The 288358-nt window shown below is 45.4% G+C and overlaps 2 protein-coding genes and 2 pseudogenes across 7 annotated transcripts; 3 read left to right on the plus strand and 1 right to left on the minus strand.

The window, feature by feature from the left end:
- The first annotated feature begins 38769 nt into the window (after positions 1–38769).
- Positions 38770–75248, plus strand: ALDH1A3 (aldehyde dehydrogenase 1 family member A3). Of its 2 annotated transcripts, XM_027083234.1 has the most exons (13): positions 38791–39499; positions 45047–45151; positions 47291–47431; positions 52103–52232; positions 52556–52617; positions 54718–54846; positions 56452–56565; positions 59013–59115; positions 60699–60883; positions 65502–65666; positions 67060–67217; positions 67994–68068; positions 73383–75248. In XM_027083234.1, exons 1-13 carry the CDS (start codon positions 39401–39403, stop codon positions 73453–73455), a joined length of 1539 nt encoding a protein of 512 aa, XP_026939035.1. In that variant the 5' UTR covers positions 38791–39400; the 3' UTR covers positions 73456–75248. The 2 variants fall into 2 exon arrangements, with proteins under 2 accessions (XP_026939036.1, XP_026939035.1); XM_027083235.1 differs by lacking the exons at positions 59013–59115; positions 60699–60883; positions 65502–65666; ... (1 more) ...; positions 67994–68068; positions 73383–75248 and adding an exon at positions 56913–57116 and having other exon boundaries at positions 38770–39499.
- Positions 75249–78444: 3196 nt separating this feature from the next.
- On the plus strand, positions 78445–201529 carry LRRK1 (leucine rich repeat kinase 1). 5 transcript variants are annotated; one of them, XM_027083237.1, is made up of 34 exons: positions 78445–78701; positions 83578–83828; positions 125985–126148; positions 128645–128816; positions 133219–133398; positions 133818–133966; positions 152361–152587; positions 153661–153788; positions 153880–154043; positions 154879–155016; positions 156178–156290; positions 157327–157403; positions 162787–162916; positions 163558–163670; positions 164100–164314; positions 166311–166475; positions 166982–167154; positions 168257–168377; positions 168635–168794; positions 169185–169461; positions 172615–172786; positions 175117–175301; positions 176323–176462; positions 178176–178425; positions 180870–181036; positions 183720–183917; positions 184892–185169; positions 186777–186971; positions 187752–187903; positions 192386–192503; positions 193751–193867; positions 196974–197824; positions 198211–198312; positions 200187–201529. In XM_027083237.1, the coding sequence occupies exons 2-34, from the start codon at positions 83729–83731 to the stop codon at positions 200362–200364; spliced, it is 6069 nt and encodes a 2022-aa protein (XP_026939038.1). In that variant the 5' UTR covers positions 78445–78701; positions 83578–83728; the 3' UTR covers positions 200365–201529. The 5 variants fall into 5 exon arrangements, 4 of the variants coding, with proteins under 4 accessions (XP_026939038.1, XP_026939037.1, XP_026939039.1 ...); XM_027083236.1 differs by lacking the exon at positions 78445–78701 and adding an exon at positions 78708–78981; XM_027083238.1 differs by lacking the exon at positions 78445–78701 and adding an exon at positions 78708–78981 and having other exon boundaries at positions 175138–175301.
- LOC113607596 (60S ribosomal protein L39-like) lies at positions 96601–110292 on the minus strand (annotated as a pseudogene).
- Positions 201530–212847: 11318 nt separating the features above from the next.
- On the plus strand, positions 212848–216116 carry LOC113607630 (polyadenylate-binding protein 2 pseudogene; annotated as a pseudogene).
- Positions 216117–288358: the final 72242 nt, after the last annotated feature.

Here is a 288358-nt window from a genome sequence, read left to right on the forward strand (position 1 = left end):
CCTTGCCTCTCATTAAAGTAATCGTTTGCACCTCCTTGTTGCTCCAGGTCACTGTCTCCTGAGATTTTTCAACCACAGGAAATATTATGCTGAACATATAATTTCTTGTGTGAAAGTTTACAAATGTCTTTCTTGTTTTTATTACTAAAGAAGCAGAGCCCATGTTTCTTAATTACGTATTAAAGAAAAAAATCCCATCTCCTTGGCATGCTCTGAAATATTTCTGTTATAAAAGATCATTTTCCATAATGACACTTTAAGATCAAAGTAGTTATGGCAAGGATTTCACAAATGGGAGTCCCTGAACTTGCTCCTAAACACTGCCAGGCTCAGAGTGAGGCCGATTAGGTAGGTTTAGTGCCTAACGAAAATTTGATTGGATGAGTTTGAGATGTTTACCTCCCTGGCATTAATTGTAAAGTTAATATAAGGTAAAAAAGTTTACCATATTTACCGTTTTTCAAGGGCCTACATCCAAGAAAACTGGTGGCAACCTCTGGTTGAATCTTTCTAAGGAGCATTTTTTAGCTTTGATCTATTTATTCAGTAAATAAAAAATGACCTTCAAGTAAACTAAACAGTTGAAAACATAAATTGTCTGTGAAATGAGATTTTACTTTTAAAAATAGGGCTTCCCTGGCGGCGCAGTGGTTGAGAGTCTGCCTGCCGATGCAGGGGACACGGGTTCGTGCCCCGGTCCGGGAAGATCCCACATGCCGCGGAGCTGCTGGGCCCGTGAGCCATGGCCGCTGAGCCTGCGCGTCCGGAGCCTGTGCTCTGCAACGGGAGAGGCCACAACAGTGAGAGACCCGCATACCGCAAAATAATAATAATAATAATAATAATGTCACACTCTAAAGCTTAGATTCCACTTCATAAATATGGGAAACAAAATAATGTAGTTTCAATGAGACAAAATAAAGAATAACAGGTCATAAAAATTAGCATTCATAACAAGAAAAAATAGCCTAAAATCCTCTAATTATATCAGTTTGATTTGCTAAAAGCAGATCAGGTTGGAAGGAGGGCCTTCATGAGAGAGAATTGCAGGTAGATAATAAGAAGACTGTATTTTCTGCTCCAGACATTGTTTCACTCCATTCTGAATCCTCAGACTCTCTGCCTGACTCTGAGAAAGGATATATTGCCACTTTGGGGGGAAGAGACTCTTAAAAAGCTATAGGAAGGCCTTAGTAATCATGGCTATGTCTTCCTTATGACACTCCCACAATCACTGGTTATATGATCTGGGCTTTTATCTCATTTCCAATTTAGGTGAATTAGTTGCTGAGAGCCCTCAGTTTCCTCATGTGTAAAATGGGAATAAAAATGCCTATATTATAGAGTTGTTGTGAGGACTAAAGCCTTTAGTCCTCATGTAAAGCCACATGTAAATCCTTTAGCAAAGAATGCCTTGACATAGGGTGAAGATTCAACAAAATTTAGCTAGTATCATTGTCATGGTTATTATTTGATGGATGATACCTTGAGATCATTCGAATTGGGAAATGCTGTATTGTTTCCTGAGCTGATGGTTGACCTAATCAGTGACAATACCAATACGTCCTCATTCTCTTTCTCTCTCTCTCATACACACACACACCACCCACACACCCCACATACAACTGATTTTAATTATAAGCTATTAAGCATTAGAATGCCTGGTTGCTTTCTGGCTCTAAATTATAAAATAATAATTACTATTACTACATGGCACTGAAGTCAAGTACTGGTGGAATTTATAAGGGACATGAGCAAGCTGCCCTGAAATCCATATACAGCTGTTTTTGTTCTAAATAAAAGAAGCTGTGGAAAGAGAAACAAAAAGACATAAAAGGCAAAGTACAAGGGAGAAATAGCAGGTAATGTACTCTATCCCCTACTTTGAGCTGACCAACGCAGGGGACCCAGGCCACTCCCACCAGCTGGCAGCAGAAGGAAGGCCTGGTTCACAGGGGCAACTTAGAACCTTAATGGAAAACACCCCTCAGCCCCATTGGAACTGTAGCCTGCTGTAGCTGATAGCATGTAATACAAAACACATTTGTCATTTTTCTTTATACCTAAATAAATAAATACCCAGGAGGAAGGGGAAGCTCACTACATATTTGGATTTGGTGACGTGTCTTGAGCAAGAATGCACACCCAAGGGCTGGCACAGAAGATGTGGACAGTAATCAGCCAAATGAAACAACCAGAAAAGACCCACCACATTGGGACAGGGTGGAAAATGGTAAATGGTGCAGGCAATGGAACCAAATGAATCCCTTGAGAATTATATCATTTTCATCAGATTGAGTCATTGTGGGAAGATTTGGGGGAGCAAGTCAAAATCCATTACTTACGGAAGCACTCAGGGCTAAAGTCACAGATTTATAGGTTGTGTGCGAATACTAATAAAACCCACGTTGTGTTTTACATGCCACGATTCTGAATGATTTGAAGTAATGCCTTGTCTTGGAGACACACCTCAGATTGTGAAACTGTTGGAGATGCTCTTGACCTCTGCAGTGGCACGTGGGAAAGATAAGGGATGGAGTGTGACCACTCTGAAGCCCAAGGAGTAGAGTGGGGAGTATTGCCCATCTGGTCGAGATAAAGTTATCTGTTCTGAGGTTGTTGGCTAGATTGTCAATTTTCCTAGTGAGAAATAGAGCTGAAAGTGATGTTAATGATATAAGTAATGTTGTGCTGCATTGTACCAAAGATATTATGTCTGCCAGGGACTCCAAGAGCATCCTAGCTTAGCAGTGGAGACTGGAGTCACTTGGCTCCCTAAGATATGAAATACACAGACTTTGGAGCATATTTATGTCTTTTATATCTTATATGTCTCTAACATTGCAATTTTTTTTCTAACTCCTCATTGAACCTAAACTTCTAAACCTATACAACTTCTCAAAATGACATGATCTAATTGTGTATTTTCTTTCATTTAACTGAAATCTCAATCCTGGTAAATTGTGAAAGTAAAGTTAAATTAGTTAAAAAACAAAACGGGAATTGAAATCCTGAAAGTGTGGGGAGACATGGCAGAAATGAAGAGTTTTGTTCTATCTGCTTTTGATTTATCATGAACATTCAAGGCCAAACAATATTCATAGAGAAAAAGTTAACAGTGTTACTCATCTATAAGGACAGATAAATATTTTTCACAAATAAATGTAATCAGTCTTACAAGTGCTTTTTTTAAAAGCAACAAATTTCTGGTCCAAAATGAAATAGAAAACAGGACTGCAGAATATTAGAAAAAAAAATAATGAATATATGTTACAAAAACTATATGATATAGCTAAAGCAATACTCTGAGGAAATTTCATAGCCTTAAGTACTTAAATTAATAGTATTTGCACTCAGAAATTAGGGAGAAAGCAATAAAATACATTTGAGGATATTACAGTGAGAGAAATAGTAAAAATAAAAGATGAAAAAGTAAAACACAGTAGAACTTCCAGAAAAGTCCAAGAGCTCTTCCCTCCCCTGCCCCAGTAAAATAAACAATTAACTAAATGAAGGAAAAAAACACAAAAAGAAAGAAAAATATGGAAGTGAGAAAATTCTTAGTGACAAAGGAAAAATTTTAAATAATGATTACCCTGCTCAGTTCTACAAAAATAAAGTGGAAATCTATATGATTTTCTTAAAAAATATAAATTGGTAAAACTAGAAATCAAAAGAGATAGAAATAGAAACAAAAAATGATTTGCATGGTAGAAATGTTTAAAGTTATCAAAAAGGTACTTTCCCGAAAACACCCAGTCCAGTTGGTATCATAGATAAATTCTACCAAATATCCAAAGTACAAATACCTTCAGTGCTCTTTAAACTGCACTAGATTGTAAAAAAGAATGAAGGTTTCCAAATTACTTATTATTTCAGAATTTTTATTTTGATTTTAGATTAATTTTTAGATTTACGGAAGAGTTGCAAAGATAGTTCAGAGTTCCCACACATCCTTCTCCTAGCTTCACCTAACGTTAATGTCTTATATAACCTGAATACATTTGTCAAAACTAATAAATTAACACTGGCATAAAACTATTAACTAAACTACAGACTTTGTTTGGATTTCACCAGTTTTTTCACTAATGGCCTTTTTCTATTCCAGTATCCAAACCAAGATACTGTGTTGTAATTAGCAAATTATTTTTATGAGGCAAAAAAATTATATAGTGATCACAAAATTTGACAAGGCCTCCTAAAGGAAAGATATTAGATTTTGTTAGTGAGATTAATCTCACTAAGAAAAGCTCCAAAAGGTCTGAATAATCCAGCTGTGCTTTAGAAGAAAAATGCAACACAGCCAACTGGAGCTCATTACAAGATGTGAGACTGTTCCAACTTAGATAATCTATTAATATAGCACAGAATAGGTCAAAGAAGAAAAAGTAAATTAATTTATCCATAGTTTCAGAAAAGGCATTTATTAATTTCAACATAATTCATAATCTAACATTTTTATAAGATAGAAACAGGCACTCACCTTGATTTTACACACACACATGCACAACAACATTTTGCTTAATGAGAAAACATTAAAAGTTTTTCCATTGATGACAGGAAAGAGACAAGGGTGCTCACAATTCCTATGATTATGTAAAATTGTACTAGAATTACTAGCCAATGTAATTAGATAAGAGAAACAAAATGCATAAAAATTAGGAAGAAAGTAAATTTTTCATTATTTGCAGATGACAGAATAGTATGCCTCAAGCACATACACACACACACACACACACAAGAATCAACTGAAAAACTATTAAGAGAATTTTATAAGATGGCTGGTGACAAAATTATACAAAAATCAGTAGCTTTTTTATGTGCAAGCAACAACTCATTAGAAAATATAACGTAAGTAAAGAGTTATAATAAACAGAGAGAGAGAATATCTGGGACAGATATTCCGTCCCAGATATTCTGTCCCAATAAGAATGTACAGGTCCTATATTAAGAATCTTTAAATGATACCAATGGACATAAGAAAGACTTTAAAATGGGATAAACTGCCTTATTATTGGGTAGAAAAAATGTTGTAAAGATGGTAATTTCCCTAAATTAATGTGATTGCAATAAAAATACTAAAAGGATCTCCTTTTTTAAAAATTACACAAGGGGGCTTCCCTGGTGGCGCAGTGGTTGAGAGTCCACCTGCCGATGCAGGGGACACGGGTTCGTGCCCCGGTCCGGGAAGATCCCACATGCCGCGGAGCGGCTGGGCCCGTGAGCCATGGCCGCTGGGCCAGCACGTCCGGAGCCTGTGCTCCGCAACGAGAGAGGCCACGACAGTGAGAGGCCCACATAACGCAAAAAAAAAAAAAAAAAATTACACAAGGTAGTGCTAAATTCACACAGAAAAAAAAATAGACATTTGATCAGTTCCAGAAAAACTGTTAAAACTCAAGAGCAATGAGAGGATCGGCCCACCACATGTTAAAATATTACAAAGCTGTAGTTTGGTTTTTGTGTACAAATAGATCAAAAGATCAAGGGGACTGTGTAATGAGTACAGAAACAGGCCAAATGCATATGGGAATTTGGTATATGATCAAAATTACATTTCAAATCAGAAGGTTAAAAAGGTCAATGATTCAAAAATGGAGTTTGGGCATCAGGGTAGCAATCTGCAAAGGATGATATGGAGATTTTTACCTCATTTTATTTAACCAAAATCTTCTTGATGGATGAAAAATTTAAACACATACAAAAGATAAAACTACCAAAATATTAGAATAAAACTCAGGAACATTTTAAAGAAATACCCTTGGATGAATAGATAAAGAAAATGTGGTATATACATATAATGGAATACTATGTTGCTAATGAACATGTTTAAAATTTCAGTTATGCAAGATGAATAAGTTCTAGAGACCCACTCTACAACATTGTGCCTGTAGATAACAATATGATATTGTGCACCTAAAAATCTGTTAAGAGCGTAGATCTCATGTTAAGTGTTCTTACCACAATATAAAAAAAAACTAAAAAAAAATATAGTGTAACATAAAAATAAAAAATAAAGCAATTGTTATATATAATAAATAAACAAATATCCTTGAGTGTTTTTGAAAGCCCTTTCTACACAAGACATAATATCCTGACATAATAAGAGTTATGAATCTGACCACACAATTCTGTTTAGGAAAAATTATCATAAACAGAATCAAAAAAAATGACAACCTAGAGGGAAATATTTGTCACAGATAAGATAGAAAAAGGGCTGATTTCCATAATATGCCATGATCTGTTGAGATTCAATAAGAAATTGAACCTTTTTCCATGTAAAAAGGAATATCCAATAAATAACTGCCTAACCTTAATCATAATTAAATAAACTTCATTTGATCTAAAAGTATAAAACTTTTACCTTTCAAATTGGCAATTATAAAAGAGTTTAGTTGTGCACGCTGTGGTGAAGTAGGACTGTCCTTCACCAGCTGTGATAGGTGTAACTTCTTGGGAGGTAAACTTCACACTATCTGCACTTTGACTCAGTTGATGTAGGATTTTATCCATCATTACACTCATAGAGGTGTGCAAGCACAGGCACACACAGAAGAAGATTCTTGGCTACAATGTTTGATCCAAACAACCTAAATGGTCATCAACTAGGAGACTGGTTAAGTAAATTATGGTACATCCTGACAATGGAATATTACAGTTGTATAAATGAATGAGGAAATACAACTCTATCTTTATAAAGGAAAGAAAAAGTAAAACTAAATGAGATATTACTTAGAGATTATTACGTATGGAGTAAAATGATTTTTATAAATTAAGAAACTGTGCAAGATTTAGATAGGATCTGGTTCTAAGCTGTGTTTGTGGGTTCAAGGGTCTAGGTTTTATTACTGTGCTTAATACCGCATACTCCTCATATATTCTATTGTATCTGTCAAGTATTATGTAATAATACCTGTTTTTAAGGAAAGAGGTGGCTCCAGGCAACAACATAGGCAGTAGTCACACACAGGTTCTGGGGTCAGAATGCTGGGTTGGCCCTTCAGACTGGTGGCCTTGGGCAAGTCATGCCTTCGTTTCCACATATGTAAAATCGGCTTAAGTAATTTTACCCACCTCATAATATTGTTGAGAGGATTAAAAGTATATGTACAAGCAACGAGCTGGTATCCTGCCATTAGTGCAGTGGAGGAATAACCTGCAAAATACACGGAGAAGTGCAAAGAGCAGGAGGCAGATGTGAGTGAGTGGGCACTCCCTTTGGTATAGAAGGTTGGGGAGGACCACGCTTTGTGAATTCCTAGAATATTTACACTCACATCTGGAGAGAACTCAAATGGGAATTTAGGATGTAGGTAGACTTGCCTTTCATTGTATAGTTTGACATTTTTTCCCCCCATGTGTATGAACTCCCTTTTTAATTAAACAAATAAATCTAGTATTAAGCCAGTAATAAGCTGAAAGCTTTCCTGCCCTGGCGAGGAGGAATTCCACATGCCCACAGCCTTTCTCTCTGCCCACTGATGCTTAAGCTATCAATAATTGGAGAGCTTGATGTCATGCCAGTTCCTGGTGGTGTTGACAGGCTCCAGCTCAAAAGTCCCTTTATTAGATCTTGTCCCTCAATAAAGCTTGCAAATTACTCTGATCTTAGTAGACAAAGCCATTGCTCATTCTCTGAATCTCTGAGCATCCTACACAATAACGTAAGAATTGGCGAAAATTACCCAAGATAAAGTGTCCTTTAGAACATCAAAGTCCCTGATTTCCAGGCTATAGGCTGCAGGTATGCGACAGGCCTGACAGGCCAGATGGACGGCAGAGATAAAGCAAAAAGTGAAATTCTCCGGTCAGAGAGCCTGCGTTGGATTTGGTGCTAGGTTTTCTGTGTAGAGGATTAATGTTATCCTTAGAGGCGTGAGCACACATTGCTTTTACCTTCAAAACCAGGTAATGAGCAGCAGATAACAATCAGAGAAGGAAGCCTTTAAACCCTCTGTGAGCTGCAAAGCTTTTCTCCTGCTGGGTTTGTTTAATTCTGGACCAGGTCATCTCAAACTGTGTGCACATATTTCCCATGTTTTGGCTCAATTCCTTGTTTCTAACTTTATTTATGATTTGGGCATATTTCCCTCAGTACCATCCTCATTGTGCTTTCAGGAGCAATGGCAGCCTTGCCTGTGGCATGGAAGATGGTGTCTGGCAAACTTACCACTTTACTCAGTCAACATAAACACTGTACATAAATACAGCCAAGATGGAAGCTTGTATACATTCCCCAAACTACGTACACACCCGATCTGAAACCAGCAACACGAGTTAGAAGTTTAGATATTCCCTCCGAGGAGAACATTGGTATCTTACAACTCACAGAGAAGTTGCTTAGCTCCAGTTGTCTTCCTGGAAAGGAAATATTTCACCATATAACAAAAAGAAATATGAAACTTTTTGTATTTAACAGCTGGACTATTGGCTTTACTCTGACTATTCCAGCATCAAGAGTTCTGTTCATAAAAATAAGCTCAAGTCACTGAATTGGAACGTGATCTCGTTTATGTAGATTATGAGAAACTAACAAGAAAGAGGTTGGTAATATGGAAATAGTAACAGAAGGTTCTGGTATAAAGTCAGAAGTAAAAAAAATTTTTTAGTTGAATTCAAAGTAATCTTGATGTAAGTATAATTTGTAAACATCATTGACCCACAATAGCCCTGGGACAATATTTTCAAGGAAAGCAGAAAATAACTCAAATAATTCCAGTGCTATGATCTCTGGCTGAGGAAATTTAGTAATTTATAGAATTTATTGTTTAGATAAATGCTTCTTGAACCTGGAAACAACATGCACGTGGCTTGATCTGTGGGGAAATGCTGTGAAATAGAGTGGACATCAAGCTGAGGTCTGTCTCTTGCAGAACACAGCTGTGTTGGAAAAGCATAAGGCATGGCGAATAAAATAGATCCCCAAAGAACGGAATCCAAACTTGCATGTTCAGTTGGGAGCTGCCTCTTTGAGAGGCTGGACACCCACTTCCATGATGGAGTTTTAGAACATTCTTGGAAATGCTATTTAATAAGCCTCCCTCAAAAAAGTGGTCTCATTACTTTTCTTAGGATAGCAAAATGATTTTAAAATAAAAAATGGCATTACCTACAGTGATTATTTTTTCACCAGATCTGAATGATTTTAGAACTGTTTTCACCCTTAAAAACAAAGATTTTTCATCCCAGAGGAAAATCAAAATCCTGCACCACCTGCCCTGAGCTCTTTGGTCATGTTGTAGACAGGGCTGGATCTCTGGAGCAGAGCGTTGTCCACGGAAGAGCCCACTTCTCCCAGGACGATGCTGGCTACTTGTGGAAGAGCAGTGTTTTTGAAGCATGGCCTTGTGGCCTCAGTTGATAACTGTGTAGTATGTGGTTCGCACTCTGAACGGCGTGCTCCTCTGGTGTCACGTCTGTGGAATTTGACTTACTGAAGGGCCAAACAGCCTTCGAATCGACAAGACCCAAACCACACTTAGCCATTGTCCCCAGATCATTTAGGACTACTTTCCCAAGGTCATAGGGAGTCACTTCAGAGGATTCCATCTACTGACCAAGACTTGCCCTTGAAGGAGCTCAGGTCACAGGTGCCAGACTCCAGCAGCTCAGAGGCCTTCTGGCATCATCAGAATAGGAGAGAGAGAGAGGTATGAAGGACCAAAAGACAGCTGATCATGACCTTGTGCACCACAACCCTCTCAAGGAGCAGAAGCCTGGACACACCAAAGCCCTCGATGATGTATTTCAGAAAGACAGCAGGACATCAGGAATTATAAGACTGCTCTGGCTTTTGGTTCATAGTTAGGTTCAGTTCAAGACCCTAATCAGAATAACTTCTTATTTACCTAAGGTATCTTAATCCAATGCATAAACAACAAAATGACATATTTTCAACTGAGAAGTCACTCACTTTCCTGAAGTAACCTTACCCAGAAATAGCTTCTTTCTTTCTATCACCCCCAAGAATTGACAGTTCGGAATGCTTTACAATGTCTTCTGATGTGGTTAAAGCATGTGTACATTTGGGATTTTAAACTTATTTTGAAAATGTGAAGAGAATGGGTGTCCTTGTGCACGTGGGCAGTGTCGGGGGGAGGGCATTGGGCAGGGCAGGAACCCATCAAGCGACTGGTTCTGCTTTGTGAGTGGTTATCATTATGATACTTTATAACTAAACAATGTTTCATACCATCTGTTGTGCATATTAATATATTTTTCAAATGAGAATAAAGGGGAAAATAAACATCTTCAATTGCTCTAAAACAAAAACTGTGGTGTGTGTAAATACATAATATATACAGTGGAAAATTATTCAGCCATAAAAAAGAAAGAAATCCTGCTATTTGCAACAACATGGATAGACCTTGAGGGAATTATGCTAAATGAAGCAAGTCAGAGAGAGAAAGACAAAGACTTATGATCTCACTGATGTGTGGAATCTAAAAACAAACAAACAAAAAACCTGTACTCATAGATACAGAGAAAAGATTGGTGGTTGCCAGAGGCAGAGGGTGGGGTGGGCAAAATGGATGAAGGTGGTCAAAAGGTACAAACTTCCAGTAATAAAATAAATAAGACCTGGGGATATAATGTACAGCACAGTGACTATAGTTAAAAATACTGTATTGCATGTTTGAAAATGGATAAGAGAGTCAATCTTAAAAGCTCTCATCATAAGAAAAACAGTTTGTAACTGTGTGTGATAAATGTTACAAAAATACAATTTTTTAAAATTTTAAATAAAAGAAAAGCTGTTATTTATTGAGTCCACACTCACCAGGTACATGATCACCAACACCATCCCTGCACTGCACAGGCAGGTGCTATTCTCCCATTGCACAGATGTGGAAACTGAGGCTTGGGCCAAACAGCCCATCCAGCTGAGAAAAGTCCAAGCTGGGACTGAGGCTCAGTCCTGTCTGATCCAAAGCTGGCATGCTTGTTACCCCTTGTGCCCCCTTTGGGTGGACCAAGTATTGGAAAAACAGGCTCACTCATGAACAGTCAGTGACATGGCCCTGACTTTCTTTGTCTTTGTTTTTATGTTCCTTGTTGCTGGATATTTTAAAAAGTAAATAACTCCTAATGCATGCCTTAAACTAAACTGAATTGTGAACCAAACCTGGGATATTAGTCAGACAGCATGTAATATTTTATAATTCTGATACATATCACTAAGTTACTTTCTCAGAATTACAGGATCAATTCCCAGTGCCACCAGTAGCAACCGCACAAGCAATACCAGTTTTATTACAACCTTGGGAACCTAAGTGAGCCCCTTCCAGATAACACTCACTGATTTTCATGATCATTAAAATATTTAAAATGTTATACTGGGACAAAGTGAGAGAGTAGCATTGACATATATATACTACCAAATGTAAAATAGATAGCTAGTGGGAAACTGCTCCATAGCACAGGGAGATCAGCTCAGTGCTTTGTGATGACCTAGAGGGGTGGGATAGGGAGGGTGGGAGGGAGGCTCAAGAGGGAAGGGAAATGAAGATATATGTATACATATAGCTGAATCACTTTGTTGTACAGCAGAAAGTTCACAACATTGTAAAGCAGTTATACTCCAATAAAGATGTAAGAAAAAATGTTATATATTTTCTGAAATGATTACAGTGGAAAACAATAAAACATCAAAAGAAATATAAAACAGAATTCACATATTATTCTGTTTATAGAATTTTAGAGCTCAAAAAGACCTTAGGAGGAGAGGAAAGCAGGAGACACTTCACCCTCATCCTTTATTTAGTACGTGAAAAATCTGAGACTCATTTGCCTGAAGTTACAAATCAGGTCAGTAACAAAACAGATGGACAAACCAACTGAGGCCTGCTGGGCTTTTGATGAGAAGTCCAGAGCAAACAAGAGACTCCACCTCCTTCTCCTCAGGCAAAAGCCCCAGAACGAGTAGGCCACTGCCTTTGAAAGGGAAGTCTGAACATTTCCCAGTGATTTCTGATGACTTGGATCAGTGTTAAAGGGCATTTCAAAAGCTACCGCAGAGAGTCTCTCAGTCCCACGGGGCAATGTATTCCAGACCTCTACCCACTTGGATCTCACCGTTTCTCCTTCCTCCTCCACCCTCTTACTTTTTGTTTTTAATAGGACCTTGGAACTAGCTCATTAGGTCAGATCTAAGTCATTTAAAGAACGACTTTCAAGTTGTACCTTTTAAGGAAAATGACTCTTGGTCTCCAGCCTCTATCTGTCATTACACGCTCATGCATCTCAGGGAAATTAGCAACTTGATTCTTCCCCCGGCTGTCATTTAAAATAAAAACATTCTTATTTGCCATTCAAGAAAAAGTACAGTAAACCTAGCACAGGTGGATAAGGGTAATGAAACACAATTAATTGTATTCAGCAGGCTTTCAGTATCATATTTACCTGCATGTTTCTCAGTGGTGTAACTTGGGTATGATAAGTATTGGCAACTGGCAACAGTGCTGCCCATGCAACATGCATGTGGCTGTGCAGTCTGTATGTGATGAAGGGAGCAAGGTGTCTCACAAAATGACCTCAGCATCCCCAGAGCTACCCACACTGTCCCTTTGCTAGATATACAGAACCAGCATGTGGTATCCGTTCAACACAGAGCCTTCAATGAACCCCGCTGTGTATGTATTGAGGTCTCTTCACAGAGGTGGTTGGAAAGGCACCTACATCTTCTGATAATTGATCTCCTCTGGCTAAATACATGTTTTTCCAAACCCCATATTCACCCATGCTTACTGTGTGCCAGGCACTGTCCTAAGCACTTTGCTGATATTAAAATGTAGTGAGTCCTCTCAACAAAGCTACAGGAAGATTCTGCCACTCTTCCCAGATGAGGAAGCCAAGGCACAAAGAGGGAGGATGGTTGTTGCAGATGAAAAGAGACTAGGAAGACACAGTGTGTCTTCTTAGATGATATTACAGTATCACAGGTGCTAGAATTATGATATCTCAGTATTGTTCATTCTCTCAGGGGTGACTGCTGTGTTGTGTCATGCAGGGGAAAGTCCTTAGTCTCTAGGAAACGCATGCTGAGGTCTTCAGGAGTAAAGGATCATGATGCCTGCAACTTAATTTCAAATGGTTTACAAGGGCACGCAGGATACAGAGATAAAGCAGATATGGCAAATGCTCACAGTCACAGGATCTAGGTGGGGAGTGCACAGTTATTCATTGTATTGCTCTTTCACCTTTTCTGTGTGTTAAAATTTTTCATAATTTAAGTTGGAAAAAAAATGGATCTGATTATACTTATTTTGGAGTGTGCTGACTAAAAAGAGACCCATAACCAAAACTTAGAACATAACACTTTAGGGGCAGAAGGAAACTGAGACAGCCTATCATTTTAAAGATGAAGGAAGTAAACATATTTAATAGTTATTAAAATATAGTATTATAAATATTCCCATTAAGTGTTTATTTATACTTTTAATGGTTTTCACAATTTTAATAAAGTTGGAAAAAATTAAAATGTAAAGTATCTAAATATTTTACTAATTATTTTTAAATGTTTATTAATTTTAATAAGTTAATAATATTGATAGATAATTACACAGTACAAATATAAATGATTGGCGTACTCAGCCCACATTACAAATCAAAGTAGAGAAAGAAATGTCTGGGACTTTACCAAAAGTATAAGTGGGACAGACCAACTTGAGTTTAGTTTGAAACAACTCTAGGAGAGGAAAGGCAAAAGATATTAAAACCTAGGAAAAAGGGGTGGAGAGAGGGTGGCATGTGATGATTTTACTGAGTACTTCTACTTTATTTATACCATTCAGACAACACCTGCTACAATATGTATCTGGGAAGCCGGGTCCAACACGAATGGGCCAAGGCACATCTCAGCTGTCATCAGCCAGGTGTCCAGACGACAACTTTGTGACCTGACAAATGTGCTTTGGCTGGACCAGTGCTGTATGTATAGGCGTCCAGCATGGAGAGCGTTCACCTGGGGGACCAGGGTGGAGGTGGGAGACTGGGAACATGGAACTGAAAGTTGTCAATAACTCAAAGTGCCCACATTTGTGGTTTCCATCCTCTTCCCAAACCCTTATGTATGCAACCCTTAACCCCAACGTCCTCTCCCAGCCCCCAAATTGCTGACTGCGGGTCACCAGGAAGGCCCACTGCTCATCAGTCCTGGTCCCCCAACAAATGGACTCAAGAGAATGAGAAACAAAGACATAATCATTAGAACTGTGATTTTACCACAATACCCGTCACCCAGATATTTTAAACGTCTCCAGATGTTGTCCCAGTTCTGCATCTGAGAAATTAGCCATGGGCACCTCTTGGAATTGGGAGCAAGAGTGAATCAGGGCTTGTAGAGCTGCTCCAGAAAGATTCTCAATCCTTCAGCATTTTGCTGCCTGGCCCTGGACTCTTTAAGAGGCTTAAGTAAATGCATCAGCAGATCTGAGCACCAATAAACACCTTAATAACTTTCACATTACATGTACGTGTTTCTTAATGCTCTTGATTTTAGATAAAATATGTTCCAGTAAATTCTAATATTTTAAGCCCTTCATATATGTAAGTCTACATTATGAATTAATGTAGTAGTACTTTAAATAAAAATTCCTGGAAAGGCATGAATTAATACAATATGTTTAGGAAAACCTGAGGTATTATTTCAACTCATCTTGGGTACTTTATAAAATTATGTTCCACAGGTACCAAATACTATAGCACCCTCGACAAATTTGTAGCAAGTGACTTTTGACACTCTTAAATGTTGACTTAGTTCTGTTACATAATGCTATTTGTTCGGGCTTTAGAGCTACACATTAGCAATTACTAGAAAGACTAAATCACAAGGAATAATATAACACACTTTGGGGTGTTATACTTAGAGAAATGCTAGCAAAACTTCCATGGTGACCCTGACCTCAGAGGTGGCTGGGGAACTGGCAGCCTATCATGTGAGGTTCTGCTCAGAGGACTGAACACTGACCCCACTGAATGCTGCATTAATGAGCTGGGATCTTCCCCCCAGCTCCCTGCTTTGAGTTTTCCCAGTTACTACATGAATCAAATTACGGGCACCTCTGCTGGGTTTCCTGTGAAATAACAGATCTTACTGTAACCAAATATTACCATCTCGGAAAAACTTTATGCAACTAGCGAGGACACTTCATTCTCAGGCAACAGAGAAAAGCTTCTTTGTTTTGAGATTGAACACCTGGAACACGTTATCCAGGGGGGCCTCCCTGGGCCCACAGTGGAGAGGGGGCTCCCAGGACCCAGTCACACCCCTGCCTGTGGAGGGCCGGCCCGCCCAAAGCTCCGTGTGGCCCAGTTTCATCCGGCTTTGCGGTTAGCTGTAGCCACATGGCAGAGGGAACCCTGCATCTACATGGAAGGGCCACACTGGTGAGGACCACAGACCTGCGAGGCAGCGTTCCATGGGACAGAGGAGAAAGGGCTAAGGGTTCAGGGATGGGAGGCTGGGAACCAAATCTCCTGCCCCCAGACCGCTCTCACCCTCCTGAAGCATTTAACAGATAAGAATGCTGGCTGTGTGTCTGAGAGAGCAGGCAGACACTTGGCATGGCATCAATCAGGGTGTGCAGCTGTGGAGGGCTTCCCCTGGTAACCAATGAAACCCAGTGTTTCCACATTTGCTTCAAAACATTGACTTTCTGTAAGAAAACCTGTGTTGCTTTTTTTATCTTCACACCATGGCAGATCCAGCCGTCACAGGAAGGAATCTAACTTGGGACATTTTGGAGGCGTAAGTTAAGGCTGGCATGTAGGGGTCAGGATGTGGCACCACGGCCTCACCCCTCCTTGTTGAGAGAACAGAAGGCTCCTCAGTGTGGAGAGCCAGGGGCCATCCTAAGGCAAATCCCGTCCAAACACCAGTGTAACTTTTTGAAGATAATATTCCATCTTTGTTCACATCTTTTAGCCTTATCGTAATGAAATATAAGGTCTTTGCTGGAGGGGACACTCATCTTTGGGCCCCTCACTTACGATGCCCAGATGGAGTATATAGTAGTCACCCCATGTTACTGGAACTAGTCTTCCCAAACCCTCCTGTGTACAGTAGTGCCCTGAGATGCAGATTCTGAGTCAGTAATGGAGTCAGGCCTGACGCAGCACTTTCCTAACAAGCTCCCAGGAGATGCTGCGGCTGCTGGTTCAGGCCACACTAAGTTAAAAAGGGATGTCCTAATGACAGTTACTTGCCTACAGAGCAGGCGATTTCCCACATTCAGTGAAATTCCTATCTTTGACTCTGAGTATCTAAGATAGTTGTATGAACATAGCTTTTTTTCACCCCAGCGAAAAACAACAATAATGTCTGTGTTCTTATTCTTGTGTCATTAGCTCAATTATTTACATGTGAATATGAAGAATAAATCTAAGCAGCTCATCAGCACTTTAGATGAGGAACTGAGGAAACAAACTTGAGGAATGCACACTTTTTTACAGAAAGGTGGGAACTGCATGACCACTGAGCTACTGCAAATAGCAATGATCATTTTAAATAAATTTTTTTTTATTAAATAAATTTTAATAAAAACCATTAACTTCTGCTAAAGACTCAGAAATAGGGGTGCTTGTCTTTCTGCTGTGTTTTGAGAGGGACAGAAAACCAGGTAAAGCCACTCTTAAGACTCTATCCTTTGCACAAAAGTGATTGGGAGTCTACACCTCATTGACCCTTTAAAAGTGTGTTCCTTTACTTCTTAACTGTTGATAGAGGGTTCTATTGGTTTGCAGATTATTTCCTCAAAATGGTGGGAGTACTATTAATTATTTCCAGCCCAGTGTTCTGTTTCCAGAGACCTGGTGTGCTTCTACTCATCTAAGCTGAGCTCTCTAGCAAGATGCAAGTCAGCTGCTTCATCTCATTTTAAAGCAAGTTTAATTTACTTGATTAAAAGTATGCCTATGTTCAACGCGTCTCCAAAGGGTCAGGGAGAGACATTCATGAAGACTTTCCCTTTGAAATAAAATATACAGATTTTGTTTCCCAGCGTTTTCACGTCGATCTTCCTTGCTTTCTTAGTTTTCATGTAGTATCCAGTATCACAGAGGTTGGCAGCAGACCGACAGGGAAATACTTCTGATGGGGGCCCATTCTCTGGGCTTGTAGGCGTAACATATATTTTACAAGAACAATGAGAAATCAGTGGGATTCACTTTTCACTGTTCCCCATGGAAGAAATTCTCTCTGCAGCAGAAGTGGGGGTGGTGGGTCAATGGTTGTGATATAAAGCCCTCAGCAGAAAGACAAGCACCCCTATTTCTGGGAATTTTCTGTCACTACAATCTCTTTCACAATGTTCCTTTGCCTAGATTGTTCACACAAACCATAAAAATTCGTGAAGAAAAAGGAGCCCTACTGACCAGAATTCTTTACACAATTTTTTTTAAATGGAGTGTTTTCTATTTATTTGTATGTTTATATCTTTTGGAGGAAAATATGTGACGTATATTATTTTTACCATGATGTGCAGAAATTCCTTAAGCAAATATGTGATTAGGCATTTTAAAATATAAGATGTATTTATATATAGCTTACACCCACACATTTATTTTTATTTAGCCAAAAGATTGAAACTGCACTTTCTTGCTCCTTTCTTTGGTTTCCTGTTAAAATATATAATTATGCAGATTTTTAATGTACCTAATAGCCCTGAGGAGACTAAGTAGTGATCTTTTTGAAACTAAAAATATTGGTAGGAAGTGGTTCTCTTCTTTTTTTCCCCAAATTCAATAGCTCAGCTATTCGTTTCCTGTTTCCAACAGCCAAGGTAATTAGACCATAATGAGAACTTTTTGCTTGGAGGATGACATCTGAAAGTTGAAACTATTTGCTGCACAAACCTTGACACAGAGGGAGGGGGCAGGGCTCATCTCGTCAGAGGGAGAAAGTTCTGCTACTAGAATGTCACTCCCCTCAGATTATTTCTTCCTGAAAAGACTCTAAAATCCAGGAGGTAAAGTGACACTATACTGTTTTTTATGGAATGATCAATTCTTCATTGTAGAGGAAACATTTCTAAAAGTTCCAGAAAGAGTCAGAACATGCAGGAAACCTGGTTACCACTTGAACTATCTTTCTTTCTAGGCAGAGCACACATACAATGACATGCACACGTCTGAAAGGTATACCTTGATGAATTTTTCACCTGGGTATATATCTGTGTAACCACCACTGAGATAAAAAATTACATTTCCCACGCCTGAAGGCTCTTAACCTCTTCCTGTCATCACCCCACCCAAGAGAGCCCCCATCCTGATTTCTATCCTCCAGAATGGTTTTGCCTGTCCCTGGATTTCACGTAAATGGAGCCATGCAGTATACATCTTTCTGTCTGACCTCTTTCTCTCAAGGTTATGTGTCTGATCTGTCCACATTGCCCTGGCTAGTTGGGCTCTGGTATCTTCACTATAGTGTAATTTTCCTTTGTGTGCATATACCACCCTTTGTCTGTTCTACCTTTTATGGATGTTTGTGTATGTCCCAGTTCTTAGGAAGAAAGCTGTTGCGAACATTCTCCTCTACATTTGTGGGTGATGTGAACACTTTGGTTCATGTCTTTGGGTGAACGTAAGCACTTGTTTTCCTTGGGTAAGAGTGGAATTCCGGGGGCATCCAGTATGTGCAGCTTTGGTAGATTCTGCCACACCACTTTCCGATGAGGTTATATCAACCAGCCCTGCCACCAGGAGCCCATTGAACACTTTTTGAACATCAATAATGGGTGCAATCTCACCATTGAACACAAAGTCTCAACTGCTCCCAAAAGGAGTCACTGTGTTTGGGCAACAGGAGAGGGAGGAAAAAATAATTCAAAAACTGAAAACTACTCCCAGGGAAGCAACTGTACCCAGGTTCACAGGCTCTGTCCAGGGTCTGACAGTGTACCATTTCCCACCCACTCTGGTCAGGGAGGGCGGGCCAGCAGCGCTGCCTGGGCAGCTCACATCCTTAGGGCTTTTGGCCGTGTGTGTGGCCGGGGCTCTCCCGGGACAAACAAGGCTTTCTGGGGTCAGGCTGCCTCTAGCACTGTCCAGCCCAGTTCATGGCCTTGAAGACTGACACTTGTGTGACTTGCCTACTTAATCCAATGAGTCACCTGAGCCTTTCTCATTTAGGCCAAATTCCATATGCTCTCTTTTTCCAAAAATCTTTCTAATTATTGACCAAAAAGTAAATAGTGGGACTTCTTAAGGAAGTCTGCCACCCTCACAGCCAGCAGTCCCCCAACTCACAGTGGCCCTGCTGCCCTTTCTGGGTCCTGCCTGCCCTAGGGACAACACCACATCCTCTCCACTTTACTCAGACCCTCGTGGGGCCCAGAAAGAGGCCTTTGGGCTCTGGGCTGTAACTAAGCCAGAATCCCAAGGGAGATAGGAACCCAAAACGTCACTCCTAAGCAATTTTAGAAATAAAGGAGACAGAGATTGATACAAGACAATTGTCCTTACTGGCAACTTTTCTGAACAGCCACCATGATGTCTTTTTTAAAACTTAATATACCTGCTGCTCTCTCTCCAAATTGAGAATTCTCCACCAACATCTGTGTGGGTTGCCAAAGAGTGAATCTGGTAGCCCTCTGACTGTCAGTGGCCAGACCCTCTGGGTTAAGGCACCTTGGCCACCTCACATCCCGCTTCCATCACTCCATTTGCCTAATTCCTCCTAGGTTTCCCCTAGAGCTTCTGCTCCTTCCTCTAGACTCTAGTTTGGTTGGTTGAAATCTCTGCTGGGAGTTTCACATGGGCCAGGATGTTCATCAGGCCCTTGGCCTTGAAAGTTTCATTTGTAACTCAAAGGGTTGGGTGCATAGTGGTTCATAGTTTTGTGGTAGCATAAGGTTGGACCCCAGGCCCTGGAAACTTATGTGCTTAGTATATGCTTAGTTAGTGAGGGAGCCCAGCTGTCTGTTCACCTCTGCACAAAGGGGCATCTTTGGCTGCTTAGGCTGAGATCCCTGACTCCAACAGTCCACCCACCTGTGGCAGAGTTGAGCTGGGTTAAGCATGAGAAAAAGTTAGGGAGACTTCATGGGCTTAAGTATTTCCCTTCTTTTGTTCTTTTTCCCTTTCAGCAGGAGACTGTTTTGAAAGGTATGCCCTGCTCTCCTCTCACCCTCCTCCTGTTGACCAACAGGGACTGATGGAGAGTCCCAGCTACAAGTGAAGAGGGTTGCACTGAGGCCAAATGGACTCTCAGCCCTGCAGATTGGTCCCAGAATCTGACAGTTAGCTGGGGAGCTCATGCAGGTGAAGGGATATTAAGCCATGACCCCAGATTCTTGGATACTCCTCCCTTTAAGAGGCAATGCTTAATTCCCCTCCACTTAAGTGTGGGCCAGACTTAATGTCTCCATTTTCACAAATAGAAGAAAGCAGAAGTGATGGTGTGTGACCCCAAGACTACGTCCTAAAAGGCATTGTAATTTCTTGCTTGTTTCTTTTTTTTTTCTTTCTCTCTCTCTCCTCTCTCTCCTTCTCTCTTCCTCTCTCTCTTTCTCTCTTGGATCACTAGCTTTGGGGAAAACCAGCTGCCATGTCATGAATATTCTTGGGAAGCCCAGTAGAAAGACCCACACGGTAAGGAACCAAGGCCTCCTGCCAACAGCTATGTGAGGTGCCAAGTTGGTAGCAAACTGTCCAGCCCAGTCAAGCTTTCAGATGATGCAGGCCCAGTCAACATTTTGACTGCATCCTCAAGAGAGACCCTGATCCAGCATCATCCAGTTAAGCTGTTCCCAGACTCCTGAATAAGAAAATAAATACTTATTGTTTTAAGCCACTAAGTTTGGGGGTGATTTGTTACACAGCAATAGATAACTAAAACAGAAGGGCTTTAGTACTAATAACCAAATATTTCTGGTTCTACCTTCTAATAGCAGGAGGACATATCTTTCCTCTGTGGAAGTTTTAGATATGGATATATAACTTTCTTTGGCTTGTGAAATGTGAGCAAGACTGATGGGGGTCACCTCACTGAGGGCACTTCAAGAGCCAACACACTGTCACCATCTTTCTCCCTCTACCAAACCAATCATCAGTGTTTCCAATAAGGGAACAATGCTTCATCAGCTTAGGGCCCAGAGTGGGGGTGATGTGTCACAGAGCTCCTAGCCAACTGACCATGGATATGTAACAGAAGAAGAAATAGGTCTTTGTGAGTTTTAAGTTATTTATTGGGTATTTGTTACTGCATCATGACTAGAACTATACTAACTAAAATAAGCAAGGCTACACAGGAACAGGAATCCTCCATCCCCCCACCTCCATCTCTTACCTCTCTTTGGGCAGGAGAAAGCCAACATCTCCATCAAGGTCAGCAGAATTTCACCCTTAACATGGGATCCCACCATCCACACAGGGAACAGCACTTCCTCATGGTTCAGGAGTGGGTTGGGAGGTTGGGTACTGTTGCCGTGGCTCTTGTTGTTTAGAAGCCAGTGGATAGGAAAAGCTTGCATGTGAGTTAGAGGAGTTTAAGGTGTTAAGGGCCCATGTGATCCAGTTCTGAAAGTCACAAAGTCAACGCTGATTGATCCTTTGCTTTCTTTTCCAGAACCATAAAGAATTTGGGGAAAATTACTGTCTGGCCACCCAGAAAACAAAGGCCAGTTAGGGTTTGTTTTATTTTCTCTTCTTAGCAGACCAACCCCCAGTTCCCCAAGGAGCCAGTGTGGTTTGGAGCTTCCTCTGTGCCTGCCTGTTCAGCTCTTCTCCACAGACCCCCTGCCCGGCCCCTCCCAACCCCCTCAACTGCCCTTCTCTCCTTCCCCAAAGCCCCTGCTCCTTCCCCCAGTCCTCAGGCTCCAGCCTCCTCGTTAGGAAGTGTTAGAAAGTTGCTGGAGTGAGAAATGAGCCTGTGAAAGCTCGTCCTAATTAAACTTCGACAAGGAGAGTGACAAGAGGCGACGGGGAGGAAACGGGTGCCACCGGGGTCTCAACCCAGGCCCAAACTGGGGAGGCCTTTGTCCTGCAGAACAAAAGCTGCTGTTTGCATGTGTTAAACCCCATCAAACCTCATCAGACCCAGGTGCAAAAACCCATATCCCGAATGCCATCCAGGCTTATGCCACCTTCTCCAGCACTGCCGGGGCCCCAGTCATCATTCCTAATCAGGACAGGGCCCCACATCAAAGCTGCACCCCCTCCACAGACAGCTTCTTCTCCAAGATTCATTGTTGTTACAACTTCCTACACTCAGCCCTGGCCTGACAAATTAGGGCACAGAGCCCCACCGTGGCATGGCTGGTCCCTGCTGGCGTTGTTAATGAGGTAGAAAGGGCGGGTTTGTCCTAGCCTGGGACTAACATAATCACATAAAGCTGTTGCTTTGGAACAGACTGAGCTGCCCCCGAGTCAATTTCCCTGAAAGCGAAGCAGAGCAGAGCTTCCTGGGAGAAAACACAATGCTGCCTATTGTCTCTGTCGCTTCCTCTCCACCCTCCCAGCACTGAAGCATCTCCTCTACTCGGAGCCACAGCCCTGTGCACAAGCTGTTTGTGGACGTCCCGCCGCGGTTTCCAAAACCCCGTGAGAAGCAGTTTCTGGCCACAGTCATTGTTTCCAGACTGGCCAAGCCAGCTGGGGGGGGAGAAGCCAGGCCCAGGGAGACTGTCTTCCCGGCCCTGGGAAGAGGCCAGGCTTGCAACACAGCACCCTAGCATCTTAGGGAGAACTAGATGCACCTCCATATCTGGGCAGCACCAGGGTGGGGCAAGGACCAGGAAGAGGCTCCCAAGAGGCCGGGTCCCTGGCTGAGGACAGAGTGTGGATCATCTAGCAAGTCCTCAGAACCATGCTGGGCCCCTGACGACGAGCTTCCTGCCAGGACCGGGCAGCCATCTGGCCTCTGCCAACCTAAGCACCTCCTCCTAACCATTGCCCAGTCCTAAGGGTGAGGGCCATTCCCCAGAAGTGGTTGAGGTTGGGAGGAAGTTCCCGTCACCCTCACCAGCTGTCCTCAAATTCATCTCTGCCACCAGTCATGTGGTCTGAAGAACCTAGTTGGGGAGAAGAGGGGAGTGGGCTGGGAAGCCCACTCGGAGGGACCAGTGAGACAGGGGGGGAACCTGGGCAGGAGGCTGGATGGCACGATGGAGCCACGTCTTCCCAGCTATGTATTCTTGCTGCATTCACTAGGTCACCAAAGAACCCTGGAAGGCCACAAATATTCTAGGTTGGTTAAGACGTGAGCCCTCTCTTACTAGTCGGGGAGAGCAACACGTGAATGACCAAATACACACAACCCAAGGCGGGGTTTACTGAGGGTTGTTTCAAAGGTTCAAGAGGTGTCCTGAATGAGGAGGAAATAGAAAGGTTTGGTCAGGAGAGAGGAAGCCTTCCTGAGAGGGGCTGTCCTCACTCAGCCTCGATGGGTGAGTGGAATCTTGCAGAGGGAATGGAGCAGAGGTGAGGTGACAGCTTTGCAAAAGCATTGCTTACGAAAGGGGAAAAAGCATGTGTTCTCTTCCCAGCCCTGGGTTAGCCTGTCTCTCCAACCTAGTCCTTGGCATCCATGGAAAACTGATACTTTTCTAATCTGCAGCTGGCCTACCATGTCTTCCCACCTCCCCCTTTGCAGTGTGGTATGTGTGGTGGGTACTCGAGGATACTCACTGATCCTGATGATGAAGCCATAGCACCGGGCCCCTGGAAACCCAAAGGGCCCACTTATGCAGATCACTCTTGGACGCTGGCAAGAGTGAAATCACTTGATAGGTATTTTGTCGTGTGTTTCTTTTTAACTATATAAAAAAAGGGTGGCTGTGCAAAACCCAACCCAAGAATATCTTGGCTCAGGCTCAACTAGATGAAACTTTAAAAAATGATTTAATGTTATGTTAGACTGTTGCATATTAAAGCAATGCAATGCCTTCTAAGAGATGAGAATCAGATCCTGGTAGTGATGACTCTGGTGAGTTTAAAGAGTTATATAGCTCACTTCTCAAAGGAGCAACAATAAACAGTTCACCCAATGTGTACAGTGGCCTGGACCTCTCATGATAGTATGAAATACCCTTTTATTCCCAGATTATGATGCTACCACCTTCTATTTCCCTTTCTGAGCCTCACATTTCCAAACAGCAACAACGTGAGGGACAGGAATCTCCTGGGAGAAGGGAGTATTCAGGCCCGCGTCAGCTGTAGAGCAGGGCTATGTGATCACAAAATCAAATCGCTTCCCAGTAAATGCCAGTTTCCAATGGCTCTCTGGCCAGGGTTGCCAGGGGTCTGTGTTGGGTATGGTGCATCTTGAGCTGTACAGCTGTGGAGACCTCTCTGTACAGAGGCATTCATGGAAAATGATTGGGCAGTCAGCCCACAGCAGATGTGATGGGAAATCAAGCCCAAGGAGCCAGGATGCAGCCTGGGAGGGGACACAAGGAACTGGGAAGCCTCACAAGGTAACCACAGGCGGAAACCCAAAAAATGAAGATATTTTCACCAGTTCCAGAAAATGGGGCTAACTTAAAATGCAGCTCCTTTCCTTGAAGTGGGCTTGGCAGGTCCAGTTGTTGAAAGGCAAAAAAAAAAAAAAAAAAAAAAAACCAACATGTTTTCCATTTGTCTGGCTTGCATATCTAGCTGAGTTCTCTCCAGACCCCCTCACATGCTGAATTGATGTGTAGGATCAGAACAAAAGGAATTTAGAGTAGGCCTTGCTATAGGGCCCAGAGCGCAGGAAGTTGTAATTGTAAAATATTGCTTCATGCATTTATGATACAAAATCAGCAAACAGTGCGGTGCCAAGTCCTCTCAGAAGTTACCGAAAGTCTTACAGCTGTAGCTTCTCTGGCCACTGCTTTAGAGGGTCACATGTGCCCCTTGCCCTCAGAGGCCACCTGAGGGTGAAGAAGAGGGAGGCAAAGGTCCATCTCCCCTAACTTTGCGAGTTCCTCTTTGTCCATCACGTTCCAGGGCCTCAGCTCTTCACTGTCCCTCAGCCTGCCAGTGTGTTCTGTAGAGTGGAAACTCGTTCATACCCAAGTGTGAAAGTGGACTCCAGCTTTTTTGGATGGAGGGGAAGGCTCATATTTTTACAGGTCTTAAGCTAAAGTAAGCTCCTGCTAGGCAGATGAGGGAACTATATTTAGGGACAAAAGGTCCATATTGGACTCCTGTGAGTTCCTGAAGGCTCCTTGAGATTTCTTACCTCTGAACTTTATGCAAAGGTTGCTTCTGCAAAGCTTTCTCCCTAATGAACTCATCCTTTCTTTCTGTTCAAAAATGTCACTTCCCCAGGATGGAACTTCTGTGATTAGGAAGTGGTCCCTGTGGCAGAAGCTGCTAGTTGCCAACCAATACCTATAACTTTTTCTTCTTGACTAACAGACCCTTATATTGTTGGGGGCAACAATGGGCCCAGCAAAAAAATTACATTTCCCAGGTTTCAGACATCTGTGGCCAAGGAGATGTAAACATCTTTTGGAGAGGGGTGGTGCGTCAGATAAAGTTCTTCAAAAGAGGGATAGTTAAACCTGAAGGTAGGCTTTCTGCTTTGCCTTTTCCCCTTGGAATGTAGTCATGATGGTTGGAGCTCCAGCAGGCCTCTTGGGACCAACTTGAGGATGGAATGTACAAGCTAAGATGGCTGAGCTGAAGGAAAGACAGAAGACGTCAGGCTTTCTGGTGATTGAGTGTGGAGCTACCTCACCAGCTCTTGACTTCCCATCTCTGCATTTCTTTTATGTGAAAATAAACCTTTATTTTCTTTAAGTCCCCATGGTTTCCAGTCTCTGTCACCAGCAGCTAAACTAAACTTAACTATGTCCTCCTCTTTCTGCACTTCCCCATACTGCTATTCACACTTGCAATGTCTCATTCTGAGTCTGACTTCTCCCTGGTCTGTAAGAGCTATGAGATCACCAGTGTATCTGTTTTTTTCACCTCTGGAGCCTCATCGCCTGGCTTGGAGTCTGGCACATAGTAGCAGCCCTATAAATATTTGTTAAATGAGAGGCCCCTGAAATATGGCTCTGCCTTTGGATAGGCACACTGGGAGCCCCTTTCTATAGAGTTAATCAAACTTCCAGAATATCAGGATTCAAGGCCCATGAGAGGTGAGTGTTTAGACTAATTAGGTCTCAGAAGAGGGAAAACCACCTATTTATATTTATTTATAACAATAAAATGGCTATTTTTGAGCACCTGCTATATGCTAGGCACTATATTGGGACTTAACAAAAAATCTTTCCAATCCTCACAGTGGATACTGTGTAGATAGCTAGCATTTCTTACTTTAGTATATGCCCCAGGTCTTGTGATCTATTGCTACATAATAAACTGCCCCAAAACTCAGTGACTTAAAATAATAGGCATTTTATAATTTCTCATGATTCTAAGTACTGTCTGGACCTCAGCTAGAAGGTCCTTCTGCTGGTCTAGTTTGGTGTCTCTCATGTAGCTACAGTCAGAAGTTGGCTGGGTCTGGTCATCCAAGATGGCAGCTAGGGCTGATTGTTCAAGATGGTGACAGGTTTGGACATCCAAAATGGCTTTACCCACTTGTCTGGAGCTTTAGCAGGGATAAATGGAAGGCAGTCGGGACATTAGGATGACTGGTCTTGTCTCTTTCGTCTCAGGGCCTCTCTGTCTCTCTGTAGTCTCTCTACATGGTCTCTCTGAAGGATATCTGGACTTTTCACATGGCAGCTCAGGCCCCCAAAAGGGCAGAAGCAGAAGTTGCAAGACCTTACTTAAGACTGTAGTTAAACCAGAGGCAGGAAGAGCCCAGAGTTAGCATGGGAGGGACCACTCATGGACGTGAACCCCAGGAGGACCATTCATGGGAGCCATATTTGGGGATTAGCTGCCCCTGCCACACCCCATGAGTAGGTGTGACAATCTGTATGTTATAGGTGAGGTGGCTTAGGTTGAAAGGGGTGAGGGGGCTTGCCCAGGCCCCACACCGTTGAGGGTGGGAATGGAACCCAAGGCAACCTGCCTCCACAGCCTGCCCTCTTCTTCACTTGGTCTCTCATACAAAGGGGTGTTCCTGAAGGCACATGTGAGGCCAAAGCACACACTGTCAAGCGTTGCATGCATGGGGTTGAGGACAGCTCTCTCCTCCATGTTTTAGATCTGTCATTTACAGCAGTGAGGAGGCTCTGGGAAAAATTTGCCAAGATGAAAGGTGACTTGATGGAAGGCTCACACACAGAGGGACAGGGTCACCCACACCACCCCACACCCATAGCCATTGGCTCCCTCTGTCTACTCCATCCCATTCTATTAAGATTTCTGCCTGTGCGTCATTATCGCAGGTGAAAACATATTCTCACACGCACATTACCTGCCTCACCCGCCTCACCCGCCTCACCCTCTCCCTCCTCAGCCAGGAATTTCCCAGTGGGATCTCTGCAGGTGCAACAGGAACCAGGGGCAGCAACTCACATGCTCGAAGGGTGAGGTGCTCAGAAGGGGGGAGATGGAAGCACGACTCCAAGGCTGGAAGGAGCCCCAGAAGCAAGGTCCCCACAGAGCTTGAGGGTTTCCTGCATCGATTTTGCACAAATGTGTTTTTGGACACTCAGTTCCCAGGGAAGAGTAGGCCAGGCCCCCTGGCCTCAGAGCTCAGCCTTCAGGGTAGGGTAGGAGAAAGAATGTAATCAGAGTTATGGCTTAATGAAATGAACCGTGATGACCGTAAACAGACGTTTGGGATTCGGTTTGTTATTTTGTACAAGGCATTACCTTTTGACGGTGTCTGGTGTTAGAGTCAAGCTTCAAACATTTTCACGTCACCAACAAAAAGACAGTGATGCCATTGTTACACTGTACTTTTCCACCTTAAAATGGGATTGGCTTTGTGGGTTGGGAAAGTTACCAAAAATAAGTTCTTTCAATCACAGAGGTTAACACAAAGGAAGTTGCTCCATCATTTGAAAGATGAGAGACTGTAGGTAAGTAAGTGCTGTTACAGACAAAGGTATGCCAGGTCACCTTTACTCAAGCTTTTGTTATGTTTAATGCCCATAAGAGACAATAAACCCAGTACAACTGGAGGAGAAAAAGTAAGTTTGTCTATTAGTCCCTATATACTGGGTAGAGCTGAAATAGCAGTATGTGATTGCTCATAGCTACATGCTATGTTTTTTTTGTTGGTTTTTTTGTTGGGTTTTTTTTGGTTGCGTTGGGTCTTCATTGCTGCTCACGGGCTTTCTCTAGTTGCGTCGAGTAGGGGCTACTCTTCATTGTGGTGCACAGGCTTCTCACTGCAGTGGCTTCTCTTGCTGCAGAGCATGGGCTCTAGGTGCGTGGGCTTCAGTAGTTGTGGTGCACGGGCTTAGTTGCTTCACAGCATGTGGGATCTTCCCGGACCAGGGCTCGAACCCGTGTCCCCTGCATTGGCAGGTGGATTCTTAACCACTGCGCCACCAGGGAAGTCCTACATGCTATGTTTTAAGAAAAGCAGTAACTAAAGAATGTTTTCCCTCTTGAGAACCAACACCCTAAACAGTATGCCCAACGTGGGTGTGCCAAGCATTCTGACAACGCAGCTTCCTAAGTGCCAGTTCAGGGTGGAGGAGACAGATTGGGGGTGAGGTGCCTCTCTCTCTCCTTTGGAAGGAGGTTCTGCTCTAAGTTGGTGACCTTTATTTTGTGTCCCAACACATAGGCCAGATACCACCAATAATGCCCAAATCAGGCCTTTTTTCAGCACTTCCAGACTCTGCAGCCATTCGAGGACTCCCTGAGGAGTTGCCTATCTTTAAAGCACACACTAGAATGCCTTACGAGGGAGATGCTGGGGGCCAGGCAGAAGTGGAGGGTCCAAAGGATGACGGTGCCAGGCAATACATTGGGCCACAGCTCACCAGCCCCTTGGCCCCAGTGTAATGCACACAAGCCTCACGCAGACTTGAAAGTTGAGACTCTCTGGTATCTTTGGTAGAATTGAGCTGATGCTGCCTGCTCTTATCTTACCTAAGTGGGGTGACAATAAAAAGGCCCAAGTATGTGATCTTTGATTTCTTTCTTTACAAAAGCTTTCCCTATACTCAGGAGTACCATCTCTTGCCTCTCCAGAATGGCATAATATCTTGAATTGATAAGTAATTATGCTGCCTGGACATATTTTCCCAACTAAATTACAAACTCCTTGAGAGCAAAAGCCATATCCTATTTTTCTGTAGTCATGAAGCCCAGCTCATATAATGCTTTAACAAAGTGTCAAACCTTTTGGCTTAGCAGAAGTCCATTTTGCTCAGGATTGCCTTACTACTTTTTTTTTCTTTCTGGTACGCGGGCCTCTCACTGTTGTGGCCTCTCCCGTTGCAGAGCACAGGCTCCGGACGCGCAGGCTCAGCGGCCATGGCTCACGGGCCCAGCCGCTCCGCGGCATGCGGGATCCTCCCAGACCGGGGCACAAATCCGTGTCCCCTGCATCGGCAGGCGGACTCTCAACCACTGAGCCACCAGGGAAGCCCTGCCTTACTACTTTTTAAAAGATACAAATCAAGAGGGTGCTTGGGCATTTATGCCTGGGGATCATGGATTTCCACATGGTGCAGAAGAAAACATCCTGGACTGGGAATCAGCTAGCTCTATGACTATGGACAAAGGCTACCCCTCCAAGTCCAGAGTTGATTTGCCTGTGAAATAAAGAAATAGGTTTTGGAGATCTGTATGGCCTCTCCCAGGTCTACTACATCAGCTAACCATTGATAATGTTATTTCATCAATTAATGTCCCAGGAATGGATGGGAAGACAAGCAGAATTTGTTTGTATTACTCCAACCCAAAGCCTCATTTTAATTTGTTCTAGAAAGAGAACTAGTCCTGATACATTCACTGCAGACCTACTAATAAACTACCCAACTCACAGTTGATGAATATGCCAAATATATAAATGGCCATTTGCATTTTGAATATTTTGGGGCCCCTTGCGACATCTGGTACCAAACTGTCCTGGGTCCACAACACTACTTGGTGGCTGGTGTGGGGATCTCTACAGTTGTGCACTTAGGTTCTGGAAGCAGGGTTCCAGACAATAAACCAACAATTTGAAAAGTATGAGAAGTGCTATAAAGACAGTAGAATTGGGTGCTGTGAGAGAAGGATGGGGACACTGTTTTAGACGGGTTATTTGGGGAGGCCTTTCTTATGAGGCAGCATTTGAAATAAGACTCTTATGACAGAAGAGGTCCAGAAAGACGCAAGTGCAATCACGAAGGCCCTGAGGTGGAGACATGATGACCATGTTTTCAGAACTGAAAGATACCCTGCACAGCCAGCGCCTGGCAAGTACACAGCATGGTGTGGACGTGGCGTAGAGCAGGAGGGCGTCACAAGCAGCCTTGCAGGGTGGGAGGAGTTGCTTCATTGTGGGAGGGCTTAGAGTCAGAGAGGAGAGGGCATGGTCCTGCTATGCTGTGTTCCTTCTGTGTCTTGTGCAGTCAGTTCTACTTTAGACAGTGTTTCTTCCTAGTTCAGCCTTTGCTTGGGTATCTCCAAGCAAAGGCTGGATTAGGAAAAGTTCTCTTCCCTTAATCAACCTTCCTTTCCATCCCATTGGGAGCAAAAAGACCCTGACCTTCGTCAGTGAATGCCCTGTGGCATTGGAGAACCGCTCCTTGAGGAGATGAAGGGTGACCACATGCCTAGCCTGACCAGGCACCCTCACCTGGAGAGGCCCATTTCCAGAACAGCCCAGTAACACCAGGTCATCTACACAGCTGTGTGCTACTGAACTGTCCCATTTCACAGAGTAGGAAGCTGAATTTTAGAGGCCTGCCCCAGGTCACACAGCCAGCAACTGCTGGAGCCAGGATGCCCGAGAATATTTACTTCACCTAAGTCCATAATAAAATATGGAAGCAATGCATCGACTCAACATTCAGTGATTTTTTTTTGGCACCTCCCCTATGTTGGCCACTTGGCTTGGCAATAGTGGAGAGACTAGACAGTGTCCCTTTCTTCACAGAGCTCAGTTTAATAAAGAAGACCAATACTGAATCAGTGACTACACAAATAGATGCTTAATTATAATTCTCTATACACAAAATCATATGTTTATTATAATGTAGCTACCCCCTTAGTTGGAATATGTACAATGCCTAGAGCTGATGCTCTTACGAAGAAGCTGGAGGCCCACTGCCATCTCCATGCTCTGGCCTCCCACCACCTGCTTCGACCATCCACTGCCACACTTGCTCCTTGGATGTCACCACTTCAGCCATTCTGGGCAAACACCTTGTTGTAACCTGCTGTCCCCGGGAAGGGAGTCTCATGTCCCAGTGTGGGCCTCTGGGTGTAGTAATATCCATCCAAGCGCCTCCAATGGGCACAAGGCCTAACCACCAAAGTGCCCTAAAAGTCCCCCTACCTTCCCCAAGTCTGTATTTCTTCCTGTTAAAACCTGCCATCCTCAAGCCCCTGAATTCAAGATGGATATAAAGAGCAATTTGTATTCCATGTAATGAAAATATAATCTCTTCATAGTATTGTCCTGGTATTTCTGGGCTTTGATCTTGTAAAACTGTATTGATTTAAATTCTTCAAAGCCATTCCCTTGGGGGCAGCTGTAGGAGCCTCTGAAGAATTTTCTTGGAATTTCCTTGGGCTCATAGTGAAACGTAAAGTCATCTTCAATCTGAAAAGTAACAACTAGAAAGAGAAGAAGGACTTATTTCAGCCATCCTGACAAGGTGGGCTTCAGGTTGGGGATGCAGGGGGCACTTTTCACAAGATGGTGCCTGGTGTCCCTCTCCTGCCATGATGTGCATGTGAAACTCCTGGGGCTCCAGTTAACATGCAGATTCTTTCTCTGTAGGTCTAGGGCAGGGCCTGAGAGTCTGCATTTCTAAAAAGCTCCCAGAAGATGGTGATGCTGCCAACCTAGAAGGGTACTTTCTAAGATACTTGTCAGTAGCTTGTTAGTGGTGCAGAATCCTGAACCCCACCTCAGACTGATGAATGGAGTCTGAATTTTAACAACATCCCAGGGGATTCCTGTGCACCATACAATGTGACAAGGCTGATTTCTAGGGCTTCCCTGCATGCTGTGCCCATAGCAGACATAGCTAATCTATCACCACTCTGATGATGAGTTGAGATGCTTCTTTGCACAGTGCCACAAGTGCCCTACTCATGCCTGACAGTCAGCCTGGGAAAGAAACCTTATGGCTGATCTGGACTAGTAAGATTAAGAAGAGTCAGCCCTCATAAGTGGCTAATGAAACAGGAGAGAGAAACAAGTCAGAGCAAAGTCTGGCTTGCAGAAGCCCCCAAACCAAAAAGATTTCTAAAAGGAGCCCAGGAAGTGTCTGCAAAGATGAGATGAAGCATAAATATATGTGAAGGGGAATGTTTCACGGGGAGTAGGTCTAGAGTCAGCCAGAGAAGGGTCTCTGAGGTCTGGACCTGCTGAAAGCCACTTGTGGCATTGATCAGGGAGAAAACCAGGAAGAAGGTTCTAGAAGGGTTGAAAAGCTGCCCACCCACCTGGGAGTTGCTTGGCCAGGGTTGAAGGAAGGGGCTGGGGTCTGTCTCCCCAGCAGGAGAGTCTCAGGGGGCATAAATGGGGCATCCCCTACACAGCAGGCAGAGACCAGCCGTGTCACATCATGATCTCATTTAGGTCTCTCGACCTGTGATGGAGGTCCCACCATCCCCTTCTGACAGGTGAGGAAACAGTCCCAGAAGTTTTGAATAAAGAGGTTAGAAAATGCTTTAGTGGGAATCTGACCCAGTCTGTATGCTTACAAGGCCCATCTCCTAGGCTCATACATGTTTATCCTTTAGCATTAAAAAATCTATTTCCTGCAGTCTCTTGGCAAATTTCCATTAGAGAGTCCTTGGCTGTCTTGACTGTGTGAGGGACAGGGAGGGAGGAGGATTGGGTGGGTACCCAGGTGGGAGTGATGGTTGGGAGCTGAGGGCAGGCAGGACAGGGCTCTGTCAGATGAATGATGAGTTGGGCAGCAGTGATGTCTTCGTGTCTGTTTCACTGCAAGTGTGCTTGGTGTGTCACACCTGCTCTCTCGTTTAACCCCACGACCCCCTATCTGGGAAGGAACCATGACTCCCATTTTCAGAAGAGGCAGTAGAGGCCTGAAAAGCTCAGGTGCCGGGTCTGAGTACTCCCTGGGCAAAGAATCACACCCACATGTGTCTGGTCTCAAAAGGCAGGAACACTTATAGGCTCAATAAGAAGTGAGTGGGCTTTTGTGGGCTAGCCTGTACACTAATCTCCAGTTCTAGCATTGTGTCTATGATACAATTGAAGTTTGAGGCACTCTAATGTCAACACCATTTCTTTGTAAGTTGGGAAAGTCCTATTTCTCACAGTGGAAAAAACTTCACTGGCAACTTCCTACTTAGCTTGGTCCCATCTAGTGGCCAACTGGAAGAGTGCAATGGAATCATTGGACATTGCTAGCAGGTGCAAAGACTGGCACTTCCTGGGATAAAAGATGGGCTGAAATTCATAATAATTGAAGTGTCCATGGAATTTATAAGATGCACATTTAAAACATGTGAAATCTATAATTCAAGTTTTGTTCTTAATGTTTAAGCTTATTAACTATTGCTGGTAGAAAATACACCTTATCCAATCCATCGTCTTTTAACTGATAAACTGTATTTGATGATAATATGATATGACATACAATTAATATAAATAATAGAATTAATAGAATATAAATAATATATATAATATAATACAAGCCCAGTGCTTGCAGACCTGCTTAATAATGAAAAACATAAATTTGAAAATGCTACAGGTCACTAATTAATCTAATCCCCTGAGGGTGGGATGGATGTTTTTGGATCACCATACTGCCATATCAAAAAACAAAAAACCAGATAAAAGTATACATAAATAGCCTTCCCATCTGTCATACCTAAACATATGCTAAGACATGATGTACTTTCTAGAGACTTTCTAATCACAGGGGAACCTCAAGAGCTCTGCCTGAGCAACTCTTACACCACAAACACAAGTGCAGGAGAATCCCCAGGTCATCTCATGAGAACACAGATTTTAACAACCTCTCCCACCCTTTCTCTACTGCAGGATTCAAGTAATGGCAAAAATCCAAAGGAAGATTCTTTGGTAATTGATGCTTCTTTATAGGGATTCCTGGCTGAAAGGCAGGAGGAAAATCTTGTCACTGTGAGGTTAGGATGGATGAGACCAGGAGTGATTCGCCAAACTAACACACTCAAATTAGTTTTCAGACATTTTGGGTTTGGCAAACTGTATCTTGCTAAGCCCCCTTTCCCGACATTTTTATACCCCTGTGGATTTCAAGGAAAATTTAATATGTATGTTTCGGATTCAATTCGGCTTAACTCAGCACAATTGTTTAGTGAGAGCCACTTTGTGTCCAAGAATTTTCCAGAACCCTTTTATAAGCCCCTTAAACAACTTTCCTTCTAACCAGGAAGTGTGTTTTGTCAGAAGTAAATTGAACTCAAACGCCCAAATAATTCAAATTTGGTTCAGAACTCAGAATCCCTGAATTTTTAAGAGGGTTGGAAAGTTTACAAACAAATCTTCATGTCACTGAGGAAGTCCGGTGGCGGTACTAAGATGTGTAGAGTATTACAAGTGAGATGCAGTGATTACATGTGGTGACATTTTATTTGCTTTAAAGCCAAAAGTCTGACTTCTTGCTGCCTGGATCAAGTGCTGGCCTGGTCAAGCAGCTTCCAGGTCTGGGTGGCCCAGGACCCGTGCAGTCCCATCAGCTTTCTGAGTGCTGGTACCTTCCTCAGCAGGCTGGAGAGTGAAGCCACAACAGCTAACACCCACGGGCACCATAGAAAGGTGGGCTACCTGCCCAGCCCCATGAGGGCCTTTGCAACAAAAGGTCTCTCTTCCATAGATAGGACCTCACCATCCAATTTAGGCAGTTAAATCTGTAGATGAATCAATGAGCTAGCTTCATTTATTCTATCCCAGGGTTAGTTTTGTCTTTTCAAAAAATTTTACTGTAAACCTGAGCACAGAATGTTCAGAGCATTTGATTAAAGCCAAAAAAGTACAGATGGTGATAAGACTTTTTTTAAACGTGCTGCTCTTTCTATACAAACATGACATAATTATTCCAGTTGAGTTTAGAAGTTTGTTTTTCTAGTCATGGTGTTGGGGCATGGTTTAAATAGCCAGCTGTGTCACTTAGTAATGAGGTTCAGCCACATGTAGCAGAAAGCCCAAATAGCAAGCTTAAATAAGACAGGGATTTACACTTTGCTCACATGTAAGAAATCCAAGAAAGGAAATCCAGGGCATAAAGCCTAGTTCCAGGGTCATCAAGGACTTGGGCTCTTCCTGTGTGCCTGCTTCAACCTCCTTATCATAAAACTTCCATTCTCAGCATTGCTTTATGGTCACAAGACGGCTGATGGAGGCCCAGCCCTTATGTCTATGTTCCAGGCAGCAGGAAGAAAGAAGAGCCTCTCAGCTGACTCAGTCCCATGTAACGAGCTTCTTTAGAAGCCCAAACCAAAGACTTTGGCTTATATCTAATTAACAACTACTGTCTACCAGAGAGGCTGGAAAATATGTTTTATCAAAGCACATTGCTGCCTTCAATAATATAAAGTTCTACCAGCAAGAAAAAAGTGAAGAACTGGGTGGTCAACCAGTTGTCTCTACCTTACCTGCCATGCTCTCTCCTGCCCTTTTCATAACTCTTAATCACAGCAGTTATTGGTAGAAGGTGGACCAGGAGAAAATCCTGGGAGCCATGAACTGTCAGGCTGAGTGTGTGAGACCTAATCAAGGCCAGATCCACAAAGATTCTGAGGTGTCTTCTTTGCTTTTAGGTACTTAGTTCTCTGCCTCTGCCTGGACTAAAACTGATTTACCCCAGATCAATATTGTGTGTGGAAGATCTTCCCTCAAGGCCAGAAAGGACTAGAGGGGCTGGAGGGGTTGGGTGTCAGCTGGCTCATCTTCCTCAGGCCTGGGCGTTCCTGCCTCTGGTGTCATCACTGATGAAATCTTGCAGGAAAGCAGATGTGTTTACATGTTCCCTGAGGAGAGAATAATGTAGTAGTATGGGGGTCTTAAGTTACAGGGAGCCTGAAAGGCAAGTAGTCCCCTACTCAAGTCAAGTTTGGGCAACATTGAACAATACACACGAAACGTGGCATCCACTCCATTGACACCAATTGGGAGGTGCTCGCAGTAAAGTCTTTCCTCACCCCGTCAGCCCAGTTTTTAGCCAAGCAAACTGAGGTGAGGTCACCTGCACTGAAGGGCCACACGTTTCCCTTCTTTAGAGAACCGCCTTCACCCAAGGAGCCTGGCTTTCCATGAAAGGCTCCCACACGCCCAGGTCCTGGAGGCTGACGTTGACTCCTGGGTGCTGGGTAAGGTGAGTGGCCTGTGGGAGGCAGCTCTGTGGGAGGCAGCTCTGCAGCTGGCCACCTGCTCTGGAGCAGGCCTCTGGGAACCCCTAGTAAGGCTTAGGTACCAGACTGGAAATGAGGTAAAACAAAAAGGAGTTCCATTATTATCATTCTCCTTATCATTATGAATTACATTTGCTACAGACCTCAATATCTCCTACAAGGTTTATGCATTTAAAAATGAATTAGGTTGAGATTTTGGAGGGGGTGGAATATCTAACTTAAATTTTATCTCAGTCTTTTATCTCATCTTTATTCATGATTATTTTTATTAAATGTTCATCAAACTAGTAAGCCCTCAGCATGAGATGTCCTGGACTTATATAATTTGAGATGCCAAGAAGCCAAGCAGCAGACAGCAGTAGCACCACCACAGAGTTGAATACAAAATACAAATGCTATTTTTACAATGAAATTAGCTGAGTGACTACTGCTTGACCAGGGAAGTTGGTGGAAGCCAGAGAGAAGCCAGGGAGACTTGCTAACTTCCCAGAAGAAAGCCTACTAAGAGGAATCAATCTCAAGGAAGAATAGAAAAATGTATACAGCACTTTACAGCTTATAAATCACCATTTTCTTACTTTAGCTTCCCTAAACACTATAAAGTGAGATTATTTTATGGAAAAAGAAACCAAAGCTCAGAGTGAAGTGTACAACCGAAGGGCACACAGCTGGAATCCAGGTCAGGGATGTGGTCAGAAGGGTTGGGCCTCTAAAGCCTTAGATGTTCAGACAATCCCCCTGCCGCCCAGACATCCAATGGCTGTTAATGGGAGAAAACAGTCCTTCCTCCTTTCCTGGCACCTATAGTCACCACCTCTGAGGCTGGTACCTAAGGGTTTGATTTTTATACAAGGCACACCTGGAGGGATGCTGCTATCATTTTGCACCTATACGTTTGCTGTGCTCTCTGCTGCCCCAGTGACATGGGGCCACAATAGACAGGTGCTGCCCTTGGTGAAAGAAGGGTGCAGAGGAAGGTAAGAGAAATCCCTCCTCCACACCCTGCACCATCCACCCACACTGTCTGGCCTTGGTTCCTCCACTGCAGGTGATGTCTGGTACAAGTATCTGCATGCCTCTGTTTACTTACCCGTAAAATGGGGAGAAGAGCATCTTGCTTTCATCCCTCCTACTGAGTGGCAAGACGGGAGCAGAGGTAGCCTGCTGGTCTGAACAAATCTCGAGCCAGGCCCATCCTCCTAACCTGCTCTCTGGGAGCCGCCTCCTATGGCTGAGTACCCCACTCTGATCCCAGGTTCCCAAGATCATGTGGGTGGATGTCAACAGGAGGAGCCACAGGTGAGGTTGTTGGCCCCCAAGGCCAACTGCTGCTGGTCAGGAGGGTCTGCCTCCAGACCCTGCAGGCCCTGCTGGGCCCATGCACCCAGACGCTGGGGCTCAACATCCAGGTAGAGGCCCTGGCATGAGACATCTGCCCACATGTTTCCAAGAGGCCTGAGTGGGGGCCACAGGGCCAGCCAGGCAAGACAGGGAGCCCAGGGACTTGCAGGAGCAGCTAAGGAAAGAGACAGCATTGTTCTGGGACTCATCAGTGTCAGTAAACCTGGCATCAAGAACAGACTCACTGATGTCGGTCAGCCCCGGGGGACCCATTATCCCCTTTCCCTGCTTCACCTGTGCATTCTAAGCCACAACAGCATAGGACCCTTACATTCCCAGAAGGCAGGTGGTCTGATGACAGGTTTGCAAAAGTTTAAAAGCTTATTTAAAAGCTTACTTATCCAGGACACTCAGCAGCATTGCAGTGAGGAAGGAGAGAGAGCATAGAGATGGACACTGAGAGCCCCAAAACAAACAGAAGGAGCCTCAGGACAGTAAGGAGTGTCCACATTGCTTGGCACTTGAGATCACTCACAGAAGGAAATGGACTGAGGGGTTGAGGGTTCTGGGGATTAAACCACTGCTTTTGTCCTCCAGTTGATGCCCCACATCATCGTTCCAGAAACCTGAGGGATAACATACATGAGAAGCCGCTTCCATGTCTCAGATAGGACCTGGAGCAAGTTCCTGGCTTTGGTGTAACGTTTGAGAGGAGCTGGACGTGCTTCCTTGGCAAGTTGAGCAACCTACGCGATAAGCGCTTCAACACTTAAAGCTGCAAAGATCTCACGTGCTTTCTCTTTTGTTTATTATTTTTTAAAAAAATAAGGTATAATGTATGCCTTAAAAAAAAAAATCAGAACAATTGCATCCCAGGGCCTCGGGCTGGAGCCCCGCTGTGAGCCTGTGAAGGTCAGGGGCCTGGCCGCGCTGGGACGCCACAGCACGGGGAAGGAAGGGCCAAAGGCTTTTCCTTAGCCTTCTGCCCCTCGGCGTGTGACGCCCAGGGCCGGGGGAGATTCCACGCCCGCTTGCCCGCAGTCCCGGCACGGGCCGAATGGGGCGCGGCGGACGTCGGTCCTGCAAGCCCGGCCCCGGCGTCTGGACTCTAGGCCGAGGCACGTGGGCAGCGACGCGGGGCCTCCCCGCGGGGTCCCCGACCCCGGACGCGGCGCAAGGCCCTCAGCGGGCGGGCGGGAGGGCGCGCCTTCCCGGAGCGCGGGGCGCGGACCGAAGTTGGGCGAGTGCACGGAGCGTCAGCGGGCCGGGGGCGGCAGGTGCCGCGGGCGGACTTGCCAGCCAGCGCAGCAGCCCCGCGCCCCCGATTCCTGCCCCGGCCCGCTGCCCGAGTCCTGGGACTTCCGGGGCCCGGCGGCGTTTCGGGAGCTCCTCCAAGGGCAGCCTCCCGGGCGGGGAGCGCGCGGCGCGGTGGCCGGGCGAGGGGTGGCCGGGATCCCGCAGGGGCGGCGGGCGGGGTGGGGTGAGGCGGGCCGGCCCCCTCCCCTCCCGCCAGCCCTCCCTTCCTCTAGTCCTGCAGCCAATTAGACAGCCCCCTCGGGCGGGAGGCGTGGGGCGCTCCATAAAGCGGCGCGGAGCTGTCACCCCGCGAGTAGGCTGCGCACCGCCCAGGCCGGAGCAGGCGCTGAAGACTCGGGCGCTTCGGACCCGGGAGCGTGGAGGAGCCATGGCCACCACCAACGGGGCCGTGGAGAACGGGCAGCCGGATAGGAAGTCTCCCACCCTGCCGCGCCCCGTGCGCAACCTGGAGGTCAAGTTCACCAAGGTGAGACGGGCTCGCGTCCCACCCGACGGCCGCCTGGCTCCGCGCTGGGCTGCCCGGCCACGGTGGCGGGGACCAGGGGTCAGCAGGCCAGGAGCCCCGCTGCTCCGCTCCGAGAGTGCGGGAAGCTGGGGCGGCGCGCCCTCAGCTGAATTCGCCCGGCGCTCCTGTGACTCGAGCCTCTCCGCTCAGCCGAGCCCTCCCGAAGCAGCGTTCAGCACTGGGCATGCCGGGCGGGAGTCCACCGCGCACCCCAAAAGGGACTCCAAGATTCGCACCCCCAGACGGGCTCTCGGGCGCGAAAACCGGGCGAGGGAGGCTCTGCAGCGGCCGCGCAGTGCCAGGCTGAAGCCCGGTGCGGCCCCGACGTGCCCCTGCAGGGCCCGCTTTGAAGGCGAGCGGTGGTGCGCCGTGACTTGGGCGCGGTGGTCTTCCCGCAGACCCTGCGGCGTAGTTTCCGGGGCTGAAGGGGTCGAGCTTCGAGAAGGTCAGAGGGTCCCTGCAAACACCAAGAGCCGACCTGAGAGGTCAGGCTGCCTCGGGAAGTGTCCGGAAACGTCAGCGGGAGCAAGCGGAGAGAAGTTGGGCACCTCCTGTGCTTAGCTCTTACCAGCTTACCAGTAGAACGAGGGCTAGTAGGAAGGTGCTCACTGATGAGACTGTCCCGGAGCCCAGAGACCTTGGTCTTGGCAGATCATGGTCTCAGATCTGGGCCTGGGAAACCGCGGGTGGCAGGGCCCCATTGCGCCGCGGAGTCCCGAGGCTCGCTGTCCTTTTTGCACTGTGGGCTAGGAGGCTGGAGCACCGGCAAGGCGGTGAGAACACCTGCCTAGGGCAGAAAGGAAGATGGCGAGGCCTGGAGCCCGGGCTGAGCAGGGCTGGGAGCTCTGTTGCCAGCAGGGAGCGTGTCCCCTCCGGTGGGAAGACACCCCGAGGCTGTTTGGAGGCCGTTGGGCTGGCTCTGGGGGCACTTCAGGGGTGCAGGCCAAGAGCCACAGTTGGCTTCATTTTGCCCAAGTTTGTCTCCTTTTATTTTTGCATCTTATCCATTGCCCCCAACTCCAGCTGACATAGCACTTAGAAAATTCCTCCATCAATTTTACTTTCACAAGTAGCAATTATGTCTCTCAAATAGTTTTAATCAAGCAGAGAAAGTTGTGGGCCACTATGTGTGGCCTTCAGATTTTGATCTCTTGGCGCTTATTGTCGACTGGACCTCTGATCACATGACATTAAAATTAACTGTTTCCAGAGGGCTCTGTAACCAACAGAGACACTTCGATGGAGATTATTTTTAATGTAATTTCCTAAGTAGTATCAGCTTCAAAGTGCAAATTCCAACTCATATTCTGGGAACAGTGAAAATAGTACCTAAATTTTTTTAGCCCCTATCACTCGTGGTGGTCACCTGTTGGTGGTGGTAGTAGCGTTTTGTTTTATTGGATTTTAAAAAACAGTATAGAAACCAGAAAATACATATATTATTTTCCTATTCCTTTTTACATTTTTTTAGTGCTATCAGAGCAATGGAGCCACATATGGAAAGTTACCTCTCTGTCTGCAGTTCTTTCTGCCCCTTCACAAGTGTAAATGCAGCCTTTAAGTAGAGAGGTGGATTTTAGCACATTCACAGAGTGACCGGTGTTTGTTGTCCTGCTGGTTGCCCCCTCTTCTTAGTGGAACAGAACGGGTTGTGACTAAGGCTGAGGGAAGGGCATGAGATGGAGGGGGCTGGAGAGCCAGGATCCTTAGTGGCTCCTAGGCAATGATGACTGCGGCAGCCTGACAGTAGGCTGCTGTACCTTCCTTTCATCTGGAGGGCAAGGCCTCTGTCTCTCTGTCCTTGCTCCAGGCCCATCTCTACAGAGGCCTCCTCCTAGCAGTTGTGGGGTTGGGGCAGCCTGTGTGGTTGTGACTGAGGGTGGGGAGCCCAGGCAAGCAATGCTTAGGGAGCCCCTGGCTGCAGAGGCAGCCCACAGGGCTGAGGAAAGAAGCGGGAGAAACAGAACTACAGTATCGAGGCCCCCCGAGGCCCCCCGAGGCCCCCGAGGCCCCCTGGCTGTGGAGTGTGTGAGCAGTAACAGTCTGTTATTTTTCAAACCTGACTCATGGTGCTTCTTGTTAATGGAGGACAAGCTGGAAATGGTGGGTCTGAGCCCCAGCCTTGGGGGACCATTTCCCAGGGTAAGTCCAGACTCCAGAAGGACGAAATTCCTTTGTTCTCGTGTTTTAACACTGGGCTCTGCTCTGTGATTTTGGTGAGGGGGGGTCCCCCCCAAAACCCCCACATAGGTCTCAGAGGGTAGCAGCCCCTTTCACTTCATAGGGCCCCTTCTTTTCCTTCCAGTAGCAGAAATTCTTTTTTAAGATTTTCTGGCTCATTAAAACACTGGTTTTTATGATCTCTTTAATGAAAAATAAAATTCACTCAGATTTCCTTTTCGGAAAATATGCTCCTTTTGAGTATAGCTGAGGTCCAATGGAAGCTTCTGTAAGTGGCGTCAGCAGAACTCACTTGTGTGACCACCACCTTCGCCTCTTCTGGGGCATCCGTATCTTGACAATAGCTGTGGTTTTCCAGCTCAGTTTGGATGGTATACCATTCCATTCCTTCAAAATGTGAGTCCCATCCACTCAATGTAACATAATTTTATTCCTCTATAAGTTTTGTTTCATACCAATTCACAAGTCAAGGGGAACAGTTTTTTTCTAGACCCATTTTCCTGTTTTGGGGTTCAAAACAATACAGCCAGCATAATTGGTAGGCCACACTTACCCCTTCCTCATTTGTGTTTTTGTTTTCTTTTATTGGAGAGAAAAAGCAACAGTAGAAACCACTTACAAAATTACTTACTAATGTAGTATAAAGAAAAAATTTTTGCTAAATTAGAAACATTGTGATGGGAAAATATGAGTAGAGTTGAGCCGTCTGAATTTTTTTTAAGTTGCTGGTTAGAAAGGACTATGGATCAATGTCATGAACGACCAAGTAATTTTTTTTTTTTTTTTGGAGGAGCATGCTTGGAGATGAAGTATAACAGACATCTGATCATTGCAATCTGTTTTTATCCCCTTATTTATATTCTCTTCTACCACCTTCTCATTTTCCCTCCTCCTTGGAATTGATACCAGGAAGGTCCTAGAATCAGCAGTTTTCACTGACAGTCTCTATTATCTAACCCACGAAATTTCATCTTCCGACAAATGGGCCTCTCTTCCTGGCTGCACTTTCCTCCCCACGCTAACTTAACTCCTCTTCTCTACTTATTAATTTCTCACTGTTACCGAGTGATTGCTTGCTGGATGGCAAAAGTGAACTCTTGGATTTGGTTTCAGCTGGAAGAATAAACCTGTAATTGTAGCCTGGCCTTTTCCGCGCGCTTCCCTGGGGGCCTGGCCTCACGTTGAAGGCACTGAGCTTCCAGAAGTCAGATGGGCACATCCCACGGTCGAGGGTCACTCTCAGCTCTGGACCCCACACAGGGAGGCAGGGGCCCTCTGCCCACCTGCCCAGCCAGAGCTGGCCTTCTGTGCATTGTCCCCACTGCAGTCAAATTTCCCTGCTTTCCAGGGAGAGTTATCAAAACAGTGCACCAGTGGCTTCCCAGAGCGGGCTTCCTTCCCTGTGAGCTTAGGATTTTTTACAGGACAGCCCAGGACAGAGAACATAGTCAGGTTGCACACTGGATGAGTTGGCTCCCCTCTAATCCATCCTCACTGGGGAGTCAAGTATTCCGAATGAATGAAATTCACAGTCATTGAAATTAATCCTTGTAGTGATGCAATCCTCCCTTTAAATGACTCAAAGATATGCATATAGATATAGAGATAGAATAAATGCGTATAGAGATGTGCATATAAACATATGCATATAGATATAGAGATGGAATCTGATGAGCTAATTCTGTACTTAGAAATTATTGATGGCATTTTACTTGATGGAAATGCTTCTAAAGCATATCAGTCATGTTTGCGACTGGGGTCTCTCTGATGCCACGATGGGCTCTGATGACAAAGGTGTCCCAAGCTGGTACAGCAGGAGATTGCCTGTCCTCTCACTGGGTAGCCAGGACCTCCATTCTGTCAGAACATGTTTTATGTATTATCTGTTACCTCTGTTCCTAGTTCTTTCCCAAAAGCCGGCTCTTTTAATGCTTTTTTAAGGCAGTTAGAACTTAGGGTAAACTAAGAGTAAATAGTACACACATTTCAGTGCATGGACTTGTGAATTCTTTTTAGTTTGCTCATGATGTCTTTTTCTTTTTAATGTCTCTATTCTCGGCTGTGTTCTAGATAACTGAGTCTCTGAACTAAGTGATTTTTGTGAGTTAATTCTTTGGTTCTGGATATAAGCCGTTATTTGCTACATATGTTAATATAACCAGAACATTTCCTAACACAGATATTTATCTTTGTATTCCAATACTGGCTTTTATTAAGCCCAACATGAAAATAGACATTTTAAAGGGAATGGGGGAGGGGGGCTGATGTGCATTAATGAGGGCTAAAGGGTTATAGTAAGATCCTTGTATAATGCCAGTTCCTTGGTGATCTGGCTGGGGCTTGCAGCAGGAAAGAGGGAGAAGGTAGTGCTCACTGCTGACATACTCTTCAGGGACAGGTGGATTTCTTGGCACCATATATATATACACATATATATATGTGTGTGTATATATATATATATATATATATATATATATACACACACACACACACACACACACATATATATATGCATGTTTAATCTTCCCCTGAACTTGCTGAGTGTGTAAAATTCAACTTATACCCTTTATGTAACTAACCCTGCTATTTCTCTGTGAATCCATCTTATTGTTTAAAAAAAGAGAGAGAGAGCTTCCCTGGTGGCACAGTGGTTGAGAGTCCGCCTAACGATGCAGGGGACACGGATTCGTGCCCCGGTTCGGGAAGATCCCACGTGCCGCGGAGCAGCTGGGCCCCGTGAGCCATGGCCGCTCAGCCGGCACGTCCGGAGCCTGTGCTCCGCAACGGGAGAGGCCACAACAGTGAGAGGCCCGCGTACCGGAAAAAAAAAAAAGAGAGAGAATATTTTACTTTTTTTTTGCGGTACGCGGGCCTCTCACCGTTTTGGCCTCTCCCGCTGCGGAGCACAGGCTCCGGACGCGCAGGCCCAGCGGCCATGGCTCACAGGCTCAGCCACTCCGCAGCACGTGGGATCTTCCCGGACCGGGGCACGAACCCGTGTCTCCCGCATCGGCAGGCGGACTCTCAACCACTGCGCCACCAGGGAAGCCGAGAGAATATTTTAGAAAAAAATTCTAAATTAGTTTTATTGTGACAAAATGTAGTTCTCTGAAAATGTATTAAAAGTCAGGAGACTTGGATTCTAATTCTGAGTGTGCTCCCGGTTGGGCATGTGGCTCCATCCCCCTTCCAGGTCCTACCTATAAAAAAGGCAGACAGGTAGGTTGGAGGGACAGAAGGAAAAGACGTTACCTAAGGTCCTCAGTATGTTGGAATTATATGATTTTGATTTAAGCCTAATGCATTACAACTTCCTTTCCTGGTTAGATATTCATCAACAATGAATGGAACGAATCCAAGAGTGGAAAAAAGTTTGCCACATATAACCCTTCAACTCTAGAGAAAATATGTGAAGTGGAAGAAGGAGATAAGGTGGGTGCCCCCCCTCCAGTAATTCAATTACAGATCACTAGAGGAAAAGGAAACGCTTCAGCTGAGTTATAAGGCAGAACTGGCCCACACTGAGGTTGGACCTAAGCGAGCTGCTTCTCAGACACTTGGCCCAGAATGGGATCAATTAGGGACGATGTGCTGCAGAGTCACTCTCCTTTGATAGATGTTTCTCCATCTACGAGGATGACCTCAGCTATCCTTTTCACGTGGCTTAAGGAAAGGTTTTTATCAACTGTTTGATACTGGTGGCATTAAATAATCTTTCCAGAAAGCATTTCCGGCTGTTGTGTTTCACCAAATGCAGCATTCTGGCAGGAGACACTTTAAAAAAAAAAAAGACTTGAAGGAAGAACGACTTGCTAAGTCATGCAGAAGTAATAATGTCATGCAACTGCCAGATTTCTTTTCTACCAGAAACTTAAATTATCTTGTAAAGCTATAGTCTATAACCGTATTTGATAGTGCAGGGTATATTTTATAAGCTATATTATATGTATACATTATATATTATATATATTATTATATATAAAGCTAAGGGACTTCTGGAGGTGTCCTTGATACATTTCAAACCATAAAGTATCTTTTGAATGTGTATCATTGGGGGAAGGGTTGAAGGTACTGCTTTTGTAAGGAGCGAAGGGAAACGTAACCCTCTCCTCAACCACTAGAGTACTCATCTGATGTTCTTAAGTGTGTAGGTAATGTTGAATGTGAACAGGATGAATGACACATGTGTAAAATAGGCTTGAATTTGATCCTACTAGTGATGGTTTTGTGATAGGTATGCAATGCAGAGTGTTTCCACCTATACATACCCTCCCATGTGCAGCGCCCCATGCTAAGCTCTGTTTACAAAGATACTAGCACTGAGGAGCTCGTGTGAAGATGTGAAGGTGTAGGGGTGGAGCATGATGCAGAGCAGGACTCCCAGGTGCAGTATACAGGTATCAGGGAGGAGAGTAAGATCCCTGCCCCTGGCTCTGGCTCGTCCCATGGTCCCAGTGACTGTTCCAAGCACCAGAAGACAGAGGCTGCCCTGTTCCTGCATCTGGAGAGGTCCTGGCCTCCACCCCAGAGCCTGGGACAAGGAATTCAAAGACCTAATATCTCCCTTGCCAAAGCTTCTGCTCACCTCCAAGCCCACTTTGGAGACACAGAATCTTGGTGGAGTGTCCCTCTTGACTGGTGCCAGGTGTCCACTGCTGGCTGCACCTCCCTAAGGAAGAGAGGCTCAGAGGGACCTGGGGGGTGAGCCCCTGCCCATCAGCAACCAGAGCCTCAAACCCCATTTTCCTGAACATAAGAATGGGTGTCAGGGAATTCCCTGACTGTCCAGTGGTTAGGACTAGGCGCTTCCACTGCAGGGAAGCTGGGTCTGATTCCTGGTTGGGGAACTAAGATCCTGCATGCCTCGTGGCATGGCCAAAAAAATAACAATAAATAAAAATTTAAAAAGAATGGGTGTCATTACTCTAAACAGCTCTCATTCTTTCCCAGTAAAGAAGAAGTTTTGATTGTAATTCTTCTATCAGTGCATAGATGATCCAGTTCTTTTTCTATAAAATCATCACAGTTCTGCCCTCAGAGTGTAGGTGAAGTGAGGCTAAAGGGAGAAAAAGTCCCTGATCCTCCCCATCTAGGGACTTTTTCAGTGTGGTCAGTTCTGAGATCCAGAGGAGGACTCGTACCCCCGTTCTTGCTATTGGACTGCAGTCCTCAGCTGGAGTAAAATGCCAAGACAGACATTTCCCACCTAATTGGTGAGCTGTGGGAGTGTGTTTGTATCCACACTGAGATAGCAAGTAGATGATCTTTTCCTACTTTGGTCACCAAGAAAAATAATTAAGGTCAGTGGTTTTATGACTATTTTAAATGCTTTGCATAATCAGAAGGAAAGTTAATCTTTGGCCATTGTAGAAAACTTGAAAGACTTAAGATATAAAGAAGGAAAAAAACACTTGAAAGCCCCCAGCCATTAAAGTGATTGGAAACCTAGCTTTTGCTCTGAGCCGCCTGCCGCCCCTCCTTCCTCTGCAGCGGGCGGAGACTCTGCTGTTCTCTGACAGCTGAGCCCTCAGCAAAAGGTGACACACTCTCTCTATTGTTTCGGCCGTGCAGCTCGACGTAGACAAGGCCGTGGAGGCTGCACAAGCCGCCTTCCAGAGAGGCTCGCCGTGGCGCCGGCTGGATGCCCTAAGCCGCGGCCGGCTGCTGCACCAACTGGCGGATCTCATGGAGAGGGACCGCGCCGTCCTGGCCGTGAGTACATGCACACAGGGGAGGCGTGGGGCCAGCCAGCCTCCCCGAGGGCCCACCCCCCTCAGAGTGTGGGAGAAAGGACCTAGGGTGTTGTTTTGTGTGGCGGTGTTTTGGTCCTTTGAGGTGTGGCTTTCCGGCCATAGGCAGGCATCTATGCTATTGGACGCATACTTTTTGTTTTGAAGTCGGACTTTTGTCCCTTGCAGCTCATCTTCTTGGCCTGGAGGAAGTTCAGCTCCATTAGTGGTTCCCAGACTTGAGATGTTCACAGACAGCTAGGCTGGGCTGGGCTGTATCCTGGACCCACCTGCACAGTTATGAACTTAACTTGTTTTCTTACGTGAACTCCCTTTTAAAGTGAAATTTAACCTCATCCTAAGTGACAGTATCCATGAAATTACAGGTTTAATGTGGTGGTGTATTTTTTCTAATACTTATTAAAATAAATGCTACCACTTGACATAGAAAAAGTGTCCCCATATAGCTTAAAAATCACCCCTATTTCACCCCTGAAATGGGCAGTGGTGAGTGTGTGTGGAGTGATGGTGAGGGCAGGATAACCTAGCTATAGGAAACCTCAGAGTATGAAAGACCTAGGTTCAAACCCCAGCTCTGCCACTTACTAGCTGTGTGACTTTGGACAAGTTGCTTAACCTCCCTGAGCATATGTTTCTTCATGGACAATATCACAAATAATGATATCTGAGTCTTGTGAGAACGATCCATTTAAAATCCTTAGCAGTCCCTGTCATGCAGTAAGCACTAAATAGATGATAGCTATTATTAGTAATGCTATCTCAGGCTTCCCTGGTGGCGCAGTGGTTGAAAGTCCGCCTGCTGATGCAGGGGACACGGGTTCGTGCACCGGTCGGGGAAGATCCCACATGCCGCGAAGCGGCTAGGCCCGTGAGCCATGGCCGCTGAGCCTGTGCATCCGGAGCGTGTGCTCTGCAACGGGAGAGGCCACAACAGTGAGAGGCCCACGTACCGCAAAAAAAAAAAAATATATATATATATATAATGCTATCTGAAGACCCAGGTTCTAACCTCAGCTACTTGTTCTCCTGGCCAGCAAATTTCTAGCACCTTAGTTCCCCAGCTGCAAAACGGGGATCTTTATTCATCCCACTGCATGAGGTTGGCCTGCTCTCATGAGATGGGCTATGAAGACATTTAGGAGTTGTAAGTACAGAATTGAACGAGATCCTCAGACCTTCTTTTGGTCTTGCGGTGGGTGCTTGATTAGAGGAAATCTTGGGGCCTCCTTGTGCCTTGAGGTCCTTTGCAGCCTGCACACACAGCCCTCATATGGCTCAGACTCCTGTGTAAAACTTGCCCCAGACCTGGAGGCCCAGCTGGTAGGAAAGGAAATCTCCTTTTTGGTCTCTGATTTGGAAAAATGGTTTTTTCCTTTCTTGATCTGATGCTGGGAATGAGTAGTCAAGTGGACACCTGCATGGAGGTCAGTCAGTGCCAGCTAGGACTCTGAAATTGCTCTTGACCCTGAGTGTGTGTCTTGGGGTGGAGGGTGGAGAAACTACATTTCGGGTGCTCCTCTGGGGTGCGTTGCCCTGAGGGTGCATCCACACAGAGAGAACTGCACCTTCCTTCCGCCCTCCCCAGCTGGCCAGCCTGAACCCGGGTGAGAAGAGCTCCCTCCCAGGGTCAGCGTCTCTCTCCGTAGAGCCTCTGGTTTCTTCCTGCAATGAAAGCCAGTCTCAACTCTCAAGCTGCCAAACTGGCTTCTTCAAAAACATTTCTGTTTTCACCCAGCATGAGCTCATCGGTCTGCAATGTCCGTGAGGACTAATAGCAGGCGGGAGAGGATGTGCCTGGGCACCCTCCCCACCCTGTCCTCAAGTGTCAGTATCATCTTGGGGAGCAGTGGCTTCAAGGCCACCTTTACCTTCAGCCCTCCTGGCTGTCCTGGCAAGACTGGTGTTAAAGCACATAGAGCAAGTCCCCTCTGCCATCTGACCTCACTGCCCACAAGAAATAAGTTCCAGTTCTTCGCCACATTGTGAAAGGGACAAGAGAATGACTGGCAAATACAGTTTTTAAAACCCAGACCACATCACGGGAAAGCACACCCTTGATGGGGTTTTCCTGCATTCTCCCGCACAAAGTGCCGCTTTCCATCATGTTCTCTTGCCAGTTTGGTGGCTTTGACAGAGCTGGGCAGTTACTTTGTGTTCAGTGTTTGGAGACCATGTGGCAGATCCAGCAGCCTCAGCTCTCTTCCCTCACTAAAGCACCTGCACCCAGACTCTGGCACTTCGGGCGCTCATCTTGGGAGCCTCGAAATAGGGGCTGTCCCTGTTTGCTGTCTTCTCAAGCAGAGCCCCACTTCTGAGCCCCTCATTTAAGCCTTGGCACTGGGGCATCTGAGGCATGTCCCACAGCACTTTTCCTTCATTCTTTAGTATCTGAGGGTTACCATGTGTTAATTTTTCAAAAGGCATATTTTTCTCCTAAAATGTTAAAAGAAATAAACTTAGAAGCAGCTGTGGTTCCCACATGGTCCAGACACAATAATTGTGTAGAAGTCCCAATGAGTAGCTAACACTTGATCTCTCAGATTCAGGCCTGTGTACTCACCTGCGAATCTTTTTTGATTTTTATTTTTTTAAAGAACTTCCTTTCTAAACCTGTTGTGACCCAGTTTTGCTTGGACAAATTCCATAACACCAACCTGGCAAATTCCTGTTGTCATTCCAGTAAACAAACGTGACTAAGTTAATAATAAAAAACAGTCAATGCTTGTTGAATGCTCATCAGGTACCAGGCTTATTGTGGGCACTTGACCTGTAGTATTTATTATCCTATTTGGAGAATGCTGAGGCCCAGAGAGTTTAGGTAATCTGTCCTAGTTTATCCAGCCAGAGAGGGTAAGCCAGGGCTGGATGTGGGCAGTAGCTCCAGGCCTCGCACGTCCCCACAAAGCTCTGTCCCAGTCTCCTGCCTTTCTCTCCCATCCCAGAAAAGGGCCAAGAGTAAACTCCCCGTTCCACTGACAGACATGTGGATGCTGTATGGAACAGCTGGGCCCTGGAGAATTTTGGCATTATTTGCAATTGTTGGGTTTCCCCTGGGAAAATGCAAGTTCCAGCTTAGCATGTAAATCACTAGGAGCCAAAGGTACAGTGTACTGGCTGTCACACTGTCCTGACTCGGTCCCTGAGCAGCATCTGCCAGGGGTGAGACACACCGGAGACCCAGACCAACCCTGTCATCTCTAGCAACACACAGCCCTGTCTCCTTGCTGTCCCCAGCTGAGGATTGTGGAGCACCTGTCTGGCCCTAAAAGGGAAAATGACAACAATAGTCAGAGCTGTTAATTATCATCATTTGAGCAGTGGACAGTGCTGTTAGTGCTTTATGTATAGGACAGTGCTGTTAGTGCTTTATGAGGTAGGTGCCATTACTGTTATTGTTGTTGTTTTGCAGATGAGGAAACTGAGGTAGGGAGAGATTCAGGGACTTGCCAAGGCCACTCAACTAGGAAAGTGGTTGCCTCCTGTTCAGAGAATTCTTGGTTCATTCCTGAAGCAAAGATAGAGTAGCCCCAGCCATTCATGCGGCCATCCTACATCCTTTCCAGATGCAAATGTACAGGGGCAGCAGCCTAAAAAGCAGTCACTGCCCTTACTGAAAGTCAGATGCCCCAGATTCAGTGCCAGCCATGCCGCCTACCCTCTGGATAACACAGATGAGTTTCTGGGCTCTGTTAGCCCCTGTGTCTGCACCTTGAAGTGGGAGCAGAGCCATCCATCTCGGAAATGAGGCATATGCGAGTGCACACGGAGAGGCCTCTCTTCCTTTGTAAATCATTCTCTCAGCCCAGTGACTCTAAAATGAGAATCCTGCCCGGGGCTATGTGTCAGGGTGGCCACTTCCTGCAGCCATGGATGACGGGAGGTTTCAGTGCTGGGCTCAACTGGGGCCGCTTGTCTGAGGGACAAAGGGGTTCTCTTCAGCCCAGCTGGAAACAGAAAAGAATCCCTGCCATTGAGTGGCTGTGCGCTCGCCTGAGGAGTCGCCCCTCACCACCAAAGGCCAGTCTGCTCCCTTCCCACCACGCAGCGCATCCGGCTGGCAGCCCAGTGCGGGAGGAGCTTGGAGTGCATCTTTGTGCTGGTGGCACGACCCCTCTGGGCTCCGTCACTCTTTCCACAGCTGTGCTGGTCAGCAGGGCCAAGAAGAAGGAACCTGCGTCCCCCTTTCTCTTTTGTTAGAGGAGCCGGCCCCTCCCCAGCCACCCCCTCAAGTCCTTGAACCTTCTGAGAGCTCCCCGGAGCGCACAAACCCATGTGTCCAGGTCCCACTGCTGGGGCAACAACACTCCAGACAGATGACAGAAGACCAACACTGAGGCGTATTCCTTCCCAGCGAGGCTCCAAACCAGCCTTGTACCCTCTGTCCTTCATGGGGACCCGTGCCTGTGCTCTGGCCAACCCTCCAGGCTGAGGTGTTTTGAAAGAAAAGCAGTCCTTGACAGCCTGGGACAGGTCTTATCTTAAATGAGGTATCTTGCTTTCTGATGAGTCCCATGGCTGTGAGGTACTGAGAGCAATGTTCTAGGACTCTGCTCTCTCTCCCTGCCCTGTCTTTAACAACCTGACGGTTAAAAGGAAAACTGTGTCTTAAAAATATTTTGTCTTATTATTGCAGACCCTGGAAACGATGGACACAGGGAAGCCGTTCCTTCACGCCTTTTTCATCGACCTGGAGGGCTGTATCAAAACCCTTCGATACTTTGCAGGGTGGGCAGACAAAATACAGGGCAGGACCATCCCCACAGGTGAGCCAACTCAGGACTCTCAGCCTCGTCCGGGGTCTCTTAGGGGTTCTGTCTTCTCACTCCTCTAGCTAGCCTCTTCAGAGCACCCCCGGGTCTTTTCCCCAGAGCATCCTTCCCACACCCAAAAAGGAAATGGCACTGTGTCAATCCTTCCTCTAAGGAATTTTACTTTTGAAATTGAGTTAAAAATCGCTGCATTATGGAAGAGATAGGACTTAGAGCTGACACTTGGTGGGCTTCTGGGTTTCTTTCTTGTCTTTTTACTCCTTAAGATCCTTAACCTAGTTTCATGCGAGCACGTTCTCTGTTAATCTCTTTTCCAGATGACAATGTTGTGTGTTTCACCAGGCACGAGCCCATAGGTGTGTGTGGGGCCATCACTCCTGTAAGTATGGCAACTTCTCTAGATAGATCTGTATAGATCCCACCCCATTCCCCTGTGGCCTTTGGAACCAATTTCTAGTGGGTTTTGATTCGATTGCACTGGTATTAATTGAGCATTTGCTCTGTGGCATGGAGCTTGGTGCTTGAGGGTCATCAAGATGGATCAGACCCCATGCCTGCTCTCAAGGGGCTGATTCCAGGAGTGCAACAGGAGACACATGGATTCAAACCAAAGGGGTCAGGGATGGCCAGCTCCCCTCGGGCAGTGGTCTCTCAGCTGGGCCTTGAGGATAAGAAGGAGTTGTTCAACAGGAAAAAGGGGTTTCTGAGCAGTAGGAATGGCCTGAGTGAGGGTGTGGAAGTGTCTGGACTACTTGTAGGGCAGTAAAGATAGCTGGTGAGGTCAGAGCTTAGGTGGGGACAAAGTGAGGAAGAGGAAGAGCAGCCAGCAGGTGGTGCTGGCTCAGCATCCAGTATGCCTTGCTTCCCAGGGCCCAGGACTTTATTCACTGGGCCGTGGAGAGTCTGGCAGGCGCTGGGGATGCTATGATGCTGCCATCTATTGGAGGAAACACCAGGCCACTGCACCAGCGGGGGAGGCGGGCGGCAGTGTGAAGAGGGTTGGAGAAGGGCTCTGCAGGGGCCAAGCAGACGTGTCCTTCAGCCACCAGTCTTGAGAGCCGGGAAATAGTCAGGCCAAATGTGCTCTTGCCTATCAAGTTGGGAGGGATCACCTAAAGATGGGTGTAGAGTGAGAAAAGAAGAGGGCCTGGGGCCAATCCCACAGACCACCAGGGAATCCCATGGAGAAGTCTGAGCAGCCAGAGTCAGGGGCCTCCCAGGGACGTAATACATTTCCAGAAAGAGACTGTAGTCAGTGGGGTCATCTCCTATGTAGGAATTCAAAAAGACAGAAACACAGCTGTTAGATGTGCTTCCCAAGAGAGGCATCGGGGGAGTTGGGGCTAATGGAAAGGGAGCTGGGCACGTGGGGATGGCCCTTCCAGAAGCTGCAGTGAGAGAGAAGGGAGCTGCTAGAAGAGGCAGAGGCCAGGAGAAGATGCAGATTTGCTTGTAGGTGAGGAGAACTGATGGCATTTATGTGCTAAGGAGTGGGGATCCAGAAGAAGAGGGGATCCCGATCACTATTGGGGGAACCCTAAGACAATACCTGCTGTCATTAGCCAACCACACAGGCCCCTGGGAAATGGGATGTTATATTTGTTGTCTAGTTGTAGGAATTCCAGACAGAGCTGGGGGGAGAAATCCAGCTAGCCATTGGTCAGCCCTGCAGGGGGGACGTCACTGGAGTATAAGGAGCCAAACGGACTGTTTGGGGGGTCGGAGGTGAGGCACGGCTAGAATCAAGCTAACTGCGCTCTTGGAGATGCTCGGTTTCATCTCGTCTCATCAAAGATGTTACTTAGGCAAGCTGTGTAGTGGAGGAAACAAGCCTAGGCATGAATCCTGGCCTTCGTCTGAGGCACAGTTCCTCCGTGCCTCAGTTTCCTCTTCTGTCAACAGGAGCGGTAATATGACTGCCCAACGCAGGTGTGTGGGGATCAAATGAGTTCAGATTTTGGAACCGCACCTGGCACACAGTGGACACTCAGTGGGCGAGAGTGCTTGTCAGGCCTGATGTCACAGCAATTTCGATATCCCTGCCTCTGGGGTGAAAGGATGACAAGAAAGCATTTCCCAAGGTGTATTTCACCAAACACCCATTCGGTGGGGGTTAGTATGTGTTCTGTAAAGAGAGAAAGAGATCCTGTGGCGTTTGCATTTAGGAGAGGCGGGGCTAATTTCTGTGGGACTTTTCGGAGATGTTAACATGCTGATGGCATTGTAAACCTCCAAGAGGAGAAGGTAGTACACCTATAGCAGAATCCTCTTTGCAGTGACCACCTATTAGCATCTCCCAGAATGCAGTTTAGGAGGCGCCAGGCAGGAATGCAGTTCTGATCATCGCATACTCCTACGTTACCTCCTATACCCCAAATCTAAACCATGCAAAGCAAGTGCTCCATGGAGGCATCGCAGGGCCTCCAGGACAGTGTAGTAGTGGATCTGGGCCCCCCAACCACTCTGTGTTCTGCTGCAGTGGAACTTCCCTCTGCTGATGCTGGTGTGGAAGCTGGCACCCGCTCTCTGCTGTGGGAACACTGTGGTCGTGAAGCCAGCGGAGCAGACTCCCCTCACGGCCCTCTATCTCGGCTCTTTGATCAAAGAGGTAAGATATCCAAAGAGAAAATATTCTGTGTCCTCAATTACATTGCCACTCCCAGGAACCAGGCCACCGTCACAAGATGAGTCTGCCCCATGGAGCTGTGCTGTGCTTGCCAGCGCCGGCCGGCTCCTGGCCGAGTGGGAAGGGAATGCCTCCTGGGTTTCACTTGGCAGCCGCTCATTCCCTCTCCTGCTTGCGGTCACTGAGATAGAAGAGACTCCATTCCTCCCACTGATCCTAATGAGAATGATTTACTCTTATTATGAGCTCAAACCCATGGTTTATGACCAAATATTTTGTCTAGAGAATTTACAGGAGGGTTACTTGGGAGGCAGGTTCTTTGGGCCCTGCACATGTGGTGTACAAAATGGTCCATTCTTCTTGTGGGTGGGTGATCTCGCCAGCTCCCCCTGGAGGGGCTACTGCTGAGCCCTGAGCCTCCTCACCAATGCTCTGCTCTCGGGTGACCGTCCTCTTCGTGGCAGCCACCGCGTAAGGAAATGGACAGCCCAAAGGGACACCTCCTTCCAGACACACCTGGCAATGTGTTTCAGTCATTTTGTCCCCAACTCGTATGTTGCAAAGAGTTTTAAAAAGAAACTCGAAGAAAAGAGGGATAGGAAGTAAGATCCATTCATTCCACTTCTCAGCTGGGCTAATACGACAGGAAAGCAAGACCTTTATTACTTAGATGTAAGGCTGCAGAGCCAATAATTGACCAATTTCCCACTTTCCTTTGACCCGTGATGTAGGACCTTATGACATCGTAGTAATCAGACTTACAGATTCTAAAGTCACAACTGTTTCAAAAAGCGTTTAGGAAAACTAAAGACTCAAGCACGATGTTGTAAAATCTTGCCTTACTAAAATAATGTGTTTTAATGAAGACACTGGCATCCCCCAGGGGTTCAGCATGCCCCAGTGGTTCAGCATCCCCCACCTGTTCATTTGTGGTGCTCTTGGTTAATAAAGAGGACCCAGCATATGAGGAGCACCAAGCATGAATGTGAAAGAAAAGTCGCTCCCTACCTTCAGGATGTGCTGGCTCTCGGCGTGACCCAGGTTCAACAGCAGGGATTCTGAGGGAGTGAGACCATATTGCCATTTGGAACATTAATGGGGCAGATTTTAAAAATGAAAGCTGAAGCCCAGGAAGGGTATTTTGCAGGTACCTCCGAGTTGGGGACTGTGACCAAGGTGTCCCTTCTCCCCCCAACACACAGACAAACACACACACACACAGACACACAGAGACAGACCCATATAGACACAAACATAGACACACACAGAGACAGACCCATGCAGACACACACACAGAGACAGACCCATGCAGACACACACACACACACACACACACACACACACACACAGAATGGTGCTCTGCTATGAAATGGCCACTGCCGTTTTGCTCAGAAGCCCTTTGGGGTAGGCAGGGCCGCCCAGAAGGAGGGTGTGTGCCTTGCCTTGGCCCCACCCGCACACTGGCTGACTGGGTCTGGTCTTGGGGTGGCGATAGGAACCGGGCCCAAGCTTCCAGGTGAGGGTGCTGCTCTGCTCAGGGACCTCACCCAACCTCCTCTTCTGAACACCATCTCAATTTCCTCCCAGGTGGGATTCCCTCCGGGCGTGGTGAACATCGTGCCAGGATTTGGGCCCACGGTGGGAGCAGCAATTTCTTCTCACCCTCAGATCAACAAGATAGCCTTCACTGGGTCCACAGAGGTAACCCTCCTCGCCGACTATGGGGGACAGTGGCTGTCGCTGAGAATTCTCTGTTTAGAGGCTAAACTATGATGACCCCATTTTAGTACATATTTGTGCTAAAAAAAAATAGTACTTTTTTTTAACAATCAGTTAAAAAAAAAAGTTACTGGTCCAGTTTCCAAACTAAATAAATATCTAATTCATTTACTCAGAAGCCTCAGAAGAAAATATTCATAGATAAGATAAAATAAAAATTGAAATATCCATAGGATAAACAGCATAATCAAGGTTAAAAAATAAGCCTAAGGTGACTGGCAATATTGTAGTATTGATCGTACATTTGAAAGTGTAAACTTTTGTTTCAGAAATTCCATTTTGAAGCAACTACTATTCTCATGAGCATTCAAGGACATACTTCCAAGTATATTGTATCCATCCTATATGACGTTTTACAGCCATTACAATAAGGAAAGCTGTCCATGATCTATTGCTGAAGCACAAAAAAAAAGTAAATTGTAGGGCTTCCCTGGTGGTGCAGTGGTTGAGAGTCCACCTGCCGATGCAGGGGACACAGGTTCGTGCCCTGGTCCGGGAAGATCCCACATGCCGCAGAGTGGCTGGGCCCGTGAGCCATGGCCGCTGAGCCTGCGTGTCCGGAGCCTGTGCTCCACAACGGGAGAGGCCACAACAGTGAGAGACCCGCGTACCAGAAAAAAAAAGTAAACTGTAAGAAAGTATATACTATATATATGTATATACCATTAGTAAAAGGGTGTGTGTAGAGAAATAGAAATTACCTGGAAGGACTCCCCCCAAAAATTCTTACTGTGGCCTCCTCTGGGGCAGGTCCTGGGGCATTAACAGAGTGAGGGAAGATAAAAACTTTCCCCTTTAATTTACACACATCTATATGTGGGAATTATTTCTAATGAGAAAGTACTTCTTCTGTACTTAAAAAAATAAATGGATAAAATTTCCCCAGCAGTAAGTGCTCCCATCTCCCTCCTAGTTTAGTCCAGCCAGAGGCCCAAGACCCAATCCTATGGCTGCTGGACAATAGCTGGAAGACAGGGGACTGAGGGGGACGGAGGGGCAGAGAGGGTCCTGCCCCCCAGCGGCTCCTATGTCTTCCCAGTCTTCTCACCCAACAGCAGAAGCATCACTGCCCCTGCCCCTGCCCTTGCCCAGCTTCTCTCTCTAGGCGACTGCAGGGCTACCCATGGGTCCAGCCGGGTGGGGCTGTCACCAGGCAGCCAGCCTCCTGCACAAGAAGGTGGCTTCTATGACCCCATGGATTGCTCAACTGACAGGCATCTCCCTAAGAGGGGTGCTTCCCACCGAGGCCCCCAGCTGTGCCTCAGCCTCACAAGAGATCGCAGGCCCACAGCAGGCTGGTTTGCTTCAGGTACTCTCCCTGGAGACAGTCCTTATCACCTGGATCAGGCCATCCACACCTCCTTCAGGCCATCACCCAGGAGCTGGCCGAGTTTTAAAATGCACTCTCGGGGACTTCCCTGGCAGTCCAGTGGTTAAGACTTCACCTTCCACTGCAGGGGGGGCGGGTTTGATCCCTGGTCAGGGGGCTAAGATCCCACGTGCCTCGCAGCCAAAAAACCAAAATATAAAACAGAAGCAATATTGTAACAAATTCAATAAAGACTTTAAAAATGGTCCACATCAAAAAAAAAAAAAAACATTAAAAAAAAATGCACTCTCACCTTAGTTTTGAGGAAATAGCCTCAGCCCTGAAAGAGCCTAGCTCTGCCTCCTGCTGGCTATACGGCACTAGGCCCCTGTGTGCACACTGGTCTCTAAGAGTCTCCCAACTCAGAAGTTGGTGGCACCCGGCCCAAGACAAGTCACTGCTGTGTGCTGGGCCAAGCCCACCTCTAGCAGTGCAGGGGATGGTAGGTACATGCGGGAGGTTGGACATCACAGTTTGTTGAGTGGTCCTCCCGTTACTTCATAGGAAAGCAATTCTCTCCCTACCCGCTGGGGGCCCTCAGTCTTAGGGTGTGTTTCCCATCCTAAAGGTTAACTCCCCTATTTCCCTAATTCTCAGAGGTTCCCTCAGATTATACCAAAGGACCACACAGACCGACCTCCCCTTGGTCCCTTGAGCTGGACCAGCCTGATGCTGGGAGGGACAGGCACCAGGACAGGTAACAGCCAGCTCCACCACTAGCCAGCTGTGTGGCCGTGGGCAAGTCACTGAGCCTTCAAAGGCTCTCCGTCCACCCCAGTACGTGGAGCAACTCAGATCCGGGATTCCAGCCATGTCTGATCCGAGAGGAAATGCTGGGAGAGGCCAGGGGAGTGAGGGGGCAGCATCAAGGCCCAGGGTGCCTGGGTAGGGAGGCCGCAGCCCAGGCCATGCCACACTCATGCCTCCAGGCTTGTCCAGAATGTGTGGGCCACATCCAGCTGTGTCCGAGGCTTAATGTGGTCTGGTTTTTATCCTGAAGGTTGGAAAGCTGGTTAAAGAAGCCGCCTCCCATAGCAACCTGAAGAGGGTGACACTGGAGCTTGGTGGGAAAAACCCCTGCATCGTGTGTGCTGATGCCGACCGTGAGTCCCTCTCCTTCCGGGCATTGCTGGGGCTTTATGGGACCCGTAAATCTCTCCCCACTTCCTTGCCCAAATCAGAACCAATTGAGAAAGACAAGCACACACACAATGGGGATGTTTCTCCACCTCGGGTTATCCCTCCATAAATAATAGGCAGATGGAGATCCAAACGCCAGCTTTACTGCTGGTAGAAAGCTGCGTTGGAGGAGGACATGTTTCCTGTGGTAGCCAGAGAGGCCGCCTGTTTCTGCCCTTCATGAGTTTGCCTTCCCCGTCCTTGCAGAGCTGGGGCCGTGACAAGTGGACTGGGGTTCTTCTCCAGAGCCCCCTGTGTCGGGGGAGAGGGGGAAGGCCAAGAGGAGGAGGAGAAGGGCATGTGCTCCCCCCACAAGCATTCATCATTCTACCCTCCAAGTCGGTACTTCCTATGATGCTTTCAGGCTCTCGAAGACTTGAGATATTTCTTCCTTCTTTGTCTCAGATCTGACAAAACAGAGGCCAGTGGCAGGTGACCCTTAAAGATATCCTGCTGGCCTAGGTGCTGTCTCTCCCTTCACTACCTCTTCCCTGGGAAAGCCACCCTGCCCAGCAGCTTGGGGGCAGTTTGTGTCTCATGACATAATATTAAAATAGACACTCTTCTTGGTTGTCATGTCCAGAAGAGGGAAGGAAGGGCCACATCAGACATTCATCGACCTGCTGACATGGTCCGCTGCCAGATTTTTGGTGTGACTTCCCAAGTACACTAAAACACCTTTGCCTTAAAGAACAGCCTCCCCCACCTGCCCACTGGTGCCAGGAATTCCTTTCATGGAGTACAAAGCCTTCCACTCCACACTCAGATAAGTTTGGAATTGCAAATATCCCTGAGAAAAATGATCCTAGCACAATTTCTCGCCAAGGTGTAAATAACTGGTTTCAGTTCTACTCCTTGAAGCTGGCTTTCAATGGGAGAGGACTGGGTGAGGAAACAAGCCCCAAGGAAAGAAAGGGAGGCTGGGTGTGAAGGTGGACTGCTCATTTTTGCCTGGTTTGGTGCTCCCTGATGGAAGCCTCATCAGTGTTGCTAGTGGTCTCTGGAGCCACACGGAACAGTACTGGGTATTGCCCCACTGTGACCCACATTTGGAGTTCCAAAGAGCCGGACTCCTGTTTTGCATTCTTGTGCCTCCATATCTGGGTGCCCCTTCTGCTCACCCCCTCAGCTCACCCTCTTTCCCTCCCAATGAGGAAAACTACAGCTGAAACACAGGACTCCTGTCTGAGGGTTGGTTTGATAAGGGTCATGTGAGCAAGTGAGGTCATGGGCAAGTGAAGTGAGGATGTGACAAGTCTCTGTGCTCATTAGTGCAGTAAAGACACTAAGTCCTGCAGTCAGGGGACCTATTTAACCCCAAACTCCATGGATCGAAAAATCCCCTTTCCCATGCTCTCTGTTTGGGAAGTGCTGAGCAAAATTAATTTCTGAAACGTAGCCATCCCGGGGCCTGTTTTCTCATGTGGGCAATTAGAGTTGCAGCTGTCGCCAGTCCGGCCTTAACAACTTAATCGCTTCCTCTTCCCTCGCCGCCCCCTCTCTCCAGTGGACTTGGCAGTGGAGTGCGCCCATCAGGGAGTGTTCTTCAACCAAGGCCAGTGCTGCACGGCCGCCTCCAGGGTATTTGTGGAGGAGCAGGTCTATGATGAGTTTGTCAGGCGGAGCGTGGAGTTCGCCAAGAAACGGCCCATTGGAGACCCCTTCGACATCAGGACCGAACAGGGGCCCCAGGTAACCTACTGACGTATCAGATCTTGAGGTGCACGTCTGGGGGCTGAACCAGGCAGGCCTCTGGCCCTGGCCCTGTACAGCTCTGGTGCTCTGTGACTCCAGGGGACTCCCTTACTCACTTGCCCAGCCACTTGAGGCTTTTGTTCAGACGCTGATCAACAGTTCACTCCCATCAGGTCTTGGTAGTGTTATGAAATGGGGGTGTACACACAGAGCTCTGCTCTTTGCAGCAGATAATGCTGAGCTCTAGGCCTTGGTGGAAGGGAGGCATTCCCGGTTCATAAGTCCATGTGACTGCACCCTCCAGCCAAAGGACCAACCCTTCTCTGAGCCACCAGGGTCCCCAGGAGAGAGCCTCAGGCAGAGGCTGTCTTGCCTGGCTGGGCTCCCTGCAGAAGCGAGTTGTAACCCTGGCTAAAATGCAGCAGAGTACAGGTGGAGGCAGCAGCTGGAGCCAGAGGCCTCAGCCTGGAGGCCCTTGAGCTCATGTGCATTATAGGACAAAGTGACCATCAGAAACCAAAGAATCCCACTGGAAAGGGCTCGGAGGATGGGGATACATCTCCAGGCAGTAGGAACACATCTCTGGAGACCTGGTTTTTGAAGCTAACGACAGGATGAAAATGATCATAACCACGAGGTTTAATAACCTCTTTAAGAGGGCAGGTCCTGTATCACTTTCTTACTAAGTATGCAGTGCGGCAGATGGATAAATATTTAAAAGAGGGCAGCCTGACCATCCCATGCATTATTAAAATGGAGTTCAACAGCAGCCTACTTTGCTTGTAGCCAAAGTCCTGCTCCAGCCAGGAAATTTCAAATCACATGTCAGGACTCACCCAATTTGTGTCTGTTCCGGGAGCTGGCTACTTACCCACTGCGTTGGCACCACGTGTTTCCACGGGAAGCCATGGATCTGAGGGCAAGTTTGGCTCTGTGATTTTGTGAAAGCCACAAGCTCCTTCCAAACCTCAGTTTCCTCATCTGGAAAATAGTGTAATTGATGAATATTATGAACATTTCAAGGCACTTAATACGTTTTTATTTTTTAAGGGGGGGCATTAAATGGCAGGCCCCCTGATCTAAGTGGCAGCAAATGTCTGTGCATGACTTCAAGCCACATCAGTTAGGTCTTGCTTAACCATCTTGGCTGGGGATAGGGGAGGGCCATGTGGAAAAGGTGTGTTTCTGGCTATAGTGCCCACCCCTGCCTTGCCCCATCCCACATGCTCTGTGGCTCTGGAGCCACGTGACCCTGGTGGAGAGAAACATCTCCACTTGTGGCCAGCACTCCGCATCCTGTCAGGCCTCAACCCCAAACCCAGCAGCCAGTGACACAAAGTTGTCCATCGGCCTTGGTTGGATTTCAGGTATGAATACAGACATGGCCACAAGTCATTATCAAATCTGCTGTGATTGTAAAGCTAACCCAGAATCCGTGGGAAATATGTGAGCTGATCCCATTCTAAGGAATCCCTTTTACCCCATCATTATTCATAAGTCTCTTTCCAAGGCTTCAGGCTTGACTTTTGAAGCCAGATATAGAAATCTCTTCCAAAACAGCACAGTGGTGTTGATTTCATCAGTGCTTTTGATGCTGCTGCTGAAAGTCCTTTTGAAAACTCACTTAAGCCATCTAACCTCAGCATATTATTTTAGGATGTTGTTGGGGTTTTTTTTTCTGCCAAAGTGCTTTTTCATCTACATTAATAAGGCTTTACTCCAAGAGGATTTACAGCTGTCTAAATAGTTCTGTCTGTCTCATGCCTGTAAAACAGCTAGCTGACCAGATAGGTGTCCACTGCAGGCAGCCAGAACACTCCAGAATTATTCAGGTTTGTTTGGCAACTGAGCAAAGATATGCACAGACTCACACAGGCCACCTGGTGGGGGGCGGGGTCCTGCATCCTCTCTGTCCTCTCCTCTCCGGCAGAGCCACTCACAGCCTTGGCCGTCTGCAGGACCCTGTTTCTCCGTCTTTGGTGCTGTGCCCTGGTGCAGCCTTCACTTCCCAGCAGGTTCTTCTCTCGCACTGTGAGGCACCAGCTGACATTCATGGAGGATTATTAGATTTAAACAACACATTCACACGGACTTGCCAGGAAGAGTTGAGTCTGGACGGTAGAGTTTCCATGGGGCCCTCCGCTTTCTTCAGGACAGACAGTCTTGGAGGCAGAACATGGTCAGTGGCCGCTGAGGGTCTGTAGTTTGATGAAGCCCCACAAGCCTCTTGGTCTCCAAGGAGGAGGAGAGAGCAATCCTGGCACTTTTAACCCAAGACTTGGTTAAGACTTCCCAGAGAGAAGTTGAGGGAACCTTGAGATATTATGAGATATGCTGCAGTTTGAGTTACTTTTTAGGTGGCAGTACTTAACACACGGTCAAAACCCAAAAGACATATAAAGGTCAGTAGTGAAAAAGTTTCCTTCATAGGCATGGTTTTTACCCTTCCATCCATGGGTATCCTGTGTTCTTAGTTCTTAGAAGAAAATTCTCCAGAATTTCTGTATATACAAGCAAAACTGAGTATGTATACAAGAATGTAATATGAATTCTGGTTTCCCTTGTTTTTACTCAAAATATCTATACACAGTACTGTTTTGCACCTTGATTTTTGTCCCCTAACAAGAAACATGAAGAGCTTTCCATATCATACCAAACCATGGGAACCTGCCTTGTTCTTTTTTATATGTACATAGACTTCCACTGTATGAATCCAACAGAATTCAAGTAACATGTACTGATGAGTATGTGGGTGTGTGCGGTCACGCACGGTGCCACAGAGTATGTCATTCCACACATACACAAGGAAATCCACAGGAGGGATTGCCCAAGTGGGACTGCTGAGTGAGAGCACATTTATGATTTCTACAAGCATTGCCAAATTACCTTCCAAAAACATGAACCAACTTACTTACGTTCCTGCCAACCTTGTATGAGCTTGCCTGTTTCTCCAGCCTTACTAACAGAATATGTATGGAGTTTTGCCCATCTGATAGTTAAAAATGATATCTCATTTGTTTTTAATGTATATATATCTCTTATAATGAGTAAGGTAGAACATCTTATCATGTTTAAAGGCCATTTGTATTTACTTTTCTATCAACTGTGCAAGTGCTTTGCATATTTTTCTCTTGTACTGCTGATCATTTTTTTGTCACTTCTAAGAATTCTTTACATACTAGAGAGAATTCTTTACATACTAGCGCTATTTCTATGATATGACTTGTCAATTTTTTCCAGTTTGTTGTTTTGCCCTTTGACTTTGCTTATGCTGTTTTTGCCTTCTTTTTTTTTTTACGTTCTCAAATTTATTAATCTTTTCTTTTGGCTTCTGGATTTCAAGCCATAGAAAGGCCATCAGCACTCCAAACTTATGGAGGCATTCTCCCACATGAGAGAATTTGAAAACTTTTTATTACTTCATCTTTTGTGATTAAGTCTTTGATCTACCTGGAATCTGTCTTGGTACAGAGTGTGAGGTATGGATCCAACTTGGTGTTTTAACACTGGGTCCACGTTTCATAAGATGACTGGTCAAGGGGCTTGCATGGTTTGTGCCCACCCTTCCAAGAAAGCCAGCCTACTCCTCAGGGACAGACAGTCATCCAAATGCACCATTGGGTTTGCTTATTTTTTTATTCAAATTTGCTTAAATTAAACCACTTTTTTATCTGAAAGTCACAGCTATAGCAAACCTATCTAACAAAGCTCTGTCTCTCCCAGCCAGAGGGAGGGGATTTGCAACAGGGTCAGGGTCAAGAACAGGGTTCCCACGGATTTGGGAAGAGGGATCATTTTTGGTGGGAAGAGCACTTCCCCCCTTGAGTCTCCCAGAGAGGTGCCCTTTGCCAGCCGGTCGAATACAACATCCACAAGCTGGGTGTTAGGCTGGTGGTACAGGGTACACCCCAGCCCAGGAGACCCCTAAACAAGGTGACAGAAGATGGAGCCCTTCTGATGAGCTGGCTCCCCATCAACCAGGAGCAGCCCCTCTACCTCACCTTGAGCCTCTACTCTGTGTCCAGGGGTGATGAGTAAGGTGGTCAGATTTACTTCTCACTTCTCTGCACTCTGGATGGAGAATTCCAATAACTGTTGGTGCCCTAGGAGCAGGGTGCAGGGTGGCCAGTTAGAATACATGGCACCCAGTTCAAATAAACAGTGAATACATTTTTAGTGTAAGTGTTTCCCAAGTATTGTTTGGGATATGCTTATACTTTAAAAATCATTCATTGCTTTTTAGGAATTCAAATTTAATTGGGCATCCTGTGGTTTTATTTGCTAAATCTGGCAACCCTAGAAGGACGGAAGAGTTAGAACAAAGAATTTGACTACTTCAGATCTTGTTTCACCCACAGATTTGCTTAACAGCATGGAGGGTGTATGAATAAACCTACACCTGGAGAAGATGAGAAAAGCCCATCTCTCCCCTGCTCCAAAGAGCCCAGATTTGTGCATCGGAGGAATATTTGCATACAGGGAACATCTGGTACATCAATTTTTTCTTGGCCAAAACATGATGGGTAGGACAGTGATCACATAGGAGGCCGTTGGACACATAAGTTGGTAGTCACCTCCCAGAAGGAAGCCGGGCTTACCTCTCACTGTTTTACAGATTGACCAGAAGCAGTTCAACAAAATCCTCGATCTGATTGAGAGTGGAAAGAAGGAGGGAGCCAAGCTGGAATATGGGGGCTCGGCCATGGAAGACAGGGGGCTCTTCATCAAACCCACTGTCTTCTCAGAAGTTACCGACACCATGCGGATCGCCAAAGAGGAGGTACTGGGGCTGCAGGAAAAACCATGTCCTGTGGGGCCCTGTGCTGAGCTGGGGCCCAGGGGGGTGGGGAAGGGGGCTGGGCCTTTCAAACCTGAGTCTTCTCCAGGGCCCAGGGATCCCAGAAATCTTTGTGAAGGGACTGTTTTCCTTTTTCCTGTGGCCTTTCCCCTCTCCTTAGGGGTCCTTTGGGAAGCCGTCCTGCTCCTGGGACCCCTGAGCCCTGTGTAGAGTTTGTCCTAGCCCCCAGTTCCACCCATTGCTCATTGTCTCCGGGGAACAACAATCCCTCTTCTGTCTTCTAACATGTCCTCAGGTTAGCCTAGGGTGGAGGGCCATTGCAACCTGTGCATTTTGTCAGGAATTGAGCCATGGATTCAGGGCCCAAAGCTGCCTTCAGTTCCCCCAGACCGAACTTAAATGACAAGTGTTCATTCCAAAAACATGTCCTGGCTAGAAGTCTCTTTGAAGTTTTCCATCATGGGCATCCTTAGAAATGGTGGAAATTAAGATGACCCCCAATAAGAGTGTAATTCTAACTGTGTCTTTCAGTGCCACTGTTAAGCTAGTAACAACTGGTTCCCACCTGAGTCCCAGGTGCTTGGACCCCGGAATGTGGCCTTTTGGGGCACATGAAAGAGTGAATCATTGCCTAAGTCTTCCCGGTTCGAGCCTTTTATACACTTTCTCCTTGAGATTTTTATGCGTTACTAACTGTACCCTGATGGCATGAGACTCAGCTCTTTAAACCTCTCTATGACAAGCTCTGTGGGAACCAGGGCAGGTATTTCAGCAGGCTGACCCTGTCCTGCTGGGCTATGGTGCTGAACATTGAATCAGTTACAAGCTCCTTTCAAAATCACCTTTAAATGTTCAGCCTGTAGCTCTTTCCTTTCCTTTGCGATGTTGTAGATGGTGAGGAACACTGCCTCATTCCCTCCCCTGGGAGTTATTAGGGAAACATTTTAGGTCATCTTCATTGATAGAAAATGCAGCACCAAGAGACCAGGGCCTGCAGTCTGTGCCTGCAAACACCCTTCACGATAACTTTCCAAGAATGACTTCCAAGGTTTTGTCTTCAGTGCATCCCAGCATGCAGGGGCTCCTCCAAAGCTTGAAGCTGGGGCTTCTAGAAGCCCTGACCACATTGAGAGAGCTTCGACCCAACGTATTATTTTGGTTGTTATTTTTTATTTTTGTTTAATTCAGTCTTTCCCTTGGGATTTCAACCATCACACAGCTAAAAAGATGTTTGGACTCTCTCCTTCAGTTATCCTCTTCATGCGTGTGAGCACTGTGGGTGTTTGAAAAAAGCATAAACGAAGGAAGTGCCTGCTCAGGGCATACATGCTTCATTCCAGCAGGTTCTCACTGCCATTCTTCCAATTAATCATAGATTTTTGGACCGGTGCAGCCAATACTGAAGTTCAAAAATATCGAAGAAGTGATAAAAAGAGCAAATAGCCTTGAATACGGACTAACAGCAGCTGTGTTCACAAAAAACCTCGACAAAGCACTGAAGCTGGCTTCCGCATTAGAGTCTGGAACTGTCTGGTGAGTAGAGCATGAGTGCTCGGCCCCCCTGAGCTGCCGGCCAGCTGGCTTCCTTACCCTTCTGTTAACAAAGAGCTTTTAGTTTTATATTATGTGCCAAGCACTGTCTAAGCACTTTGCTCCATCCTCATGACCACCTTCTGAGAGGGGCACTGTTATCGCCCCCATTTCACAGATGAGGAAATCAAGAGACAGAGAGACTGTGTGACTTGCCCAGGGTCACACAGCTAGTATGTGGCAGAGCAGAGCTCAGGACCAACTGTCCAGCTCTGATGCCCATGCTCTTGACCGCCGTGTTGGGCCACCCCTTATTTTTTATTCTAATTCTAAGAGCAGCACATGCTCTTGTGCAAAGTATGGATGAAAGTTCCTGTTTCACCAATAATTCTGCTGATTACACTATCCCCATTTTAAAGATAATATTAGAAGATAAATATGAATTGGAGGCCAAGAAGCAGGAGAACTTTGAGGTCAGGCCTGTCTCATTTCAGAGCTAATTCTTATTCCCTTCGCCATAATTTTCCTCTCCCTTTTTCTCCCTTTGTCATTCCCTTCCTATCCCAGTGAGAAGCTTTATACTTCAGAATATTCAAATTTTAGTTTCTGGTGGTAAGAGCAAGAAGGCAGAGATCAAAAACACTGTTTTCATGATTAAAACCTTGACAAAAAGTCTCCTTTAGGTGACGCTCTACACCAAGTGCCTAGTAGCTGCAACACCTGAGGTCCAGCTGGGTCCTCTCCTGGTGACCCTGAACTTCTCTTTATTCTCTCTCCAGGATCAACTGCTACAATGCCATCTACGCACAGGCTCCATTTGGTGGCTTTAAAATGTCGGGGAATGGCAGAGAACTGTAAGTGTTTCTGTCACTCCATGCCTGTCAGCAGGGCCGATAAAAGATACACTAGGTCCGCAGTGTATGGTGAATGGTGGCCCACCCTCCAGTCCACTGAGCTCTCCCCTGTGCTGTGCTTTCCCCCTGGGCTGGGCCGTGTCCCCCATCTTCTCTCCCCTTCCTGCCCTTCCCTACCCTTATCCTCACGCCACCCCAGGACCGACCCCCAGCCTCAGCATATGTGTCCTCCCCAGCACCCATCCCATGTGGAGATGTTCAGTAGGTACTTGACCTAGGCTCACTGCAGGACAGGGCAGAGCTGGGAAGTGCACTTTCCACCAGACGCAGGATGTCATTACTCACTCAAACCCTGGCCCTCGGCAGGGAGGATGGGCTGTCTCCCAGGTCAGGCTGTGGCCCTTCTGCCCATAAGTAAGTTCCCAGGGACAGAGCGTGGGTGACTCTGGCTCCTCCTCAGTACCTTTTCAGAGGGATACTGCAACATGCTGGACCTCCGAGCCTCTGTCAAACCCACCGCACACTCCTTCATGGTGCCCTTCTGTCTTGCCCTTTGGGAGATTGTGCTCCATAGACCTAGACTAATGGATGGATCTTCTGTGTCTGGCCCAAGATAAAAGGCCCAGGCCTAGAGCTGGATGGAGTGTTCTGGGGGTGGGCACGCTGTGGTTTCCAGCCAGATGCTGCCTTCTCTCCCACATCTTTCTTGGTGGTCGTTGGGGTTTTATTAGCCTTTGTGGACAAATAGCTTGTAGGATCAATCTTCCCAGGGAAACCATCTGTGACAACACACAGGGTCATTCCTGGAACATCTCAAAGGACTCTGAGCTCTTCCTCTTATTTAAACAGTTTGTATTATTTATATACAGATGCATCACTTCGTACTTATTTGTACATCTTCCAGTAGGAGCACTCAAATGCTTCCCCTTGGCTTGGGCCTTAGTGGGGCCTTTGGGCAGCTACCCTTCCAGATTCTTAATCAAGATGTATGAAGGAATGAACGGGGCTGGCTTCCATCCCTGAGCAAATGCTCTTGACCAGTCTCCAGGGAATTGGGGGCCCTTCCCCCTTCTCAGTCCTTCTTTCTCATTCATCCTGACTCGTGGCAATACAGCAGAGCTATCTGAACATCTGAGTAGAGTGTGTCCATTTGTGTCCCCCTAATTCCTAAAATTGGTTTGACCTTCCAGAGCCTCAGTAAATTCTTGGCCATGAAGACCCTTTACAGAAACCTTGTTCCCTCTGTTGAATGGCTTGTTTGTGTTGTGTTCTGTGAGCCTCTGTTCATTACCTCTTCACACTCACCTGTCCATCAGGGACATGAGACCTGGGCTGGGATTACCTGCATCACCTCTAGGGCCCACCAATAGCACTGGCCACAGCTGACATTTGCTGAGCACAGACTCTGCCGACCTCTATCTGAGAGCCTTGCACATGTTAAGGCATGCCGTCCTTACAACAGTCCCTGGGATAATCTGAGTCCATTCAGGCTGCTGGGACAGAATACAGTAGACTGGGTGGCTTAAACAACAAACATTTATTTCTCCACTTCTGGAGGCTCAATATCCAGGTGTCTGTTGAGGACCCTCTTCCTGGTTCACAGGCAGCCGTGTTCTCTCTGTGTCCCGAAGAAAGTGTTCTCTGGGGTCTCCTTTATAAGGACACTAATCTCATTCTTGAGGGCTCCACCCTCTTGACCTAATCACCTCCTAGAGGCCTCACCTCCTAATTTCTTCACATTAAGGATTAGGGCTTCAACATTTGAATTTCAGGGGGACACACATGTTCAGTCTACTGCAGGTAGGTACTACTGCTACCCCTGTTTTTGGATGAGGAAACTCAGGGATGCCAGAGAGGTCCTGTGCCTTACCCAGGTCACACTACCAGTAAGTGACAGAGTTGGGATTGAACTCTTAAACCCACCACACCACAGGGCCTTGCTCAGCAGGGGTCACCTCTGTGAGCCACCTGGGATGAAGCCAGCCAGGGTACACAGAGTCATTTGTCTCCTCGCTCTGCTGCTTCAACCAGTCAGGTTGTGACAGCTGGGGGACCCAGAACCCCACAAGGCCTTCCTCACAGAGGCCAGGCACAGCCTCCTCCCACAGCAAGAACTTCAGTCCCCAAAGCAGATGTCCTTGGATGCAGTAAGGGTGTGTGGGGCCCACCTGACTTCTAGGCAACTGACTCACACCCACTATTACTGCTTTTCTCACCTGCATCTCCCTCCCCATCCCCGGTGGCACCGCCTGCCCGCTGCAGAACAGGGCAGGGGAGTATCCGCTGCACTCAGTCCGTGTGTCATCCTGCCGGTTAGCCAAAATTGGGACTTTTGTCTGTTTTTTCGACCCTTGGCATATATTTTCCCAAAGCTTTTGATAAAGTACTTTAACATAATTCACAAGGAGACTGGAAGCTGGCTTGAAAACAAATTTCCGTTTTCAGTTGTCTCTAATTAATGTCTTCACGTTGCAGTGAGTTCCCCTTTTTTATGCTGGAGCACTATGCGGTGGATTCCATGGTTTTCCCCATCCCCGGCCGCCTGGGTGGGACTGGCTATCTGCCGCCCACCCACCGGCCCCTCTGGGATCTCTCCCTGTACAGGTCTTGGGATGAAGCCTGCAATTTCTCTTCCTCCTGGACACTTTTCTTAGTTCTTTGTTTTGCTTTGCAATATAGTAACAAAAAAAAATGCACACTGTAGAGACACGTGGGAAGTCAAGGTCTCCCTCCCCTGACCTCAATCCCATTTGTTAGAGGTAACCACTGTCCCATCATCCATTTTATTCATTTTGTTCACTTGTTCATTTGTTCACTGGCATATATTTACTGAGCACCTTTGATGCCCCAGGCACATGCTAGGCTCTGAGCACACAGTAGTGAACTCTATAAACAGCAGTGCCAATGCCCCCAACATTCTGGTGAGGTCCAATGGGAGAAAGGCTGAGCTTATGGATGAGTGAGCGCCAAGGCGGTCACAACTGGGTGAGAAACCATTTAGGAAGGGCCACAGGGGGTCAAATAAGAATGACAAGAACTTGAACTAGGGCAGTGACTGCAGGAATAAAAAGAATGAGGTGATTCATGCACTTAATCTTACAGGAGTGATTTCATATTGGACTTACTAGTTATGTGCTAATTCAGCATGATTTTATCACTTGGTTTGCTTTTCTTTCTTTATGCAGTTGAGAAATCATTAACTGCGTTGAATTTTTACAGTACAATACGATGTGCTCATTTTTAAAGGTTATTGTACATTTTCTATACATACAATGGATGTAAACATGTGTTTTTTTTCTGTTTTCAAATGACTTGGGAGGAAAATACTTTTTGCTCTTAAGAATGGGTTTTGGATATCCTAACCTTCTTTTTATTGGTGGTTTCCTATGATGGACTTTTGAGTTATTTCCAAGGGGTTTTGCTGCTACAGACCATGCTGATGTTCTTCCTTGCGCATAAATCTTTATGCACTTGTGGGGAATTGTTCTCAGAATAAATTCCCAAAATTGGGTAATCCAGCACATGAAAAATGGGCTCCCACTCTTTTGGTTTGCATTCCTTTAATTGTAAGGGGTTGAGCACCTTATTAACACTTATTGGTAATCTTTATTTTTCTTCTGCAAACTGACTATTCATGTCGTTTGTTGATTTTTCCATTTGTTTTTTTAAATTGGTTTGTAAGAGCTTTTTGTGTATTAAGGAAAACAGCACTCCGTTTCTCACACAGTGTTGTAAATGTAATTTTTTTCTAGTTTATAATTTGCCTTTGGGTTTTTTAATGGAGTTTTCTGCTCTGCAAAAGTTGAATTTAGCATTCTGTATATGGCTTTTATATTTTGTTATGTTTAGAAAAAATTACAAAATAATTCACCCATTGTCATGTATCATTCTTGAACTTCGTTTTAGGACACTACCAAAGAACTCAATGACATATTAACAATAAAATAATAATATTACTTTCTACCATTTACTTTTTACCTAGCACATAGTAGGTAAATTTGCTCTATTTGAATCAACTCTAATCATTATAACAATAGGGAGGTGATGGTATTCCAATTTTACAGATGATGATATTGAGGCTCAGGGAAGGCAAAAAAACTTGCCTTAACTGCATAGATCCAAGCCAGTAGTTATCCAGCTTGAGCTACCTCAGAATCCCATGGCTTGTGAATCCCCTGGCTGTTAAGGCACAGATTTCTGGGCCCCACCCCTAGGTTCAGTAGGAGTATTAATTTTCTATTGCTGCTACAATAAATAACCACAAAATTAGTGGCTTAAACAACATTAATGTATTATCTCACAGTTCTGAAGGATAAATATCTGACATGAGTCAGCTAATTAGCAATTTTAATTCCATCTGCAACCCTAATTCCCCTTTGTCATATAACCTAATATTTTCAAAGGTTCAGAGAAATAGGATGTGAACGCCTTGAGGGGGGCATTATTCTGCCTACCACAGTAGGTCTGGGGGACCTGAGTCTCTGCATTTCGAGCAAGTTCTGAGGTGAGGCTGGTGCTGCTGGTCTGGGGGCCACACTTTGAGAAGCTCTGGTCTAAGGGATGAGATGGGATTCTGTCTCGAGTGTTTCTAGCTACAGAGCCTCCATGGCCACCTCTTTTCCTAAACAGGTGCACATTCTTATTTACATAATGGCAGAGCAAGTCTTGTAGAGGCTTTTAAATCGATCCAAAGCCACCTCTCGGTTCTGGGAAGGGGATCTGCCCTAAGGATGACTCATGATGCCTGAGATGGGTCACTGGGCTCTGCAAGACTTAAGGAAAGGATGTATACCAGAAACACGGACTCAAAGGCTGCGGACTTCCTCATGTCCACTCTGCTAACGTCCGCGCCTCAGCAGCTATGCTGCTCCATACTGGCCTCACTCTTCTTACAGCTGGTCCCCAGCTCCAGGTCCTCTATGTCCCTGCCCAACATGGATGCTCTGGCCACATACCCGGTCAATAGCTTTGGGCCTCTGCCTCTTCTGTCTCTTCAAGCAGCTCCACCCAGGGATTTACCACTTTGTTTTAAATCCCCTTCATCCTTTGAAGGCAAACCCTTAGTCCTTCTGAATATTTCAGAAGCATCACACACACACAAAACTTGACATTTAACCTTCAGTTACATATCCAGGTACTTAAACTTACTAATGGTCTTACAGTCCTTAGACTCTATTAAGTCCTCACATTCTGGCCTTTGCACAGACTCCAGACTGCCCAACAGAGTACTAGCCTGTGAAGCATTAGAACTCGGTTCACACAGAATGGCGAAGTGCCTGCCCATGTTATATCTCCCTCTTTTCTGTGATCACAGAGGGGAATATGCGCTGGCTGAATACACAGAAGTGAAAACTGTCACCATCAAACTCGACGACAAGGACCCCTGAAGGAAAGGCAGGCTCCTTCCTCAAACATCTGACGGCTGAATGTGGCAGATCTAACTTGCTGAAGAGAAACCTACATTCTGACCTTCCTGGGATGCTTTCTTCTGGAGACTTTAAATCTACTGGATTTGAACGATTTTTATTTTCCTCTCACACTCCTGTTTTATTGACCAAAATGTTGTGTGTGAAATTGTAGTCCTGCTTGGGGATGGGACTAGTGGCCATTTCTGTTTTCCACTTTCCACCAGATCCCGGGGACAGTGAGGAGGCTCAGGGTGTTGTCAACAGGAAGTGGTATTTGAAGTATCGAGCAGTAGCTTAAAAATGCTTTGTTGACTCTGACTTCAGTAAGAATTTGGAAAAAAAAATCCCTGCGTGTTCTGCAAACAGGGCTCTGTACCTGCGGGTTCCTCAGGGTTACCTGCCCACAGAACAAGCCCCTCCTACCATTCAGTGGGAAGGAATAGCAGTAAGTTTAAAAAAAAGTTAAAAACAAGGTTGGGAGTATCAGATGTGGGGAGCTTTGGGGAAGCACGTACCATGGAAGGGTCCTGAAGGCCTTGGATGTGAATGGTCTTCAAGGACTGTATGTTGACATTGACAATGGAACTCAGCTTAAAACCAATACTGCCTTTGGAATGTGACCAAATCAACAGCCCAAAGAGCTTATCTAATGCTATGTCATTGTCTACCTTAACCAAGGCACTTTCTTAGGCAGGAAATGTCACTAGTGTCACCATCGCTGCTAAAGACCCAGTGCTCTAACACTACAACAGTATAGCAAATCCTAGGATCATTAAGTCCCACATTTTACAAATTAGAGCCATAATTTGCTTTTCCCAATTATGCATTTCTACCACTTGCCTATGTAGTTTTCCTTTTCTCCAGTTGGGGTATGAACACTTTAGTAAGACGTACACAACTGAAAAGACTGCTGTTATAATACAGCCCTGGTTTTTCAAAGTCCTACTTTGATATTAATTAGTGATTGATTAACAAATAACATCTGGACTTCATGGAGGAACTGGGTCTGCTACTACAGTGGCCTGAGCACAGCAATAACAGGTTGTGAATTTTTCTTTTCCTCTGTGTATCCAAAGGATGTGCAATTCCAAGTTTTAACTTGGAAAACTGAAAGTGTTCCCATATAGCTTTAAAAACACAAAACCAAACTGAAATTGTGTTATTCAGATACTTTTACTATTACTAACTAGTACTTTTCTAACGGTGCTTATGTTTGAGAATTAAGTTATGTTTGAGAATTAAATTGGGGCGGTAGTAATAAAACGGAGGTCAGTGTCAAAACCAGTGTATGTATAGAGAAAGTCTTAGGTGAAGTGAGGTTATCATTCTTGGTGGAAATATGCACTATGCAATTCACCTTCTCTCAATCAGTTAACACATCACTTAGACTATCAGTCACTTGTTAAATCAGGATTTGACTTCATACACTGAATTTTCAGGATTTTTCTCAAGTAACTATAAACACTAACCTTGATAATAATACATTAGAGGGTTCTTATTCTTTCATTGTACAATAATGCCTTTAATATGAAATGCTACATTATTTATAATTGGTATAATGTATCTTTTTATAGTTGTAAGTAAACAGAGGTGATGTATTTAACCTTCTGTAATATACTGTATTTATCTATATAGTATTAGATTTCACTTCTGTTAAGGTTTACTCCTGTGGTATGGTTTAAAAAATCTACTGGCCTGGGAATTCTGACCCTAACTGCAGATTGTGTTCAACAATGCAACAACTATAAAATAAAATCAGATATTTGAGAAAATTATGTTTTTTCATTTAAAGATCAGACCCCTTTTCATTCTGAGGCTGACCTTTTTCTTAGAACTTTGGTACAAAATGGCTTGTAATAAAGTGGTATCAATCACTTAAGGACAAAATTACATTTGCTCAATCCATCAAGTCCCACTCTTAGCTTGAGTGTGAAACTCACTTCTATGGTTTTGGGGGTGGACCAGGCAGCAAGCTTGGCATCAGAGGCTCTGCGTCTTAGTTGGTGAAGTTGAAGCTGTCATCTGAGCTGACTCAGTCCCTTTTTATCATAAAGTGATGAAGAGATGTGAGTGTGGGAAATGGTGGGGAAGATTGCACGGGGATTTAGGGAAGACACTGTATCCTGCAACTGTGTGCACAAACATCCATTTTTGCCACTTCTCCACGAGGATCTCGGTGTCTGGGTTTAACTTACCTAAAGTTTCTAAGGCTTCAAACCAGTAAGCCTCAATCACCAAGTCATATGCTGACACTGAAGTTGGATCGAGAACATTCCTGTACTTGGTTAGGTCCACCAAGTTCAACCATGCCTCTCGTGTTGAGAGTCCATATCATTTTGGCCATGTAGAGGTAAAGCTCCACCCTTTCAGAGAAAATTTAAGGGAGGCTTGGATCAGATCCCTTTTAATATATGCACTTGTGTATGCTTTAATGCATTTAGAAACCTCCCATTTCCCAATCAAAATGTGAGCAGAAAATTCAAGGAAAATGGCATTACCTTCATTTGGTTTACCATGAAGTTTTACCATGAAGGTAACCATTCTGAGGACATATACTGGCTGTGGTGTGTGTACATGTGTGTGTGTACACATCTGCCCTTGTGTGCCTGTCGGGGTGGGGCACAGTAGGTTGGCACATTCTCTAAAAGTGAACCCTTTGGAATGCCCTAGCTTCTCCTGATGGTGGACCAAGCCCTTTTAATGTTCTTGCTCCTAGCATGTGGCTGACTTGAGCTTGAAGGTGGATAATTAGGGACATTTTTTAAGTGTCCAAGGAGAAATGTCTGAGGAAACAGAATACCCAGCTGAAGGGAAGTGACTAGAAGAACTGAGGGGTCAGTCAATCACTATACCTTCAGAAAGCAGAAAGGGCAGGTCAGGGAGGTAGCTTCCAACTGACCCCACCTTAGGAGGAGCCAATTCAACATGAGATGCTGGTCAGCGGGGGTCAAGAAGCAGAAAGAAATCTTAACTGACCTGTAGCAGTCACCTCATGCAAACCTGTAACACATGCCAATGGATAGAGTTAAATGCTGGGATACAACCAGCTCAAAACAGGCCACCCATGTGACAAGTGTCCTGGCTATTTTCTACAGTGGAGACACTTCCAAGCCGATTCCCAAGCTCATTTAAAAGGGAAATTGGGGCTTCCCTGGTGGCGCAGTGGTTGAGAGTCTGATGCAGGGGACACGGTTTCATGCCCCGGTCTGGGAAGATCCCACATGCCGCGGAGCTGCTGGGCCCGTGAGCCATGGCCGCTGAGCCTGCACATCCGGAGCCTGTGCTCCACAACGGGAGAGGCCACAGCAGTGAGAGGCCCGCATACAAAAAAAAAAAAAAAAAAAAGGAAATTGCCCTGAGAAAACCATGATTCAAAAAGTCATGTACCACAATGTTCATTGCAGCACTATTTACAATAGCCAGGACATGGAAACAACCTAAGTGTCCATCAACAGATGAATGGATAAAGAAGATGTGGCACATATATACAATGGAATATTACTCAGCCATAAAAAGAAACAAAATTGAGTGATTTGTAGTGAGGTGGATGGACCTAGAGTCTGTCATACACTGTGAAGTAAGTCAGAAGGAGAAAAACAAACACCGTATGCTAACACATATATATGGAATCTAAGGGGGAAAAATTGGTTCTGAAGAACCTAGGGGCAGGACAGGAATAAAGACGTAGACGTAGGAATGGACTTGAGGACATGGGGAGGGGACGGGTAAGCTGGGATGAAATGAGAGAGTGGCATGGACTTATATATACTACCAAATGTAAAATAGATAGCTAGTGGAAAGCAGCCGCATAGCACAGGGGGATCAGCTCGGTGCTTTGTGACCACCTAGAGGTGTGGGATAGGGAGGGTGGGAGGGAGACGCAAGAGGGAGGAGATATGGGGATATATGTATATGTACAGCTGATTCACTGTTATAAAGCAGAAACTAACACATCATTGTAAAGCAGCTATACTCCAATAAAGATGTTTAAATAAATAAATAAATAAATAAATAAAATAAGAGGGAAATTGAATTGCCCCCATCCCCGTGGGCTATGTCAGCTCCCTGGTCGGCGCACTGGGCGTGCGCTTCCTCACGGTATCGCTAGATGGCAGAGCCGCGCGCCTTGCAGGGGGAGCCTCACCGCCATCGCCGGGCTCACCCAGAACCGTGGACGCCACGCCCTGCAATTTATTAGGGACTTTTCGGTAGCAATCATACTGCCTCCTTTTGCATACTGGAATTAGAACCGCAGTGGTGAGGGCAGGATTGCAAAACTGCACCCACCCTTTTGGAAGGGCGTCTGGTCTAGGAGAGCTGGAGGGGCAGCCTCTAGGGAGCAAAGCTAAGCTGCCCCGTGGCCACCTCGGCAAACAGGGGCCCAAGGAGCTTGTCCAAGTGGTCACTGCCTGGATTGTCTGCAAGGTCATAGGTGGAGGTGGGGGTGGGGGTGGGGCTGCAGCTGCCTGGCTTTTGTGAAATAGCAGTGGTGGCAATTTGTCTCTGTTCCTTGAGAATGTTCCAGTCATAACATTACATAGGAGGAGCCTGGGGTGCGGGTCCTGCCAGGGTGCAGAACCATCCGCTTTTTTCCAAGCATGTTTCTCTTTCCCCGGTGGGCACGTGGAGCCGAATCCGATGCCTGCCTGCAAGCATGGACGTGCATCTTTATGATCTGCGTTTGGATAATGGCCTCAATGGTGGTAACATACTTATATTAGGTTGAAACATAATAAATTGTCTACACTCCCTCATGTTTATCTACCACACCACCCACCAAAAAAAACCCAGACAATTTAAAATGATTCACCAGTGACATCTTTGTATATATCCATAATTAAAGTAAATTCATGTGGTGGAAGGGGTTCCACCTTCCACCAAACTGGAATAGTTTGCAAACTATTAAAGCTTTAAAATTACATATTTCTAGTCTGCTCTATAAAGAGGTGTACACAAATGAAAATTCCCGTCTTTTTAATATTTACTGCCAGAATCTACGACCGACATATACTAGTCAGAAGTTCATCAGCGAATCTTGCTGCTGAGCGGAACAGAGGGGCAGGGAAAGCTGGGTTGAGCCGAAAACCAACCAATCTCACCGCTGCTCCTGCCCCGCGTGGAGAGCAGGGTACCCAAACTTGGAGGAGACCTCGCGCTAGAAGGTCTCCCGCGGGCCCTGTGGTCACCCGGGCGGGAGCAATGAGTGTGATCACCCGGGGTTTACGGTGAGGGAAACTGAGGCTGGCGGCCGCAGGGACTCCTCGTGCCCATTGTGGGGAGGCCTCTCAGCGGCTGACCCTCGCCCCGCTCGCTCTTCGCGCCGCCCGCCGCCCGCCCTCCTCAGGATTGAGGAAGTGCGTCTGGCCCGGCCCGGCCCCAGCGCGCGGCCCGAGGCGCAGGGGCGGAGGGCAGAGGGGCTGCCCGGCCCCGATCCGCCGCTGTCCTCCCGGTCCGCGCGCAGCCCCGCGTCCCAGGCGCCCGCGGCCCTGCCCGCAGTCGCCGCAGGTAAGTGCTGACCCGGCCCGCGCCCCGTCGTGGACCCGCCGCCTCCTGCTGCGACCCCGCGTGGAGCCCTGGGCCCTGCAGTCCAGGCCCGGGGCGCGGGGCGATCCCGGGCTCACGGCCCCGCCGCATCCCGCCGCGCTCGCGGGGTGCCGGGTGTGTGGGCCCAGGCGAGGAACCCGAGGCCTCGCGGGACGGCACCGGGGCGGGGGGAGCAGACACCAAGCAACAAAAGGAAAATACACCAGGACGTCTACACATTTCCTCCGCCTTGGGAGAAAACCCCTTGCTTCAAGTTGGAGCGGGCCGTGCGAGCGCGCGTGTGTGCGGGAGTGTGAGTCTGAGTGTGTGGGTGTCGGAGAGGCACTGCCCGGGAGGCTGTCTGCCGGCACGGCCTGGCAATGCAAGACGGCCGAGCGCCTTCGCCCTCTTCGGAAAGTCCGGTGCACGCTTCTCGCCCGAGGGTCCGGATAAAACCCGCCATCTCCTTGGTGGTCTCTGCGGCCGACCTTCCAAGGCGGGGGCGCAGATGAGTGCGGTCGGGGGTGGCGGAAGGCTGGGGTCGGAGGGAGATGGTAACGGCGGAGTAGAGGGATCTCTGCGGTCGGTCCACCCTGCTCCTTCACGTTCTGAGGCCATGAAGTTTTTCTCCCACAAGCACATCCCCCTGCAAGGATCAGAGAAGTAGAAAAACAGGAGCGTGCAGTTTTGTTTTTAGCGAGCCTCTCACCAAATGCACTGTTTTGAGAGTTTGCTACTCACGCCCATTGTATTCAAATTCCTCGGGCATTAAAGGGGCAACTAGAATATACAAGATTTTGAAAAATGTTTAACATTCAACTCCTTTTGTGGTCTGACTTATCTTTGTTTATGTCCTGGAAGAATAAAAAATTAAGTTAAAAACATACAAACCTCACACCTAATGTGTCCCTACAGGAGATTTGGGGATCTGCCAAACCTCTCCCTCCCCCAGGCTTCCACACCTCAGGGAGTGGCCCGTAGTAAACGCAGATGCTCAGATAAAAAACGTGGGAGTTGTCTTCCATCCCATTCCCTCGTCCCTTGAATTCAGTTGTTAGCAAGCCCTGTTGGGTCTACTTCTCACATATGTCCAGATCCATTCCCTTCTTTCTCACCACCCTGCCTAGTGCAAGGTACTAGCTTCTCTTTCCTGTACAATTGCAGTACTTCCCGTGCCCTACCCCCCGATTCTCTGTTTGGCAGCCAGAGTAATTTATTTTTTGAAAAAAGGTAAATTAGAGAGTGTCTGTCCTCTGCTTGGAACCCTTCAATAGCTTCTTCTTGTGCTTGGCATGAAATCCAGAAGAACTCCTTCCCTGCATATCCCCCAATTGATCTGGCCTCTGCCATCTCAGACCACCTGGCCATTGCCCCCCACACACACACCCACCCAGCCACCCTCGCCAAACCCAGCCTCACTCTCACATCCCTCTCTCTATGTCCTTTGGGTTGCCACTGTCTGTGTTCCTACTTTATCTGTTTAATTACTCCTTTAACTTACCTGGAAGTCTCTACTGGCACTCCAGGTGTCAGAGACTCTTCCTATGTGCCTACCTTGCTCACTGTTTCATCTTTACTCCCAGAGTTGTCCAGGAGGCACCAAATGCATGCAGGTATAGAGACTGAGTGGTGAATGGACAGCCTTAACTTATTTGTGGCTTTAGACTCATGAAGGGCTTCTGTTCTCATCTGGGATTGAGAACTACACATTTCTCCGGTTTGTAGCTCTGTAATATTTTGATGTCCACAAATGCATTAAACACGTTTTGTAGGCAAACCAATATTGGTCAAGGGATGCCAATAGTGCAAAGACCATGCGCCAACCAGCTCGACCAGCCTTTTCAAAAAAGAGCTGGATGACAAGAACATTTCTAACACATTTCATTTGCAAGTGTCTTCCAGCTCTTTGGCAGTGGCAGCCCTTTCCAAGCCTCCTGAAAAGACAACTGAGCAGGTTCAGGATGTTTCTTCCATGTCAGGAAGTTTACTTACTTAACTGTGTCCTCCCCACCAGCTGTAAGTTTCATGAACTCATGAAGCTCACTCCCCATGGAAAGGTCCCAATAAAAACATTTGTAGAAGGAATATCAGGTTCCTTTTTTTCTTTTCCATCAATGGTGAGGTTTTAAAAATTATTAAAATAATTACTATTGCAGGACACTTCCTGAAACCCTCTTTAGGATATATATACTATAATGTAAAGAAAACATGTAACTTGCAACCATTATTTGTTGCATTGATCGGAACCCAAAAGAAGCAGGAAGAAGCAAAGATCCTTTAGAGGGCAAAGATTGAGCAAAACTTGAGTTACTTCATCTTAAAACTTCTACCTTAGAGTCTAAGCCAAAATACAAATTATAACTGAAAAACTGTTCCAGTGGCAAAATCCTCCATTGGTAAAATGATTTTCAAAAGGAAACTGAAAATGAAAAGGGGAACAAAATGGCTGGGTGAAGGTTGGCCTAAAATATTCTTAAGATTTTTTTTTTAACTTAAAAACATATATGGTAAGACACTTCTGTTTTCAGAAGGAACATCTACTAGCATTTGGATTTTTTAGGTGTTGTTGGGTATAATTTGTAGCTGATATCGAGAGGCGTTTGAAAGCAGATAACAACTGTGCGCCTTCGTTTCTGAATGTTGCTGTGTGATTTGGAGCCTTTATTTTAAAATGGAGATTCTGTTTTGCTACTTCTCCCTGTCCCCTCTCAAGTTGATTTTCCAGATTTTGCAATTTACAAAGCTTTGATTGTCTCCTAAATAGTGTCCAGATTGATCATTCCTTCCCTCCTTCTTGGACTTTTCAGGCTCCCAAACTTCAAACATGGATTTTCCCAAGTGTGGTTTCTCTAAACCTTTTGCTCTTTAGTTCGGAAAGGTGCGGGCTCACAAAGGGCAAGACCTCTGGTTCAGGGCTTTCCCAGCCCCACCTCCCCTTGCCTATAAGAGTACAGACCACCTGGGCCAGGGGCCTGATTTCCAGGCTCTAAGATGAGAAAGTTCCGGTGCTCTCACAGCCTTGTTCCGGAGCTTACTCAGTGCCCACCCTGTTCAGGGTACCTTCTAGAACCTGCTCACTGGGGAGACAGTGGGTCTGCCCTCCAGCATTGATTTTCTGAGCTTGTGTTTTTTGGGGGTTTTTTTCTGTGTAGCATGTGGGGTCTTAGTTCCCCAACCAGGAATTGAACCCATGCCCCCTGCATTGGAAATGAGGAGTCTTAACCACTGGACCACCAAGGAAGTCCCCTTCTGAGCTTGTTAATCAGAGGGCAGGTGGGAGACCCTGCTGGCTTCCCAGTCCTCCCACTATTATTGCAAGTAAGAACCACCTCCAGTCCTATTGTAGAAAGTATCTGCAGAAACTTGACCTTGCTGGAAATCTCACAGCAACTGGGAAAAGTTGCCTGGGTGCATGTTTTTAATAGATGATGTTGTCTTAGGCATCATTTACATGACCTTAATTTTCTTTTTGGACTACACTATCACCCTCTAATTCAGAGTTGTCTATCTCAGAGAACAGCTGCTAATTACACCATACTTTTTATGTCTATACTATAGACGCCACATGAATGCTGGGAGAGACACATGCATTTCATATGGTCATCCCTTCCCATCGTGCGTTTCACCCCGGGCCCTGCCTAGTTGAGCCTGGATCTCACCCTCAAGGTGCTTCTGGTCATTTAATCAGCATAGCAGCCTGTGTCCTTGTGTCAGGGACCCAAGGTCAGTGGGAGCCCAGCATGTGAGAGCAGTGACTTGCCTCATCACAGTCTCCTTAGTCTTAGGAGATGTGTCTTAATCTAACTCAGTTTCTCTGGATAATTCTCGGCTGTGAGCGGCTGTCCTGTGTGCTGTAGGATGTTCAGCAGTGTTCCTGGCTGCTACCTGCTAAATGCCTTTAAGCACCCCCACCCCCAGAGGTGACGACCAAAAATGCCTCCAGACATTGCCAAAGATCCCCTGGGGTGGTGGGGGCAGGTAGAATGTAGGGAGCCCCTTTCTGTTATCTCCCAGGGCTCAAACTGACTTGGGTTCATAACCGGTACCAGTGCCTTCCAGACCCTTCTCTTTGAGATTGCTGTGTGATTACCTCTTTGTCATTACGTGCCCACCTCTGGGCTTCCAGGAGAGTCTGTCCTGGGCAAAGGGAAGCCTTGTTTTGTGTACGTGTGTGTCTGCCCCACCCCAACTGGAGCATGAGCCCTGCAAGGAAGGAGCCTCATTTGGTTGTCTTGGTGTCACCGTGCCGGTGACTATGAATATGTGTAGATGGAGCAGTGATTGCGCCCTTTACCAGTAGGTGTTCTACAGTTGTTTGGAGTATCCGGACTCTTCTCAGGCAGATTGGAGAAGCTGGGCAGATTGGAGCCCAGCTGTGAGGTGGGGTGGGGGAGCTCTGTCATTTCATTGCCACCATCTGACCGGGTGTGACTGGATAGATGGAATGTTAAGAGAAGTGTTGCAAAAAGGGGGAAGGGGAGCACCAATGCGTATTTACGTGACCTTATAAATAAGTATGTGCTTGGGTGACTTGACAGTTAAGAAAAGCTTTCTGACTTGATGTTTTTTCACCACTAGGACGAGACAGCTTTCCACTCAGCCATGACGCTGTGTCTGTGACTTGGTCCACCCTGGACTATAAGCCATGACTTAGTCCACCTCTCAGGGAGCTGCGGCTGCTGTGACCACTGCGGGAACTGACTGGGGAGAGCGGCCACCTCGAGGCTTGATGGTTGGAATGTCTCGGCGACCACCCAGCATGTACTGGTGTGTGGGGCCAGAAGGGTCAGCCGTGTGTCCAGGACACGCCATGGAGACCCATAACAGCGGTAAGGGCAGGGCTGGCCAAGCCTGCTTTGCATGTTCTACGTACGAACAATGGGTTCTCAACCAAAGGATATAAATTGCCAATTATTTGATGAATTGTATGGTTTTTCAATATAAAACATATCATGGGATTCTCACTTAAATTCTAAACATTGAAGGAGCCATGGGACAAAATTTATGTGGACTTAAGATTTATGTGGATCTTAAGAATCAGGGCATCATTTCATGTTTGTTAAAAAGATTTTTTTTAATGGGGATTTGGTTTTGTGTTCTCACTATACAAATAATATGTTTATTAAAGAAAAATTGAAAAAAGAAAAAAGAAGTAGAAAGAGTAATCACCCAGAGTCCCACTGCCCTAAACACAGTTAATATCTAGGTATGTTGTTTTCTAGTCAGCTTCTCTGGGCTGCAGGGACTTTGTTTTAACTTTATTTACTTATTATAGTGTATATACTTCAGTGTCCTACTTTTTTCCCCTAACTTTGTGTCAGTCACCTAGCTTGTGGGATCCAGGGAAATATCATCTTATTTGGGTGCGCTGTGTAAAATGATTGACCTAATTCTTACTCTCCCACTGGATGTTTTGGGACATTTGTGTTGCTTCTAGTTTGTTTGTTTGTTTTTGCGGTACGCGAGCCTCTCACTGTTGTGGCCTCTCCCATTGCGGAGCACAGGCTCCGGACGCGCACGCTCAACGGCCATGGCTCACAGGCCCAGCCACTCTGCAGCATGTGGGATCTTCCCGGACCGGGGCATGAACCCGTGTCCCCTGCATCGGCAGGCAGACTCTCAACCACTGCGCCACCAGGGAAGCCCTGTGTTGCTTCTAGTTGCTGACTCAGACCAAAATCATTCCATGTCCATCTTTTTATACATGGTTTTGAGATTATTTCCTTAAGATAGATTTACAGATTTGCAGGACTATTAGATTTGAATGTTTTTAAGCCTCTTTACACATATTGCTGGATTGTTCACCAGAGTTGCATCACTTTTATCCCAAATAGGATATCATTGATATTGTTAACAGTAAATATTTGTTAAGCCCTTAGTACATATGGGGCACTGGGTTCGGTGTCTTAGGAAATAACCTCATTTAATCCTCACGACAACCTATAAATGGTACTTCTATCCCCATTTTATAACTGAGGAACATGAGAATAAGAGAGATGTAGAAACTTGGTCAGGGTCAACAACCTGTAATGGGCAGAACTGCCCTTTGAACTGTGTCTTAGCCCTGGACTGTCGTCCTCAAAGTATAGGTCATCCTGTGGGATTTGAGAGGACCTGTGGGTTTGTACCTCTGTGGAGTTAGCGATTCAGTGTTGTACCTGGCTCAGTAGACATTTTGTTCAGTTACTTAGTGTTTTTTCTCCATCGAAAATGCCCAAAGTCTAACTAAGGTGATGTTTCTGAAAGATTTCTTTACACATAAGTCAGATTATGAAATGAGAAAAGAATTTGCTTCTTGACATTGTCCAGCACTAAATGTTCCCAGAGTGTTTGACTTGCATTTTTTGAAAGGTTTTCTTTTTGTTTTTTCAGATGTATGCCTTTTTCTGTTTGTTTTTGTTTTTTTGTTTATTTGCGGTACGCGGCCCTCTCACTGTTGTGGCCTCTTCCGTTGCGGAGCACAGGCTCTGGACGCGCAGGCTCCGGACGCGCAGGCTCAGCCGCCATGGCTCACGGGCCCAGCCGCTCCGCGGCATGTGGAATCTTCCCGGACCGGGGCACAAACCCGTGTCCCCTTCATCGGCAGGCGGACTCTCAACCGCTGCGCCACCAGGGAAGCCCTGGATGTATGCCTTTTTTCAGTTGCTTGTTAGGAAGGCCGTGTCTTATTAGCATGAGATCAAGGTGACGTGCGTGGAATGCTATTCCTGATTTTGGGTAGAACCTCTTTCCAGGGCACTCTCAGCTGCAGTATCCCATCTGCCTCTCCTCAGCAATCCTGAGAAATGATGGTGGGGGCAGGGATGCTGGGTCCTTCTGGGGCTCACTGGATGGGTGGCTGTGTCATCTGAAAAAGTCCCAGAGGAGACTCTGCCCCGTCCTCGTCCTGGTAAAGAGCGGTGAATCTCCACCCTGGCCCCCAGAAACACTGGGCAGTGCCTAAAGCTATCAGTGCACAGGCACCCCCAGCTCCACTGGAGCAGCATCCTGGGGGTATTTTCTAAAAGTTCTTGCCTCCCCACCTCCACGATCCTACTGTGCAGCTGGGGTTGAGAATCAACTGGTCTAAATGATTTGGACCAGCAAATTAGAGCAGCATTTCTCAAATTGCAGTATATACTCCAGTCCCCTGGGGATCTTGGTGAAATGCAGATTCTCATCCTGTGAGTCTGGGGGCACTGAGAATTTGCGTTTCTAACAGGCTCCCAGGTCGTGCCAGTGTTCCACCAACAGAGAGGCAAGGCTGAGACCTCAAGGTGCCCAGGAATCCTCACTGACTCTTACAGTTCCTGGGGACGTGGGTCAAGGGACCCTGGACAGACCTGGAACCAGCCCTGCCTCCAGGCCTGAGGTAGGGCAATGACCAGGGAATGTTCATGTGCACGAGAGGCCAAAGTGTTGACTCCTAGCCCTCATTTTTCTCCTTTGAGGTCTGGATCTGAACTTTACACTACTCCTACAGCCAGTTGCCTCTCCCTGACAGCTGTGATCACCAGGTGGGAGGGAGCAGGCTCAGAATGGTCTTTTCTGCCTCAGGGGCCTCTTCCCCCAGTGGAATCTCAGGACTCCACACCTCCCTGTTCTGGCTGAGCCTCAGGACACACACAAAGCTTGAGGAGCCTATGGGAATCGTGCAGCCCCCACTGGTACTGTTCTACTGCTTAGGGCTGGAAGGTGCCGACAGGGGAGGTGGTGTCTTGTGAACCCTGATGCTCAGGGATATGTTTATGCACGGAAGAAAACACATAAACACAGAGTTGAAGAAGATGAGAAAAAAGTGACCTGAAATACATTGTAAAATTCTGTCCTATGGCTCAGCATTATGGAAATTATGAAGAAAGTACAAATTTATGCCCATTCTTCAAGAGTTGAAAGGTCCCATAGGTGGTAGCCAAGGAGCTGAGTGTGGAGGGCTTGCCCTAGGACCCCCAGGGATGAAACCCTACAACACTCCCCTCCTGCTGGCAACGGGCTGCTTACATGGCTTAGTAGCCCGACATCAGGCCCCTCCTGGCCTCTTGCAGCTACCGTTCAGCTCACCTGAGAGCAGTGAATGAGGGCAGCAGAGGACCCACCCTGCTTTCCTGCCAGGTCCAGGGGAAGACAGTGACACCACGGGGACCTTTGTGGGTACTGGGAATGCTGAATCCATTACCTGGGCTCTGGATTAAGGAGCCATTACTAACTACCTGTAACCTAGAGTGATGTGTACTTCTGTCACTGTCTTGTTTAGAACCCCACAGCCGGTTTATGACTGTTTCCTTTCACTGAGTGAGAAGGGGTGGGGAGACACTTCTGGGACTCACACAGTGTGATGAGGGCTCAAGAGCCTGTCTGTGGGGTTCATTAGGCCTGCATTCAATTCTTAGTTCTGGGTGACCTCAGCTGAGTGGCTCAGCCTCTCTGAACCCTGATCCAGACAGACACAGAATCTTAGTGGGATGTGCCAATCAGCATCTATTTCTGGCCTCCTGGCCAGCAGGGGTCTGGGGAGTCTCTGCTGTGTGCTGCAGTCTGCACTCTGCTTCATGTGGCTCCTAACCTCCTGAGACCAGCAGGCTGGCAGGGCGCCTTCTTCCCTGCCAGTTGCAGAGGTACAAGCGGGGAAAGCAAAAACATTCCATGTCTCTTAAGGCCTAGGCTCAGAGTGGCACGCTGTTGCCTCCATGCCTCTGCCCTTGGCCAAAGAAAGTCACATGGAGGAGCCCAAGTGAAGAGCTCCCTGCACGAGGAGGCCACAGCCAGGCTGTGGATTCAGGCAGAGGGGGAGGATTGTTGTCCATCATTCATCTACCATGATACGAGTGGGTGGGCTTCAGTACTTTAAAATTGTATCTTATTTATGTATTTCTATTTATTTATTTAAGCAGCCCACAGAGCTTTTCTCTCATGAAGCTTTACCTGGAGCCCCAGCCCACATAACAGCTATAACAGTGGAGTTGCTTTGATGGACAGTCGTGGAGGGGTGGGGGTGGTGAATCCCACCGCTGACCTTCACCTTGACCGCGGAGCTCTGTGGGCCCAATTTTAAAATATCGCATGTTGGATTTCATTTTCACAAAATAGAACTATATACACCAAGACCATAGCCTGGGAGCAGGTGACACTCAAAGAGTAGCACAGTCACTGGGGATTATAGCCACTGCTCTTTGCTTACCCATAGGGGTACAATGTGCATGCGTCTTTTGTGGTTGTTTTGCATTACTTTTGCAACCAGAGAATAATATTGCAACTTATTTTAAAAATTGTTTTCTCTTTAAGTACAGAAGTTTTGTGATTAGGATCCAACCTGCGTACCTGCCCCCTCGTTGGGTGCTCATTTCCAAGATCAAATTTGCTTTAACTGGCCTCTTTCCCACGAATTTCTTTCTGGATTAAATGGGGCAATATTTGACTCCAGGAACCTGCAGCTGTGCTTCCCATGGGGCCCACCCTCTGAGTTCTGTCCCCATTGGATGAGCTGGATTTTTTTCTGCCCCACCTTCTCCCCAGAGGAGTCATGCCTCCCCTCCCCTTCCCCCCAGTCCACCAGCCTCACCCCAGGGATGACCGTTGCAGACCTGATTCGCAGCACTGCCTGAGGGAAACTGATTGTCAGAAAGAGGACCAGTGGATACCCAAGTTATTCTCAATGTAGGAGCAGCTCTCTCACCTTTTAAAAATCCTTGGAAGATACCATGCTTTGGAAATAATGTTATCATTATACTTCCAAGTAGAGTTAGGAAAAGATCCAAACTTTAATAAAATTAGTAAAAAACTAACTTTTTACCTTTGGGCTTTTGGTAGTGGTCTTGTGTGTGTGTGTGTGTACTGGGTGTGTTTGTTGGTGCCTCTACCTGTTTTGACTTACACAATTCACCTTGTGCTTATTGAGAATGGTTAACCCTTTCAGCACCCATGAATATGTGAGTGCTTCTCCAACTAGTACTGTCAGCATTCAGCTGGGCTTCGGTGCAGGAGGAATGTTTAGAGCACATGGATGGGTTCAGAGTGTGTGAGCTGAGAGAACGAGGGTCAGTGAGATACTGGGCCAGGACTGCGGACCCAGCCGTTTGACAAACATGTCATTAGACATTCTTCCACATCCGTCTCACACCAGTCAGAGTGGAAAAACCTGTCCTGTCAGCTGAGGTAAGGCTCCTGGGGAGCAGAGAAGTGAGGAAACTTCTAGATAATTCAGGCTAAGAACGCTTGGTGAGACTCTTCAGGATCTCACCAAGGGTGAGAGGCGCTTGGACAGACATCACCTGAGGTGGTCCACATCCCCCACCTCTCTGTGAGTGGTCCTGACTTCCGCTGCCTGCCTCTCACAGCATGGACCAAAGAAGGAGAAGGAACATTCCAGAAGGCCTTCAAATCCTAGGTTTTTACATAGCTACTTCCAATGTCCTTTTCTTCTTCCTTTGGCTTTTTCAAATCTGTTTTGAAAATAACTTTTTAATACAAGAGCCAAGTAGATTTGCCTGAGTGGGGGCTCTGCCTGCTTTCCAGAAATAGAAATACGAAATAGCGTGACTAGGAAGTGCCCCTCCAGTGGCAGCATGCTTACAGTGAGCCACTGTAGGAACTCCTACAAGGGGCAGATCCATCGTTTTGTGTGCCTTTCAGAGTGTAACCACCAGCCCACATGTTAAGCTATTCCTGGACTTGGTGTCCTGCTCATGCCTGCTGGGAGGACAGGGCTTTGCTAGGACTGTGGTCAGCAGGGTGCCCTCTCCAGCCTGGCTTCAGGAGCAGCACTGGGCCCCCCAGGGACCGTAGCCATTGTCCAGTAAGGAATCCCTTACTGAGAGAGGTGAAGAGGAGGGAAGCTGTGTGGTGGCCTAGGTCACAGGAGAAACGGCCATGGGCATCCATCCACGTGGGAGCAGTTAACACAGCTGTGCTTCATGCCTGCAAAGTCCTGCCCAATGACAGAAGCTCTGGGTTTGATGGGGCTTTTAACATTAACCTAAATCTGAGGCTTAGATCATCTGATTATTTGTTCGGAATATGCTTGCTTACTTCTAGCAACAGGGAGCTGACTCCTTCTCGAATACTCCAGCCTTTCTGTGGGCTGCTCTGTTGGGAAGTGTGTGCTGCTGCAGAGGCCAGTCCTGTCTCCACTGCCTCTAGCTCCACCTGCCTAGGCTGATTGGCATCCCTTAACCCCTTTCTTGAAATAACTAACTTTGATGCCTTGCCCTCCTTGTGGATTCCTTTTTAGGCTGAGCAAACCATCCCACTGCCTTCAAGAGCAGGCAGCCCGCAACGTTACACATTTCACTTGGATATCACCAAGCTTTTGCCTTTTAGTCTGTGGACTAACCGTTAGGCCATGACCACCTGGGCCCAAGGGGAGAGCAGCCTCCCACCCCTTCCCTCCACCCTGTGTGTGGGGGCTCTCTGGACCACCCCATCCTCCCACCCCATTCTAGGCGGCCAGAGCCTGAAGTTCACCCAGGGCCTCAGCCCACCTTCCCCTTCCCATTCCCGACATTTGCCCCTGACTCCTTCACCAGGGCAGCTACTCAGTGGCCAGGGGAGGAGATTCTCTTTCCAGCTCTGTGCCCTGGCCTCCACGAAGAGGTCAGTGGCCTGTGAGCAGGTGCCTGCGTGGACGTCCCCAGGCCCCAGTGCAGAGGGATAAGGATTTTCTCCCACTTCCCTGGTTTCCTGGTCCACATCAGCCAGACTCTGAAGAAGCCATAACTGGGATTTTTATGAAATTCTTTAACTCTGGGAATTGAGAGAACTAAATAACATATAAATTATCACACCCGATAACATTTAAGTCCTAACTCTAGTATATTGATTTCACACACATATTCAGGAACTCTGATGAACGAAAATAGGGGCTTCCAATATTCCTTAGAATTCCCAGTTCTGAGTCTGTTCACCATCCTAGCCACCCCTGTGTTCAGTTCCTCCAGATTCTACTTAACCATCTTGCTATTTATTGACATTTGTTATAAAGAATAAAAGATAAAAAAGCAAAAAACAGAAGTGTGCATCTCAAGCAGTACAATCCTTCCTAAGCCCATAACCCTGATGTTATAGAAGGAATCACACATTAGTTAGAAATTATATTTTCAATTGTAAATAACTTTTTAGGACTGTACTTCATTTTGCTAATTCTTGCTATGTTTGTGCCTCGCAGCTTTTATGTCATCTACATTGTCCAGCATCCAGTGGCCAGGCATGTCACCAGGTGTTGGTTTAAAATCAATTGCTTACCTATTCATTTCAGGAGGACCAAAGCCAAAAATAACTTAGTTGGAGCACTTTGAATTTTTCAGCAAATAGAGATATTTAAAGGCATTGAAAAATTTAGTCCATTATTTTGAATGTAGAACCAAGTGATGATGCAAATTTGAGGTTAGAATTTGAATACATTTTGTATTCAAGAATGACATTCTTCAAGTTCCTTTTAGTAGCTCATTTTGGACTTCAGATAGCCCTGTGAGCTCTTAGACAGGTGGGTGGCCACAAGTGGCCTACACCTGGGAGTTAGAGGTAGAAGAGGCCAGGGCAGACCCTTCAGGCTGTTTGCACCCCTCCCTTCTGCTCTCAGAATCAAAAGCCTCCAATGGGTGGTCACCCGTGTCCCCATGCAAACATCACCAGCACTTCTGGGTTCAAAAGCAAAAAACAAGCAAAGAACCCCTGCCTGATAGCGGGCAGGGGCCTCCCCGAAGTTATGAAAAAGTTACTTGTGTGTAATCACACACATTCTCATATAAAATCAAATGCCATCCTGCCCAGGTGACCACTGTTAGCTGAGTGTGTTTCTTTTCCATCCTTTTCCTACACTCATGTCCACACACACAATTCTTTTTTGTGTATATTTCTGGGTTTACATGCATGACATTGAATTGTACATGCGTTGTGCAACTTTTGTTTACTTGAGTGATGTACGTCTTGGAGTCTTTTTCATTTGCATCAAGTTCCATAGTGTAAATACAACAATATTTATTTAATCAGTCTGCTATTAAGGTGCCTTTAGATTCTTTCCATATTTTGCTTCTTACCATAAGAGTTGAGTATACCCCAGCAGAATGGCAGGATCAAAGAGTAAGCACATTAAAAATTATCAAAGTAATACACAGCCCTGGTTAAGGAAGCAAGTGATACAGATGGACTATAAGGCAAAGCCCCAGTGGCAGCTCCCAAAAATGTCTCTATTTCCTGTTTCTGGTTCTAGTTCTTCAGGTCATCACCATTTCTCTACATAAAGAATATGCCTGCACACTTCTCTTGCTCCATCCGTTGAGACAGAGTCTGCTGCCTGCCTGCCAGCCTGCCACGATAGAGGACGATTTCTTTCCCCTTGCACCACACCTCCCAGATGCTCCCTCCCACTTAATTCTATCAGTGTGGACTCATCTCTGGGTTGCTTTTGCAACATTAAATGATATGTTCTCATTGCTATGACTTGGCCTGGGGACTCAGTGTCATCCATGTTCTGTGGGGCTCAGGAGACGCACACCTCTTCCCTACTTTTTACCTCCACCTGGTTCCCACCTCTTACTCAGAACTCTTATTTTTTTTTTTTTTTTTTTTTTTTTTTGGTACGTGGGCCTCTCACTGTTGTGGCCTCTCCTGTTGCAGAGCACAGGCTCCGGACATGCAGGCTCAGTGGCCATGGTTCACAGGCCCAGCTGCTCCGCGGCATGTGGGATCTTCCCGAACCGGGGCACAAACCCGTGTCCCCTGCATCGGCAGGTGGACTCTCAACCACTGCGCCACCAGGGAAGCCCAGAACTCTTATTTTGAGCCCTCATTTACCTGGAGCACATGAGTAAGAAAACTCAGAAAGGGCTGTGGTGGCACATGTGAGACTCGGTTTTCCTGAAAGCATCTTCCATTGGTCTTCCCTGTGATCCCAAGTGGAAATCATTTGCCTTTAGACCTTGGAAGAGCCTGCTCTGTTGTCCTCTGATGTGGTCTGATTCTCATCGCTTTGTGGGTGACTTGTTTTTTCCTCTCTAGAAGCCTTTAGAATCTTCCCTGTATGTCTGGTCTTCTGAAATTTCATAACAAAAGACCTGGGTGAGGGTCTTTATCCTTCATGCTGCTTGGTACAGGGTAGGTCAACAATTTATCCCTTTCAGGCCTGGAAAAGTCCTTGTATTTTCATTGATAGTATTATCTTCCTCTGCTTTTTCTCTTTATTGTTTTGGTTTGTTTGCTTTTCTGGAACTCCTGTTGCTTATCTTTTCCCTCAGGTTTTCCAACCCTTCTTAACTTCCAGAAGCTCTTTCCTATTCTTGATTGTTTCTTTTCATAGCATTCTGTTCCTGTCACATATATGCAGTGTCTTCTTGAATTCTCTTGAGGATCCTAATAGGCATTTATTTTATTTTGATATCAATCTTACTATCGTCTCAGTTAATTTCTTAATTTATTTCTTAATGCAAATTCATTGATTAAAATAAACATTTTTACAATGAATTCCAGATAAACCAATAATTATAGGATTCAAAGCATTATTAGGGAAATTTGCAATCAACTAGAAGGCTGTTACCAGAGCTCTGGAAAGAAGGCCCAGGGTAGCCCAGGACGGTGGGGCAGGAAAGGAAGAAGAGGATGGAGTGGGAATCTTTTCTGAGGACTTATGTAACAAACTACTGCATAACTCACTGGCTTAAAACCACAGCAGTTTATAGTTTCCCGGGATTCTGTGAGTCAGGAATCAGCAGGGCTCAGTGGGTGGTTCTTCTTGCCTCACTCACATGTCTGATAATTCGGTGCTCCTCACCGTGACTGCTCTTCCCACATGCTCATCCAGACATCCACCCCCAGCCTGTTTACAGCTTAGCAGTTGAATTCCCAGAGCTCAGAAGCAGAAACTCTGAGGCCTTACTAAGGCTTATGCCTGAACTGTCTCTTCATCGCTTCTTCCGCCCTCTGTTGGTCAAAACAAGTCAGAAGGTAAGTCCGGATTCCATGCAGGATTGGAAATATTAGATTCCAGCTCCCAAAGGAAGGAATGCCAAAAGTTTGTGGTCATCTTTGACACAGCACACCACAGAAATCGATAATGCATTAGATGTGAGGAGTAAAAGAAAAAGGAATCAAGGATGTACACACACTCAGATTTAACTGATATTAATATTAAGCCATTTTCACTTCAACAATTATTTTAAGAAGTAAAACATGACAAGAATAGTTAGAGCCCCCTTTGGAACTCTCCCTGGTAACTGCTCTTCATAAACCCCCAAAGGTGGCCATTATTCAAAGTTAGTATGGACGTTTTGCCATGTTTTATACCATTGTTAATTATGTCAGTGCCTATAAATATGTAGTATTGTTTCTGTCCCACCAGGCAGTCCCCTCTGGTCAACAAAAATTCTGTAACATCACCTGCCTGGGTTAAGGAAGAGGCTTCATTGAGGGAGAGGAAATCACAAAGCCTGGGTCTGCAGGATGGGTTGCCCGTGGTCCCCAGTCTCTCATCCTCTCACAGGGAGGCTTGCCAGGGCATCTGCTGCATGGGAGTGGGTTCCAGTCCAGCAGAGGGTCCAGCATGGACCTCCACTCCCAGAGGCTAGCCTCTTCATGATGTGGCAGGGTGGGTGCTGGCTGCCTATAGGGGAATCACTTGGGGCTGTGGGATGTTATAGAACCTCCAGGCACTAGACCCATGGAAACTGAGCTTGGATGCCATCCCTTCATCCAAGGGAGAGGTGGGCATCCCTCAGCTGGCTCATTGTCCAGGTTTGAGGAGTGGCAACCAGAGTCACGTTTGGGCAGTCCTGCTCTTTTCAGAACAGTCTCCATATTTAAGATTTTAAAATAAATATTTTCATACTGTGCCAATCTTTTTGTAGTTTAATTTTTTAATCAACACTAAGTTTGTACTGTATAAGAGCTTTATTTTCCAAGAAGCTGGATAAAACCTTTTACCTGTAAAACCGTCTAGGCCTGGTGCTTTTTTATGGGTAGACTTTTACATTATTGATTCCATTTCATTAAAGACTGTAGGTTTGTTTAAATTTTCCATTTCTTCTTGAGGTAATTTTGTGAATACATTTTTCTAGGTAGTCACCCATTTAATCTAGATTTTCAAATGTATTAGCATAAAGTTCCTAGTGGCTTCAGGATTTAAAATATGTTTTTAGATGACATCATTTAGTTTTCATAGATACATCATATACTCGGTATAAAATTCAAAAGTACAAAAGGGAATACAGTGAAAAGTATTCCCTCCCACTCTGGTCCCTAGTTTTCCAGTTCTCCTTTCTTCCAAAGAATCAGAGAAAATAGTTTCCTCTCTCTTTTTTTCCCTCAGAAATCAGTTTCTTAGGCCTAGATTCAAAATGGCTTTTTTCTTTTCATAAATCTTTAGCCTAGGCAGAATTTTGAAATTGTTATGTTTTTATCTCAGTTTTTTTTCCATCTTTTATATTATGGAAAATTTTGAACGCATCATAAAAGTGAGAGAATACTGTAATGGACCTCTCTGTATCCATTGCCCCAACTTTAGCAATTACCACACATAGCCAATCTTGATCTATTCATATTCCCTTCCATTTCTCTCTAGATTATTTAGAACCCAATTCCAAACGTCATATGTTAAGAAGTGTTTAAAAAAGTCCAACTCAGTACATTTTATATACATTTTTTAAAATAAAAAATATGGGCTTAATAACATCAGATATCTAGTCAGCATTCTAATGCCCTTGATTGTCTCATAATTTATTTTTATCAATGGTTGACTTGAATCAGGTTTGTTACTGAGTCTCTTAATTTCTACCTTTCTCCCTCACTTCCTTTTTCCTTGCAATTTAATTGTTGATAAAACCACATTGCTTATCCTTTGTAGTTTCCCACAGTCTGGATTTTGGTGATTGCATCCAGTGTGGTGCTCCTCTGTGCTTCCATAGATCCAGAGGCTTGATTACATTCAGTAAGACTTGGCAAGAACACTAAATAACTAGTGTTGTGTATTTCCTATTGTTTCACCACAGGAGTCAAATGATGTCTAATTGTCTGTCTTTGCTGTTCAAATTTTTCAGTAATTTTGGTGTTGTCAGCATGATACTTCATCATAAAAGTTGTAATGGTTTTTCAGCTTTTCACCTAATGATTTTATCAGTCATCAATCATTGCTTTATATCAGTTATTTCTTTGGGGTTGTGAAGTGGTGATATTTTAAGTCTACCATTCTTTCTTCATCTAGCTGAAATGTATCTCTAAAGAAGGACTTTCTCCCATCAACTCTGTGGTACCTTGAGATACAGTTTGTATGTGAAAGTCAGGATGAATGAATCTTTCCCTTATTTTAATTATTTCATTTTCTGAAAATGGATCAATTCCCTAGCATCTTTCAAAGGTGACCGATAAAGTGTGTCCTTTTAATATTATTGCTCATTCATGAATTTTTACTTTTTTATTTCTGATGCTAAAATTATTCATCTTTTGCCAGCTGAAGCCCCTTTGGGTTGGTTTCTCTATCTTTTGACATGACCCCAGGAGTCTTTGATAACATCCTTGCTTTCTGATGTGACAAGATATTCCAGGCTCCTGTGGTCCAGTTCCTGTCCCAGACCTGCCATCTCTCATGATTTAATTCTCTAGTGTATGTTTAATTCTCTAGTGTATGTATGTATCTTGTCTCCTTTCTCATTCCAGATATTGTCCGTACTTTTGCTACCCCCACCCTCGTTTCTTATTTTTTTGATCAATCTGTCAATAAGATTGTTTCATGAGTCCTTTGAAAGAAGCAGCTTTGGGTTTTGTTGTTGCTTTTTTTAGTGTCTTTGCTTTCTATTTATTTTTTTCCAACGAAAGATCTCACATTTATTACTGAGCCAACCCACTAGTGCAGAAACATTGAAACAAAGAGGAAAATTATTTTCCCAATAAAACACATCCAGCTGTCCAAATAGTAGTGGTTTTCAGAGTGATATGGTTAAGATGCACATGACCTTGATACAGCAAAAATACGCGTGCCATTTCATGTGTGATTCCTTATAGACCCAGATTGGGTCTTCTCCAATGTCTTCTCTTGGAGTTGTACCTGATTTTATTACATTTTCATCTGAATCCACTGGAGAATAAGACGATTCTGCTTCTGTTTCTTGGCCAGGAATCGCTTGATCCTGAAAGTCTTGGGAGAGGACAGGGTGAGGAACAGAGTTAACCACACACACCAAGATGGCGGACAAAAACTCTTTGGTTTCTATTTAATTAATTTTTTTTTTTTTTTTGGCTGCGCCATGTCTTAGTTGCAGGATGTGGGATCTTCCTTGCCACCTGGGGGATCTTTGTTGTGGCATACGGGCTCTTAGTTGCGGCATGCGGGATCTAGTTCCCTGACCAGGGATGGAACCCGGGCCCCCTACATTGGGAACGCAGTCTTTTTTTTTTTAAGTTTAACATTGGAGTGGTTTATTATATTAGAAAGCTTCTGTAAGTCTCAGAACGTTAATTCTTTTTTTTTTTTTAGCATCTTTATTGGAGTATAATTGCTTTACAATGTTGTGTTAGTTTCTGCTGTATAACAAAGTGAATCAACTATATGTATACATATATCTCCATACCCCCTCCCTCTTGTGTCTCCCTCCCACCCTCTCTATTCCACCCCTCTAGGTGGTCACAAAGCACGGAGCTGATCTCCCTGTGCTATGTGGCTGCTTCCCACTAGCTATATATTATACATTTGGTAGTGTATATATGTCAATGCCACTCTCTCACTTTGTCCCAGCTTACCCTTCCCCCTCCTCATGTCCTCAAGTCCATTCTCTACGTCTTCATCTTTATTCCTGTCCTGACCCTAGGTTCTTCAGAACCTTTTTTTTTTTTAGGTTCCATATATATGCGTTACCATACGGTATTTGTCTCTCTGTTTCTGACTTACTTCGCTCTGTATGACAGACTCTAGGTCTATCCACCTCATTACAAATAGCTCAATTTTGTTTCTTTTTATGGCTGAGTAATATTCCATTGTATATATATGCCACATCTTCTTTATCCATTCATCTGTTAATGGACCCTTAGGTTGCTTCCATATCCTGGCTATTGTAAATAGTGCTGCAATGAACTTTGTGGTACATGATTCTTTTTGAATTACAGTTTTCTCGTATATGCCCAGTAGTGGGATTTCAGGGTCATATGGTAGTTCTATTTTTAGTTTTTTAAGGAACCTCCATACTGTTCTCCGTAGTTGCTGTATCAATTTACATTCCCACCAACAGTGCAAGAGGGTTCCCTTTTCTCCACACCCTCTCCAGGGAACACAGAGTCTTAACCACTGGACCACCAGGGAAGTCCCTCTATTTAATTAATTTTTGCTTTTATCTTTATTTTCTTCTTTTTCCTAAATTTACTCCTCCCCTCTTCAACTTCTTGAGTAGTATGCTCTAACTTCTGAGAACCCATCTTTTTTTCAACTTGAGAATGTTTCTTATTTATTTGAGTACATGGTTCTGGAATTCTTATTAGACACGTTTTGAAAAACATCAAGGATCATCTTCCATGTCTCTTTAATTTTTTTGTCTGTACTTTAACTTCTTTGTGTCTTGCTGCTGCACCCTCTGCTTGGTTTTCCACGTTGCTGATTTGTCCTCTAGCTCTCTCCATTATACTCTGCCACCCACTTACTGTGTTTTACAGATCAACTCTTTTGTTTTAATCTCCTAGCTTTTCAGTCAATTCTTGTGTATGGATGCAGCGTCCTCTTGTATCTCTCCAAGACGTCAGTCATATTTATTCTAAGGTCTTGTTCTTGCTTTACTAACACTGGTACTAGATGGAGATGGGACCCCGAGATTCTGGAAAGCCAGAACCCGAGATCCTGCTTAGGGGGGCTCAGGCACTGACTCGGTCTTTTCCTCCCAGATGAGAGTAGTGGTTGCTGATAGCAAGTTAATCATCAACCAAAGAGTCCAGAGTTTGTCCACACTCCCTTATCTCGGTGACTGGGTTATTTGTGTAGGTTTTCCCACTGAACAGTAATGTAAGGGTGCAGCAAGAGATACAGGCTCTCAGATCTGGAAAGACCCTACCTTGCCTAAGCATTGTCACTGTCAACTGCTGACTTCCCCTTGGGGACTCTGAGGCCCAAGGGGGAACTGCGGTGGGATATGCCTCATCCTCTCCTGCCCTGGGGGGGTCAACATGCTCCCAGTGGCACTGGGTCCTTGGCTAAATAAGCAGAGAACTCAATTTAGCTTCACTTTCTGTGTGTAGGGATGGGGGTGGGGAGGGGTCTCTTCCTGCCCTGCTTGCAGGCTCTGTTATCGGAATTGGGTGCTTCTCCTTTATGGCATTCATCTTCCTCAAATGTTTGTGGGTACATGGTTGGATGTTGATCTTTGTGTTTGGGATTCCCCATAGCTGTCTGTGAACGCAGTTTTGGTCAACGCAGCCTGCAGATAGGGGGGCAGGGAGACTGCAGTGGACTGTCCTGGGGATGCACCCAGAGTATGTCTTCTGGGTGGGGAGCTCCACGAGCTGCCTGAGTGTCACCCACCACCTAAAGTTCCACACTTCCTCTCTAGTGCACAGGGGGCAGAAACCTCTTCCCCCCACTGCCTGGCGCAGGCTGGAGAAAGGCTTACTGTGAGTTTCCCCTCCGAGCAGTCCCCCGGCTGGTGGCTCTAGGGGCCTTGCTTCCCCTATGCTCTCCAGGCAGCCTTGGAGCACTCCTGAACCTTGCCTACCTCATGCACGATGGTTTCTGGACCTATTAGGTCTCCTTCTTGTTTTCTGTGTTCACATGGCTTGTTGAGTTTGGTGTGTGTATATATATATATATATATATATATATATATATATATATATATAAATAACTTTTAAGGATTTGGGGCAGGAGGTTGTGGCTACAGCCAGGGCTCAGCCTCCTGTCTGGATCCTATCTCAGCCTGCTGTCTGGATCCTATCTCCCAGCATCTCCTTGGCATCTCTGAGGTGTGCAATTTGCAGGAGAAACTGAGTGATGGTGTCAAGGATGTGGACTTTGCAGTCGGAAGGAGCTGGGTTCAAATCCTGGTCCCTCTGCACCCCAGTCCTCATCTGTAACACAGAAATGGTTAGAATCTGTTTGCAGAATGCTTAGCACCATGCGAAATGTGCATGCTTGGTAGTTACTCAGTAAATTATGTAGCCTCACCTGGACTCTAGTTCTGTTAACTGAAACTGATAATAATATTACACTGATAAAAATGGGGAGGTCCTTAAAAATGGGAGGCCTTTGATTTTATTGGGCTTGAAGCCATAGAAAGCATGGAATTTACAACGTGTCCAGTCCTCATTTTCGAATGTGTCTATCACTGAAATGTGATGACCCCTAATCTAGTCATCAAAATTGTTTTAATTAAAACTGTTTAAATTTTAATTGAAAATGTTTTCATTAAAGTCAAAATCTTTCCTTGCCTTATCTTCAGAATGCTTTTTTGGACCAGATTAGCAAAATCTGTTTGTTTCCTACTAAAGCTTGAAGTTCTAATACTCATGAGTATCTTTTAAATGTTCAGCTGAAAACTGTCCATAAGGAGTGCCTTGAACTCATCGAGAAATAGTGACGGCTGAGTCAGGTTTCGGTGGGCAAAGGGCCACAGTAGCAGAACCCAGGCATTCTTGGGATGTTTGCGGTTTCTGAGGAATCATGGAGCTTCTTGCTTTAATGATCAGAATATCACTCATAAAAACAAAGGGCCATATTGTTGTCTGGCCAGGGTTTGTATTAACTGAAGAAGTTTGTACTATGTGAGTGGGCATTTCCATAGAGGAAAATAGCTGTGAATGTGGCAATCACAGAGCGGTCTGGTCCAACTCAGCCACAGGCTACAAACCCAGCCGCAGAGGAGTGCGGCACCCAGGAATGTAAACTCTTGCTCAGACTGAAGATCTTCTCTGCGTTTTTGTCTCAGGGCAAAGGGGTGAGGCTGCAGGCGTTTGCTTCTGTTAAGCATTATCCTTTATGCAGATACATTTGTGGTGTTTGCTTTTAACTTTTCAGTGGCCACGTTGTAATCACCCAAGGGCTTCCCTTCAAATCTACGAGTTAAATACATCAACTCATAACTCTGCGAGCTACAGAGGACCCCTGATCCTGGCTTGTTGCTTTTTTTGGTTTGCCTGCTTTGGGATTTAGAAGGCAGATGGCAGTCCCTGTTTTGAGGCAAATCAGCTGGAGTCAATTTTTGTTGTTTGAACTCAAGGGTATGTATCTCTGCCTGAAGACATGCAGAGGAAAAGGCAGAGCAAATGACTTCATGTATTTTTCCTTGCCAAGATCTTAAAACTTTAGTTGTTTGAATGTAGTCACACAGCTCAAAAACCATTCTTTGATTTTTACATCCCTACAGAATATCTTTATGTGTATACAAGCAAAACAAATATAGATTGTTATTTTCCCTCTTTTATACAATGTATAGCTGATCACACACACCGTTCTGTACCTTGCCTGTTTCTTTCACACATTCGTGCTATCATCATCATCATTCTTTTGACAAATGCACAGAATTCTATTGTGTTGTACCTCAGTTTATGTAAGCAGTCTCCTTCACTGGACATTTGGGCTATTCTTAATATTTTGTCACAACAAAAAATGCTGTGATGTCTTTTCACATGTATACAAGCATATCTACGCAATAAATTCTCAAAGTGATGGGTCAAAGGACATATGCTTCTGAAAATCTGCCAGATAGTGCCAAATCACCCTCCATGGGAGTTTTTCCTGTTTACACCCAACCTCCACAATGTATGTGCTTGCCTGTTTCCCTATAGGCCTGACAACAGTGTTTGTTATCAAATTTTTGGTTTTTCCTAATCTGATGTGTGAAAAATGGTGTCTCAGTATAGTTTTAATATGCATTTCTCTTATGATAAGTGAGGCTTAGGCATGTTTTAGTGTGTGTAAGAGCTGGTTATATTTACTTTTTTTGAACTCTCTCTTCATATCTTTTGCTTATCAACCTCTAGGACTTCATTGATCTTTCCTTATCTTTCCTAGGAGCTCTTCGCATTGACATTGTATCTAGTGGGTAACTAGATGCCCTATCCAGATCAATTTACAAGCCCAGAAGAACTGAAATGAGAACTTTGAATGTCCAAGGGGCTATAAGTAGAAATGTTTTGCTTTTTTCTTAATTATTGAATTAATATAAATTAAATGTACACTGTCTAGGGGAATTCATGATAAATATACAGGATCGTATGAAGGAAACTTTAAGAATATTTAAGTAAATCTGATAAGGGGTAAATATCCAAAATATATAAAGAACTCATACAACTCACTATAAAAAAAAAAAAAAACCTGATTAAAAAATGGGCAGAGGACCTGAATAGGCATTTTTCCAAAGAAGACATACAGATAGCCAACAGGCACATGAAAAGATGCTCAACATCACTAATCATCAGGGAAATGCAAATCAAAACCACGATGAGATACTACCTTATACCTCTCAGAATGGCTATCATCAAATCATCAAAATGTCTACAAATAACAAATATTGGCAAGGATGTGGAGAAAAGGGAACACTTGTGCACTGTTGGTGAGAATGTAAATTGGTGCAAACACTATGGAAAACAGTATACAGGTTCCTCAAAAAATTAAAAATAGAACTACTATATGATCCAGCCATTCCACTCCTGGGTTCATATCCAAAGAAAATGAGAAAACATTAATTCAAAAAGATATATGCACCCCAATGTTCACAGTAGCATTATTTACAATAGCCAAGATATGAAAGCAGCTTAAGTGTCCATCAATAGATGAATGGATAAAGAAGATGTGGTATATATGTACAATGGAATATTACTCACCCATAAAAAAGAATGAAATTTTGCAATTTACAACAACATGGATGGACCCGGAGGGTATTATGCTAAGTGAAATAAGTCAGACAGAGAAAGACAAATACTGTATGTTTTCACTTATATGTGGAATCTAAAAAAATAAAACAAACAAGTGAATATAAGAAGATAGAAACAGACTCACAGCTACAGAGAACAAGCTAGTGGTTACCAGAGGGGAGGGTGTGGGGGGAGACAAGATCAAGGAAGGGGAGGAAGAAGTATGAACTACTAGGTATAAAATAAATAAGATACAAGAGTGTAATGTACAGCACAGGGAATATAACCAATATTTTATAATAACTTTAAATGGAGTATAATCTATAAAAATCTCGAATCACTATTATTGTACACCTGAAACTAATATAATATTGTAAGTCAGCTGTACTTCAATTTTAAAAATGACAAATAGTCCTCTTGTATAGGAAGACAACATTGTAAATATGTCAATTCTCTACATGTTGATTTTATAATTCAGTGCACTTGCAGTTAAAATACAAACAGGATTTCTTTTTAGAACATGAACAAAGAATAATAAATTCTACCTAGAAAAATAAGCATATAAGAATAGCCAAGAAGATTCAAATGAGGAGGAGGTCAGTTGAGAGGAGGGCAGAGTAGTTCCATCATATGTTAGAATTATTACAATGCCATAGTAATGAAATGTGTTGGAGAGTAGAAATGGAAAGGACAGGGAAAGCAATGGGACAGAGTAGCAACTCAAAAATAAGCCAAAATGGGACTTCCCTGGTGGTCCAGTTGTTAAGGCTTCACCTTCCAATGCAGGTTTGATCCCCGGTTGGGGAGCTAAGATCCCACATGCCTCGCGGCCAAAAAAAAAAATAGGTCCAAATGCACATTGCTTTTGCTTTACTATTTAGGATTTCAAATTAGTCCAGAAAAGAAAGTTTACTTGGCAATAGGACAAAAATAACATATTGCTTTCTCACTTCCACACCAAAATCAATTTCAGATGAATCAAATATTTAAACATAAAAATGAACACCATTAAAAGTCTATGAAAATGATAAATTAAAATAATTTTGGAGGGAGAGGGACTTTTTCCTAAGCACAGCACAAAACCCAGATATCATAAAGGAGAAGATTAATACAATGATTACATAACAGTTAGAACTATTCTGTAGAAAAGCCTCTCAAGTGACAACCAACAAATAGGTAAAAACTATCTTCAACGTATACCACAAAGAGCACTGGCAAATCAATGATAGAAAGAATATTACAATTTTCAAATGAACCAAAAAATAGAGTTTAGTTCATTGAAAAAGATAGATGATGGGTAAACATGAAAATATGCCGAATGTCATTCATATGGAAAGAAATGGAAACCAGAACCAATTATGAGATATGTTATTTTGCTTTGCAGATTGGAAACAATCAGGAAGTTTGATATTATTTAAGGCAGCAAAGATATAACTTATGCTGTTTTTCATATTTTATTTTAAACTAATATTGAGTTGATAATTAAGTAAGGATATAATTGATGCAACTTTTGGAAAAGCAAATTGGCAATATTTATAAAAATCAAGGCTGACTATATCCTCTGCTCCTTCCACTGCTAGGAATTTAACCTGGAGATACAGTTCAGGTGAGAAATGCACAGGTAGGGATGTTCAGCACAGCAGTGAAGGGGATTACACAGAACTAGACATGCCCTAAATGTCCATCAATGAGGACAAAGGGCTACCATGAAAACAGGTATGATGGATCTCCATGTGCCGACACAGAACTTTTAAGTGAGGGAAGCAAGTTGTAGAACATAATCATAGTATATTCCATTTGTTAAAAAGGAAGAAGAGGAGAAATGAATATATATGTGAGATTCAGGGAAATCACTCATAACCTCTGTATTCCAAGGAAACTCCAGCCTGGAATCTTAAAACAAAATCAAAAAGAAGTTTAAATCTTTACTGAAGTTTCTCAACAGGACATCCACAGGGAATTCCATTTAAAGCATACAGCTAAGCCTCTGAACTCGTTTGCCCAGATCTTTCCCAGAAGTTCACAGAATGTAGTCTCTATCCTCAATCTCTAATCTTGTATTCTCAAGAGACCTCCAGGTATTTCCCCCAAAGCCAACCTGTCTTGTCTTGGTGAGTGTATGTCTGTCTGTCTGCCCTGCTTCTGCTCTTTCCAGTGTAGATACCTCAGCAGCCTGCCCTGACCGCCCTGCACCAGAAAAGTGCACTCTGCCTAGGAAAATGAGGAGATAGAGGCAGGACACCTCCTTGCAGGTTTTCTCCTCACCGTCAGTACTTAAGGATGCATGGAGATTATGGACGGGCATGGGGAGAATCCTTGGCAGTTACCCATAAGTACAGGGCGTGGGCCTCTCCCTCTTTCAGGAACCACAAGTGCTGCACTTGTTCTTCTGCACTGTGCCAGAGCTGCCACTTTGGGGCATAATTCAGGCTCCTCATTTGCCCTCAGCTGAGCCTCTGCCTTCCCAGCTCTAGGATGGGGTGAGCAGACCCAGCACACAGGGTCATTGGGGGCTGGGATGTTGTGTGTCCCATCCAGGGGGGAGGTAATGGGAGCTGCCCTGAGAATCACAAAACAGTAGGAGATGACGCCCCAGTATATAGAACTCTTTCTCTTTCCTTCTTACCTTTGCATAGGACTCTGATTACAGAAGTCCCATAGTTTCTGTAGCCAGTTCTCTATAGATGGACATCTAGATTGTTTCCCCTGCAATAATGATGCAATAAATAATCTTGTGTAGACATCATTTTGCATTTTTGCTGTTGTATCTTTGGCATAAATGTCTAAAATACAGAGTGTTGGGCTGAGGGAAAATGCAGATGTAATTTTGCTAGGTATTGGTAATTCCCCTCCATGGAGGCTGTGCAATTTTGTATTCCCTCCAGCAATGTAAGAGCATGCTTCTTTCATCATATTAACCCTTTGTCTGTAATATAGGGTTTTCTTTTCTAATTGGTCATTCTAATTTTCCTTTCTCATTTGTCATTTGTCCTTTTATCTAGTTTGTGTGTTTTAGGACACATAGAGTTTTGTGGAGATTTTTCTTTATGTGTTTAAATTGTGTTTGTCCATAAAACAAGCCTCAATAAATTTAAAAGGATTGAAATAAAACAAAATATGTTCTCTGACCACAGTGGTATAAAATTAGAAATCAATAACAGAAGGAAATTTGGGAAATTCACAAATATGTGGAAATGAAACAACATGCTCCTAAATAACCAGTGAGTTAAAGAAGAAATCACAAGGGAAATTAGAGCACACATTGATATGAATGAAAACAAAACACAACATGCTAAAACTTAGAGGATGCAGGTAAAGCAGTGCTTAGAAGGAAATTTATAGCTATACCCACCTATATTAAAAAAGAAGATCTCAAATCAATATCCTAACCTTCCATCTTAAGAAACTAGAAAAGAAGGAACAGATTAAACCCACAGCAAGCAGAGGGAAGAACAAAGATTAGAGCAGAAATAAATGAAATAGAGACTAGAAAAACAATAGAGAAAATCAGAGAAATCTACCAAAAGTTGGTTCTTTGAAAAAAATATTTACAAATTTTCACTTAGAATGACCAAGAAAAATAAGCGACAAGGCTCAGATTACTAAGATCAGGAATGAAAAGGGGACATCACTGTCAACTGTACATAAATAAAAAATAATTATAAGAGAATACTATGGACAGTTGTACACCAACAAATTCAGTACCTTAAATGAGGTGGATAAATCCTTAGAAAGACACAAACTACCTAAACTGACTCAAGAAAGAATAGGAAATCTGTACAGACTTATAACAAGTAGAGAGATTGAATTAATAATTTTAAAAATGCGCCACAAAGAAAAGCCAGGCCCAAATGACTTCACTGGTGAATTTTATCAAGCATTTAAAGAAGAATTGGTGGAAAGGAAAATCCAGAAGGGCCTGAAGGTGTCCTTCTCTTTTACCAGGAGAATTCTGTGCCCTGTGGCCATCCTGAATGATATTGCAGATGGGCAAGATTAGAGTGAACCCCTCCCTCACTGACACACAGAGAGCTCTGGAAGCCCAGTGAGTTGAATCCAAGAAGTTGTTAATGAGCACCTACTGTGTGCATGGCACAGTGCTAGGGACACACGATGCTGACTGAGTATCTGCAGGCCCAGCTTGCCGGCACCACCAAGCAGAAGGGAGGCAGACAGATCCTCACAACAGGGGTGGTCCCAGTCAGGCCAGGTGCAGACAGAGGGAGGAGAAGGAAGCCCATGGGAAGGGCCCCAGGGCTCCCTGGGGGGTAGCATCCATACTGGGCCTGGAAGCAGGGAAGGGGTGGGGCTCCTTCCAGGAGGGAGAGACACAAGAGTGAAGGCTGAGGGAGCCTGAGGTCCACAGAGAAAGTGGGGGTGCAGTGTCAGTGCCTCACAGTTGCCTGGAGTTGGGGGGAAGGGGACAGGCATTATGGAAATAACCCCCATTTGTGTGCCAGTCCTTTTATTTTGGGGAGCATGCATTTTTCAGCATTGTTATATGTGTCATTTTTTGTTTGGGGATTTTGTTTTCGTTTCTGTTTTTCACAAGAAGATGACAAGATTCAGACATCTCAAATACTTGCCAAGACCATGCAGCTGTTGAGCAATAGACTGGGACTTGAACCCAAGTCTTCTCATTTTAGTACAGTTCTATTTCTCTTGCCACGTATGTTAGCATGGTTCACAGTTCTCAGTAAAAGACACGACTGGAAAAATCTTGGTGCCTCATCCTAAATTTCCCTCTGGATTGAGATATTTTCTTCTTTCCTTGTGTCCATCTTTGCCCAGAGGAATTTGGATTTAGTTAGAAATTTCACGTTGTTAATCTGAAAGGTGTATTTTAAAAAACTATTTTTCCATTATAGCAGTAACAGAGAAATAACTGGAAAATAGAGGAAATGGGGAAAAGATAACCTCAAATTCCATCACATGAGAAAAACCAAAGTTATCATCTGGGGTCTTTCCTTCCGGTCAGTTTCCTGTGTTGTGGGGTCCCTCCATGTGCTCGATGTGATAAGCATTTTAATGCATTTAATAATTTACAAAACCACCATTCTTTGCTATACTAAGCCATGCAGAAATCAGCATCTTTATGCATGTTTCCTTTTGTTTTCCTGCATAGTGCTTTTTTAAAATAAATTTATTTATTTTTAGCTGTGTTGGGTCTTCGTTGCTGCGCATGAGCTTTTGCTAGTTGCGGCGAGCAGGGGCTTCTCTTGTTGCGGAGCACAGGCTCTAGGCGTGTGGGCTTCAGTAGTTGCAGCACGCAGCCTCAGTAGTTGTGGCTCGCGGGCTCTAGAGCGCAAGCTCAGTAGTTGTGGCGCACGGGCTTAGTTCCTCCGCGGCATGTGGGATCTTCCCAGACCAGGGCTCGAACCCGTCCGTGTCCCCTGCATTGGCAGGTGGATTCTTAACCACTGCACCACCAGGGAAGTCCCTGCATAGTGCTTTTTAAATGTATAGAATTATTCCCTTAGTCACTTCCCTGGAAGCAGGATTGCAGTGACAGAGGTTGGCCCAGCCCTCAGTGGGCCCAGCCCACAATCACCTCCCCAGAGATCAGAGTATGACTATTTCTTTTTATATCTTCAGATTGCACCTTTTTATATTATGTGAGTATTAAATAAAGGAACTGTCTTACTTCTGTGATTTTTGTTTCCTCAGAAGGATGGTTCATCTTTCTTGACCAGGTCAGTGTCTGTTGACCATCCCAAGTCTCTCGAGCGTGGCATTTGTTGTAGATGTTTAAAAGTAAAATCTGGACTTCCCTGGTGGTCCAGTGGTTAAGACTCCGCACTTCCACTGCAGGGGGCACAGGTTTGATCCCTGGTCGGGGAACTAAGATACCACATGCCGCACGTCACAGCCAAAATAAATAAATTAATAAAAATTTAAAACCCAGTCTTCTTTAAAAAAAAAAAAGTAAGATCTGGGATAAACAACAAGGTCCTACTGTATAGCACAGGGAACTATATTCAATATCCTGTGATAAACCATAATGGAAAAGAATTTTAAAAAAGAATGTGTGTATATATATGTATAACTGAATCACTTTGCTATACAGCAGAAATTAACACAACATTGTAAATCAACCATACTTCAATTACAAAAAAAAAAGTAAAATCTGGGAAGAATACAGCTTCACACTCTAGCTCTTCCTGCCTGTCTCATCAAGGTGTGTCCTCAGGCTCTAGCTCAGCACATAGTAAGTATTGTTTATAAAATGAATGAGCAATAAATAAATGAATTTTTGGGAGAGGAACTAAGTGTTGGAAAGAATTCATCTTTGTAGCTCTGTATTTCTGTGTCTCTCTTCCACTGCTACTGAATTCATGGAGGATCTGTTTTTTCCATCTAATGAGACAGAATCATCTCACCTTTTAGTTCCTACATGTTTGCCAAGGACATTACATTCTGAATAATTGCCCCATGTTTGGTTGGGCACACCCAGCCTGGGAAGTAAGGGGTTGGACTTTAACGACAGGTGCCCAGGGTTCAAGTCCCAGCTCTGCTGTTAGGAGCTGGGTGGAGGCACTTTCACCAATCACCTGGAGCACTGGTCATCTGGTGGAAAGTGGTGATGAGAACCCTGCCTTGCATGGGTGTTGGGAGGAAGGCAGATGTATGCAGGGCGTTTCTTATAGCATCTGGCAGTACTCAATAAATGGTACCAATTACTGATATACTAAATGTTATCATAGACCATTTTATTTTCTCTTTTAAAGTCCATGACACCTTTGCCAGTTATTTTCTGGGAAATTTTCTTGTTCTCTTTATTTCCAGAGCAACTGAGTCAAGACTTGGTATACCCAAGAGTTGCTTTAGCTTGAATAATACCATCAAAGGACTAGTTCATTAAGTCAGACTGAAAGTAGTCAACTTTGTGCTGGATACACTTCATCATTTTCTTTTTCTTAATTTCAAAATCAATACAAACTGATGAGAAAAAGGGAAAGATATTGGCAAACACAGAAAAACACAAATAGAAAAAAATCTCTGATCATTTCACCTGCTGCTATCATGTACTTGTGTTCCTCAGCTTTTCTTTCTAAACAGAGAGAAACAGACAGACTAAATTTTTGTAAACAAAAATAATAGACTATACTCATTAGAACTCTTCTTTTTTCCCAAAATAAATTCTTTCACTTTGCGTATTTTCAAATGACATCAACCAATCTTCTGTATTATATATTTTTTCCATTCTTCACTGTCTGTGTTCCATATTCTATTCTTTTAGCTTAATATTGTATAAGTCTTTTCTGTACTTTTCCTTAGTCTCCATTATCATCAGTTTTAATGGCTGCATGGTAGCTCCTCATTTTGAAGTATCTTGAGGTTCTACTATTTTCGTCGGCTCAGGCTGCTATAAAATTGCCACACACTGGGTGCCTTAAACAACAGGCATTTACTTCTCACGTCGGAGGCTGGGAAGTCCAGGATGAGGTACTGGCTGATTCTGTTCTTGGTGAAGACCCACTTCCTGGTTGTGGATGGCCATCTTCTCATCGTGTCCTCATGTGGGACAGAGAAGTAAGGTCTCTGTCTCTTCTGGGAGGGCACTAATCCCATCATGGCAGCTCCACCTTCATAAGCCAGTCACTTCCTGGAGACCCACCTCCTAATACCATCATACTGGGGATTATGGTTAACATGAAATTTAGGGGGACAAAACATGCAGTCTATCTCAAGTGTTAAACTGGAAAGAAGAGAGACACAGATGTAGAAAATGGACGTATGGATACAAGGAGGGGGAAGGAGGGGTTGATGAATTGGGAGATTGGGATTGACATATATACACTACTATATATAAAATAGATAGCTAATGAGTGCATACCGTATAGCACAGGGAACTCTACTCAATGCTCTGTGGTGACCTAAATGGGAAGGAAATCCAAAAAAGAGGGGATGTATACATTTAGCTGATTCACTTTGCTGTACAGCAGAAACTAACACAACATTGCAAAGCAACTATACTCCAATAAAAATTAAAAAAAAAAAAGAATGTATAGGGGAATTCCCTGGTGGTCCAGTGGTTAGGACTCAGTGCTTCCACTGAACGGGGCACAGGTTCGATCCCTAATTAAGGAACTAAGATCCTGCACGTTGCAAGGGGTGGCAAGCCCCCCCGCCCGCCCCAAAAAAAGATTGTATATATTGTATAACTGAATCACTTTGCTGTACGGCAGAAATTAACACAACATTGTAAATCAAGTATACTTCAATTTAAAAATGTTTCCTATGGGAAAAAATAATAAACTGGAAAGAAGAGTAGTAGGATTTCTATGGGCTCTAGGGTCACAAAGACTTGCTGCTGTCACTCTTGCCCCTGCTCCTTGCCAGCCTGTCACTGTGAAGTGTCTTCATCTTGGCCTCCGTCATCTGTAAAATGACAGCCATGACACCTACTCATAGTGTTGCTGTTGATACCGACCAGGGTTCTTGGCCTTCCTTAATCAATAGAAATTGATCAGAGGCCAGACAAGAAATTCAGCAAGACTTTATTGGGACCTCTGATGCAGCAGTGGGGAGCAAGAACAAAGAAGAGTTTCCCTTTCTTGCTCTGCTCCCTGGGGGGGGCGGGGGGTGGCGAGCTGGTCCCTTATATGGGGTGAGGGTAGGGGTGTGTCCAGGAGTTCAACAGGAGGAGTGGCTTAGGTGTTTTGCCCACCTCTTTGGTAGTATTGTGTGCAAGGGGCATGCGCAGTACCCTGCTTTTGCTCCCTGCTCCTCAGAAGTGGCAGTTAGCTTTTTTGGTCTTTTTGTATCTTTTTGTCCATAATTTGCCCCAAGTACACATGCACACAGTTATTTTTAGTCCCTTATAGTTTCTTTGTATTTTGTAACTCCAGAAGACATATGTCCAGGTGCAAGCATTGCAGCACTACAGCAAAGGGTCCCAGTCCCAGCCTGTCTCAGTAAGCCTTCCCACATTGACAAGTGTACAGTTTTCACCACACTCTGGCCAGCAATGAATATTAGAACTCATTAAATTTTTCGCTGTGTCAGGTGGACATAACATGGAATCTTAATAATTAATTGTATGTTTTGTTTCTAAAGAAAACTGCACTTTCATGTGCGATTTCCCTCTGCACAGCCTGCTCATAGGTATAACCGCCCATGCCCCTTTTATTAACAAAAATTTATTTCCAGTGATTTGGTGAGAATATCCACAGAGAAGTTTTACATCTGTGCTGGGAGGCTTTGCTGGTATGAGAAACGCTCAGCCTGCGTGGCTGGAGCTCTGCTCTACGTGAGCCGTGAGCGAGGCCCCTGGTGAATGCCACTGCTATCTTTGCTTTCTTTTCTGATGCTGGGTCTGATGGCCCAGCTTGATGGGACTGAGCACCAGCCATCTGGAGTCAGTGAGGAATTACTGCCGAGAGTCACCCTGGGGTCATGTCGCCCTCTACACCCCCCCAACCTCTGCCTCTTCCCCGAAGAAATAAAGGGTTGGATTTCACCGTAATGTGACCCAGAGATGAAAACTGCTGCTGAGGCTAAACCCTAGAGTGACAGCTGGCAAAGAAAGAAGCATCCTTCTTGCTGGAGGCCGGTAAGCCCAGGGCAACAGTGGGTGAGCCACTGCAGTGCCAGGAGGGCGTCACCTCTGGGGAGGGACAGCCCCCAACCCCCGGGTTTGGCCACACAGGGACTCGATGGAGGATGGCACAGGAAGGTCATTAAACAATTATGACCAGGTCAGTAGCATCCTAAAGTTTACTCTTGTTTATTCTGCAGTGAATTCTGGGTTGTTAGGTATATGTTTACCTTTTGCTACTCTATTGATGGAGGTAAATGTAATTTTTGAAAAAGTATATATTCAAGTAAAACGTTAGTGTCTTTTCCAGGATGTACAGAAGATGCCACAGATTTTGAATCAAGAGAGAGCATTTGCCTTCTGTCATGCATGCGTTCTTTGACGGGGACAAGAGAATTAAATGTATAATATATATACGTAACAGACCAACATTTAGAACTGTTAGAATTAAAGTCACTTTCATATTACCTCTCCATTGTCCTAGACTCGTAGGAAAAAAGCAGTAGGGAGAGAATTTTATTCTGATTATTAGGTTGGGAGGGATGAGTTAACAAACACTGTTCTAGAAGAAAAGGGAAGAATGTCTCCTTAGGATTTAAGGACAGAACAGACTCAGAATCAGCAGACAAAGGAGGACTCTCTTTAAGATGGGGAAGGCCACAGTGAACTATTAGTGTAAGTGGCATGGCTTGTATAGCCAGACATCATTCTATAACATTCATGGAATTCTGTTTTATTACTTTCCCAAAATAAAGGAGAATAATAATTTCTGTTAGTTTTCCTGTAGTCAGAATAATTTGTTTTTCTACAACTTGAATTACAGAAATAACATTTAGAGATTGAGTTATTAGCAACTAAAAACATTTCTCCTAGAAATGGCTGAATATGTGAAATATACAGTGTTACTGAAAGTATTTTTTTATAAATAGAATATTAAATTGAAAGTGATTATCAAGGACTAAATGATGTTCTGGTTTCATAGGTTTTTAAATATTTTTTAACCAAATACTTTTTCACATAATGAACTTTTAATTTACTGTCCGTGTCCAGCATATTTAAATACCAGGCTGTGTAGATATTAACATTTATCACCCACCAGGAATATGTTCACTTATCACCTCACAGCTTACCCTAAATATTTCTTGTATTCTTGTAGAGTAAGTCTACATGTGCTGAATCCATAATGCTACTCATTCACTACATTTATAGCTTCCCCTCACTCGTTCTTGCTTCTAATTACTTCTAATTGACACTTTCCTAAAAACAAACAAGCAACACTGACCAAACCTTAAAAATAAAAATGAACTGTGCTAATGGTTTCCCTTTCTCCTAGTTTTTTGTTACCTTTTTGTTATGCATATTAACTTTACATTAATTCAAGATATAGAACCATCACCCAAACAATTAAGATGCCTGGTTGTAGTATATATATGTATATGGAATTTTCATTGCTATTTAGGAAAATAATTACACCTATTGTAATAAAGAACAAAAAGGATTTTTTAAAAAATTTAACACTGAATCATTCTAATGTTCTACTATTATTTTCCTACTAGTCCTAGTTACTTGTTTGCTACATTAATATTGTATTGAAATAGAGTAAGTTTGGGGGGTTATATTTTTAGTATGAATTTTAAGTCTGTATGAGCAAAATATTTAGAACTGTGATGTTTTACTGTGTAAAAGAGTATAATTACAGATAATGGTTGATTAATAGGCACAAATAACTAAATAATCTCAAATAGTATACATACATACAATTACCCCGATTTAAGTTTAAATCAAAGGACACCAATTCTCAAATATAAAACTGTAGTATTTTTGTAAAAAAAAATTACTATTAAAGTAAATATTTACCTCCAAGAAAAGGTGTTTCATGGTGGGGAGGAGGGGTTCTGCCTTACATGATGTATCTCTGTACTATTTAATTTTTTTCAATGAGAATGTATTCTTTTATTACTTATCTAACTTCTTTAAAGTTTTAAATAAAGCAGTCATATAATTCCATTACAGGGAATTTAGGAAATAAAGAAAAACCTTTTCTAATCCTATCACTAATTCCCCCCAGCCCATCATTAATACTTATCATTAGCATTTTGGTCTTTTTTTTTTTTATTTAAATATATGTTAACCATTCTCTTTATGATTTCAGGAAATTAAATGAAGTTAGCAGAGTAAATTAAATGCACATGCATTACCTGATGTTTTCCCATAATGTCTTTCCAACAATTTGATTGGACCAGACCCCCCAGCTCTTGGGTCAATGAGAGTGTACATGTGTTGTCCATGCAACTTAAGAAAATCAGATTCAAACTGAAAACACCACAGCATTAAATATATATATATATATATATATATATATATATGTATGTAAATAGAACTGAGCAGAGTCTTGTTTCTTAGTATGTCATTTATTCCACATATGTTGCATTATTTATAAATCAAGTTAAAGTAAAACCACCCTTGTAATTTCACATGCATCCTATGTCCTTGGTTCTACCTTCTCAGTGTTGCTTAACTTGGGCATAAAGGTGAACTTTTTAAATTTATGTTCCTAACGTGAACAGAAGAGGTTACTTTATACCTCCTCACACACATGCACCTGTCTTTTACAGCGATAAGGAGGATATTTGTTTAATTCTGAAAGATGAGCAATGACATAATTAAGTGCCTCTTCTGATGGATGACGCAGCCGTGGATTCTGCCTTCTTCTTACCCTGCCAATGGCTTCTCCCTGCAGCTGACTCTCAAATGTCTTAGTCTCTGACTGTTAATAATTAATGGGGACTGTTAGTGTGTGATGGGATGTGAAGCTGCCTTATTCACATGTATAACCACTTACACACTAAGCCCTTTTTTGATACGCCTTTCCAAAAATGCATAGCCAAAAAAAAAAACCAGTAATCTCCATTCAGACACAACAGTCTTGTATTGGTGTTTCAGGAAGGATGCAGATTGTGCGTGACACTTATGAAATCCACTTAACATGGCTTTTCAGAATGGTTGGCTTTGAAATAGTCATGGCTTAGAGTGAGCTGTAAAGACCCTGGATGGTATCAAGGGGCTTCACTGTAAGCAACTTGTCTTTCCCTTTTTCCAGAGCAGGATTTTTCTGGGTTGGTGGTGGAGCTCGTTCAGTATGCCATATGGCAGGCCTTCCATTTAGGGTATGTTATTCTGATTCACTTCTCCCAATATTTTGTTATGAAAAATTCCAAACATACAGTGAAACTGAAAGAACTGAACCATGTACATCCATATACCCACCACCTAGATTTTACCATTAACATTTTCTAAAATTGCTCTCATTTCTATCTGTTCTATCCATCCATCAATCCATTATTTTTAATGCATTTCAAAGTAAATTGGAAATATCTGTACTTTTCACCCTCAAGTGCTTCAGTATTCATATTATTGACTATAGTTCAATATTATTTATAATTTTTTAGGTAAAGTTTATATAAAGTAAAATGCACATACCTTCATTAGACTATTTGATAAGTTTTGACAAATACCAACACCTGTGCACTAAAAACATCATCAAGATAAAGAACCATCACCCAAACAATTTCCTCATGCCCCTCCGCTGGTAAACTTCATGACTGTTCCCACCCTCAGGACCCACTGTTCTGATTTTTTTCCCACCACTGATTAGAATATAAATGGGATCATTTTGTGCAGTCATTCTTTCACTCGGCATTGTGTTTTGAGATTCCCATCAATCATTTCATGGATCAGTAATTTATTCCTTTTGATTGCTGAGTAGTTACTATACCACAGTAGTTATTTATTCATTCTCCTGTTGTTGGACACCTTTGCTATTTACAGTTTGGAAACACCATGAATAAAGTTGACATTCTTGGATATATTTTTTACACGTATTTTTCTTGGGTAAATACCTAAGAATAGAATAAGTGAGTCATAGGGTAGGTATATACTTAGCTTTGTAAGAAACCACCAGACTTGTTTCCAAAGTGGTTGTACCATTTTAGACACAAACAATAAGGTATGAATGTTCTTGTTGCTCCATATCCTCACCAAGTATTGTCAGTATTTTTAAATTTTAGTGATTTTGGTGGGAGTGTAGTGGTGTTTAACTTGCATTTTCCTAATGACTAATGATACTGAGCTTTTAGAATATCTTCTGCTGTTCAAATCTTTGTTCATTTTTAACTGGGTTGTTTGTCCTTTATTATTGACTTATAGGAGTTCTTTCTTTTCTTTTTTTTTTTTTTTTTTACATCTTTATTGGAGTATAATTGCTCCACAATGGTGTGCTAGTTTCTGCATTACAACAAAACGAATCAGCTATACATATACATATGCCCCCACATCTCTTCCCTCTTGCGTCTCCTTCCCTCCCACCCCCACAGGCGGTCACAAAGCACCAAGCCGATCTCCCTGTGCTATACGGCTGCTTCCCACTAGCTATCTATTTTACGTTTGGTAGTGTATATATGTCCATGCCACTCTCTCGCTTTGTCACAGATTACCCCTCACCTTCCCCATATCCCCAAGTCCACTCTCTAGTAGGTCTGTGTCTTTATTCCTGTCTTACCCCTAGGTTCTTCATGACATTTTTTTTTCTTAAATTCCATATATATGTGTTAGCATATGGTATTTGTCTTTCTCTTTCTGACTTATTTCACTCTGTATGACAGACTCTAGGTCCATCCACCTCATTACAAATAGCTCAATTTCGTTTCTTTTTATGGCTGAGTAATATTCCATTGTATATATGTGCCACATCTTCTTTATTCATTCATCCAATGATGGACACTTAGGTTGCTTCCATCTCCGGGCTATTGTAAATACAGCTGCAATGCACATTTTGGTGCATGACTCTTTTTGAATTATGGTTTTCTCAGGGGTATGCCCAGTAGTGGGATTGCTGGGTCGTATGGCAGTTCTATTTGTAGTTTTTTAAGGAACCTCCACACTGTTCTCCATAGTGGCTGTACCAACTCACATTCCCACCAGCAGTGCAAGAGTGTTCCCATTTCTCCACACCCTCTCCAGCATTTATTGTTTCTAGATTTTTTGATGATGGACATTCTGACTGGTTTGAGATGATATCTCATTGTAGTTTTGATTTGCATTTCTCTAATGATTAATGATGCTGAGCACTCCTTCATGTATTTGTTGGCAGTCTGTATATCTTCTTTGGAGAAATATCTATTTAGGTCTTCTGCCCATTTTTGGATTGGGTTGTTTGTTTTTTTGTTATTGAGCTGCATGAGCTGCTTATAAATTTTGGAGATTAATCCTTTGTCAGTTGCTTTATTTGCAAATATTTTCTCCCATTCTGAGGGTTGTCTTTTTGTCTTGTTTATGGTTTCCTTTGCTGTGCAAAAGCTTTGAAGTTTCATTAGGTCCCATTTGTTTATTTTTGTTTTTATTTCCATTTCTCTAGGAGGTGGGTCAAAAAGGATCTTGCTGTGATTTATGTCATAGAGTGTTCTGCCTATGTTTTCCTCTAAGAGTTTGATAGTTTCTGGCCTTACATTTAGGTCTTTAATCCATTTTGAGCTTATTTTTATGTATGGTGTTAGGGAGCGATCTAATCTCATACTTTTACATGTACCTGTCCAGTTTTCCCAGCACCACTTATTGAAGAGGCTGTCCTTTCTCCACTGTACAGTCCTGCCTTCTTTATCAAAGATAAGGTGACCATATGTGTGTGGGTTTATCTCTGGGCTTTCTATCCTGTTCCATTGATCTATCTTTCTGTTTTTGTGACAGTACCATACTGTCTTGATTATTGTAGCTTTGTAGTATAGTCTGAAGTCAGGGAGCCTGATTCCTCCAGCTCCATTTTTCGTTCTCAAGATTGCTTTGGCTATTTGGGGTCTTTGTGTTTCCATACAAATTGTGAAATTTTTTCTTCTAGTTCTGTGAAAAATGCCAGTGGTAGTTTGACAGGGATTGCACTGAATCTGTAGATTGCTTTGGGTAGTAGAGTCATTTGCACAATGTCGATTCTTCCAATCCAAGAACATGGTATATCTCTCCATCTATTTGTATCATCTTTAATTTCTTTCATCAGTGTCTTATAATTTTCTGCATACAGGTCTTTTGTCTCCTTAGGTAGGTTTATTCCTAGATATTTTATTCTTTTTGTTGCAATGTTAAATGGGAGTGTTTTCTTGATTTCACTTTCAGATTTTTCATCATTAGTATGTAGGAATGCCAGAGATTTCTGTGCATTAATTTTGTATCCTGCTACTTTACCAAATTCATTGATTAGCTCTAGTAGTTTTCTGGTAGCATCTTTAGGATTCTCTATGTATAGTATCATGTCATCTGCACACAGTGACAGCTTTACTTCTTTTCCGATTCGGATTCCTTTTATTTCCTTTTCTTCTCTGTTGCGATGGCTAAAGCTTCCAAAATTATGTTGAATAAGAGTGGTGAGAGTGGGCAACCTTGTCTTGTTCCTGATCTTAGTGGAAATGCTTTCAGTTTTTCACCATTGAGGACGATGTTGGCTGTGGGTTTGTCATATATGGCCTTTATTCTGTTGAGGAAAGTTCCCTCTATGCTTACTTTCTGCAGGGTTTTTATCATAAATGGGAGTTGAATTTTGTCGAAAGCTTTCTCTGCATCTATTGAGATGACCATATGGTTTTTCTCCTTCAATTTGTTAATATGGTGTCACGTTGATTGATTTGTGTATATTAAAGAATCCTTGCATACCTGGAATAAACCCCACTTGATCATGGTGTATGATCCTCTTAATGTGCTGTTGGATTCTGTTTCCTAGTATTTTGTTGAGGATTTTTGCATCTATGTTCATCAGTGATATTGGCCTGTAGTTTTCTTTCTTTGTGACAACCTTGTCTGGTTTTGGTATCAGGGTGATGGTGGCCTCGTAGAATGAGTTTGGGAGTGTTCCTCCCTCTGCTATATTTTGAAAGAGTTTGAGAAGGATAGGTGTTAGCTCTTCTCTAAATGTTTGATAGAATTCATCTGTGAAGCCATCTGGTCCTGGGCTTTTCTTTGTTGGAAGATTTTTAATCACAGTTTCAATTTCAGTCCTTGTGATTGGTCTGCTCATATATTCTATTTCTTCCTGGTTCACTCTCAGCAGGTTGTGCATTTGTAATAATTTGTCCATTTCTTCCAGGTTGTCCATTTTATTGGCATAGAGTTGCTTGCAGTAATCTCTCATTATCTTTTGTATTTCTGCAGTGTCAGTTGTTACTTCTCCTTTTTCGTTTCTAATTCTATTGAATTGAGTCTTCTCCCTTTTTTTCTTGATGAGTCTGGCTAATGATTTATCAATTTTGTTTATCTTCTCAAAGAACCAGCTTTTAGTTTTTTTGATCTTTGCTATCGTTTTCTTCATTTCTTTTTCATTTATTTCTGATCTGATTTTTATGATTTCTTTCCTTCTGCTAACTTTGGGGTTTTTTGTTCTTCTTTCTCTAATTGCTTTAAGTGCCAGGTTAGGTTGTTTATTCAAGATGTTTCCTGTTTCTTAAGGTAGGATTGTATTGCTATAAACTTCCCTCTTAGGACTGCTTTTGCTGCAACCCATAGGTTTTGGGTCGTCGTGTCTCCATTGTCATTTGTTTGTAGGTATTTTTTTATTTCCTCTTTGATTTCTTCAGTGATCACTTCATTATTAAGTAGTGTATTGTTTAGCCTCCATGTGTTTGTACTTTTTACAGGTCTTTTCCTGTAATTAATATCTAGTCTCATAGCGTTGTGGTCGGAAAACATAGTTGATACAATTTCAACTTTCTTAAATTTACCAAGGCTTGGTTTGTGACCCAAGTTATGATCTATCCTGGAGAATGTTCTATGAGCACTTGAGAAAAATGTGTATTCTGTTGTTTTTGGATGGAATGTCCTATAAATATCAATTAAGTCCATCTTGTTTAATGTATCATTTAAAGCTTGTGTTTCCTTATTTATTTTCATTTTGGATGATGTGTCCATTGGTGAAAGTGGGGTGTTAAAGTCCTCTACTATGAATGTGTTACTGTCGATTTCCCCTTTTATGGCTGTTAGTATTTGCCTTATGTATTGAGGTGCTCCTATGTTGGGTGCATAAATATTTATAATTGTTATATCTTCTTCTTGGATCGATCCCTTGATCATTATGTAGTGTCCTTCTTTGTCTCTTGTAATAGTCTTTATTTTAAAGTCTATTTTTTCTGATATGAGAAATGCTACTCCAGCTTTCTTTTGGTTTCCATTTGCATGGAATATCTTTTTCCATCCCCTTACTTTCAGTCTGTCTGTGTCTCTACGTCTGAAGTGGGCCTCTTGCAGACAGCATATATATGGGTCTTGTTTTTGTATCCATTCAGCCAAATCTGTGTCTTTTGGTGGGAGCATTTAGTCCACTTACATTTAAGGTAATTATCGATATGTGTGTTCCTCTTCCCATTTTCTTAATTGTTTTGGGTTTGTTATTGTAGGTCTTTTCCTTCTCTTGTGTTTCTTGCCTAGAGAAGATCCTTTAGCATTTGTTGTAAAGCTGGCTTGGTGGTGCTGGACTCTCTCAGCTTTTGCTTGTCTGTAAAGGTTTTAATTTCTCCATCAAATCTGAATGAGATCCTTGCTGGGTAGAGTAATCTTGATTGCAGGTTTTTCTCCTTCATCACTCTACATATGTCCGGCCAGTCCCTTCTGGCTTGCAGAGTTTCTGCTGAAAGATCAGCTGTTAACCTTATGGGGATTCCCTTGTGTGTTATTTGTTGTTTTTCCCTTGCTGCTTTTAATATGTTTTCTTTGTATTTAATTTTTGACAGTTTGATTAATATGTATCTTGGCGTATTTCTCCTTGGATTTATCCTGTATGGGACTCTCTGTGCTTCCTGGACTTGATTAACTATTTCCTTTCCCATATTAGGGAAGTTTTCAACTATAATCTCTTCAAATATTTTCTCAGTCCCTTTCTTTTTCTCTTCTTCTTCTGGAACCCCTATAATTCGAATGTTGGTGCGTTTAATGTTGTCCCAGAGGTGTCTGAGACTGTCCTCAGTTCTTTTCATTCTTTTTTCTTTATTCTGCTCTGCAGTAGTTATTTCCACTATTTTATCTTCCAGGTCACTTATCCGTTCTTCTGCCTCAGTTATTCTGCTATTGATCCCATCTTGAGTATTTTTAATTTCATTTATTGTGTTGTTCATCATTGCTTGTTTCATCTTTAGTTCTTCTAGGTCCTTGTTAAATGTTTCTTGCATTTTGTCTGTTTTATTTCCAAGATTTTGGATCATCTTTACTATCATTATTCTGAATTCTTTTTCAGGTAGACTGCCTATTTCCTCTTCATTTGTTAGGTCTGCTGGGTTTTTATCTTGCTCCTTCATCTGCTGAGTGTTTTTCTGTCTTCTCATTTTGCTTATCTTACTGTGTTTGGGGTCTCCTTTTTGTAGGCTGAAGGTTCGTAGTTCCTGTTGTTTTTGGTGTCTGTCCCCAGTGGCTAAAGTTGGTTCAGTGGGTTGTGTAGGCTTCCTGGTGAGGGGACTAGTGCCTGTGTTCTGGTGGATGAGGCTGGATCTTGTCTTTCTGGTAGGCAGGTCCACGTCTGGTGGTGTGTTTTGGGGTGTCTGTGGACTTATTATGATTTTAGGCAGCCTCTCTGCTAATGGGTGGGGTTGTGTTCCTGTCTTGCTAGTTGTTTGGCATAGGGTGTCCCGCACTGTAGCTTGCTGGTCGTTGAGTGAAGCTGGGTGCTGGTGTTGAAATAGAGATCGCTGGGAGATTTTCGCCGTTTGATATTATGTGGAGCTGGGAGTTCTCTTGTGGACCAGTGTCCTGAAGTTGGCTCTCCCACCTCAGAGGCACAGCACTGACTCCTGGCTGCAGCACCAAGAGCCTTTCATCCACATGGCTGAGAATAAAAGGGAAAAAAAAAGTAGAAAGAACGAAAGAAAGAAAGAAAGAAAGAAAGAAGGAAGGAAGGAAGGAAGGAAACAGTGAGGGAGGGAGGGAGGAAGGAAGGAAGGAAGGAAGGAGGAAAGGAAGGAAAGAAAGAATATAAAATAAAGTTATTAAAATAAAAAATAATTATTAAGAAAAAAAAATTTTTTAAAGAAATAAAAAAAATAAACAGACGGATAGAACCCTAGGACAAATGGTGGAAGCAAAGCTATACAGACAAAATCTCACACAGAAGCATACACATACACACTCACAAAAAGAGGAAAAGGGGAAAAAATAATAAATCTTGCTCTCAAAGTCCACCTCCTCAATTTGGGATGATTCGTTGTCTATTCAGGTATTCCACAGATGCAGGGTACATCAAGTTGATTGTGGATCTTTAATCCGCTGCTTCTGAGGCTGCTGGGCGAGATTTCCCTTTCTCTTCTTTGTTCTCACAGCTCCCGGGTCTCAGCTTTGGATTCGGCCCGCCTCTGCGAGTAGGTCGCCGGAGGGCATCTGTTGTTCTTCGCTCAGATAGGACGGGGTTAAAGGAGCAGCTGCTTCGGGGACTCTGGCTCACTCAAGCCGGGGGGAGGGAGGGGCGCGGAGTGCGGGGCGAACCTGCGGCGGCAGAGGCCGGCGTGACGTTGCACCAGCCTGAGGCGCGCCGTGCATTCTCCCGGGGTAGTTGTCCCTGGATCCCAGGACCCTGGCCGTGGCAAGCTGCACAGGCTCCCTGGAAGGGGGTTGTGGATAGTGACCTGTGCTTGCACACAGGCTTCTTGGTGGCGGCAGCAGCAGCCTTAGTGTCTCATGCCCGTCTCTGGGGTCCGCGCTTTTAGCCGCGGCTTGCGCCCGTCTCTGGAGCTCCTTTAAAGCAGCGCTCTTAATCCCCTCTCCTCGCGCACCAGGAAACAAAGAGGGAAGAAAAAGTCTCTTGCCTCTTCTGCAGGTCCAGACTTTTCCCCAGACTCCCTCCCAGCTAGCCGTGGTGCACTAACCCCCTGCAGGCTGTGTTCACGCCGCCAACCCCAGTCCTCTCCCGGCACTCCGACCGAAGCCCGAGCCTCAGCTCCCAGCCCCAACCGCCCCGGCGGGTGAGCAGACAAGCCTCTCGGGCTGGTGAGTGCCGGTCAACACCGATCCTCTGTGCGGGAATCTCCCCGCTTTGCCCTCCGCACCCCTGTTGCTGTGCTCTCCTTCGCGGCTCCGAAGCTTTCCCGCTCTGCCACCCGCAGTCTCCGCCCGCGAAGGGTCTTCCTAGTGTGAGGAAACCTTTCCTCCTTCACAGCTCCCTCACACTGGTGCAGGTCCCGTCCCTATCCTTTTGTCTCTGTTTACTCTTTTCTTTTGCCCTACCCAGGTACGTGGGGACTTTCTTGCCTTTTGGGAGGTCTGAGATCTTCTGCCAGCATTCAGTAGGTGTTCTGTAGGAGTTGTTCCACATGTAGATGTATTTCTGGTGTATCTGTGGGGAGGAAAGTGATCTCCGCGTCTTACTCTTCCGCCGTCTTCCCCTAGGTACGATGATTTCATGTGGCTGTAGGTAAGAGGCCTCAGTTCCTTGCCACATGTATCTCTCCTTAGGGCTGCCTGAGTGTCCTCATGACATGGCAGCAGGCTTACCCCAGGATGAGTGATCCGGCCCACCGTCCCCACGACTGTCGCGGCTTCGGGCACCGGGGCCCCTCCAGAGCTGGCAGCCTCAGTGAGGCCGCCCTCCCCTCGGGCTCTGGGGCAGTTCCGTGACAGCGGAGGGAAGAGACCCTGAGCCGGGAGTTCCAGCTCTGCCAGGAGTTCTTTCTATTTTCTGAATACCATTCCTTTTTTGGATATATGTTTTAGAAATATTTTCTTCCAGTATGTAACTTGCCTACTCATTTTCAAATAGTAAATAATTTTTAAATGGTAGATCAACCTTCTGATGAGCAGGAGTTTTAAGTTTTGTTAAAGTCTAATTTAAGAATTTTTTTCTTTTCATGGTTATTTCTGTGTCCCATCTAAGGAAGCTTTGCCTACTCTCAAGTCATAAAAATATTCTGTGATTTTTTTTTTCCTAGAAGCGCTACAGTTTTAACTTTTATGTTTAAATCCATGATCCATCTCGAAGTAATTTTTGTGTGTGGTGAGAAGTAGGGGTCCGAGTCTCTTTTTATTCAATGGATGTGCAGTTGTTCCAGCACCACTTATTGAAAAGATTTTTGCATTTCTCATTGTGTTGGCCCCCTTTATCAAAAATTAATTGGGTGTACAAGTATGGGTCTATTTCTCAACTTTCTATTCTGTTCCACGGATCTATTACCACACTGCCTTAATTATTATAGTTTTATATAAGACTTGAAATCAGGTAGTATATGTCCTCCAACTCTTCTTTTTCAAGATTGCTTGGGATATTATAAGTCCTTTGAATTTTCATACAAATTTGAGGATCAGATTGTCAATTTTTACCCCCCAAAAAGCCTATTGGAATTATGGTAAGGATTACATTGAATCTATAGATAAAATTGGGGTGAATTGACATCTTAACAATATTGATTCTTCTAATCCATGAACATGAGATTTCTTTCCATTTATATAGGTCTTGTTTAATTTCTCTCAGCAGTGTTTTATAGCTTTCAGGGTATATAGATCTTGTCCATCTTTTTAAAAATTTATTTCTAAGCATGTAATTTTTATGCTATTGAAAATAAATATAAAAAAAAATTTTTCCAAATGTTAGCTGCTATAATGTGATTTGCTTTTGTGATGTCAATGTTTGGAAGCCAACCTTCCTCAGCATTTACATTATTACATTTAAAAAACCCTGGTTTTTTATCCCTTCAAAGAGGTAGCAAAGAGATGGAGTGGGTTTAGCCCCAGCCTGAGAGCTCGTGAACCAAACTTCAGTACCAGTTTACCTCTTACAAGCTGTGTGAACTTGGTCAAGAATGATAGAATTCTGTCCCTGTTTCTGCTGCCACTCAACACAATCAAAATTTAACTCCTCATTCATTGTAGTTGTTTCTGTAATATCTGTAGAGATAAAACTTTTAACTCTGGTTCACTAACACATTTGAAAATCTGGTAGAAGCCTTGAATTTTCTCCCCAGAGAAATGTATATACACACACACACACACACACAGAATTCTGTGTGCAACTTTAGGATGTGCAGGAAGTCTCTGAAGCCTTTTGGGATCCACAGACCTCCTAATTATGAAGCGTTCTAGAGTGGGAGCTCTAAGGGCTGATTGCTTTCACTTCTGCGTCTTCAGACCCAGCACAGTATGGAATGAGGGCTACCATTCTAAGTTCCATGCCTTTGTGGAGTTTTCTAGGCAGAGAGGGTCTAGATTTCCACACCCACAGGATTTGACCTGCCTTTCTTCCTCCACTAGATACCATATCCCTCTGAGGGATATAGCAGTGGGACAGTTTGGCGGGCTACTAGCTCTCTCACCAAAGCCTTTGCTTCTCTGTTGCTGTTGGTAAGGTCAGCCTGGCAGCCGCAGTTTCCTGCCAGGCAGCTCGCTCCAGGCCATCGTCTAGCTGCAGAATCTTCCCCGAGCTGTGTTCAGCTTCCCCATGCCTTCACAGATGGCCCCATGCAGGAAGGGCCTCCAGCAGGGTGCAGGTGCCAAAGTCTGCTGTACTTGGTGACACTGGCAGCATTTCAGGGCAACCCCTTTCTCTTGCTAAAGCCTCCAGATTTATGTCTTGGAGAGCATATCCCACTCTCTGATGATTCCCAAGAGCAGCGCTGGCAGTGGAGGTCATGCTATGTATGTGCTTTTGTCCACCCAGGTGCCGGGGACATGGGCAGCAAACTATCCATGCCAGGTGGCGACCCCACAGCACAGAGCCCCAGGACGGAAGGCATTCATGCCGCATACAAGCGAGGAGACGCCAGCAGAGCCCAGCACCTGCTCAGAGAAGCTTGTGATGAGAGCACGTCCCAGCTGGAAAAGGTAAGGTCAATGCCAGCCCCTCTGGCCAGAGCTGGGGACCCAGGTTGGGCGAGGGTTACCACTAAAGTTGTTTTCTTGTTATCATTATAATCATAATGAGGATTTCTATTGTGTTATGAATACCTTGTTTCTCATATAAACTTACGGGTGCCAGTCCTTTCGAGTGGACTTCTCAGCCTGTCATCACCTAAGCACACTGCTCCTGCCTTCCCAGGGGACAGGGAGGGGGTCACAGAAATATAAAGGACAAAATGGCAATCTGAAGGTTTAACTTTATTCTTTTACACTTTTTTCCACTATAAAAATAGTACATGCTCAAAAAAGAAAAATTTTTAAATATATAAAAGTAAAGAAAAAAAGAACAAAAAAGTAATCATATTCCTAATCCATCCAAACAATCCCACTTAGCATTTTTGGTATACTCTCTTCCAGGCTGCTGATCTGAACATTCATTTTGTCGTTGTTATTGTTTCTAATATAGATACAAGCCTATTTATGTATAGTTTTGCATACTGCTTTTTCTCACATAATATTATACGAACAATTTTATGTATAAGTTCCTTATGAGCGTCACCTTCAATGGCTACATGACATTCCATCTAGTAGAGACAGTGTCACTTACCTGGCTGTTCCTTTTGGTTAGATATTTGTATTGTTTCTAATTTTTTACTACTGTAAATCATGCTGTATTGAATGTTTGTTGCCTAATCCTTTTCTTATTGTCAATATATTTTCTCAGCCTAGGTTAACAGGAATTGAGAATGTGGGTATGAGCAATTTTTAAATTTTGAAACACATGCCAAACTTTTCCAAAAAGCTTGTAGAGATCAACCATCTTGCCCACCTACAGCTTGAGAAGACCATTGCCACATTCTGGTCCTTGTGGGAAATTCTTATTGGCTGTTAACCATGGAAGCACTTTACTGATGCAATACTTTGATTAGCACAAGTTTAATGTCTCCATATAATTAATAGTTGGAAATAACTCAATTACTAAACCTGTTCTCAAAATTGTAAGAGAATTTTTTGGGGGGAATTGGCAAGTACATGTGCTTGAGAATTACTGAGGGGAGGGCATTTTTGATTCCTCCTATTATGAATTCACAGCATATATGGCCAAAGGCCTCTCTTCTTACGGGGAGAACTGGGATGCACACATGAGCAGGTCAGACTTTTTGGCCCCTTGGGTTGACACTGGGTGGCTTCCCACAAGGAGGGCTGTTCAGCAGACAGCCTGGAGTCTGTGCCTCCCTCCGCCCATGTCAGTAGTCTGCCCTGGTTGTGATATCACGCCCATGCATTCATGGGTTGGCCCACTCACAAATTCGTTAGCATGGCTGCCCTCTGTGAGCTGGGTTCCTTATACCCACTTCCCTCAATGCCTTCCATGAAGGAGATTAAGGGGAGTTGTAATGATCCCCATTTTATTATGAAGGAACTGGAGTACAGTGCTGTCAAGGCACTTGTCCAAAGACACATAGGTGGTAAGTGGCAGAGCCAGGATTCAACGTGGCATGTCCATTTGGCACCAACGTCAGTGTCCTGTGCCTGACTCTTCAGTGGAGAACCAGCATGACACTGGACCGAGGAACCCACAGTCTAGCAGAGGAGCCAGAGACATGGGGGTGGGTACACACAAATACAAGATGGCTTTTGGGGGACAATGGAATAGTCTAGCTCTTGCTGGTGGTGATTGTGATTGAGTTATACCTAGTCAAAATTCATCAAAGTGCAGTAAAAAGGGTGAATTTACTATGCATAAATTATATCTTAAGAAACCTGACTTTAAAGCAATACAGGAGAGCATGTGTTCAGGCTCAAATGACCTGTGTGGCAAGATGAATAAGTGTCCATTCAAGGTACCGCAGCCTCGGTGAGAGAGCCGAAAAAGCTTTAGCTATGCACAGACGGTGACGCTGTGAGCAAGGAGATGGGGCATGTGCTGACCTTTGACTGAGAAAAAGACCAGGCTTCCTGTGAGAAGAGGGCTCTCAGAGGCACAAACCTAAGGCAAAGGACAGCAGCCCTGGCTTGCACATTCAAATAACATGAAGAATTTTGATACCTGCCTGAGATATCTTTCATGATGCTGTTCCAAAGAAATAGAATACGAGACATTTATAAGATCAAACTTTCTAATAGTCACATTAAAAAAGTAAATAGAAACAGGTAGAATTTTAATAATCTATTTTATTTAACCAGCATATATTAAAGATCATCATTTCAACATGTAATCAGTATAAAAATTGACAAGATAGTTTACCCTTTTCGTACTAGGTCTTTGAAATCCCATGTGATTTTACACGTTCAGCACATGTCACTTTGTATGAGCCACATTTCAAGCCTCGTCAGCCACATGTGGCTGGTGCTGCTGTCCTGGGCAGCACAGCTCCAATCTTGCCCATGGACTTCGTGAAGTATTTAGAGTCAATTTTCTTGGCAGTTCCCAACAGCACTCGTCTTGCTGACATCTTGGCCCTGTTCTGTTTTGACCAGGGCCAGCTCCTGAGCATCTCTGCGGCCTATGGGGATCTGGAGACCGTCCGGTATCTTCTCACTGAGAGACTGGTGGAGCTGCCGACGGAGCCCACCGACGACAACCCAGCCGTGGTGGCAGCACAGTTTGGGCACACTGATGTCGTGCAGGAATTACTCGAGTCTTTGCCAGGTAAATCCCAGAGCATGAGCTCTTCACCACCTCTCAGGGACCCTCTTTTCTTAGGAACCAGGCAGGTATTTGGGGGGGCTGCACTTCAAAATGTTTATGTCTTCACACTGTTTACCAGTCATGAGATCCAGAAATCTGGGAGTATTCTTTAAAGCAGTTTTAGGTTCACAGAAGAACTGATAAACAAGTACCGAGTATTCTCATATACCATCTCCCACAGTTTCCCTATTATTTGCGTTTTGTGTGAGTTGTTAAAATTGATGAACCAATATTGACACGTTATTACTAATTGAAGCCCATAATTGACATTAGGGTTGTATATCTCTGGCTTTTGACAAATGTGTAATGACATATTTCCACCATTACTGCATCATACAGGATTGTTTCACTGTCCTAATAATCGTCTGTGTTCCACCTATTTATCCCTCTCTCTCCCAACCCCTGGCAGCCACTGATCTCTTTACTGTCTCCATAGTTTTGCCTTTTCTAGAATGACATATAGTTGGATTCATACAGTACATAGCCTTTTCAGATTGACTACTTCCACTTAGCAATTTGCATTCAAGTTTCCTCCATGTCTTTTCATGGCTTGAGAGCTCATATATATATTTTTTTATTACTGAATAACATTACATTGTCTGGATGTACCATGCTATGTTGCTTTTTTAAATAACAAGTTAATTTTTTCTCTGGTGGACTCAAGGTGTCCTGGTCTCCTTTGATTTCATATGATGGCCTTGGATCTGTGACACTGTTTAAGTCCAGGCATCACTACAGCTATAGGCTGAGGCATTGCCTTAGAGTGGTCTTGGGAGTTAGGATTTTGTGAGGGAGTGGGGCCAGCTTCATGGGTATGTGACAGTGCAGTCACACAGAGCCCTGCACTTAGAAGGGCCCCACACTTAGTTTAACACTCTGCAGTTGCACCCTTGAAATTTTTTTTTAAAGATTTTTTTTTGATGTGGACCATTTTAAAAGTCTTTATTGAATTTGTTACAATGTTGCTTCTGTTTTATATTTTGGTTTTTTGGCTACGAGACATGTGGCATCTTAGCTCCCCAACCAGGGATCAAACCCACACCCCCTGCATTGGAAGGCAAAGTCTTAACCACTGGACTGCCAGGGAAGTCCCAGCCCTCTTGAAATTTTTAATAATTTTTAAACAAGGGACCCCATTTTTTTTGTTTTTTCTGGCTGCGTTGGGTCTTTGTTGCTGCTCACAGGCTTTCTCTAGTTGTGGCGAGCGGGGGCTATTCTTCATTGTGGTGCACGGGCTTTTCATTGCAGTGGCTTCTCTTGTTGCAGTGCATGGGCTCTAGGCACGTGGGTTTCTGTAGTTGCAGCACGCGGGCTCAGTAGTTGCGGCACGCGGGCCCTAGAGACCATGGGCTTCAGTAGTTGCGGCATGTGGGCTCTGTAGTTGCGGCGCGTGGGCTCTAGGGCATGTGGGCTTCAGTAGTTGTGGCATTCAGGCTCAGTAGTTGTGGCTCGCAGGCTCTAGAGCACAGGCTCAATAGTTGTGGCACATGGGCTTAGTTGCTCCACGGCATGTGGGATCTTCCAGGACCAAGGATCGGTCCCATGTCCCCTGCATTGGCAGGTGGATTCTTAACCACTGCACCACCAGGGAAGTCCAAGGGATCCCATTTTTAAATTTTTCATGGGACCGCACAATTATGCAGTACTACTGTTAGAGGGTGTCCAGCTATGTGCTTTGAGGTAGATTTGTGCTCAGATTTGGTTCCAAGCTGACATGCCTCTCCTGTGGCTGGAAGGAAAATGAGTTTATGAACAGAAATCAGGGCACTGTTAGGGCCCATAGATGCTGTTTGAGTCGAGCAAGGTATAGGAGAGCAGGAAGGAGCCCCCAAGGAGCCAAAGCTGATTCCCTCTCCTCGGGGATCTCCAAGAGTAGCTCTGTTCTAGTCCCAAAGAGTCTATGCCAGCTGACTCACTCATCTCATTGGACAGCTTACGTTTATTGAGCATTTTCCAAGTACTGGCCACACTGAAGAACTTGATAGACACAGAGCCTTTCTAAAAAGGTGATCCCAGCCCTTTAGTAGGTCCTGGTCAAGCAGAGGAAATTGAGGCAGAAAGGTGTAACCATGCGAAGGTTGAAATATTTACACAGTGGTCTGCAAGCACACATCAGGGAATGGTCTTGTCTGGGTGCAGGCTGGAGTCTTCAGAGGGAACTGACATCTGAGACAGGCTTTGCAGGCTAAGTAGGAGTTTACTTGGCAGACAAGCAAGGGAAGAGCCTGGTTTGCCTGCTTTTGCAGAGCAGGGAGCTTGGGTGGACCTGAGCATGGTTCTCAGCTGCTCGCAGGGGTGTCCTGTCTTTAACTCAACTCAGGACAGAGCTGCTGAGGACTGAAGGAGTCCAGTGCGCTGTGCTGGGCCCTGTGGGGAGTGCAGAGGTGGGCAAAACAGTTTGTGTTCTCTGGGAATTCCCAGCCTGTAGGGAAGGTAGCCACTGTCGAGAGTAAGGTAAGACAAGAGACAGCTAGAGAATGAAGGCAGGGTTCAAGAAGAGGATGGATGAGAGGTCCATGGGGTGTGGGTACATCGTTATGTAATTATGAACATCATTTGAAGGACATCATTAATGTAATTCCTGGTCTTGTAGCTGAGCACGGCTGCAGAGAAGGAGGAGGTGGAAAGATGGGCTCTATGAGTGTTGCTGGATTTGGACCTTATAGAATACATGTAGGGGTTTGTACGGTTAAGAGAGCACCCTTTGGTTTTAGATAAAGCAGAACTTAAGGCTTGACTTTACCATTTACCAACTGTGGGACCCTCAGCAAGTTCCCAAGTCTCCCTGAGCTCCGGTTTCCTCATATTAAAATTATGACTGTGAAATACAGGGCTTGCCTCCTAAGAATGACACATTTACATCCTCAACAGAAGTTAGCAGCATGATGACTGCACTTCTCATAGCCAGATATCTGGTAGTAATGGAGAGGGGTAATTTGTTTTCTGTTCATATACCTCCTCCTTTGAATTGTTCATTTTAGTTATCAGTTGAGGGCAAAGAAGGGACATTTATTTAACACCTGCTACAGCCCAGGCATAATGCCAGGTACCTTATGTGGTGGGTTTTAATTCTTGCCTTCTCTGCCTCACCCCTATTTCCTGGTCAGTTTCCTATCACAGAGGGAGGTTCACTCTCCCCAGGCTTCAGAGCACTTTGATTCCTGAGGACTTTTCCGCCTCTGGAAGTGAGACAGTGTTATGATGCAATTGGGAAGTGTCCGTGTGGAGGATGAGATCGTTTTTCCATGGCAGCTAGATCCAAAAGTCATTGCACTACTTTGAACTTGAAGATATTGTAACATTTCAGCCCACGCTCTCTCTGTTCATTCAGTGTGTTAAGTGTTATTTTATCCTGGAATTAAGTAGGCAGTTCTTTCAGGGAGTAATTCTCTAAGTTTTAGGCTGATCTATTTTTTTATCAAAGTGTTTTTTTAACTTATGAAAGTAATATATGTATATTACAGTAATTTGGAAATGCAGAAAAGTATTACTTTAAGAACATAATGACATATCATAATGAATTATGTCAGGCACTTGACAGAGGTTATGACAATTTATTGAGGCAGGCACTTGACACACACTATGTCATGTAATCCTCACATTAAACTTGGGAGGTGGGGTGTTATTATTCCCATTTTACTGATGGGTAGACTGAGTCACGAAGAGGGTAAGAAATTTCCCCAAGATGACACAGCTGAAATATTTTTTTTAATCTTTATTTTTGAGGTCAGATAAATTCACTATGTTTTTTTAAAAATATTTATTTGGTGGCACCAGGTCTTAGTTGTGGCAAGCGGGCTCCTTAGTTGTGGCATGCAAACTCTTAGCTGCAGCACACACGTGGCATCTAGTTCCCTGACCAGAGCTCAAACCCAGGCCCTCTGCATTGGGAGTGCAGAATCTTATCCACTGTGCCACTGGGGTCCCACACAGCTGAAATATTTCAATCCTGAACTGCCTATCTCCAAAACCCATATCCCTGTGTGTAATGCTGCTCTAGGGATGAGGTCCGGGCTGGGGGTGAGGAAGAGAGTAAGGGGATGCTCACAATCCCACTACCCAGAGATAACTCTGCAGCACTGAAGGTAGTTCTTTCTAGTCTTATTTCCATTGTTAAGATCACACTGTTTTGAATGCTGCTTTTGAATGCTGCTTTTCCTCAGTTGGTGTTATTCGATGAGCAGGTGGATTTATAATGATGTGGGGAAATGTCATATGCAATTCAGAGGGACTTCCATAGACACTGTCAACTGGATGGAAGCAAATTTCAGCTGGAAATAGGGCCGTGATCAAAGGGGATTTCAGAGCAGGAACAACCAGTCCCTTCAGCCACCCTCTCCCTTTGTCCTGTCATCCCTGCCAGGTCCCTGCAGCCCCCAGCGATTACTGAACTGGATGCTGGCCTTGGCCTGCCAGCGGGGGCACCTGGCAGTGGTGAAGCTCCTGGTCCTGACGCACGGGGCCGACCCAGAGAGCTATGCAGTCAGGAAGAATGAGTTCCCTGTCATCGTGCGCCTGCCACTCTACGCGGCCATCAAGTCAGGTGGGTCCCCAGTCAGTACGCCCATGAAAGCCATCACCCTGTCAAGATGTGGGCCCATCCTTCACACTCAACTTCTGCTCTCCAATGGCCTTTGTGGAGGTTTTTGCAACTCTATTCTTTGCTTCTTCAAAAGGTCTGCCTCTTTCCTCCTTCCCCCTACTCAACTCCTGCAAGGGGATTTCAGTGACAGGGGCCAACCGTGGCAAATGGGACCATATTAGGAGGCACTTCAAAGGGCAAAGCCCCACAAAAGTTCTGTCACTAACAGGAACCTTCCGGCGTCAAGGGAGGTAATAGAGAAGTTCAACAGCACCAGTGCCCTTTTCATTTTTATTTCACATGTGAGTGTCTGCCCTTTTAGACAACTGTGACACACCTTGCATCCAAATGCCCTTAGCTCTCCACTTTCTGTCCTTTAGGGAATGAAGACATTGCCATATTCCTGCTTCGGCATGGGGCCTTTTTCTGTTCCTACATCTTACTGGACAGTCCTGACCCCAGCAAATATCTCCTCAGGAAGTATTTCGTCGAAGCAAGTGCCTTGCCTAGCAGTTGTCCGGGAAAAATGGTGAGTAGTCACTGTGGATGAAAAGAAGAGGTGGTGTATATATACAGTGGAATATTTTTCAGCCATGAGAAAGAAGTACATCCTTCGATTTGCAACAACATGGATGGACTTTGAGGACATTATGCTGAGAGAAAGAAGTCAGACAGAGAAAGACAAATACTGTATGTTTTCACTTACATGTGGAATCTAAAAAAGGCAAACCATAAAAACAGAGTAGATGGTTTGCCAGCGCCTGGGGGGTGGGGCAAATGGGGAGATGTTGGTCATATAGCCGAAGTGTTGGTCACTTCAGCTAGAAGTTCCAGAGATCTAATGTGCAGCACTGATTACAGCTAATAGCACTGTATTATATACGTGAAAGTTTCCAAGAGAATAAAGCTTAAATGTTCTCACCACAAAAATGAAATAGTAATTAGGTGACATAGTACAGGTGTTAGCTAAGGCTACAGGCGGTAATCATTCTGCAGTATATAAATGTATCAAATCAACAGGTCATACATCTTAGCTTATACAATGTCGTATGTCAATTATTGCTCAATAAAACTGGGAAAAAAACACATACAGGAATTAGTTCTAGTTAGTTTACCATTTTAATAACAAAAATAATATTGCATTGTTTACATTATCTTCAACTTGACTTTTTAAATTTAGCACTCTATCACCGACTCCCCCTTTTGATCAGTCAATGTGGCTACATCTCATTCTTTTAAATACATGCCTTAAATCTAGAGTGAATGTAGCTTAGTTGACTCAGCCCTTTTCCTGTTAGTGGACATCTGGATTATTTCTGGTTTCACACTTTCACCAGCTTTACATGGGGATATCTATCCCCATACTTTGTCCAGCACTAGATGTCCAGGAGCCTTTTAATTTTCATCACTCTGATGGGTAAAAATGGAATCTCCATGTTTTAATGCCCACATTTCTATTCTTAATAATATTGAGCATCTTTTCATATCATCATCAGTTATTTGCATTTCCCTTTATGTGAGTTGCCTGTTACAGTTTGTTGATTATTTTTCTCAAGGATTACTCACCTTTTCCTTCTCATTTTGGAGAGTCTTTTTGTATGTTAGAGATTTTAAGCCTTTGTTTATCATACATGTTGCCAATATTTTTCCCAATCCATTATTTGTCTTCTGTCTGTTATCTTTTGAGATAACAAAGATATAAGAATATATAATCAAATATGTTTGTTTTTTCCTTTATGGCATTTGGGTTATATAAGAAAGTCATTTCACCCTCGATTTTATATAAATATTCTCCTAGAGTCTTTTATACTATTTTTACTCTTTTATTTTTTATATTTTAAGCTTTAATTTTTCTTGTATTTATTTGTATATGTGGTTTGAGGGAGGGAATCTAGGATTCCTCTCTTCTAGGTGGATGATCAGTTATTCCAGCACAATTTTTAAAATAAGCTTTGATTTTCCCTCTGAATTGAAATGTCACTAATGCCATTTCCCCCAGTATATGCCTGTATACATTTTGGGATTCTCTGCACTGGTCCACTGGCCTATTAATCTGTTTCTGTTCAAATGCTATACTGTGTTGATTATAGGCATTTCATTTAAACCTTACAACCTGTTAATGCAAGTTTTCTACTCCTTATTTGCTTTTTTCAAAAATATCTTGACTGTTATCAGACATTCGTTTTTCCATTTTGTGCATTTCCCATGGTGACTCCCATGGCAATTTGTGCTGCGTTTATGTTCTTTGATGGGATTTTATAGTTTTCCTCATAAAGATTTCCTGAACCTATTTTGTTCATTTATTATTGTTTTTGCCACTGTTTGAATGGAATATATATAATTCTTATCCATTTCCAGCCTAATGTTGCTGGTATGAAGGAAAGCTCTTCTGTTTATTTATTTGTTTTACCCAGTCCCCTTACCAACTTGTCTTACTAATTCTAGTTTTTAGAGGAGTTCCTTGAAACTTTTAGGTATATTATCAAGTCATCTGCAAATTTAAAGCAGGTTTGTCTTGTCTTTTCTAATATTTATTTAACTTACTTTATTTCATGGCTTACTGATTATCAGCAGAAATGTCAAAAGTTGAATCATCTGAAAAGAGCAGATGTATCTCTCTTCCTGTTTTTAAATGTCTTGGCATCAGCAGTTTATGGTCATTTACTGTAGATTTTTGGTAAATAGACTTGTTATATTTAGGTAGTTTCCATGTATTCCTTTTTGCTTAGGATTTTTATTAGGAAATGTTGCTGAATTTTGTTGGATCTCTTTTTAGCAGCTATGGATATATTCACAGAGCTTTTCTACTTTAATTTGTTTATGTAATGAATGATGATGATAGATATTGACCCAATATTGAAATCTTGTAATAATGCTAATTGGTGTTTTTATGGCTGGATTTGACCTATTGATATTTTATTTACAGTTTTTGCATCTGTATTTATAGGTGAATTGATCTATAATTTTCTATTTTTATTATCTTTATGAGATTTTGGTATAAGACTATGTTAGCTTTACAGAATGACTTAGGGAACTTCCCATTTTATTACAATCTGGGGAAGTTTCATAGGAATTATTTATTGTTAAAGATTGATTAGATAAAGCAGGTCTTTGTTTTGGGACTTCTTTTGAAGTCATTGATCAGTTCAGGTTGTCTGCTTTTGCTTATGTGCAGTTCAGGAGGTTATATTTTGGTAGAAAATCATCCATTTCCTTTAGATTTTTTAATTTGCCATCATAGTGTGTTACATTTACCTTTTTTGGTAATTCTTTTCTTCTATATTAGTAGTTATTATATTCCCATTTATGCTGTTGATTTATGATGTTGAACAGTTTTACTTTTTCTCTTTTGAATTTAATCAGACCAGCCAGGGATTTATATATTCTAGTGGTCCTACCAAGGACCTAGATTTTCTTTATTTTTTTACGATTTATTTTGTTTGTTCCTTCATTCATTTTGGCTTTTATCTGTACTGAAACCTTCTTGATATCTTCTCTGAGTGTTTGGTTGATGGTGTTGTGGTCAAGGTGAGGCTCTGGCAGGAGACTTCCTGGCTCTAATCTGGGCTCCAGGCTTCACTGCTCTAGGACCTCCATCTGGTTACTTACATCTCTGGGGCTTGGTTTCCTCATCTACTGATTTTTATCTAGTTCTTCATATAATTCTAGAAGTTTTTGCTTCATACACCTGGTTTATGGCTTTATGACCCATTTTAACATATTTCATTATATCAAATATCTGCCTTAATCCTGTCGATGCTTCTATCCTTAAAATTGGGTTTGTCTGCTCTTCACATGGCCACACTGCTCTTTTTTCTTTGCATCAACCTTGTTTAAGTTTCCCCAGCCTTTACTTTCAGTTTTTATTTTGTCTTAGGTGTATTTTTTGTAAACAGTATTGAGTTTTTAATCCCATCCGAGACTGTGTCTTTTGAAAGAGGAACCCACCCAACTCACATTTGTGTGGGACCTGTCATATTGGTTTATTCCTCCCATTTTTTTGATTATATGTATTGCTATTTCCTTTTTTCTTATCATTGCTGGTTTCCTAGTTTCTAGAGAACACTGATATTCTATTTTCCATAACTTGTTAGCTGTCTGTGCCTTGGCTGGTCTCAGTTATAAACAGAGTTAATCATTGTATCTACCTTGGAGGCCAGGTGTGCACTTAGCACAAGGCCTGGAACATAATAAGAGCTCAATAAACATCAAACATCAGCTTCATGTTGCAAAAGGAAATAAATAGTGATCATCTAACCCTTACATGTGTGTAGTGTTCAGTGTTTTTCCCAGCACTTTCTTTTCATATTTGATCCATACAACACTTTAGTAAGAATTGCAAGAAATATAATCTGTTTACCAGATGAAAGTATTGAGGTTTAGAGATATTCTGTTACTTGTCCAAGAACAGAAAATATTAAACAGTGATACTCAGACCAGAATCTGAGCCTTCTTAACTTGGGGATTTTCTCATTTCATGATTCCTGAACTGTACCTCCCAGGTCTTTCATGTAGATCAGTGGTTCTCACACTTTTCTGTAATTGGAATTCCTGGGGGCTTTTTAAAAATCCTGATGCACAGGCCATACCGTACGCTAACTAAATCTGAATCTCTGGGATGGGACCCAAATCAGTAGTTTTAAAAACTCCCCAGATGATTCTAATGTGTACCCAGTGACTTGCATTTTCTTGGCTTAAGGTTAAAAGCAGAAATGGTTGACATCTGTGTCTGTGATCTTTTCTACGGGTAACTCCTGCTAATTTGCCAAGATAGGGATAGAGCATGGAAGTGATTATTGCATTCTGCAAAGGAGAAGACAAAGAAAAGACAATGTTGCTTTTCTTCTCCTTTGCCCTTTTGGGTAGAATTGGAAGAGAAAATGAAATTACAGTGCAGTCTGAGTCATAAAGACTCCTTGGGCTTCCCGAAAGCAGGTGGTATTTTTTTTTTTTATTCAAGTGAATTTCAGACTCAAGGGCCTTGCAGTGTGTGCAGCCAGTGTGTGCAGTGTGTGCAGTGTGTGCAGCCAGTGTGTCTGGCTGCCATGATCTCTAACCTGTGACAACACTTTCCTTCTGTGCTGCCAGCAGAAGAGAGGGGGTTAGCGCGGAGGGGTCCAGTGTCAGGAACGATGACTCAGAAACCAGAGGTAAGTGCTTCGACCTTCCCAGGTGTGCAGTGGAATTGAACTGGCATTTTTTGTTCAGAATATTAGACAAGGGCAGGCACTGAAAGGGTGCTTTGCTGCCATGTGTACACAGCCTGAAAACTCCCTTGCCTGCTGGCATTCATGGCAGTGACCTTGCTGAAGCAGTCATCTTGTTTTTTTCTGTATTTGTGTTCTGCCTCCCCGACTAGCTAGTTGATATTTTTTAATGTAATTGCTGCCTCTGTGGAAGCCACGGCCAGTCGACGTTCACCACGCCTCTGTGTCAGGCACAGCCTAGTTCTCAGGCTGCCAGAACCTGCCTCTGCTGGCAAACAGGGAATGGCCGAGAAGCCCACGTTGATTTTCCACTGGCAGCGGGCGGGCTGCTCAGTTAGGTTTTGATGGTGTTTGGAAAGGAAAGTCTGAGAGCCCACACCACATGGTCTGGACACTTTTAAAAGAGCAAAACCAAAGCCAAGTCAGACCTGGCTAAAGCTGTTCCTGGCTCTGGCTCATGGGTGCCCTTCTGGAAAACCGCCAGACCTTTGCCTGAATGTTTAATGAGTTGGCCTGTGTTCCTGGTGACTGTCCTGTCAATGTTTGCTTTGTTGCCATGAGAAACAACGCTTTGATGCTGGCACACCCGGGAAGGAGCAGGAAAACAGAAATGCCAGGAGAGGCCTAAGCAGGGCCTGAACTAACCACGGTGTTTGTCCCATTCAGCAGTTAGAGGGCTGGGCCGGAGGGCACGCTGGGCTGTTCTGAGTATAGGAGTTAAGTCCACAAGAGCTGAAATTGATTCTGAAACTACACAGTTGGGGAATTATTAATTTTCTTTACAAGTCCCTAATGATTTCAAATCTGGCAGCAAACCTAGAGAGGATCACTTATTACTACTACTACTACTACTCTTGTCATTTTTGGATCAGCTCTGGCTTATGATGTACGTTAAACATTCCTAGTGACTGGCCATTCAGATGCCTGTATCTGTGCCCAAGCACAAACATCCTGGCTGCACATTCTGGGAGCTGAAGCAGCCCTTCTCCATCAGAGTGATCTGGTGGGTCTGAGGATTTGCATACATGGGATACTCAGAAAGGGCAGGCTGCAGCAAGTGTGGTTTCTCAGCCTTTGCTGGGGCCTTCATGAACAGCTGACCAAGGGCTACTGACATTGTGAGCACTAAGGTTTCTGGGGAACATCCTTGCCCAAGGTTAGGCCTAGTGTTTGGTACAAGAGTCTTATTCAAGAATTTTATACTTTCCAGAGCATTTCTACATCTGCACCTTGCACCTTCTCAGCTCCTCACGTCCTCCTCACAGCAGGTGGTACTGTCTCACAGAGCAGATGTAAGTCTCTGGGGCAGTAGGGCCCCGGCAGGTGAGAGGCAGACTGGGAGCAGCCTGATTGCCTGTGGTTCGGCCTTTTCACTGCTGGCTTGTGTGAAGGGAAGAGCCTTCACCTGCCTTTTGAGAGTTATGAGATCAAACTCAGAATTATTATTATGGACCTCTTCCATCAGCTCCACTTTTCCTGTGCCCTGAAATTTAGCCAATTATCCTACTGTTTTCTCTAGTTTCCAAATACCAAATCTTTCCCCACTCTCATGCCCCATTCATACGCTTTCTCTGTGGAATAGCCTCAACACTGTGATGTTGTCCACATGGTGAGTGCTTCCTAGAACTTGAGAGCAGATAGTGAGGGTCACAGGGTAGAACAGCTGAGCAGGTGCACTGTGTAACCGTTCAGGTAGGTGTTCCTTGTGGCCTGTCCCACTAGATCATCAAACATAATACAAAACAGCAGTTATACAAACCACTTACATTTAGTTTACAATGAGAAAATGATTCATAGAGATGCAGAAATACTAAAACTATTATTTGAACTTATGTGACAAACTAGAAAACACAATAAGGACAGAATAAGAAAACATTATCAAATGTCACTGGAACTATTGGATATCAGCATAGACAAGTACATTCATAATGATATGAATAAATTCCAGACAGGTAAAAGTTAAGCACTGGAAATTCATCAGAATATACTTTCAAAAAGCACATTTATTCCAGTTATAGAAGAAAATGATTCCATTTCAAAATTTTAAAGATATATGAAGATGTATAAAGACATATAGTCACAAATAAGATAAACGATATATATATATTAAACTTATTTATAGTAAAATATAATTTTACTATAGTATACTAATATAGTAAAATTATATTTTTAAAGAAATTTAAAAAAGAAAAACATTAGCAGATACTTGAGAAAAAAGAATTGACAGAAACTGAAATCCAAAAAACACCATTGACTCAATTATATGTCAGTTGATAATTGAGTTTAATTCAGTCAGTGTTTATATATCACCTACTAGTTGCTTGGGACTCAGCAATGCCCAAGACAGAGCCACGGCCCTTGCTGTCACATTGCTCACAAATGCCCTTGGGTAAGAAGTTAGGAGAAACGAACAGTTAATTTACACATGAGAAAACACAGATAGTAATTCATGGCATGGAAACATATACAATCTTATTGGCAATTACAGAAATTCAAATTAAAATGACTTGAAAGTACCATCACATACCTATTAAACTCGCAAAAATAAATATAAATGCTGAGTTAGGCACTTGGCAGCGTCAAAGAGAAAGGGACACCAAAGCCTTGCTGCTGGCACTATAAATTGGTTCCGTATGTGTGGAAAGTAATTGGCGTCATGTGACAAAAGCTATAAAACTCTTTTCTCCCAGAGAACAGCTCTGAATTTGGTATTTCCTTTCTGAAAGATACCTCTAGGATGTAACTCAAAAGAAAAAAAAACGTAATTGCCACAACTGTACTGCTCAAAGCACTGCTATCTATAAGAGAAACTAGGAGGACAAAACCCAAATGTCCAGCAGCAGGGGGAACTCTACTGGCCATGATTACCCGCAGGGTGGACACCACACAACAGGGACAAGCGTGCCTGTCTCCTCATGCTCAGCACAGCGCTGCTCCTGGACACCAGCTCTACCTCCACACCTCAGCCGTACGCCACGTCCGCAGGAAAGCCTGCCCCAGCCCACAGGCCAGGTCACATCCCCCCTTCCATCTCTTAGAGCTTCCTGCCGTTTTATTCAGAGCACTTAACAAAGTTTGGGCTTGTCTGTTCTGGTGACATTCTTGTTTAATGTCAATTCCCCCATTTGACTGGAAGCTTCGCGAAAGCAGGGATTTGTCCAGCTTTGCTCACCCTGTGTTTGCCCCTCATTGTAGGGCCTGGAACAGGATGAGGAGTTGGTTGCTTGGATGGATGGATGGATGGATGGATGGATGGATGGATGGATGGATGGAAAATGGGTGGGTGGGTGGACAGATGGATGGATACCTGGATGGATGCATGGATGAATAGGTGAATAGATGGATAAAATTTTATATATGTAGTAAACTTCCATTTACATAGGACTTCATGGCTAACAAAGTACTTTGCCAAATATTCTACTTTAATCTTCTATACAAGTCTGTGAGGTAGAAATTTTTGTCTTTATTTAAAAGTTGAGGAAACAGGGTTCTCTCAACAGTAAGTTGAATAGCTTAGTAACTGCAGAGATAGTATTTTTATTTCTTGTTTTTTTCTCTCTCTTGCATATTGCTATTGGCAAAATTCTTGAGTTGGAAGGGAGATTTTTTTGGTAAGTTTCCTATTTTTCAAAGGAATGACTGAAATACTACATGGAAAAAAGCACAATGTTGATTTAAAACAAACCTTGTTTATCTATTTTTAAGAATTTTAGCGAAGAAAAAGTGATAAATTTTATTAACTATGTTTTGGCATTCAGATGATTAAAAGAGGGCCACTTTTCTTTAACAAAATGTGCTAATGGTTTTCCATAAGTTACTACCAACAGTGCTATTTTCTTGGTATAGATCCTCCTTGGTTGCAGAACTGAAACCTTTGAGTTCATTTGTTGATTTCCATTAGAGAAGATTTTGTTACAGTTTTTGCATCCATGTGTTTGCATGCAGTTGGCTAGAATTTTAATGGCTCTTGCAAAGTAATTGGTTTTACTCATAAAATAAAGTGAGTCTTCTGTTAAGTAACCATGTATGTAACACAGAGACTATTTGTTCTTTGAAGATTGGATTGAAAAAGAATTATATTGAATTAGGAGCCTTTGGAGAGTGATTCTTTAGTTTCCTTATTTGTTTGTCTCATATACATTATTTTGTTTTTTCTCTTATTGTGTCACTTTGAGAATTTTTTATTTTGGAATTAAATTTTGCATTTCAACATCATTATTTGGTTTGTTAGCTCTGGCTGAGGACATCTCCCACAACTTAAACATTGTTTTTCAGCCGTTGTTAGATTGTCATTTTCATTCTTAAATTATTAAGGTACTTTTATTTTTAGTCAATTGATTATCAATTTTATTATTTTCCAACAACTCTAGAATTGGTTTTATTTACCAACTTCCTTGTTTTTACTTCATTTTGGTTTTTCTATTTTTAGTCTAATTTTGTTTTCATTTCCCTGCTTTCTTTTAGCTTTCCATTCTAAGCAGGGCAGAGCTAGTTTATCATGCTTCACTTTGTCCTTTTTGTAACTGTGATCAGAGTTGTTTTTTTTTTCCCCATTACTTGTGACGTTTCTGTTGTTCTAAAAATGTATTCTACTGTTGTGAATTGGTTTTCTCTCCTACCCAAGCATTATTTGAAAGGGCATTTTTAATGGCCAAATAATTGGACACCTTTTAATTCTGCTTTCGTCATTGGTCTCTACCTTTACTTTGCCTTTGTCCAGGCATAAGATATGTAGGAGGCTTGCCCTTTTTCCCCCTTTTTCTCCTTTTACTTTTGCTTCTTACACAGAATGTAATCAATTTATGTGCAAGTTCATACTGATTTGAAAACAGAATTCGTTCTCCTGTCCCCTAGTATTTGGTCATCTCCCATTCTTATTGTAGTGTCCTCCATTCATTTTTTGCATATTTGACCTATCATATCCTGCTAATATTTTTCTTGAATTTTCATGGGTTTGTTTTTTACAAATTTGACCTGTGTTGGAACACAAAGATTTAGCATAGTTGTATTTTGGGGGTTGTGGTTAAGTGTCTTTATCATTATTGAGTCACCTTGGTTATCTCTCCTAATGCCTTTGAAATCATGTCAGCTATTCCATGGCCATGTGAATGAACATGGTGCCTGGTAGGAAGGGACCAGACAGAACATTAGGCACCTGAATCGTGATCCTGGTTCTGTTACCTTCAAACAGGTCACCTCACTGAGGCTCTTTATGTGCAAATTGTGCTTACAGGGTTACTGTGAGGGTCATTTGAAAAAGTTCTGTGCATGCATTGCAAAGAGTCACCAGGAAGGTATTATCATGTGATCACAGCTCAACTTCCAGAAGATTCCCCTACAGGGTTCAGGTTTGAGTGTGCCCTTGGAGGCAACAGACTGTTCCGTGTTGACTATTTAAAATGCCATTGTAGGTTTGCTTGTAAGTTATTTTTGTACTTACATTTCTCATTGATCTGGCTTCCTTGGTTATGTTTCCCTTTTTGTTTGTTTGTTTGAAATTATATTGGTAGCTAACCACTACTAATTCTGACATTTATAATATTTTTAGCAGGCAGGCTTTTGTCAGAACTGATTTCATTTTTTCCTTTCACTAAGTCGTTTAATTTAATTTAATTTAAGTTGTTTAAGTGAGTCATTTAATTTATCTTCCTTCTGAGTTTAGAAGGAAGGCTGTCCTCCCCTTTCTCTTTTCCTCTCCCTTCTCTTACTCCCTTTAGTATTCTCAGGTCATTTTCGAAATTCTCCTTTTGTACCCTAGAGTCCTCCCAGGCTTTTCCCTAAATTAATGACTGGTTTTACTGTCCTTTTCCCACCTTTTTATTATGTTTCTAATCTGCTTATCTTAAGAGACATCCTTCTGGCTTTCAAGAATCTCTGCTTCTTTCATTTCCTTTCTTAATCTGTGGGCTTCTGTTGATGGAATGTTCCGGATTCTCAGGTCTTGACTTCTCCAATTGTCATTTGACTTGTCACCATTTGTATCAGTGCCACCATAACAAAGTACCAAACACTGCTTGGCTTAAAATAACTGGAATGTATTGCCTCGAGTTCTGGAGGCTGGAATCTGACATCAGGGTGTTGGCAGGGCCGTGCTCCCTGTCACAGTTCCAGTGGATGACCCCTCCCTGCCGCTTCCTAGTGTCTGGTGGCTGCTGGCAGTCCTCAGTGTTCCTTGGTTTGTAGACCCATCACTCCAGCCACATGCCATCCTCCCCATGTCTTCTCATCATCTTCCCTCTGCACATGTCTGCCTCTGTGTCTAATCTCCCCTTTCCATAAGGACACCAGTCATACTGGATGAGGGCCCACCCTAATGACCTCATTTTAACTTGATTACCTCTATAAAGACCCTGTTTCCAAATAAGCTCAAATAAGCTTTTTCTCAGGTACTAGGGATTCAACATATCTTTTTCAGGGACACAGTTCAGCCCATGACACCATCCTTATGGCTGTTGCTCCATTGCCCTTGGCCTGGTTGCCCGCCGTGGCCACCTCACGTGCACAGGCAGATGGCCAGTCAAGGTCCAGGCTCCTTCTCATCCGTTCACTTTCAATGCCCCCTCCCTCCTGAGAGCCTATCCCTGCCAGGGTGCAGGGACTTGAGCAGTAGGCGTTTGGAAGCCTTGCATGGAGGGTTCTCCAGGGCCGAGGATGTGGGGCATAGTCCCCGTTTGCCATGGCCCTCACAAGCACAGGGAGACTGGACCAGAGTTGCTGTCTCCAGCGTGCTGATCCCCTGTCCAGCTGACTCCACCTCACTTAGAGCCTCCTCTGACAGTCTGGGCTCCCGAAAGACACTTGTAGGCTTGAAATTTACCCCAACTTGTTGGCATTCGTGCACAGATCCCCTTCTGCACAAGCACTGACATCACTCAGGTGGCCTGGGATGTGTCTTCAGATTCTGTGACTGGCTCTGCTGCTCTGAGCACCTTCATTTTTAGAGTTTCTTTTGGCTTGTTCTTCAGACCTTTTAGTGAGTCTGCTCCTTTCAGATTAGACCTGTTGGTTTTGCACTCCTCCGGATGTCTGGTGCCCTGAATGTTCCTTCACATGTCAGAAGGTGGCTCTTGTCTTCCTGGCTGGTTCAACAAGGAACCACCACCCAGGAATCTGCTTACCCACAAAAAGAAAGTTTTGGGTTTTATGTAGGCCAAGGGTTCATTAATACATTTTAGAACATTCTATGTATTTCTCCCCCGTTTTAACACGTGTGTCTTGACTGGAAAGACTAATTCTACTGACTGCCTTTTTTGTGTCATGCTGTGCTGTCATTGAGCTCTCGTCTGTCCCCTCAAGGGACAGTGAGATGGGAACACAGGGAGAAGAGATGCAGATTCTGCTTTGTGGGCTCAGTAGAGACCTAGTAAGGAGGCAGTGTTGGAACTTGCTCTTGTGGGTTCTCAAAATTGCAGAGGCACACCCCTCCCCCAGCATTGGGGCAGAGAACCCTTCTCTGTGTCTGCTCAGGGCCCAGTTGCCAGCCCCACATCTCTCAAGGTTAAAGCCAGCCTAAAAACATTGTCAATTTCAGCCCTTCATGAACAATTATATTCTTCAACCATAAGGGTTGCACTGACATAAAAGCATGAGAGATGTCATTGTAGTCCACTGGCTCATTCACTGTGTTATTTTTGTATGGAAGCTTCAGGCAGCATTATATAAAGGCAGGTAATTGCCCTCCTGGACCACAGCTTCCATCACAGAACAAGGAGACCTTCTTGTGCAGAGGTAACCCCAAACATCACTTTCTGTAATGAGCCAAGTGCCCTAGTCCTTCTTGAACTGGTCCTGGTCACCACCACTGCCTTGGAAAGCAAGTTTCTTAAGTCATCATACAGTGTCTCTTTGGCCCAAAATTGAAAGGGCTCATGCTTAAGGACCAGCATGAGCATATTCTCTGTTTCCTCCAGAGAGGTGTGCCTTAACCATGGCATTGTTGAACTTTGGGGATCTCCACAGTGAGCTGTCTTTGATTTTGCAGTTCAGTGTGCATGGATTTAATTATACAGTTGCTGGCTTCACCACCTCAGAACCTGGTTTATTGTGATCCTGCCCAGACTAAACATAAATAAGTAATGAGGGCTACATTTCCCAGCTACATTTCCATGTCAGGTGTACTGTGCACCCTTCCTCCTTCCTTCTTCCTCTCTGCCACTTTGGAAACACTTGTGCACCCTATAATGTTTGTGCACCAAAAGGAAAGTAACTTGTATATGTGAAAGTTTTCAGACTAACCCAAGACCAGGTAGAAATCCTACATGTTTTTCTAACCACCATCCAGCCCAGAAGTCTTTTCACAAACATGTCTGAATTCTGAGTGTGTCATCATGTTTTCTGACTTCTTGCTTTTTGCTACCTCTCCCTGGGCTTGAGTTTCACAAATTTCAACACTGCAGAAACTCTGGTGGATGTAAGACCTAGAAAGAGCTCAGTTTTAGGAACTGGCAGCATCTGCTTCCTCCTCTTCCTCATGTCTAGAGAATTCAGTGCCACACACAGCCACTCTCCTGTTATTGACGATTTACTTCTGATAAATAGTACCTCCCAAAGAAGCACAGGAGGCTTCCCTGCAGGTGTTCTTTCCTGGCTTTCTGGTCAACATCACATACTCTTAGTCCTTGAAAGGTGACTAGATGCACGTTCAATACACACACAGCTCTTCCCTTCGAGACATAAACTCCCTGAGCCGGTTCCGTCTGCAGCATCCATATCCTCAACCCCAGTGCCTGACAGGCGGGCCTGCACTTGGCAGTGCTCAAGTAAATGCTGCTGACTGTGAAGCAAGATGGCATCCTTGTTACCTAACTGGGGGCTGTAATGCAGACACTTACTGGGTGTGAAGAAGGTGGTCCTTGCCCCAGGGCTTTCAGGATTAGTAGGATTTAGATAGGAGGGAAGAGGTCTGTGAACTCCAGGGAAGAGAAGGCAGAGCAGGGAGCACCCTTTTGCCTTTGTCGTGGTAGCAGGACAGAGTGCAAAGGCGGAGGCCAGCCCGCCTGCAGAATCTGGGATCCCTGAGTGACCTCATGACACCCACGATCAAAAGGAGACCAGCTCTCTGGTGAAAACTTGCAAAACTCTCTTAGCTCCAGTCCCACCAACCTTGTGTCTCCTGCAGCCCCAGAGCACCCTGGCAGCCCTTTGGCACATTGGCCAGTCAGGTACTGACAGTAAGCTCACTGTCAGGCCCCCACAGCCTTCCTATGAATTCCAGTCCACTTTCTGAACCCTATGGGTCATTTATGACAGGCAGTTTCTGTACTTTAGTTGGCAATTTCCCTTTGGTCTTGAATCCTCTGCTCTAGGAGTAGGCCCATTCCCCAGTTTCTTCTACCTAGAACAAATTATTAACCCCACCAGCCATCTGCCAACAGGAGCACAGAGGGTGGGCAGAGGTCGTGGAGGAGACAGTGAGACAGAAATTTGGGAAGTGATTGGGGCAGATTGTGGAGGTGTGGGGCTTTCTGGGGAGGGAGTTCAGGTGTTCTGCTGCAGGCGGGCTGGGGTGCAGGAAGGCTGAGGGGTTTGAGTAGACCTTGGTATTTTAGGGTGATCGTTCTGGTTAGAGGTGTTAATAGATGGATTGCTGGTCCCAGTGGCTTGATTCTTTTCAGCACACAAACATTTACTGAGTGCCTGCTGCATGCTAGGCACGGTGCTGAGCTTCACACGCAGTCAGACAAGGTGCAGCACTGGACATGCATGCAGTCGGGTTCTGGATGGCCACACTGCCTGCTGGGGCAGTGGAGACAGAGATGACCCTTGGGCTGACTTAGTGCAGCACGGAATCCGCAGGCAGGTTCCTATAAGGGGAGTTGAGCCTGATAGCGCCTGTGAAAGTACCCACCTCCACCTCGACTGGCCCAAGGCCCCACATGGGGTTAGTTAAGCAAACACAGGGCTCCAGTCTCCCAAGGCTGAGCCTCTGCTCCTTATGTAGTTCTAGCCTGTAGCTCCAGGGTCAGAGGACAAGAAGGAAATGCAGGAGGAAGATTGCCATTGTCAGGACAGAACATCTCAGCTGATCCTCCAAAGATGTGCTGCAACTAGTTTACGTCACAATAACAACCTGAATCTTTCCTGTTGTTTTATTTATTTTTGATGGCCCTTAGAGAGTTTTATTTATAGACACCTAAGGTTTGTTATTTAAAACCAAAACCAGCCTCCTTTTCATCTTGCATTTGACTGCCATTTCAGTTCAGGTCCAAACTATTTGATATTGAATGACCAGAATGGCCACACAGGGTGAGTAGAGAAAGTTAGACTGCAATCTGGACACCTTGGATTTATGTCCAGCTGTCTGGCCCTGGACCTGGGGCCTGGATGTGTCTTTGAGAACCCAGGAAAGGGAGGCAGCCAGACCCTTAGAGAGCCTTCTTTGACTTGGCATCGCAAAGACTGGCATGGCTCCTAGATTGGCTGTCATGATTACTCCAAGGCTCTCTGTGGGAAGCCATTGTCCTTCTCAAGAGTATAAGCCAGAAAGAATCCTGGGTCCAGAAGCGACCTAGATACCATCTGGTCCAAGCTGATCATTTAGCAGATTAAAACCAACAATAATAAGGTGAAGGGTGACACAACTATGAATTTTTATGGAAAGATTAGGAAGAAGCCGATGTGACTGGATTCAAGTTGGAGGCATCAGAATGCACTCATGTTAAATATAGGGTTGTGTTGGATCAATGGGCCAAGAATCAGTGACAACCCAATAGCAATGAGCATACCCAACACCTAGATCTTGGTTTCTAAATACCATTTTCTGTTAAAGGGAATCAGGGATGGTACTTGGAAAGGACCAGAGGAAACTTGAACATCTTATTTTATCAGGAAGTAAGGGAGTGCCCAAAACTGATAGGGATATGTCAGAGGAACACAGGAGTCCCCTTGATGGGACTCCCAGTGGTCAAACTGGGGACTACCTGAGCATTGGAAGAAATGATGATAATAATGAATTATAATACTTTGAATTTAAAAAGGATCTGTGAGTCCATAGTAATATTTAAACAGGTGGGGAGGGACATACTTCTGTACAGAAGAATGACACGTAACAAATGTAGACAGAATGGAAGTTTTAGAAAAATTACCACCTTGTAACCACCAATGTACTAAGTGAGTAAGGCCCTGATCAACAATGGATGCTGAAATCATTGGGTAAACTGATGTAGGAACATAAAATATTCACAGATAGTCTCAGAATATCACCCCACAGATTGCTGATTAATCACAAAGAGTAAAATAGAACTTAACCCAAGGGATCAGACCATTAGTGAAATAACCTGACATCAGGTGCCCTCTGGTGGAGTTCAATTGGTAGGACTAAACATTGTCTTGAGATTTTTGCCAAAAATGCTTAACTTGAATCTAAACATTAGGAAACAACTCAGTAAATTCAGATTATGGAATATTCTGGAAGACAACTAGAATGACTTGAAAACTTACAATGCCAAAGTTGGAAAAGACATTAAAAGGCATGAGGATTCTTCTAGATTAAAGAAAATAGAGACATGTCAACTAAATGCAATGTGTGATTCTTGATGGGATACTGGATCAGGATACAAAATAGTTATAAAAGACATTTCTGGGGTATTTGGAATATTTGAACATGGATTGTGGATTTGATAATGTATTGATTTCATTTCTTGAAAATGATAAATATATGGTTGTCACGTAGGAAAATATTCTTGTGGTACGCGGGCCTCTCACTGTTGTGGCCTCTCCTGCTGCGGAGCACAGGCTCTGGACGGGCAGGCTCAGCGGCCATGTCTCACAGGCCCAGCCACTCCGCAGCATGTGGGATCTTCCCGCACTGGGGCAGGAACCCGTGTCGCCTGCATCAGCAGGCAGACTCCCAACCACTGCGCCACCAGGGAAGCCCGGAAAATATTCTTGTTCTTCAGAGATACATGTTGGTGTAAAGTGCCATGATAGCTATAGTTTACTTTCAAATGACTCAGCAGATAAATGAAAAGTGTGTGTGCTTGTATGTGTGTGTAGAGAAAAAGAAGAGAAAGCAGATGTGGCAACATATTAACAATTGGTGAGTCTACAGTGCAGGGTGTATGAATGGGTAATCGTGTGTCCTACTTCAACTTCTCTGCAGTTCTGAAATTTTTCAAAATAAAAAATTATGGGGGAAAACAATAATGACAACAAAAACAGGCCTAAATGTCAAGTCTAAAAAAAACCCAAAAAACAAAACAGAACAGAAAACTGAGACTAAAGCTCCATTCTCTTGACCCAAAATCCAGTATACCATCGACTGTCTCTCTTCATCCAGGTGAATGGAGAGAGAGACAGGCAGACAGAGACAGAGCCTCATCTGCTTGGTTCGAAGACCAGAGCTTTTAGAGGGTGTTAGTAGACCCAGCCTTTCCAATCCTGGCAAGTTAGCTAAGGGGGCGACAAAGATAAGGCACATATCGCCACCTTGTGGCCAGATAAGGAAGTCTGTCTGCTGCTGCCAATTTTGAAAGCAAACTTACCCCATGTTTCTGGTGTCTTTTCCAGTTGTTACCTTTTCCCATTAGTGAAGAACTAATCTTTGTTTCTCTAATTTTCTGATACGGATTTCCAGCTGCTTTAGAGAAAAAAGCCAAAAAGCCAATTTCCTTTCCCCAGAAACCTCACTGAGCCCTAAATTCTTTGATGATCAAGAAGAAAGAGAAAGCCCTGCTCATACACATTTAACCAGATCTCTTTTACCACCATATGCCAGAAAACTGCTGGCCTTTCTGACCCAATCAAATGAGAAAAGCAAAGGAGATTTATTCAGAGCTTTTGGTGGCAAGTGAGTCAGCCACTGTCACTTGCATTTTGTCAGAGGAGTGGGGAAGCTTTATGGTGGATAAAGGGAAGGCTTCAGGTGTGCCCTGACTAGAGGCTGTTGACGGGGAAGCTGGAGGCAGCTAACTAGAAGGGGGGCGTCCTACATGATGGGTTAGGGGACATATTTGCCTTTCCCTGGTTAGTCTAAGTTGGAAGCAGGGACAAAATTAGGGAAGTTGTCACTTATCAGTCAAGTCCTGGACATTTGGGGCCAGTTGTTACAGAAGTTATTGTTTAGCTTCCTGGATTGTTACTAGACATTGCAGTATGGCTTCTGGCAAGTTTGGCTTCCTGGACTCTTTATTATAGATAAGGGGGTTAGTTTCCTGGTAGGTTGCTGCAGGTTGTGGGTCAAAGTTCTCTTTTTTATATATGGTCTGGCCATTGTCTGTATATTCAGTCTCTCACTCTGGAAGCAGCTCATCCACAAAGCACCCAGCGTGGTGTAAGCAGCTGCAGGCGGCAACTCCTCTAATCACAGGGAAGAGTGCCGTGAAGGGAAGTGAGAAGACCCAGGTTTGGGTCTAAGCCTTCTTCTGCAGTCTAGGGAGGCTGCTCCAAGCTTGGGTGGGCTCCTCTGTACAGAGCAGGGGCCATTCCTGTTGTGTTTCCCCCCCGAGGGTGATAGCTCTCTAAGAGGTGATGCTAAGCCCACATGCTCCCTCTAGAGGCTAGAGAGTGAGTAGCTGTAGCTGTGCAGAGATTACCTTCAGGTTGTAGGTGCAGGAGGGCTTAAGTACCTTCTCAGGGGGCAACGTGGTCCCAACCTCTCGGGACTCTGCTGAGATGAACAGACAGATTCACACTTGAATAAATCATTGCTTTATTTCAAGTCTGCATGAGCCCTGGGCTCATCGCTGGTGTGTGCTTTCCCCTTGCTCCAATATCCAGGCTCTTCGTGTGAAATGGTCCCACCTCAAGCTGCCCTGGGTGGATCTGGACTGGCTCATTGACATCTCCTGCCAGATCACAGAGCTGGACCTTTCTGCCAACTGCCTGGCATCCCTCCCCTCCATCATCCCCTGGGGACTCATCAACCTCCGGAAGCTGAATCTCTCAGACAACCACCTGGGGGAGCTGCCCAGCGTGAAGTCATCAGACGAAATCATCTGTTCCAGGTGGGCTCCTGCCCTGCAGCCCCTGGGGTGAGCCCTGGCCATCTGAGCCCCGGCTGCCACCACCACCCTCCTCCTGCACTGTCCTCTTCCTGCAGTCATGCTCCCTGATCGTAGTTGTTGCTTTTGAAAACAGATTTTCAGCTAAAATAAGAGAAGGAAGTTCTGCCTGCCATTATGCAAGCTCTTGGGCACAAGGTCCCACCTCCTTTCCACGTGAATGCAGAAAGATCTGTCTAGTAGGGTGGCTTGTCTGGCCCACGTTTCCACCACTCGCTGGCAGCCACGCAGGCCTGCTTGTCCGAGGTGCCCAGTCTTGTTCCTGCACACAGGAGTCAGAGGAAAGGGGCTGGTGGAAACAGTGGCACCCAGACAACCCAGCTTTTGGTCCACCTCCCAAGGAAAGTGGGCAGGGCCTCAGAGAAACAGTTAACTTCCCAGGACTCTGGCAGCAGCCTGATGGTGTAGGCAGCTCCTGTCTCCTTTTCTGGGAGGCCTTGGGAAGAGGCCCAAGCCTCCTGCTGAGGCTGCATGGGGAGAGGAAAGACCTTACCTTCACTGATGTATTGATAATCATACCTGCAAGGCCTCATTCCATATGGGATTTGAGCTGATTTCAAAAGCTAAGGCTCTAAGTTAAGTAAAAAAGAATGTTGGAAAGAGCTTAGGGTCAGCAGTAACTCATGGGAAAGAAACCTGCACAAAAAATTAAACAAGTGCCACGGAGTGGGGGTCTTTAACCTGGACAGACTTGAGGGTCCAAAAGGTTAAAAGCAGTGCTCTCTGGACTTCCAGTAACTTCCAGGGCACCAGCTTGTTCTGTTATCACATATGTGAGAAAGGTTACATCCCTTGGTCAATGAGACCAGGATCCACCAAAGAGAGATTTGGTTTTCTTTGTCTACACATGACATAGTGACAGTAATGCAATGAATAAAAATCATATTGCTGTATTTCAATGCACATTCTTTATCCTTGTGCAAGGAGAAAAAGAAACATGTTTACAGAGAAATATATACCCGTGATGCTTTACCTCTTTCTTCTGATGCCTTGACTTCCTTCTCCCCCAACTACAGGCTACTCGAAATTGATATTTCCAGCAACAAGTTGTCCCACCTCCCACCGGGATTCCTGCATCTCTCAAAACTTCAAAAACTGACAGCTTCAAAAAATTATTTGGAAAAATTGTTTGAAGAAGAAAATGGTATGTTTTAGCATCAATAACCTGACTTACTTTGTCATTTTCTTCTTGATTGGGCTGTTTTTACAATTCATCCTCTTTTATTTTCCCCTAGCCACGAACTGGATTGGTTTGCGGAAGCTACAGGAACTCGATATTTCTGACAATAAATTGACAGAACTCCCTGCACTTTTCCTTCATTCTTTCAAGTCACTCAATTGTCTGAATGTCTCCAAAAATAACGTGAAGGTGTTTCCAAATGCCTGGGCCTGCCCTTTGGTTAGTAACTTGCCGAAAATCATGAAAGGAGCTGTCAGTCCACATCCATGCCAGCCTCACAGAGCTGTGGGTGCGGTGCATACCACGTCCCCTTGGCGGCCACACAGTGGTGTCCTGTGTTATAGACAAACATGTTACTCAGCATCCAGCAGCTGAGGGTCTCAGGCAGGTAACTCACCCGAGAGCCAGCGCACCTGGCTCTGGGTTTGAGATTCGCACCGTAACACCCACAGGACTTTCCACAGCTACAGCCTGAACTTCTGGCCCAGGATGAGTTCTGTCCAAAAGGTGGGGTCGTTCCTTTAGGACAGCTGTAAAATAAGAATAAAGCAGAGAAGAATAGTCTGCATCCATAGTGCTGCCCATTAAATCATGGTATTTTCTCTTGGGAAGTTTGCTTGTTAAAACAGATGGAACAGCATAAAGAATATTTGTGTTTTATTGCTGTTTTCAATAGCAAATATGGAACTTCTCCGTCTCTAACATTAACATTTCTAGTTTAAGCATATTTGTGTGGGACATGGGCTCCTCTTCAGAGCACTGTCCTGAATTGTCCCATTATTTCCAAGGACAATGGGCCAGATGTTCTTGAGGGAAGGGAAAGGACCATGAGCCACCTTGGTCTCCCCAGGAAACCATTCCCATCCCTTCCTTGGAGCAAGGACAGGAAAATGGGGCAAGGATAGTCTGTAGCCTCTTAATTAGCTGAATTGTATTTATTACAGAGCCTTACTGTAATGGTCTTGTTTTTAACATTAAATTTGGAAACAGTCTTTATCATAGACACCACAGCATTTAGAAAGCTAATTAATTCTCTTTCTCATCAAATTCCTAGAAATGCTGCAAAGCATCCAAAAATGCCTTGGAGTCTCTACCAGACAAAATGGCTGTGTTTTGGAAGAACCACCTTAAGGATGTGGACTTCTCAGAAAACACACTCAGAGAAGTTCCCCTGGGACTTTTCCAGCTTGATGTAAGTCTAATAGCACCTTATTTCTCCTTTTCAGCTTTTGTAAGAAAAATCACTCCACATTGCAGTGAAACCTGTATGCTTCTTCCGAGCTTTCAAGACAAAAAAAGTTGAAAGAAAAGTTTAACTGTCAAAGTCACGCATGGTTGTGTGCAAAGAGACTGAGAGGAAATGTGCAAAATGAAACAGCTCTGGGAGGGTGGCGGGATGATGAATTTTTATCCTCCAGAATTTTCTTCAGTGTTGACAGTTGAAGGCACAGCCCAGCAGCCCCTCGGACTGACCTCTGGCTCTGTTCCTTCCCGGCTCCAGGGTGAGCCCACCAGGCATTCTGGTGTGTGAAGCCCTGGCAGCACCACAGGGCAGGGCCTTCTTGTCCCTGCCTCCCTCTCTGGAAGTGGCAGAACTGGAATTCCCGGATGTGAATTCAGGAAGTGCCTTTTACCAGAGCCGTGTGTGTGTGTGTGTGTGTGTGTGTGTGTGTGTGTGTGTGTGTGTGTGTGTGTGTGTGTGTCCCAGCATGGGGCTGCCTTCTACCTTTAGCTTGTTCACACATCCGTCTGTTTTTCCCACTCCACTGAGAACCTTTGAAAGCAGAGCATGGATCCTATTCACCACTTGGTGCCCAGGGCCAGCCCCAGGTGGGAAATTCTGCATTACTCTGAAGGCATCAGTGTCAAGCCAGCAGAGGGTGCACGACTGGGGTGGGTCACCTTCGGTGTCACTGATGCCACCTGACCCCTGTCCAAGGCATCACCTGGGCCAGCCCAAGGAGGCATCATGCTGTGCCCACTCCCCTCCTGTGGTAACACAGTGGCCTCCAGGACCTTCAGACTCATCCACTATTCCCAGGACAGGTCCACAAATAATTGTCACTCTTAAGAAACCTCAATTCTGAGAAGTACTTAGATTCAGTTCTTTCTTGAATAATTGCATCCCATTGATCTGAAGGAAAGGATCTTCTATTAATTATCCCATCTACTTTGTTCGCTATAATTTTATGAGTTTTAAGACACTGTGAAACCCCACACTGTTGGAATCTTTGTGACAGTAAATCGGTTATAATCATTTGGCTTCGCTTTGCCAGGGAACTGACTTTCCCTTCAGGTCTTCTGCCCCTTTGGTATTTGACATCGTCTTTGCTTCTCTCTCCCTCTGTCCCAGGCCCTCATGTTCTTGAAGTTACAGGGAAATCAGCTGGTGGCACTACCACCTCAAGAGAAGTGGACCTGCAGACAACTCAAAACCCTAGATCTCTCCAGAAATCAATTTGGCAGGTAAGCAGGGGTCTCTGTCCCCAGCAAGTTCTCAAATGTGTGTGTAGCCCCAGCCAACAGACGCATGGGATGGTGTCTCTACCAGCTTGCTGAACAGCCATGAAAAAGTGCCATAGGCTGGGCGGCTTAAACAACAGGCATTTATTTCTCACAGTTCTGGAGGCTGGAAGTCTGAGATGGAGGTGGCGGTGGGGTTGGTGTCTCCTGCGGCCTCTCTCCTTGGTATGGGGACAGCTGCCTTCTCCCTGTGTCCTCACACAGTCTCCCTCTGTGCCTGTCTGTGTCCTGATCTCCTCTTCTTATAAGGACACCTGTCAGATTGGATCAGGGCCCATTCTCATGACCTCGTTTTAACTTGATCACCTCTTTAAAGGCCTATCTCCAGATACAGTCACATTCTGAGGTGCTGGGGGTTAGGACTTCAACATATGAATGGGGGGAACACAATTCAGCCCAAAACAGTGTCCTCCCATTTCTAATTTTTAAAGGATCCTGGAGAATCTCCTCATTTTAACCTCACCTATCATTCTGTTCAAAAGTTTTTGCCAGTCACTAACCAATGTGTATAGAGATTGAATAAAAAGTACCCTCAAAGGTCTTCTAATAAAAGGGGAAAATCTGGGGATGAGCCGTGCTGGTCCTTGGGGCCCTGAAGACCAGCCTTCCTGGTTCACTTGCTGAAGGCCACTTCTGCAACATCTCAGTGGAACTTATGCTCCTAAGAGAACTCCCTCAGTGAACAGCGTGAAGTAACAGCCTCTGATATGGGCATTCCTGCCAGGTACAGAAATGCTAGCACCTGCCTGAGATGGAAAAGCTCAGGAGTGGAAACCACCAGTCCTGCCAGCTTGTTCTTTTCCGGAAAGACTTCTGAGCACAACTGGTGCTGTCCATGCTTACACGTCAGCTGCAGGAGCCCAAACACCCTGCCGATGGAATTTTCTCCCTTCTCTATGTGTGACATTGTACAGTCACAGCCAAAATAGAAATGTCTTTGCCATGCTTTCCTCAAATTTTGACTTTTTTCACCCTACAGAAATGAAGATGTACTTAAAACAAAGCGAATTTCCTTTTTCACCACCAGAGGCCGCCAGCGTTCCGGGACAGAGGCAGGTGTGTGTGTTGCTGCTGGGAGATGAGACAGCTGGGCGGGGACCTGCCCCTGCTCCCCTACAGGGGGATGGCCCTCCTGTTGGGCCTTCCCCTGCAGTGCCCTGTGGGAATGCCAGAGATGCCCATGCTTGACTCAGAACCCTGGGAGTGCCTGTGCCCATGGCTCATGTCACACGGATGGCCTGCAGGTGTCCTGAAACCCCCTTTCCTGTTTGCAGCCAGCAAGACTAGTAGCTACTGTGTGTGGATGGCCTGCTGGGTGTGAGAACTGCCCTAGATACCTTACATGTGTCAGTCTTTCTTTAACCATCACATGATGTATGGGTTGTGGTTTTCCATTTTGTAGATGAGAAAACTAAGCCTCCAGAGTGTCTTCAATTCAGGCTTCCCTAGCAAAGTACCACTGACTGGGTAGCTTAAACAACAGAAATATATTTTCTCACTTTTCTGGAGGCTGGAAGTCCACGATCAGCGTGTGTCAGTTTCTGGTGAGGGCCCTCTTTCTGGCTTGCAGACAGCTGCCTTCTTGCTGTGTTCTCATGTGGCAGAGAGAGAGAGAGATAGAGAGCCCTCTAGTATCTCTTCTTATAAGGACACTAACCCCATCATGGAGGCCCCACCCTCATGACCTTGTCTAAACCTGACCACCTCCCAAAGACTCCATCTCCTAATACTATCACATTGGGTGTCAGGGCTTCCACATATGGACTTGAGGGGACACAATTCAGTCTGTAGCACAACGGTTGACTGATTCACATGGCTACTGAGTGCAAAAGCCAGGTCTCAGCCAGCACTGTGGAATCCAGCACTGGGGCCCGGGGGCAGTACTATGAAGTCCTTAACTGCCACACTATGGCATCTTGTGAGGTCCACATGGGGACACAGCCACCCTTGGCCCTGCAGGCTGTCCTGGCTGGGCTGAGATTCTGGAGGTCTTCTTCCAAACTCATTAGAAACACAACTTTTCCTAGGGTGTTTGTATGGTCACACAACAAGGCCAGTTCAGCAGAGAATGTTTCTAGGAAAACAGTTCTTTTTGTTCGTTATCTTCTGTAAGGTGCAGGGGGAGGTGTGGACCTGTCCCTCAAGTTCAGTCACCAGCCCTCTTTTTTAACCTGAAAACCAGGAGTTCTAAAGCCAACAACACTCACAGATATATCCCTCTGGATACTGTCCCATAGAACTGGAACAAATATTTAGGTTATTTTAAGTGTAATATAACTTTTTTCTTCAGCTTGATCAATCTATATTGACAAGTGCTCTTTGAGTATAGATGGTGTGAGATGGGGATAAGAAGTGCCACAGAGGCCAAGACACATTTGCAGGAGGTGAACTAAGTAGTCTGCATACCTGATGCCCTTTTTTGATGAACTACTGTATACATATGATATGCATATATCAGTCATGTAAGAGTGTTTTTACATAGGATTGAAAAAGTAACACATCATCAGTGGAACAGAGTCCAAAAATAGACCTAATATAGGAATTTAATATATGATAAATGTGGCATTTCAATTTAGTGGGGAAGAGAATGTTTTATTGTTTCAATAAATAGTGCTGGTATAACTGCTTGTCCAGCTGAAAGGGGGGAAAGCACAGCACTAGATGCCCTACCTTACATCAGTTACAAACATCCCCATGTGGATGTTAGCTTGAAGCATAAAAGAAAAATAACATTTAAGAGAATAAATGTATAATATGGGAAAACCTTTAAAAGCTAGGTGGGAAATCCAGAAGTCATTAAAAAAAGAGCAAAATCTTGGGTGTTGTAAAAATGGAAAAACTTTGTTCAGTAAAAGGCATCATAAACAAAGTCATAACACAAACAGACTGAGAGGAAATATTTGCAACAAAAATTGTTGCAACATAAATTGGCTTCAGTCCCTGATACACAAAGATGGCTTACAAATTGATTTTTTTTTTTAAAGTCAAACCCAATAGGCAGAAACTGGGCAATGGATATCAACAGTTCACAGAAAAGGAAGTCCAGATGGCCCAGAAAGAAAGGAAAGGCCCTTAACCTTGCTACTAGGGAAATGCAATCTGGAATTTCATAACTGATCCTTTTCAAAACAAAGGGCCTTAAGACTTTGTAAATTGAGTCCAGACACAGGGATTTCACTTGGAAGGAAGGAGAAGCAAACACTTTTTTCTCATGGATGCCCAAACAGGAGGGTAGGCACGAAAAGAGCTGCTAGTGTGGATCTCGGCCACACTTCCATCGCTGTGGGTCAAGCCTCAGGGGTTGCCGTTGACTAGAAAGGTGTCTCCAGTCTAGAAATGCAGAGCATAGAGATGTGCACAAGGAGGTGCACCCAGCACCCTGCAGGAACAGCCACTTTCTCTTGAAACTGCCAGAGTGCAAGGCCAGAGGCACACAGTGAAAAGTGGGACAGAAACATGTACCTGTGTTCTGGAGACCCTGCTGGTGGCCCGCAGGAATGTGTCTGGAGCTAGGGGAGGGGCCACACCTCTGGGAGTTTCCCTGGCAGAGATGGATGGTGCTGTGCTGTTGGCACATGACAAAAGCCTCTTGATTTTTTCAATTTCGAGTAGAAAGTTGAGGCCCACACCTGGTGAAAAGGAGAGACCCGCTGCAAACCCTTTTCCTCAGCAGGGTTATTCTCTCAGGCTGTTGACCTCGGGTAAGGGATTATCTATACTTGTTTGCAGATGGATAGTAAAACTCCAGGTAGATTTATGTACATTCAAGTAGTCATGTTGGCACAGTGGCCTTGTCCAAAAATAATTTGGACAGCCATTTTTACAGTAAAATTCAGACCAGCTGAGTCATAAATAGCTTATGAATAAATAATTACGGCTCATAAATACCTTGAGCTGTGCTCTGCCCAGCCCGGTTTCCAGAGTTTCCATTCTGGGCCAGGAGGTCTGTGTCAGGTGTTGCCTCTGTTTGCAGTATAAATCCTTTATTCCATCCATCCGTTACTTAAAGAGGCTTCATAAACGCCAAGGTGAAACTTTAAAATTGGAAAGCACAGAAGCCATGTGTTCAGAACGTGTGTTCTGGGAAGAAAGTGAGCCTTTCTTATTCTTGATGTTCTTTCCATGGGAATTAGGGCTGAAGTTGATCATTCTTTTTCATTGGAAAAAAAAAAACTCTTTTTGAACATTTTTCTTGTAGAACAAGGACTAGTACAAAGCTGTCTTTAAAAGTCTGTTACCTTTTATTTCCATAGGGGCCATTCACGTGGCACTAGCTGGGCAAATTTTCCAGGCGCCAATATCTGTATTCCGTTATCGTCTCTCCCAGAACATTCTCTGATACCAGGTTACCCCATTACCATTGAGACTGCAGCTACATGTGTGGAGAAAAGCCAGAGTTAAGGGAGGAGCTGTGATCAAGGGCAGAGGAACGTCGTTTCAGCCCTGCAAAAGAATTCTAGCTTCTCTATCTCATGTGTCTGGCAGAGAACCGGCTGAGAGGGCTTTGAGGCAGTTGTTTTACCTTGAATTTGAGCTGAAAGGGACCCTCAGGGGTGTGCTCTCCCTGCCTTAGGACAAAGGAAAAGGAACTTCAGAGATTCTGCTGCAATCCAACCCTCTGATTCCCATCGGTTTCCAAGCCCTCCCCACATTCTTTGTCAACTCACACACTCTGGTGCTGTGGAAACAGCAAATTTGGTGTGATTTTAATAGTAATCTCATAATTAGCCTAATTAATGAAATCACTTAAATATACTAGAGTTGACTTGTTTTTCAGAGAATGCCATCCTAGGAAGCATAAAAACCAAGCTCACATTATTATTTTTCAGTTAACTAGCTTTTTTAATTGACCAAGTAATACATGTATATGGTAAACAAAATTTCTGAACTGCACCAAAGGCATGGAGTGAATATTCAGTCTCCTAGTGTTACCAAAACAAACTCAGGTCCACTCGCCCACATGCAGTAAAGCCAATCTACTGACACCGGGTTTTAGTGAAGGAAAAGTGCAGTGTTTATTGCAGGCACCAAGCAAGGAGTCCAGGCAGCTAGTGCTCAAAAGGCCTGAACTCCCCAAAGGCTTTCAGGGAAAGGTTTCTAAAGACAGGGTGAGGGAGGGGGATTATGGGGTGTGTGATCAGCTCGTGGACATTCTCTTGATTGGTTGGTGGTGAGGTAATCGGGAGTCAATCTCATCAACCTTCTGGTTCCAACCGGTCTGGGGACTGTGTGCTTGTGGGCAGCATACAGTTAACTTCTTCCACCTGGTGTGGGATTCAGTATCTGCAAAACAGCTCAAAGGACATGGCTCAGAATATTATCTATAGCTCTTGAGGAGGAACTAAAGATCCTTGACTTTGTCTAATAGCTAAACTATTATTTTGTCTTGCTTGACTGTTTTCCTTTCTTTCTGCATTTTCTCAACTTCTCTGATGAAATGTACTCTTTAGAACTTGGGGAAGCCTAAGAGGCTACAATTTTTCTACCGACAAGGGGCAGGAGGAGGACATGGGGTTGGGAGGGTCTGTTCTGGGAAGGCCCCATAGAGTCCTGCTCCATTACACTAGTAATTCCCTTCTCCAGAGCAAACTATGGAAGTTCATGTGTCCGTGGTAGCAACTGTGTTTGTGTCTGACATACATTATAACATATACACCACATATGTGTATTTGTGGTATGTATACACATGCCTATAACAGCATGCAATGTATACATATGGTTGTGCATGTGTGGTATGTGTACACATGCCTATAACACCTTATAACATATGTGCATGCACATAACTTCATATGCATGCATGTGTGCATTGTGGTGTGTGCACGTAACATCATATAGCATACATATGTGCACGTAACTTCGTGTAACACATGCATGCTGTGTGCATGTGTGGTGTGTGCACATGCACACAACATCATATAGCATGCATATGTGCATTGTAAGGTGTGTGCACACATGCATATAACATACCTAAATTCATGGGAGGGTGTTTGATCTCATGTTTGCATATGTTTTGTGGTACACAAGTTAAGCCTTCTAGATACCTAATTCCACACCTTGCTTTTTTGATTTACCAATAGCTCTTGAGTATCTCTTCATACCCATACATGTAGACCTGCCCTGTGCTTTGTAATAGTTGTATATAATCCCATTACTCATTTAACCAACTCCCTGTGGGTGGACATATAAGCTGTCTTCTACCTTTACTGTTACAAAGTGTGCCACTGAATGTGCTTGTTCTCACATCTTTGCCATACGTGCCAGGATGTCTGTAGGACTGTTTCCTGGAATTAGAATCCCTGGGTCCATGAGATGAGCACCTTATTCTGATAGACTTGTCAAAAGTGCCCTCCAGAGGTTGTACCAGTTTATACACCTCCAACACTGTGATGGTCCAGAATTATTTTTCAAATGTACAGTCTGCTTTGCCATTTCTTTGCAGCATGTGTACTGGAATTTCCTGCCTTCCTAAGTGAGTCTTTGGAAGTCCTTTGTCTGAATGACAACCACCTGGATGCAGTCCCACCCTCGGTTTGCCTACTGAAGAGCTTATCAGAACTCTACTTGGGAAAGTAAGTACACAGCCAGAGCAGTTGCACTGGCTCTTCTGGCCCAGGGAAGCAGAATGTCCTTGTGTAAACCACCTGAGGACACGGAAGCCAGGGAGAAATAATCCACCTATGTACCAAGAAGCAGCAGTTGGATTTTCAGAGCCAGGCTTAGTCAAAGAGGCGAGGGAAGGGAAGGCAGAGGTAGTGATACAATGATGCCTTCTTTGCTATTTCACTCATTTATAATGAGAAGGACTCCTCAATCATCCATCCTTTCATTTACTAAGTTCCTACTGCCAAGCACTGCTGGGGGATTCAGACAGTGTGCAAAACTTGATGAAAATATAAAATAATTCAGGTTACATTGCCTTGTCAAGAAGAGGCAGTGATCATCCTTAGGATAGTGTAAATGATAGAAAAGATGGGAAAGTTGGGGGAGGGGACCCCGTTCTAAGCCATGGGGATTTGCAGAAGACAAAGCTGCCATTTGTACCACTGGCTTCCCAGGGAGAAAGGCTTTGGAATTAGTATTTAAATGGAACACTTGAAATCAGGGCCCAAGATGTTGGGCTTGGGGTATAGACTGTCAGTGGCCCCCACAGGCCCCAGAGGCTGATGGGCTGCTGTGTGTGTGTTCTTCCATGGTGTGTGTGTGCCCTCAGCAATCCTGGCCTCCGAGAGCTCCCTCCTGAGCTGGGGCAACTGGGCAACCTCTGGCAGTTGGACATTGAAGACCTGAACGTCAGCAATGTGCCTGCAGAGATTAGAAAAGAAGGTAGGGCTTCCTCAGCGTCACCCCCTCGAAAAGGCACTCAAGTCCAGTTGTTAAGGACCTGGGGTGGAAACAGCTGGGGAACCTGTGGAGCCCACCTCTGGCTCCCGTGTTTGGGAAGATGCTGTAAAGTTATCCAGAACTCAATGGTTGCTCCGGACCGTTGTATTGCAATTGACCATGTGATCAAACCAGCTATGACCTGTAGCAGCAAGGATGCTGTCTTTAGATCCTTGACTTTTAGTCTTCACTTCTGGGGTGATTCATATCACGCCTTCCCTCCATAGACCCAATAGTCTTCTCAACTCACCCAGTTAGAACACACAGAAAGTGTTCTCTCCAGATAGGACTTTGTTTCTCAAGAGATGTGAGCATGTTCCCACCTATATGGCAGCAGCAGCATCCACCCTCCCCAACTGTGATTTTGCACAGGCCCCAAAGCAGTGCTGTCTTATCTGCGTGCTCAGCTGCGGAAAGCGGAGAAGTGTAAGCAGATGAAGATGATCATCGTGGGTCCTCCGCGTCAGGGCAAGTCCACCCTCCTGGAGATCTTACAGACGGGGAGGGCCCCCCAGGTGGTGCACAGCGAGGCCACCATCAGGACCACCAAGTGGGAGCTCCAGAGGCCGGCTGGCTCGAGAGCCAAGGTCAAGGATGGTTGGCGTGCAGAGTCCCTGTGGGAGGGAGGGAGCTTCCAGGGCCCCTTATCTCTCCTCTCCAGAGAGCCCAGGATTTTCTCAGCCTGGTATCTGAGGCCCAGGATATTTGCAGGGGTCACTGTGTGTGTTTCAAACTAGCTCCTGCCAAGGGCAGTGAATAATTTCTTAACGTGTCCTTGTAGTTTTTCTGTTATAGCTAAGCTGAGGTTCCAGGCCAACCCTGGCTGACGGTTAGACTGCTTTGATGAGCTTTTAAAGACAGCAGTGCCCAGGCCCCAAAGACTGTGATTCAGATGGCCTGGGACGGGGCCCCTCCCCAGAGCTGAGAATGAACTACTGCTGTAGGAGTGAGATATACTAATACCTGCCCCTAACAGGAATGCTGAGAAGGCAGCCCCGGCATGAATGCACTGTCCTCCTCAAAACCTGCTTTCACCCCAAGTTCTGAAAGGTCTAGTTTCTAAGCCCTAATTAAAATGAGTCCTTCAATGAACCTATTAATCATCCTGTTTTTCATTCAGTATTAGACAAATGAAAATTGTCTTGCACTTGAATCAGAGAAAAGAGCCTGTGGAATATTGGTGGGATGGACTATAGCACAGGTCTGAGCTATTTCTCCCGGCACAGGGGGTGAATACATGCCAATGATGCCTCCCTTACCTGTTGCCGTATTTGTGGGTATACGTAGCCACACAGCGATACAGGTGCAAGGAGGCTATTTGTGGAAAACTCAGCGAACTTGAGGCCAGAGGCTGCACGATTTTCCCCACAGCCCCCAGCACAGGGCGAGCTAGAGATCAGTTTTATTGCAGAGTCTTTCACACAAAATCACTTGAAGTCAGGGAAATCCAATTTGAGTCATGAAACATTTAAGCTGAATGTATATTTTAATATGGACTCAGAAACTAGTTCTCTAGAGAATGGAGATCTGCCCATTAGGGCCAGATAATTAACACCAGCCCTGCCCCCTTCCCCAGAACACCCCAGGAGTGAACCTAGCTAACGCATGTCCAAAGGTTCTCGAAAGTAACCAGAATCTGGATTCTCTCCTGCTTTTTTAAGCAATTATTCCACGTCACTTTCTTCCAGCAGTTCTTAAGCAAATAGCTGTCCGAGGTCTGAGGGGTGAATTAGTATTTCCACTTTTCCTGACCTTCGGCTGCCCCCACTTCCTTTCTGCCATCATTCAAGTTTCTCCCCACCCCTTTCATTGAAGGACAACCACCTGATCTTGTGAACACTGAATTCCGTAATTCTCTGTGTGGCTGGGCCTTCAACCAGTTTAGAACAGCTGTCCATTTTCATCTTTACACCAAAAAAGCAGGTCAGCACGCTGTGTCTTGGAGTCCAAACTGCAGCATGGTGTGAACGATTCTTTGCCACAGAAAAGTGCAGCCTTAGCTACTTGGGCCAGACCCTGACCTCATAAAACGATAGAGAAACCACCATTTACACAGCCTTTCCCCAGAGCCCAACAACTAAACTTTTGTTAGATTCCCACATCAGGGCCATTTCCCATCATCCTTGGTGGGCACTGCCCTCTGACCTGCACAGTTCAGAGGCCTGTCTGCTTGGCCTTGCCCTCACTCGGATGGAGGTTAAGCCTTGGTGTGAGCACTGCCGTCAGCCCCTGGCTTCTTCTGGCAGGATGTCTCCTAACAGTCTGCAGCTGAGATGGAGGCAGACAGTGCCCTCCGACGTTCTGCAGACGCCTCTGCCCACGGGACCCAGGCTTCCAGGACCCCCTGCTCCCATAGCAGTAGATGGAAGCCCCTAGAAGCCCACCTCCAAACCGCTGGGCCCCCTTCCCTCCCTCAGATGGCTGGTTCCTGAGAAAAACAGCAGGACAGGCTGTGCTTTTCCACGGCTGTGCCTTTACCAGGCCCCCATGTACAACGTTCAGAGTGATCAGTTATCTCAATTTGATTGACTAAAACCCTGGTTGCTAAAATGTCTCCCTGTTGCTGCCTTGTTGCTCAAGTAGGTTGAGTCTGTGGAGTTCAACGTCTGGGACATCGGTGGCCCCGCCAGCATGGCCACGGTCAACCAGTGCTTCTTCACAGACAAGGCCCTGTATGTGGTGGTTTGGAACCTGGCACTGGGGGAGGAGGCTGTGGCCAACCTTCAGTTCTGGCTTCTCAACATCGAGGTGAGGGGGTGCCAGCCCTTCAGCTCTCAGTCCTCAGGACATTGCAGGGGCCCCGCCGCTTCTCAGGGGGAAAAAGGAAAAAAGGAAATGGTTAGGGAGAAATGCTTTGCACTTTGCTGGGCTGTCACGAGGCCCCAGAATCACAGGTCACTGTGAAGTACTTAAAACCCTCCTGGGCCACATGGTTGATGGTGCTCTTGTACTTTTCTGCTTCCTTAAATTTAAGAGCCCCACATCGTGGACCCAGGAGGGGAACGGGGCTCCCCTCTTCCAGTGGAAAGGTGACGTGGGCCAGAAGCTGGGGCGCTGTCTGAAGGGATCAGAGATGGAGGCCCCAGGGAGTGTCACAGGCCCTCACACACCCCCTAGTGCGTGGCAGGCCCTCGAGGTTCTCAGAGAGGAGTGCGGGGTGCAGCGGGGTGATGGTTGAGGGCCAGGCCGTACAGGGTTGGCACATCCACCACCTAGGGAATTGTTCCCGTCCCCAGCCAGACTCTCTCTCACAGGCCAAGGCCCCAAATGCCGTGGTGCTGGTGGTGGGAACACACCTGGACTTAATCGAAACCAAATTCCGCGTGGAGAGAATCGCCACGCTGCGCGCCTATGTGCTGGCGCTCTGCCGCTCACCCTCCGGGTCCAGGGCCACCGGCTTCCCGGACATCACCTTCAAACACCTACAGTGAGTGTCCCATGGCATCCTGCTCGTCCCCACCTGTCGCGGGGCTGTGGCTGCTGGCCCCTCACTTGTCCATCTCCCTGGGGACACCTGCTCTGCCTGCAGAGGGCTCCTGAGGCAGGGGCTGTGCTCCTCTGTTGCCCTGTCCAGGGTGAAGGGTGGCAGCTGGGCCCCCAGAGCAGATGCAGCCCTAGGGAGGGTGAGGAGCTGCCAGAGGATCTGCAGGGCAGGGCCTGGAGACACTCTCTGTGCTTCCTGTCCAAGCCTCCCCACCCCCAGGGCCAATGCTGAGCGTGCACGGCCCCAGTGGGACCACGAGATAGAAACTCAAATACCACCCATCACATTTGTTGATCATTGATCAAGAACAGACCCCAGGTGTGGTCCTGGTCCTCCCAGTGTGTCTGAGTGGTCCAGAGGGGCTGAGATGGGGGAGGGCCACAGGGTGGGATTCAGGATGGGCCAGTGCTGGTGGGACCAGTGTCCTGGGCATGTTGATTCTCCCACTCCTGTCCTTGGATTCTCACGACAGCTCTGCAGGTTATGGAGACTGTTGTGCCCACTTTGAAGATTATGAAACTGAGGCTCAGCTAGTAAGTGTTCTCTGACTGCTACCCTGGTGGCTCTTGGGTTCCCTCGCTCTGGGTGAAGTGCCATGGGCATTGCTGCATGGGTCAGCCTGGAGACATGCCATGTGGCTCAGAGTACAGGATGGGGCTTTCAGGAATTCCTCGAGTGCCCTTGAGAATGCCCCCTGGGGCCTGCGATGATAGGAGTGCTGGCTCTGGGTCAGAAACCTGAGTCCCACCCAAGCCTGCTCCTTTCCAGCTTGTGTCCTTGGGAGTCACCTTGTGCCTGCATGCCTCACTTTCCTCCTCTGTAAAGTGGGCACGTTGGGAAGACAGACTAAAGCAGCACATTGTGGTGCCCCCAGCACCATGCTTTGCATCAAGTAAGGCCTCATTAAATTTCTGTGTCTATCTCTCATGAGTTTTCTCAACTTGCCAGTGTTTGGGACGAAACACTTAGGAAAACAGAGGCACTGCAGTACTTGTCAGAGAGGGGAGGTACGATGAATAAGCACGGTTCTTTTTTGCACTCACAGCGAACTTTCCTGTAAGAGCCTGGAAGGTCAGGAAGGGCTGCGGCAGCTCATTTTCCACGTCACGTGCAGCATGAAAGACGTGGGCAGCACCATTGGTTGCCAGCGACTCGCGGGGAGGCTGGTGGGTACCTCTCATCCCCTTGAAGCCAGAGGGGCCTGCTTCCCATGTGTCAGGGGAACTGTACCTCCCTCTCTCTTTCTACTGTAAAACACATGCGCTGTATATAGTGTGTGGTCCCCATGTGAGCAGTTTCTTGGGGGAAGAGAGGGGTGGGACAGTGACAGGAAGCATTCCACCTACTCAGTCCTCTGGAGGGTGGCAGGCGAACCAGGCTGGCTGGGCACACCTGAGGGCCCAGCCTTTCCCACCTGTCCCAGATACCCAGGAGCTACCTGAGCCTCCAGGAGGCCGTGCTGGCAGAGCAGCAGCGCCGCGGCCTGAGCGATGATGTGCAGTACCTGACGGACAGGCAGCTGGAGCAGCTGGTAGAGCAGATACCTGGCAATGACATCAAGGACTACGAGGACCTACAGTCCGGTGGGTGGGCTGGGAGGGTGGGCAGGGAGAGGAGATCAGGTGGGTACCAGCAGGCACAGGCACAGGGCCCTGGGGAGGGGCACTCAAATTTTTCACCACTCTGCGCATGTCTGCAAATGACTGCAAAGACACTTCAGGTATCAATTTCGGGTTACAAATCAATTTTAACGAGTAAGTGAATTTGCAAAGATGGAATCCATGAATAATGGAGATCAGCACATTGGCAATAGTTACAAGATGCCTCTTGAGAACATGTGAAGGGCCCCATGTGTTGGGAGTGTTGGTTGCTTCCTAAGAAGAATCTGTAAGCTGGCCCCCTTAGGAGGAGGTCATCCAGAGTCCCTTTTGCCCTTTGTTTGACACTGTTCCCTCATCCCCTCCCCTGAGCAGCCATCAGCTTCCTCATTGAAACCGGCACCCTGCTCCACTTCCCGGATACCAGCCACGGCCTGAGGAACCTCTACTTCCTCGACCCCATTTGGTTGTCTGAATGTCTGCAGAGGATCTTCAACATCAAGGGCTCCAGGTCGGTGGCCAAGAATGGGGTGATCAGGGCGGAGGACCTCAGGATGCTGCTGGTTGGGACCGGCTTCACGAAGCAGACAGAAGAGCAATATTTCCAGTTCCTGGCGAAATTTGAGATAGCCCTGCCCGTCGCCAACGACAGGTGAGGCCACGGACTGGGCTGTGCCGGTTGCTCCCTAGAGGAAGGAATTAGGGCTGGGACCACTGGTGGCTCGAGCAAGATTTCCAGGGATGGGCCATGATAATGACCTGCCTGCCTGGGCTGGGGCAGCAGGGTGTGGGCTTGGCCGGTCCCCCGGCTTGCTGCTCCTTCCTGTGCCTTGGATGTCCCTTTTCAGGGGGTTCAAAGAAATCCATTTATTGAAAAGGTGTAGGAAAACATGCAAGAATAGCAATGGCATTAAAGGTAACTTTGGGAAGTTCACGCTTTGGGAGGTTGATTGCTTGGTTATTTGATGAATAAAAATGGAGTAAGTAACAAAGATGTGTGTGCTAATTATACAGACCAGCTTCAAAATGCAGGGAGGGCAGGGGCTGGAGGGGCATGTGGGTTAAATCTGATGATGCTCTGACCTAAACCAGCTTGGTTCTCAGGGCCTCCTTGCCCTATTTTCAGTTTCAGCCATTTCCTGGGTCTGATGCTGATGTTGGCCCTGAGGCAGTAGCCAGGATGCCAAATCCACAGACCTTTTCCATTCATCTGTCATAGAACTTGTCACCACCCTGCCCCTCAACCCCAGAGCTCTGGGGGGATGCCCACAGGAGACTCCCAGGGAGCTGCCCTGGACCCTGTGTGGCCAGCCCAGCAATTCCATCAGCACAGACTGGGTCTCCTGGGAGCCAGCCCTGGGCCATCTCTCTCTGAGATTTCCACTTGGTCTTATGACTATGGGAGGGGGCCTCAGTTCTTCCTGTTCCAGCTTCATGACGGCCAAGATTGAGTCCTAAAAAGAGAAACCCCAAAGAGGAATTCAAAACCCACATGATCCCTCACACCATGGCCCAGGTGTATCCTTGACTTTGGCCCATGAAAAGGCACACAGTGAAGCAGCCTGTGAGTTTACAACACTGCCAGAAGCTGACAATTTTCTGGTTATTTTATCAACAGATTAGAGGAATGAGGAGATATTAGCACTATGTAAAAGCAAGTCCCAACCTCCTTTCTTTTCTCATCTGTAAAATGGGAATAATACTCTTATCTACTAGTATTATAGTCATTGTGAGGATTAAATTTGATAATACATGTAAACTATGAGAAGTGTCTCCTGCACCTGTGAGCTTCAAGGACATCAAGGATTATCAGTACTGTTATTGTTTCCATCTTTGTGTTAAGTGCTCATAGCCAATGGTGTCTGGTTCCATCTAAAGTCAGGAGTGTCCAAGCATTTTCCATCTTAGCACAGGTATAATCGTTCCCTTGTGCCCCAGGGACAAGGAGTTCCAGCTCCTCGCACCATAAGGTTTTATATGGTCGAAGACACTATCAACAAAAACAAAGGCATTTGCTGCTCCTTTTAGAGCATAGTTTTCAACTGCAGCCCTGAAAGCTTCCAGTCCCTGGGAAAACCTTCAGGGTATTTCTGAACCTCCCTACACTTCTGAGTGTTTGTGTACCTTCCAGGGGGGACTCGCTGGCTCTCAGCACTCAGGGAAGGCTCCTGCCCGACTGCTGAGACAACCTCAGGGACATACTGTGAGCCGGCTCCGCAGTGCCCAGGTCTTCACAGACTTAATGTTCAACAGGCACATGAAGAACTCACCTCTTAATTCCCCAGGCTCTTCCCCTGGGACAGCCTTGCCCTACCAGTGATCACTTTTAAGGAGGTGCCAGTGGTCTCCCAGGGCTCCGCTCACCTTGAGCAGGGCTTCCATTGCCAGTCAGTTTAAATCTCTTCACTTGCCATGCTGGCTTCTAAGTCTCCTCTGCCTTCAAAAATATTGAGCACCTGCTCTGTGTGCTGCGTACTGGGGCACCTGGGTGCAGAGCGTGCTCCCTCCCCTTGCCCAGGGGACACCTGCCAGGTAGAAAGAAGCAGGAAGCTGCAGCACACAGGCAGTGTAGGGGCTCCTGTGAGATCCAAGCTGAGCATGATGCAGGCAGAAGAAGCAGGATAAATCACACTGGGCACTGACGAGAACTGCCTATTTGGGGAGGTCAGAGAGATAAAGAAGGACTTCTCAGAACTTAAAGGACTAAATCAGGGCATCTGTTGGACATCACCTGGCTGTGGAGAGAGGCACTCTAGCTGGGGTAATTGAGAAGGTCCTTTCACCCAAGACCTGTAATGGCTGAAAAGGACCAAAAACTTCACCATCTGCCCCCTGTCCATCCTTCTCTAACCCTTTGAGGTCAGTATCCATTCTCTTCCCATGTCAGGGAAGCAGAATCGCAATGAGCTTAAGCTGTGTGCTGAAGACAGAGCCAGGATCGATCCCTGGGTGCTCTGCCCACCAGGCTGTCACTGAATTTTCCTTCTACAATACTTTCAGCGCTTCCTTTCAGAAAGTTCTAAAGACGTTTTATAGGACCTAAACTGATGTATTTTTAAAGGATTAGGAGAGCTGAAGGCAAACCTTTAAGAAAAGGGCACATCCAAGGCTCTGCCCAAGGCCGCCTTAGCTCCAGGGCACACAGAAGATGCTGGTTGTCAGGGAAATCTTAGAGGGACCTCCCCCGTTTCAGCTGTTTCCAAATGATCAGTCATGAATGGCTCACTGACACTGTGATTCAGCGCTTTTATGAGTAAGAGTGCTCTCATAAAACATCGCTCTTTTGCACAAACAGCCTCATTCGAACTTTTAAGGCAACTGTGTTGTTTCAACTGGTCAAGAACAATAAATAGCTTCTAAGGCCAAAAACATTTCTCTGACCCCAATATCTACATTGTCCTTAGAACTGTGCAGCTGTATTTGTTTTTCCTTCACCATCCAAAGTTAATTTTAAGTGACTCCCCAGTCGCAACCCAGTTTACAGAGAATTAACTACTATTTGCTCTGTCTGTTTATGACCACAGATGTTTCCACGTCTTCCCTTAGCCGTATTCTAGTCTCTGTCTTAGAAACGTCAATAAACAGATTCACTGTGCCTATCTTCATTTTCTCTTGGAGCATTTATTCGAAGCATATAAACTACCCCCTCTATCTAAAAATAAGATTCCAAGGCCCTGGAAGGAAGGCACCCAGCAGCCTGAGCTGTTTCAGCAGAGCCTGCCCCAGGCCAGCCCATCTGCTGGGGTCAGGGCCCTGCAGCAGAGCTCAGGCCCCTGGTTCACCAGCCCCCTTTGGTGTGTTTCAGCTATCTCCTGCCACATCTTCTTCCATCCAAACCTGGCCTGGACACCCACGGCATGCGGCATCCCACAGCCAACACCATTCAGAGGGTGTTTAAGATGAGCTTCGTTCCAGTTGGCTTCTGGCAAAGGTTTATAGCACGGATGCTGATCAGCTTGGCCGAGATGGACCTTCAGGTAGTTGCATTTTCTGCATGGGGCAGTTTTTGCTTGCATGCGAGGCACTTGCAACTGTGCCCTGGTGGGAGGGAGGGAGGGAGGAAGGGAGGGAGGGAGATGCCGTTTGCTGGAGGAGCCTGGCTGAAGACCCTTCTCCTGCAGCAAATCTGCTGACTTAGGGCCCGGAGGCCAGTACAGCATGGCTGCCTTCTCTCCTCTAAGCCACAGACCCATTTGAATCATTCTGTGAATACCAAATCAGTGCCTAGCTGGCTTGGACAGAATATCCCATCAGGGTTCTAATCTAACCAACATCAACATCCCCTGGAGGGCTTGTTAGAACACAGACAGTTAGGCCCCACTTGGGTTCTGGCTCCGTGGCTATGGACTGGGACTCAAGAGTCTGCTTATCCAACCACTGCCCCAGGTGATGCTGCTGGTCAGGGACCACACCTCGAGAACCATGGCCTCAGAATCATGGCTTTACCATTCAGGCTGTGACTAGACTCCCCTAGGGAGCTCTAACAGACACAGACCAGACACAGACACAGACCACTAAGTCAGAATCTGTGGGTGTGGTAGCCAGGGATCAGTATTTTTTAAAGCTCTCCAGGTGACTCCACTGTCCAGTCAAGCTTGAGAACCACTGGCATAGAACGTTAACTTGGTCTGGGGGCAATGAAGACCTAACCCAAGGAGTTCTTTTCTGTGGGTTCACCTGGTGTTGTGTTGAAGGAAGTCCCAGCTGTCAGTCAACATTCATTTCATGCAAGACAATAACATGGAAATAGTGGTTGGCTAGAGTGGTGGTTCTCAAAGTGGGGTTCCTGGGCCAGCAGAATCAGCCTCACCTGGGAACTTGTTAGAAGTGCAAATTCTCAGGCCTGCCCCAGAACTGCTGCATCAGAAACTCCAGGATGGAGCCCAGGGCTCTGTTTTTCACAAACCTTCCAGCAAATTGCAACTTACTTTACAGTGTGAGAACCCCTGACATAAGCCAGGACTGTTGAATAATTGACATTAAACTCAGTATGAGTTTGCTTTTGCCATGTTCTATTTATAAGGCCCTTATGGAATTAAACTTCTTGTATTAAGTAAAGATATTCTTTGATCTTCCCATTTTACTGAAATGTTCAAAAGTAAATGGTAGAGCCTGAAAATGCTTTGGCATCTTCTCTCACAGCTCATGTTAACAGGAGGGAGACTTGTTAGCAACACAGTTGGGTGCACTGACAGATGGAAAGAGTGGGCGCATGGGTCACTCTTCCCTCCCTTTGAACTCTTCCTCCTGCCACGTTCTAAGTGGAAGGTCACCAAGCACCAGCATCGTGTGAGGCCTGAGCTTCCAAGTGGGCTCCGTGGCTGGCGGGGTGTGGGCCCAGCCGGGTGTGGAGGCAGGCGCCCTTCCTGGCAGCATCCCTCACTCAGAATTAGGAAAGAAGTCCCGTTGAAGTTCAGATGAGGAAAAGGAGTTCAGTCTCAGAAGTATCAAAGGCATGCAAATTCAAGCATTGATAAGATACCACTTGGCACCTATCAAATTAGCAGAGAGCTAACAGCCAGCCCCAGAATCAGGAAAGTTCACACACCATGGTCAGTGAATATACAGCCTATTCACCTTGAAAGCGATTCCTCACTAGGCATCCAGAGCCTGAAAATGTTCAAACCCTTTGACCCAATAATACTACTGCTATAAATCTGAACTACAGAAATCATTTGAAATCAGAGAAAGCTCTGTGGTTTTTCATGTTCATCTGGGCTATCTGAAAGAGCAAAAGATTGGAACCAACCTAAAAGTCCAAAGAAGAGAATGATTCAGCAAATTACTATACTTAATAAAATATTGAGCTTTAGAAAAATGAATTTTATGAGTTTTTAACAACATAGGAAAAGCAAAGTTTTTTAAAGTATACACAATTAGACATTTAGAAATAAAAAATTACAAAATATGACCTCAGCTGTTTTATAAACATACAGGTAGATAGGAAAAAAACCTGGAATAAAATATACCAAAATTTTCATGATCTATGTATTAAATTGGTATTTTATTTTCTCTTTTATATTTTTCTGTATTTTCCATATTTTCTAAGGTAACTTTTTGCTTGTAAAATCAGGGAGGGAAAAGATTTGAAAAAGAAAATCCTGTTTTCAATCTTTTAGGGAACATGTGTTCCCAGAGTATCCTGGAGACCCCCTCAGATAATGCAGCATTTCATTTGGCAGCAGGATGAGCGGTGCAGGAGGGAGGGGGTGGGAAGATGGATGGTGGTCCCTTATCACGATGGGGCCAGGACAGCCTCTTCACAGCTCTGCCCAGGGCCAGCGAGGAGCCCGGTCTACTTAAGTAGGGTCTTTTCTCTGTCTTTCAGCTTTTTGAAAACAAGAAGAATACTAAAAGCAGGCACAGGAAAGTCACCATTTACAGTTTTACAGGAAACCAGAGAAATCGCTGCAGCACATTCAGAGTGAAAAGAAATCAGACCATCTATTGGCAGGAAGGGCTCCTGGTCACTTTTGATGGGGGCTACCTCAGGTAGGAACATTTGGGAGCTCACCTGACTGGGTCACCACGGTGCTACAGAAATGGGCCCCAGGGCAGCCTCCGCCGGGAGACTGTCCACTTGATGTCCAGAGTTCTGTTCCCAAGGGCAGGTCATCATGGAAGCTTGCTAGAAGTAGGAAACTCCCAGCAAATGTCCCAGAGCTTCCCCACCTTCTCACCCCTTCCTCTCTCCCCTTACAGAACAGGAAAGGCAAGGGAGGGTGTGGTGACCACAGCCCAGCACTGGAGGGAAGTGGGTGGCCACTGAGCTCAGGGGTGAGATTATCTAGCACCCCCTAGTCACTTAGGTGGGACCTACAGGGGCCTTGCAGCCATCCAGCATAACCCCCTTGTCCTAAAAGATGATGCCCCAGGTGATGACACTGGTTCCCCAGCCTGTACCCCACAGTACCTACCTTAGCTCCTTTTTCCTGTTCTCTCTCTTTTTTTTTTTTTTTTTTTTTGAGAGAGAGAGATAAAGTCAGCTCAACAAGTTAGTAACTGATTTTTAATCAGGTTTAGTTTAGTACATACAAGATTATTTCATACTTACAATTAATTTTTCAAAATATTTTTTTCAGCTCTGTGAGAAGGAGGGGGGAAAGGGGAAAATAACTTTTTTGAGGGCCTGCTTTGGGCCACTCTTGGTGCCTGGTGCTTTCATATAGATGTTCCCACTTAAAGCTCACAGTTGCCACTTGGCAGATGAGAAGCCTGTGGTTCAGATGGAAAAACCTTCCCCAGGGTCACACCTAAGGGTCGGATCCCAGCCTGAGCATCCCTTCCTGCAGTCCTCATTGTGTCCGCTTCACCATTTTGGGGACAGCGGGGGGACAAGGCAGGGCCATGCATGGAAGTACACAAACGCAGGAGCCTCCTCTGACAGTCCTGCCTGGGCCCCTGCAGAGGCGGTGGTCCCTGGGGGTTGCACCCTCACCCTGAAGGCAAGGAGATTAAACCAGGGCCCTTCACAGCCGATAATAATGGACCCCTTTTTGTTTCTGGGTTGCAGTGTGGAATCCTCGGATGTGAACTGGAAAAAGAAAAAAAGTGGAGGAATAAAAATCATTTGCCAATCGGAAATAAGGGACTTCTCGGCAATGGCTTTTATCACAGACCATGTCAACTCCTTGATCGATCAGTGGTTTCCTGGTAAGAAAATGTTTTTGAACCAGGTCTTGGCTCATGTTAATATTTCTTTATAAATCGGGGTGGGGCTCCTTATTTGGAGAACAGAAATCCCACTGTGGTTCAGCCCAAGGGGACCAGAGGGGTCCTAACAGACCTTTGGCAGAGTCTTAAGCCCCGGGGGAGTCCAGCTGTGGGCATGGGTGGAGGTGCTATGAGGAAGAAGTGGGCCCAGACCCACAGGTCCTGGGAGGGATTTGGCCTCTGGCTGCCCACAGCGTGGGGGAAGAAGAATGCCCCGGGGACCGCACATGGTCTAGGAAGACCCTCGATGTGAGCCTCACGTGTTTTTGTTTACATGGTGAGGACAGGGCTGCTGAAATCCAGGGGGGAACCTGCAGCTGGAGATTCATCCCTTATGCAGGGGTGGGAGGGAAGGCACCACACCTGCCAAGGGCCCCCATTTTCCTTCCCTGCCTACCCCAAACCCCTGAATCCCAGCGGTGATCAGCCACCCACGTAGCCCTTTCCAGCCCCTTTGATCAGTTTCTTCATTGACAGTCCACCCAAAGAAAATACTTTTTGAAGTGAAGCTCTTGAGGTCCTCTGTTTGTTTTGCTACTGAAGTGGAGACAAACCCACTGCGGGGCATCCTGCAGGGAGGAGGCTATCCAGTCAAAACCAGGCAGCCTCTTCCCTGTGAGCCCTCAACTCCGGAAGCCTGGAGACCAAGAGAGCAGAGAGCGAGTTTGGGATCCTAGTGCCGCCTCTGGCCTGCTAGTCCAGTCCTCTGGCCTCCTGAGCTGGCTTTCTCACCCGTACACCATCCCTGCATCCTGGGAGAGCATCAAAAGAAATGCTTAAGAAACAGTGGCTGGGCGTGCTCCAGATCATACTCTGGACACCCGGGTCTGGGGTCCTTTGGGTGTTGATGGGAAAGGTGACATACAAGGAAAAAAAACTTAAAGGAGCCTAGTGCTGCTGGGGATTTGACTAGGGCCTATAAGACAGGAAGGACTGAGCTGAGGGCCTGAGACAGGGCTGCCTAGACACAGCACCACCAGCCAGCTGGCAGGATGTGTTACACACATGTGCCCAGAAAATTCCACGCGTCCACCCTGCACAAAGCAGGACATCAGCTCACCCTTCTGGCATCTCCACGGGACAATTTAGAGGGTGTTTCTTTGTACCTCCTTTCAGGGGTGTGCAGAAAAGCTGTGTCTCCTGCCCAGGGGAACACAAGTAAAATGACTAGATTTTTTCTATTATAATTTGTACTCATTTCTCCTCCTGCATTGCTCTTCTAGAAAAGATCATAGTAATTGCAAGCCTTATGTTTCTAATTTTAAGAACGGCTCCTTACTGGTTGTGGTTTGGTCATTGGAGTGTGGCATAGCTCACACAGCCTCCAATGTCCTTCCAGTGCCCAGCTGTGCAGGAGGGATCCCCAAACTCTCAGCACCTCCTAGGTCAGCTACCCCTGGGTCTAGACGCCCTGGCGACTGTCCAGTGCATCCCTGGCTCCTCCCTGCAAGTGTCTTTTAGGATCGAGGATGGTGCTCCCCAAAAAGGAACCCAAGTGCGGCAGTCATGTTTCAGCCACTCCCAGGGGTCCAGGCCAGGGCAGACAGACACCCTCCTGTGAAAGGCTCACCCAGCCTGGGGGTACAGATGCTGTTCAGGGACCCGCCTGCAGCCGCCTTTTTGTAAGCTGACTCCTGCTGTGTCCCCATTTAGCCCTGACGGCCACGGAAAGTGATGGGACCCCACTGATGGAGCAGTATGTGCCCTGCCCAGTGTGCGAGACCTCCTGGGCTCAGCACGCCGACCCAAGTGAGAGATTGGAGGATGTGCAGTACTTTGACATGGAAGACTGCGTGTTGACAGCCATCGAGCAGGACTTCATCTCCTGCCCCAGACACCCCGACCTCCCCGTGCCTCTTCAGGAGCTGGTCCCTGAGCTGTTCATGACCGACTTCCCGGCCAGGTATGCCACAGCGCCGATGCACAGGACCCAACCCCAGGTGACTTTTAGGTTCCCGGCCTAGGCTGCCTGAAGGGAAACAGGCTGTCAGCTTTCTTTTTGAAGCCACACAGGCCCAGCCAATAGGCAGAGCACTTAGAAGTTGAAGTCATCCTGGGACCCCACACCATTTCTCCCTCACATTAGCTGGTGCTCTTTTCCACTGAGCTGGCCCTCGTCTCTGATTCCTACTTTGCTGCTGGATCAAGGAATAGAAGACAAATATCCATTGGTGTCCAAAAAGGGGGCACTCCCAGATGTACCGCCTCATTTTCCTTTCTTGGCAAATGCTGACTCCTCACTGCTACCCTGCAGCTGAGCATTTAGATCCCCTAAATCTGTTCCTGGAGATGAGTCTACCTATATTAATCTAAGATAATAACTGGGGAGAGAATGCTGGAGAAAAGAGAAAACGTTTTGTGGTCCCACCCTATAGGAAACAGTCACAGAATCCAAGTGCTTGGTAAAAGATGGAATCTTCTGTAGTCATGGAAACCAGAAGCCATGATTTGGTCTCCCTGGAGATAATTTGACATTGGTGGTTAGCAGTGTTTTTGGAGTTGTGAAATCCTGTTGTTTTCTTATTCAAAGGATTGCTATTTGGTTTCTTTAAAGAAACCCTTGGGGGCGGCGAAAATATGTGTGTTGTCATTTTTCCAAATTGCTCCCCCACCCCAAGAAAATGGATATGGAGTACTCTGAGATATTGCAGGACTGTGGTTCCAAAACATGCTTCTGGATGGGTCTATTAAATTAAGAAATCACTTCCTACATTGGAAAAATTTCCCCCATAGATCTTTTTAATATTCCCATTACCTCATTGGTAGAAATGACAATTAAATACCACTCTTCTGAAAAGTGACTTACCTTTATCTCAAGATCTTTAACATGAGGGTTGTCACCTCTTGGAGACCATATGCAGAGATTTATATATGTGCGAATCAGATTTCATGGTGGGGTGCCCAATTAGGCAGCTCCAACTTTTAGAATTTTCATTTATTTGCTGAACCTTGTTATGTTTTATGCCCCCACTGAATCTGGGCTATTGAGTCTACTGTATGGAATCTGGAAAGCAAAGCCAGATTGGTTGTCCCTGTTGGTTTGGATCTAATTGCAGGCTATAGCATGGTTCTTAAACCAAGGTACTCGGCTGGGAGTTGAAATGCCCAAGAATCTGAACAGAATTCACAATCCAGCAGAGACTCTCTGGAAACTTTAGCTATGGCCCAACCATGCCCCAAAGCATCACACTCCCTGACTGGGAGTTCAGGCAGGTGGGGGCAGGGGCAATCTGGCATCCACGGAGCCTTGTCCTGTGTCCCCAAATTACAGGAGTCCTAACAGAAAGCCCCAAGGGATCTTCAGCATAGCCACTGTTCCCTGTCTCATGAGGCTTCCAAGTGCCCACACTTCCCGAGCGGTGGTTTTGGGGTGGGCACTTGGAGAACAGCCCAGTTCATCTTCAACTACATCACCAAGGTCTACAATGGGTACAGTTGCATCTGCCAGGAGTGTGATGTGGTTGAGCTGTGCAGAGTCTGAGCAGCTGCAAAATCTGTTCCTGGAAGACATGGGCAACAACTGCATGGTTGCGGGGTGGGAGAGGGGCATTGGTCTGTTGGGCCAGGAGAGCTCCAGGGGAGGCACCCGGCAGAGGTAGCTGAAGAGGAACACTGGGGGACCTCAGCAAAGCAGGGGGAAGCCCGGAAATGGGAGGGCATGCGGCTGCCTTGCCCACCCTCCCTCCCTCTTTCTCTCCCTTCCTGCATCTCTCCCTCTTTCCCTTCCTTCCAGGAGTGACTTGCAATATTTCCAAAAGCCCAACAGAAGTCCCCCTTTTACCTAGGATTAGAACACACAGACAGGTGAGAAGATCTAAACTCCCTGCCTTTGGGTAAAATCCTAGCCATCAATTGTGGGGACACTGGCCATGCCGATCAGAAGCTCTGCATGGCCATTTATATAATTATTGGCTTAATAAAAAGAAATGAGGAAACAACTAACCTAGCAGTAAATAAATGCAGTTTGTCTGATGGATACTAGCTCTCAAAGCATAGAACCTTTTGAAGGAAAATGTCCAAAGGAATTCTTTTTCTGTGTCTGCCACCTTCAGAGGCTTCACTCACCATCCACACCTCTGAGGCCATTCCTGTTATGAGCCCATTTTATAGAGGATACCAAGGCTTGTCAGGGCTGAGTGACCTGCCCAGGGCTGGGGTTTATCCCAGATCTGTGTGACCTCCCGGTGGCTTTGAACCCTGACTCTCCTCAGTGGGAACTAATGGCCAAGCACATTCTTGTACCCGCCCAGCCCAGGACCCGCCTCCCACCTCAGCAGGCCTCTCCAGGTTATAGGGGGCGGGTAAGGAGGTCTGTTCTAAACCCCCCACATACTGTGTTTCCGGCAGGCTCTTCCTGGAGAACAGCAAGCTGGAGCACAGCGAGGATGAGAGCACTGTCCTGGGCCAAGGTGGGAGTGGCACCATCGTTTACCGGGCCCGGTACCAAGGCCAGCCCGTGGCTGTGAAGCGATTCCAGATCAAAAAATTCAAGAACTTTGCTAATGCCCCTGAAGGTAAATAGGGCCCTGTATCGTTTCTTTTCATATGTGTTTTCCCTTGGTCCAAACTTGCACCACCTTAGAGACCCCTGAGGCCACACAGGCAGGGGAGGAGGGTGAGAAAAGCCGATGTGGGCCCCAGGGGTAGCCCCGCTTTATGCCTGGCAAGAGGTGGGCCAGGGCTGAGAATCAGGCTGAGCAAGGCCTAGAAATTGCTTTTGGAGATTACTTTCTTGTCTGGACCTGAGCCCCCAAGAGCACGGGCCATCCTTACAATTTCCATCCGCTCCGTGTCCAGCACAGGCCTGACACGTGGTGGGCACACAGTCAGACCTCAGGTGGACCTCTCACCCTGGGCCACCCCACCCAGCCACTAAAGGGAGGACGGTGGGCACTCCAGATGGATGAATTGGAAAGCCAGCATGGGTGGCTTCTCCCTTACCCCCTCCACCTGAAGGAGGGCACACCGTCTTGCCTTGGCATGCTCAGGTCCACACATCATGTGCAGCTCAGAGATGTTCTAGAGCAACACGTCACCACTTAATGCCCAGCTAGGGCAAGTGCTAGGAGGCTCCTCCCTTCCAGCTGGCTGGATAGCACATTTCTCACTGTCCCTGGCTTAGCATGGTTATCTTCATGATCACAAGAGGAATTTACACTCTTGGTAGAAAAATTAGAATCATAGAGCAATATAAAGAAACAGATCAGAAAGAAAGAGACATGGGGCTTCCCTGGTGGCGCAGTGGTTGTGAATCCCCCTGCCAATTCAGGGGACATGGGTTCGAACCCTGGTCCAGGAAGATCCCACAAGGTGCAGAGCAACTAAGCCACAACTACTGAGCCCACTCGCCTAGAGCCCATGCTCTGCAACAAGAGAAGCCACCACAATGAGAAGCCCGCACACCACACCAAAGAGTAGCCCCCGCTCGCCACAACTAGAGAAAGCCCGCACCTAGCAACGAAGACCCAATGCAGCCAAAAATAAAATTAATAAAATAAATTTTTTAAAAAAAGAAAGGAAGAAACAAAACCATAGTTACATGCAGAGAATGTAAATCTAAGAGACTTTATTGATAAACACCATAGCCAATAAGAGTTTGATAAAATTGTTAGACGTGAGCTCAGCATCAAATTTGGCAACAATGACCCATTAGAAAATGCCTTCCATGGCAGCAATTAAACCATAAAATACTGAGGAATAATTAATATTTATCATTCAATTTAGTTCTCATCTAAATTCCAGCAGGGTGTGTGTGTGTGTTAAATCTGACTGATTCTAAAATGCATGTGGGGACTTCCCTGGTGGTCCAGTGGTTAAGACTCCATGCTTCCACTGCAGGGTGCACGGGTTCGATCCCTGTTTGGGAAACTAAGATCCCTCATGCCGCGCAGTGTAGCCAAATAAGTACATAAAAATGTTTAAAATAATGAAAATAAAATGCATATGAAGTGACAAAAACCCAAGAACAGCCAAGAAAATCCCACAACAGAAGACAAAGGAGAGAGGCTTGCCCAGCAAACGACTGACTTATAAGTCTCCAGGCATTAAGGCAGTGTTTTCCTGGGGCACGGCTGGGCCTGTCAAGGGAACGGAGAGAGCCTGCATGTGTGTGGGAGGCGAGGCTGGCACATGGCAGAGGTAACATCAGGAGTCAGTGGGAAAGGCTGACTATTCGCTAAACTGGGGCAGACTTGGGTCAGCCTTCGACCATAGTCAGAAACATTCTTAATGGTCTAAAGACCCAATGTGAAAACTAAGACTTCTACACTTAAAAAACAAGTTTGTCTGGCACACACATAGATCTGGCACAGTTGATACATTTTAACTGCCAAGATTTTCTTCAGGCTGTTTAAACTTCCATGTCCAATGATCCCTGATTTTAAAATCTGAACATAAGGGAGGGACAGATCAGGACACAAGAAGACAAGCAGGACCTGGTGGACACTGCTCAGTGACCTCAGGGCTGGCAACAGCCTGGTGGGTGACCAGTTGGTGGGAAAGGCCCCTCAGGGGGACTCAGGCAAATGCCTTACATGTGGGATGCATTTCAAGGACATTGGGAGAAGGTCCCAGCACAGCCCACCACTGCCCATAGACCTTTCTCCTCTGGGCTGAGATGACGTGTCACAGGCTCATGGCTGCCCCATGGTTTTCTCTCTGGCTGACAAGAGGGCAGTAGTTCTTTCTGCCCTTCATTGTCCTGGCTCCTGGCAGGGAGTAAGGTGAGCAGCAGCGACCAAGCCCCCAGCATCCCTGCAGATGAGCAGCGGAACTTGGTTACATGCCAGACATGTTGCCTGAACTCTGGGTTACACTCGGGTATGCAGGATTGGAATAAGATCCAGTTGAGACCCTCAGGCAGCCAGCAGCGGGGTGGGGTGAGGGCTAAGAGAGTGGGTGACAAGGGTGGGAGCGTTTGCACCAAGGGGATAGGAATGCCGAGTGAGACAGGACAAGTGTAGACCTGGGGAGGGGGCTTGATACCAGCCCGGATGCCTCAGGAATGCCTACATTTGGTGCCAAAATTGGGTGACGATATTGCAACCCCAGTTATGTTGAGTGACTTAAAATGTAAATCCTGGCCCTGCCCAGCCCCTCGAGTCCCTGTGAGGCAGCTCTGAGTGTGACAGGGCCCCCACGCAGAGTCGCCCTACACAGGCTCCCCAGGCAGTGGTGACAGCTGTTCTCTCCCTGCAGACACCATGCTGAGGCACCTCCGGTCCACAGACGCCATGAGGAACTTCTCGGAGTTCCGGCAGGAGGCCAGCATGCTGCACGCCCTGCAGCACCCCTGCATCGTGTCCCTCATCGGTATCAGTGTCCACCCACTCTGCTTCGCCCTGGAGCTCGCCCCGCTTGGCAGCCTCAACACCGTGCTGTCCGAGAATGCCAAAGGTACCCACCATGCCCAGAATCTTCCACAGAGTGCTGCCTGGGGCCCGCCCCGGCCCAGTCCAGCCTGTGGGAGGCCAGAGAGCCCATGGTGGGCAGCTCAGGTCCTGGGGAGCCATCTGTGGCCGGGCACACCCACCTGTGACTCATGTGCCACTCCCAGTGGGTGATAAAAGGGCTTCTCCAGGCCTAAGTGCTGGGCAGTGGTGTTGGCGAGGCTGCAGGAGCTCACAGTTAGGAGTCAGACAGAGCCATGTTCCAAGTCCAGGCTGTCTGCCATAATCCAGGAAGTTGCTTAATTTACTCATCCATAAAAGGAGGATGAGATGATAATAGCCCCACTTGGAGGGCAGTGAGAGCATCAAAAGAGGCAGCCCAGGGAGGCCCGATCAGCAGCAGCCTGGTGAGCCCAGTAGCCACATAAATCTCTCCTTTGCCCATAGCTCACCACATCTGTCCACGATTGTTAAAAATCTGAGACCCTGGGGTCAGTTTTATCCTATATTATTTTTTAACAGAAGTTTTAAATATTTGCCCTGAGAAATGGGTAACTAAATTCCAAACAGCTGACAGAGGGAAAGAGGTAGATGTCTTTTAACTCAGCAAGAGGAAATGCAGTTAAAATCAATTATTCCTCCCCCAGTGGAAGAGATTTTTTTTAATGGAGTTCTTATACCTGCAACTCACCCCTTGACATTATAGCAATCTTGGCCTGAGATGAACTCTAGGAATTTTGAATCCTTGCTCTTTTTAGTAAAAACACCAACAATTGCAGAGATGCAATTCATGAGATGCCATGAAGCGGTAACAACAAGCATTTCTAACCTAAATAATCTTTAGAAGGTTGTTCCCTGTCTCTTCTGGCATCCAGCCTGGAGAACAATGAGAACGTGTCAGTAGAATATAAAGTATTTGGGGAGACAGAGGTAAGAAAAGAGTTGTTATGATGATAGTTTGATAATTTTTTCTTTGCAAAGATTCTTCCTTTATGCCCCTGGGACACATGCTCACCCAAAAAATAGCCTACCAGATAGCCTCCGGCCTGGCCTACCTGCACAAGAAAAACATCATCTTCTGTGACCTGAAATCAGACAACATCCTGGTCTGGTCTCTGGACGTCAAGGAGCACATCAACATCAAGCTGTCAGACTACGGCATATCCCGGCAGTCATTTCATGAGGGCGCCCTTGGCGTGGAGGGCACTCCTGGCTACCAGGCCCCAGAGATCAGGCCTCGCATCGTGTACGATGAGAAGGTACAGACCCTAGCCCACTGCTGTCCCCTGGCCCAGGACTGCATAGTCCTGGAGGCACCTGCAGCTTCTGGGCTCCACATGCCCCCAAGCACACATTTCTCCCTCTCCCGTGCTCAACCACAGGCACTGACTTGAACCACAAGGGCACAGAGGCCTGTATCTACCTAGTAATGTCACGGGTGACTTCTCCTTAGCTTCAGAGCAGTGACCTAGCCTCAGAATACTCAAACCTCAGTTCAGGAACATAGTGAAGGCTGTGCACAGTGGACAAAAAGTCCAAGACAGAGATGGGTCCGGATTTGTGTCCCAACTCTGCCATTTAAATGTGCAAAATGGAGACAGAGGACCAGCCTCACAGTGGCTTGTGAGGAACAGACAGATAAGGAGGCTCCTGGTCAAATCAAAAGGCAGCATCACCAAAGCCAAGAGAAGAGAGTGAATTCTGGCAGGTTAAGCATGGCCTCCCAGGTGGCCGCATGGCCAACCTTGGCTGAGACAAAGGCTAAATGCTTGCCTTCTTCCCTGAGGGCTGTTTGGTAGATGCAGGCACACAGACAACTTAAAAGCATCTTATAGTGCTCGCCTTGCATCTCGTGCCAGCCCTGGTTAATTAATCAGCCAGCAGTGAAACTCCCCTGGTCTGTAATTTCTCATTATTTGGTGATTTGCAGATGGGTCATTGACTAATTGCTTCAAGAATGACCCAAGCATATGTGGGTTAAATTGGCATCTGTAGCTATTAACCAAGATAGAAAAGACAAACCAGAGTGACAAAAATAAGCTTCTTAGTAACAGGTGACAAGGCACCTCGTAACTAAATTTATAACAGAACCTTCACATTGAAAACTCTCAGGTCTACCTTAGCCATTCTCCTGCTAAAAGGTTATTTCTTGACCCTCATGGAGACCTGTGTAACTCTCTCCTTTAGGCACATTTTCATGACATTTAGAGGAATCAAGATGTTGTGATCTGGGAGACTTTCCCCTCTTTATGATTTGCATGTACTCCTACTACCAAGCATGTTAAACCAAGAGTTTGCATTTTCCTGCCTTGTTTTTATACTTAAGGGAAAGGACCATGGCATCCTTCGAGCCCTTATCCAGTGCCTGACAGCAAGTTCTCATTATGTGTTTAGTGGATGGATGGATGGATGGATGGATGGATGGATGGATGGATGAGTGGATGGAAGGAAGGAAGTATGGGGGGATGGATGGGTAAATGGACAGAAGGACAGTCAGATGGATGCATATATGGGTACAAAGGAAGATGCATAGATAAATGTCCAGAAGGACAGGTGATCAGGTGGGTGGCTGGCTGGATAGATGGATGGATAGAAAGAAGGGAGGGAGGGAGGAAGGAAAAAAAGGAAGAACTGGAAGATAGATGGATAAAGGGACAGAATGATGGTTGGTCAGATGGTTGGTGGGATGCTTGGACAGGTAGAGAGAGGTGGATGGATTGGTGAAATTGATGATTGTCTTCCTTTGGACAGGGCCCACGTTTTCCTTATCTAACGTGTCTCCCCACTCCCTCTCTCTCTCAGGGCCAGCTTGCAAGATCTGCTGGGCCCAGGAAGGGGGTCTGACTTGGCTTGCCTCTCTGCCTAGGTAGACATGTTTTCCTATGGGATGGTGCTCTACGAGTTGCTGTCAGGACAGCGGCCTGCGCTGGGCCAGCACCAGCTTCAGATTGCCAAGAAGCTGTCCAAGGGCATCCGCCCGGTTCTGGGGCAGCTGGAAGAAGTGCAGTTCCATCGACTCCAGGCGCTTATGATGGAGTGCTGGGACACAAAGCCTGAGAAGGTACCTGGGGGCACAGAGCCTGGGGGCCTGGCAGCTCCTGCCAGCTGGTGGAGGCTATGGGTCTCCAGAGTGCACATGTATGGCTGCCTGCCCACCCTTCACTGAGGGTCTAGAACAAATTGGGCAACCCTTTTCTGCTCATCTCTTCTACAAAGAGATATGTATTACTTCTAATACATCCAGTTCATTTTCTTTGAGTGGGTGTCACTCTCAGGAAAAATGAAGTTTCTTTTCCTCCCCAACTTTTGTGTTACATCATCATGCGAATAAAGCAAACCTTTATAGTGATACAGCCCCCATCCAAGAGCAGAGAGAATGTACGTATCTCTTTTTAAAGTATGGGAAGAAAGTTTGCTCATGAGAAGCAGGAGCCATATTATCATTTTGAAGCTAGTTGTTTTGGGAAGAGACCAATGGTTTCAAGGTTAAAACTCATTTATCAAATTAGATGATGCTAGTTTAATGTATGGAGAGTAAATGAGGTCTGAGAAAAAATATTTTCCAGATTTTATGTCCCTGGGCATGGGGGTTGGAATATCAGAGTTTAGGCTAACCTGACCACCTGACTTTGAGTTGCCATGGATAATGGTGACCCAGACCCTGGAAGGGTTTGTTTCTGGTATCTGAAGTTGTTTGGGCCTCTTGTTTTGATTGGGTGCTGAATAAGCAGATTCCACTTCTTCCTTCCTGGTTCAAGACTCTTAGTTTCAAGGAAAGAACGGGCATCCATCTGGTTGTAAGTGACCCTTGCTTATGACCCTGCTGGCCTCTCTCCCTCAGCGACCACTGGCCCTGGCAGTGGTGAGCCAGATGAAGGACCCAACCTTTGCAACCTTCATGTACCAGCTGCCCTGCGGGAAGCAGACGGCCTTCTTCTCGTCCCAGGGCCAGGAGTACATGGTGGTGTTCTGGGATGGGAAAGAGGAGTCCAGGTAACGTCTGAGGCCTACCGTGCCCTGCTGGTATCAGAATGCGGGGGGGTGACCGTGGACTTGGGGAGCAGTCATGGATGACCATGGTGAGAGATGTTTAGTGGACAGTGTGTTGAAAGCCTGATGAAGTCTGCTTGAGAGAGAAAACAGTCCATAGACATGCACATGTGGGTTTGTGGATAAGAGAAGCAGAGAACATGTGATGTCTGCCAGGGACATGGGGGGTGGGGGTCAAAGGAGGGTTTTGTTTTAAGATGGGAGTTATTTGCAGCTTGATGGTAGAGGAAGTAAATGATGCTGGGGGTCAGGAAGAGAGGAAGGTACTGGAGCGGAGTTGCTGAGTAGAGTGAAGGGAAGGGGTCCCAGGAACAAGCAAGAGGGATGCCCTTAAATAAGAATTCATGCCCCCCCCACCTTCCAGGTGCATCTCTTTTTCTTAGTGATGTGGCAGGAAGGACAGGGACATTGGGGAGAGGCTTTGCGTATTCGAGGAGAATGACAGAGAGGCCAGGGACTTGGAAAGATAGCATCAGAGACTTAGCAGAAAAGCACCATCCTGTGTGAGACCCTTCAGTCCTGGCCAGGGGTGTGGCCTCTCCCACCTACCTAGAGTGACATCTTCAGAAGCAAGAGAGCATTTCATGGCACAAATAGTCTTCTAGGAAGCCTAGTGCAACATTTGCAGGTGCTCAAATCTGATAAGGCTTAGGTAAAGCAAAGCTTAAGATGCAATGAGATAAATGGAAGGGACTTTGCCATTTCCCTAGGTCACTATTGGTAAGGTTTTCATCAGGTTTTATGTCACTGGGACTGAGTGTTCTGACATAAGACGTGCTCTAAGAAAAACAAAAATGTCCTAAAAAATAAAAATAAAAAAATATGTAAAAAGTGTATACATATATGTCCACATATATGTAAAAAATACCTATATATGTTGGTGTGTATATACATATACACACAGTAATTATAATGTCGGTGGTAGTGTTGCTATTTTAAGGCATTGCTTATAATTGTAGGGTAAAGTTAATGAGTAATTATGTTGGTGCCATGCATTGCAAATTGTGATACTCAGCATGCAAAATATAAAAGATAGGTTAAATGAAAATACTGTAGTTCTGAATTTAAATTGGATGGATATGTGAGTATTTTAGCTTTAAGAAAAATGAACTTATATTTCATAGCTCTGCCCATTGAAAGGGCCTAGAAACAATGACCAACCAAATACTAGTGAGCACCCCTAGGATGCAGATGGTAGTCTCTTAGTGCCAAGGGGAACCAAGGCTTATTGGAGAAGTGGCTGACTCCAGATTTGGGGCAGGAAGTGGACCTGAAACATCTGACACACTGGAAACAAGGATGCCATCAGAGACTTGTGAGGGTGGATCAAAGGGACTCAGGAGCCAATGTGAATAGGTTCCCACTGGCCAAAGATAGGGCAACCAAGGATCAGTAAGAATAAATATCTGCAATGAATTGAGACACATCAAACTGTTTAAATTCATTAGTTTCTAATGCCACTTAATAAAAAATAATAATTTAAAATTTTTTTAACTTATAAAACTCCTCATTGATCATCATTGGAGGCTCCTAGGGAACAAACCTATTATTTTGAAAACTAGTCTATACAGAAAGAATCAAGGTTTTATTCTGCCTTTCCTATGTGAACTGTGCCCCATGGTAGCTAGCAAAAGAGATGATAGGAGGAAGTTTTTCTTTTTAGAGTAAATGAAGCTAATAAATGAAGAAGAAATGCTAGAATTAGAATGTCAGCATTTTGTAATCTCTATTGAAATAATGGATGTAGGCAGTTATCATTAATGATCACAAAAGGAGCGAGAACCAGACATTGTGTGCCTCTCAATAGAAATACACAACCCCAATGAGGAAGTATTCTTGCCTAAAAATTCAGATGTAATCTAATCAAGACTCCAGATCGGGGACAGGGGAATGAGGTAGATGAAACCCTGGGATGCAGGAACTCCACAGGACACCTCCCAGTGTCTTCATCACATGACCTGCTAGGGGAGAAAGAGAAAGAGGGAAGGAAAACCTATCAAAAGACTGAGACATAAAAATCAGTGGAAATGTGGGCTTTCTTTCACTGCTGATTCAAGCAAACTGAAAACAATAATGAGAGAGTTGGGGAAGTTTGAATACTGGATATTCATATTAAGGAATTATTTTCTCTTAAGGTGGGGTCATGCATTGTGGTTAGGTTTCTAATCATCTTTTTTTTCTAATCATCCTTTAGAGATAAATGCAGAAACATTATAGATAAAAGATGATTTGGGGGATTTGCTTCATAAGAATCTGGGGAGAGAAAAACAATGGATGGGGGCAGAGATGAACTGACATGGTCATACGGTGATAATTACTGAAGCTGGGTGATGGGCACATGCTCTGTGATATGCGCACTGTGAAAAAGAAGAAATGAGGGAGAGATTGATAGGTGGGGCCTGGGCCCTCTGGTTTGAATGACAGCACATGGTTTTCAAACTCCTTTATGGGCACAGCATCCCGATATCACAATGCTTTTGGTGGAATGTCACAATCTCAGAAGACCAGGAAATATAGCCATATTGCCTAGCATGAAAATAAAGCCCTCTTACTATTAAAGAGTATAAATGTACACATAAAATAAATTGAAATGCTCACCAGTGTATATAAAAATAAACCCAATTTTCCCGTCAATATTTATTTCCTCAACAGACTCTGTAAAATCTTTTAAACAAATAGAGAAATTTTTAAATTATTAATCTTTTTATTTCAGGGATTTTTACAAATCAGTGGGAAAAAATACTAAAATCCAATAGTAAATAGGCAAGGAACATAAGTATCCTTTGAAAAAGGTACACAGAGAACAATGAACATATTTTTTAACAATTGAACTTACTGGTAATCAAAGAAATATAAATTCAATCTGCAAGATAACTTTTTTTTCTTGCTCATCATGTTGGCTAACTTTTTTTTCAAAGATAATAATGGATGCTACTGAGGGTGGGTCATACCTTACTGGTGAGCATCTAAATTTGCACATCTGTCTGAAAACCAATTTGTCAGTATGTCTTAAATGGCTTCGAGATACTTATACCCTTTGACCTAGTAATTGCCAGTCTAGGAACCTTTCCCAAGGTTACAGGGATGTTGGGGTGCTCAGTGCTGCTTCTGGCATGGGCCCTGCTCCACCCCACCGCCCAGCAATACTTTCTTCACCTTCTCAGTCTTACAGACTCACCCAGGATATTGGAGACAATACTGCTCAGAGCTGTAAAAGCTTATCTCCAGAGGGAAGGGGAAGCCTCTCTCTGTGACTTGGGAGGGTTTTAAAAGCTCACCCCCAGCCTGAAGAAGGGGCAAGCTCACTGGAGGGTGAGGGGAAGAAATTATGGCCAGAAGCACAAAGGGCTGTGAGCCTGGGAAGTGAGAGTGGAGAGGGAAATGAGACCGAGACCATTCTGAATTAAGGAAGGGAAGTGGGTGAGAAGAAAGCGGGGACATGCAGAAAACAGGATACACATAACAAAATTCTTGTTGGATGGAATAGGGGTGTGTTATCCTTTAAGTTTCTCTATATTTTTAATTTTTTCCAAGTTAAATGTAAAGTTATTTATAATATCCTAGTTTTATTTTTTCAATGCATAGAAAAAAGACTGGAGAAAAAGGGGGGAATATAACTTTGAAGAAAGTTTTCATTTGCGGATTTTTCACTCATCTCTCATCATCTGCGAATACACGTTATCAGTCAACAATGGCAAGGGTTTCCAAACTTTGATGGCAGAAAAATGTTACATTAAGAACTGCTATCCACTCACTTGACTTATTCCCTTGGACTGGGGAAAAGATCTGTGTGGCCTGGGTGAATAATCGACCCCTGCCCCAGCTGCAGTCTTCCCTCCAGGCAGTGAGCATGCTGGATGCCTATCAAGGATGGTGGGGAGATGGCGATGCTGGGGAACATGATGGGGCGGGTGAGTGAAGGGCCACTCTCATAAACAACAGCTTGTTAGTTCTCAGAGCACTTATGTTGGGGGCCCGTTTTGAGACCCCCAGTCTACTCTGAAGTTCCCCCATCTGTCTCTGGTTGACCTGAGGTACTCTGCTGTGTGTGTGTGGCGGGGGCGCAGGGGGGGAGACATGGCCAGTGGGAGGGCAGGGAGCGGCCTTAGTGCAGGTACAGCCCCCTGGTGTCCCTTCATGCTGTGGGCAACTTTTTGAGCCCTCAAAGGTCACAGAAAGAGGAGGGTCTTTCTTTTGCTTGGGAATGGCCTTTCTCTGCCCAAATGTTCAAGCATTACCAGGCAGGCAGAACCAGGCTCTTCCCCAGACATGAACAGTCCTTGAGTCTCTTAAAACATGCGAAATTGGACCCTGGGCTGGAAGGGGTGGACAAGGCCCACAGCTGATGTCCTCCTCCAAGGCTGCTACAGGCCAGGCCAGGGAGAGGGAGGCCTGAGCTGACTGCACAGTTGTTGCTGATTGTAGGAACTACACGGTGGTGAACGCGGAGAAGGGCCTCCTGGAAGTGCAGCGCGTGAGCTGTGCGGGCATGAAGCTGAGCTGCCAGCTCAAGGTCCAGAACTCTCTGTGGACGGCCACTGAGGTAACCACCCCCCTGCAGGGCTCTCATCGAGGTGGGCGACACCAGCCCCTGGGGGGTCCCATTTAGCAACTAAATATGCAGGACACCCAGGTACATTTGAATTTCGGATTTAACCCCAGCCCACAACTGTGAGACCCCAGAGCAATGCCAGCAGCCCTGTGAACAAGCAGCATATCTGGGATTCAGCTAAGTGTCAAGTGCAGAATCCCGGCAAGAGGAGAACCCCAGCAGGTTGGCGAAGTGGCTGGGTTTCTTATAACATTACCTGTCTACACAGCAAATCCACTCAGCTCTGAGGCCTCGTGCCTTCATGTAAAAAGGTCAGCAGAAGGCGCAAGGAACTGTCTTCTGAGAACTCCAGAGAGGAGTGCCCCAAAACAAATGCTCTGAAGCTACTGGGTGGGGGTGTATGAACTGGTGCAGGCTTTCCAGATGGCAAGTATGGTTCAAATATGCATCAGAAATCCCAAAAATATTTGTACCATGTAAGCCTCTGCAATTTTAGCTTTAAGAGTTTGTTCTAAGGAAAAAACCAAGACACGCACACACACTCAGACTAGATAGGTGTATAAGAATGCTCATTCCAGTATAATTCATAGTAGTAAAGACTTGAACAGAATAAACATCTGACAACAGATGAGCCAAATTCTGAGCGATAGACATGCATCATACCCTCACAGACCAGGTGGACAGGGCCTCTGCCTGCACTGATCATCCTGGGAGAAGAAAAGTGTGGAAACAGCATAGAAGTGTGGTCCCACTGTTGGGAACACGCACACACACCAATACCCACGGAAAACTGAAAGTCTGGGCCCCAAATCCCAAAAGTGGCTTTCTCTGGGTATTGGAGTATGGGCGATTTTGTTTTTCTTCAGTATATTCTGTAGTTTTCCAAGTTTTTACAAAGAACAGAAATATGAAAACAACCCACCAGAAAGCCTCAATAAGTTACTTTCCAAGGCGTAAAGGGCCTTCTGAGACGGAGTGCACCCTAGGAACCGGCAGGCCTGTTGCAGCCCAGCTCTCATGTTTTTTTTGTTTGGTTTTCTTTGGTTTATTAAGTCTTTATTGAATTTGTTACAATATTGCTTCTGTTTTATGTTTTGGTTTTTTGGCCGTGAGGCATGTGGGATCTTAGCTCCCTGACCAGGGATCGAATCCACACCCCCTGCGTTGGAAGGCAAAGTCTTAACCACTGGACCGCCAGGGAAGTCCCCCGGCTCTCATGTTGACTGTCTCCTCCGCAGGACCAGAAGATCTACATCTACAGCCTCAAGGGCATGTGTCCCTTGAACACGCCCCAACGGGCTTTGGACACCCCAGCCATTGTCACCTGCTTCTTGGCGGTGCCTGTTATAAAAAAGGTGAGGTAAGGGGGAGGTGGTGCTTAGGTCTCTGATTCTCCCTTCCCCATTCCATTGGGCGGGTGGGGAGGGAGCAGAGCCATGCTCTTCTGGATCACCAAGCCTAGGTCACAGTCAGCCTTAGAGAGACAGGAGATCGGGGCCATCATTAGTGGGCTAAGTGGAAGGCTTGCATTCTGCATGCATATGCCACAGCCCCAGTTCAGGTGAGATGCTTTTCTGGTGCAACTGGTGTCAAGGAGCAGTTGCATGTGTGCCCTTCCCCTTCTGAGAGCAGGGACCTCAGGAGCCTGGCCCAGCACCTCCCACAGCCACTTGGTCACCGGGCCCTGGCAGGCTGCCACCCCTGTCAGACAGCCAGCTCCCCTCCCCCTTCAGCTCTGCCTCCTCTGGAGTGCTCAGCCTCAGTCCCAGAACTCAGTCCCTCTTTGTCCAGCATGGCCCTGAAGACTCAACACCTCAACTTCTAGCCCCTGCCTTTCTCAAATGAGTCTGCGAGTGGTGCCCTCCCCAGCCCTGGGCCCCGGCAGGGCTGCTGATCCTCAGGATCAGACCCAGCCCACAGGGCCAGCCAGGGCTCACCCCCCGCTGCCCCCTCACACCCCTCCCCACCCAGCACCGCACTCTGAGCAGGCCCTTCCCTCCAGAATTGACCCTGCCGCTCAACACCTCTTCCTCTTCCTCTTCATTTCTGAAGATCAAGCGCCATGACCACCCCCCCAAGAAGCTGCCCCTACCCTCGCCCCAGCTCCTCAGTGGCGTTCCCAAGGCTTCTCTGGCCTCCAGAACCCCTTTGTGGGCCCTGAGGCCCCTATTTGTGCAGCTCCCTGCTCGAAGGGTCATTATTGGTGAGGCTTCGTTAAAACATGTCGGCTATTATCATCTGATTCCAGTTCTCCCACCTGCAAAATGGGTGTAAAAGAGATTGAGAGGAGGATCTCTGGGCATAACGTACCCAAATCTCTGGGCCAGCGCACTGAGTAAATTTGAGCATTATTACTACTTCCTGACAATCGTGAAATATATGCACTCTCCTCTCCACCCCTCTACAGTTTCATTTCTTAAGAAACTGAGATCAGGGACTTCCCTGGTGGCTCAGTGGTTTAGAATCCGCCTGCCAATGCAGGGGACAGAGGTTCGATCCCTGGGCCAGGAAGATCCCACATGCCGCACACAGAGCAACTAAGCCCGTATGCCACAACTACTGAGCCTGTGTGCCACAACTACTGAGCCTGTGTGCCACAACTACTGAAGCCCCCGCACCTAGAGCCCATGCTCCGCAACAAGAGAAGCCACTGCAATGAGAAGCCCGCACACCACAACAAAGAGTAGCCCCCGCTCGCCACAACTAGAGAAAGCCGCACGCAGCAACGAAGACCCAACACAGCCAAAAATAAATAAATAAATTTATTTATTTAAAAAAATAGAAACTGAAATCAACCTTAGAGTCATTTTTGACTGTGACCCCACGGGCAACTGGGGAGCTCAGGACCTGGTTGCACTGAAGCACAGAACTCAACACAAAGTGTTATTTAAAGCCATGGCTGGCCAGAGCCCCAAGCCAGGGCACCACCACCCACTCGACCGGCTGGAATAAAGCTGGCTCTGTGCAGAGCCTCCCTGCCAGTCTGCCCCTCAGAGGCCATGCTGCCCTGTGGCCACGGATGACAGACCCCTGCATTCTTGCACGCACACATCCACACCCATCTGGGATGTGGGACTCACCACCTGGCTGGGGCCCAGAGCCGGGACTGATAGAGACCTTGCTCCTATTTGCTTTGGCTGTTTTCTTCCCTTGAATCCTGAAGGTGGATTTCAGTAAGCTAGAGGCTGGTTCACTCATCACCTTGGATAGCCCAACTTCCCAGCTCCCAACAAGGGGGCTTTCTGCTGCTCACCCTCCCTGGCACAAGGCCCACGTCTCTGCTGTCTCCCAGCTCTGGCTTTGTTCTCCTGAACTCTTCCTGGCCACCCCCCAACCCCACCCAGGCATCTAGGCTGCTAAGCTGCTCTCCATTCCCAGCTCCGCACGGATGCTCCGAGGAGGCCTGGGCTGGGCCCAGCATTCAGCACAGTCTCTGCAACTTTGGCCTCTGCCTGATGACCTCTGGTGGTTGTAGAAGAGCACATGCTTCATTGCGGGGGCAGGAGACACCCCAAGACCCCATCATTGCCTAAACCACAGGCATTTCAGAGTAGATGTGGTAAGCGGGGAATGTGGCATAGTGGCCAAAAAGTGCCTCCACAAGAGGGTTGAATTTGGAAGTGATTTCTTCAAGAATTAGTTCAGCAGCATGTGTTGTGACTTGAGCATAAAACTGGGGGGAGTCACAGAGGTGACTGGGACTCAGCCCCTCCCTGTGCAGGCCAGTGCCGGGGGCAGTGGTGGGCACGCAGACCCAGGCCTGCTCTTACGGAGCACCCGGCTTGTGGGGCAGCAGGCAGGAGGCCAAGAGCAGACCCATAGGGTGTCCACAACTGCTGTCACCTTAAGGAGCAGATTTCAGGGGAAGGAGGGCGCCACATCCTGCCTCAGAAGGAGGCCCTGGTGACCTGAAGGAGAAGGCAGCTCCCTCCTGCTGGCATTGCAAGAAGCCCAGGTTGGGCTTCCCTGGTGGCGCAGTGGTTGAGAGCCCACCTGCCGATGCAGGGGACGCGGGTTCACGCCCCGGTCCGGGAAGATCCCACATGCCGCAGAGTAGCTGGGCCCGTGAGCCATAGCCGCTGAGCCTGCACATCCGGAGCCTGTGTTCCGCAACGGGAGAGGCCCACGTACCGCAAAAAAAAAAAAGAAACCCAGGAAGAAAAGCTGTGTGGTCCAGGCAACATGTGCCCCTTGCTTGGGTGCCATGGACCTTTTTCCTGCTGCTCACAGGAGGGGGGATGGGTGTGGCTTTTCTGGGCCTGAGCTGCACCTCCTTTGGGAGCGTACCCAGAAGCTCCCGCTGGCAGCCGCTGCCTTTTTAGGAGCTGGCTTCTCCAGGAAGTGCTGGTAGAAAGTGCATGCCCACCTAGAGTACGTGCAGAGATGAGTCTTGCACCGACTGTTTCTGTCCCGGGTGCGCGAGACGCAAGGGCATCAAGCATCCCTGTCTTCTCCCCGCAGAATTCCTACCTGGTGCTGGCAGGCCTGGCTGATGGGCTTGTGGCGGTGTTTCCCATGGTGCACGGCACCCCAGACCACAGCTGCTCCTACCTGTGCTCACACACAGCCAACAGGTCCAAGTTCAGCATCCCAGATGAAGACGCGAGGCAGAACCCCTACCCCGTGAAGGCCATGGAGGTGGTCAACAGTGGATCCGAGGTCTGGTATAGCAATGGGCCGGGCCTGCTGGTCATCGACTGCGTGGCCCTGGAGATCAGCAGGCGGCTGGAGCCCTACTCAGCCCCTTCGGTGGTCACGTCAGTCGTGTGCGGCTCTGAGTGCCATGGGGAGGAGGTCGTCTGGTGCCTGGACGACAGGGCCAACTGCTTGGTGATGTACCACTCCGCCACCTACCAGCTGTGCGCCCGATACTTCTGCGGGGACCCCAGCCCCCTCAGGGACGTGTTTCCTGTGCACCCAATGGGCCTGGAGCCCCTGGACTGCTCCACAGCCAGCCCGAAGGAGCCCAGGAAGGACTGCATTGCAGACATGAGCATCATGTACAGTGAGGAGCTGGGCACGCAGATCCTGACCCACCAGGACTCGCTGACCGACTACTGCTCTATGTCCTCCTACTCCTCGTCTCCACCCCTCCAGGTGCCCACGTCCCTTGCAAGCCTACCCTGCTCCCCCGCAAGCTCTTCCAGCTTGCCTTTCTCCACTGACTGCGAGGACACCAGCAGGCTGCTCGAGCCCACCACGGGCTCTGACAGGTCTGAGCATGACCTGAGCCCCGTGGATGGCGAGGCGTTCAGCCAGCACCTGCAGGCTGTGAAGATCCTTGCCGTGAAAGATGTCATCTGGGTCCCCAGGTAGGTTTCCCAACAGGGAGTACCATCCTGCACCACCCACTGCTCTTGCTTTGGGGGCAGAGTGAGGGGAACCTTAAGGTACTGTCAAGATCCATCAGGAGCTATTCCCTCTCTTCCGGAACTGGAGGGAATCTCTTTAGCAAATCTAAGAAGGGCTGCACGAAAGCCCATCAGCCCTCCAGAGAACTCAGGGCACCACAAAGGAGAGCCACGGTCAGGTTTCCTACTGGGAAAGGCCTCCTCGCCCTGCTCCGGGGCCCTCTCGGTAACTCAATCCATTTGCAGAAGCTGTGTTTGTTCCCGTGCCTTTCTGCACACCAGCTCTGTTTCCCTTGGAGAGTACAGCCCTAGACAAACGGTTCCCCTTCTGGGTTTTGGTTTCTTAGGCGTGGTGGAGATGTTATCGTCATTGGCTTGGAGAAGGATGCAGGAACCCAGCGGGGCCGAGTCATCGCTGTCTTGAAAGCCCGAGAGCTGACTCCGCACGGGTAAGACTGAGGGCAGCTCCTAGAGAACCCAGGGTGTGGCATAGGGAATCGAGGTCTCACTGCCACCTCCCTGCATAATGGCCGCCACCCTTCTGTCCTCCACCAATAAACATGGTGTCCACCACTGTGGCCATAGACGGAGGACAAACAGGCAGCTCCTAGGCGATCAGCAAATACCAGCTGAACCGGCCATCACCCACTGGTCATGGATGCCTGTTTTTGGGGTGCCCAGAGCACCTGTGGACCAACTGCCCTGCCTGGGGTATGCCTTCAAGCTCAGCTGCAGTTGAAATGGGGATCCAGTTCATTCCCTATCCCTCCTGCCAAACAAGAGAGCCCTTCCTGAGGTGCCTCTCCTCCCATACAGCACCAGGTGAAGCCACACAGCCAGACCACACCAACCTTTGCCATGCCTACCCTCGCCATGCCCATTCCCAGGCTCAGCTGTACCCATCTGCTGGGGGTCCCACCAGGAGGCAGGCCAGACTCCATTGTGAGGGTCATGCTGGGCAGGACAGCCTGTCCAGACACAGTCTGCCTGAATATAGAGATGGGAGGCTGGTGCCAGCCAGTGTTGGAGTCGTCAGGCCGCTGGCAATGTCCACACCCCTCACTTTGCTGAGTCCCACGTGGTTAATCTCCCTTATGGAGAAATCGCATTCAGCCTGTTTTCCCCAGAGTAGGATGATGACAGAGGAAATGTCTATGGCACCCGGGCCAGTGACCCTTGCCCTGCAAGTGATACTGGATACAAGACCTGGGTTTGCTGCTGAGCACCAGCTGAGTTTGTGGGCGGCAGTAGTTCCCAGATCGCAGGTCAGGCTTCCAGGGAAGCAGGCAGGTCTGTAGAGCCCGGGTCTGTTGACCTCAGAGTGCCCACCATTAGTTCCCCTGAATTTTCTCCTGGTGTTGTTTTTCCTATTTGCCCCCCAAAGACAGGTTTACCAAGAGCCAGGCACACTCACTGTAGGGAGTAAGCAGCCCAGGCAGCCAGCAAAAGGGAGGCCAGCTTTTTGAGATGCACCTGAGACGTTTATTCCCTTGGCAAATAGCTACCAAGTGCCCGAGACATGCAAGGCCTGAGGAAGTGGAGGCCCCTGAACGTTCCAGTTTACATGCTGGCCTCAGTGCCAGGCAGGGCACACGGCAGTGTGTGCTCGGAGGTGGGACACACAGCCCCGCGGAGGCCCAGAAGGAAACTTGCAGTGTATGCCCGGATCATGCAAAACAATCCACAGGCTCAAAAAAAATGTACATAGTTGGGACTTGTTGGTACAGGTTTTTTGCCTAATATATTGCCCTGTATTTCTTAAGTATGTGGAAACTTAGAAAGGGAGAAGAATCATGCCTGGGCTGGGTGGCAAGGAAATTGAGTTAAAGCTTAAAATCTGTCATGGACCATTGATGAGCAAGAATTATTAGGTAGAATTGATAATTCTGTCCTCCCTCAGCATCTGCAGGGGATTGTTTCCAGGACCTCTGCAGATACAAAAATCCGAGGATGCTCAAGTCCTTATATGTAAAATGACACAGTACAGTCAGCCCTCCGTATCTGAGGATGCCAAACCTGTGGACACAGAGGACTGACCATTTTTTCTGGGCTCTTTGGGGTCTGAGGTGCATTAGGGAGGATACCTGCTCTGAGGTGAACCTGAAATGATGCCCTAGGCCCCTTTTTAGGCTTTAGAAAGACTGCCCACAGGCTGGACCACAGAGAGAGAAGCAGTGTGTCCCAGCACATTGGTGGTGCCAGGCTGGGGTGCACAGATGCCCCCTTAACCAGGCTGTGTCCTCCGAAAAGGTGCAGGGTGAGGGTCACAGCCCCGACCAAGTGGGTACCCCTGTGGGTTTTCTCAGACCCCCTCTCTCTGCAGGGTGCTTGTGGATGCTGCCGTAGTGGCAAAGGACACAGTTGTGTGCGGCTTTGAGAACGAAAAGCTGGAGTGGTGCCTGGCTGTCTGGAGGGGCTGGGGCACCCGGGAGTTTGACATTTTCTACCAGTCCTATGAGGAGCTGGGCCGGCTGGAGAATTGCATGCGGAAGAGAAGGTAATTCCTGTGAAATGAGCATTTCTCGGACCTGGACAGCATGGGCCAGCAGCCTGACCTCTCCACCTGCAGCCTGCAGCCCTCTAAAGACCCAGGAGGCAGACTGGGTTCTCCTCTGAACCACTTGCTGCTAAGAAGTGCTGAGAAGTTCCCACCCCGCCCAGGTTGGGGGGGTTGAGGGTTCTCCTATCCTAGGGCTGAGTTCCCTGGATACCCCCATCCCCCCAATGCCCAAGGGAAGATGGTGGGGTCTGATTGGGCCAAAGTCCACCTGCCTCTTCCATCCACTCTCAGGGCTGGGCTGGGTCACACGAAGTGGGGCTGGGCCTTGCTGGCATAATGGGCCTCCCCACTTTCACCCCCAGGTCTGGGGTGGAATTACACTAGGGGCTCTCAGTTGGGGAGCAGTTCGGGGCAGGGAGGGAGGAGGGCTGTGACCCCTGCCCCTTCCCCCGGTGGCTCACAGGCTCTCAGCACATTTCTCAAGCTCCTGAGTCCCCGGGGCCCGGGGCCCCGCTCGGGCAGGCTGAGATCAGATGTCCCCGCTTGGGAAAGTCTCTGTGTGAAAAGCCTTAGAAGGACCCCAGCGAGGAGCACTGCCCAATCTGGGGAATGAATGAGTTTCTTTAAGTCACAGGGCTGGAAAGCCAAGAGCCAACACAGGGCCGAGAGCACCAACTCAGCCTTTACATTCCTCTCCTGTCGACAGAAGGCAGAGAGACTCAATCATCAGGACTCGAGAAAGGACCTGTGTTTACAGCTTTGTGAAATAAATTTGGATGCAGCTGGAGCATAAACCCTGTTTGCACATAATAATCTTGTTTATCACTTTAACAAGTTAAGTCATATCTCAATGGTTAGGACTCTGTGAAATCACATCGTATGAGGCTTATATCAAATTATGTATTTACTACGCAACACATACAGCAGAGTAAAAAAGTGAAATTGTTAACAGGGTGATGTATGGGTATGATGGCAAGAACTTTCATAAATTGCGCACACACTTGCATGTACGTACCTATGCACAAATGTTCACATCGTTATCAAGAGTAACCATTTGAGGCTGCTAAACCCAGAACAGGAGTGTGAATGTGAGATCATCCTCCAGTACAAGCTGTTGACCTTTTTCTAAAATTAAATTATAAAAATCAAACAAGATTTTGCTTGTGTATGTGGGCAAATGTGATTCCTTTCATCTCAAGAGTGAAGTCATGGCTTTCTGTCTGTAGAGTACATGTAATAACAGCGCAGACTCTTCCCACCCAGGCCCACTCACTGCCCCAGTGGAAGGGGCAGCCCCTCCTTGGCCCATGGTAAGGCTGCCCCTAAGCAGTTTCTGTGGGCAGAGATGGGCTGTGGTCTCCCCACTTCCTTTTAGTGGCCTCAGGGGGGCTAAGGGTCTGAGCCTCCCCATGTCACAGCCATTGGCCCCTCAGCAGTTTCTTGGAGGTCACCACTCCCCCTTTCTTCTCATCTTCGCACCCGATAGCTGCCTAGTTAACTTCTCAAATGCAAACTGGGTCCTACGCCTCCTCTGCCCCAAACCTGTGGTTCACATCCCCCGCAGCCAGACTGCTCTGAGACACTCAGGGCCCCACGATCGGGCCCCAGCCTGCCTTTCCACACTCGCCCAGCCCCAGGACTAGCACAAGCTGCAGTGAGTGGAGGCAGGAGCTCAGCTCGTGGCCTCTCAGAGCCAGCGGAGGGGGCTTCTTCACGAACTTAGAAACCATACGGAAATGGTCCATGAACTTGAATACCTAAAACTTAGACACTTAAGTGGAAAAATTACCACAAACTCAAAAGATGGACAATCAGGAAAAATATATTTGTAACAAAAATGAGAGACAAATAGTTGGTTTATCTTTTAAACGAAGAGTTTGTACCTATCGATGAAAAAGAGAAAACGTGAGAGGAAAACAGGTAGAGGATATAACACTCAACCTCACCCAACAGTAAGATGATAGTCATGGAGACAAAAATAAAATGCTATTTATGGCCCTCATGTTGGCATCCACATGGAGCTCTGAGGGCACCAGGCAGAAGGACCAGCACCCGCAGAGGTCCTGTGGTGGGATGAGCTGCTCTGCTGGAGGGCAGGTGAGAAGTGGGTGTGGCTGGAGCATTTGGTGGGAAGGGAGATTGCAGGGAGGGCGGACAAGGCATAGCATCAGAGGCGTGGGTACCCATCGAAGCAACTGGGGTATTAGCAGGGGTATTCGATGATCTATTTTTTTATTTTTATTTTTTAATTAATTAATTAATATATATATATTTTTTTTTTGGCTGCACTGGGTCTTTTTTGCTGCAGGCGAGCTTTCTCTAGTTGCAGCAAGCGGGGATTACTTACTCTTTGTTGCGGTCCACGGGCTTCTCATTGCCGTGGCTTCTCTTGTCATAGAGCACAGGCTCTAGGGCATGCAGTCTTCAGTAGTTGTGGTGCGCGGGCTTCAGTAGTTGTGGCTCACAGGCCCTAGAGCGCAAGCTCAGTAGTTGTGGCACACGGGCTTAGTTGCTCCACGGTATATGGGATTTTCCCCGACCATGGATTGAACCCGTGTCCCCTTCACTGGCAGGCAGATTCTCAGCCACTGCGCCACCAGGGAAGTCCCTGATCTAACTGTCTTTAAAAATCACTTTGGCTGCTGAGTGGAGGATGGACTAAAGGGGAGGCACTCTACAATGGGGCCGCTCCTTCAAGGGCATTTGGGCTGTATCTACCTAAATTTCAAACACACATACCCCAAGACCTTACCTTAGCAATCCCACTAAATATTTGATCCTTAACTTCTGTGAAAATGTTCCAAGATATAGAACAAGGATGTCACTGCAACATTGCTTATAATGGTCCCAAACAAGTGACAGCCTAAACCTCTATCAGGAGGGAAGTTGTATAATACCTGTATCTCCAATAGTGCCATACTCTGCAGCCTTTCAGAGACGGGGCAGTGCTAATGGTGCTGGTCTGACGTGTCCTCTGAGGTATAATAAATGCGTTGTTTTTATAAAAAGCAACTTGAAGTACAGTGTGTATAGAGTTACTACTTGCATTAAAAAAAAAAAAAGTTGTACAGCTATATGTGCATGCACAGGGAAAATATCCTTGAGGATGCCCAGGAATCAGGTAGACATTTGTTGCCCCTGGGGAGGAGAACTGAGGAGTAAGCCCTTTATTTTTACTTTATACCTTCCTCGGCACTGTTTGAATTGTAAAATAGCCTTCTTAGGAAGGCTAAGCCAGGCTGGACCCAGGAAGGGCACACCTTGGCTTTGGTGTCAAGAGGTAATGGGAAGCCCCCTTATGTCCCCTCTCCTCCGTGGAGGCACCTGATCCCATCGAGGGGGGTCAGGTTCCAGGGGCAGGGCCAACAGTCTGTCATGTCCTTCTGACCCCGGGGCCATGGCTGAACCAGAACTCACCCCGGCTGTCTTGCGGATGCAGGCAGAGTTCTGGGCTGAGGGCCGGGCAGAGGGACAGGCATGATGGGCTGGGGACAGTTGACCAAGATCAGTGGGCTCTGACCCCATTCCACTCTTGCCAAGAGCACATCCAGCCCAGTTGCAGGTCAGACTCCTCCCCTAGCGGAGGGCAGCCCAGCCTCTTCCTGCCCTGCACCTGGGAAGCAGCAGCCTTTCTGATGACTGGTTACCAGCTGCACCACCACCACCTTCCAGCACCACCGATTGCTCAGACCTGCAGAGTCTCTGCAAGGACCCTGCCTCGTGGCAGGGGGGCGGGGGGAGCACACCAGACCCCACCTCCCTACACAGCGCCTTCGAGGCTGGGAGTACATCCTGCAAAAAGCATTCAGTGAGCCCCAAAGGGGATGCGAGGTGACACGCAAACTCCCCCAAGGCTCAGGAAAACCAGGAAACATGGAAATCCTGCCCTGGAAGGATCCACATCTTCCAGCATGTCAGGGCCTGGGGCCTCAAGTTCTCTGCATCCCTTAGTACCGGACACTGTTTCCCACCCTTTGCAGAATGGAGCAGTCAAAGGGAAATGGAGGGGGTGTATTAGTTATAACAGCACTTGGAGAATCACAGAAACTGCTCACTGCACCCACTTCTGCTCAGTAACAGACCCTGCTTTTGTTGGTGCATCAGCTCCCAGCCTCCCTTACAGGGAGCGGTGGCCCTGGGACTGAGCTCAGCCAGGGACAGTGTGGAGATGCCTGAGTAGGGCTTGGGGAAGGTCCATCAAAGGGCTGACTCATCAGGAGCCTCTTTGACCCTGCCCCTGCCTCCCTGGTCCTTGCTGGAGCAAGAGGGCAGGGCTCCCCTGGGGGTGCAGGGAGGGCCTGGGAGAGTGATAGAGAGGCAGCCCTCCACGCCAGCCCTGGCTGCCTCCCTTCAGGCTCCTTGTCACCTCCTAGAAAAGGAAAGTACTTTCTTGTTTAAGAAAATATTTTCCAGCTCTCTGTTACTAGGAGCCAAATGCAATTCATAAACTTTCAGGTACATTTTCCACTAGCCGAAACAGAGCCCTGAGACCTAACAGGTAATGACCTGGAGCTGGTCCTAACAAGCATCTGTTCAACTTTGGGCAGAGGGACCTGAGCAACAAGGGACTGGAACATTCTGTGGCCAGACAAGCCTGAGAGCTTACTTCTGCATCGTGAGCGTTGGGTATGGCCTGTAGATCTTGTCCCTGGAGCAACCACAGTTACAGAGGTGGGTCTGGGGCTTCATCCTAGTTGTCCAAACGCCAAAACTAAGGCTGTGGCATCCTGCAAGTTTAAACCTTCTACCCCAGGCAAGCTACCCCTCCCCTGTGGCTCTGTTTCCTACTCCGTGACATGGCCATGACAGGTCTTACCCTCCGTCAGGTTTGGTTCGGGACCAAGAGAGATAAGTATGTGACAGTCCAGCTCCACTCCTGACCTAGGGCCAAGACTCCCTCCCTGCCCCCCAGTCATGATTACCATGTCCCCTACCTGGGATGGGTACCCAGGACCCTCACCCAGGGGGACACAAAAGTCCTCTCTGCGAACTGCTTAAGGGAAACACAAGTGGTTCTGTTCCTGTGAAACAGCCCAACTTTAAGAATAAATCCGTTTTTTTCTGAAGTATCAAGAAGACTTCTCCTAACACCTTTATTTGAGAATTGAGTTAAGGTGTAACACACATCACAATAGATGAAAGCTGGTGTATGGATGTTAAGAAGGCAATAGGAGGGCTTCCCTGGTGGCACAGTGGTTGAGAGTCCGCCTGCCGATGCAGGGGACATGGGTTCATGCCCCACTCCGGGAAGATCCCACATGCCGCGGAGCGGCTGGGCCCGTGAGCCATGGCTGCTGAGCCTGCGCGTCCGGAGCCTGTGCTCCGCAACGGGAGAGGCCACAACACTGAGAGGCCCACGTACCGCAAAAAAAAAAAAAAAGAAGGCAATAGGAATGTTTAGGAGTCCTGTTGGGAGCACATACTTTAAAAAATGAAATAGGAGTAATGAATAGGCACACAAATAAAATAAAATAAATTTCCACTTTGCCATCCATGGTCTGTGTCATCCTCAAGGCAATCACCAATGCTCCCCAATCTTCTGGGCCTGTGATCTGGCTGCATCTTCCACCCCCAGCCTTCAGGAGAGACCATGTGACTAGTTCTGGCAAACAGGGCATGGGGTGAGTGGAAGGAGTGCCCATCACCTGGTGTGAGAGCACTGCATTATCTGTGTGAGACCCTCCAGGGTGCTCCCCACTCTGTCTCCAGGACCTGCAGCTATAGTTGGTCGTTGTTCAATCAGCCTGAGTCCTGGAGAGGTGACTCAGAGTGCCCCAACACCCCGCCATGGACACAGAGCAAGAGCAAGAAGTGAACCTTGTGGTTTGTTACCCAAGTTCACCTGGCCATCCTGCTTGATACAGGATGCCGACGTCCCATGCCCACCCCCCCCAGCAAACTCATACGTGGGTATCACGCCCTTGGCACCAGGCTCCACGGTGCTGTCCACTCTGCCTTGCTGTCTTCCCCAGACTGAGAGCTTCTCGAGAAAAGGGACAGGAAGGAGAGGTCTAAATGGGCAAAAAAGGCTCATCCTAAAAGAAAGGTAAGGCATGGGGGAACAGCACAATAAGTTGTGAAACTGGGAACATCCATGTGATATCACAGCCTTCAGCTGTGAGACCAAGAGTTGGGACACTTGGTTGCCTTGAGAGGTGAGTCAGATAGCTAGGATGGGCTTTTTAAATCATGAGTGTTACTTATTTAAAAAGTAAATCAAAACTAGTATATAAAATCGTCAAAAACATTTTGGAGCTCTGTCATTAAAAGTGACTTATATAGTAGCCCTTTCATACATCACCATTCTCACATACGCCTCTAGCTCTTAGATCTGGACCTACTGCACTTCTCCACCAAAATGAAGCAGGGCTCTTTGGAAGGCAGCTGATTCCATGTCTGCACACACTCACACACATACGCACAGACACACAAACACATGAACATACAAACACACACACAAAAGCATACACACACTATTTAAATAGAATGGACTTGAGGCAAGCTGGATATCCAAGGATTTCAGGGGTAGTATTCAAAGGACAAAGGGGTCCACCTTAAAGGGAGGGGCTCACTCAGGCTGAGTTGTGGTGATATGTTAACTAGTTAACTGAATAGTACGTGTTAGGGAAGCATTGACCAAAACCACCCACCTTGACCAGGCACAGTGATAACCACTTGCGTCAGCTGTCTTGCAACAGGAGGTCCTGATAAGGAACATGGTGCTGCCACCAAAAACCAGGAGAATATGGGAGGGGCTGAAAGGAGGAAGGAGATACCAGTCCATATGTCCTACCAATCTCCCAGAATCCTTCTTTCTGGAATCCATCTTGGCTGAGATGTGAGCGCCACCAGGAAGAACCCTGAGTCAGACTGTGGGCCAAGCAAAGTGGCAAGAGACAACCCAGAAACTAACCCCATTACCATAAAACCTGAGACTGTGAGCCACATGGCAGATTAGTTCTCCTGGGTTTCCTTACCCTGCTGCTCTCTGCCCAGGCACCCCTTCCCAATTAAGTCTTTTGCTTTGTCAGCACATGTCTCCTCGGACAATTCATTTCCGAGTGTTAGACAAGAGCCCACTCTTGGGCCCCGGAAGGGGTCCCACTTCCTGCAACACAAGTTGTAAAAAGTTGGAATGATACTGTTACTAAGTCCAAGCTTGCTCTGCTCACCACACGACAAGCCAACAAGTCGGAGATGAGCTGTTGAGGCAAGGAAGACAACTTTATTTGGAAAGCTGGCAGACTAAGAAGATGGTGGGCTAGGGTCCCCAAAAACCATCTTATCAGGGTCTGGATGCCAGTTTCTTTTATAGAATCAGAGAGCGAGAGGCAGTGGGGAAGTAAAGTAAAAAGGGCCATCAGCCTTGCGAAACATCTCCTGGGGGTACCAGCCTCAGTGAAGGGATGTGTTAATTTCTTCTTTCTTGCAGCCATTCACAGGTGGGCAGGATCAGATTGTCTCCCTGTGAGCTGAACAGAGGCACTTTAGTTTAACATTCTGGCAGAGGGGCAGGCTTCCCTGAGGCAGGGTATGATTATAATAACAAAAGCAACGAAAAGCAAAGTTAAAGTCAAAGAAACAGATCCAACATGGAGTCCGATTTAGCTCTTCCCAGTTACAATTCCCCACTGTCAATGTCCATTCCACAATCTTGTAGGATAAGGGGCAATGACCACTCTTAGCTACTTCCTGCTGTGTAGGGGCAGTGATGGGTGATCGTGGAATGGAATTCATCAGCACTGGGCAGGGGATAATTCTTAGAATTTTTAGTAAATAGTACAATTCTCAATTATTTGGACCTGATGCTGTGCTATTCAGTAGAACAGGATTAAACAAGTAGATGGACCCATCCTTCTCCATCTATAAGGAAATTGCAATCTCAACACATCCTTTTTGAAGAGCAACCTTTAGTCTTCTAAGGGTTCACAAACCCACTGCTCTCCAAGCCTCTCAGGAGTTGGGTCGTCTTCTGATGATGGTGGTGCAGCTTTAATCCAAATATGATGAATCCAAGGTTTTATCCCAGCCAATTTGACAGATTAATGCATGGTGAGTAATACCACATGTGGTCCTGTCCACCTTGCAGTCAGCTGGTGCTCAGGCCCTTGTTCTCTCCAGGTTTTAAGGAGGACTCGATCTCTGGGTCAGAAAGGATGCAAAGCTACCTCAGTTGGTTAGGCAGATCTGCTGGAAGCAAACTCATGAACAGAGGTTAGTATAGTGCCCAAAGCTTTAACATAATTAGCAACAGCTATGTCTTTCAGAGCATTTACAGATTCCCCTGCCCAGGCAGACACCTAGAATGGCCTACCATACAATATTTCATAGGGGCTTAATTTAACCCTGCTGCTGGAAGCCACTCTGATCCATAACAGGGTAACTGGCAATGCCTTATCCTAAGTTATATTAGCCTCTTGACATATGTCAGCAATGCTCCTTTTCAACGTATGATTCATTTTCTCAGATTTTCCTGTTGATTGTGGTCTCCAGGATGAATGTAACTTCCTATTAATTTGCAGTGCTTTAGCCACTTATTGGGTTATGCTAGAGACAAAAGCAGGTCCATTATCACTCTGGAGGGTGTTAGGTAGTCCAAACTGGGGAATAATTTCCTTAAGGAGAACTTTAACCACTTGGGAGGCTTTTTCTGTCTGGGTGGGATATGCTTCCACCCATCCTGAAAAAGTGTCCACACACACCAACAGGTATCTGAAGTTTCCCTCAATTTAAGGTATTTGAGTAAAGTCTATTTGCCAGTCCTCTGTGAGGCAGGTCGCTCTGTGCTGGGGCCCCATCTGGGGAGGTCTGACAACAGTTTTAGGGTTATTTTTAGCACAAATCATACAATTCCGAGTGACTCGCTGGATGGTCTTTTGTAGGTGAGTTCCCATTATATAATTTTAAATCCATTGCAGGTGGCATCTCTGCCATAATGGGTACTGTCATGAATGTGCTTCAGCACAGTGTCCAAGAGGGCCTCAGGAATCAAAACAGTTCCTAGTGCATTACATTTCCAGCCAGGTGAGTTACGGTCAAGAGTGAAACCCCACTCCTTGGCCCTCTCCTGTTCTTTTCTCAATACACTGGCTGATATTTTGACAAGTCAATCTGCGGAAGAAGTGACCCTATCATGGCTTGATAATTACCTTTCTTTGCTGCTTTCTTTGCAGCTTGGTCAGCTAACCAGGTGCCCTTTATTGTGTGAGTCTCACCCTTCTGGTGGCCTGGGCAGTGCATTACGGCCACTTGTGAGGGATTATGGACTGCTTCTAATAGTGACAGGATTTCAGAAGCATGTTTTGTGCCTTTATTGTTTGAAGTGAGAAGCCTCCTTCCTTTCCAGATCGCCCCCTGAGCATGCACCACAGAAAATGCATAGCGGGAGTCTGTATATATTTACTCGCTTCCCTTTAGCGAGGAGCAGGGCTCTTGTCAGAGCAATGATTTCTGCCTTCTGAGCTGAGCTCCCCGGGGGCAGGGCTTTTGCTTCAACAATCCTTTTAAGTGTTACCACCTGGCTTGTGGTTATATACCCGTCATGTCGCCTACCTTTGTCCATGAAGCTGCTTCCATCGGTGAACAATTCCATATCTGGCTCAGCCAAGGGTAGGTCCATTAAGTCTGGTCTGCTAGAGTACACTAGCTCAATGACGTGTAGGCAGTCATGCTCTGGGGATTGTGCAGCATCAATCAGGAGCAATGTGGCTGGATTTAGGGCTGAAGTGACTTGAAGTCTTACGTTGGGATTGTCCAGGAGAACGGCTTGGTACTTTCCCATTCTCCCAAAAGTCAGCCAATAGGCCCCTTTCTGTTCCAGCAAAGAAAGGACATGGTGAGGAACATACACAGTGGTGGGTTGCCCTAGGGTAAACTTCTCAGCTTCCTGAAATCTGTCACAAGTAGCTGCTACAGCTTGAAGGCCAGGAGGCTACCCCTTAATAGTCTGTTCTAGTTGTTTTGAGAAGTAAGCAACAGGTCGGGGGATATTCCTCAGAGTTTGAATTAACACCCCAAAGCTTATGCCTTGTCTCTCATGTACATACAGTTTGAAAGGTTTCTTTAAGTCTGGTAGTCCCAAAGCCAGGGCTGAGACTAACTTCGTTTTTATCGTTTCAAAGGCTGTTTGGCACTCTTTAGTCCAAGTAAGGGGCTCAAGATCATGTCCCTTCAGTGCCTCATAGAGGGGCTTTACGATGAGCCCATTGCTTGGGATCCAAATCCGACAGAACCCTGCCATTCCCAGAAAGCCTCTCAGTTGTCTGTGGGTCTTGGATGCTCCTAAGCCTGCAATTGCCTGCTTTCTGTCAGGCAAAAGATCCTGCTGTCCTTGAGAGAGGACAAAGCCCAGATACGTGACTTGCTGTTTGCATATCCGGGCCTTTTTCTGGGAGACCTTATATCCACAATTAGCCAAATAGTTCAGGGTTCTGATAGTATTTTGTAGACATTTATTGTATGTAGGGCTCACTATGTGCAAGTCGTCCACATATTGGAGCAAGAGTCCTTCGTCCAATATTAAGTCTCTAAGGTCTCTAGACAACGTCTCCCCAAACAAAGTAGGGGAATTCTTAACTCCTTGAGTCAGGACTGTCCAACAATACTGTTGGACTACCTGCGTTTCTGGGTCTTGCCATTCAACAGCAAATAGCTGCTGTGATTCTTCTACAATAAGAATGCAGAAAAAAGCATCTTTCAAGTCCAAGACTGAGAACCAGCCGTATTCTCCCAGAATAGTTGTGAGCAGAGTGTATGGATTAGGCAGCACAGGGTGTAAGTCTTGGACTACTTCATTAATAGCCCTCAAGTCTTGGACAAAGCGATACTCTACTGAGTTTGGCTTTTTGACCGGAAAGATAAGGGTGTTATGTGGGGACCTGCAAGGTCTAATCAGTTCTGTTTTCAAAAACTTCTCCAGGATTGGCTGAATTCCCTTTTTTTTTTTTTTGCGGTACGTGGGCCTCTCACTGTTGTGGCCTCTCTGGTTGCGGAGCACGGGCTCCGGACGCGCAGGCTCAGCGGCCATGGCTCACAGGCCTAGCCGCTCCGCAGCATGTGGGATCTTCCCGGACTGGGGCACGAACCCGTGTCCCCTGCATCGGCAGGCAGACTCCCAACCACTGCGCCACCAGGGAAGCCCTGAATTCCCTTTTGAGCCTTTTGTTTCAAAGGATATTGTTTTAGATTAGGTGTTTTTGGCCTTCCCCGGAGTGCCATCAGCCCACACTTCCAGCCTTACCTTTTCGTAGACCTCTGTGGGAAAAAGCCCTGTCTCCTTCTCTGGGGTTTCCATAAGTACCATTTGTAGGCTTAAAGTGTGCTCCGGTGGGACCCTGATGTCAAGCTGTTCTGGCGAAAAGGTTACTTGAGTGTTTAATTTACAAAGGAGATCTTGTCGCAGAAGGGGAATTGGACACTCTGGCATATATAAGAAGCTATGTCCCCCAGTTGGCATTCTAGAGCTTATAGAAACAAATGGTTCTCTACTCCAGAAACTCCCATGACCAAGATAGACTGAGATGTTTTCTGTGCCACCTTGGTGTTTACCCCAGAATATGTGACACCCATATCTATTAGAAAGTCAATCAACTTGTTCCCCACTGTCAATGTTACCCAGGGGTCTTGTGGGGAAATTAGAATCAGACGCCTCAGGTCCAAGGACCTCTTCATTCATTATCAGATTGCTCCTCTCTTTCTACCATATGAGAGGCTCCTGTCTTCTATTATTCTTTCATCAAGGGCATTTTCTTTTCCAATGCCCTTCCTCCTTGCAGTAAGCACATTGCTCCTTCCCCAGTGGTGTCTTACCTTCCTTTAGGTTACTCACCTTCTGGGAATTCAATGCTGCTGCCAGAAAAGGTACATTCCGTCTTGCATCTTCTTGCTTTTGTCATTGTTCCCTGTTGTTGAATACTTTAAAAGCAACATCTACTAATTGAGAAGGGTTCATTCCAAATACACCATCTAACTTCTGTAATTTTTTCCTAATATCTGGGGTGCTTTGCCCAATGAAAGTCATACATTCTCAGGGGTCTCGGGGTCTGCATCCATGTAGCACTTATAAGCTTGATAAATCCTTTCCAGGAACTCTGATAGATCCTCATTTGGCTTTTGTTTTATCTCCTGAATCTTGTTTAAGCTCTTTTGTCTAGATACCCCCTTTTGAAGACCCACTAAAACACATCCCCTGTAGTGTTCTAGAAGTGGCATGCCCCCATTATTAGGATCCCAGTGAGGCTCAGCAATAGGGACTGCCAAATTTGCTTCTGGTGTTCCATTTGGATCCACTAAATGGAGCTGGTCCTCTTCCTTTCTACCATCCTCCTTTCATCCTCAGTAGTCATTATATTCATAAGAGTGTGAATGTCTGCCCAAGTGGGATGGTAAGTGGCAAATATTGAGGTGAAAAGTTCAGCCATATGGAGTGGGTCCTCTCAGTAAGCAGGGTTATGGTTTTTCCAGTTAAGCAAATCCTAAGTCGGGAATGGATTCTGCATCCATAGGAGCCCAGCTGGCTGGCCATTTGCATTACAGACTCCTACAGGGTATCAGCGCAAGGGAAATTGCCTTGCTGCGGAAGTTGCTCTCAGTCCAAATTGGGTGCCCTGTCGGGTCTTAGATGGTGATACTAAACCAGGTCCCTCTGCCACCGGGGTTACCATAGAAACTGCTATTCAATCCCCATGAGTGGGGGAAGCAAGAGGTAGTGAAAGGGGTGAATATGTTGGCGCCATAGGGTGGGGCAGTTGGAACAACTGCCAGTGCATGCAGCCTGCTGGGCCAGTGGGGTAGCTGGATGGGCCACAGTGGGTGTTTAAGCACTGGAATATGTCCCCACTCTCGTTTCCCCCCCCTTCCCCTTGTAGAACAGGTTCTCCCTTGGGTTTCCTTTCAGACCGTTGTACCATAAGGTGGCAGTCCTCTGACTCCTTCTTCTTGATGCAATAGCATAAATGCTTCTACATATGGAATCTGACCTCTTTTCCCTGCTCTTTTGCAAAACACTTCTAACTGCCAGATCGTATGATAATTGAGTGAGCCATTCAGGGGCCCGTCGTTCTTCCGATCCTAACATATATTGGGTCCATACCCTATTACAATAGTATATCATGTCTTTCTTAGTCATAGGCTCATAGCTATGTTTTGCCCATTTATCTAATATATGCCCCAAAGGGCTATCCTTCAGGATAGATGGAGTATTTCCCTTTTTGATAAGTTTGATAACACCAAAACATGAAAGACGCAGACAAATTCCAACACAAAAAGCACAAACAAATTCTAGCATCAATGCACACAAAACCAAAAGAAAACCAAGACCAAAACCGACGAACTAGTTCCCAGTGAACCAGTTCCCAAAATCAGGTAGAGTCCAACAACAATTCCCCTCTCCAACAGGGTACCCCGACCAAACTGGCTTGTCCCGTAAAGGAAAAGCCCAAATTGAGGGGGGAATATGTTCCCAGTGTGCACGCCAGAGCGACTTACCGTCCAAAATCAAACTGAGTCCGACGACTCCTAGAAGTTTGTTGGTTCCTTGCTTCAACTGCCAAGCGCTGGGGTAGCTGGTGTCGCTTCAGGGTACTTTGAAGTGAAGATCCTCAGGACAAATGGACCTGGCAGCTGCTAGGGTCTTGCCCCAATATTCCTTGACTGGGGCCAGCTAGCCATGAGCCACAAGGCTCCTGACTGGCTAAGCCAAATTTGTTACCGAGTCCAAGCTTGCTCTGCTTGCCGCACGACAGGCCAATAAATCAGAGACAAGGTGTTGAGGCAAAGAAGACGACTTTATTCAGAAAGCCAGCAGTCTGAGAGATGGAGGGCTAGGGCCCCCAAAAACCATCTTATCAGGGTCTGGATGCCAGTTTCTTTTACAGAATCGGAGAGGGAGAGGCAGTGGGGAAGTAAAGTAAAAAGGGCCATCAGTCTAGCAAAACATCTCCCGGAAGGACCAGCCTCAGTGAGGGGATGTGTTAATTTCTTCTTTCTGGCAGCCATTCACAGGTGGGCAGGGTGAGATTGTCTCCCTGTGAGCTGAAGAGAGGCACTTTAACATTCTGCCAGAAGCAGCAGGGTTCCCTGAGGCACGCCATTACGTATGATTATAATAACAAAAGCAACGAAAAGCAAAGGTTAAAGTCAAAGAAACAGATCCAACATGGAGTCCAATTTAGCTCTTCCCTGTTACAATACCAAAAAAAGAAGTTATTTACAGCATGTAAATTGTAGCTGTAATTTAAAAGATACGTATAATTTATGAGCACTTTTAAAGACAAGTATTATATAAACCGGTATTGGCTCCTTCTAGTAAGTGTAGAATATTAGCTTGTAAAACATTTTTTTGAGCGGCAGCGGCGGCCGCAGCAGCGGGGTCTGCGGGCGGTCGGGGCTCCGGCCGGGGCGGCGGCACCATCTTGTGCCCGGGGCCGGTGGGGAGGCCGGGGAGGGGGCCCCGGGGGTCGCAGGAACGGCTTGGAGTCTGAGGAACTGGAGCCTGAGGAGCTGCTGCTAGAGCCCGAGCCTGAAGAGGAGCCGCCCGGCCCCGTGCCCCCCGCCCCGGGAGCTCCGGGCCCTGGGCCTGGCTCGGGAGCCCCCGGCAGCCAGGAGGAAGAGGAGGAGCCGGGACTGGTCGAGGGTGACCCGGGGGACGGCACCACTGAGGACCTGGAGCTGGAAGCGATCAAAGCTGGAGTCAGGGAGAGGGAGGAAGAAGCTGAGAAGCTAAAGGAGCTACAGAACGAGGTAGAGAAGAAGATGAATATGAGTCCACCTCCAGGCAATGCTGGCCCAGTGATCATGTCCACTGAGGAGAAGATGGAGGCTGATGCCCGTTCCATCTATGTTGGCAATGTGGACTATGGTGCAACAGCAGAAGAGCTGGAAGCACACTTTAATGGCTGTGGTTCAGTCAACCGTGTTACTATACTATGTGACTAATTTAGTGGCCATCCCAAAGGGTTTGCATATATAGAGTTCTCAGACAAAGAGTCAGTGAGGACTTCCTTGGCCTTAGATGAGTCCTTATTTAGAGGAAGACAAATCAAGGTGATCCCAAAACGAACCAACAGACCAGGCATCAGCACAACAGACTGGAGGTTTCCCGCGAGCCCAATACTGTGCCCAGACCACCAACTACAACAGTTCCCGCTCTCGATTCTACATTGGTTTTAACAGCAGGCCCCAGGGTCGTGTCTACAGGGGCCGGGCTAGAGCAACATCATGGTATTCCCCCCACTAAAAAAAGTGTGTATTAGGAGGAGAGAGAGGAAAAAAAGAGGAAAGAAGGAGAAAAAAAAAAAAAGAATTAAAAGAAAAGAAAAAACAGAAGATGACCTTGATGGAAAAAAATATTTAAAAAAAAAAAAAGATATACTGTGGAAGGGGGGAGAATCCCATAACTAACTGCTGAGGAGGGACCTGCTTTGGGGAGTAAGGGAAGGCCCAGGGAGTGGGGCAGGGGGCTGCTCATTCACTCTGGGGATTCGCCATGGACACGTCTCAACCGTGCAAGCTGCTCCCCCTGTTTCACTGTCCCCCTTTGCTCCCTTGCGGGCTGCTCAAGGGTAGGTGGGCATGGGTGGTAGGAGGGGTTTTTTTACCCAGGGCTCTGCAAGGACACCAAACTGTTCTGCTTGTTACCTTCCCTCCATCTTCTCCCTAGCTTTCACAGTCCCCTCCTGCCTGTTCCTGTCCTGCCAGGTCTACCACCCACCCCACCCCTCTTTTCTGGCTCCCTGCCCCTCCAGATTGCCTGGTGATCTATTTTGTTTCCTTTTGTGTTTCTTTTTCTGTTTTGAGTGTCTTTCTTTGCAGGTTTCTGTAGCCGGAAGATCTCTGATCTGCTCCCAGCAGCTCCAGTGTAAATTCCCCTTTCCCCTGGGGAAATGCACTACCTTGTTTTGGGGGATTTGGGGGTGTTTTTTGTTTTTCAGTTTTTTGTTTTGTTTTCCTTTACCTTTTTTTCCCTTTTATTTGGAGGGAATGGGAGGAAGTGGGGACAGGGAGGTGGGAGGTGGATTTTGTTTATTTTTTTAGCTCATTTCCAGGGGGTGGGAGTTTTTTATTTAATATGTGTCATGAATAAAGTTGTTTTTGAAAATAAAAAATAATAATAATAAAAAACATTTTTTAAATCTGTGTAAGAGGAAAACACAAACTCAGGAAAAGTCATCTTGAAAGGAGATGACTATTGCCCTTGATGACCAGCTAGAAACAGGGTCTGCCGTGAGTGGTGGGCAGATCCAAGAGGAGAGGGGCCTGCACTCTCACCCTTCTGCCTGGAAAGGAACCTCAAGTTGTCCTTTCTGGAAGATGTGAACAAGATGTGTTTCTCATGATGCTAGCAGAGCAGATCATCATAGCCTGTGGGTGGGACAAATGGCAGTTAAAGAATGGACTACAAAAAACACAAAGCTTCATGAAAAGCTTGAGCTTGAAATGTCCTACAGATTCAGTGAGCAAACGCTTCATGAAGCTTGTGCAGTCACCTTGGGAGGAGCTGCCAGAAGCCCTGCCCAAGGGAATTATCCACAGCCCAGGTCCTCCATTATCAGCATCTGAGATCTTTTCTCACTGGGGTCTGGAAATAGCATCCTGTGATGTGATTTATAATAAGAAATGTGTATTTAATCTTTGTCTCAGTTTCTGGCACAGAGTTCCTAAAACCCTTGGAATTTCCTATGTGATAAGAGGGATAAAGGTGTCTTTTTTTATGTTAATGAGTGACCTTTGGATGCACCTAAGGGTAGGGACTGGTTGCCAGGAGAACCAACCATGTGATCGATGTGATTAGAGAGTTGGAATTTTCAGTCCCACCTCCTGACCTACAGGGAGGGGAGAAGGGCTACAGTTTGAATTAATCAGGAATGACCCATGATTTAATCAATCATACCTTTGTAATGAAGTCTCCATAAAAACCCAAAAGGACAGAGTTGAAGAGCTTCTGGGTTGGTGAACATATGGAAGTTTGGGGAGGGTGGGTGCACCCAGAGAGGGCATGGAAGCTCCACACTCTTTCCCTGTGCCTTGCCCTATACATTTCTTCCACCTGGCTGTTCTTGAGTTACATACTTTTATAATAAACTGATAATCTAGTAAGTAATATGCTTCTCTGAGTTTTGTGAGCCACTCTACCAAATCAGTCAAACCCAAGGTGGGGCTCATTGGAACCTCCAATCTACAGCCAGTCGGTTAAAAGCGCAGGTGATGACCTGGACTTGCAATTGGCATCTGAAATGTGTGTCAGGGGCAAGGGGATGGCAGTCTTTTAGGAATCTGATGCTATCTCTTGGTAGATAGTGTCAGATTTGAATTGAATTGTAAGACCTCCAGCTGGTGTCAGAGAATTACTTGGTGGTGTAAGGAAACCCCCTTCTCCCATATTAGAGTGCAGAACTCATACGTTGCAACCCTAGAAAGGCTCAGAAACCATAGGAAGAACTATGAATATGAATAAGAAGAAGGTTAGTGCAGAACAAGGAAGAAAAAGGTGAATCTAAGGCAGTAGGTAGCATTTGGATCACAGTTTTATAGTGAGTACAGCACTCGACTGTTAGCATGTTCAAAGCACTGAAGGTGGTCTGTATTTTAGACTTCGATTTTAATTGTTTATAAGTAGGATTCAATAAAATTTAAATAATGTTTAATTGGGGAAAATTGCCAATACTCAGGTGTTATGTGTTAGATATATAAGAAGTGTATTAATATTTAGAGATGGGTTATTTTTGCATGTTTAATAGATTCATGAGCCAGATAAATTGGGCATCAACAATGTACAGACAGTAACATGTGAGCCCAACAGCATGCACATAGCTGGCTCCCAGACTCACACCCAGGAAATGCTCACAATCCCAGAGTTAAATGAAGGCAGAGGGATGGCCATGGAGATGCTTTGGTTTTGCTGTCTTAAAATGCTGGAAATCCCCCATTTCTCTGACCTAGGGGCCAGAAAGATCCAGAGTATGACAACATCATTTCCAAGCCACCCCACTCCAGGATAGACACCCCCACCTTCCCTGCACCCACAAAGGACCCAGAAGAAGTGAGTAGTGGGAAGAAAGATCAGCACAGGTGCCTTGCTGGGCACACCTGTGTGATTCTGCAAAGGCAAACCTTCAAGGGGTGACACAGAGCTGCAATTTGGGAGGTCAGGGATGGCCTGACACCATCCCATGGGCCATGCACCTCTAGGACTTCCCTTCCCCACCCTGGGGACTGCAAAAAGGAGACCCAGATGGGAGCCCATGGTCTGCATCATGGCCCACTGTAGGTAGAGTTTTTATATGTGTTCTTATCACCTTAAGATAGGTTGTTATAAGATGTTTTCTGTAAGCCTCCTGGTAACTACAAAGAATAAACCTGTAGTAGATAACACAAAGGTTAAAGAGAAAGAAATCCAAGCATAACACTGCAAAAAAAAAAAAAATCACCAAATCACAAAGAAAGACAGTAAGAGAGGAAGAAAAGAATGAAAGAATGAGGGCTTCCCTGGTGGTGCAGTGGTTGAGAGTCCACCTGCCAATGCAGGGGACACAGGTTCATGCCCCGGTCCAGGAGGATCCCACATGCTGCGGAGCAGCTGGGCCCGTGAGCCATGGCCACTGGGCCTGCACGTCCAGAGCCTGTGCTCTGCAACAGGAGAGGCCACAACAGTGAGAGGCCTGTGTATCACACACACAAAAAAAAAAAGAATGAAAGAACGACAAAAAAGCTAGAAAATAATGGAAAAGATGGCAATAGTCCTTACCTATCAATAATTACTTTAAATAGAAATATAATATTTTATAAGAACTATAAATGGAGTATAACCTTTAAAATTGTGAATCACTATATTGTACACCTGTAACTTATATAATATTGTACATCAACTATACTTTAAATATATGATTATAGATATATTATATATATATATATATAATTCCCCAATCAAAAAAACAATGAGTGGCTGAATAAATAAAAAATAAGACCCAACTATATGCTCTTACAAGAGACTCACTTCAGCTTTAAAGCACACATATGCTGAAAGTGAAGGGATGGAAAAAGGTATTCTAGGCAATAGAAACCAAAAAAGAACAGGGGTAGCTATACTTACTTATAGCAGACAAAACAGACTTTAAGACAAAGACTGTAACAAAAGACAAATAATGTCATTATACAGTGACAAAGGGGTGAATTCATTAAGAGGATATAACAATTGGAAATATAAATGAACCCAACATCAGAGCACCAAAATATATAAAGCAAATATTAACAGATCTGAAAGGAGTAGACAGAAATACAATAATAGTAGGGGACTCCAATACCCCATTGCAACAATGGGTAAAACACCCAGACAGAAAATCATTAAAGAAACATTGGACTTGAACTACACTTTAGATCAAATCTGCCTAACAGACAAATACAAAACATTCCATCCAACAGCAGCAAAGTACACATTCTTAAGTGCACATGAAATATTCTCCAGGGTAGATCATATGTTAGGTCACAAAACAAGTCATAACAAATTTAAAAGATCGAAATTATAGTATTTTTTATAACCACAATAGTAAGAAACTAGACATCAGTAAGATAAGGAAACCTGGAAAATTCACAGATATGTGAAAATTCAACAACACATACCTGAGCAACCACTGGTCAAAGAAGAAATCAAAAGAGAAATTAAAAAAATATCTTGAAACAAACAAAAAATGGAAACACAACATATCAAAACTTATGGGATGCAATGCAGCTCTAAGGGGGAAGTTTATATTGATAAACACCTACATTAAGAAAAAGAAATATCTCAAATAATCTAACTTTACACCTCAAGGAACTAGAATAAAAAGAATATAATAAGACCAAAGTTAGCATAAAGAACAAAATAACAAAGGTCAGAGCAGAAGTAAACAATGGACTAGAAAAACCATAGAAAAATCAAAAGTGAGCTTGCTTTTTGAAAAAATAAACAATATTGACAAACACTTAGCTATACTAAGGAAAAAAACAGAAGACTCAAATAAATAAATCAGAAATGAATGAGGAGACATTACAACTGATACCACTGAAATACAAAGGATCATGAGAGACTAGTATGAACAATTATACCCCCAACAAATTGGATAACCTAGAAGAAATAGATAAATTCCTAGAGACATGCAATCTACCAAGACTGAATCATGAAGAAATAGAAAATCTGAACAGACAATAAAAAGTAAGAAGATTGAATCAGTATTCAAAAATCTCCCAACAAAGAAAAGTCCAGGACCAGGTGGCTTCACTGGTGAATTCTCCCAAAGATTTAATGAATTAATACCAATCCTTCTCAAACTTTTCCCAAAAATTGAAAAGGAAAGAACACTTCCAGACTCATTTTACAAGGTCAGCATTACCCTGATACTGAAGGCAGATAAGGACACTGCAAGAAAAGAAAATTACAGGCCAATATCTCTGAACATAGATGTAAAAATCCTCAACAAAATACTGGCAAATCAAATTCAACCGAATTCAAAAGATCATATACCATGATCAAATGGGATTTATCCCTGGGTTGCAAGGATGGTCCAACATATGCAAATCAATGTGATATACCACATTAACAGAATGAAGGATAAATATCATATAGTAATCTCAATAGATGCAGGAAAATCACGTGACAAAATTCAACAACATTTCATGATTAAAAAAAAAAGCTGTCAACATAATAAAAGTTATATATGACAAGCCCACAGCTAACATCATACTCAACAAGGATGTTACTATCACCACTACTATTCAACATAGTACTGGAAGTCCTATCCAGAGCAATTAGGCAAGAAAAAGAAATTAGAGGCATCCAAATAGGAAAGGAAGAAGTAAGATGGCCTCTGTTTGCAACTAACATGATTATATATATATAGAAAACACTAAAGATTACACACACACACACACAAACACACACACACACACATACACAAAACTGCTAAAACTAATAAACAAGTTCATTTAAGTTTCAGGATACAAAATCAACATACAAAAGTTAGTTGTGTTTCTATACACCAAAAACAAACTATCTAAAAATGAAATTAAGAAAATATTTCCATATTCAATAGCATTTAAAAGAGTAAAATACTTAAAAATAAATTTAACCAAAGAGATGAAAGATCTGTACACTGAAAACTATAGAACATTGATTAAAGAAACTGAAAAAGACAGGAATAAATAGAAGGATATCCAATGTTCCTGGATTGGAATAATTAATATTGTTAAAATATTCATAGCAATCTACAGATTCAATGCAACCCCTATCAAAATTCCAGTGGTGTATTCCACAGAAAGAGAAAAAAAAGTCCTAATTTTATATGGAACCACAAGATCCCAAATAGCTAAAGAAATCTCAAGCAAGAAGAACAAAGCTGGAGGCATTACACTTCCTGATATCAAACTATATTTTAAAAATATAGAAATCAAAACAGTATGATTCCAGAAAAAAAAAAAAAAAAAAAAAACCAGACAGACTTGTGGGACAGAATTCAGAGCCCAGAAATAAACCCACTCATATATGATGATCAACTAATCTTTGACAGAATCACCAAGAATATACAATGGGCAAGGATTGTCTCTTCAATAAATGATCTTGGGAAAATTGAATATCCATATGCAAAAGAATAAAATTGGCCCCTTGTTTTACACTGGACACAAAAATCAACTCAAAGTGGATTTAGGACTTAAATGTTAGCCCTGAAATTGTAAAACTCCTAGAAGAAAACTCATTGACATTGGTCTTGGTGATGAATTTTTGGATTTGATACCAAAAGCATAGGCAACAAAAGCAAAAATAAACAACAACTACTACCACTACAGGCAATAGCCATCAGGTATATGAAAAGATGCTCAACATCACTAATCACAAGGAAATGTGAATCAAAACCACAATGAGATATCACCTCACACCTCTTAGAATGGTTTTATTATAAAAAGTCAAGAGATAACAAGTGTTGGTGTGACTGTGGATAACAGAAACATATACTGTTGGTGGGAATGTAAATTGGTACAGCTGTTATGGAAAACAGTATGGAGTTTCCTCAAAAAAGAATTTAAAAGAGAACTACCATATAATCCAGCAATCCCACTTCTGGGTATATATCCAAAGAAAATAAAATCGATATCTTGAAGAGATATCTGCACCACCATGTTCACTGCAGCATCATTTCTAGTAGCCTAGATATGAAAATAACCTAAGTGTCTATCAACAGATGAATGGATAAAAAACAAATGGTATATATATACAAAGGGATATTATTCAGCTTTTAGAAAAAGAAGGAAATCCTTCATTTGCAACATTAGAGGTTGCAACACTGGAGGACATTATGCTAAATGAAATAAGCCAGAGGCAAGGGTGGACGCAAGATGGTGGAGTAGGAGGACATGGAGTTCACATCTCCTCACAACTAGGGTACCTAACAGGCACTGGTGGGGGACCCCAAACCCCTAAGGGGACAGGAGGAACCCCCAAGCTACCAGACCAGGGGTCGGGCCTGAACTCCTGTTGTGGGAGCACTGAGTCCAAACCACTGGACTAACAGAGAACCTCAGACCCCAAGGAATATTCATCAGAGTGAGGTCTCCCAGAGGTCCTAATCTCAGCACCAAGACCCAGCTCTACCCAACTGCCTGCAAACTCCAGTGCTGTAAGCCTCAGGCCAAACAACCAGTCAGACAGGAACACAGCCCCACCCATCAAAAAATGAGACAACAAAAAAATATGTTACAGATGAAGGAGCAAGGTACAAACTTACCAAGACCAAATAAATGAACAGGAAATAGGCAACCTACCTGAAAAAGAATTCAGAGTAATGATAGTAAAGATGATCCAAAATCTCGGAAATAGAATGGAGGCATGGATCAAGAAAATACAAGAAATGTTTAATAAAGACCTAGAAGAACTAAAGAACAAACAGTGATGAACAACACAATAACTGAAATGAAACATACACTAGAAGGAATCAATAATAGAATAACTGAGGTAGAAGAATGAATAAGTGAGCTGGAAGATAGAAGGGTGGAAATAACTGCCGAGGAACAGAATAAAGAAAAAAAGAATGAAAAGAATTGAGGACAGTCTCAGAGACTTCTGGGACAACATTAAATGCACAACATTCTAATTATAGGGGTCCCAGAAGAAGAAAAGAAAGAAAAAGGGTATGAGAAAATATTTGAAGAGATTGTAGTCAAAAACTTCTCTAACATGAGAAAGGAAATAGCCACCCAAGTCCAGGAAGCACAGAGAGTCCCATACAGGATAAACCCTAGGAGAAACACACCAAGACACATATTATTAAAACTAACAAAAATTAATTTCAAAGAAAAAATATTAAAAGCAGCAAGGGAGACTTCTTTGGTGGTGCAGTGGTTAAGAGTCCGCCTGCCAATGCAGGGGACACAGGCTCAATCCAGGCAAGTCCCACATGCCGCAGAGCAACTAAGCCCCTGCACCACAACAACTGAGCCTGTGCTCTCGAGCCTGTGAGCCACAATTACGGAGCCCACATGCCACAACTACTGAAGCCCACATGCCTAGAGCCCACACTCCACAACAAGAGAAGCCACCCCAATGAGAAGCCTGCACACTGCAACGAAGAACAGCCCCTGCTCACCACAACTAGAGAAAGCCCACACACAGCAATGAAGACCCAACACAACCAAAAAAAAATAAAAATCATTAACCTCTAAAAAGTAAAAATAAAAGCAGCAAGAGGAAAAAATATTCAAGGTAATCCCCCTAAGGTTATCAGCAGATTTTTCAGCAGAAACTTTGCAGATCAGAAGAGAGTGGCAGGATATATTTAAAGTATTGAGAAGGAAAACCTACAACCAAGATTACTCTACCCAGCAAGGATCTCATTCAGATTTGGCAGAGAAATCAAAAGTTTCACAGACAAGCAAAAGCTAAGAGAATTCAGCACCACCAAACCAGCTTTACAACAACTGCTAAACACAAGAGAAGAAAAAGACCCACAGAAACAAACCCAAAACAATTAACAAAATGGTAATAGGAACATACATATTGGTAATTACCTTGAATGTAAATGGATTAAATGCTCCAATGGACTGGTGGAATGGATACAAAAACAAAACCCATATATATGCTGTCTACAAGAGACCCACTTCAGATTTAGGGACACATACAGACTGAAAGTGAGGGGATGGAAAAAGATACTCCATGAAAATGGAAATCAAAAGAAAGCTGGAGTAGCAATACTCATATCAGATAAAATAGACTTTAAAATAAAGACTGTTACAAGAGGTAAGGAAGGGCACTACATAATGATCAAGAGATCAATCCAAAAAGAAGATATAACAATTATAAATATTTATGCACCCAACATAGGAGCACCTTAATACATAAGGCAAATGCTAACAGCCATAAAAGGGGAATTCAACAGTAACACAATATTAGTGGGGGGTGTTAACCCACTTACACCAATGGACAGATCATCTAGACAGAAAATAAATAAGAAAACACAAGTTTTAAATGACACAATAGACCAGATAGATTTAATTGATATTTATAGGACATTTCACCCAAAGTGGCAGGATACACTTTCTTCTCAAGTGCACATGGAACATTCTTCAGGATAGATCACATCTAGCATCATGAATCAAGCCTCAGAAAAATTAAGAAAATTGAAATCATATCAAGCATCTTTTCTGACCACAACTCTGAGATTAGAAATCAATTACAAAAACAAAAAAAACTGTAAAAAACACAAAAGCATGGAGGTTAAACAGTGTGTTGTTAAATAACCAAGAGATCACTGAGCAAATAAAAGAGGAAATTTAAAAATCCATAGAAACAAATGACAATGAAAACACGATGACCCAAAACCTATGGGATGCAGCAAAAGCAGTTCTAGAGGGAAGTTTATAGCAATAAAATCTTACCTAAAGAAACAAGAAAAATCTCAAACAAGCAATCTAACTTTACACCTAAAGGAACTAGAGAAAGAAGAACAAAGAAAACCCAAAGTTAGCAGAAGGAAAGAAATCATAAATATCAGAGCAGAAATAAATGAAATAGAAATGAAAACAAGAGCAAAGATCAATAAAACTAAAAGTTGGTTCTTTGAGAAGATAAACAAAATTGATAAACATTTAGCTAGACTCATCAAGAAAAAGAGGGAGAGGACTCAAATCAATAAAACTAGAAATGAAAAAGGAGAAATTATAACTGACACTGCAGAAATACAAAGGATCATAAGAGACTACTACAAGCAACTACATGCCAGTAGAATGGACAACCTGGAAGAAATGGACAAATTCTTGGAAAGGTACAACCTTCCAAGTCTGAACAAGTAAGAATTAGAAAATATAAACAGACGAACCACAAGTAATGAATTTCAAACTGTAATTAAAAACCTTCCAACAACAAAAGTCCAGGACCAGATGGCTTCACAGGTGAATTCTATCAAACATTTAGAGAAGAGCTAACACCTATCCTTCTCAAACTCTTCCAAAAAATTGCAGAGGGAGGTCATCATCACCCTGATACCAAAACCACACACAAATAACACAAAAAAGAAAATTACAGACCAATATCACTGATGAACATAGAGGCAAATATCCTCAACAAAATATTAGCAAACAGAATCCAACAACACATTAAAAGAATCATACACCATGATCAAGTGAGATTTATCCCAGGAATGCAAAGATTCTTCAATATACGCAAATCAATCAATGTGATACACCATATTAATAGATTAAAGAATAAAAACCATATGATCAGATCGATTGAAGCAGAAAAAGCTTTTGACAAAATTCAACACCATTTACAATAAAAACTCTCCACAAAGTGGGCATAGAGGGACCCTACCTCAACGTAATAAAGGCCATATATGGCAAACCCACAGCCAACATCATTCTCAATGGTGAAAAACTGAAAGCATTTCCTCTAAGATCAGGAACAAGACAAGGATGTCCACTCTCGCCACTCTTGTTCAACATAGTTTTGGAAGTCCTAGACACAGCAATCAGAGAAGAAAAAGAAATGAAAGGAATCCAAATCAGAAAAGAAGTAAAACTGTCACTGTTTGCAGATGACATGATACTATACATAGAAAAGAAGATACCACCAGAAAACTACTAGAGCTAATCAATGAATTTGGTAAAGTTGCAGGATACAAAATTAATGCACAGAAAACTCTCACATTCTTATACACTAACAACGAAAGATCAGAAATAGGAATTAATGAAACAATCCCATTTACTATTGCAACAAAAAAATAAAATATCTAGGAATAAACCTACCTAAGGAGGCAAAAGACCTGTACTCACAAAACTTTAAAACACTGTTGAAAAAATCAAAGATGACACAAACAGATGGAGAAATATACCATGTTCTTGGATTGGAAGAATCAACATTGTGAAAATGACTCTACTACCCAAAGCAATCTACAGATTCAGTGCAATCACTATCAATTACCAATGGCATTCTTCACAGAATTAGAACAAAAATTTTACAATTTGTATGGAAACAGAAAAGACCCTGACTAGCCAAAGCAATCTTGAGAAAGAAAAATGGAGCTGGAGGAATCAGGCTCCCTGACTTCAGACTATACTAAAAAGCTCAGTAATCAAGATAGTATGATACTGGCACAAAGACAGAAATATAGATCAGTGGAACAGGATAGAAATCCCACAGATAAACCTACACACCTATGGTCACCTAATCTATGACAAAAGAAGCAAAAACATACTTGGAGAAAAGACAGCCTCTTCAATAAGCGGTGCTGGAAAAACTGGACAGCTACATGTAAAAGAATGAAATTAGAACACTCCCAAACACCATACACAAAAATAAACTCGAAATGGATTAAAGACCTAAATGTAAGTCTGGACACTATAAAACTCTTAGAGGAAACATAGGCAGAACACTCTTTGACATAAACCACAGCAAGATCTTTTTTGACCCACCTCCTAGAGTAATGAAAATAAAACCAAAAATAAACAAATGGGACCTAATTAAACTTAAAAGCTTTTTGCACAGCAAAGGAAACCATAAAAAGACAAAAAGACAATGCTCAGAATGGGAGAAAATATTTGCAAATGAAGCAACAGACAAATGATTAATCTGCAAAATATACAAACAGCTCATGGAACTGAATATCAAAAAAACAAACAACCCAATCAAAAAATGGGTGGAAGACCTAAATAGACATTTCTCCAAAGAAGACATACAGGTGGCCAAGAGGCACATTAAAAGATGTTCAACATCAGTAATTATTAGAGAAATGCAAATCAGAACTACAATGAGGTATCACCTCACACCAGTCTGAATGGCCATCATCAAAAAATCTACAAACAATAAATGCGGGAGAAGATGTGAAGAAAAGGGAACACTCTTGCACTGTTGGTGGGAATGTAAGTTGATACAGCCACTGTGGAGAACAGTATGGAGGTTCCTTAAAAAACTAAAAATAGAACTACCATATGACCCAGCAATCCCACTACTGGGCATATACCCTAAGAAAACCATAATTCAAAAAGAGTCATGTGGGCTTCCCTGGTGGTGCAGTGGTTGAGAGTCCGCCTGCCGATGCAGGGGACACGGGTTCGTGCCCCAGTCCGGGAAGATTCCACATGCCGCGGAGTGGCTGGGCCCGTGAGCCATGGCCGCTGAGCCTGCGCGTCCGGAGCCTGTGCTCAACGGGAGAGGCCACAGCAGTGAGAGGCCTGCGTACCGCAAAAAATAAATAAATAAAAAATAATGTATTGTGTGCTTGAAATTTGCTAAGAGATCTTAAGTGTTCTCACCACACCAAAAAAAGTGGTAACTATATGAGGTAATGGCTATGTTAATTAGCTTGTGTTAATCATTTCATAATATACACATGTATCCAAACATCATGTTGTACACCTAAATATGTACAATTTTTATTTGTCAATCCCACTTCAGTAAAGCTGGGAAGAAAAATAACGTGGGTGTGGCAGGGCAGGGCATGTTTCAAATCCAGGAGGTGCTTCTCCTAGTGCCCTGGAGAGCCTTGTCTTGCCTCTGACCTTCAAGCACACACGGGTCCCTGATGAGAATCCTAAACAACTCTGCACGGTGGCCTGGTTTCCACTGCACAGGGACACAGGGACCAGGAGCTAGCTTCTCACTTCCTCTGTGCTACACAGAACAAGGTGACATCTTTCCCACCCACCTAGAACAGATCCTCATCTTCAAGTCCAGGGCTGGTGTGAGACTAGGGAAGGAGGGAGCAGGGAGAAGGGGGCAAGAGGAGAGTGGAAGCTTCTGCAGGCGATGTAGATGTAGCAGAAGGACCTAGAAAAGACCTCCACCTCTGAAATAGCTGGGTCAGGTCACTGAAGCTTCAAACCAACTGCAGCTGGAAAAGTGAAAATAAATTAGCCTTTAATCTGAATTGTTATAAAATGGCTTAAATTTGATCCAACGTACGCTACGTGTTTGCTGCCTTCAGTGGAGCCTGGAGAGCAGAGAATGGGCTCAAACTCAACCTACTCCTCAGTGAGGGTGACGTTCCTCCCCAGGAGGCTGTTGGGTGGGAACCCAGGGCCTTTGCCATCTCAAGAGCCAGGGGCTGCACCCCTTCCAGCAGCCAGTCTGCCCATCCCCTAACCTCCTGCCCTTTAAGCTTAGAACTAGCAATTTCCTTTTCATTCACTTTCATTTTCAGGGATTGGAACTGAGAGAACATTGAACTAGTGCGATGTGGTGAGCAGCAGCTGGGGCGAGAGTCAGAAAACCAACCGGGCCTTCTTTCCTTCTACCACCTTATGGCAGGGTGGCCCCCACAGCCCCTCTCCTGTGACCTCCAACCACTCCATCCTGCCCACCTCCCCGGTACTAACAAAGAACCCATGGCATGTGCTCAGTAAAACACTGAGCCCAGCATGAGGAGGCTAGAGGGGTCCTTAGGACAGAAAGACCACCCCCTGAGCACAGGGCAGGGGTCGCCAAGAACAGGGTCTCTGCCTGGCCCTAAGGTCGGCCTCTCTAAACCCCAAAAGCCAATGCCCAGGGCTTTCATCCCAAACCTCCTTTCAGGGTTGCTGAGGACTAAGGGAGTCTCTGTTCCCCAGTGTGGTGGCTATGGTGGGTCTGGAGATGCAGGGATACCCAGATTCAAATCCCGCTTCTGCTGACTGCCCTGAAGGCCCAGGGTGGGCTTCTCAGGCTCTTAGGTCCTGCGTCCTCCTTCACAGAGGGCAGTGACTTAGTTCTAGGCTCACAACAGGGGTAGGTTAAAGGGAAGGTCTCTGTGTCCCAGCAGTGTGTGTGTGTGTGTGTGTGTGTGTGTGTGTGTGTGTGTGTGTGTTTGTGTGTGTGTGAGTGTGTCTGGGCAGTGTTCACACAGGCCTGGAACAGCAGATTGTAAGGATGTGTTCATAGGCTGACCTTCTGCTGTGGAGAGAACAGCATGGGCGTGAAAACCCTCAGGAGACAACACCCCTCGAGGATGGGGTTAGGGGAGGTGCCGCAGGCCCCACCCTGGTCCCAGTGCGCAGGCCAGGTGCCAGCTGGAGGCTTCTGAGCCTTTCCTATTGATACTTCTTGGATGACATCCACAGAACATAGCTGAAAACCCCTATCTCTTTCTCTCTCTCTCTCTCTCTCTCTCTCTCTCTCTCACACACACACACACACACACACACACACACACACACACACACTTGCGCATGAGCTTGTACACCTTTCCTCATGTTGGCACCATTGGGGCCGATGGTGGTGTCAGTCCCTGGTGGGAGAGCCTGTCTGTCTTTCTGTCCACTTCTGCTCATGCCAGGGAGGAGACCGGGCCCAGAGGCATGGCTGTAGGCATGCACCTCTTCACCTCCTGCCCATGGCTGTCCATGATAAGGGATGAGAGCTGAGGGGCCCAGTTCTCCAGGCAACAAGGCCCTAAAGAGGAATTCCAATCGCTTGAAGCAGGGCAGGCTGTATACAAAATCATGACAGGACATTCCCTTCTTCATCCCCTCCTGGTCCTCAGGAATGGGTTACATCAAGGTCAGCAGCTGGGCTTGGAGTACCTATGTTATGGGGAGACAGCTGGGTGAACCCTGAGCCAGGGGAACATGGAGGTTGGGGTACAGATATCCCTCTCGGAAAGCCACTCCTCTCCAGCCATCTTTAGTCCCCGGATGGAGATGGTGGCACCCTTGGGTAAGGCCCAGGGCTGGGCCCTGCCTCTCCCACACTGGAGGAAGAACTTGGCCAACCATGGTAGCCAGCAGCCTGGGGCTTGGCCAAAAAGACATGCGGTTTCCCAAAAATACAAGAACTCCTCTCCCTGCCTGAGCCCAGGAAAGGAGGGGAGTTGCAGAGGGTCTCTCCAGTGTCCTGCAATTTCACTAGGCTGGCAGGAGAAGTTCCCTGACCCGTGGCCAGAGGGCGCCCTGCTCCAACAGACCCAGCCCCTGCCCTCCTGCACGTCTGCCTGCCTGGCCCAGCCTCCATGGCCTGCAGAGAAATGGATGGCCCTCTGAGAAGAGTTTGTGGGCTTGATGAGTTTACTTTACCAAGTATTCCCAAGTATGATCCCATCTGGGGAAGAAGGAATCCTTGTGGCTGTGTGTGGACGTATGTAAATACAGACACTGAAGCTGCTGGGGCAGACAGAGGCCCAAAGGAGCCCTGGTGTGCCTGGGGGGCCAGCTGAAGGGGAGTCAGGGCAAACTTTCTTCTCTGAACTTCTCGGAACTTTCTAATCGAAATTTTGCATTCTTTGTGTTCTAGAAAAATTTTTAAATGTAATTTTGCTTTTCTGCGTATGCCACAGGCTTGTGAAGAGTATTTCCTGTGTGTGTGTATGTGTGGGTGTGGGTGGTATGTGTGTGTTGTGGGTGTGTATGGTGTCAGTGTGCATGTGCATGTGGGGATGTGTGTGTGTGCATGTGGGTGGGTAGGTGTGGGGGTGTATGTGGTGTGTGGTATGGCTATGTGTGTGGGTGCCTGTGTATGCATGGGGTGGGGTGGGGTGCACGTGTGTGTGTGGTGTGGGGGTGTGGTATGTGTCATGTGGGTTTGTATGTGTGAGTGCGCTCACATGCTTTGCTTTCATTTCTAGCATGTGGCCCAGGTGCAGGCCCAAGTAGAACCCTGTGTCCACTCTGGGGATTTGCACGGGGTGAGGGTCAGCAGCACATCAGGAGCAGGCCAAAGAGTGGAGGGGAAGTCTGGAAACCCAAAAACTTTTCCTGTGAGAGTGTCTCGATACAAGCAGCTTCTGGAACTGTGAAGTCTCCACAGCCCTCACAGCTGGGACCTACTAATCCTTGTACTATTCTCAGCTAAATATCTCAGAGCTTCTCAGCCAAACATCTCAGAGCTTCTCAGCCACCAAAGGCTGCAGGGAGCACATCTGCAGTTCACCCCCACAAACACGGTTCCATAAAGAACAGCCTGCCCCCTTACATGACAGCCACCGAGGAATCTCAGGGCCACTGGGGGCTCTTGGAACCCCAGGCTCTGCTTGGCTTCCCTCATTCCAGAGCTGTAGGTTGAGAGCCAAGAAACACAAGACCCAAAGCCACATGAATTGCTGTGGATTCTGAGAGGTAGGTGGGTGCAGGCAGCCAGGGATCCTCCACAGAACCAAGTGGCCCTCTGAACTCCACTTAACCCTGAACGCGCCTCTTTAGCCCAGCCACAGTGGGAAGGGCAGGGGCTTCCCCATGCCATGTGGTCGGGCTCACTGGTGGGCCTGTGAGGACCTGCCCCACAGAAGTGAGGAAAGGAAGAAGGCACTGGAGAGGCCTGGCCATGGCTGTCTGCACAGTTAGACTGTGGCTGGGACAGAGTGGGAAGGAAAGCCAATGAGTGGTCTGTCCCACTGTGTTTTCCAAAGATCGACAATATCTCCCATCTCTGTGCTTTACTGCAATTGGCCTTCACATTCTTCTTATCAAGGTGGGGGGCGGGTATGCCCGACTCCCTTGAATCTGGGGAGCCTGTGACTTGCTTGTAACCAATGGAATGATGTTGTGTGACCTCCAAATCTCACAGTGTGAAGCTGCTCATTCACCTCTGGAGCCCTAAGCCACCAGGTAAGCGTCTATGACGAGGCCACCTTGTTGTAAGGAAGCCCAAGCCCCACGGAGATGCCATGTGTATGCTCTCTGACCAACAGCCCCAGCTGAGGTCCCAGTCAACAATCAGCATCATGTGAGGGAAACAAGAGGGAGGTTGTCTTCAGATGATTCCAGCTGTCTGGTCACCCTCAGTCGTCACCTGAGGCCTCAGACATTACAGGGTGGAGGCAAGCCAGCCTGCTATGCCCTGTCCAAATTCTGGACCATAGAACTATGAGTATAGGAAGCTGGCTGTATGCTACTAAGTGTGGGGTGACTTGGTATGCAACAATAGAAACAATACAGTTGGCCAAGGAAAGTGTCCTGAAAGCTGTGTCAACCACCCCTCCTCCCCTTTCCCTTTCACAGATGCTGCCAGGACCTGAGAGGCCACCAGTCCTTTGGAGAGCTGGCCCCTCTTTAGCAGATAATGACCCAGGCTCAGGGCCATGGGAACTGTCTCCTACAGGGCAGCTTTACCGTGAGCGCCCATGGCCCAGGGAACCAAAGTGAGCAGGCCCTGCCAGGCAGAGCTGGCCTGCATCTTCCCAAGCCCAAGGAGGCACTGGTGGCTGAGAGCTGGCTGTTCACACTGGCTGAGTTCCAGGACTGGATTTGCTGGCCTGTGCTCAGTGTTTCTGAGCCTGATGCGTGAATGGAGCTCAAGTCATGAGTTACTGCAGCAACCAAGTCCTCAGGATGGGTGGGAGCAAATCACTGCTGCTGTGGAAAGGTGAAGTGGGATGGGGAGCAGGCCTTCTCTTTTTTTTTTTTTTTTTTTTTTTTTTGCGGTACGCGGGCCTCTCACTGCTGTGGCCTCTCCCGTTGCGGAGCACAGGCTCCGGACGCGCAGGCTCAGCAGCCATGGCTCACGGGCCCAACCGCTCCGCGGCATGTAGGATTTTCCCAGACCGGGACATGAACCCATGTCTCCTGCATCAGCAGGCGGACTCTCAACCACTGCGCCACCAGGGAAGCCCCAGGCCTTCTCTTTGCCCCTTGTTCCTGGCCTAGGCTCGGCTCTCCTCTCCAGACTGCTTGAGAGTGGATGGATGGGCAGAGGTTTCCAGGAAATTGTAGGACAGCAGGTCCCTGTGGTTGTAGACGTGGGACTGGGCAGCGGGATGGACAGCCTGGGCAAGCACTCCTAGGTCCAGGGGCCAAGGGGTCAGCAGCAAACAGGGCCCTGGGCGGTCAGCAGCCACCATCGTTTGCCATCAGATGATCTGCTCCCGGGCAAGAGACCCTGGGAATCCTGCAACACAGATTGCTCTATTCTCCCTGCTGCAATGCCCACCAAGGGGCTAAGGGCAGGAGAGAGGCCCTGAGGTATGGGTTTGGCATCCCAGAAAGTGCAGCCGGAAGCAAGTTTGACCTTCTCCAACCCCATTGTGCACCTGGGAAACAAAGACCCAGAGGAGCGGCCAACCCAGAATGTGTTGTCACCAGGGGCAACCTGGACACAGTTCTCCCAAGCCTGAGAAAAGTTGTTGTTCATCACAGTGGGGGTCGGTGTTTGTTTTGTTTTGATTTTTTAAAAGCCTGAACCAAATCAGCTTTTTAAAATGCTGCTCCAGGATTCAGTACTTAGAGACGGCCTGAAGGGGCAGCTCTAGGCAGAGTCGACAGCATTCTGGCAGAAACCCTGGCAGCTGTCCAGATACCCTGCCTGAGACCAAGGCGTCCTGTGGGTATTTGTCTATTTTGTTCAATCAGCAACTCTCATGGAGGAATGAAGCTAAAAGATCAGGTTTTTTGCCCATGATGCAACGTAGTTCTCCTCTGAAAAGTTAGAAATCTTAACATGGAGGGGGTCATTTGTCATGATTCCATGTTGTCGCACACATTCAATTAATTGTTACATTAGACCAAAAAGCAGCACTAATCCAGCTATGTGGGACATGACTCCAGACTTCTTTGTAAGGAATGGAGATAATTATGGCAGAATTCCAGCCTCCCTTATTTCAAAATAATCAAGTCAGCAGAGGCCTGGCCGGAGGTTCCTTCCACTCATTAGTCCTGAGCATCTAGATGGGGCAAACCAACCAGGGATTACCACCTTCTTTTAACTCCCAAGTGCCTACTGTGGCACTGGGCATAGGCAGCTATCTCCCCAGGCCCTCACCCACCCTCAGGGGGCTGCACTGCCTTCCTCAGACCCCACATTTCTTCCTGTTGCATATTGTGCAAACAAGAAAACTGAAGCCCACAGAACACTCTGTCACATAAATCGCAGCAATATTTTTCTGAATCTGTCTCCTAGAGTAATGGAAATATAAACAAATGGGACCTAATTACACTTAAAAGCTTTTGCACAGCAAAGGAAACCATGAACAAAACGAAAACACAATCTATGGACTGGGAGAAAATATTTGCAAATGATGCTACTAACAAGAAATTAATTTCCAAAACATAAAAACAGCTCATTCAGCTTAATATTAAAAAATAAGCAACCCAGTCAAAAAATGGGCAGGAGACCTAAGTATACATTTCTCCAAAGAATACATACAGATGGCCAACAGGTGCATGAAAGGATGCTCAATATCGCTAATTATTAGATAAATACAAATCAAAACTACAATGAGGTATCACCCCACACCAGTCAGAATGGCAATTACTAAAAAGTCTACAAATAATAAATGCTGGAAAGGGTGTGGAAAAAAGGGAACCCTCATGCACTGTTGCTGAGAATGTAAACTGGTGCAGCCACTATGGAGAAGAGTATCTCCATACTCATTAAAAAACTAAAAATAGAGTTACCATGTGATGCTACAATCCCACTCCTGGGCGTGTATCCAGAGGAAACTCTAATGCAAAAAGATACATGCACCCCAATGTTCATAGCATCACTATTTACAATAGCCAAGACATGGAAGCAACCTGAATGTCCATCAACAGATGAATGGATAAAGAAGCTGTGGTGTGTGTGTGTGTGTGTGTGTATGTGTGTGTGTGTATATATATATATATATATACACACACACACACACACACACAATGGAATACTACCCAGCCCTAAAAAAGAGTGAAATAATGCCATTTGCAGCAATGTGGATGGATGTAGGGATTATCATATTAAGTGAAATAAGTCAGACAGAAAAAGACAAATATTATATGATATCTATTTGTCCAATCTAAAAAAATTATACAAATGAACTTATTTACAAAACAAATATACTCACAGACATAGAAAACAAACTTATGGTTACCAAAGGTGTGGGGTAAACAACAAGGATGTACTGTATAGCACAGGGAACTATACTCAATATCTTGAGTATATATCTTGATATACTCAATATCTTGAGCCTATAGTGTAAAAGAATCTGAAAAAGAATATGTGTGTATGTATATGTATAACTGAATCACTTTGCTGTACATTTGAAACTAACACAACACTGTAAATTAACTATACTTCAATTAAAAAAGAAAGTAAAAAAAAAGAAAGAAAGAAAGAATGCCAAAGCCCAGAGAGGTTAGGTGGCTTGCCTGTGATCACACAAGGAGTGGTAGGCTCCAAGTCCAGGCCTCTCTCCAAATTCCGCTGGAAGAGAATCCACATGAGAACAGGAATCCTACATTCAGGGCTGAAGGCAAAGGGTCTTTCTCTTGGGATTCAGTAAAGTGATTCAATAAACCTGATTTGGCTGGAACTTCCAAGAAGAAAACTAGCCTCTTTCTCCCAATCATGCGGGTCCCTGGCTGTATGAAGACCCTTTCTAAGAGGATGTCATCAGAAACTGCACACTCTCCCTCAGCTGGGACTTGGCATGGCTTCCCCTGCTGGGCAGAGAAAGCAGCTGGGCAGCTGGAAAACTTAGCCACTCTTAGTCTGTCCCCTCAGACTAAATGGTCACACTTCTCAAGAGGACAGCCGGGGTCCACTCGACTTGCACTGGGGCTGACACAGGCTCCGAGGGTGTGGGTGGCTGTCGCAGCCTCTCCTCACCAGGGGAAGCTGTCTGGCATGGACCAAGGCTCCTGACTCGGCTGGGTCACACCACCAAGGCTGGCTCTGGAGCTCAGCTCCACCCTAATGGCCACGGGCCTCAGTGCCAAGGGAAGTGGGACAGATGCAAACTCTCTGGTCCTCAGGAGTGGGGCCAGAATTGGCAGCTGCCCTGAGATGAGTATTTATGGGATGCGAGCTCATTCATTCCAGGGCAGGGTACTGCTGAGGCACAAGGGCAGAAAGTGGGATCAGGAAGTGTTCTGGGGGCCCCTTCTCCTGCTCCCAGACTGCCCAGAACTGGCCTGCTCCAGCTGGAACAGCTCTTGGTTGAAGTGCTGAGAGCCCAGTCCAACTGAATATTGCACACATTTCCTCTGAAGCACATAGATTCTACATTTCAGCTGAAGCTCTGAAGGCACCTAAACTCACCCACACTGCGGTTGTAAAGCATCAGGGGTAGCTGGGATGCAGAGCAGAATTTTGGAAAGAGCCACTGATGTCCTTTGAGTCTTCTCTCTACTCCCCAGAGGGGAAGAAGAGCAGAGGGTGCGTCACCCTTCACCTCAAATCTCACGAGCAGAGCCCTGAGAGGACCCATTAGAATCCTCTTATTGTCCCCCTGCAATGTAGAGCATACAGTGAGTCAGTGTCCATGTGATTGGACCAGCACGCTCCTCTGATGGCAGAGTCAGGGCGAGCACAGACTACACTCCAAAGCCACTCCAAAGGTTAAGTACCGTGGGCCAAAATGCTAGAGAAAAGCTGGAGGTTCCAGCCCTCTGGAAATGTGCTCACCCAGGTCAAGCACCCTCAGCAGAGCCTTCCCTGGTGAATGTGGGGTGGGGTCCCTGAAGAACTCAATGCCCAGAAAAAAGACTCCTTTAAAAAATGCTGCCCATGTGAGATCACAATGGTGGTACGTCCAAGCAATATCTTTGTGGCGGCCCAGCTCTCTTCTCCCTCTCTGCTCTTGGACCAGGAACTTAGGGCCTGAGCAAGTTCGGGGGGAGGGGAGAGAAAATACCAATGACACCCCTTCCTCTGCTCTGGGTTTCCTGTGAACACCACCAGGAACAGGTGATGCACCACCCAACACAGAGAGAGAGGCAGACACCTGGGACGACTGAGGACATCTGGGCAGAGGATGTGGAAAGGGCTGAGGGCTTGGCTCGTGTCAGGGCTTTGGGTGTCCAAGAAGTGGGACTCTGCTCTAGATGGGGGTTTCCAGGAAGCGGGAAACATTCTGCAACTAGGTGTCTGAGAAATGATAAATGCTGTGTGCAGGGGTGCAGCCTAGATGGAGGTGAGAAAGCAAGTCGCTGATTTGAACCCAGAGAGAAGGACGTGTGCTGTTCTGTGGTTTGCAGCTTGACTTTGTGTCTATGCTTAGACAAGATTTTCAAGTGGCCTCAGTCTGTTACACTTCATCATGGCCTCGGGGACATGTCACCTGGTGTTGGTGCCCATGAGGTTTTTTGTGTCTGTGGGATACCTGGACCAAGCTGGGAGCAACAGGCCAGCTCCCACCAACACGCCAGGGGCCGGGCCATCTCCTGGACTCCTGGGGCTGCGTTTCTCTTTCTTGGTGAAGACATCAGTTCTCAGCACTGCCTGCACTGATAGCTCATCTCTGCTCCAGCCACACCAACCTTCCTGTGTCTTGGACACACCTCCCCCCTCCCCACCTACCTATCTTCCAGAACTCAGTTGTCACTCCTCCAAGTCTCCAGGATAAGCTGTCCAACACCATGCCTGTCTCCTACCACTGGTGCCACTGTGCATTTATTCCTGTGGGCCTCTCACTATATCTGTCCCCTCTTAGACTATAAACTCCACCAGAGATGGAACTTTTTCTCTTTTGCTTCACCATTGTATTCCCAGAACTTATGTCAGTGCCTGGCACTTAATAACTCCTGGAGCCATCATCTTCAAACCATAAAGCCCAGAACATTCTCCCCAGTAGGACACAGAGAAGTTGGACTCCAGAGTGATATTCCCCAACCCCACAAATTATGTTTGAACATTTGAAAGATCCTCTGATAAATTTAAAGCATGCACTACCATTATTTTACAAAAGAGGTTTGAAATTGAAAATCCAGGCCAATTATGCCAGAACAGGAGGTTTTGCTTGGAAATAGCTGTCTGCTTTGAACACTAATTAGGATATTGATTTCTTGGCCAGCATTAAGGAATTAAGCTCTTTTCAAAGCCCCACATGCTAATAGGAACTGAGGAGACATGCTCAATCAATTCCAAATTAAAGGCAGCTTCACTTTGAATCCCTTTTGGGGTTGCCAACAAATATCAAAACCCAGTGAGCAAGTGGCAACATGGCAACACTCCACCCCTTAGCACATGTACTTGCAAGGGTGGCTCCCTTTCAAGGTTTCAGGAAACCAACATTGTAGTTATCATAAAAGTAGAAGAGGATGTGCAGATATCCCAACCTTTTGAAAACATGTAGTTTTTTCCTATTATAATCCAGAAGGCCTGGGTTATCCATCTGTATTCTGGCTTTATTTCCAGAATCTGTGCCTGCAGAGTAACCTTGTGTACAAGCTCAGGACTCACTCCCTCAATACCCAGAATCAAATAGCAGTCCCTGATGGAGTGGCACACATCTCCCTACCAGAGCCTGTTTGAGATAAGACCAGCAGGCATCCAAGCTTCAAAGGGAAAAACCCTCCTCTGAGGTGGCCTCTGCCACCCCGTTCTCAGACGCCTAGATGAGGAAACTCTTTTAAAGCTCCAGATACACCAGAAAGTAACCCTTAAGACCCACTCCAAAGATCAGACAGATACCCCAGGGGGCAACCAAGCATCCTGAGAGAAGAGCTGTGACGTTCGGGCTTGGGTGATAAGGTACATTTCCTCATGGGCAGAGTATCTCTTGGAGAGCACCCCTTACCACACAAACCCCTAAAGAGTCAACTACCACCACCTTTGACCCTTACTAGGTGGGGCCCCTCCCCTGAGGGTAGCTGACAGACCCTCCTGCCAGAGGCTGCCTGGTTGGTGGTTTGCCTGAAGCCAGGTGGCTTGTGCCAAAGTATCCCACTCTTGACCAACAAATGTTTGTTGTCTATCATCTGATTCCACTTTGATGAAAGTCAGCAAGGGGCAGGGACACTTTCTGTTTCACCAGGAAGCCCTAGAGTAGCATTCCACAGAAATGTCCCATGTTCTTGGCTGGCCCAGCATCGTGATCATATGTCACAGCTGGACGACTCGGGGAAGCCAACTCATATGATTAAATTCAGAACTGCCAAATGATTCCTTCACACTGAGGGGTGCTCTTTTCAAGGGGTTGAAATTAATTGATTCCCCAGAAGGATTTCTGGCTGGAATTCCCAGAAAACCAAGTCATAGGAATGGCGCCTGGTGTGCATGTGTGCTGTGAGCACAGGGGTGGGGGGAGTCGTGAGGGGTCCTGCCTCCAGACAAAGGTAGGGCCCTGAGAAGGTTGGATCCCAATCAAGCATCACCCCCTTGGACCTGATGGATAAATCCAGACAAGTACTCGCTCCCTCCACTTCCTCCTTCCAAGTTTGTGTTTGGTACTGACCCTCCCCCTTAAATAAAATATGACATGTAACAGTAATATATACAACAGACAAAAGCAGTGGTTTCTAGGTATAAATATATTTTATGTATTTAGATGTATAACTGTGATGAGACAGGATGAAAATTATTAACCCCCCCGGGGGTTGCACAACCTTCATGCTCCCCAACTCTCACACAAGGGCCAAATCCAAGAAGGTAGATTTTCAAAATAGAAGAAAAAGAAAGCAATGAGGGTGGGAGGATGTGCTCCACAGTTGATGCCACTTGTCAGGGGACGTTGATGTGGCCGGAGTTCACAGTGAGGGGAGAGGTGGGGAAGGGACCGAGGTGGGGGCATGAGGAGCTGGGAAAGCAGGAGTTTCCCTGGGATCTCAGTGTTAGCAAGTGAGAATGCTTATGGAAATTTGAGGCAAAATCACTATGGACCAAATACTTAAATGTTTTGGAAAGATGTAAATAAAACTGGAAATTACCAAATGCATTGTGTTTCTTAAAGTATGACACGGCTTTGGGCCTGGATGCAGTTAAAAATTGAAGGCTATGGTTGATGGTTTTTTAGGGGTTTTTGGTGGGGGGGGTTATATAGACTATTAAGGAAATTCTGATTCACAGACAATCAGTTGCAAATGGTGATCGACATTAATAATTTTGTCACAGAGATGGGAAAAGTTTTACTTTAAGGTTTACACTAAATCAAGTTAGCCTAGCAGCACAGTCAATGTGTTGGTGGGCACTGATGTGTAAGCAGTTGGTCACATTGAATAAATGTGTGTGAGTGTGTGATGAAGAGAGAGAGAGAGGTGGGAGGTTTTCAGGACAATTTGCAAATAGCTAGAAATAAATGAAATTCCAGTCAAACATTTGGGAAATCTCTCACAGATCTTCATACGTGCAACCATGTCTCGCAGGCTGCTGCTCCTTCCACTAAACCTTCAACTCCTCCTCCTAACTCATCATTCTTTCCCCATATTGCCTCCTCCAGCTGAAATGGCTGACCTCAAACTGATAGACAAAGCTGGAGTTCACATCAATTTAGTCACCCACACCTGGTTTGCAGATTTTAATAATACAATTTTCAAGGACTGTATTAATTTCCTGGGGCTGCCACAATAATTGCTACAAACTGGATAGCTTAAAACAGCAGGAATTTATTCTGTCAGTTCCGGAGCCAGAAGTCCCACCTTGAGGTGTTGCAGGGCCATGTTCACCTCTGGAGGTTCTAGGGGAGATCTTGTTCCTTGCCTCTTCCAGTTCTGGTGGCTCCATGGCCCCCATCTCTGCCTCCATGACCATGTGAGCTTCTCCTCTGTGTGTCTGGGTCTCCTATTCTGTCTCATATGGACACTTGTCATTGATTTAGGGCCCGTCCAGGTAATCCAGGATGATTTCATCTCAAGACCCCTAACTTAATTATATCTATGAAGACCTTTTTCCCAAATAAGACAATACTCACAGGTTTCTAGGGATTTGGATGTAGACATATATTTGGGGAACCACCATTCAACTCAGTACAGGGGACAACCTTTCTCCCCTTCATTACCACATGTGTGAGAAGCAATTCACACATTTCCGGGCACTCAAGAAGTACTCGATCAAAAGTGGCTAATATTAGGGAGGGTGGGAGGGAGGGAGATGCAAGAGGGAAGAGATATGGGGACATATATATATGTATAACTGATTCATTTTGTTATAAAGCAGAAACTAACACACCATTGTAAAGCAATTATACTCCAATAAAGGTGTTTAAAAAAAAGTGGCTAATATTACTTGTACCCACAATGCCCCATCCCCCACCACCTCCACCCCTCCTCCCACCACCCTCACCCCACCCCAACCCCTCCCCAGTGTTGCTTTACTCTCACTCCATATCTTCAACGTGGGCCAAAAGGTATTCAGGAAGTTGATTGTCTTCTGATTGGCTGACTACACTTTAGCACATGGCTATTTTTCAAGACCAGTCTCATCACTTAATTTCAATTACCAGCTGGCTAATTTGCTAAATATCAATATTAGCCAAATGACATTGTCATTGTCCATTTGCAGACACTCAGTATGACATCTCAACATCAGAACTCCCTTCCCTTGATACACATCAGACTTGTGCCAGAACCAGACTCGGGAGCCATGAGCCTATCGTGCTGCCTTTTCTGACTCTGCCCCCTTTGGAAATGCTGGGTCCCTGCTGGGGCAGCATGACTGGAGGAAATAGCTTGGAGGCTGGGCATGGAACCTCCTCCCTGGCCTTCTCAAAGCCTCTCCTCCTCTGACACTAGGAAGGACAATATTCATGACATAACTTTTTTTAAAGATTTTTTGATGACAATTTTTTAAAGTCTTCATTGAATTTGTTACAATATTGTTTCCGTTTTATGTTTTGGTGTTTTGGCCACCAGGCATGTGGGATCCCATCTCCCCGACCAGAGACTGAACCCTCACCCCTTGCGTTGGAAGGTGAAGTCTTAAACACTGGACCACCAGGGTAGTCCCATGACATAATTTTTTAAAAGAAAGAAGCACACCCATGTTGACAGCAACATTAGTCACAATAGCTAAAAAGTAGAACAATCCAAGTGTCCATTGACAAATGAAAGAATTAAAAAATGTAATATATTCATATAATGGAATATTATTCAGTCTTAAAAAGGAAGGAAATGCTGACACATGCTGCAACATGGATGAACCCCATCCCTCTCTCCTCTCATAGACAAAAGGCTCAGAACACAGAGAAATCCCCTCAGATCTGACCCATCCGAGAGAAAGCAGCAAAGATGAAGCTGGGGTCCCAGTTGTGCTGCCAAGATGGAGGCCCCAAAGCCTGCTCCCAACCTCTGGTCCAGCACCAGCCTCCAAGCTATTTCCCTGCTCCTGCTGCCAGTGGACCCTGACGCCCACCCTTACCAGATGTTGCACTGCCCTCCCTCCCAGCCCCCACAGGTATAGGAGCTATACACCCTGCACCAGGGCTCTGACTTCACAACTGGGAGCTGAAAGAAGCTTCTTCACTTCCCCCAGAGCAGGAGGCCTGTGAGGAAGTACCCACCATACCCCAAGGGATGTGGGTGCCCTGTCTCTGTGAGTTCCAGGGAACTGAGCCAATTCAGAGGAGGCCCCTGGGATGTTTGTTTGTATTCCAGGCTCCAGCCAACCATCAGTGTCCTGCAGTAGGGACTAAAGGCAGTGTAGGGACAGCCAGGCCTGTCCTGGAAGTGAAGCCCACTGTGCCCTGTTCGTGGGGACTGCTCAGACCTTCTTCCAGTTGGGACAAAAGTGTATGGGCCCAGGGGAGGAGCCCACCTAAAGCCCAGGCCCCAGGGCCCAGAATCCCCATCCAACTCTCAAGGGTCTGCACAAGCCTCTGCTGGCCCGTCCTCTCTAGGGAGGCCACACACTGATGGTGCATGCTCAGGGCACACACAGGAGCTGGAATGATCCTGATCCTATAGACTCGGGGTTGCTCACAGTGTCAGGTGGAACCTGGGGTATAAGGAGAGGACAGGCTAGAGCTGGGCAGCAGGGCTCTCCTCACCACCACATTCTCCTGCAGAACTTATAATGCGGTAAAATTCTTAATTTGAACCAGCCTTTTCATGTCATTGCAAAAATATATTTACTAAGAGGGGAAAAAATATTAGAAATAGCGTTAAGTTACAATTTGTAAATATTTTTGCATATCTTTTGTGGGTGTCCCTTTGTGCCCTTGCCTTGGGGTCCAAATATATTAGGGGAGGGGAGCCCAGGTCACCGGGGGGAGGACGCAATGTGGAGTAAGCATCTCACTGCAGAACCAGCTCCACCTTTTTTCTGGTGACCGTGGGCATGTCATCTGGTGACCGTGGGCATGTCATCAACACTCTTGTGGCTCAGGTTTGTCATCTGGAGATTTTCAAGGCTATTGGGAGAACTCAGTGGGATAAAACAAATTCAAGAGTCATTTATTCAGAGCCATGGGGTGAGATGGTAGAGAGAGAGGCAAAGGGCTGGGGGCCTGAGTGGCAGGCTGGCCATCATTCCAGGAAGAGGTGGGGGGCTACAGAGAAAGGGTGGGGGTGTCAGCTGAATCTGGAGACAGTGGGTTTGTAGAGGCCAGACAAGGGCAGTTGGGAAATAAAAGGTGGTGATCTGCTCAAAAGTCGTATGCGCAGTAAGGAGGGCCAGAGAGAAAGGAGGCTGGACCACAGGGGTCTGGGCAGAGAGGGAGCCTGGAGGGGAAAATGAGAGCAGGAGGGGGCCTGGGGACACTTCTCTTGTACAGGATTATCGCAGTGGCTCCAGGGGCTTCTGCTGTGGAGCAAAGGGGCCTCATGGTGGGGGGCAACAAGACTTTACAACAAGCTGCCCTCTACTCCCCTTTCCCCCATCCCCGACTGGGATCCCAGGCCCTCACCTTCCTGCCTGGGTCCATTCAGGAGGCATTGATCTGGCTGCAGGGTCCCAGACCAACCTTCCCTCTCTTCCTTCCACCTCTACCTCTGCAGCTCTGGAAAAGTCACTCTGTTGTCTTCAAGAGTCCCTGGCAAGGCAGATGTGGAAGAAGTGGAGCCTCCCAGGTCTTCTGGGAAGAGGCAGAGGGGAACCTCGGCCATAGCCTGCTTAAGGCCCAGATTGACGCCCCCAGGTGACTGCAGAATTCTAAACAACATCCCTGGAAGCCTGTGGATTGCCCAATCTAATCTATTTTACAAGCAAGTGCTTCTGGCCCTTAGGGTCCCTGCACAGCACCTGACGTGCGTACCATATTTGGAGCAATTCCCCACTTGGGTGAACTCGCTGGGGCATTTTCCCTTCTAAGTAATGAATCCTGCTGGGGCAGCTGCGGGGTGTGCAACCTAATGCTATCTTGGAAGGATGGAGGGAGAAAAGTGGTATGCACCCCATGGTGGGATCCTTCCCCTCCCCAAGCCCATCCTCTCACGGACTGTCATTAAGGAGTTCATCAGCATCCCCATGACCCACACTCTAATTCTGAAGAAAAGAGAATTTCAGCCTGTCCAGCTGTGAGGGCTGGGGGTAAGTTTCCCACTTCAAACTTTCAAATATCCCCTGCATTCCTTGCAAAGTTTCCAGTTTTTGTTCATGTCATATTATTCTTTGCGTGGTTTTGTTGACTGAATAACAAACCATACTTTAATTTGGTGCCTTTATGAAACTTTTCATATTTATATATCAATTCACAAATCAGAAAAAATACTTTGTCAGATAAGGATGTCATTTATTTGTTCTGAAAACTTGATCCCTTTTCTCCTCTCTCTCTCTCCATACACACACACACACACACACACACACACACACACACACACACACACACTTACACATGATGAGTGTGGTAAGTTATCCCGCCTCCATTTTAAATTCTGATGTGGGGTTTCCTGTTACCCACAATGCTTCTCTCCCATCCATTCCCCCAAAAGAGGTTGGTCCCAGCTAGTGAGTGCTGAAAGAATGGAACCACTCCAGCAAGAGTCTGCATGAGCTGACAAAGGACAGTATCCTCTCTGGGGGAGTTAGTGAGTTGGACAGAGGGAGGGGCCTGGCAGGGGCACAGCCTGGGCAGAGAAAGGCACAGAGATGTGGCTGATTTAGAGCACCCTGCACATGCATGTGTGTGTGTGTGTTGATGTGGGGAGGGATTACAAGTTCTTTGGTGTTACTAGAGAGTAAACTGTAAGAAATAACTAGTGGAAAATGAGCAGCTAGTTGCTAGAAGTCAGGCCACACCAGGGCAAGTGGACGTCCTCTTGAAGTGCTGCTGTCACCATCATTCTACACACAGATCACCTGGGGAGCGAGGCCAAGATGTCAGTCCCCAGGCCCGGCTCTCAGACCCAGGGTGACACAGGACTGTGCTTGTTTAAAAGCACCCAGATGACTCTGAAACGGAGGTCTGGCTGGAGGCAGGAGGCCAGGTGCTGGAGGCGTCTAGATCAGGGTCTGAACCAAACTATTGGTTGGAGTTGAAAGTTGGGGTGTATTCAGACTGGGTTTTTTTTTTAATGATTTTTTTGTTAAATTGAGGTAAAACATGCATATAGTAAAATGCATATATGGAAATAGAAGACACATTTGCAAGGTCTTGGTGAGGGATTTGGGTACATGTATGTTGGGGAGTTGGTGGGGTGATTAAGAAACTAACTTCGAGGTTGAATGCTGGAACTACTGGAGTCTGAGCAGACTCTCGGTGAGGAGATGGTTCCCTCTGATTGGGGCAAGTTGAGTTTGAGATGCCTGGGGGTCACTGGAGTGAAGATAGCCAGCCATCCCCTTCCAAGTGAGGGGTGCACACTGCCTTATGGTTGGGTCCATTCCAGAACCTGCTGGACTCCAAAATACCTTCCTAGAGCAGCTGCACCAGAGTTGTGCAGGGCCCGCCTGCTGGTGTGAATCAAGTTTGGGATACAATTCTTGAATAAAATATTATAGGAAGAAGACGGTCCTCAGTGCTGTGTGCTGGGTAGAGGCCACTCAGCATTGTGCTTAAGAAGCCCTAAAAATGCCTCTTCTGCTTTACCCAGTGACTCCAGTCAAAGTAGTTCATCATAAGGAAATACTCCAAAATTTTTTAAAAAGTCACATGCAGGGAAAGGTTCACTGGAGTGTTATCTATGCCAGGCAAAACTGGAAACCATGTAAATGTCTAGCTGCAATAGACAGTAAAGTAAACATGATGTATCAGTTTGAGGTCACAATAAGGAAAAGCACAAAATGGAAGCATAGAAAAATGGAAACAGTGATATGGGAATACTGGTATTGCTGTTGCTTTTTTTCCTTCTTTCAATATTTACTGAACAAGTGTCATTATGACAATGACAAAAATGTTTGAGTCACTTATTATCTTCATGACAGATTGTGACATTGCTTATGCAATTTTTAGAAATTGTTGCAGTGCTTCCAGCCAGAGGAAGTCAGGAGTCAAGACACTAGTTGCCTTAGTCCCAGAAAACAGCATTGGTGGTAACAACACAGGACCTATTGCTTCATAAAATAGCAAGAAGAGTCCAACCACCTGCTGAAAAGCATGTTGGAAATCACAGTGATAGCACACCAACATCCGGGGAGGCTTGGAGAGAGTTTTTGTTTGTTTGTTTGTTTTTTATAAATTTAATTAATTAATTAATTAATTTTTTGGGCTGCATTGGGTCTTCATTCCTGCACATGGGCTTTCTCTAGTTGCTGCAAGCAGGGGCTACTCTTCACTGTGGTACGCGGGCTTCTCTTTGCAGTGGCTTCTATTGTTGCAGAGCACAGGCTCTAGGCGTGCAGTCTTCAGTAGTTGTGGCACATGGGTTCAGTAGTTGTGGCTTGCAGGCTCCAGACAGTAGGCCCAGTAGTTGTTGCACACGTGCCCAGTTGCTCCATGGCATGTGGGATCCTCCCGGGCCAGGGCTCAAACCCCTGTCCCCTGCACTGGCAGGCGGACTTAACCACTGCACCACCAGGGAAGTCCCACTGGGGACAGTTTTAAACTTGCTCTTCCTTCCTTCCTCCCTCCCTCCCTCTCTCTCTCTCTCTCTCTCTCTCTCTTTCTTTCTTCTTCTCTCATTTTCTCTCTCCCTCCTTCCTTCCCTTCCTTCCTCCCTCCTTTCATTTTTTTTCTTTCCTTCTAACCAGGACTTTCCAAAATTCCTCTCACAAAAATAATCCACTGAGACCTTCAAGATGGCAGAAGAGTAAGACATGGATCACCTTCCTCCCCATAAATACATCAAAAATACATCTACAAGTGGAACAACTCCTACAGAACACCTACTGAACACTAGCAGAATACCTCAGACTTCCCAAAAGGCAAGAAAATCCCCATGTACTTGGGTAGGGCAAAAGAAAAAAGAAAAAACAGAGACAAAAGAATAGGGATGGGACTCGCACCTCTGGGAGGGAGCTGTGAAGGAGGAAAGGTTTCCACACACTAGGAAGGTGGGCAGGAGGGAAGCTTCAGAGCCATGAAGGAGAGCGCAGCAAGAGGGGAAAGCAGCGAGATTCCCGCACAGAGGATTGGTGCCAACCATCACTCACCAGCCTGAGATGCTCATCTGCTCACCCACCAGGACACGGGTGGGGGCTGGGAGCTGAGGCTCAGGCTTCAGTGGTCAGACCCCAGGGAGAGGACTGGGGTTGGCTGGGTGAACACAGCCTGAAGGGAGCTAGTGTGCCACAGCTAGCCGGGAAAGAGTCCAGGAAAAAGTCTGGACCAGCTGGAGAGGCAAGAGACCTTTGTTTTGAGGTGCGTGAGGAGAGGAGATTCCTTTCCAGTGTGCCCACAGAAGGCAGAGCACCACCCAAGCAAGCTCCAGAGACAGGCATGAGCCACAGCTATCAGCTCGGATACCAGAGGCGGGCATGAACCGCTAATGCTGCAGCTGCTGCCACCGAGAATCCTGTGTGCAAGTGCAGGTCACTATCCACAACCCCCCAGGAGCCTGTACAGCATGCCACTGCCAGGATCCTGTGATCCAGGGACAACTTCCCCGGGAGAACACACGGCACACCTAGGCTGTTGCAACGTTACGCCAGCCTCTGTCACTGCAGGCTCGCCCACATTCCAATTATGACAACTGTACCCTTCCTTCCACCCCGCCTGAGTGAGCAAGAGAGCACTGATCAGCTGTTGCTTTAACCCCCTCCTGTCTGGGTGGGGAAAATACTCCTGAGGGCGGCCTACACACAGAGGCAGGGCCAAAACCAAAGCTGAAACCCAGGAGCTGTGTGAACAAAGAAGAGAAAGGAAATTTCTCCATGCAGCCTCAAGAACAGCAGATTAAATCCCCACAATCAACTTGATAAATTTTGCATCTGAAGAATACCTGAATAGACAATGAATGTTCCCAAACTTGAGGCAGTGTACTTTGGGAGCAACTGTAGACTTGGGGTTTGCTTTCTTCATCTGATTTGTTTCTGGTTTTATGTTTATCTTAGTTTATTATTTAGAACTTATTATCACTGGTGGATTTGTTTATTGGTTTGGTTGCTTTCTTCCTTTATATATATATTTTTTTCCTTTTTCTCTTTTTGTAAGTGTGTATGTGTATGCTTCTTGGTGTGATATTGTCTGTATAGGTTTACTTTTACCATTTGTCCTAGAGTTTTGTCTTTCCTTTTTTTTTTTTCCTTAATCTTTCTTCCTTTTCTTCTGAGCTATGTGGCTGACAGGGTCTTGGTGTTCCAGCTGGGTGTTGGTCCTGAGCCTCTGAGGTGGGAGAGCTGAATTCAGGACATTGGACCACCAGAGACCTCCCAGCCCCACATAATATCAATCAGCGAGAGCTCTCCCAGAGATTTCCATCTCAATACTAAGACCCAGCTCCACCCAACGGCCAGCAAGCTCCAGTGCTAGAAGCCCCATGCCAAACAACTAGCAAGACAGGAACACAACCCCACCCACTAGCAGAGAGGCTGCCTAAAGATATACTAAGTTCACTGACACTCCAAAACACACCACCGGACATGGCCCTGCCCCCCAAAAGGACAAGATACAGCCCCACCCACAAGAACACAGGCACCAGACCCCTCCACCAGGAAGCCCACACAAGCCACTGCACCAACCTCACCCACAGGGGCCAGACACCAAAAATAACAGGAACTATGAACCTGCAGTCTGTGAAAAGGAGACCCCAAACACAGCAAGTTAAACAAAATGAGAAGACAGAGAAATATGCAGCAGATGAAGGAGCAAGCTAAGGACACACCAGATCAAACAAATGAAGAGGAAATAGGCAGTCTACCTGAAAAAGAATTCAAAGTAATGATAGTAAAAAACATCCAAAATCTTGAAATAAAATGGAGAAAATACAAGAAACGCTTAAAAAGGTCCTAGAAGAACTAAAGAGCAAACAAAAAAAGATGAACAACACAATAAATGAAATTTAAAATTCTCTAGAAGGAATCAATAGCAGAATAACTGAGGCAGATGAACGGATAAGTGACCTGGAAGATAAAATAGTGGAAATAAGTGCCACAGAGCAGAATAAAGAGAAAAGAATGAAAAGAATTGAGGACAGTCTCAGAGACCTCTGGGACAACATTAAACGCACCAACATTCGAATTACAGGGGTCCCAGAAGAAGAAGAGAAAAAGAAAGGGACAGAGAAAATATTTGAAGAGATTAGAGTTGAAAACTTCCCTAACATGGGAAAGAAAATAGTCAATCAATCAAGTCCAGGAAGCACAGAGAGTCCCATACAGGATAAATACAAGGAGAAACATGTCAAGACAAATATTAATCAAACTATCAAAAGTTAAATTCAAAGAAAAAATATTAAAAGCAGCAGGGGAAAAGCAACAAATAACATACAAGGGAAACCCCATAAGGTTAACAGCTGATCTTTCAGCAGAAACTCTGCAAGCCAGAAGGGAGTGGCAGAACATATTTAAAGTAATGAAAGGGAAAAACCCATAACCAAGATTACTCAGCAAGGATCTCATTCAGGTTCAACGGAGAAATTAAAACTTTACAGGCAAGGAAAAGTTAAGAGAATTCAGCACCACCAAACCAGCTTTACAACAAATGCTAAAGGAAATTCTCTAGGCAGGAAACACAAGAGAAGGAAAAGATCTACAATAACAAACCCAAAACAATTAAGAAAATGGTAATAGGAACATGCATATCGATAATTACCTTAAATGTAAATGGACTAAGTGCTCCAAACAAAAGACACAGACTACCTGAGTGGATACAAAAACAAGACCCATATATATGCTGTCTACAAGAGACCCACTTCAGACCTAGGGACACATACAGACTGAAAGTGAGGGGATGGAAAAAGATATTCCATGCAAATGGAAATCAAAAGAAAGCTGGAGTAGCTATACTCATATCAGACAGAATAGACTTTAAAATAAAGACTGTTATAAGAGATAAGGAAAGTCACTACATAATGACCAAGGGATCAATCCAAGAAGAAGGTGTCACAAAAAAATAAAACTAAAGGCCAATATCACTGATGAACATAGAGGCAAAAATCCTCAACACAATACTAGCAAACAGAATCCAATAGCACATTAAAAGTATCATACACCATGATCATCTAGAGTTTACCCCAGGAATGCAAGTATTCTTCAATATACACAAATCAACCAATGTGGTACATCATATTAACAAACTGAAGGATAACAACCATATGATAAACTCAATAGATGCAGAAAAAGTTTTTGACAAAATTGAACACTCATTTATGATAAAAGCTCTAAAGAAAGTGGGCATAGAGGGAACCTACCTCAACATAAAAAGGCCATATATGACAAAACTCACAGTCAACATCATTCTCAATGGTGAAAAATTGAAACCATTTCCTCTAAGATCAGGAACAAGACAAGGTTGCCCACTCTCGTGGCTATTATTCAATTAGTTTTGGAAGTTTTAGCCACAGCAATCAGAGAAGAAAAACAAATAAAAGGAATCCAAATTGGAAAAGAAGAAGTAAAACTGTAACTGTTTGCAGATGACATGATACTATACATAGAGATTCCTAAAGATGCTACCAGAAAACTACTAGAGCTAATCAATGAATTTGGTAAAAACAGGATACAAAATTAATGCACAGAAATCTCTTGCATACCTATACACTAACAATGAAAAATCTGAAAGAGAAATTAAGGAAACACTCCCTTTTACCACTGCAACAAAAAGAATAAAATACCTTATTTTAAATACCTTAGGTAGGAATAAACTTACCTAAGGAGACAAAAGACCTGTATGCAGAAAATTATAAGACACTGATGAAAGAAATTAAAGATGATACAAACAGATGGAGAGATATACCATGTTCATGGATTGGAAGAATCAACATTGTGAAAATGACTATACTACCCAAAGCCATCTACAGGTTCAGTGCAATCCCTAACAAACTACCCACGGCATTTTTCACAGAATTAGAACAAAAAATTTCACAATTTGTATGGAAATACAAAAGACCCTGAATAGCCAAAGCAATCTTGAGAAAGAAAAACAGAGCTGGAGGAATCAGCCTCCCTGACTTCAGACTATACTACAAAGCTACAGTAATCAAGACAGTATGGTACTGGCACAAAAATGGAAATATAGATCAATGGGACAGGAGAGAAAGCCCAGAGATAAATCCACACACCTATGGTCACCTAATCTATGACAAAGGAGGCAAGAGTATACAGTGGGGAAAAGACAGCCCCTTTAATAAGTGGTGCTGGAAAAACTGGACAGCTACATGTAAAAGAACGAAATTAGAACACTCCGTAACACCATACACAAAAAAAAACTCAAAATGGATTAAATACCTAAATGTAATGCCAAAACTATAAAACTCTTAGAGGAAAACATAGGCAGAACAAGCTATGACACAAATCACAGCAAGATCCTTTTTGACCCACCTCCTAGAGAAATGAAAATAAAACCAAAAATAAACAATGAAACTTAAAAGCTTTTGCACAGCAAAGGAAACCATAAACAAGACAAAAAAGACAACCCTCAGAATGGGAGGAAATATTTGCAAATGAAGCAACTGACAAAGGATTAATCTCCAAAATATACAAGTGGCTCATGCAGCTCAATATCAAAAAAACAAACAACCCAATCCAAAAATGGGCAGAAGACCTAAATAGACATTTCACCAGAGAAGACATACAGATTGCCAACAAGCACATGAAAGGATGTTCAACATCACTAATCATTAGAGAAATGCAAATCAAAACCACATGAGGTATTACCTCACACCAGTCACAATGGCCATCATCAAAAAATCTACAAACAATAAATGTGGGAGAGGGTGTGGAGAAAAGGGAACCCTCTTGCTGTGCTGGTGGGAATGTAAGTTGATACAGTCACTATGGAGAACAGTATGGAGGTTCCTTAAAAAACTAAAAATAGAACTACCATACAACCCAGCAATCCCACTCCTGGGCATATACCCTAAGAAAACCATAATTCAAAAAGAGTCATGAGGGCTTCCCTGGTGGCGCAGTGGTTGGGAGTCCGCCTGCCGATGCAGGGGACGCGGGTTCGTGCCCCGGTCCAGGAAGATCCCACATGCCGCGGAGCGGCTGGGCCCGTGAGCCATGGTCGCTGGGCCTGCGCGTCCGGAGCCTGTGCTCCGCAACGGGAGAGGCCACAGCAGTGAGAGGCCCGCGTACCGCAAAAAAAAAAACAAAAAACAAAAAACAAAACAAACAAAAAAAAGAGTCATGTACCGCAATGTTCATTGCAGCTCTATTTACAATAGCCAGGACATGGAAGCAACCTAAGTGTCCATCAACAGATGAATGGGTAAAGAAGATGTAGCACATATATACAATGGAATATTACTCACACATAGAAAGAAACAAAATTGAGTTATTTGTAGTGAGGTGGATGAACTTAGAGACTGTCATACAGAGTGAAGTAAGTCAGAAAGAGAAAAACAAATGCCGTATGCTAACACATATATATGGAATCTAAGAAAAAAAAAGATTCTGATGAACCTAGTGGCAGGACAGGAATAAAGATGCAGAAGTAGAGAATGGACTTAAGGACATGGGGAAGGGGAGGGGTTACCTGGGATGAAGTGAAAGAGTAGCACTGACATATATACACTACCAAATGTTAAATAGATAGCTAGTGAGAAGCAGCAGCATAGCACAGGGAGATCAGCTCAGTGTTTTGTGAACACCTAGAGGGGTGGCATAGGGAGGTTGGGAGGGAGATGCAAGAGGGAGGGGATATGGGGTTATATGTATATATATAACTGATTCATGTTGTTGTATAGCAAAATATAACACAACATTGTAAAGCAATTATACTCCAAGAAAGATGTTAAAAAAATCCACTACATCACAAAATATTTTTAAAAGTTATAGATAAGACCCTAGTATTCAAGGGCCTTATCTATACCAAGTGGTACCTAGGGAATTCTTCACTCTAAATTGCCCCATGCATGATTCATGAAACAGCATCTCAGTGTGGACTTTGAGGTGCTGGCTCCTCCTCGACCAGGTGCCAGGTCCCTGGAATAAAGGTCAAAGATCCATCACCATGTGGTCCAGGCTAGCCAGATTCTATGACCCCAGGGACACACATATGATGGCTGGTTGTCTTTGGTACAGGATGAGATCTCTGAACAATAGCCAGTGCCATCAGGAATATCTTGGGAATATCCACAGCTGTGAGGGTAGGCTCCAGGCTCAACAACAGCTGCACCAATGCCCCTAGTAGCACCCTTGGGTGCTTTGGAATGCATCCAGCCTTGGACCCAAATCACCCCACAGGATGCTGAAGGAGATGACCTGTTTATAAAAACCAGCCAACTATAGGCCTCTTCTAACCCTTGGGTTGCACCTGGGTCATTTCCTTGGCCCTAACCACAGAGGGATGTAATCTCTCCTGTTATCCTTTACCTGCAGCCTAAAATTCCATCTCCCTAATGTGGCATCCAAAGCCTTTCTCAACATGTCCTGCCTCCCCAGGGATTCTTCTGGGACACACCATACGCCTCTGACTTCTACACTTTCAGGATCCTGTTGCACCTGCCTAGAATGCAGTCCACTCACTTCCAAAACATACCTACCTTCCATCTCAGCTCAATCTCATCCCCTATCATGACGTCCCCAAGCCCATCTCAGCCGTCTTTGGTGTCATTCCTGCCTTCTTCTTACTCATGGCACTTAGGTTTATCAGAGGGTCACTAGATACTCCAACCCTCTGCAGATACCCTGATTTCAAAAACTCCATCATGGTATCCCCATGGATCATCAAAATGTCCTAGAAGTTGCACAGCTTGCTAACCACTAGCAGAATGAATCACACCCATAATGATTAGCATGAAGATGTGCCGACAGCCAAAAAGGCAGAACTGAGAGCATCTCAGGTACTCGGGGAAAGCCCATTCCCTGTGCAGCCACCCAAGCCAAGTTTCACCTGCAGGGCCTGACAGAGCTTGTGGAGACATGGGTACTGGGACCTGAAGAGCTCACAGTAGCTCTAATGCATGGGTTCAGGGAGCGTGGCTGAAGGCCAGAGACAGAGGCTCTTCCCAGCCAGCCTGGCACCTTCTGGGGAGAATGAGAGGGGAAGGGGAGTTAGTTTAGGCCCTGGTGAGCCCACCTGACCATGGCCATGGTCAGGAGAGCCCTGGTTACTTTTCTGGCAAAAGCTATCTGGGGGCCTGGCTGCCCACTCCTAATGGCCCAGCCATGGCTGTGCTGGGAACTAGGGCATCTTGGACACCCTCCTTCAGGCGCACAATTTAAAGCACAAAGCATTTGATGTTCAGGTTGGCTATTTTAATTTCACTAAGGGTTGTGCTCAACAGAACCTTTACCCAGGCCCTCAGGGAAAACAGCCTAGGCACTAGTCTGGAGCCTGCCAGCCCCTCCCCACTCTGAGCAGGGACCCAGGCTTTCAGAGTACCTGGGTTAGTTCTAGAGTCACCAGAGACCAGGGAGAGGTCTTCTGGGGAGGAGGCAGCATCCCTCTCCTGCAGGAAGACTGGTCTTCCTGTGTTTTCCTGTTCAGCCTGTGAGCCGAGAGTTTCTTAGGACTGGCTCAGTCCCTGGGGTCCGACCCGACAGGACACCCACATGCTGATGGATGGGTCCCTCTCCCCTCATTCATCCATTTGTTCCTCACACTTATGCCAAGCACCCTCCTTGGGCCAGGCTCTGTGCCAGGCCCAGGGACACCATAATGGACAAGACAGCCAAGGCTCTACCCTCCTGAGGAGACTTGACATCAATAAGCACAGAAGAAAATGAGCAAGACCATGTGGGTCTTCTTTTCTGATTTGGATTCCTTTTATTTCTTTTTCTTCTCTAGTTGCTGTGGCTAAAACTTCCAAAACTATGTTGAATAATAACGGTGAGAGTGGGCAACCTTGTCTTGTTCCTGATCTTAGAGGAAATGGTTTCAGTTTTTCACCATTGAGAACAATGTTGGCTGTGGGTTTGTCCTATATGGACTTTATTATGTTGAGGTAGGTTCCCTCTATGCCTACTTTCAGGAGAGTTTTTATCATAAATGGGTGTTGAATTTTGTTGAAACTTCTCTGCTCCAAAATATACAAGCAGCTCATGCAGTTCAATATCAAAAACAAACAACCCAATCCAAAAATGGACAGAAGACCTAAATAGATATTTCTCCAAAGAAACAAACACATTGCCAAAAAACACATGAAAGGATGCTCAACATCACTAATCATTTGAGAAATGCAAATCAAAACTACAATGAGGCATCACCTCACACCAGTCAGAATGGCCATCATCAAAAAATCTACAAACAAGAAATGCTGGAGAGGGTGTGGAGAAAAGGGAACCCTCTTGCTGTGCTGGTGGGAATGTAAGTTGATACAGCCACTATGGAGAGCAGTATGGAGGTTCCTTAAAAAACTAAAAATAGAACTACCATACAACCCAGCAATCCCACTCCTGGGCATATATCCTAAGAAAACCATAATTCAAAAAGAGTCATGTACCACAATGTTCATTGCAGCTCTATTTACAATAGCCAGTACATGGAAGCAAACTAAGTGTCCATTGACAGATGAATGGATAAAGAAGATGTGGCACATATATATAATGGAATATTAGCCATAAAAAGAAATGAAATTGAGTTATTTGTAGTGAGGTGGATGGACCTAGAGTCTGTCATACAGTGTGAAGTAAGTCAGAAAGAGAAAAACAAATACCATATGCTAACACAGATATATGGAATCTAAAGCAAAACAAAACAAAACAAAATGGTCCTGATGAACCTAGTGGCAGGACAGGAATAAAGACACAGACGTAGAGAATGGGCTTGAAGACACAGGGAGGGGGAAGGGTAAGCTGGGACAAAATGAGAGAGTATCATTGACATATATACACTACCAAATGTAAAATAGATGGCTAGTGGGAAGCAGCTGCAGTGCACAGGGAGATAGCTCGGGGCTTTGTGACCACCTAGAGGGGTGGGGTAGGGAGGGTGGGAGGGAGGCTCAAGAGGGAGGGTATATGGCGTTATATGTATACATATAGCTGATTCACATTGTTGTACAGCAGAAATTAACACAACATTTTAAAGCAATTATACTCCAGTAAAGATGTTAAAGAAAAAAACAAATAAAACATGTGGGTCATGACACTTGGTGGCAAGAGCACAGGGCTGCAGGACACAGGGGTGCCTGGAAGCAACTGACGTCGACTGGGTGGTCAGGAGACTGGAGGAAGTGGAATAAACCCAGCATGTTTACTGGAAAAGTTGGGATTTTACCTGGAGCAGATGCCCCAGATCCAAGGACTATCCAAGGAGGCCAAGACTTAGCTAGGCCAGACTCCCTACTTTCAGGGTGTCCAAGGGTGGGCCTGCTCTCCTGGGTAGGTCAAGGCTGCCCAAGGAAGGCCCAGGAGACACATAGGAAAAGCTAAGGAAAGTTTTAGGGGAGACAGCACATGAAGGCTGCAGAGCCCTGCAGGAAGGGAGTGGGCGAGGCCTTGGGGTCAAATAGGCCTGAGTTGTAATCCTGGCTCACTCAGCACAAGTTAACTCAACCTTTGTGACCCTCAGTTTCTTATCTGTAAAATGAATGGGTGGAGACTTGGTCCAGACTTGTCTCCAGGATTGAATGAGATAATGTAGGTAAAATGCCTGGCATAGTGCCTGCTCCCTGCGATGCAATGTGAAATGTGTTTCACACCTTATCACACAGTAAAGACAGCCCAGGATTGGAGCCAGCAGACACTGGCGTGACCTGCAGCCCAGCTCCTAACCCGTCCTGGTTTTGGGAAGCTCGGTTTCCCTGTCTGTAAAATGAGGAGATGCATGATCTAATCTCTGTGGTGGATCAGAGCACCCCCCAGACCGGGCCTGCCTCCCACAGTGTTTTGAGTCTGGGGCTGGGTAGGGCCCCACAGTTGCAGAGAAAACCTGCAACCCCACTGGTGGTCTTTTCGTTGACAAGAAAGCCGTTATTGCAGAAATAGCACTTTCCTGCCCAACGGTGTGAGTGCAGAGGCCACCCCAAGACATGATTTTAGCAGAGTGCCTCTAGCCTGAATTTCTCCAGGGTCCTGATGTCTCAACTCCCAGAGCCAATGTTTATCAGTGAACTCAACAGCCAGCAGCAGCAGCGACGGTGAGGTGACCGAGGGAAGCAGTCTGGCAACCACAGGAAGTAACGTTTCTGAAAAGCCCTCAACCCTGGGGGGCGTCCATGTCAGCCTCCATGGCGGCCTGGCTTCTGCTCTGCCTGCAACACTCCAAGATCAGTGCTCTAGAGAGACCTGGAATCCTGGAGTCCGGTGGGGAGGACCTCTGATAGACTCGTCCTCTCCTAGTTTGCACAAAGCTCACACAGGGGTCCTCTCCTCTCCATATGCTCTCTCTACTCACAGAGCATCTCACAGGAAGAGCCTCCTGTCTTTGGAGGGCCGGAGGGAGAGTGGCAGGTTGCACTCTTCCAAAGCGCCTCCTACTCCCACCCTCAGTGACCTGCCCTGCCCTGCCCAGGGCCCTAGAGCTGCACAAACACATCATAGACTTCCCAAATGAGGCTCTGGCTCCTTGCAAAGGGGAGGACAGGTGTCCCTCAGTCTCACTCCAACTGCCCCCTCCCCAGGATGGAGAAGAGCCCCATTGTGGGAATAGGTGGCTGAGACACACCTCTTCCCCTACCCAACCCCCAAATGCCTAAGTTATCTCATTGCTAGAATGAAAGCTGGAAGGTTGGGGCCCTGGGGTCTGGTGGCCAGGCATGCGGGGCTCCACTGGGGAAGGAAGAAGAGGCCAGACACCAGGGTGTGGGTCTGGGGGGGCAGCCGAGGCCAAGGGCCATAGGCTTGAGGACTACCAACCAGGCACGAATCCTGAAACAGCTTTGTGGCCAAGGAAGCTGGGCCAAGGGCCTCTGCTGGCCTGCTGTGCACTCAGCCCCCAGCAAGGCTGGCAACCAAGGTCCCTGTGGGTTGCCCCCCATGGAGGCCATCATGGCAAAGGGAGGCCCCACTGAGCCGAGGTTCTGGAGGTGCTGCCTGCTCCGTGTTTCCTCCAGGATGCTGAGAATGGGTCCCCCATTGCAGCGTTCCCTAGGGTAAGAGCCAGAGTCACAGACCTGGGCCCAAGGTGCTGAACCCCTACCAGTCCTGCTGTCAGTGAGGGTCATGGGCCATGCCACAGGGGTGGGGCACTGCACACAAACTCTCCGACCCATTCAAGGCCAGGTAGTCTTCCCGTGAGGCAGTCAGAGGCTCTGCACCTCTAAGCACGTGGTCCCCCAGCCCTCTGCTCAGAGCCTCTCAGGCAGCTGTCTTCTACTTCCCAGAGGGACATAAGAAGCCCACAAAAGCTAACCACCCTGATAGCTGCACAGGATCCCAGGCTCTGAGCCCCCACCATCTCCTGGGTCCCAAGCCTTCAAGTTCATCCAGGTCAGCCTTTTACAAACTTTCACTGAAAATACTTTTTCCTTAAACAAAATCTGACCTGCACATTGAATCAATCAGTCAAACATTCGGAAGGGCAAGAGTGGACTTGGTGCCCCAAGCCCTGCCCATCCTGTTCTGAGACCTTCACCCTCAGCAGAGTCCCAGAGGTCTGAGGAAGGGAAGGAAATCCTCTGATTTAGTTTTAGTCCAGAATACAGGTGCCCGGCCCTACAAGTGATGAAACTGAGGCCACAGAGGCAGAGTATGTGGCGAGGCTGCTCAGCAGAGAGGCAGACATGGGCTGTCTCCCCACTGTCTACCCCCCACTCTCCGGCTCACCCACTTCTGCAGCCTGCAGACCGCACTCTCCCTGGCTCCTACTGGAACCTTGATGCATCCCATGTTTCTGGTCTGACAGCCAGTAAAACTCAGCCTTCCTTCTTGTAATCGCCAATTCATTTCCCGTTGGAGGACTCACTTTGAACTTGCAGAGAACAAAGACCCCTTTGTGAGTTGCTTTTGGGAAGGGAGATGGGGGAGAATTGCATAAATAATATGAGAAGCAGCAATCCCAATTATACTTTGTAACCTCTCTGGTGAATATGAAATAAAAACCACTTTATTTGGAAAGCTACAGTGGAGCCAATTTTCTCCAGCCTGGACATGGAGGCCCGGGGCCCAGGGCTGACCAGTGGGGCAGTCGCTGTACTATCAAGGGCAGCCAGGTCAGCCTGTCCCTGCTCAGCCCAGGCATCATACAACATGGCATTAATATATTTTTTTCCAGCTGCAGGAAGTCCAGCTTGTGCAGGAGGAAAGTCATTTCTTTACCGTTTGGAGCTGGAAAGAAAATGACTTTATCCCCTCCTTTCCCCGCTGCTCTCAACCATGTGTGTCTTCCCAAGTTTCCCTGCAGTCTGCCTGCCAACACTCCAGGCAGGGACAGAGTGAGAAGGTCTAGCCCTGGGGCCCCTGCAGGGGCCTGGGTCGGGGCTGCAGCTGTCTCCCAGCCACTCTCGCCCTCCCCCTGCACAGGGAAGGCCGGGCTGCCAGCTCCTTGCTTGCGGTTTCTTCACACACTCCATATTCTGTCAGCTGCTTGGCCTGTGCCCACATGCTCTCTTCACTCTCAAACAAACCCCTGTCCTTCCCTCAAGTTCAAGGCACATGCCACCTCCTCTGGGAAGCCTTCTCTGAGTTAGTTGCTCCCCTAATCAAACTTCTCCTAATACTCAGCACAGGGCAGCATGGATTTGTCTCAAGTCTGCCCCCTCAGTTGGCTGAGGCCCTAACAGAGAATGTAATTTATCCTGGTGCCCCCAGCGCCAGTCCCAGGCCTGACACAGCCGTAGCCTGTGAATGGATGGATGAGCATGTCCACATGCTTCTTAATCCATAATGGTACTTAGAGTGGTTAAGATGCTTTCAGCTGGAAACCACCTTCTGTAAGAAAAATGAGGGGTTGGTTCTAGTGGGAAGCAAGGTTCATGTAACTGAGATGTCTGGGTGGATGGCTTCAGGCAGAGCTTGATCCAGGGTCTTTGTATTCATCTCTCCATCTCTGCCTTATCACAGGCAGGCCTCCCCATTATGAGGGGAGATAGAAATATACATCCCAACTTAGCAACCTCCTAGAAGGACAGACCCTCTGTCCTCATGGCTTGGCAAAATAAATGCTCTGTTCCCATCAACCACAGGGGGTCTGAAGACAGGCACTTTCCTCAGAAAGTAAAAGCTCTGGCAACTCCTGTAAAGCAGAGATCTGAAGGTTCAGGTTCAGGAGACATGGGATACTGTACCCCACAGCTCACTGTGTTGCCCAGGATGACGCTGGGCATGAAAAGACTAGTAGAATATTTTGCATCTCTTTTATTAATAATTGACACATCATTTACTTCCAAAAGAGACCTGAGGCCACAGTGTAACTTTGGTCTTACTTTGGCCTTCCAAACAGCTTTCGTGTAGCCATAGCTTCCACTGGGTACCTTCTGTGAGACACTGAGACCAGGAGAAGTGGAGTGACTGGTTGAGGGCCACCAACAAGTGGGACCTCCTGACTGAGCTGCACCGTCCCCTGATCAGGAGACACCTCCTAAAGTCCAAGAGCAGCTTTGCTCTCAGTGCTCCCGGATGAAACCAGAGCACATGGAATGAAAGCACGGCTGTGCTCTGCCAGGCTTTCTGCCCATGACTGTGCTCTCCAGCGCACTTCCTACTGGGGTCACATACTCCGGTCTTCTGGTGAGGCAAGTCCTGGTGCCCCAGGCACCTGGAGAGAAGCTCGTGGTTATTATTGTTGCTGTTGTTTTCAACTTGCTCATAAAATTATATTTACATCCATACACACATGTGTATATGCATATACATATATATGACAGATCCATGAAAGTGGGCTAGAATCTAATGCAGAGGATCCATTTCATCTCATGGAATCCACACAAGGACACATTTCACAGATTAGGAAATAGTTCCCCGAGAGGTCAATTGACAAACCCAAAGACAATCAGCTAGTAAATGGAGAGACTGTGAATAGAAGGCCCGAGAGAAAAGGGTCTCACACTTCCTAGCAGCCCCTTTCAGTCTGAGAGGAGGCTGGACATGGCAACCAAGAACAGAGACTGAGCAAGTTCCATCCCTTGGTGTGGGGCTCATCCCTGAAAGTTAGCATCCTAACCTGTCAGTCATTCTTGGGTTGGGGCTGGGAAGCCCTTCGCTGTCTGGCAGTCCTTTCTTAGAGCCTGGAACCCTGCTGTCCTGACCTTCATTCTCAGAGGCCCAGGGGCTGGTCAGGGACACTGAGGGCCTAGCAGGACCTACAAGGCTGGTAGCAGCCAGTGGCATGGCTCACCCACTCCCAGGGGTCCAGGCCAGGCAATGCCCATGGGGGACCTGCAGAGCAGGCTTGAGTGCTGCTCTTCCCTGGGACAAAGGACAGGGGTGTCATTCTGACTTCACCCACTCACATGTGGCTGCAGGTTAGAGGCCATGAGATTTTCCTGTCACCTTCATTCTGGGCAAAGTATTTCCTGGTTTCTCTCCTGCTCCAAGCCCAGGACTCCCCATTCCACTCGGGCACCAACCCCTGCTCCAGTGCTGCCCCCACACCTCCCTGACCAGCACGCTATGCCTTTGGGGCTCTGCTTAGCAACAAGGACACAGGCCCTGACTTCACCCCAGTGTTCCATCCTGTGGATTGGGTCAGGGTGGGTGAATACTTTCATGTCCTCAATGTGTGGGGGCCCAAATGACACCACTGTGTGACATGCACCAAACAGGCGTCATAGGTCAAGTAAAGACAGTAGGTAGATCCTGCAACCCCAGTGGGCTCTGAAGCAGTCACACTCTTAGAGCAAGGGAGACTCACATCAGCAAAACTGTGTCACCCTCCTCACAAGGTTAAGGCTGTTCATTGGAATCTCTTTCTTCTTGTTTTATTTGTAATTTGTGAATGGTCTTGGTGGTATGGTTCTGTAACAGCTATAAACATAGGGGATTATGCTTACTTTCATGTTTTTATGTACTTAAGTAACATTATAATGAAAATAAATTGTCAATACTAGAGAATCAAGACAATTTTTCCCTCCAAAATGGGTATTTAAGAAACACTATGATAAAATAATCAATCCTCTCTGAGGTGTTAAATAGCCAATAAATGACTTAAGAAAGAGGTAGCCCGGAAGAGGGTCAAAAACTCAGAGACAGTCTGGATTTGAACCCACATTCCTTTATGAGCTCAGACCTGGGGAAAGGGTCTTAGAGTCTCTGAGCCAGTTTTCACATTGGAAAGGCAGAAGCCCAGTAATGGTTAGTAGGTTTCTCTCCTCCGGGCATCATCATCCTTCCCAAGATGGGCCTCCTGTACTCAGACTCCCATGCAGAAGAACCTTCAGCCAAGAAAAGCCCTTCTTCAGTGGGAATGCCAGGCCACTGACATGCAGGATAGGAAAGGGTTTGGCTGAGACCTGAGGGGAAGTGGCCTCTAAGAGCTAACAGGGCCAGCTGCCCTCTGCTGTGGGGCAAGGATCCCACCACCCGGCTCTCTCAAATCTCAAGGCCCCCAGTCTTGGCCAACAGCCTGCCAGCCCCTGAAGGGCCCAGCTTGCAGCAGGTGAGCTGGGCCGGGTCCCGGAGGCCAGGGTAGATGGGCTGCAGTCTTCTCAGTGAGGACCTGTGGTCACCCACCAGACTGGCTCCCTTCAGGGCCCACCAGTTCACTGGCCTTGCTGCTCACCCTGGACATTTGGGGCCCTGCGTCCAGGGTCCACCCTGCAGGGGCTGGTAAGCTTGAATGACAAGGCCAGGATCTGATTATTTTTACTTTTCAGGGTTGCCCCCACCAAAATGAAGCCCTCTGTTTAACCAGTGGCCACTAAAAATAAATATTTAAACACCACCTTTGTGCAGCTGAGCTAGGTCACGCCTCAGAGACACGCCATCTCCCTCAGTTGCCCAGGCCCAATGACACCCTCGTGCCTCCAGTACTGGCCCAGTAGGAAGACAAATTCTGTGATGTCCATACACATCCATATTCCCCAGTGTCTGGGAGAGCAGTAACTGGTTAGAGAAGGTCAGAAGGAGACCAAGAAAGGGAGACCCTCTCCAGAGCATTCTCCCCACACTGGGATGTGAGCAGCCCCCAAGAAACACCCTGACCTTCCACAGTGTCCTGGGTTTGCTCCAGCCATGCAGGTCCCACCAGGACACCGGATACTACCGCCCTGGCTGCAGCTCAAGGCCAGAAACCACACATGGCAGGTGGTCCTGGGGCAGGGACTGCTGGGCCCTCCAGATGGGAGAGAACCAGCCTGGAGAGAAGAAAGTCCCCACCCCGCCAGTGACCTTCTGCTTTTTTCCCAGCCCTGAGATGTTCAAATTGCAGCTTTACTGCTAGGAGTTCAGGAAGTGGGGGTGGAAAGGTCCCATTTTAGCATCTGGAGTAATAGAGAGAATCAGGAGAGAAACAGAGAGAGAGAAGGGAGATGAAGAAAAACACAGAGAGGAGAAAGAGAGACAGAGGTAGAAAGAGATGAGAGAGAGGAGAACTCTCTGATTTCTCTCAAATGGGATGAGGGTAGCCGGGGAGCAGAGCAAGGTAACCCGCTGGGCTCTGGAGCTGCCCTCCTGCAGGATGGGCTCCCCTCAACCCCGGCCCATGAGGGAACAGAGCTACCAAAGCCCCACTTCCCTTGGCTGACAGTGCTCAGTAGGGCTTGCTGGGGGACCTTCTCTCCAAATGAAGTTGGACCTAGGTGGTGGGATGGAAAGAAGCTTCTGCTTGCCAGGTACCTGTAACCTTGGGTTGCACCATGAAATAGGTTTTTAGTAGGTCCGTGTTGTAAATAGCACAAATTATTTCCACTGTATTCTTGGTAATTAAATCACTATCACTTTGTGAATACATTGAAAATACATCTCAATACTTGCAATCATGTTTTGTCTGTCTCCTATTTCTTTTCTTTTCTTTTCTTTTACTTTTTCTTTTTTATTTTTCTCATATATTTAAAGGCTCAAAAAATAAAGTGGCCAGGAATTGCCCACCTGAGGTCACCTCATGGACTAGTATAGCTCTGTAAGTGCTTGGGCTCAGAGCATGACAGGGTTCCTTAGGACCAAGAGCAGCCTCGGGGGCAAGTCCTGCACCCCTCAATTCTCAGACCCTCAAATCCTCTTGCCCCTTAGGAGTCACTGCAACTAAGACCCTGAAAACCAGGGTGACCTGGGGGGGCTAGGTGGCTATGGCACTTGGGAGGGCCACCTACCTGGGGCTGAGCAGCCAGGAAGAATGGGCTCAGCCCACCTGGGAGGACTGGCTCAGGTTCCCAAGGCAGCACCAACTTTGGGCAGCAGGTGTTTGTAGTGGTGAGACTTAGTGGGGATGTGGCATCCCTAAGGCTTGTCTCTGCCCCTGACTTAGCTGGGTGTTATTACTGAAGGGGTTTCTTTTTTTGTCTTCTCCCACCCTCTAGAAACACCTTGAAGGAATCACAGTGATGAAAAATAATCGTTCACCTTGTTTTCATCCCGTAATATGACATATTGACATATTTTATCCCACCTGACATTCACAACAGCCCCACCTTCTCTCCCATCACACTTTTGTCTGTGCTGTTCTTCAAACACACCACTTTTCTGCCCCAGGCCTTTTCACATGCTCTTCTTCCTGCTTTAAATATTCTTCCCCATGCTGCATCCCTTCACTTCATTCAGGTCTCTATCAAATCTTCCCTCCTCTGTAAAGACTTACTTCACAATCTTGTGTAATCCAGGAGAATTTTCTTTTTCTTAAGAGATACACTGGTGTGTTAAGAGATTGTTGTGAATTAAAAACGGCAAATTTTTAAAGATTCTTTGCAGTTCTTCCAACAAAAGTTATAATCTATTTCCTCATCCTTCTGCTCTGGGCCAACTTGTGACTTGCTTTGACCAATACAGTGTGGTACAGTGATGCCGTCTGACTCAAAGCTAGAACTCAAGAGACCTTGCAGCTTCCGCTCTCATTCCTTTGGAACACAGGTGCCTGTGAGGAAACCCAAGCCAGTCTGCTGAAGAGGCATATGGAGAAGAACCAAGGTGCCAGACCAATAGCCCCACCAGAGGTAGTGAGTGAGACCACCTGGTGGCTTGTTAGGAATATCTAACTAAAACAAGAGGGAAGAGTCAAGGTTTGCAACTTAAATTTTTTGAAATAAGAAATTATTTTAAAATTTTTCAAAATAAGAAAGGAAGGACAAACAGAAATAAAATATCAGATAGCTACATCTCTGGTCAATTGATTTTCACCAAGTTTGCCAAGAGAAGTCAATAGGGGAAAGGATAGTCTTTTCAAAAAATGATGTTGGAACAACTGAATATGCACCAACAGAAGAATGAAATTGGACCCCTAACTCCCACCATTTAAAAAAATTAACTCAAAATGGATCAAAGACCCAAATGTGAAAGATATAACTGAAATATTCTTAGAAGCAAACATAGGCATAAATCTTCTTGATCTTGCATTAGGCAGTGATTTCTTAGATATGATACCACAAGCAATAAAAGAAAAACTAAATCAATTGGTCATCATAAAAATTAAACACTTTTGTGTTTCAAAAGAAAGCGAAAAGACAGCATGAAGAATGGGAAAAATATTTGCAGATCATATGTCTGATAAGAGATTCACTTTTAAAATATATAAAGAATTCTAAAAACTCAGTAATAATGCAAATAACTTGATTTTGAAATGGGCAAAGTATTTAATAGACATTTCTCCAAAGAAGATGACCAATGAACATTTGTATGAAAAGATGTACAAAAAGATGCTAAACATGATTAGTCATTAGGGAAATGCAAATTAAAACCACAATGAGATTCCACTTCATAAACAGTAGAATTACTATAATAATTTTTAAAAGGCAGACAATAAGTATTGACAATGATGTGAAAAAATGGGAACAGTTATACACTGCTGGTGGGAATGTAAAAATATTTAACCACTTTGGAAAACTGTTTGGTGGTTCCTCAGTAAGTTAAACATAAAGTTACCATATGATCCAGAAATCCCACTCCTAGGTATATATCTAAGAATTAAAAACATATGTTCATACAAAATCTTGTGCATGAATCTTTATAGCAGCATTATTCATAATAGCCAAAAGGTAGAAACAACCTAAATATCCACCAATTAATGAATGGATAAACAAAGTGTGGTATACCTATAGGTGGAAAATTATTCAGCCATAAAAAGGAGGAAAATACTGTTAAATGCTACAACATGGATAGATCTTGAATATATTTTGGTAAGTGAAAGAAGTCAGACACAAAAAGTCACATATTATATGATTCTTTTTATATAAAATGCCCCAAATAGGCAAAACCATAGACACCTAGATTAATAGTTTTCAGGGACTTGGGAGAGTGGAGAAATGAGAAGTGACTGCTAATGATATGCAGTTTATTTTTCCAGTAATAAAAATGTTCTAGAATTAGATAACAGTGATGGTTATACAAACTTGTCAATATACTATCACTGAATTTTATACTTCAAAATGCTGAACTTGGGCTTCCCTGGTGGTGCAGTGGTTAAGAATCTGCCTGTCAATGCAGGGGACACAGGTTTGAGCCCTGGTCTGGGAAGATCCCACATCATGCGGAGCAACTAAGTCCATGTGCCACAACTACTGAGCCTGCACTCTAGAGCCTGCGAGCCACAACTACTGAAGCCCACGCACCTAGAGGCCATGCTCTGCAAAAAGAGAAGCCACCACAATGAGAAGCCTGTGTACCACAATGAAGACTGACCCCCACTCACAGCAACTAGAGAAAGCCTGTGTGCAGCAACAAAGACACAATGCAGCCAAAAATAAATAAATTTATTTTTTTTAAATGGTGAACTTTATGGTATGTGAGTTAAAAAACCCAAAACGTCTGAAAAAGATAAAACTTAGGCAACTACTAAAATTTCTGTAATATTTAATTTTCTTGATTTGTTCTTTGGTTTTATTTCTTCCTTCCCAAACTGTATACATTTTATTTCCTTTTCTTGTCTTATTGCATTAGCTGGTACTTCCTATATGATGTTGAAAAAGTGTGGTGAACACACCTACAATCAATTAATCTTCGACAAAGGAGGCAAAAATATACAATGGGAAAAAGACAGTCTCTTCAGCAAAGGGTGTTGGGAAAGTTGGACAGCCACATGTAAATCGATGAAGTTGGAACACACCCTCACACCATACACAAAAATAAACTCAAAATGGATTAAAGACTTAAACGTAAGACATGACACCATAAAACTCCTAGAAGAGAACATAGGCAAAACATTCTCTGACATAAATTGTACCAATGTTTTCTTAGGTCAGTCTCCCAAGGCAATAGAAACAAAAGCAAAAATAAACAAAACTGAGGTCTAATCAAGTTACAAGCTTTTGCAGCAGCAAAGGAAACCATAAACAAAACTAAAAGACAACCTACAGACTGGGAGAAAATATTTGCAAATGATGTGACCGACAAGCGCTTAACTTCCAAAGTATACAAACAGCTCTTGCAACTCAACGACAAAAAAACAAACAACCTAATTGAAAAATGGGCAGAAGAACTAAGACATTCTCCAAAGAAGACATACAGATGGGCAACAGGCACATGAAAAGATACTCAACATCACTAATTATTAGAGAAATACAAATCAAAACTACAGTGAGGTACCACCTCACACCAGTCAGAATGGCCATCATTAAGAAGTCTACAAATAACAAATGCTGGAGAGGATGTGAAGAAAAGGAAACCCTCCTATGCTGTTGGTGGGAATGTAAGTTGGTGCAGCCTCTGTGGGAGAAAAGCACGGAGATTCCTCAGAAAGCTAAAAATAGAGTTGCCATATGATCTAGCAATCCCACTCCTGGGCATATACCTGGACAAAAATATGATTTAAAATGATACATGCACCCCAATGTTCATAGCAGTACTATTCACAATAGTCAAGGCATGGAAGCAACCTAAATGTCCATAGACAGATGAATAGATAAAGAAGATGTGTTATATATATACAATGGAATAATACTCAACCATAAAAAAGAACAAAATAATGCCATTTGTGGCAACATAGATGGACCTAGAGATTATCATACTAAGTGAAATAAGTCAGAAAGAGAAAGACAAATACCATATGATATAACTTATATGTGAAATCTAAAATATGACACAAATGAACTTTTATGAAACAGAAACAGACTCACAGACATAGAGAACAGACTTGTGGTTGCCAAGTGGGATTGCGTTGGGAGAGGGATGTAGTGTGAATTTGGGGTTAGCAGATGCAAACTATTTATATTGATAAAATGGATAAACAACAAGGTCCTGCTATATAGCATAGGAAACTATATTCAATATTCTGTGATAAACCATAATGGAAAAGAATATTTAAAAATGAAGAATATATATATATATATATATATATATATATATATATATATATATATACACATCTGAATCACTTTGCTGTACAGCAGAAATAACACAATATTGTAAATCAACTATATTTCAATAAAATTTATTTTTAAAAAAGGAAAAGTGTGATGAGAGGGGACTTCCTTGCCTCATTCCTGATCTTAGCGGGAAAGATTCTAGTTTCTCACCATTAAGTATAATGTTACTGTGGAGTTTTTGTAGATTTTTTTTTATCAAGTTGAGGAAGTTCCCTTCTATTCATGTTTACTGAGAGTTTTTATCATGAATGGAAATTTTATCAAATGCTTTTTCTGCAATTACGGATATGATCAAGTAATTTTCCTTTTTAACCTGTTGGCATGATTACGTTAATTAATTTTTTTTATATTGAACCAGCCTTGAATACCTGGGATAAATCCCACTTGGTCATGCTGTATAATTCTTTTTATACATTGTTGGGTTTAATTTGCTAATATTTTGTTGAAGATTTTTGTATCTCTATTCATGAGACATATTGGTCTATACTTTTCTTTCTTGTGTTTGATGGGCTTGGTTTTAGGGTAATGATGACCTCATAGAATGAATTAGGAAGTATTCCCTCTGCTTCTATCCTCTGAAAGAGACTATAGAGAATTGATGTAATTTCTTCCTTACATGTTTGGTTGACTTCACCAGTGAACTCAGGCCAATTGCTTTCTGTTTTAGAAGATTATTAATTATTGATTCATTTTCTCTAATAGGTATGCCTATGCCTATTCAGCTTATCTATTTCTTCTTGTGTGAGTTTTGGCAAATTATGTCTTTCAAGAAATTGGTCCATTTCATCCAAGTTATCAAATTTACAGGCATAGAGTTGTTCAAAGTATTCCTTTATTATCCTTTTAATGTCCATAGGACTTGCAGTGATGTCCACTCTTTAATTTATTAGTAGTCCCCTCTCTTTTTTTCTTAATTAACCTGGCTAGACACATCAATTTTATTGATCTTTTCAAAGAACCAGATTTTGATTCCATTTAATTTTTCTATTAATTTCCTGTTTTCAATTTCATTGATTTCTGCTCTAGTTCTTATTATTTCTTTTCTTCTGATTAGATTTAGTTTACTCTTCCTAGTTTCTTAAGATGAAAACTTAGACTATTGATTTTAGATCTTTCTTCTTTTCTTGTATAAGCATTCAATGCTATAAATTTCCCTCTGAACACTGCTTTTGCTGTATCCCACAAATTTTGATAAGTTCTGTTTTCATTTTCATTTAGTTCAAAATAATTTTTAAATTTCTCTTGAGATTTCTTTTCTGACCCATGTGATATTTAGGAGTATATCATTTAATCTTCAAATATTTTAGGAGTTTCCAGTTATTTTTCAGTTATTGATTTCTAGTTTAATTCAATTGTAGTCTAAGAGAAGACATTGCCTGATTTCTACTTTCAAATGTGTTGATGTGTTTTATTGCCCAGAATGTGGTCTGTCTTGGTGAATATTCCATGTAAACTTGAGAAGAATGTGTATTCTGTTGTTGTTGGACAAAGTAAGCATACAGACACTGATTATATTCAGTTGATTGATGGTTGATTATATTCAGTTGGTTGATTATATTCAGTTGGTTGCTGAGTTCAACTATGTCCTTCCTGATTTTCTGCCTGCTGGATCTGTCCATATCTGATAGAGGGATATTCCAACTACCACAGTGGAATCATCTATTTCTCCTTGCAGTGCTATTAGTTTTTGTCTCACATGGTTTGATGCTCTATGGTTAGGAGCATACACATCAAGAACTGTTGTTTTCTTGGAGAACTGATCCCTTTATTATTATGTAATGCCCTTCTTTCTTCCTAATAATTTTCCTTCATTTGAAGTTTTCTCTGTCTCTAATTAATATAACTACTCCTGCTATCTTTTGATTAGTGTTAGCATGGTGTATTTTTCCCATTCATTTACTTTTAACCTATAAGAGTTTTTACATTTAAAGTGGCCTTCTTTAGACAGCATAAAATTGGGTCTTGTTTTTTGATCCACTCTTACAATCTCTGTCTTTTAATTGGTACATTTAGACCATTGATATTCAAGGTGATTATTGATAAAGTTGGATAAATATCTACCATATTTGTTACATAAGTTTGTAGTCCTTATTCTTTGTTTGTTTGTTTGTTTTTGCGGTACGTGGGCCTCTCACTGTTGTGGCCTCTCCCATTGCGGAGCACAGGCTCCGGACATGCAGGCTCAGTGGCCATGGGTCACGGGCCCAGCCGCTCCATGGCATGTGAGATCTTCCTGGACCAGAGCACGAACCCGTGTCCCCTGAATCGACAGACGGACTCTCAGCAACTGCGCCACCAGGGAAGCCCTGTTTGTATTTTTGTCTGCCTTTTGTGGTTGTAACTCTTTTTCTGCCTTTTGTGGTTTTAACTGAATATTTTATATGATTTTATTTTATTTATCAGTTATATTTGTTTTCTTCTTTTTTTGCTTTTTAAAGTGGTTACCCTAAATTTGCAATATACATTTACAGCTATCCCAAGTCCATTTTAAAATAACACTATACCACTTCACAGGTAGTCAGTACCTCCTAATAACAATCTTAGTTCCTTTTTCCTGTCCCTTGTATCATTGCTGTCATTCATTGAACTTACGTATAAGCTTACATAAATAAATATATTTTTATAATTTTTAAATAAAAAATTTATAATTTTTATATTTATAATAAAAATATATAACACACCCAAATATACATAATCGAACACATTGTTGGTATTATTATCTTGAACAAACTGTTATCTGTTAAATCAATTAAAAATAAGAAAAATAAAAATTTTTATTTTACCTTCACTTACTCCTTCTTCAATGCTTTTCCCTGCTTTATGTAGCTCTGAGTGTCTAATCTATATAATTTTTCTTCTCTTAAAGAAATGCTTAGACATTTCTTACAAGGCTGGTCTACTGGCAACAAATTCCCTCAAATTTTGTTTATCTAAGAAAGTCAAACATTCTCCTTCACTCCTTATTTATCCTTCAGTTTTGAAGGATCATTATGCAGAGTACAGAATTCTAGGCTGTAGAATATTTTCTCCTGAATACGTTAAATATTTCACTCACTCTCTTCTTACTTACATGGTTTCTGAGGAGAAGTTGGATATAATTCTTATCTTTGTTCCTCTATAAGTATGATGGGTTTTTTTTTCCTCTGACTTCTTTTAGAATTTTATTCTTTATCTTTGATTTTCTGTAGTTTGAAAATGATATGCCTTAGGTGTAGTTCTTTTGTTTGGTTGGCTGTGTTTTTTGGCATTTATCTTGCTTGGTGTTCTCTGAACTTCCTGGATCTGTGGTTTGATGTCTGACATTCATTTGGGGAAATTCTCAGTCATTATTATTTCAAATATTTCTTCCTTTCCTTTCTCTCTTGCTTCTCCTTCTGGTATTCTCATCACATGTATGTTACATCTTATGTAGCTGTCCCACAGTGTTTGGATATTCTGTTTTCATTTTTTTTAAGTCTTTTTATTCTCTTTGCTTTTCAGGTTTCAAGGTTTCTATTGATATATTCTTGAGTTCAGAGATTCTTCCCTCAGTCATGCAGTCTACTAGTAAGCCCATCAAAGGCAGTCTGCTATAGTGTTTTTTATCTCCAGCACTTCCTTTTGGTCTTTCCTTAGTATTTCCATCCTTCTGCTTACATTGCTCATTTGTTTTTGCATACTGTCTATTTTATCCATTAGAGCTCTTAGCATATTATTCATAGTTGTTTAAATTCCTTGTCTGATTATTCCAACACCCCTATTATGTCTGGTTCTGATGTTTGCTCTGTCTCTCCAAATTGTATTTCTTGTCTTTTAGTATGCCTTGTAATTTTTCTTGATAGCTGGGCATGATGTATTGCGTAAAAGAAACTACTGTAAACAGGCCTTAGTAATGTGGTGGTGAGGTGTGGGGGGAGGGGAAGTGTTCTAAGTCCTATGATCAAGTCTCGGCTTTTTAGTGAGCCTGCACCTCTGAACTATGAACTTCACAAGTGTTTCTCAGGTTTTTTTCTCCCCCTTTTGGTGGGACAGGATGGCTGAAGTGGCCTGGAGTTGGGTGTTTCCCTTCCCCTGGGTCAGTTAGGCTATGATAATACACCCAGCAGGCTAGGCTCTGGTTAACTAGTTTCCCCTGAGGGCAGGTTTTGTTAAGAAGAACACAATGCTCTGGGCATATTTCAAAATGGTTCCTTTCTCTCTCCCCCTGTCAGAAGTATGTGGGGGTTTTTTTCCTCTGATACTTACTGTGAAAACCTGGTCAACTCCTGGAGGTCAATCTCGGTACCATGGGGGCCCCTGTATGATGGGTCTGCTGGAGTTATTAATTCTCAGACTTATCCACACTGGGCCTCCAGCAGTTCAACATTTACAGCTCAGATTTTCTACCCTGGCACTGGACATGGTGGTTTCTGGCCGTGAGTCTCTGCCCCGGGAAGCTGTGGCTCCATGTGTTCTCCTCTGTCTCTCCAATGTTGGGGGCAGCAGTTGGCCTTATGTCTTCCCCTCTCTTACAAATCCAAGAAGAGTTGTTGACTTTTCAGTTTGCTCAGCTTTTTACTTGTTAGGACAGAGTGGCAACTTCCAAACTCCTGACTTGTGGAACCCTATTAGTTTTCAATTAATAATTTTAAAAGAATATGTACCAATATTAAAGATATTATTCGAATTTAGTAAAATATTTTGTATATGAACTAAAAATTTCACTCACCTTGCAGTTTGTGCTGTTATACTGCTTTTTTTTTTTTTTAATTTATTTATTAATTTTGGCTGTGTTGGGTCTTCGTTTCTGTGCGAGGGCTTTCTCTAGTTGCGGCGAGCAGGGGCCACTCTTCATCGCGATGTGCGGGCCTCTCACTGTCACGGCCTTCTCTTGTTGCAGAGCACAGGCTCCAGACGCGCAGGCTCAGGAGTTGTGGCTCACGGGCCTAGATGCTCCGTGGCATGTGGGATCTTCCCAGACCAGGGCTCGAACCCGTGTTCCCTGCATTGGCAGGCAGATTCTCAACCACTGCGCCACCAGGGAAGCCCTGTTATACTGCTTTAAATTTTAAAAACAAATAAAAACTTCAGTGGTCACATAGAATGGCAGAATTGAAGTAAATAAAATTCTGGATCTTCATCTCTCCAATCACTGTACTGTTGTCATTTTGTTATATCTGCAGCTTAAATGAAGGAATTCACAGTACCCCAGGGTTAGAGTCATGCCCCAAATGACTTCTGATCTCTGACAACTTACTTTGGACAGCACATTTCTGGGCCAACTGTATACATGGGAATCCTCCAAATTAACTTTCATGTAGAATACAAAGTTTATTAAAGGATAAGAAATAAAATCATGCTAATTTGTAGCATATATATATATATATATATATATATATATATATATATATATACTCACAGTAACCCTAGCAACTGTTTAGAATTTAGACCAACAAAATATTTTCCCAAGAAGAGTAGAGTATTTTATCACACAAAGTGATTAAAAAAACAACAACAACACAAAACAGCAGTCTGACTTGGCAGCTTTCACTATTGTTCATTTCTCTACAGACTGCACCCTTTTATTGCCCAAACCCAGGAAGACGGCTCCCAATACCCTGTCCTTGGTTCACCACCTATACTTTCTGTTCCCCTAATGCTTTGTAGTTTTTATTTTAGTCAGTTCTCAGGAGAATCTTATGAAGTTAGAGACTATAATGTTTATTTTACAAATGAGGAAAGCAGTCCAGAGAGGTGAGTGGCTTGTCAAAGGGCTAGTCAGAGGGGACAGAGCCTAAAAGCCAGGTCTGCTAGACCCCAGTTCTCAGCTACTTTGTTTCGGGGCCCAGCTCCCCACCCATGGGACTCCATCCACACTGGCCTCTCTTAATAGTGCCATGGGTCGACCCCCTACCACCTTCCTGCTGACAGGTTCACCCCAGCCATGCTCCCAGGAAACTGTCCTCAGCCCAGTGTCTACTGTCAGCCTAGAAAAAACCTGGAAATTCATGCACACTAAGGTGCCCAGGGCTGACACAGGTCCCTTTCTCAAGAGGTATTTGCATCAGGGCTCCTCATTAGGCTGCCAGGATCATCTGTACATACCTCCCTCTTTCTCCACATCACCTCAGGAGTAGTTTGCTCCCCAAAGATGAATTCTGCCTGAGGGTGAATCAAGAGAGAGACCCCAAAGTCAGATCAGCCTCAAAGTGCATTTAGAGTAACAATTAAATTACTCATTCTCTTGACTTGTGTCTGATTATAAGAAGCTAAGAAAATCTAGCTTGTCCCCAAGTGGTACTGCATCCAACAGCTTAGCCTCTGCCTCAGGAGTGCAGACAGCCTCATCAGGGCTTGGGAGAAGATGCTGTGAGAGGGCAGAATCTCACAAACTCTAGAAGTGGGTCTTGTCCTTAGTGTATTCAGATGCTTCCCTCCAGAGTTATTGGATTTACCAAGCTTAATAAGGGTCAATGTAATCATTTTTGCCCTCCAGGACCTCACAACTCATTAAAGTCCTTCTGCACAGACAGATTAGGGAACAGGCCTGAGAAAAACGTATATCTGCTTTAAGAAAAAAATGGTTTGGATTCCAATTTATATCAGCCAGGATTTAGTTACAGGAAACAGAAACCACTCTAACAATTTTAAGCAAAAAGGAGTTTAGACAGGAAATTAGGAGCATTCAATTTTACTGAGAGGACTAGAGGAGAAGACGTGGACAAGACCTATTGGACTGATGCCCAGGACAATTTCTGGGGATCAGCTGCCTCAGCCCCACCAGCCAGGTGGAGGTCAGGGGATCACTGCTGCTGCCGCTACACCTGTCTCTCAACTACACAAAGGAACTGAACGGACACTGGAATGCCACTGCAAGAGAAACAATTACCACAACTTTGCTTGCCTGCAGGAACAGCCAAATGCAGCAGAAGGATGCTCTTGACCTCAAATCATAGTGGCATGCAACTAACTGGCAGAACTGGGCATGTGCTGGAGCCAGCTCACTCCAGCTCCACATTCAGTGACATCATGTAAATAGCCTGAAATTGACCATGGTGTGAGTACTTATACCAGGGAAATCAGTAGACACTACAAGCCAGGGTGCACAGTTTTTTTCAGTTGTAGAGCTGGTTGTTAAATATTTACCAGCACAACACTGGGCAGAACCCAGTTCACATCTAGAACTCTAGCTGCAAGGGAAGCAGGAAATTTATTTGTTCACTTTCCAGTCTTTGAAGGAACACTAAAAGGAAGGTGAAAAGGATGCTAGATGCCAAACCACCAACAATTACACACACTTCTGGGAATGTATCCTACAGTAAATTTACATTTGTGTGAAATGATGTATGATTGATGATGTTGTAGGGTTATTAGTAATTGTGTTGAAGCAAAATTTCTTAACACAAGTTTCTCTTGAGCTTATGTTGAAGTTTATTAACTCTCCAGCAAGAGAACTGGCAAGGTGACAAAATAGTATATTGGTTCAAAGAGGGTTTGGAAGTTGTTGATGTGTATCTACAGCAGGGAAAGAATGCTTGCATAAGCAGCTCATTAAAAAAAGAGGCTGATAATAAGGTCAAGATTACGGTTTCATTTACCATGGTCATTAAAACATCATTTCTGTTTCCGTCGCAACAAATGAGTTTTTAGGCACAAAAGTCTTGGAGGACAACTGTTCCGCAGAAATAACAAGAAACACATCCAAGACACGCTACATCTGTGGCTATTAATTAGACATACAAAGTTACACTGTTTGATGTCCCAGCAGAGCTGGACAAGGGCCAGTGAGCCCCAAGGCAGCAAGTGTGTCAAGTGAAGTTCAGATCAGAGAGCCAAGCAACCAGGTCCTGCTTTGTCTCCATAGCCAGAATGAACTTCTGGTTGAAAGGTGCTAAATCCTTGATCACCAAATCCTTCACTTTGTTTTTTATTTAACAATAGGCAAAAATGGAAATGAGGTGTTACATAATGAATTGTGTTCCCCCCAAAATTCGTATGTTAAAATTCTAACCCCCATTGTGACTGTATGAGGAGATGGGGCCTTTAAGGGAGTAATTATGGTTAAACGAGGTCATAAGGGTGAGACCCTCATCATAGGACTAGTGTCCTTTTAAGAAGAGAAAGACAAACTCATTCTATGAGGCCACAATCACTCTGATACCAAAACCAAACAAAATGTCACAGAGAAATAAAACTACAGGCCAATATCACTGATGAACATAGATGCAAAAATCCTCAATAAAATACTAGCAAACAGAATCCAACAGCACAATTAAAAGGATCATACATTATGATCAAGTGAGGTTTATCTCAGGAATGCAAGGATTCTTCAATATATGCAAATCAATCAACGTGATACTCCATATTAACAAACTGAAGGAGAAAAACCATATGATCATCTCAGTAGATGCAGAGAAATTTTCGACAAAATTCAACACCCATTTACGATAAAAACCCTCCAGAAAGTAGGCATAGAGGGAACTTTCCTCAACATAATAAAGGCCATATATGACAAAACCACAGCCAACATTGTCCTCAATGGTGAAAAACTGAAACCATTTCCACTAAGATCAGGAACAAGACAAGGTTGCCCACTCTCACCACTATTATTCAACATAATTTTGGAAGTTTTAGCCACAGCAATCAGAGAAGAAAAAGAAATAAAAGGAATCCAAATTGGAAAAGAAGAAGTAAAGCTGTCACTGTTTGCAGATGACATGATACTATACATAGAGAATCCTAAAGATGCTACCAGAAAACTACTAGAGTTAATCAATGAATTTGGTAAAGTAGCAGGATACAAAATTAATGCACAGAAATCTCTGGCATTCCTATACAGTAATGATGAAAAATCTGATAGTGAAATTAAGAAAACACTCCCATTTACCATCGCAACAGAAAGAATAAAATATCTAGGAATAAACCTACCTAAGGAGACAAAAGACCTGTATGCAGAAAATTATAAGACACTGATGAAAGAAATTAAAGATGATACAAATAGATGGAGAGATATATCATGTTCTTGGATTGGAAAATGTTGGAAATCAACATTGTGAAAATGATTCTACTAGCCAAAGAAATCTACAGATTCAATGCAATCCCTATCAAACTTCCACTGGCATTTTTCACAGAACAAAACAAAAAATTTCACAATTTGTATGGAAACACAAAAGACCCTGAATAGCCAAAGCAATCTTGAGAAAGAAAAACGGAGCTGGAGGATTCAGGCTCCCTGACTTCAGACTATACTACAAAGCTACAGTAATCAAGACAGTATGGTACTGGCACAAAAACAGAAAGATAGATCAATGGAACAGGATAGAAAGCCCAGAGATAAACCCACGCACACATGGTCACATTATCTTTGATAAAGGAGGCAAGAATATACAGTGGAGAAAAGACACCCTCTTCAAAGAGTGGTGCTGGGAAAACTGGAGAGCTACATGTAAAAGAATGAAATTAGAACACTCCCTAACATCACGCACAAAAATAAACTCAAAATGGATTAAAGACCTAAATGTAAGACCAGACACCATCAAACTCTTAGAGGAAAACATAGGCAGAACACTCTATGACATAAATGACAGCAAGATCATTTTTGACCCACCTCCTAGAGAAATAGCAATAAAAACAAAAATAAACAAATGGGACCTAATGGAACTTAAAAGCTTTTGCACAGCAAAGGAAACCATAAACAAGACAAAAGACAATGCTCAGAATGGGAGAAAATATTTGCAAATGAAGCAACTGACAAAGGATTAATGTCCAAAATTTACAAGCAACTTATGCAGCTCAATATCAGAAAAACATACAACCCAATCCAAAAATGGGCAGAGGACCTAAATAGACATTTCTCCAAAGAAGATATACAGCCTGCCAACAAACACATGAAAGAATGCTCAACATCATTAATCATTAGAGAAATGCAAATCAAAACTACAATGAGATATTATCTCATACCGGTCAGAATGGCCAACATCAAAAAAATCTACAAACAATAAATGCTGGAGGGGCTGTGGAGGAAAGGGAACCCTCTTGCACTGTTGGTGGGAATGTAAATTGATACAGCCACTATGGAGAACAGTATGGAGGTTCCTTACAACTAAAAATAGAACTACCATACGACCCAGCAATCCCACTACTGGGCATATGCCCTGAGAAAACCATAATTCAAAAAGAGTCATGTACCACAACGTTCATTGCAGCTCTATTTACAATAGCCAGGACATGGAAGCAACCTAAGTGTCCATCGACAGATGAAAGGATAAAGAAGATGTGACACATATATACAATGGATTATTACTCAGCCATAAAAAGGAATGAAACTGAGTTATTTGTAGTGAGGTGGATGGACCTAGAGACTGTCATACAGAGTGAAGTAAGTCAGAAAGAGAAAAACAAATACTGTATGCTAACACAGATATATGGAATTTAAAAAAAAAGAAAGAAAGAAAATGGTCAGAAGAACCTAGTGGCAAGACGGGAATAAAGATGCAGACCTACTAGAGAATGGACTTGAGGATACGGGGAGGGAGAAGGGTAAACTGGGACAAAGTGAGAGAGTGGCATGGACATATATACACTATCAAACATAAAATAGATAGTGGGAAGGAGCCGCATAGCACAGGGAGATCAACTCGGTGTTTTGTGACCACCTAGAGGGGTGGGATAGGGAGGGTGGAAGGGAGGGAGATGCAAGAGGGAAGAGATGTGGGGACATATGTATATGTATAACTGATTCACTTTGTTATAAAGTAGAAACTGACACACCATTGTAAAACAATTATACTCTAATAAAGATGTTAAAAAAAAAAAAAGGAGAAAGAGATTTAGAGCTTGCTTACTCTCTCTGCCATGTGAAGAAGACCCAGCAAGAAGGCAGCTGTCTGTAAGCCAGGAAGATAGCTCTCATAAGAAACCAACCCTGAGGGCACCTTGATCTCAGGCTTTTAGCCTCCAGAACTGTGAGAAAATAAGTGTCTGTTGTTTAAGCCACCCAGTCTGTGGCATTTTGTTATGGCAGCCTGAGCTGACTGCACAAGCTACATGTCCCTTAATAGTGTTAACTGGTTAAATAAATTATAGTATAACTATTCAGGGCCACATCAAATACCACATGAGAGGTACCCCGGAGTTATGTAAACAGCAATGCGGACTCCTACCACGAAATGCAGTGCAACCATTAAAACGAAAGAGGTAGCTCAAATAAGCACAAGGAATAACCTCCATAGTATGTTAAATGAAAAAAAAGAAGGTACAAATCTCTATATATAGTATGCTGCTCTTCAGGCTAAAAATGATCAAAGGAATCTTTATAGATGTATTTGCTCAACTAAATAAAGCTATCTCTAGAAAGATAGTAGTCTTCAGAGAAGAGTAGCTGGAAGCAGGGATGGGAAAGATTTTTACCATATGCCTTTTTGCACATTCTGAATTTTGTACCAGTGTGCGACTAGTGGCAATTTTAAAATGTTTAATTAAAAAAAATGTTTGCAGGAATAATACTACACTGTTCATGGGAATGTGGTGCTTGGCCCTGGAAAAGCAAGGATTGGGCTGGAGGAATCAGAACACCGCCTTAAGTGCCTGCTTTCCGGCAGGAGCTAACCCTGGACTTCAGGGCACACAGGGGGTTGGTCTGACCTTGGGCATGTCACTCACCCCTGTGGCCTCAGTGTCTTCTTAAAAGACCGCCCTTCCTGGGAGACAGACATCACCTATGCTTGTCTACACAAAGCAGGTGTGAGGTGAGTTCTTTTCCTATGTGGGGCAGGGGTTCATTCAGGGATTCATTGCTATCTAGCCCAGATCAGACCCCAAACCAGACACATCTGTTAAACCCTGACCCCAGGCATCCACAAGAAGGCCACTTCCATGCTCAATGTGAAGGAGGACAATCGGGCCAGTGGTACCAGTGGTCAATAAGAATGGTGGCAAATGTGGGTTCTGGAACCCCTGCCTGGCCTGCGTCCTGGCCCATCCCTCATTACCCTGCCCACATCTAACCTTGACCTGAGAGACAGGCCTGGTCCACTCTGAGTGGTGCTGTGGGGACTGGAGGGGACATGGCCTGTGGTGTGAGTGGCATGGGCTACACAGAGAGACTTGTAAATGCTGCCCAGGGCTATTTCCTCAGGTCGAGCTCTGGCTGGGAGAGGCTATCACAGCTGCTTCCTGTGATTAAAACATGCAAACCTAAAGACTTGTTCAAAGAAATAGGTGGCTTAACAACGAGGGGTGGGCAGGTTCTCTTTGAAATGTGTATGTAGATGCCCTTGGCTGGCCCTCCTGGGCCCAATTATGGAAGCAGGCCAGGCCAGCCCACCCCTGCCTGTCCCTCTCCAGCACCAGGGCAACCCGTGGTTGGCCAGCAGCAATTCTTCATTTATTCATGAAACGATCTCCATTTACTCTTGAAAAAGTCTCTGTGCTCATTGACATTTCTCTCCCTGACCTCTGACCCTCCTCTTCCCCAGTCCCAAGCTCCTGCATTAGGGTTCAGAGCTTGGCAGGACCCCAGCATCCCAGGGCCTGTATCTGACCCGGCCACAGCTGCTGGCCACATCTGACACCCCCGCTTTCTGCCACGGCCCCTCAGCTGTGTGTTTCTAATTCCCTGATGCTCAGGCTGAGAGGTGGGAGAGGGCAGCTCATGCTGGGCGAACTAGGATCCCAGGCAGCCTTGATGGGCATGGGAAGGGGCTGCCCACTCAGGCCTGGCCTTCCCTGGGACCTCCAGATGCCAAGGTGTCAGAGACGCACAGAGAGCAGGGAGTTGCCAGGGGGGCTAGGCTGAAAGGGGACGCTCTAGCCTGGATGTTTCTGGAATCTGGCCTTGAAGGTCCCGACGGAATTTTTCCTCAGAGATGGACTTTCTTGGGGTTCCTTTAAGCAAATCAAGATGACAAGGTAATTTCCCAGGAGGCTGGGAGGTAGAACCAGGCCCAGGGGCTCAGCATTTAACCTGGGCTCCTTGGTGAGTGTAATTCTTTCCTTCCTTGCTCTCACTTGTGGCCTCCTCAATCCGCGGTATCTCTACAAAAGATGGTTATCGACTGGCACAGCCTGACAGGTGATCAAATGGCAAGCTGTGCCCTTCAGGTTGAATTATTTCTTAATCGATTTATTGAGGTAAAGTCACCTGTTCACCTCTTCCAGGAAGAGCTCACTCTCACTCTCATTCCTCTGAACCCCTAGGGCCAACATCTCCTGAACAGTGACTGTGGGCAATGATTGTGAGGGCAGAGACCAAGGCCTGGGCATCTGGAGAGCAGGGAGCAGCTGTCTTGGCTGGCAGCAGGCAGAGAGAATAGGAATGCTCTCAGGAGAGAGGAGATGGAGTGGGAAGGGCTGCGCTGCCCGGACAACCTGAGTTCACACTGGGCCAGTGGAGAGGCGTTGAAGGTCAAGAGCGAGAGGTGATGTGATCAGGGATCTGGGCAGCAGTGCAGGGGCTGGGCAAAGGGATCAAGGTGTGGAAGGAATGTGGGTTCAGGAGAAGTGGCTCTCGGCCATTGTACCTTAGACCAGTGCCCAGGGCTCTCTGAGCCTCATTTTTCTCCTCTGTGAGTTGAGCTGATAATAACAAGCCTGCCTGCGACTGAGGAGAGCTGGGGGTCAAGTGGCCCAGGGGTATGAGGGGCTGTGTAAACCACGTCATCACAATTGCACTAGTGGGTGTGGTAGGGGACACAGCAGCACCGAGCCAGCTCCATGGCTTCCTGAACGGGAATGTGATGGGGCCTGATCAGGACAGACATCTGACATCCTGGTGTCTTCATATGCCTCCCCACCTGCCACACCAGAAGGCCAGATCTCCCTTTTTATGTTTCTAATTTGACAAGTAACATAGGAGCACAGACCAAAACAGGCAAGCACACACACACACAACCACCACCACCACCACCACCACACCACCAACCCCTGCTCCGTCCCCACCAGCAGTAGCTGAGTAGGCTTCATCCTTCCGGTTCTTCTATGCTTAGCATACAAATGCTTAGCACCCAGAGTGGGGTGTGTGTTTGTGTGTGTGTGTGAATGGTTTCTTAGCACATGTGCTTATCCAACTTGTTTTTGTCACTTAGCACCAGGACTTGGGGGGACCTCACTCCCACCGACCATCATAAAGTCTTCTGTGGGCAGTGCTGAATGTCACAGAGCCACCAGCTGCTAAGCGGTGTTTGGGTTGTCTTGGACCTCACTCAAGACAAAGAAATGCTGGGGAACAATAGAGACAGATTTCTGAAGTGTGTTTCCTTCATAACCTCTCCAGAGTTGACAGGGATGTTGTTCCAGGTGAAGAGACCGAGAGGCCCAGAGGCCGCCCCAAGGTCACCCCCCAACCCGACCCCAAGGAGAGAGTCAGACTGCCAGGGACCTGCCCAGTGCCCTCGAGAGAAGCGTCTCTGCTCAGAGGAAGGTGTCTCTCAGGGATCCGGTCCCAATGACCTGGATTGCTCCTGTCCCCCGCCCACCCCCAGCCACATGAGTGACCAGACTCACTGCCCTCCACTCCTGAGACCAAGAGAGGGGCCTGGAAGGCTGGGGCAGAAAGAGTGCTAGATCTCTCCCCAAAGGGCTTTTGTAACTCTTGCAATTGCCAAGTTATCCGAAGGGTGATGCTTCATGCCCTGTGAATATCCCAGTCCCCAGGAACCTGGGGTTTTATCCTCCATGATGGTCCTGGCCTGAATCAGTCCCTCACTGAGGGCTGCAGATCAGTGGCTTCTGATTCTCTCCTTCTTTCCACATTGACATTCTTCTGTGAAGAAGAACTTCCCTCACCCCCTGGGATGAACAAGTACTTCTAAAAAGGTGTCATGCTTACCTACAATGGTGGGAAATGGGCTTCTCTCTCTCTCCTTCTCTTTCTTTCTTCCTTTCTTTCCTTTTTTTCATTCTTTGTCTTTTTGTTTTCTTTTTTGGATGATCACAATGAGCCATGGATTTGTATGTATTGTTCTTTGCACTCAATTATAGTCATTATACTCTTTCTTTCTTTTTTTTTTTTTTTGCAATACGCAGGCCCCTCACTGTTGTGGCCTCTCCCGTTGTGGAGCACAGGCTCTGGACACGCAGGCTTAGTGGCCATGGCTCACGGGCCCAGCCGCTCCGCAGTATGTGGGGTCTTCCTGGACCGGGGCACGAACCCGTGTCTCCTGCATTGGCAAGCAGACTCTCAACCACTGCGCCACCAGGGAAGCCCATCATTACGCTCTTTAATGCTCCAGTTGTCCCAGAAATCTTTGAGCACTTCTTTCTTTCTGGCACAAGATGTCCCAGGCCCACCTTATTCTGTTCCTGCCCCAGACCTAGGACCAGTCAGTCTCCCAGAAAACCATGGGTCCTTGGCATGGGAATGGGATTTAGAACTCAGGATCTGGCTCTCAGGGTGTTTACTGCCACAGAGGTGATCCACTACATTGTGGAGAAGAAAGATCTGACCAGAGAGTGGCTGGGGATCAGTCAGGTCCCCTAGGCACCTGTGGCAGAATGGAGACTGAACTCCAAGACTCCCAGCTCTCTGCTTAGGCTCTTTGGAGTGGGGGAGGTTTCCACGTAGGTCATTTCTAGGTGTATGTCCTGAAGCCCATGGTTTGTCCAAGGGAGGCCTTGTCAGCGTCCTTAGCTGCCCACCCACTAGTGATGCCTAAAATTCCACCATTCATTCCAATATGTCAAGATTTAGATCTCTTAGATAGCTAAGAACTAGTTCCCTGAGGAGTTCACTTAAAGGGTTCAGGTGTTCCCAAGACAGATTCCACTAACAGACATAGCCCTGAAGTGCCTGGACCCTGAGGTTGGAGGGAGGGGCCACTCTGAATGAGGAAGGATCTACACAGACTTTGGGGACTATCTAGGTCTGGGCACTACCTCACAAATGTGTGTCACAGTCTGGCAACCCCAGCCCCCTGCATATCCACTGCTCTAGGGAAAAAATACATCACTCCCTGCACCCTCCAAGACCTCCAGGGGGCTCCTGCAGCTACATACAGAACCCCAGCTTTTATGGCCACAATACATTGAACTCATGATGGTCAATTAAGAAATCTATGTGTTCCCCTTTCTCTTGTAACTCCCATAGCCTCCAGGGCCCAACAAGGGACAAATGGAAATGTTATTCTTTGACAGAGTTGAAAGGGAGTGAGTGAAAACATCAAGCCAACCAATGGCAGTAGGTGGAGAGTGCATGGGGGTGGGAGTGGGGGCCTGGCTCAAGCTGGCTTCTGTTTTGAGGAGTAGACCCTAAAAGACATCAAAGGGACTACCACCTTTGAGCTGTGTTCACCTCACTGCTCCCTCTGCCCTTCCCACCTGTGCCCCATGAGATCCAAATATCTTTTGACCAAGAAGTTTCTACCTCATTAACAAAATAAGGAAAAGCGTTGTTTTCAATACACAGGGAGCTATTTCTGTTTGTAGCAGAATAGTACTTCAACATATTGAGGTATTTCTGTCTGGGTTTTTTTTTGTACTTTTTGCAGTCCCATCACGTAGTCCATTCAGACAGGGGGTTATTTTAGAATGGCTGACCTCAGGGTGGGGTCACCCAGCAGGGAACAGAGCACACACATGCAGGATTTTGACTTCCAATGCAGGCTGCTGAGACTCAGGGAAGAGAAGGATGGTAGGAACCAAGGCTTCACATTGCAAGAGCCAGGTTCTTCAAAAGAGAAAGTTTTGGTTTTGTGTTTTGGTTTTGGTCCTCAAAGGCCCAGAGGACAATAGACAGCAGGGTAAAAAAAACGATGTGTGTAGAACCAGTGCTCCACTCGAGGAAATGGAGGGTGTTCCGGACGGTGAGCGGTGGGGAGAGGGGGTGGGCGTGGCCTCAGCCCTGACCAAGACCGTGCAAGCATGGAAGAACACCAGAGCCTGATGGAGTCCAGGAGAGGACAGAGTTATGTAAGCCTCTTTCACCAGGGTTTCTCACCATGGCAGGTGAGATAGTTATGCTTAAATGTGGTGCCCAGGCCACCTCCAGCTTTCCCCTCCACTGTCCCTGGGGTGTTCTTGGTCCTCAGGACTAGAGATGAAGCTTTAGCCATCATATCCATGCTTCATGCAGCAGGATGGAGGAAGGGGGAAGGAGGGCAAAGGCCGTCCCGCAGACCTGTCTTCAAGTTATTTCCCATTTGCTGCATTTCTGCCCTTTGGTCAGAACAAATAACAGCTGGCCCAGCCTGCCAGAGCAGTGCTGCTCCAAACAGTCATCCAATACTCATCTGTGGCTGTTGAAATATAAATTTAAATTAATAAAATTATTATTTGGTGCTTAACATCACTAATCATCAGGGAAATGCAAGTCAAAACCCCAATGAGATATCATCTCATGGTTCTGTTTTGGCTATCATCAAAAAAGAAAGAGATAGGGCTTCCCTGGTGGCGCAGTGGTTGAGAGTCCGCCTGCCGATGCAGGGGACATGGGTTCGTGCCCCAGTCTGGGAAGATCCCACGTGCCACGGAGCGGCTGGGCCCGTGAGCCATGGCCTCTGAGCCTGCGCGTCCAGAGCCTGTGCTCTGCAACAGGGGAGGCTGTGACAGTGAGAGGCCCGTGTACCGCAAAAAAAGAATTAAAAAATAGAACTACCATATGTTCCAACAATTCCACTTCTGAGTATATATCTTAGTGTGTGTGTGTGTGTGTGTGTGTGTGTGTGTGTGTGTGTGTGTGTGTGTGTGTATACTGACTTGAAAAGTTATCTGCACACCCCGCCATGTTCACTTCAGGATTATTTACAATGCCCAAGACATGGAAGCAACCTAAGTGTCCACTGATGAATGAATGTATTTTTTTAAAATGTGGTGTATATATACAATGGATATTAAGGAAATCTTGTCATTTGCAACAATATTGATGGAACATAATGGCATTATGCTAAGTGAAATAAGTCAGAGAAAGAAAGACAAATATTATATGATCTTATATGTGGAATCTAAAAAACAAAACAAAATATTAAACTCATAGAACAGAACAGATTGGTACTTGCCAGAGGGGAGGGGATTGGGTGTGGGCAAAAAGGATGAAGGCGGTCAAAAGGTACAAACCCACAGCTATAAAATAAATAAGTCCTGGGGCTGTAATGTACAGCATGGTGACTATAGTTCATAATACTGTGCTGTATATACTTGAAAGTCGCTAGGAGAATAGATCTTAGAAGTTCTCATCGCAAGAAAACAAAATGTGTAACTATATGTAGTAAAGGATGTTAACTACACTTATTGTGGTGATCGTTTCACAATATATACAAATATCGAATCATTACTTTGTACACCCAAAGTTAACAGTTATGTGTCAATTATATCTCAATAAAAATAAATAACAACAAAAAGGTAAAAGTCAGCTCCTCTGTCACACTAGCATTTTAACATTTTAAGTGTTTGATAGCCACATTGGAGCTAGTGCCTACCATACTGGACAGCACAGACATAGAACAGTCATGGAAGAAAGTTCTCTTGGCAACACTGCCCAGAGGGGTGAAGGACTAGAGTCTACAAACTTCTACTTGTGGGTCCCTTTCAGTGCTCCTGCTTCTTCCCTCACCACAATCTCTACCTCTGGTGACCAGTGCCACATACTGGCCCCATCACACCGACCAATGCCTGATGCCAGGGCCCAAAGGCTAGCCAAGTCAAGTGGCCTCAGTATGGGAGGAGAGACCAAAAGGGACAAAAAGGAAGATGAGGAACTTAGGGCGAGGAGGACTGGGGTGCTGTCAGCCCATGTGGCAGCTGACTGGGCAAATGGAGGCAAAACTCCTCCCTCAACTTTCTCATCCATCCACTCACCCATCTACCCATCCACCATCTATCCACCCACCCACCCACTCATCCACCTATCCATCCATCCATCCATCTACCCATCTATCCATCTATTCTGCACTCCTGCTTTCCAGGAATTGTGGGTACAAAACAAATGAGCCACAATCTCCCACCTCAATAGGAAAACAACTAGCATAGTAATAATAATAATATCAGCAACAGCAGCAGCAATACCAATCAGCATAGCGGTGTGATAGATGCACTGACATATGTGGAGGGATGCCTGCTGGAGACACAGTTAACGGTAAATACTGACTAAATGCTGAGGAGCTGTCCAAGCCTCCTCCCCCTCTAAGGAGCCTGTGCTTCCCAAGGTGGGCTAAGGCTGTCAGTCCACATGCCGGGACCTACCCAACCTCCTTGAG

This window comes from Aethalodelphis obliquidens, unplaced genomic scaffold (genome assembly GCF_003676395.1).
Source record: "Aethalodelphis obliquidens isolate GAN/ISIS:26980383/991018 unplaced genomic scaffold, ASM367639v1 scaffold49, whole genome shotgun sequence".
In the NCBI taxonomy this organism is placed as follows: Eukaryota; Metazoa; Chordata; class Mammalia; order Artiodactyla; family Delphinidae; genus Aethalodelphis; species Aethalodelphis obliquidens.

What these genes read in the sequence shown, in the direction of transcription:
- ALDH1A3 (XM_027083234.1), top strand. Translation starts at nt 39,401, where the DNA reads ATGGCCACCACCAACGGGGCCGTGGAGAACGGGCAGCCGGATAGGAAG. An exon ending in GGGCAGGACCATCCCCACAG is followed by an intron (nt 52,233 to 52,555) that starts GTGAGCCAACTC and finishes TCTCTTTTCCAG; the next exon opens with ATGACAATGTTGTGTGTTTC. An exon ending in TCGGGGAATGGCAGAGAACT is followed by an intron (nt 68,069 to 73,382) that starts GTAAGTGTTTCT and finishes CTGTGATCACAG; the next exon opens with AGGGGAATATGCGCTGGCTG.
- LRRK1 (XM_027083237.1), top strand. Translation starts at nt 83,729, where the DNA reads ATGGTTGGAATGTCTCGGCGACCACCCAGCATGTACTGGTGTGTGGGG. An exon ending in CTTTGCTAATGCCCCTGAAG is followed by an intron (nt 181,037 to 183,719) that starts GTAAATAGGGCC and finishes CTCTCCCTGCAG; the next exon opens with ACACCATGCTGAGGCACCTC. An exon ending in GGGACACAAAGCCTGAGAAG is followed by an intron (nt 186,972 to 187,751) that starts GTACCTGGGGGC and finishes TCTCTCCCTCAG; the next exon opens with CGACCACTGGCCCTGGCAGT.